Source organism: Eumetopias jubatus, unplaced genomic scaffold, assembly GCF_037043125.1.
Source record: "Eumetopias jubatus isolate StellerSeaLion01/CBP00866 unplaced genomic scaffold, mEumJub1_p1.0 scaffold_13, whole genome shotgun sequence".
NCBI classification, from domain to species: domain Eukaryota; kingdom Metazoa; phylum Chordata; class Mammalia; order Carnivora; family Otariidae; genus Eumetopias; species Eumetopias jubatus.
The window spans coordinates 50,056,733-50,345,090 of NW_028274819.1; the positions used below are offsets into that span (position 1 = coordinate 50,056,733).

Here is a 288,358-nt window from a genome sequence, read left to right on the forward strand (position 1 = left end):
TCACCCTTCACACACACTGATCCTCTCCAGGCTAGTGGCTGCACCCTCTTGCAGGCCTGGGTGAGCATGCATTGGGGTGGGGGTGGGGAGGGCTTCCCCCCTTTCCTTGGCTCTTTGTGTTCCACTTCTGCTTTCCTCCTCCCTAGTGGACTCTGCAGTCCAATCACAGGCCTGACCCAACACAAACCACCCCCAACCTCTCCGACTTGGAATCTCAGTTTAGTTTTTGGCAAAAATTCCCAAGATCCTTTTCCCAGAAGTCCTGTTGGGAGACCCCACCCCTCCTCCAGACTCTTTGCATTCCGGCAGCTCTTAAAGGCACAGCAAGGAAAAAAATGAAAGTTTGGCTACACCCCTGTCTCTGAACAGCCAGTGCACAGGGCTGACTGCCCCTTGGGGAGAGGGTTACAAGGAGCCACAGGCCTGGTTGTCCCGGGGCTCACAGCTGAAAAATCGGAGGATGGAGCTCAGAGGAATTGTATTAAGGGGCACAACAATGGCTATGTATACAGCCATGCTTCCAGAGCCAAGCCATCAGGACATGGAACTCCTTTTGTAAGGAAGTCCTTGAGCTTTCACAGTCTCTAGAAGCAGAATCCTCTTCCTGTAGCTACAGGCCAGCAATTCATAGGACGTAATTCCTGCAGGCCCTGGTCCAGCTGAAGATGTATCACGTCCCTAGGGCAAAGTGGTAAAAATCTTCCTTTTTTTTTTTTTTTGCCTTTGCTGTCCAGGCCTTTAATGACCTCAATATCTCCTTCCATGGGTGGGTCCAGAATACCCATGGTTCTTTCTCAATCATCTACCAAAGTGGGGAAGGTTGAGGCACCTATGAGACATGGGAAGAACTCTGGCCAGGAGTCAGAAGATCTGGGTTGCATTTGGTCCCTGCAAGAGACACTAAAAGACAGGATTGTCCAGGGTGCATTTGCAAGTCCCTGTCTCCATTAGATAGATGATCCCCTCTACCCGTCTTCCACATGACCTTGGCCCCTAACTCTTCCTCCCCTAACACTTGGTAAGGTCGAAAACAATGACTCCTCATCCCAAAGGTTAATTCCTCCTATATCAAATAACCATCTTTGAACCATTCCCCAAAGGAGGTGAACTTCGGCTGACCCCTCCTCTCAAATCCTCAGAAACAATACTGCCCGACTCAGCCTCCTTCCCTGAGTGAGCATGCTCTTTCAGAAACTTCTTGCGCCCGGCACCTTGGAACCAACTCTTAAGCTAAAGGAGCTCTGGTTGATTTTATTCATGAATGCCTCAAGTCCTAATGTTGAGACTGTGAACTCAGATGGATAAGGTCCAGCGGAGGTAAAACTCTGATTGTAGCACAACTAACTTTTGTGGGGGGGGGCATTGTGGGAAATCGTTTTCTCCGTTTTCTGTAGCATGCTTACATTATTTTCACAATGAAGTACACATTCAAGACTAAGGAAGTCTAAGGAATTACGGTGAGTAGGTGAGAAGGCATTGGAGGCCATGGCTGTAGGGTGAAGTCCTCGGGCTGTGCCCAGCGTGGCTGTCGCCCTGATGTCTCTGAGGTGAGCTTGGCCTGAGCCCTTCAGTCCCGTCTGGGAGGCCCTTACTTGCCCGCCCCTGATTCAGGCCCACACCACTCTCTCTTCAGTCACCAGCTTTATAGGCACTGGCCTCTCCACGCTAATTGCCCATTGCCGGTCTTAGTTGGAGAGCTTAACTCTTAGGATTCCACAGGCAGCAAAGCCCACAGCTGGCTCCCTGAGACCATCAGGATTGATGAGCCATGGGGCAGACCCAGAGTGGAAACCCTCGTGTTCCTGTGACCAGAGGTTTCATAAAGAAAGGTTAAGCTCCCTTTGGAGATAATCCCAGATCTGACTGACATACAGTGGCCAACTGTGGCCATCCTCACTCAGAGCAGGCCTTACTCAATGGAAAGCAAAAATGGCTTGGTGCACCTTGGCCTGCAGTTGGAATAAAATCATTTGTTTGGCTCTTTCGTCTTCTTTACATTTAATCTCTGGCCTTGATCACTGCCATAAGCTCACTATGAGGACAGTGACCAAGCACAGTGACAGCCTGCTTTTCTCCTCTCCAAGTGTCTGATCCTTCTGCTTTTCTGCCCTGTATCCTAAGAGAGGAAACTTAAGCCCTCGACAGCCACCACTGTGTCCTCAGTGTGGTTGGATCTAGGTCACTAGTCTGGATCTGCCCTCGATGACCAGTCAGAACCAGACCTGTCAGTGCCCAGCCCAGCCAGCCCACGGAGGCTGATCTCAGCCAGCTTGCCAGTTCCTCTTGGAATCCTTTGCCACCTTCATCACAGGTGGTTCTTGTGCTGCTGTGCCTCTATATGGACGGACTCCCCGATTTCTAGAACCTCCTCTGGCCCCTGTATCCTCCACCTCACAGAGAAGTGCTTGCCCATCCAGGGACCCTGCCTTCTTGAGGAGAGAGAATTAACTAGACGAAATACCAGCTGGGATGCTAGAATTCAGTATTCAGATCTGACCAAGATGCTTCCTGCTTTCCCCTTCTCCTTTCCTTTCCCCCTTTGTATTCTTTCCCCACTCTGGCCCCTACCCCCACCAGCTCTTTGCCTCGACATCATCCTCCAACCTTCCAGGCTTTTACAAGTAATTGCATTGTTTCCTGCCTGAGTGATCAGAGCAGCCTCTAATTCCCTATGTCTCTTCACATAAAGCACTGGCCGATTTTATGCCAACAGGAAAGCGCTTTAAAACGTGACCTCAGCCAACCCCTCTTGCTTCAGCTCTTGCCATCCCCCGCATTCAACCTCCACAACCGCCACATCCAAGTGTCCCCAGACGTCCTCTGAAGCTTGACATCATGGTATCTTCACTTAGCCTAGAATGTTTCTCCCTTTTGTAACCAGTGAGCTCTTAACCTACAAGTCTTTCCACCACCTCCTCACCCACAACCCTGGCAGAAGAAGCCCCTCTTTCATCTGTCTCCATAACATGTTGAAGACCAAATCGTGGGTATTTGAGGGGAAGGCTCCTCTGGACATTGGTGCTCTCTGCTGGAGGGGTGAGGGCTGGCTGCCTCTAGGGCAGCACTGTGGAAGAAGGATGAGAAGAAATATAGACCTCTCCTGGGCTGAACTGGGTCCATCCGCGAAATTCTTATTTTGAAGTCCTAACCCATAGCACCTCAGCATGTGACTGTATTTGGAGATAAGGCCTTTAAAAAGGCGATTAAGTTAAAATGAAGCCATTAGAGTGGGCCTTAATTGAATCTGACTGGTGAACTTATAAGAAGGGGAAATTTGGGCACACGGAGAGACTCCAGAGGTGCAGTGTGTGCAGAGGAAGCGCCATGTAAGGGCACAGGAAGAAGGAGGCATCTGCAAGCCGAGGAAAGAATCCTCAGAAGAAACTAAACTTGGTGACACCTTGATCTTTGAACTCTGGCCCCTAGAACCATGAGAAATAAATTCCTGTTATTATGGCAGCCCCAACAAACTAATATAAGCACCCGCCGAGTTGCAGAAGAGGGCAACATGGGGACAAAATGGAAAGAGATTCCAATGGGGGTCTACAGGATGTTCTTGGCAGGAAGTAAATTGATAAGGAATATCCTGGGTGATACATCAATGATTGCCAAATCCAGGCTTACCGCTTGAGGTCCAAATCCTATTTTCACCTGCCTACTGGACATTTGCACTTGGATATCGAATAGCTATCTCAAACTTGAGCTGTTTCTATTTCTCTCTCTACGCAAACCTGAACTGCCTTCTGCATTTTCTCTCTCCCCAAATAGCACTGTCTTCTGTCTACATATAAATGCGGAAATGTAGGAGTTATTCTAGACTCTTCCTCACTCTTATTCTTATGTTTAGTCAATTAATCAGTCACTAAGATCTGTTGATTTTATCACCTAAATATATATCAAAAATGCCTCTTCTCTCTTTTTATTGCTACCTCCTTACTTAGGGCTTTTTTAAAATTTACTTCTTTTTACTCATTTAACAAAATTTGGGGGTGCCTATTATGTTCCAGTCACTGGACATGGCACTAGGGATACAATGATACAGTAGACACATTTTTGCCTACACAGAGGATGTAGTCTAGGAGGGGAGACAAACACACAGATGTATAACTATAATGCATCACTCATTACCCCACAGGTATTGTCCACTGAGCCCACCCCCAAAAATGTCTTGCACGCAAGTTGGCCTCAGTGTCTGTCCCCTAAGGGAACCTAACTATGATCATTTCCTAGCGCCATTACTCAGTCGTTGATAGCCGACACAGAATTTTCATCAATGCCTCAGGTCCACTAAGTCCTGTTTCTGTATCTTTGCAAGTGCAAATAGAGGGAGGGGTCCAGTTTGATGCTAGATTTGGCATTGCCTACAGAAGCCTCCATTCTGACCCCTTCTGGTCTATCATCCACACTGCAGCCAGGATGATGGAGCCAATTGGCAAATCTCATTATGTAATCCCCCTGCTTAGGAGCACTGACTGTCTGCCAATTTCTCCCCAATCAAGTCTAAATTTCCCAGGCTCAGGAAGGCTTTGCAAGTAAGTTACATCTAAATTAAGGTTCTAGCATGAGTAAAATGTCGGCAAAGGAATAGGTGAGGTACATTCCCAGTGGGGGGGTGGGCACACAAACAGCTCTTTAGCTCTGACTAGCAAGGCTGTCTCTCAGGACTGACCATGCCTCTTTTGGACCCAATTTATGCTACTCTGCTTGTCTTTGCCATATGTCTCCCACTCAGCTCTTAGAGCCTTGTTTGGACACACATCCTTGCCTAGACTAACTGCTGAAAGACAGACACGTTTGCTCTTGGTCTGGGCTTCTATTTCCTCCAGAAGTGGTCCCTTGTCTAAATCAAGCTTGTTCCCACCTGGCAGCCAGGTCCTCTCCCCTGACAGCCTCTCTGAAATACAGTTAGAGTTTTGCATGGATGATGGAAGAACCTCAGAAGCCCACCCAATGAATGGGTTTTAGCGTGGACCTCAAATCTTATATTATTTTGAAGGCCTCACTGCTCTCTAGGCCCTGGCAAACGGGACGGGTGTGAGATAATTTCACTGTGGCTCAACATATTCCACATACCTGTGAAGACCAAGTTCTCAGAAGTGTCGGATTTACAAGCTATGTAGTACTGTGGACGTGATGGGGAGGATTTTGCAAGGACAATCAAACCTCAAAACCGAAGAGGAGGGGCACTGAATGAAGAAGGAGGGGTGCTGAAACACCAAATTGTTTTTTTTTTAAAAAAAAACAAGTCAGTACTTTTCAGTACTAAAGGTCCAGTTGTGAGGATCACAGTTGTTTGTATGTAAATAGCAGGTGTGTAGGGGACTTGAAACAGCCTCCTTTTTTTTTTAAGATGTTATTTATTTATTTATTTATTTATTTATTTATTTATTTGAGAGAAAGAGAGCAAGAACGTGTGAGCAGGGGGAGCAAGAGGGACGAGTAGACTCTGCAAACTGAGCACAGAGCTGGATGAAGGCTCGATCCCAGGACCCTAAGATCATGACCTGAGCAGAAACCAAGAGTCAGATGCTTAACCGACTGAGCCACCCAGGTGCCTCATACCTCCTTTCTTAATTACTGCCATTTTCCCCTGGATAGATTTATTTTCTTATTAATTTGCCACCTTCATCTTTCCATATCTTTGGATTACATGGAAAGGAAGGAGGTAGGAGTGAAGCTATAAGGAGTGGTCTGTGGAATTTCATAAGGACTAATTGCAGTTTCAGGGTGGTATAAAAATATAAAGTAAAAAAAGAGACATATTAGGGGCATCTGGGTGGCTCAGTGGGTTAAGCGTCCGACTTTGATTTCGGCTCAGGTCATGATCTCAGGGTCCTGAGACTGAGCCGCACATCAGGCTCTGAGCTGGGTGTGGAGCCTACTTAAGGTTCTCCCTCTCCTTCTCCCTCTACCACTCTAAAAAGAGAGAGAGAGAGAGACATACTATAGAAGGGAATTAAATTCGTCATTAAGAAGAGTTTCTGAGAATTCTGGGATAAGAGGTTATGGAAACAAGTTGCCATGTTTCTAGTGGATAATAAGATATTTGAGGAATCATTTAAAAATATTTAGAGATTTATGTTAGAATGTAGGAAGTCAGGACAGAACCCCCTAGAAGGCCCCATAAAGATAACAAAAAATGGAAGTCACATATAAATGCTTGTGGAATCTCCAATCATTTTCAAATATACCTTCAGTTACTGCCTGTCCCCCTAGAGCCTTTGCTGTGTCACCAGCCTGGCCGTTTGTCAGTGATGACATTATCTGACATGAACGAGAAGTTCCTGAGACACCCCCTTTGCCCCCATTCACCTCTCCTTACCCTCCCCTCCCTCACTCTTGGCCTGACTCTGCTCAGAGCACAGTCTTCTTGGTTCTGGACTTCCGGCCCCAACTCCTCCATGCCTTCCTGGAAACGCCTTCTGGCCAGGATCCTCTCAAGTGGCCCGGAAGGGAGAGGCCGGCCAGCGTTCCTTTGGTGGAGTACTCACAGCCCTGCCCCTTGTCGCTGTTGCACCTGCTGCTGTTTTCCAACTCAAGTATAATCGGCACATGATGTCCTATCAGTTTCAGTGTGTATTAGAGGGATTTGATGTTTTTTAAAGATTTTAGTTATTTGACAGTGAGAGAGAGCACAAGCAGGGGGAGCGGCAGAGGGAGAGGGAGAAGCAGACTCCCCGCTGAGCAGGGAGCCCGATGTGGGGCTCGATCCCAGGACCTTGGGATCATGACCTGAGCCGAAGGCAGATGCTTAACGACTGAGCCATCCAAGTGCCCCTGGATTTTATATTTTTATACCATAGGAAGTGATCCCCATGATAACTCTGATCACCATCTTTCACCATATAGAGTTATTACAATATTATTGATTATATTCCCTATGCTTTATGTTACAACCCCGTGCTTTATTTAAACCATATGCACCCGAGTCCCGAGAACTTCCGAAACCTTTCTTGGTGATCATTCTGGTTTGGCTTTTGAAACCCACCCGGGCAGTTTGCTACGAACGGATTCTCACTGGAGGCTAAACCTCTGCTCCTCACTGGCACCAGGCAAACGCCAGGTGTAGCTGGTTGGGCTCAGGTGGCCTATTTGGAGTGTCTGTTCCTAGAGCACCTGGTAAGCACATCTCTGCCAAGAGTCCTTAGGCTTGCCGACATTCCCTTAGCTTTGGGAGGTCTTGGCAGTGGGGGATGGATGGACTGCAGGCAGCGACTGATCAGTGAGCACCAGTGATGGGGAGGGGACATGATCAGTGCCTTCTGCTGGTGTGAGAGCTGTGGGAGCAGTTGTAGAAGACTCGCCGGCCAGGAGATGACATCATGTTGCCTGCTGGTCCCCTGCAAGGGCCCCTTACTAAGCAGGCCCCAGGGCCAGGGCTGGTCAGCGTGTGTGGGTAAGCTGGGTCTTACACAGGCTCCGTGTCTTCTCCAGCTTAGGACTTAACCCTCGGTCTCTGCAGCACAGGTCCCCAAGAAAGTGAGGCCTCCAGGGACCTATGAACATTCAGCGCACTGGGGACAGAGCCCCAGGGCTTCACACCGAGAGGTTACATCTTGCCCCCACCAAGTACCTGCTTGGCTGGTCTCGGTTCAGTGTTCCAGGCCCAAACATTGAGTCCGTTTTGTGAAAAATACTTGTTTGAGGCTTTAGCCACTAGAGGGCAGACACTTTTTAGGCAGTTACCTGACTATGGCTAAGATGGTAGTCCCTTTCCTTTTTATATTTGAATGGGAATATAGTCCATCTACCAAAAGTGCCCATAAGCTTTCTCTCTTTTCTTCCTCCTCTCCACCTCCCCCCAGTAAATTTGATAGATATTCTCAATCAGATTGACTGAACTGATAGAAGGGACTGAGTGGTCTCGTGCAAAAACATTCTTGCAGTCTATAGAGACCCAGGCTCTAGAAATTCACATCTCAGGCTCATCCCACGTGGGCTCGGTGGGTGGGCAGCGTTGGTTTGTGTGAATTCTGCGGTTTGGAGAAGGGAGCTTCCTGCTCTTGGGTACCCCCCCCCCCGGCCCGCCCCCGACACCTCTGTCTTGATGTATCAGGAGCCCAGGGTTGAGCCGCAGGGGCTGTGGACAAATCCTTGAGTTTCCCGGGATAAAGATTTTTATCACAGCCTGAGGCGAGGGATTATAGGCTGTTGCTGGAGGAAGCAGGCCAGGGAAAGAGGCTACTCTGCATTCTCCCTTTTTCCTGCCCAACTGAGAACCAATTGCCCAGACTGTCTTTCCCTCTTCATCTAACACCTGCTTCTTCATCAAGAAGCCTTTCTTCTGGGGAGCTCTTGGCTGTGGCCCTCTCCCACCCTCTGGCTTACTCACAGGAGTCTGATGAGTTCTTTGGGGTATATGGAGAGAAACTGTATGGGTATTGAATCCAAAATGGAATTTCCTCTGCTTGGAGGGCCAGGATCTGCACTAGACATCACTGATCATTAAAAGGGAATTAGGTAATTCTCGAAATCAAATTCCTTTCAGATCATTTGTTACAAATGAAGACCCAGTGAGAAACAATGGGAGGGGTGGGGAGAGAGCCCACGGCCTCTGGAAAGCAGAGAAAACCCTCCCCCAGGGTTAGTGTGCACTTGGGTTTCTGGACAAAGGAGTCGAGGACTGCAGAGGCCCCACCCCGGCTACACAGCCTCCTGTCAGTTCCTCAGACTCAGAGATACACAGACCACAGGTGGAAGAGCACAGAACACACTGGTCCAAAACTTTCTCACGTGAGAAGAAGCTGAGAGCCACCGAAGTGACCTCAGCTTCAGAGGCAGGGGCAAGGCTCTGGACCGTGGGTCACTTACATCATGCTACCTCTTGGTCCTTGCTCCATGTTCCTGATCCTTGAACAACAACAGCTGACCTTGAACCCCACGGGTTTGAACTGGGCGGGTCCACTTATACGTGGGCTTTTTACGCTGCAGTACGGTAAATGTATTTTCTCTTCCTTATGATTTTCCTGATAACATTTTCTTTTCTCTGGTTTATTTCATTGTAAGAATAAAGTATATAATACATGTAACATTCAAAATATATTAATCAACTACTTATGTTATTGGTAAGGCTTGTGGTCAACAGTTGGCTAGTAGGAGTTAAAGTTGGGTTTCGGCTGTGTGGGGGTGTCAGTGTCCTTACCCTGCATCGTTCAAGGGTCCATCGTATTACACATGAATGGCGATCTTTCCCCAAAGATGGTAGTCTGACAAACCCTACACATGATGCTGTAGTCTCTGACACGATCCTTTCTTGAACCCACATATTGTGGCCCTTGAGAGGTGCTGCCATCTGCAGTGATACTTTTTCCTGGTTGAAGACTGGCTTATGGAGGTGAGTGTCATGTAGACTCTTGGATAATATGAGAGTAGAGAGCTGCTATGACCGAGGGTCATGGGTATCTAAGGAGGTAAGAGGCTTTGAAAGAACTGGGCTACTTGTGCTAGGTGGTCAAGTGCACTCATGAAGCCTTGCCTTAGCTCTGATATTTCTGTGCAGCAATTTCTCAAAGACCCAGAGAGCTCTTTGCTACAGAGATGTCAAGTTCAAGTCTCCCAGCTCTGCAGGGGGGCCATGTTCTCTTCAATCATTTTCTTTTGCCTGGGAGGGACAGGAAGCTCTGTACCAGCCTCTTCTGAATGCTCCCGCACAATAATTGTATTTGTGCTTGTGTGTGTGTGTGCACATATACAGTGGGGATCCCAAGCACCATGGGATACAGTAGGGATCCTGAGCACCACGAAGTAAAAGGCTGAGTGAAGGCAGAAAGTCCCGTGTCATGTTTCTGTTGTATGCTTGAGCTCTTTGAGGATTACCAAAGTCCTCTTAAGCCCAGAAGAGTGGGAGCCAAGTACACCCACCAGGGCACTACTCTTCCTCTCTCAGGTATGTCTAATCTGACTGCACCAGGGACTGACAAGGGTCTAGGCAGGAATCCTAGAGGACCAGGGTGTATTAGGAAGGTGAGGCCTGGGAGTTAGTGTTGGTCAGTGACGGGGTAGATCCTCAGCCCCACCACAGGGCAGGGCCGTCTCCAACCAGCACTCTGCTAGGAGGTAGCCAATTTGAGATCCTTCTGCATCTTACCAGGGCCAGCTGGTCTCTAACCACCGCTTCTGTCCACCAGAAAAAAGCAAATGTTTTACAGTTAGAACCAAAGCAGCGAGATCATGCACCAGAATAGTTTCAAGTGGTGGGCAAAAGTTTAGTTAACCTTCCCTCCTGGTCCTTAACCCCCACATAATTATAGCTTCAAGCCTGAAATCTGCCTTTCCCAAACTAGTGATTTTACATTGTCCCCTGGAGCAAAGAAGGTCATGAATTCTTCCCTCATTTATACAAACGCCTTCGTCCACGAGGACCCACCCTCCTCATGGAAACATGAGGAGACATAAAGACCATGCTAAGGCTTCCTGAGCCTGCTCAAGCAGACTCTCACTTCTTCCAAACTAGAAAGGGCCCAAGGGGGGTTGTGGATCCCACTGAGGCTTCACACACAGGAACAGTCCTTAAGAAGGTGCCCACTGCAGCTACTTCCCCACGGGCAGGGAAATGACATAGTAGAGCCATTCAGCCAAATGTCAATATCTGGCCTATCAGATCTAATAAATGCTTGAATGGTTTACCTAAGTTTTCTGGTTTTGTGGGACTCTTTAAAGTCACAGATATACCCTTCGGATTTCTTTTAAGTCCACTGTTTACATTGTTTGAAATTCCATCTTTATTCCCCTTAAAAATCTAAGATCAATAAACTTGAAAATGTAGAAAAAAATTCAGAACACTGCACTTGGGCTGGCTCTAGATGATGTGGGTCCCCACTCCCCTGCACCCCTGCACATGCAAGCACACACACACACACACACACACACACACTCACACACACTCACACACAGTGGTTGTCCTTGTTATTGTGTTTGGTGACATGGTACATTCTTCCTTGCTTCGCATTTTTGGGGACCAAAGGGCCACCTGTCAGATTGGGGAGAATCAAAACCAAGTGGCAGTTGCTGCCCAAATGGCGTTATCCCACCCCAGAAGCCCCAGAGGTTTTGTCTGAGTTGCTAAGTGGACTGCTACTGCAGGGCCTGAGACTCACCGGGCCAGGACTCGTGGCGGTGGGGCCAGCAGGTGTAAGAGCCCAATTTCGGGCCAGGGATCCACCCAGGCAGCTTCCTCCCGCCAATCCTACAAGGCCAGTGGCACCTCAATGTGCCTTTCAAGTGCGGAAAACACTGGAAGGCAAAGTTTACACATCTTCTGGTTCGTTCTACTCAAACAAATACAATTTTTTCTACCAGTGCTGTTCAACATAAGGTTTCACTTAACTTCACAGAGAGCAAGATAAAACCAATACCTACTTTGGAAAAATATTTGCTTTGGTCGAAGTACTTTCAACCCCAGAGTTCTAATTTGAAAAGTAGCATACAACAGCAACTCCTCCTTTTTAAAGAGGAGCCAAGACATACTGTTTCTCTCCATGGGGCTTGGCCCAGGGCTGCCCGTGTCTTAGTCTCAATAAGACATTTTTGTATTTGCTCTTTGCATCCAGAAAACACTGACCATAACTGAAAATAGTACCCATAATGTTGACCATAATGCAGACTTGCCGCTTGGTTAAGAAAGTTCATGAACGTCGCTGGAGCCAGCAGGCCCAGTGTGTCCTTAGCCGAGCTCCAGTGGGAGTTGGTACACATGCAGTCAGGGCTGGCCCATTTGTTTCTCTTTGGGGAACGAACAGTTCACAGCATTGCTTTTCTTCACTGGGTTCTTCTCTTGCTTGCACTTTCTAGCACACTTTTAAGGTAATGATTGTTGGAAACTTTATTTTATATTTGAAATCTCTAATTCAGTTCTATAAACTTCTGAGGGGGAAATACATTTTAAAAATCATTACTCTTTTAAAATGAAGATAAAAAACTTCTTTCTGGGGTGTCTGGGTGGCTCAGTCGGTTAAGTGGCTGCCTTCAGCTCAGGTCATGATTCCAGGGTCCTGGGATCCAATCCGGCATTGGGCTCCTCGCTCAGCAGGGACTCTGCTTCTCCCTCACCCTCTGTCCCTCCCTCACACCTCGCTCTTGCTCTCTCTCTCTCAAATAAATAAATAAATAAATAAATAAATAAATAAATAAATACCCCACTTGTTTCTGGAAGGTTTATTTACCAGTTTACATAGTCCATAAGCTCATCTGTGAAGCCCTCAACATAAGTATCTTCAGGTATTTATTATTCTCTGACAGCTTTGAGTTTGGTAAATTAGAGAAATTGCCCCTCTTTGATAAGTTCAAATCCAGATACTGCAGCCATGCAAAAAGAATTTTATCTAAATTGTGCTAAAATCAGTGTCTTGAGATGATGTTCCCTTGATAGGAAAAACTATTAGTATTACTCTGTCAGGTGCTGGTTTGGAAATAGCTTTAACGCAATTGATAATTACTGGGCTAACAGCTACAATAAATTTAGTATTGAGCCAAAAAGACAGTAATTTTTTTTTTTTACTACCTTTACTGTTTGGAATAACAGTTGAATTTTCAAAAAGTAAAGAAAAAGCAATACCATGTGTTGTAAACTATAAGATGCAGTGGTGTTTATCATCAATAACCTTCTTACTGTTAAATATACTTTTTTAACAGTCTGGCAACACTCCTCCAGCCTTCATGAAGAAATCTATCCTATGATGGAGTTTAGCAATGACATAAGGGGACAGGCTTTGTGGCCCATGTCCCTTTGGCTTAGAGATGGAGAGGAAAGCATCCAACTTAAGCTTTTGAGCTTTCTGTAGAATGACGATAATCATATTTTTCCTCCAAAGTTCCTCGTGACATTGTAAGTTCTGAATCAGTGATAACCAGTTGCTTCTCTTTAGATTTTGCTCTATGCCAGTGTCCATGGATAGCCCTTCCCGCTCTGCCCCTTATTACTGCCCCACTCACCCCACCCGTGTGCAGGTTAAGCATTGCATGTGCTTTTCAAGTGACAGCTATCCAGGAAGCCCTCTGACTCAGTGTCACCTCCCTCTCCATTCCCCCCCATGCTATTTCCAAAGTAGCCCCAGTGAGCCACACCTGCTCAGGTTCCATTCTTGTGTAATCCCTTCACCTAAATCTAGGCTGGCCCGATGAGATGACTTGCTCGTGACCAGCAGTGTGTGGCAGGGATGACTCTGTTACTTGGAAGGTTATTTAGAAGAACCGTGCAGCATCTACTGGGACCACTTGCAATGCTCGCTCTGGGGGAAGCCAGTGCTAGGCAAACAGTCTGACCGCCTTGAGACTTCCATGTTGTGAGGAAGCCCAAGCTAATCCTGTGGAGACAGATGCCCAACCAGCATCCGGCTGTTCCAGTCATCCCAGAGAAGGAGCCAGACATGTGAGTGACGAATCCATCAGGAATATTCTACCCTGTGAGGCATTCAGATGCAGACTTAGCTGCCATTTGAGAGCAGCCATGAGACTCCAAGAGAGAGCAACCACCTAAGCCCAGCCAACCCACATAACCATGAAGGATAATAACTTTCCCTCTAAATCAGCAAGCTCTGGAGTGCTTTGTTATGCGGCAACAGATAAGTGCAACATCCACAGGTGCACACCAGGATGGCCATGAAGAGAGCTTTCCGTGCCTATCTTTGGTCAGTCTCCTCGGCTTAAGTATGAGAACATGCAAGACTTTCTTCCTTTCATAGAAATTTAGTTCTATTGGTAGTCATGAGGACTAAGTCATTCCATTTAGAGTCACGATTGTTGGAGCATTTTGAAAACTCTAGAAACCACACTATAGAAACCACTCCTACCCTTCCCTCCCTTATTCCTCATCTGGTCATGCAGCAGTGTACTTCCTGGACATCATATCACCCACTAAATGTGCCCAGTGCGCTGGTGGGGAGATGCTTTGGCAGCTACACGCATCCAAGGCAGATCAGCTTGAGGACAAAGGCAGCGAGAGGAAAGCGCTGAGAATCAGTGCCAGGTGGGTGGGGGAGACACTTGGCCTCTCCCATCTCTTGACACCAGCTCTCCCCAAGGTCTTTTCCTAAGATCTGACCCTCTCACTGCCATTTCCATTTTTTCAAGGCATGTTAATTTCCTTCTCCATTCTGGGAAAGATGTTGGAGAACCCCCTTCCCCCCAAGTTCAATGAGACAAGGTTGGAATTTTTCAAAAGGAACGTTTACTAGGAAACTAAAGGGAAACCAAACAGAATGCAAGAGAACAGAGGCAGAGTTGCAGATGGGCTCAGGGAGTTCAAATTCAAAAGCAGCCTCTGGCCACAGCTGGACTGGCTGGGCAAAGCTTTCTAGACACAAAGCCACCTGCCTGCCATGCAGACAGGCTTCTTTGCCTGCTGGCCCCTATAAAGCCACCTTCCGTTTCATACAAACAAGCCAGTAACATACTCAGTAGTACCCAGGGCTGCTAACTCTCTGGGCAGGAAGATCTTTGGGGGTTTGGGCAGGGGCGGGGGAAACAGTAGGCACAGTTGCCCCAGGATCTCCCACCCAGGCTCTCAGTGCCAAGTTTACTAGGATGGCTGCCTGATATCTATGGGGGCCAGTCCGGTTTCTCTGGGACCATTCTTCTGGGCTCATCTGCCTGGCTCTAGAGACAGTCTTTCTGCTGGCTATCCTGCTGGCACATGTCCTTCACGCTTTGGTTCGAAACACTGGTATGGTGGAGGATGTCCGACTGGGGAGAACAGGCAGGGTGGAACTTTGGGCAAGGAAAGTTGAATTCTTCTCACATCATCAGACGTCGGCAGAACCTTGGCTTCTCTTTGGATCCTGGTGGTTGAAAGCCAATCAGAGATGGAAATGGACTAGGCAGGCTGGGGAACGTGGGAACTTGGAGTGCAGTAACACCGCCTCACACAACCGAAGGCCTCTTTCCTTTTCAGATGTGAGATCAGGGTCGAGTGTCTTGCACCAGGCAGCTGCGGCAATAAGAACTTTCTGAAGACATGCAATGACCCTGCTTCCACCCAGGCAGTCCCACAGTGAAATGTTAATTCAAATGAAGACAATGAGCTTCCCAGGACATTATCTTGGAGAAGTGGTGCAATGTGTGCTTGGGGCACCTTGCACCCATAATGGGAGAGAGAGGGCCACTAGGTAACGGCCACCCCTCTTTCCCTGCCCCAAGGGACGCTAAGGCCTTTGGTTTCCTTTGTATGGAGGCAGAGGCGATGAGGATGAGAAGCAAAACCAGCAGCAGGCTGGCTGATGTGGTCAGAGGAAGCTGAGTAATGAATGCGATACCTGGGGAGAGCCCTTGACCTTCACTCTTGTAGGTATCTCCATTCCCCAAGTGCTGTGAAAGTGATATATGTGTCCGGAAGTGAAAGGAAGCCTGTCTGTGGCTGCCCAGGGCTAATGCCTCCGGGCTGTTGCATATGGAAATACCCCAGAGAGCAGCAGGCTGAGAAGGCCCCAGAGTGGTGCCTTCCTCAGGGGGAGGGTTGTGTTACTTCTCCGTCAACTTATCTCACACAATGGTACACCTGCGGCTGTTCCCCCAGTGGACAGTTATGCCCGGAAAAGGGTATTCCAGAATGCTTATGCCATTGAGACACATTCCTCTCTAACACAGATGGCAAGTAAGATCGACACCAGTTGCCAGGAAGTGGCTGCTGGCCATCTAGAAAACACTGGGATTCTGCCTCCTCAGAATCTGGGTTTAGCAAAAGAGAGGGTTATGATCAACCGGTCCTCTCTGCCATGTGCATGGGAGGGGGCAGTGAATTTGCTGTGAATCAGCCCTCCTTGCACTAGATTTTCTCCAAGGGGAAAAGCCTGCGTATCCTCTTACTCTCCTGGGGCTATTCCTTGCAAAGCTGGAGCACTTTCTGGGGTAACATGATTTTCTGAAGACAGTTATCAGCTCAAAGGTAGTCCAGTGTGAATTAGATCCGCTGCCTATTTAGCACCTGGCTACACTTTTAAATATTCTGTCCTTCCAGGGCATTCAAGCAGATAACATCGTGTCAGAGTGGCGTTGCCACGGCAGGTGCTATGACCCCATCACCAAGGGCCTCATGTTAATCACTAAGAGTCCTAGCGCTCTAGGGTACTCTTAGTATTCTCACTACGTCACGTGGTTTCTTCCATAGTCCGATCTTGGTTCTTGGCCATGACAGTCGTGCTTCCCCCATAGCACACCACCTTAGGCCACTGGAAGATGGCCAGACCATTCATATTCACCAAACCTAATTCAGAAAGAGGGCCAGTTATTGCTGTGGTTACAGCTCAGCATTTGATCACTGGAGTCGTCCGGGTGTTGTTGGATGGGAAAAGTTACTTAAGATCTTTGTAAGGTGGCTGTCCCATTGTGTCCTTGGCACAAAACAATCCTCTTACCAATAGTCATCGTTTCTGTAGGAAGAAGAAACAAAAAGAATGCTTTGGTTTTCATCCATATATATATTTTTAATTTTTTTTAAATTGAAGTATAATTAACATACAGTGTACAACATATTGATTTAGGTGTACAACATATTGATTCACAGTTCTATACATTACTCAGTGCTCACCAGGATGAGTGTAGTCACCATCTGTCTCCATACAATGTTATTATAATATTATGGACCATATTCCCTATGCTGTACTTTCCATCTCCATGACTTATTTATTTTATAACTGGAAGTTTGTATGTCTTAATCCCCTTTCTCTATTTCACCCATCCCCCACTGCTTCCCCTCCTTCAACCACCAATTTGTTCTCTGTTATTTAAGAGTCTTTTTTTTACTTGTTTATTCATGTTTTTTGTTTTTTAGATTCCACATATAAGTAAAATCATATGGTATTTGTCTTTCTCTGTCTGACTTAATTTCACTTTGCATAATGCTTTCCAGGTCCTCCATGTTGTCACAAATGGCAATATCTCACTCTTTTTTATGGCTGAATAATATTCCAACATGTATGTGTGTGTGTGTGCGTGCACACACACACACACACACACACACCTATACCACACTTGAGTTGCTTCCATATCTTGGCTATTGTAAATAATGCTGCAATAAGCATAGGGATACATATATCTTTTCAAATTAAGTGTTTTCATTTTTCTTTGGAATTTTGGAATTTTGGAATTTTCTTTGGAGTTTAGTGGAATTACTGAATCATACGGCATTTCTATTTTTAATTTTTTGAGGAACCACCATACTGTTTTCCACAGTGGCTGCACCAGTTTGCATTCCTACCTACAGTGCATGAGGGTTCCTTTTTCTCCACATCCTCACCAACACTTGTTATTTCTTGTGTTTTTGATTCTAGCCCTTCTGACAGGTATAAAGTGGTATTGCACTATGGTTTTGATTTGCATTTTCCTGATGATGAGTGATATTGAGCATCCTTTCATATGTCTGTTGGCCAGCTGTATGTCTTCTTTGGAAAATGTCTATTCAGGCCCTCTGCTCGTTTTGTAATAGGATTATTTGTGGGGTTTTTTGGGTGTTGAGTTATAGAAGTTCTCTATATATTTTGCATATTAATCTTTTTTTGATATATCATTTGTAAATATCTTCTCCCATTCCATAGGAATAGTTTATTTTTTCTTTTGTTTCCCTTGCCCAAGGAGACATATCTAGAAAAATATTGCTAAGGCCAATGTCAAAGAAATTACTGCCTGTTTTCTTCTAAAATTTTATGGTTTCAGGTCTCACATTTAGGTCTTTAATTCATTTTGAGTTTATTTTTGTGTATGGTGTAAGAAAGTGGTCCAGTTTCATTTTTTTGCATGTAGCTGTCCAGTTTTCCCAGCATTCATTTATTGGAGTGACTGTCTTTTCCCCATTGTATATTCTTGCCTCCTTTGTCATAGACTAAGTGACCATATAAGCATGAGTTTATTTCTGGGCTTTCTATTCGGTTCCATTGATCTATGTGTCTATTTTTGTGTCAGTACCATACCATTTGGGGCTTAGAGAGAACATACCTCCACATAATAAAGGCCATATATGACAAACTCATAGTTAACATGATACTCAGTGGTGAAAAACAGAGAGCTTTTCCTCTAAGATTAGAAAGAAGAATGTCCACTCTCACCACTTTTATTCAACATAGTAAGAAAGTCCTGCTGTAGCAATCAGACAAAAAAAGATATAAAAGGGGGACCCTGGGAGGCTCAGTCAGTTAAGCATCTGCCTTCAGCTCAGGTCATGATCCCAGGGTCCTAGGATCGAGCCCCACGTCAGGCTCCCTGCTTAGCAGGGAGCCTGCTGCTCCCTCTCCTGCTCCCCCAGCTTGTGCTCTCTCTCTCTCTGGCAAATAAATAAATAAAATCTTAAAAAAAAAGATATAAAAGGAATCCAAATTTGTAAGAAAGAAGTAAAACTTTCACTATTTGCAGATGACAATGATATCATGTATAGAAAACCCTAGACTCTACTAAAAAACTATGAGAACTGATAAATGAATTCAGTAAAGCTGTAAGATACAAAATTAATATACAAAAACCTGTTGCATTTCTATACACTAATAAGACAGTAGCAGAAAGAGAAATTAAGAAAACAATCCCCTTACAATTACACCAAAAAGAATAAAAGATCCAGCAGTAAACGTGACCAAGGAGGTAAAGACCTGCACTCTCAAAACCAAAGCATTGACGAAAGAAATTGAAGACAACACAAACAAATGGAAAGATATTCCAATGCTCATGAACTGGAAGAATTAATATTGTTAAAATGTCCATACCACCCCAAACAATGTACAGATTCAGTGCAATCAAAATACCAATAACATTTTTTCATAGAACTAGAATGAATATATACTAAAATTTGTATGAAACCATGGAAGACCCCGAATAGCTAAAGGAATCTCGAAAAAGAAGAACGAAGCTGGAGGTATCAGAATTCCAGGTTTCAAGATATACTACAAAGCTGTAGTCATCATTCACATATTTTTAATGTGTACCAAACAAGCGTGAGGCACCGTGATAGATGCTGGGGACACAGAGTATCCACGAGATGCTGGGGATACCGCGAGTTAGACATATACCCCACTTTCCAAGGGCTTACGGGGGAGAAGTTACAAGGTGAGAAGCTGAGTAAGAGAGGTGTGCAGAGAATGCGTAGGAGCAAAGAAGGACAAGGGGATTGAGGAGGTCTACAGAGAGGATTCTGGAAGGTAAGTCAAGCTGGGGCATTTAGGCTGAAGGGGAATCATCAGGAGAGAAGGAGGGAAGGCCATTGGGGGCAGAGGAAAGAGCCCAAACAAAGGCACAAAGGCAGATGAGGTGTACAGCCCACTGGAGGAACAGGCAGGCTTTGGTGTGAGGAGTAGAGGGGGAGGAAGTAAGGCTGGGGAGGGGAGTTGGGGGTGTCTTTGTGGTGCATCATCCATTCCTGGTTTTCAAGCTGTGAAGGATGGGCTCTTTCAGTGGAGCCCAGACTTAGAGCAGCAGGATCTCTCCTGTTTCACACTCAGTGCAGCATAGATTTAATTTAAACTCAGGGCATGTTCCCAAACAGATTAAGGGTATTAATGCTGCCGGCCCAGAGAGGAAACCAGAGTCACTCCCAATGACACAGCAATAACAAAATAGATATACGTTAACTATGGGAGAGCCACAGACATTCTGAAACTGGAATATATGGACTGCATTTCACGGATCAAATGTTCACATGTGAGGCTCTAACTTAGAGCAAGTAATAAAAGCCAGAGTGTATACTGCAGACAGACAGCCATGTCTGACTGTAACCCTTGACTCTGAAGTGTGCCCCTGGCTGTCAGCATACCTGTACCCCTGGGAAAGGGATGTTTCTTTCTGAGTCTAGAAGGAAATTGTGAATGGATATTTGTCTTATACTGTGATTCAAAACAACCTTCCCACACCAGCTGATGCTCTGAAGCACTCTATGAAGGGCTCTCCTTCCCAACCCACCACCCACATCCGGCAGGATCTTCCCAGAGCCTCTTCTCTCAGTGGCGAGACCCCTGTCTACAGGCCAGCTTGCCAGTCCCCGAGGCCTTCTTGTCTGGGAAGGTAAACTGTCGACCGGCTTAGCCCCACCAGAGTTAGTTGTGCTGCTATTAGCCAACCAGGCCATGTACCATATTCCTTCAGTGTTTGAGTACGTATTATGTGCCAGGCACCAGGATAGGAACTTTACAAATCCTTAAAAGGACCCTAGGAAGAACCTATGAGGTTCTTTACTGGATGACACGAAGATACAGAAAGATTAATTTGCCCTAAGTCACATGGTTACTAAGTGTCAGAGCTGGGATTTGAACTCAAGACTTCTAATTCAAAGTCTATGCTTCAGCAATTACGTCATTCCTAAATTCACCCTGTAAGTCCCATCTACACATTTGAGCTCCCGCTTTGGTTTTCTAGGTACTCTAAATCAGATGAAGGAACTTTAAGAAACCCTAGTCTGAGTCAGTAGCATGCAGCGGGTGCCACAGTCCACTTATGGCTTCCAACTTTATCATTCCATTTCTCTGGACTCCACTGGCTAGTGACCTGTATGTGTGCTTCATTTGCCCCCTGAGCTCTAGGCACAACCTCAGGCTTCTCTGTTCTTAGTTTCTTCTTTCCATTTGAGCAGGCCCTTCACACTGCTTTGGGTAGAGCTCTCCCCAAGTTCCCAGCCTCAGGGACCACCTCTGTACCTGGTGTGTTATGGCCTTATCTGAAGCCTGCTTAGAGGGCTGGGCTGGGACTCTAGCCAATCTTTTACCAGTCTCCATACCCAGGGCTATCATTAGCAGAGACCATGCTGCCAGGAGCCAAATTATAGCACAGCTCCGACTTGCCCTCCACAGCTGGGTTTTGTTCACCTGGGGAGTTTCCTTGTGCATGCAATAAGCTGGGATCAAACTCAGTCCCTGGGAATACTGTGGAGGGGCCTATTCTCTTCTTCTTTAGCTAGGTCTCCCTCTTCTTTAGCTGGGTTTATTTTCTGGGCTCTGATCCTGGGCTGGTCCCAGTATCCTTTGTGTTCCTACTCTGGACAGTGCCACAAAGGCCCCAGAATGTTTTTGGTCCGCCAGCCCACAAGAGGGCAGGATAAAGGAGTTTCAGGGTCTGGTGGAATGGTAGGGTCATCTCTACCAAGGGCCTTTCAAGAGAAGCTTCTTGGAAATGAACTTCTCCCAGGGCAAGTCAGATATACAGTTCAGTTGTGAAAAAAGTAGTTGTTACAGGAGAAGGGCAATTCTGAGTGTGGCATGGGTGAAGTGTGCTGTGGCCCAACCCCTTCTGTCTGTCTTTTGTTGGGGGGAAAGCCTGGAAAAACTCAACCACAGAAAATAAAATAAGCAAATTACAACACCTTTCCAAACTCTTACAACCGAATGGGCTGTTTCCCAAGATTTCTGTAAACTGAGGTGTAAGGAAAGATTTTTCTAGAGTTCAGAAGAGCACTGGCCCAGTAGGGTTTTGGTGGGGAGACGGGGTGGTAGAGACCGTGGCACCAGCACCAGAGACAGCAATGGTGGTGCCAACATTGGTGGCCAGGAGGCTGGCCTAACTGGTTCCAGGGCTGGCACCAGGCCCACCTCAGGGGGCAGAAGCAGCAGCATCCTTGTTATCTGACCAGTGCCTCCCAGGCAGCACCAGGGGTTTGGAAGGCATCAGGAACTTCAGTGGCATCAATAGGAAGTAGCAGTTACAATCTTATCAGAACAGAGGGGAATTGAAGTGAATTCAATTGTCCTGAGACATACAGATCCCATTTGAATTAAATTGAATTGAAACCAAAGATGAGAACAATCTCAATGAAAACTGTAATGTGAAGTGACATTTTGATCACAAAAATGACAACTGATGTAAGACAGGCCATTGAAACTGACCCCAAATTAAGAACAGGAAAAGATTGGGTGGATCATTAGATAATATCTTCCCGTGAATTTGAAAATGGGTTTTGATTACAGGAAGTATTTAAGGGCTTTGAACTAAGAAGCTTGTCAGAAATTGAAGTGACTCATTACATGATTCAGTCTTACATGGGCTCATTATGTCATACTCGTGTTTCAAATTTTTATTTAAAAACCATACAAATCTCGTGATTTTGTTGACTATTACTTAACCCTGCTTTGCAAAATATATGAGGAAACCTCATGCCCTCCCCCCCGCTTAGAATCTGATTAGTTTCTTTCTTCTTTCCCCAAAGAGGGCATTCTTTGTTCTTCATTGCCTCGCACCCGTTTAAGAATCGCGTTAAAGAAGTGTGAATGTGACTGTACTCTCAGCCAGGGACTGGAGCGACAGCTGGAAAAGGAGAGTCCACTTGAGTAATAGCTACTCTTTGTGGAGCACTCAAGCACTCTGCTCTATCCGAAGAGATTTGCATAGCTGATCTTCAATGCTCGCCTGGACCCTCTGCTATGGATACTACAATCATATTTTTACAGAGGTAACTGAGTCCAAGAAAGGCCAAATAACAAAGGTAGTGAATGGCAGAGCCAGCATCTGCCATCGTGTGTTTATGGTTCCAAATGTATGCTCTTGAGTACCATGCCCAGCCTGGCAAGTTATTGTCCGTGCCCCTCCGCCAAGATGCCAACTCCCTCACAGCACCTTTCTAAAAAGGATTTTCAATTCAGGGAATAACTTTGAACATTCCAGACTTTGTAGGAAAGTGCACTAAGACCCACTGACAAGTCAAGCTTCTGGGGAAAGGCGGTGAGTGTTGGCATGTGTGACACGTACACTGTCCTGACAAGGTTCATCGGGAACAAGTGAGAAGCAAGGGCTGGAAGTGACGTGTCATTAAAAAGGTACGCCGCACGGGTGCTGTCAGAGTTTTCAGATGAGGAGACAAGTCAGGGAATTGTTGCAAGGCAGAACTTACTCTACCTGACGGAGTTGCATAGAGGATGTTTGGAGTTTGTTACTCCAAGTTTACAATGTGTTAACATTTATTCATTAATTCATTCCGCAAACATTTGTTGAGCGCCAGGCAAATGTGCGGACCATTAGAAACACAAAGATGACAGATGCACATCCTACTCTTGAAGAGCTTCCAGTTGTCAGTAAAGGACCAGAGCAACAGGACACTGAGCAAGAAAAGAGAGTAAATGAAGTCTCATTAAGAAGCTTGACCATAGGGGCGCCTGGGTGACTCAGTTGGTTAAGCGTCTGCCTTCAGCTCAGGTCATGATCCCGGGGTCCTGGGATCAGGCTCCCTGCTCAGCAGAGAGTCTGCTTCTCCCTCTCTCTTCCCCTGCTGGTGCTCACTCTCGCTCTCTCTCTCTCTCAAATAAATAAATAAAGTCTTAAAAAAAAAAAGCAGCTTGACTGTAGCTGCTATGGGGTGGTGGTGGGGAGAAACGGTGTATATATGTGTGCGTGCATGCTCCCACAGAATTCCATCTACCCAAATCACGGAAGAAAAAGGAAAAAAAGTTATAAAAACAATTGGATCATGGTGAAAGTTGAAATGCTCCAATGAGATGCATTGGATTGTGAAATGAAATCCCCCTAAAAAAGACTGGTGTTGTCTCCCACTGACAGCAAAACTAGAAGAAGGGCCTTGCCTTGTGAATGCACAGCTCTGATGACATTTTCTGGGGGGCAATCCAGCCCTTTCCCACGTCTGTACGCAGGTGTCTGACCTTTGCAATTTGGGACTCAGGCCTCTGAATGGCCATCTGTAGTTTCAGTTGCCACTGAAGAACTGACAATTCTCTTCCCTGCTCTTCGGAAAATTAACTTTGTAATACCAGAAAGGTCTAACAAACAAGAACTCTAAATGATGAAGTAATAATGCTTTTGTGTAGGTTATATTTATTTCAGTGTAATAACCCATTTTGTGAACACAATTCCACTTTACGGTTTTGAGGTATGTGCTTAATAATATGATATAGTAAAAATTACTAGATTTATGATTTTAATAGATATATTGAGGATAACTTGACTAGTTATGTTTGAGTATTTAAATGCTCAGGAAAATCCAATATGCTAAGTTTATAAATTTATTTTCTAAGATGCTGAAATGCTTAAGGTAATTTAATCTAAAAGTCTAAGTTTTTTTTATTTATTCACATTATAAGAGTTAACAGTGCTTGACTGAGAATCTTAAGGAGAGTGAAAATACTCTGTATGATACATGCCATTATATGATGGATACATGTCACTGTATATTTGTGTAAACTCAGAGAATGTACAACATCAAGAATGGATCACGATGTAAAACTACAGACTTTGGGTGATACTGACACGTCAATGCAGGTTCGCGGATCGTAACAACTGTACCACTGGTGGGGGATGTTGACAGCGGTGGAGGATGGGTGTATGAGGAAACACTGGTTATATGGGAACTCTCTATACTTGCTACTCAGTTTCTCTGTGTGAACCTAAAACCGTTTAAAAAATAAAATTTATTTTAAAAAAGAGTTAACAGTGCTTGAGAACGATTTTGTTTAACCCCTACTGTGTTAGATGTTTGAAGTGTTTGACATAATCACACTTTAAATTTGTGGCTTCAGTTTGAAATATTTAGGGAATTTAGCCAATCGATTGTTTAAAACAGTGCTTAAATATTCGGAGAATTTTATTTGCTAGATTATAAGGTTTTTTTTCTTTAATTTGGAATGTTTAAGAGAATTTGATTAAGTGTGAAATTAGTGTTTAGCAGTTTAGGGAAATATAATCTATCAAGTTAATGAGCTAATTGAGAATTAAACAAAGAACAAATGAAAATGAGTGTTTTAATTTCAAAACAAAATGATTGGATTTATAAATCATTATAATAGTTAATATTACATAGCATTTATTTTTTATTTTTTTTTAAAGATTTTATTTATTTATTTCAGAGAGAGAATGAGAGATAGAAAGCACAAGAGGGAAGAGGGTCAGAGGGAGAAGCAGACTCCCTGCTGAGCAGGGAGCCCGATGTGGGACTCGATCCCGGGACTCCAGGATCATGACCTGAGCCGAAGGCAGTCGCTTAACCAACTGAGCCACCCAGGCACCCATTACACAGCATTTAGTATGAACTATTCTAAGACTATTACATCTATTAATTCACTTGCTCCTCACCACAGTTCTCTGAGGTGGGTATACTATTATTATCCCCATTTTACAGATGAGGAAATCAAGGTACAGAGATGTAAAATGACTGCTTTACCAAGTACTATGGAATGAATTGTGTACCCCACAAAATTCATATATTGAAGCCCTAACCTCCAATATGATGGTATTTGCAGATGGGATCTTTGTAGGGCAACTCGGGTGAGAAGTCCTGAGGGTAGGACCCTCATGATGTGCTTAAGGGCCCTAACAGGAGACATCAGAGAGCTAGGGCTCTTTCTGTCTTTCCACCCACCATGTGAGCACACAGGGAGAAAACAGCCATCTGCAAGTCACGAAGAGAGTCCTCCCTAGAACGCAGCCATGCCAGTACTCTGACCTCTGACTTCCAGCTTCTAGAACTGTGAGCAATAAACGTCTGTTGTGTAAACCCCGGTCTACGGTATTTTGTTACGGCAGCCCAAGCTAAGGTACCAAATGCATCAGTGTCCTAGGGTTTTCATAACAAAATATAATAAGCTGGGTGGCTTCACACAATACGAATTTATTCTCTGCCAGTTTTGGAGGCCAGAAGTCTGAATTCAAGGTGTCAGAGGGGCCATGCTCTTTCTAAAGACTCTCCAGAAGAATCCTTCCTGGCTCCTGGTGGTTGCTGGCAATCCTTGGCTGGTAGCCTCATCACGCCAATCTCTGCTCCACCGTCACCATGCATTCTCCTCGTAGGCTCTCTCTGTGTCTTTACCACATGGTCTTCTTATTATAAGGACACTAGTTTTTGGATTTCAGGCCTATTCTAATCCAGTATGATGTCATTTTAACGTAACTAAATATATCTGCAAAGATTCTATTCCCAAAAGAGGTTCTGGGTAGATAAGAATTTTGGGAGGATACAATCAACCCATTATCCCATGTCGCCAATATCCAGCACATTGATAAAACTCAATGTCAGTTCTGAGTCCTCATCTTATTTGACCTCTTGGCAACATCTGAGATCTGATCACTTCCTTCTCCCGGAAACAGTAGTTTCTCTCTTGTCTTTGGATGCTCCTGGTTTTCTTACTACTTCAGTGATTTTCTCCTTCTTAGTCTCTGTTGATTTCTCTTCTTTTTCCTACCTTTAAGTATTGGAATGTCCCAGTTTTTAGTCCCCGGACCTCTTCTCTTCTCCATTTATATGTCAATCATCTTTACAACATCAGCTTGACCTTTCTCTGGAACTCTCCATTTCTGCGTCTAACTTCCCCTTGGAGTCTCCCTGTAGCTATCCAATAGATGCTTCAAACTCGGTAGGTCCACCTTCTGATTGCCTTGCACAGATGCTCTACCAGCTGTCTTCCGCAGTTCACTTCTAGCTGCTCAGGCCTAAAACATTGAAATCATCCTCCACTTCTCTCTGTCATACCCTACATCAGGAAATCCTATTAGGTCTCCTTCCAAAAATACATACAGAATATAACCACTTCTCATCACTACCCCGCTTCTACACCAGTCCAAGCCTCTACAGTTTCCATCTGGATAACAGCAGTAGACTCCTAATGGATCTCCCCGCTTCCACCCCTGCCCCCTATAGTCTATTCTCAACATAGAATCAAAGGGATCAGTTATAACCTCAGATCATGTCACATCTCTCTACAAAATTGGGCAATGGCTTCCTGTTCATCTCGGAGTATGAACCAGAGTCCTTATAAAGACCTATTAGGTTCTAGGTAATCTGAGCCCTGCACACCTGTTACTTTTCTGATCTCATCTCCTATTTATCTCCCTCACCCTGCATCCCCCACATTGTTCTCAGGGCTCCTTGTACAAACTTCCCTAAGGCCTTTGTATTGGCCACCCCTCAGCATGCTTACGTGGCTTCCTCCTTCATCCCCTTCAACTGTTTACTCAAATGTTTCAGTTCTCTGTGAGACCTACATTACTTCTAGATTATCACTCCCCCCTTAAAAAAAAAAACAAAAACAGCCAACCAACCAACCAACAAAAAAATCCACTACAATACTTCTGGTCCCCCTTAGTTGCCCTATTGTATTTTTATTTTTATTAATCAGTGATTATTACCTTCAACAATACATTAACATACTCATTTACAATGTTTATTTCCTGGTTTTCCCCACTAGAATATAAACTCCACTTGGGCAAGAATTTTTGTCTATTTTTTCTCACAGATGTATACCCATCATAGGTACTCAATCAATATTTGTTGATAAATAAATGACTGAATCCCCCACATCCCTCTGCAAGGTGATTGTTTTAAAGGAAACTTGATTGAGCACTTCTTGAACAGAATGCCACAATACAGACAATAAAGGATGCAAATAGTGTGAAGAGGCATCTTGAAAGATTGTGGAGATAAGCAGCTAGCATGCAGAGTCCAAACATGAAATTCTGGAGGAAATGGTCATGGTTCTTCCAACCTGTTGTTAAACTAAGATGATTCTCTGCCCAGACCCTTTTGAGAACCATCTGGGCTTTTTTGTTGCCACAAATCCCATCTGAACAAACACTGAGAACTTGGCACTGTTGTCATTCTCACGGGCGCTGCCTTGTACTTGGAGAACTGAGTGCTGGAAGGAAGGTAGAGCTCATTTGCTCTTCAAGAAAATGGAGCTTCTTTGGCTTCCAGAGTGAGCTAGCCCTGGGTTACTTTTACACATTAACAGAACCACTGTAGCTGTAGTTTTGAAAATGTCATGCAGAGTCTAACAAATCAACAATGATTTTTTAAGTTGTAAGATAGAAGAAATTGGAATTCTATCCAACAAGAGCTTATTCAATGCTGACTTTGTGCCAGGCATTTTGCCAGGTACTGGTTATACAACAATGAATAACAATTGCTATCCTCAAGGAGCAGCTGGATGGGCTGTGGATGACAGGTACACAGATAATATCAAGTGGCACCAAACGCTATGGTAGGGGTAGGCCCAGGGTACCAGTGGGAGAGAACACACACAGGAGACATTGAACTCATAGTAGGAGGTTCTCCAGAATGCCTCCTGAAGAAGATGCCAGTTGATGAGATGCTTAAAAGATGAGCTGGATCTAGACAAGCAAAGAGAGGTAGAGAGGCTAGCACAAGAAGAAGTCAAAGCAAGAGCAAGGGCATGGGAGTGAATGAAAAGCATGGAGCAGACCACCAGAAACTGGGCATGGCCTCAACATAAAGTACAAGGAAGAGATGGAGGCAGGGTCACAGAGGTCCCGGAATGGCAGAATAGGGAACCTGATCTTGGTCTGGAGAGCAGGAACCCGGGGTGGAGTGACCACACAGGAGCAGCTGAAGCACCCCTCTTGCCTTCACAGTCCTCATTCATGCTGGCCCTACACAAGCGTCGGTCAGTGAAGGTGGGGAGGACGTGGCTGGCGTTGGTTCCTGAGAGTTCTATTTGGCTGGTCCTCAAACAAGACCAGAGTATTTAAATTCAGCATTTCCTACAAAGGGACAAATGGAGCTCTGAAAAATAATGAAGAGCTATAAGCATAAATACCAAAGAGATAATGAATGAGGAGTCATCTAGCTACCTCCCAACCCACCAATGTTTAGTATACAATAAAATGGATGCTTGATCTGTTCACCAGTGACCTTGACTCCAGGATATCACCACTTATGGATGGTAGGCATTTTCTGGCTAAAGAGCAAGATCCCAGTATCCTCTAGCTCTCATTTGCCTGACTATGGTAGGTAGAGGCACTCAGCCTGCTGCATGTGTGGGTAACTTGCCCCTCTCCTCTGGATGCTTCCGCCCACTTGGAAGAGCCGTGTGCAGATTGCCTGGGTCTCAATCCTCCCTTGGGACTCTCACACTGACCAGTCCCCTCCTGCCTACTGATGATCACATGCTGGAAACTTCTCTATGGACCACAGAGGAAAGGCTCAGTCACCATCTGTAGTAAAGGTCCAGCAATGAGCTCTTATCAGCTAAATATATCAATTGAGTGAGTAATGAAAACCCCTACTTTTCAGCATGGGGAGGAAACATAATCTCAGACTTCAAGGGGTTCACAGTCAAGACAGAAAACATGAAACTTGCTATAAAGCAAAAGCAAAATAAGTGGCCGGTATGAATCACAGTCAAAGTATCCTGGGAGTACTTCATGCTAAGTGGGGTGTTGTTCACTGGAGACTTCACAGAGGAGGTGGCACTTCAATTGAACTCCGAGGATGACGTGGGATTTATATGGTAAGAATGAAGAGGAAAGGTGCTCTAGGTTAAGGACGCATCAGGAGAAAAGGCGAAAAACAGAAAATTAATTTAGGGAACATAAATAGCCATGGCCAGCCAGTGGAAGCTTTTGAAGGAGGGAGACCTGGTAAAATCTGAATTCTCCTTCCTAAGGAGAGTGGCTTAAAATGAGAAGGAAAAAGCCAAGGGGCTGTTGACGCTGCTTCCACAGACTACCTGAGGGAGAGATGGCAGGCACTGGGGGCCTCCTTCCCGGGCACCTGCTGGGACCAGCCTCACCCCAGCTGGCTGGTGATACTCACTTTAGCAGATTTGCCCCAGGAGATGGTCATCCATGCCCAGAGTTTACACAGTCCAGAGAGAACAGCTGTAGAATCTGTAGCCTGTTGTGATACCATGAGAGAGAAAACACCCGATACATGGCGGCCTCAAGCAGGGGTCCCCCGCCCCCTCCACTTACCCAGGCCCATCATGCTCCCCTCCCCTTACCCAGGCGTGAGTATGCCTGTGTTCTTCCTGGGAGAAACTTGGGAGAAGTTCTCAGAATGAGCATAAACTCTGGGATGTAGTTGTAGGGAATAAATATAGCTAATAGGTTGAACACAAACTCATTTTGAAAAGTCAATTGGGGGGGCTCCTGAGTGACTCAGTCGTTAAGCGTCTGCCTTCGGCTCAGGTCATGATCCCAGGGTCCTGGGATCGAGCCTCGCAATGGGCTCCCTCCTCAGCGGGGAGTCAGCGTCTCCCTCTCCCTCTGCCCCTCCCTCTGCTCATGCTCTCTCTCTTTCAAATAAATAAAATAAGTATTTTTTAAAAAAGAAAAGAAAAGAGGATATGATAGAAGACACTTTCTTTCCCCCAAGGATTTAGAGGCTTATATGAAGTTAAAAATAATATCAACATTTTGGGGTATTATTCCTACCATTAAGTTTTCATCTCAGCTTCCCACAATGTCAAAAAACTCCTATCAGCACAATTTTTCTTTTGTCTGAGTATCTGCTCTCTTCTGAAAAATCTGACTGACAGTTGGCCATGGAATGTATCTCTCTGCAGTGCTGTTAACACTGGGCCTTTGCGTGAATTAGAAGCAGGAACCCCTCTGGGCACACTCACCACTTGGTGAGTGGAAAGACTGCTGACCTCAGCTTCATGTCTCCCTCAGCCCAGGTTCCTGCTGCAGGAACCACCTAGAGAGTGTTTGTGAGGCCCCCCGGGGAGAAGCTCCTGGGGGTGGGGGTCCCTTGGGGGACTCAGATTATCAGGTAAAGCCCAGAACCCATCTTGGCCTGAGAGGCCGACATCACAGGAGGGCTGTACTATTCTGAGTAATGACGTCGTGTCTTCCTTGCAGGCAGTCTCCCACTGGCAGGGACAGCTACGACTTGAGGTGGATGTTTCCTTCCCTGGCTAGAGAATTTTCAGTTTCAGATGACCTGTTTGTCTTGTAATCACCCATGTCACCGCCAGCCCTTAGGAAACTTTCATCAAACGCTGCAGCCGGGTCCTAGCTGTGCTTTGGGGAACTACGGAGGAGCTGGGTCCAGCCTGGGGGTAAGCAGTGCAGGAGAGGCTTCAGCTTGGAGAGGCAGGGCTGAGACCTCTGAGGATGACCAGCAGAGAGACCCGGAGGCAGAGAGGGTGAGCAAGAAGCAGGACTTGTGAGACAGGGAACCGCCGAGCCGTGTGGGGAAAGAAGTCAATGAGGGTACACACAAAGGGCAGGGGCTCAGACAGGTGGAACCTGTGGACCCTGGACTTGCAACAGGGGGCTGGAAACGAGGACGGAGCCAGCACGGGGAGAGGCCTGTCTTCCTGGATGAATTAGGGCTTGGTGTTACCCGCGGAGAAGCTGAGCTCTCGCAGCTCTGCTGGGAGCACCTGGCCTGTGTGACACGATGAGCTCCAGAGGCGACAGGCTGAGGAGACTGAGTTCAGCGCCTGTCCCCTGGGGCTCCCGATGAGGGGCGGGGGAGCAGAACTGCAGGGGCAGCCACCCTCCTCTCGGTGACCCAGACTCCCTGGGACTCGGTGCCCCACACTGCCTCCTCTCGGCTCCTCCCAAGTCTTTGTTCTGCTGTCTGCTTCTTGTCCCAGGTTTCCCAAAACCAAGGTGGCCCCATTTGCCCCATCACATCTCACTTTGTATTCTCATCCTTGAACTTAATCATGACCTATTTCTGTTTACGTGTTTGTGGCTGGTCTGTCTCACCTTCTGCCAGAATGCAAGTTCCACCCTCAACACTGCATTCCCAGAGTGGGAACGGCGCGCGGCAGCGCTCAGTGAACGCGGGCTGGATGACTGTGGGAGGGCAGACGTCGGAACGGCGCCGGACTGCTGTGGGAACTGGCAATACATGTGCCGACGGCCAGCCCCCGGGCGTGAGTCTGGAGCGTGGTCCCAGCTCACGCTGACAACACACCCTCCTCTCTGTCACCTGCCGTACCCCCCACCACAGCAGTGAGTCCTGGAAGCCATGCTTGTGAGACAGGGCTCTCCCTTTATCCCCCCCACCTGCACCCCACTGTCTCAGCTGTCCCGGCCGCAGCAGGCACCCCACCCGAGGTGGGAGAATGAAAGATCTCCTGTGAGAAAGTGGGGAAGGGAAAGAAAGAGGAAAAGAGAGAAATGAGAATACGGAGGGAGACAGAGATGCGTTATGTGAATGCATGGGCGCAGGCACGTGCGTGGGTGGTGTCGGGGGCAGGGAGAAGCAGCAGAGGACAGGGAGGGGGAGAGAGAGGGGGAGGAGGGGGAGAGAGAGGGGGGAGGAGGGGGAGAGAGAGGGGGAGGAGGGGGAGAGAGAGGGGGGAGGAGGGGGAGAGAGAGGGGGGAGGAGGGGGAGAGAGAGGGGGAGGAGGGGGAGAGAGAGGGGGAGGAGGGGGAGGGAGAGGGGGAGGAGGGGGAGGGAGAGGGGGAGGAGGGGGAGGGAGAGGGGGAGGAGGGGGAGGGAGGAAGGGGAGGAGGGGGAGGGAGGAAGGGGAGGAGGGGGAGAGAGGGGGGAGGAGGGGGAGGGAGGAGGAGGGGGAGGAGGGGGAGAGAGAGGGGGGGAGAGAGAGAGGGAGGAGGGAGGGGGGGAGAGAAAGAGGGAGGAGGGGGAGAGGGAGAGGGGGAGAGAGAGAGGGGGTGAGAGAGACGGGGAGAGAGAGAGGGAGGAGGGGGAGAGAGAGATGTAGTAGAGGTAAAAAGAAGAGAGCAGAGTGAGAGAGAAAATAAATGTCGTCTGGTTTCCCCAGAGTTTTCAGGTACCAGCCCCAGACCTTTCTGGAACTTAGATACACTTCTGTTCTTGAATTCCAAGAATTTCCCTCTCCTTACAAAAAATCCCGAGCTAGCTCCATTTGGTTTCTATGACCTGTAACTAGAATCATCTAAAAGAGGAGGGCACTGGGTGCTGGCGCCAGCGCTGTTCCACACCCCGAGTGCCCCGGCTCCCAGTCTGCACTTCCGAGTCAGAGGCGGCGGGGGCGGGGGGGCGACTTACCCCGCAGCCCCAGGAGCTGGCATAGCTCGCAGGGCCACCCCGCTCACCTGCAGGTCCCAGGGCCACCTCCTTGCCTCAGGGCGACCCTGTCCTCACTGGTCAGTGTCTGGTCCCAGCCTCAGGCTACCACTTCTGCCTGGGGACTCTGCCTGCCTCTGTCAGTCTTGAAACTTGTCCCTGTGGCCTGGGTCCTGTCAGCTACCTTTCCTGCCCCGCCATCTGAGGCTTTCCAGCCCCAGTCACCTGCTGTCACTTTTCTCTTCACCTTGTTGTGCTGGTCAGGTGCTGGTCGGGTCCACCCTGAGCTGCTGAGTGTTGAGATGCTGAGTGACATTATCAACAAGACTTTACAGTGTCTCAGTCTGCCTCTCCTCTCCCCGCCCCCAGACCTTCAGACAATGTCACCTGGACTCATCACTTATCACTTTCTCCATATCTCAACTCGGCTCTCCTTTGATTTGCTCCGTTCTGGGGCAGGTGCTGTGTGACGGTGACATAGCAGTAGGGATGCCACACTTGTATCCTCATGGCTCCTGGCCCAGTGGAAAGACGTGACTCTTCTTGACAGTTCCAGCAAAACCCCTGGGCCTAAATCAGGTCACATCGCCACCCTGAACCAGCGCCCGAATGTGCCGACCAGACACAGCCTGGGGTGCCACAGACGCACTCCTGGAGCAGAGGGTGTGGCTACGTCCCCCTAGACCACAGGGGCACAGAGGGAGCGGGGTCGGTCCTCAAGGAAAATGGGGTTCTTTTATCAGAAGAAGGAATGCTGCAGAAGCAGAACATAAGTCTACACTTCAGAGCCTTTCACATTTAGAGAAAATCATGTTCTTATTTGAAGGAATAAAGTCTCTGCTGCTACAAAGTTTAGTCTTATCAGGGTACAACATTTAAAAAAACACTTGCAGAAAAAATCCATAGAACAGAACATGACTGCTAAAATAAAAAAGAGTATCCCATTAGCTTTTAGGATTCTTTTTTTTTAAAAAAGAGTTTCAGTTAATCAATTTTACTGCGTATTGTTCACTGCATGTCCTACTGGTTTTGAGAATTATGGTTAGGTTGAAGCAGCAGATATTAGGTGGGGAAGAAACAGCAGAAGCAAAACAACTGAAAGTAAATTAGCAAAAAACTTTCATGACAAATCATTTGGGAATGTGAGGTCATGCGGGAGAGGGGCTTAGTGCCAGCAGGATGAAAACAAAAGAATTTTCTAAAAATTCTTAGGCATTGTTTTAGTTCTACATTCTTAATTGAGCTGAGTAATAACAGCACAGAGGGACACATCTCTCAGAAGCAGCATAGCCGTGTGATCCATACACCGACGGACCATGTGAGGGAGCGGCTGTATCTGCTGCATCTGTGTCTTCCCGGCTGTCTGACAGGCACAGAAGTGGGTTTGAGAGATTTGCTATGTGTAGGTATGTGCAGGCTTTTTTCTAGGAAGAGGGCAGGGGAAGCAAAAGAAGAGAGCAACTGCAACAGCTGTAGGCTGCCTGATTCAACCTGATGAAGAGAGGAAGACAGAGCCTTTCCTAGGACGGTGTGCAGACCCAGTCAGAACAGCCGTGGTATGTATGCCCCAGAAGCACCGGGGTGGGGGGGTGGGGGGCAGAAGAACACTGTGATTTTTAGAAGCACTGAATAGAATCAGAAAAATCTGTATTAGTCAGCTTTTGCTGCAGTAACAAGCAACTCCCCAGTCTTAGCTGCTTATAACAACGAACGTGTATTTCTTGCTCTGTGGGCTGGCGATAGCTCTGCTGGGCTCAGCCACATCTGGCCCCAGACAGCTGGAGGTCTGCTCCTGTGTCTTCTCATTCCAGGACCTAGGATATTCCCTGACAGATGCCAAAAGCTCAAGGGGATGAGTAGAAACATGGGATGCCTCTTAAAGCCCTCACTTGGAGCTGTCACCCCTTCTATTGATCAAAGCAAGTCAGAGGGCCTCATCCAGAGTAAGTGGAGGATAAGACCCTCACAGAGTGCAGGGAGGGCATATAACGATGGACAAGTAACACAACCAACCTCAGTATTTCAGCTCTCCACTTCTTTGCCTCAAGATGTTGGAAAACTTGGTCAAGCTTCAGTTTTTTCATCTGGGGAGATAATACTGTTTACCTCACAGGGTGAGGGTGAAATTGGATGATGGGTGTACAGTGCTTAGCACAGTGCCCTGGACAGAGTCGGTGTTCCATGTAGGAAAGCTCACATGATATTATTATTAATCTGAGCTACAGTCTTATAGGCAAGGCATGCCTGCTTGTTAGGAGGGTGATGACCGGCTCTGGGGAGAAGGCAGGACCGTGGCTGACAGCTCAGATGGGCACAGTCCAGGGCAGAGCAGGGGAGGTGGTGGTCAGGCAGGCAGGTAAAGGTTTAAGGGGGTGGGAAGGCCATGGGCACACTAGACCCAAGTCTCATGAACACTGGGTGATGAATGAATGGACGGATGCATGGATGAGAGATGGCTCAGGTCAAGTTCCCTCCAAACAGCTTTGGGAGGGCAGCTGGTCTGAGGGGGGTTGTGGCTTTATCTTCCCACCCCAGGACAGAGGACAGCCTGGTCACCTTACTTCTGCCAGCAGAGGCATACTTTGCTCCCCGAGGCTGAACCTGCCAGGCCTCACTCCTTCGCCTTCTGCCCCCACTGTCGGGTCATCTCCTCTCTCCATAGTGTCCCCCATACCCTGCCCTGTATTTCCCCTTCCCCGAGGGAACGCCCTCTTTGAACCAGTCCCAGCCCTCCACATGCCATCGTCTGCATCCCCAACTCTTCATTCAAACCTCCCACCCACCTCCCTGCCTTACGTTCTCCCTCAGAGCCACAACCCTGCAGCCCTCTGCACAGAAGGCGGTTCAGGCCCGTGCAGCCCCCGGGTCTCAGGGTAGAGTAGCAGAGCTCCATCTCTTGCTCCTTGATGCCTCTGCTCCTCCACCTTTTTGTCAAACCTCCTGCCTCCCCTCGACCTCTCTTCCCTGCAACCGCCAGGAACATCCTCGGCCATCCCCCTTCGTTCTGTGAAGCCGGCCCCCGGCTCATCGCCCCGCACTGATGGCCAGTCCAGGTGGGTGTCTCACGTGGGCGCCAACCCAGCCCACTGTGGAACCACAGGCAGCTGTTAGGGCAAGGGTGGTGACCGTGGCTGGGGGGCGGGGGACGGAGACTCAGATCTCTGGGGAAGCTGCAGAGAAGTAGCCTCTGACTCACTGTGCCCCCTGCAAAATTATGCTGGAGGACCTATAAAAGGTGAGTTACCTTGAGAGAATTCTCTGTGCTCTGAAGCAGAGGAGATTTTGCCACTTTCTCAAACAATTTCAGTAGGTCTGGAAAACAAAACCATGCACGACACAATGCTGGAGACACTGTGGGTACAGTTGCCATTTCCAGCATAGACTGAAGTGGGATCATCGCAGCATGAAATTGCAATAAATAGGCCCCGTCATGTTGCCGAAGCCAGCGCAAGCACACACACGGGCTGCTTTCTTCTTCAGAGCAGGTCTCTGCCTTGTAGGGGGCACACAGAAGCTGAGATCCGAGGGCGTGCCCTTTTCCCAGGGGCCATTGAAGCCAGTGACATCCCCCGCTCCCCCGCGCCTCAAGCTAGGTCCCCAAACCTGAGGATGGCACGTCAGGTGGCTAAGGCTGTTTGCAGAACAGACTCCGAAGCCTTCCTGGAGGGCATAGCCTCTACCCCGGCCACCTCTCCATCTCCTGCCTTCACTGCTTCCCGAGCAAAGTCACCAGATCACCTCGAAATGTGAACTGTCCCGGAGTCAGGGAGCCCTGACGCCCCGCTGTACTGCTTTCCCTGTGGGCCTTACAGACTTCCCCTGATAGTCCCTCCAGAGCGGGAGATCCCATGCTGCGGAGCAAGGCCTGGGCTGTTGCCAGTGGGGGCTTTTCTATTCAGCTCTGCAGTGGGCACACGTTGAAACCTGCTGAGATCAGGCAGTGGCTGTCCGTGAAGGACGTCCGACCTGGGAGCCAGGGAAGGGCCTGCGTACCTCACCGGGAGCATGCGGGCAGCTGGGCCTCTGTCTCTGTCCCGCCCAGCCAATGCCAAGCACCCACTCATTGCCAGGGCCTACACAAGGGCCTGGGGATTCAGAGATGAATGAGATCCACTCCCTGTTCTCAGGGAGCTCATGGTCTATTCAGGAAAACAAATACAAAATGGCAAAATCGCATGATGGGAGCGATCACAAAGGTATATATATGAAGTGAGGACGTCATGCTTGGGTTGAATCCGGAGGAAGTACACGTTTGCAGGGAAGTCGTGGGGAGAAGTCCCAGGCAGGTGGGACGGCACATGCAAAAGCAAAGGGGTATCAGAGAGCACAGTGTCTCGACACCCTAGAAGCAGCTTGTGTGGTGTGGCTGGGCATAAAACGTCAAGGGGCAGAGAGGGGCTAGGACTCCAGACAGATGGAGAAGGGCCAGGTGGTGAAGGCCTCTGTGTGCACACTCAGGAATTTGGGTTCTCCTTGCAACAGGAGGCCTGGGAGAGCTGGAGGCAAAGACAGAATTGGGGCGAGGTGCCAGGGCAAGACCTGCAGCGGGCAGGCAATTTCCAGATGTGTTCACTGGAGCCCAGGGAAGCTGGCTGCATCTGCCTCTTGTTGCGCGAAGGGGGCTCTGGTTTCAAGGTCGAGACCGGTCAGACCCCAAACCACAACGTCTCACAGCATTGGGAGGCTGAGTTCCGTCAGCCAGTGTTACCTGTCCCGCAGCCTCACAGAAACTTCCATGTGGCCAGATCCCATAGGCCAAAGAGAGAGACACCAGGGTATGTGTGCCCTTTGGCCCCAAGAGTGACAGCTGTGTTGCAGTCACGGTCGGGTTCTGCTGGGACTGAGGGCGGGTATCCCAGGTGGTGCTAGTGTCAAGTGTAGCCCTATGCTTCCTTCCCTCGCTCTTCTCGAGGCTTGGGTCCTTCCTGTCCACTGGATGGGCATTTTATTAATCAGGAGTCATTGCAAGAGGCCTGGGGGCATGACCGAGGCCAAGTGGGCTCACAGACAGAGAGGCAGGGTGGGCACCACCTCCTCACATGACCCAGGAAGAAGGGAGGAGAGGCTGGGAGGTACCAGTGTACCAGCCTTGGGCCCCTGGACGGGGAGCTCACAGAGCATCCCACTCCTGCTTCTGCCTGAGGGACTCAATGCAGAGGCCTTGTGAGTGGTGGGGGTTGGGGGAAGATGGGCAGGGAGGGCCTTTCCTTCTCTCCCTCTGGGCAGCGCCAGGATCCAGGTTCCTCAGGGACGGCCCTGTGGTGCCTATGGTACCAAATGCTGAGTTCAGGGAGAGGGGAGCTGTCATGAGGTCACTGTGCTTGGACACTCCTGGGCAAGAGGAGCAGCCCCTCCGAGGGGTCCCAAAGCACAAGGGTTAGGGTCGGCCCAGTATTTCTGGCCAGGACTCTATAAGCCCCGTGGAGCCTGGCTTCTCCTTTAATAGTGACAACAGGGGCACCTGGGTGGCTCAGTCGTTAAGCATCTGCCTTCAGCTCAGGTCATGATCCCAGGATCCTGGGATCGAGCCCCACATCGGGCTCCCTGCTCGGCGGGAAGCCTGCTTCTCCCTCTCCCACTCCCCCTGCTTGTGTTCCCTCTCTCGCTGTGTCTCTCTCTGTCAAATAAATAAAATCTTTAAAAAAATAATGACAATAATTAATATCTATTGAGAATACACTAGGCACCAGGCACTCTTCTAAGTGCTTTACATTTATTAACTAATTTAATTCTTACAACTCTAGAAGGTCGTTAAAAAATGATCTTCACTTTAAGTCTTCCTATCAATAGCCACGATCATCTATGAATGTAAGGACTGGACACCTTGCTCCGAGCCGTCACTGGCCGGGAGCTTCTCCCTTCCCTGCAGCCCTGGCTGCACAGCTGTAGGATCGGGTGGGTGCTCCAGGCTGGTCTGGCACCTGGATGGTGCTGCGCCTGGGGCTGCTTCCCAGCTTGGGGCTGCCACGTAACTGCTGCTTATGCCGGGAGCAAAGCCAGCCCTGTGGTCAGTGCCATGCTGGCCACGTGAGTCGGACTTTTTAGCAACATCAGCAGAAAGGGCATATACTGTGCCCAGGAGGGTGGGGCAGGCTGAGCCCAGAGGCTGGCCAGGAGTGGGGCGGCAGTCCGAAAATGTTGACCTCTAAACAGGGGACGTCCCCAGGGCCCAGTGGTGCACACAGCGCCTCTGCGATCCCCACTCTAGGTACAGAGTCTTAACAGCTGGCTCGGCCTGAAAGCCCTGCCTGTTAAAAGAACTATCTCTCTGGCATCAAGTATCCCCCAAAAGCTGCTTTGTGTGGCATAGAAGAAACAGAAAGTGGCTTAAAACGTAAACTTGGGGCATGACTGTGTCCAACGGTGAGCCCACCAACTCAATACAGGAGACAGAAAAGGGCAGTTGGAGATGTAGGAGGAAAACAGGCTTGTTCTGGGAGCCAGTGGGAGCCAAGAGAGGGCATGATCAGGGCAGAAGGGGCACAGAGTGAGGCTGCGGTCCGGAGCTCCTGGGTGGGTCACCACAGAGGGAGACTGAGGCCTGAGGGCATGGCTGTGAAGTCCAAGCTGGGCAGTGAAGCCTGAGGCCCGGGGCCACCTGCTCTCAGAGGCCACTGGGCCTTGAGGGAACACATTTTGGACAGTCTGGTTTTCCCTTCTGCTTCTCTCCTTCCCCTGGACATCCTTGTATGTTAAGTAACAACAATTATCAAAATTCACCTAGCATCCGCTAAGGGCAGACACTGTGTTAAACAAACACGCTACGTGACTTTCTCATTAAGTCTCAAGCTGCTCCATTTGGGAAAGTCTATTACTGTTACAGAGATGAATAGTCTGAGGCTCAGAGAGGTTCAGAAACGTGCTCAAGGACACACAGCTCAGAAGTGGTAGAGCCGAAACGGGAGCCTAGTGGTCTGACTCTCGAGCTTGTGTCTTTCATACCATGCTCTCCTGGGTTCCCACAGTGAAGAGACCTCATCCCTGGCTTTCAGGTAGTGGGTGGAGGCCTAGGGCTCTTACAAATCCCTCCTGGGAGCCTGTTGGAAAATGAGCCACCCTCCCATCTGTCCCCAAGAGCTGACCTCTAAGTCCCTGTAGTAATCCTGCTCGGGGAAAATCATGAACTCCACGGGAGGTCAAAGGCAGAGCTTGGCACCGCCCTGCCAGTCCAGTCGGGCCTGGCCCTCCTGTGGCTGACTTCCAGGGAGGCAAGACCAGAATATCCCGGCTCTGCCTCCACGGGGGCAGCACACACACATGGGCCTCCATTCGCTCTGGAAATCGGGCAATTTTTCACTTAGAACCATCTGAAAACAAACTTTATGCCTTCAAAATTATACATTCACAGAACATTTCTAGACTCTGGAATAGGATTAGGCGGTAATGATTTAATTGATGGTTAAGTGTGTAGATAAAATGAATGTGCTGAATCCTTTCCGTAATTACCTCTCCAAGGAGCCCTGGCCGTTGTAATTACTGTCTGAGGCCGAAATCACAAACCAGCTGTAGTTTTAAGCAAAATGTGTTGAAGCCCCTGCCAGACGGACTGAAAGTCAGTCACGAGCAGCACGGGGGCCCCCAGGGACTCGTCAAAGGGGGCACAGCCCCTGCAGAGAGAGGCTCGTCCCCCAAACCTGGGGAATGTGTTCTCACAACTGCTTTGCACTCCCGGCCTTGACCGTCACTCCAGCGCTGTCCACACCCTGTTGGGGGCCAATACACCAAACTGGGTTTTAAATCCAGGTCTGGATTAACCAAAATGGCTGTCTCCACTGATCAAATGAGTCCAACCATGACTAAAGGCTTTGCTTTGCGGAAGCTAAGCTCTTGCCGGGATAATTATGCTCAATTCATGTATTCATTCAACACCCAGCGCAGAATTGTGGAGTGCCTCCTACAGGCCAGGTGCTGCATGAAGGACTGGGTATTCGCAGGCAAACAGAGCAGATAGGGCTCCTGCAGGGTTGGACCATGCTGCTTGGGTTATCCTTGACCTGGGCAGGAACCTGCTAAAGATCTCACACATCTGGACCAGCATGTGGAGATGAGGCTGGGGACAAGACAGTGTCAGGAAGGGCTGGATGCGCTGGAGCTGACGGAAGGCCCAGAAGCTGCTGCTTGCCTCAGAGCCTGTTGGAGGCAATGGGCTTGGTTCTCAGGCCTCTGGTATCTGTAGCCTCTGGCATGCATTCAGCACTTCCCGGGATGCCCGTCATGTGCCCAGGCTCTGCTTCTCTCTGGTTCATTCCTTCTGCCCCCAAACTAGGGATCCCATACCTGATCATTGCCGTGCAGGACTCTTACTAGATGTGAACAGGGCAGAACCCAGCAAAAGGGAATGCTTACCCTAAGTGTTATCAAACAATCTGATTGCTTACTTGTGTCTATGTCCTCAGACTCTAAAGCCCAGGCGGAATGGGGCTAGAATTTCCCCCACCCTATCTCTAGTGCAGAATGCTTGGCACCTGCTCAGAAATATCTGGTTTATCAATGAAAACAAACCATCACATGCTAGGGAGGAAGGAGGCAGACAGGACTGGTACACCCTACTACCGGAGGGAAAGTCAAAGGTTCCCATTCTCTCTCTTTCTCTCTCCACTTTTCCTCACTCGTCTGTGCTCCTGGAAAGAAAGTGCCATGTGTTTTTATCGCCGAATCCTCAGTGTCTAGACATTGCGTAGTACAGAGTGGCCCTAAATAAGTGTTTATTGAGTAAGAGCCTCAGTAAAGCCATCAGAGCGCTGAAAGGTTACCTGCACTGACGCCGATGGCCAGCGGAGGGCAGCAGAGCTGATGGCAGATGCCCAGGAGAGGGAGGTTTGCTCTTTGGGGATCGCTGGGCATTGAGGCCAAAGTCCTATTATTCATGTGAATATTTGGGGACACTTGGAGGCACACAGGAGAACATTGCCGACAGGAGTCCAACGAAGCCCAGCGCCCTAAAGGAGGGAGACCAATTTGAGCGGGTGGCTAGAGAGGCTGGGGATCAGTGCCAGAGTGTGTGCACCGAGGGGCTGATGTGCAGGATCCCAAGGGAAGAAGTCTAGAGTCACGGGGCTGGCCGCACAAGCCCCGTGCAGAACAGCTCCCAGAGCTCAGACTTACTCTTGGGGCTCTGGTTCTTAAAGTGACAAGTGTCCTCAAAGTCAGGCCTGATACCACCGCCCATCCTGCTTTGGGCTCAGGAGCAGTAGGAGAAGGCCAAGACCAGATCGGGCTGTGTGGAGGGATGCTCCCAAGGTCCCCCACAGGTGTGGGAACCAGCAGACTGCCAGATTTTTGGAAGCGCTCCTCATCTCAGTCCATTTTCCCTGGTGCACTGCGTGCTGACGGCACGTGCAGAGATGTGACAGGAAGCAGGTGGGGCACTGGCCACAGCTGCCTGCCAGGACTGCCTCTCACCTGGACAGGTTCTCAGTGGGGGCTGCTGGTCCGGCAAACGCGGGCGGCAGACTTGATTCGCTGTCCTGTGGTGCCCATGTTGGCTAGAAAATGCTTTGTTTCCAGGAGGACAATGGAGCCCAGAGCTGTTGTGGGTGGACCTCAGGGGAATGGAGGGATTCGCAGTTGGAAGGTTAGGGGACAAGGAGATGGTGTTTCCTGTCAGTATGAAGGGAATCTGCCTGAGGGTGGAAGACAGTGTCCTTCAAATCAAGGGAAGGCCTCTGCACCTCAGTGGGTGTGACATGGCCAGCTAACCCAAGTGGGAGGTAGGATACGTGTCCCTTCAGAAGGGTGCTCTGAGTGTCAGGAGCTTTGGGAGGTCCTTAGCCCGGGAGAATATGAAGAGGCACATAACCTCAGGTTTTTTGACCAAAGCCTTCGTGGAGGCAAATTTGCTCCATGATGCTTCCAAGTGTCCCAGTTGTGAAAAACATGCGGCCCTGGGTCAAGTCCATGCTTCCTTGAAGAAGCCCAGCTTCCCAGTGGAGACAGAAGACCCGATTTCTAAGTACTGGTCTGGTGCGGGCTTCTCGGGAAGTGGTGAGACAAGCAGGGTCTATATGTCTAGAGAGTGGAAGTGCAGTGGGGAGGCAGAAGGATGCGGATTGTGCGAGGTGGTGAGAGCGAGACCAGGTAGTAAGACAAAGGCAAGAGCGCACCTTCCCTACGGTGGTCTTTTCAGCCTTTGTCCATGTCCATTTAAAACGTCAGTAGGCATGTCTTCTTCTGAGTCCTTCCCTTCCTATCATTTGTGACTGCACAGTCAGAAAGCATTGTAAAGAGCTTTCCGAATATATGGAGTCTATCTAGGCTCCCAGCAATTGAAAATGCCTCCCTATTTTTTTCTTCTGAGTTTTTGAAAATCTTCATTTGAAAGCTGATGACAGAATCTGACCATATCCCAACATGATCTCTTTCACTACCATGATCTCAATGATGATACGGTAATTTTCCCCAAGGGCCTAATTACTTCTACTTTGCCAAAGAGTTCTTGTTTTTCTACATGTTTTCTTTCTTTCTTCTCTTTCTTACTTTCATATACACTTTTTCTGACCTGAACTCACTGTCTACATTTATGAGAAGATGAGATGAAGCACCCTGTTAATTACCTGCCCAGCACCCACTCCTCCCTAATTTCCTCCCTCCTAAGTGAACCTTGAATTTGCCAGGTTTCCATTTCTCCCCACGCACCTGTGCATCTCCCAGGAAGAGGATCCATCTCTGGAGTTGGATCTGTTTGGCCCACATAGTCCCATTCCTTTTGCCAGTGACGGGTTCAAAAATTGGCATCTTCTGGCCAATGGCATGTAAGGCGAAAGTCTGATGAGGGCTTGAGGAATTCTTTCCTTGCTCCCAACAAAAATCGAGAAGTGCATTCTCCTCTGGTTATTTTTATGTCTGGACACAAGGCCTAGAGCTGCATCCATCTTGCCACCAACCTGAAGATGGACCAAAGAGGGAAGATGGCACAGCAGCCTGGAAAGATCCAGAGTTCCTGACCTTGTCATTAACCACCGTAGGGAATCTACAATCCCTGAGCCCTGTCCAAGTCTAACTCCTCAGGCAGATGATACATTTCTCATTGTTTAATTCAGTTGGTGGCAGGATCTTGTTCTTCACCTCCAAAGTCTTCTGATACATCCTGCCAGCAAAGCAACTCAAGGGCTTGTCAGATCCTCTTGTTTTTAACCAAAGAAGACTTCCAGGACCTGTCTCCTTGGTGGGGTTCTCCTTCATGATGAGATTCTGCCTCTGCACTAGTGTTACGATTTGTTTCAGGAGAGCGCTGCCCCTTGATCACCCCTTGGTGGGGTCACTCTGCTGAGCACCACGTGTATCCTTCTCAATGAGTTTTCCGCCTCAGGTACATGGCTTTCCTTTCCACACCAACCTGCCCGTTTCTATCTAAGTGGTCTGCTGACGTGCCTGCGAGTCCACAGACCTTGCACTGGGTTATTGTGCTTGTTCTCTGTGTGGGATACATTAGAACGCTGGTCACTTACGGCCGGGCTTCTGATCTTACCTTCCATGTATCGCTGACACCCCTGGTCCGAAAAACTCTTTTTCCCACATCCTACTTAATATCATCCATAGGGACTAGTCTGGTGTATTACCTGTTTTGTCATCTTATTTCTCTTTTCCTCCTGGTATTCACTTTTAAATCCTCTTGATGGCATTAGCTAATCAACCGCTAGTTCCCCCATGTCTTTATAAGATCTGCATTCTTGGCTGAAAATGATTTCTTCTAGTATGTTCAGTCATGGTTCAGAACCACACCTAAACATCAGCCTGATTTTGTGAGGCAACCATTGATCATCTTTGAGGCATTCCTTCTAGAGTTCCAAAGGACAAGGGGGGAGAAGTAAGGAAAATACCACTTACATTCTCAAGTCTTTCATTTTCCCACCCCAAAACCATTATCTCTGAAGATGTATCCATGTTTGTTCCTCGTGGGTTGTCTATGGTTCACGAGAAACAGTAAATTTGACCAGTCTCAGCTGACTCTTTATTACATCTTATTGACCATCAGGAGGTCATCTTGCCATCAGATCTTCCGGGTTCATCCGCAGCTGCCTCACGACAGGGAGTCACCAACCAGGGTGTTTTTAAGCTTCCCTCCACACAGTTTTCTTCACACTCAAGTTCTTGGGGTTTCTCCTTCATCTGTGCTTCTCTTCCAGAAACTGTGGCTTCCTTTCAATGGGATAGACCTCATTTCTCTTGGGCATTGTTCTACTCATTCTAGCTTCTTTTCTATTGAGGGAGATTTCCACCATCTTCAGGTTTCATCTTGAGCACTGGTAGGCTATGGCAAACTATGTGACAACAAGTGGAGTGGCCCAAATCCAACATCCACCAAATGTACTTCTGGGCAGCCCCAAGTCCATAGATGTTCTGCTAAGTATTTGGGTTGCAAGGAATAAAGACTCAGTCAAGGTAGCTCAATAAAAAGGTTTAGCTAGGGTGGCTCAGTTGGTTAAGCGACTGCCTTCGGCTCAGGTCATGATCCTGGAGTCCCGGGATCGAGTCCCAAATCGGGCTCCCTGCTCAGTGAGGAGTCTGCTTCTCCCTCTGACCCTCTTCCCTCTCGTGCTCTCTATCTCTCATTCTCTCTCTCTCAAATAAATAAATAAAAATCTTAAAAAAAAAGGTTTAGCTAGGGACGGTGGTGGTGATTTATCATGAAAACACTCACAGGACAATAATGGAAATGGATTCTCACAGAAGATCAAGAGCAGGAACCCTGGTAGGCGTAGATCCTATGACCAATTGAGCAGGAGTTTTGGGTCCAAGGTAACTCCTAGAACCTCTGCATCACAACTTCCGTATCTTGACTCTGCTCCACTATTAACTGAATTCAGCTGTGTTCTGTTCTCTTTTTACCAACTGGCTTCTTCATCTTCTACTGAGCATATACTTCTACTCACTACAATTTCAGCATACTTAGAATGTGGTTTTTCTGTGGCCAACAAAGACCTCTAAAGCCTCTCTCTATTTCATAGTCCTGCTGATGCCTCATTTTATTGACATATGCAGGGTCACTGGCAGTATCTAATGGACCCAATCCACTTTGGGGTATCATGAGACCATGTCATATGTTACTGGGCAGCCCATAGACTGGCTGCTGGGAGCACGTGCCCTTCTTGACCCAATCACCCCATACATTTTATAAACCATGGTGATTAGGACTGCTTCTTCAACAAATGGTAGGGGTGGAGCTGTGTATGCATGCAGGGGTGGCTGAGATGGGGCAGGCACTGTGAGTTACATACTCAGTGCAATTCCCTTGCAGGGCTCTGCCTCCCAGCTGCTCTGTGTCCCACCCTTGCTTCATTTTCCTGACCTCCGACCTTGAAGTCTGTCTGATCAGCCTCTCCAATCTCAGCTTATAGCTCTACCTCTCGCCTCCTAGCCTGTCTTCTGACTTAGTGTCGCTTGATTGAAGCTCCTGTGGCTTGGTCAAGGGGGTACACTCCCATCAAACGTTTCCATGGCAGCCTTGCTAGGAACGACCCAGCATTCCTGAGCCCTGGCCGCCCCAATGGCATCAGCACAGGCTACATGAGATCAAACATGCTCCTCTCTATCAGCCCACACTCAGCTCCAACACTGGCTCCCCCTAGCCTCCTTCTTGTTTTCTGGAACAGAGGAATCTCCCCAGAAGGTTAAATTCACATTCTAGGTGAAGGTTTCGCACCACTAGGAAACCCCAGTGATAGAGTGACCTCTCCTCTTCTATGGTGTACGTGCCTCAGTGCCTCCACTTGCTGGTGGGATTTCTTCCATTCTCTCCTGCAACACTGTCTTCTCTGTTAAGCTGGGTTTTTAGGAACATTTTTCAGGCTGTTTCATCTCTTCCAATGTCTTAGCGTTTGTCTGATTAAGGCCCAAAGGGCACAGTGAGTGTTTGTATTCTGAGTTGGGAGGGGCAGCCTCTGGCATCAACTTTGAGCCCTTTGGGACTTTAGAATAAATGCTCAAAGACTGTCCACAGCAGGACCTGCTGGAAGTGAATGGAGGTGGGGGCTGTGAATTAGAGCCAGGAGGAGAGGACTTAGCAGGAAGAAACTTCTGCATCAGGGCTGATGCTGAAATGAGAGATGAAGACTAGGCAGAGCTGTGGCATGCCTATTCAAGTGTCAGGGGCGGGATGTGGGAGGTGCATGGGAGGACAGGGTGCAGTTGATCGGAAGGGTCAGTTTCAAAGTGCAGAGCAGAGCATGGGGAAGAGGCTGGCAAAAGGCTCAGCAGGATCCAGGTGGAGAAAGAGGCCCTTTCCAGGTGGAGCCAGGTTGGAAAAGGGCAGAGCTGCTTTCAGGACATGGGAGTGCACAGGGGGTATAGAGAAGAAACCCGGGGATCTGGAGACCCTAGGGGATCATCTGGGCCTCAGTTCTGGTCATTAGGGAAGGTGGAAAGAGGCACTGCTTAAATCCTGGGTGCTCTGCACAAAGCTACTCCTAACCCTGCCTATGGAGTGACATCTGCTTCCATAGGCCACCAAGGCAAGATGGAGCCACGCTGTGCCTGAGTCAGGAGGGAGGAGCACCTGTGTGCTCTGTGAGGGGAGCTGGGCAGAGGCCCAGGACCATGTGTCTCCAGGTGAATGGCCACACACCCGTCATCCCTTCTCTCCCCTGTATCTTTGACCTTTCCTTCCCCATTGGCCTTTTCCTCTGCCTATACAAATGCTCAAATTCTTGCTTCCGAGAAAGAAAATCTCACTCTTGAAAGCCTTCATCGTTGCCTAGTGACTGGCCTGTCCCTTGCCTTCCCATTTCAGCCAAGAAACATGAGAGAGTTGTCTGTGTTTATTAACTCCTCCTCTTTCTCCAGGCTGGATGCCACCAGATGCCACCACTCCGCTGAAACTGCTCTCCTTGAGAGGAGGAGACATATAGACATAAAAACTCGGGGTAGTCAGCCCAACCAACCCATGTATATGGAACCACAATAGTGCTCTCTTCCTCTCAAGATATTTGAGAAATTTGAAGGAAAGCAGAGAGATGGGCATAGTATTGAGGAATGATTTTAAAGTATCATTAAGTTTAACTTGACAATGACTTGAACAGATTTTACTAACTTGCTAACTTCCCAAATTTTGTCTTGGCCTGCTCCATGACACCAACTTGACACTGACCACAACAGTAACACACTGTTACTCTGTCCCCTTGTGCCTCTCTCCAGTCCTTGCTCCCTCACCCACTCCTTGTTTGGAGGACACCCATCTGTCTGAGCCCCTTGATGACTGCTGTTCCAGAATTATCTCTTCAGTCCCCACTCTAGGCCTCAGTGGGAGAGGGCTGCACTCGAAGACTCAGCCTGTGTGAATGGACAGTCTCTCTTTCCCCAGTAGGGTCACAGCTGAGGCTGGATTCCCCAGTATTGATACACCAGCTATGTGGGAAAACCTGCAACCTCCCTTATTTCAGGGAGAGCTTTTGCTGGTAAAGCTCAGAGCTTTCTGACATGCTCTTCCTAGTGGGACCTGGGGCTTAACAATCAGGCTAAATAGCCTTTGTCAGCAGATTATGAGCATAGGCATTTTCACTTCAAAACTAGGCGAACAAACCTGCCCTCTTCCCACGGCCTTGGGCCCAGATTCGAATCTGACTGGCTGCCAGCTAAGAGAAGGGCAGGAGGTAGGAGTTCAGTGTGCACATGCGTGCGTGAGTGTGTGTGCGCGTCTGTGTGTGTGTGTGTGGGGGGGAGCAGATGGTTAAAATTGAAGTCACTTAATTGTGAGCACGATATATCTTCCAGAGGAGCAGCTTTTAGAATGCACGGGGTCGAACGTCACTGCGCTCGGCACACATACTGAAACTCCTTCACCCCCCTCTCCTTGTCAGCTCCCCATCCTCTCGTTCCTGCCCGCCAGCACCCTACCCCTCCTCTACCACTCCACATCCATCCGGTCAGTAGAGCGGCCTGGATATCACCCCTCTCTCCCCTCCCTCCCGGGCCTCCCATAAACCTCGGTAAGACTTCCCTCCCGCCCAGCTCTCTACTTGCGGCCTCTCTACTCAGGCCTGAGCACGAGCAGAGCTCACCCAGACCCTACAGCGGCGTCTGCCCCCAGCCTCATCCCTCTCGTCCATGCTCCTCCAGATGGGCGATGTGATCCTTCTGAAGCACAGATTTGGGCATGCTGCAGCTCTTCTTAAAATCATTCCAAAGGCCCCTACTATCCCCAGCAGAAAGTTCAAATTCCTTAATGGATGAACAAGCCTGTCCCTCTGTTTCGGGCCTCATTTCCACCCCCAGGGACCCTGTGTTTGAGTCATCCTGAACTCCCCTGCCCCAGGCACCAGCCCTCCGTCCACATCTCCATGCCTTTGAATGTGTCCGTCCTCCCTCTCTTTGCTCGGCAGGAAGATCCCTGCTCATCGTGGGGAGCCCACCCCAGTGGGCCAGCATGTCTCTCTTTCGCCAGCCTTCTCCAGGCTCTTAACGCCGTCCCTAGTGTCTGTTGCTGAGGAAGTCCTTATGCAGTGGGGCAGTCTCCTGGGCTCCCGTGAACTCAAACACCATCTGCAGACAGTGAAGGAAGCTGCTGCATCTGTGCTGGGGGCTTTAGAGAATTAGTGGCTTAAAGTAGTAAGAAGAACATCTTCTGGGCTGAGTAGCCCTTGAAGACTCCCATGTGATTCAAAGGTCCTCTTCTTGCCCGTTATTCCCTTTCTGGCTTTCAAGCATCTCATCTGCAGCAACAGCTGGAGCTAAGAGTTATTTCCCTGTAACAAAGCACATCCTCCCCAAGGCCTTTGCTGGTAACACTCTGCTGTCCGCTGACGTGTGAGAGCAGCAACAGAACGGGGGTGGTGCAGCGGGCGCACTGGGTGGGACGGCTTAGGTTCTGCTGGACTCCGTGAGTGATTGCACGATCCCAGATTTCCGCTTGTTTTCCTGAGGGTGTCGGGCTCCCCTGAGTTACTATTTCTTTTGCTACCAGGATCTCTGGAGCCTTATTCCTGATAAAAGGTTTAGTTCTAGGTATGCCCACATTCACACCATACTTTGGTTCCACACTTGAGAAGCAACGGAACTGTCACATTATTTTTGAGTAGGATATGAGCCAGGACGCCTGGGTGGCTCAGTTGCTAAGCGTCTGCCTTCGGCTCAGGTCATGATCCCAGGGTCCTGGGTTCAAGCTCCGCACTGTGCTCCCTGCTCGGCGGGAAGCCTGCTTCTCCCTCTCCCACTCCCCCTGCTTGTGTTCCCTCTCCCGCTGTGTCTCTCTCTGTCAAATAAATAAATAAAATCTAAAAAAAAAAAAAAAAAGGTAGGATATGAGCCATTAGTGCCAATCCTGGGAGTGGCCATTTTGCAACTTTAAGGAATATAAAATTTAAAATGCAAGTGCAAGGTCAGATTCTGTCACTCCCAGCTACTCACCTATGAATGGACTGTTGGCTTCACCCTGCGGCTCCACGTGGAGAGGCGGAACTGCAGCTCTGTGGCCGCCCTATATGCCTCAAAGTCCTGTGACGCCATCTTCCAGGGGCCTCAGCTCTCAACCCATTCCTGGACCTTGCATGCTGAGGTGAGCCAAACTCCCACACCCTTCGCCTCCACCACCAGATGGGCCCAGCCTGCCAAGCTAAGATCCTGCTTGGATCCTACCTCGATCCTAAAAGTCTGCCATGAAGAGCTCTGCCATCATTCTAACAGAAGCCTGTCCTGATCCCTGCCTTGGCTCTGGGCTTCTTGGTTAGAGGCTGAATCTGCAGCAATAGTCACTGCCAATGGAGGGCTCCACTCACCACCCCTGTATGGAAGCTTCTAAGAAGGGAGCACTCGACGCTCCACCTCAATATCTTAGTTACAGACACTTCGGGCTCCATGCCCATCTTCCCCTTGTGAGTAGGTGTTGCCTGTTCCGATTTAGCTCTGCTCCTCAATGTGACCATGACTCCAGGCAACAGAGAGAATGTAGATAAGGCCCAACTAAAAACACTCTGAATCTTCTCCACACCCCCTTCAGAGACTTCATTAAGCATTAATATCAGGAAGGAAAATTCAGAATGTTTACATTGCTTAATTTTAGTCAATTTGAATCTCTTTGGATGGCATTTTCTTGATTGGCTTTATGACCTTTTTCTAGTAAACTTTCTAAATCTGGACATTTACCATCAATATGTATAATATTTAAGCACACTCCGATCCTCAGTTACCCAGGGGGAAAAAGTGCATCTTTGTTTTCCTGCCCCTCATTCATAACTGCTTCTCCTTCTAATAGTCTGAGCACAACTCACGGTACTACACCCTAAACCTTAGAGTTAAAGTTGCACTTTGTAATTGCTCAGTGAGTCCCCCCCCACCCCATTTCCTTATTTCTAAGCATTTGAATGATCAGTGTCATCACATTTCATGTTCTGGACTTGATTTGAAATGGGGGAAAATATGTAATTCTACCACTACTGATCACAGGCTTTGAACATACAACTGAGCTTTAGCTCATAAATAAAAATAAAATAAATAAGAATGGGATTAAAAGATAATGTTACTGCTGCTAAAATACTGTTATCAAAAGAGTAGAGATTTTTATTTTCATTCTTCACAGAAGAATTGTAGTCCATGGTAGGGGCTATCAATGGGAAATGACAGGCATGTGACTGATCTTCATTCCTGAAGAACTTTGCCTTTATCAACCCAAGGAGCCGCCAGCAGATACAGAGCAGCCCACAGGTCCTTCAGGTCCATATAGGGTTTGAGTTTCCCTTTGCAAAATATGATACAAACACAAAAGGAAAGCAGTTTTCCCCTAATTTTTTTTTCAAAGATCTCATCCATTTATTTGAGAGAGACAGAGAGAGAAAGAAAGAGAGAGAGAGAGAACATGAGTGGGGGGGGCAGGACAGAGAGAGAGGACAGAGGGAGAGCAGACTCCCTGCTGAGCAAGAAGCCCAATGTGGGGTTGATCCAAGGACCTGGGATCATGACCTGAGCCAAAGTCAGGTGCTCCTCCCCCTAACTTTATACAGTATTTTTGTGTCATTAAGAGCGGAGAGTCTCTCTTTTAGCCATGACTATTTCAACATGTGAGCTAAGCAACCAAACATCGATGATGTTTCCTTAGGAAAACTTCACTCAATGTCTACCATGTGCCACACACTTTGTTAGGTATTAGACATACCATAGTGAGCAAGATAGAAGAGCTGATCTCATGGCAGCTTTGGGAATGGTTCTCTTCACTCCAGGGGAACACCAAATGGGTCAGGAGTGGGATGGGTGTTTACCAACATCCCAGGAACGATGTTCCTGCTTCAAACAACAGAAATCCTACCTCATATTGCTTACATAATAAAAGGAATTTATATGCTTACATATTCACAAGGGTCAGAGGTAACACTATGTTCAGGAAAGGCTTGATCCAGCAGCTCAACCATAGGATCAAGGGTCTGGATTCTTTTTCTTTCTCTGTTCTGCCATCCATGGGATTGGCCTCATCCTGAGCCTGGATCCTTGAGAGATGTAAAAGGGCCATAGCTTCTTTGTTTACATCCAAGAGGAAAGAGAGCATCTTTGTCCAAGCATTCACACCAAATGTTCTCCAATCTTCTCTGACTGAATCAGTTTATGCAGTGCTAATCCCCATGGTTGGCTTGACTAGTTTAGCCTGGGACCAGGTCATAGTTTCATCACTGGAACCAAGGATGGAGTCAGGCTCCCCAGAATCCCCAGTGAGAAATCAGAGCCTTCAGAAAGGAGGGCTGATGCTGGGGAGGCAACTAATAAATGTTCACACTGTCTGTCGGCACCTGCAGAACTGGGCAAAATCCTTGTCAGCTCTCCTGCTTCTTATTCTTGGGGTGTGAGAAAAAAAGCCATCTACCCCAAGACAGTTAACTGTCTATAGAATATGCTCTATGTTAACTTGACTTTACTATTCTACTATCTTCATTAACACAACTTTACTATTCCTAGAAACCTTTGCCAAGAGAGAGAAAAGTTGCAAATAACATCATTGCTCATTACAGGGAGTTCTCAAAAGACCATTGGTTGGTTTTTCCTTAGCATCAAAAGACAAGTTTATACCCCCCAATTTTTTTTTTTTTTGAGAGAGAGAGAGAGTGCACAAACGAGTGTGTACACTGGTGGGGGGCGGGAGGGGGAGGAAGGGGCAGAGGGAGAGAATCTTGAGCAGCCTCCACACTCAGCATGGAGCCTGATGTGGAGCTTGATTTCACAACCCTGAGATCATGACCTGAGCCAAAATCAAGAGTCGGATGCTAAACCAACTGAGCTACCCAGGCACCCCATCCCCAAACTCTTTTATTCTTGGCCTCATGATCCTCACCTTGCTGTGTCTACCTAAGCTATCACATCAGTTCTAACCAAGCTCCCCCATTCCATACCAGGCAGGCAATAAACTCAACTTTGCCCTATCAACAGTTGATCTGGTGGTATTTGGGAAGCAGCATTCAACAGGCACAGCTGAAAGACTTCCAGGTTCAGTGGCCCTCCAGACATCCTCCATCCTCTCCCAAGATGCACTACCCTTGGTCCAGGCCCCTTCACCCAGGAAGTTCCCTTTTACCCCCAGATATCACGTGGGGGTGTGGCTCTTTCAGAGGCTGGCAGGAACCATTCCAGTGAGTTTTGTCTATGGGGAAGAACTGGCCCATTGGCCCACCGTATAAACCATCACCTCTGAATGCCATTCCTGGAGATGGAAGATTGCTGAAGGCCCAAGCCCATTGTTAACCACTTTCTGATTTAATTACTATTCCAGTGTGCAGCAGATGCGCTCCAGGGCAGTGACTGCTGGGGCGAGGTCATTTTTGAATGAGAGGAGAGTCAAGATGCAGTTGACTTTTTGTTCAGGCAGAAAATGTTATTTTCTAACACATTATTATTATCTCTTATACCTCTAGTGTTACTCCCAAATGTTTCCATGTTTTGTATGATCACTATCTCTACAGATACTCGGAAGAATGCTGATTTTGCATCCCAGCTAAAGATGAGAAAATATTTAGTGTCTTTTTTTTGGTACAGCTAATTCAGTACAAGAAAGAAGACTTGCTTGGGAACTACTGAGTACTCTTGGCTTTGTTTGCTGACCATTTCCTCCACCAGCTGGAAATCCGATGTCCCATTAACACTAGCCATGCCTCCTTGTCCAAACGACATTCTGGCTGCTTGTAACAATTGGCACAGATTCTAAAAGGTTTGTTAATGTTTTTTAGATCCCAAACATGTAGGATATCTTTATATTCTTTGCAACTGGTTTTGCTTCAGTGGCCCTGTAGGTGTTTTATGGATCCTGGCATGCTAAATCTCACCAATAAAAATAGTTTATTTTCTGGGAAAAAAAATCTCAATTATAAGTCCTTTATTTTGTCTAAAAAATACTTTTCTGGTACTTTTCTCTTTTTTATCATCACAGATAGATGGAGCAAATCATTACACTATATAAAACCTCTGCTAAAGTGTTTCCCTGGTGAGAAAAGCCAACTTATGGACTCATGTACTTGTCCCTCCTGAGCAGTTCTCACTCAGGATGCATCTGTCTACCACTCGTCATAGACATCTTTGTGGTGTTTCTCCTTCCTCTGTCTGTTTCTTATAAAAGAAGACACTGAAGTACTCTAGGATCTGGCCACCTCCATCAGCTTGAGGGGGTCCTTCATGATTTACTATGGTGCCTCATTACTGTTCTGAGTATTTCTCAACTGCACTCAAAATGTAAAGCTATCACCAGATGGCAGTTACAAAAAAAAAGAAGAAAAGAAAAAGAAACAATAGGCTCAAAATGGAGTCACTTGTGCTAAAGCCCCATGTCAGCAAACCAAGACTTAATACCTCACCCAACTGCAGTTTCAACCTCTCCCAGGAATGTGACCTTTAACCAGTCAATCTGGACTTACCTGGTCAACACTCTTGAGGTAACCTGCCTAACCCCTCTCTTCCCCCAAAGGAAGGTGGTCTTGCCTGAAACAATCCACTCTCCTAGAACAAATTCTTTGCTTCACCTGTCTGCCTACCGAAGTCTTTCATTTTGTATAGCTCCTCAGAACTCCTTTCTATCTGCCAGATGGGATGCTGCCCAATTCATGAATCACTGGATAAAGCCAACGAGATCTTTACATTTACTCAGTTGAATTTCGATTTTTTAAACAGTGGGAACAAAGGGAGGAAATGACCTCTTCTCATATCCTTCTAAATGGAGAAAAGTTAATCAAAACTTGGAGCTTAATAAGGGCCATTTTCATTTGAACAGCCCACTGCAAATTCAGTGTCCATACTGTTTACTTCTTGCCCTGAACTACTCCTACTTTGGACTCTGTTGAATGGAAAACTGTGGAACTCTAAAACTAAAGGAACTCAAATGCTTTCACTATATGTCTCATTCATTCATTCTTTCATTCATTCATCAGTACTAATTCAATGCTTATGTAACAGAGGTAGTATTTCCATTCTCTGCAAATCATGTTGTTCCATGCAATGAATCAATGCCATAGATTCCTATAAGCCAAGGGCAAATAACACAAGGTCAGTCATCAGCGAGTCCCTCATGAAACAAGAGAAACAAGAATCTGGAAAGCTGGGCCTTGTTGAGAGAAAAGAGATATACTTAAAATTCCAAATGTTGGCTGTACATGTTGAGAGGAAACCCTGGACATCTGAACATAAGGCATAAGTAGAGAGGAATCGTGCTAGATATAAAGGAAATGTAAGCACAAGGAGTTAGGGCCCCCCCCCCAAAAGAAAGATGAGATATAGCTTCAGTGACCTAAGAGAAGTCATTTTAGGTCTCCAGCTGTTTTCCTTGATCTACTAGCACCAGCACACTTCTTGCAGAATTTCCTAGGAGGTGGAAGAATTACAAGGAAATGCAAAAACCACTAGGGTCTACCAGGCCAGGAAACAACAACCTGACCATATCAGAGACAATCAGTCACTGGTAAAACCGCCAGTGCTGTTTCAAAAGTAAGCAAGGCCCTGCCTTGGGCTCCAAAATAAGGAGCGCAAGACTTCAGTCAGTTTATATTGCTCTCGCGCCCCAGAAGCATGCCCACAGCCCCTTCTCCTTGTCTGACAATTACCTCTGCTTCACTATAATGTCAAAGTGTCGGCCCCTAAAAGGAGCACAAGCTGTACTAACAAACAGGATGAACGTACAGGCATGTTTTCTAAGGATGTCTGCACACCCTGTGTCCGCCTTTACAAGCGAGGACAAAGCTCCCCTTTCCGAACAGTCATCCTGAACTTTATTGTATTTTATTTTTATCCTAAACTTTAAATAAAAGGAACCTGCTCATCCTTGCTTGGTGGGTGGGACGGGTCATAGCTTTGGAAGTTATTCCCTGTGATCTCCGTATTTGCTGCAAATGAAGTTTCCTTCGTGTGACAACTCCCTGGGGTGTAGTCTCCACCTGCAACTCACCAAAGAGCAGACTCACATTTGTTCAGTTACAGAATTTTCCACCAGCTGGGAGGAGGAAGTAGAGAGCCTTTGGCAGAAGAGATAGGGAGAGGGGAAGAGTGGCTCTCAGGTGAGGTCCTGACCGCAGGCCCGAAATCCCAAGTTTCAGGTGGATTGAGGAGGAGGCTGAAGGCAGATGTGGCCCCGATGTTTGGAGGGTGTGGAAAGGAGGTGACTGTTGGCTGACAGGGTTCAAGGGAGGTCCAGCAAGTGGGGAAGTGACCCCATACCAAGGGCTGCAAAGACTTCCCAGGCTTCCTAGGCTGGGCATCAAGTGAGATGTGCGGCCAGACCTCAGAGATCTGTAGGGCTGGCAAGAGGCCAATTCGGGTCTGGTTAGCCTTGAAGGGGCCAAACTCCCAAGAAGCAATCATGCCTGGCTTGTACTGTGAGGACAGGTCACAAGTTCCACGAGCAGAGATCCTCAGCACGGGCAGTAACAGTGGCATCTGATGGCCAAAGACAAGAAGGACAATGTCCCCAGTGAGATGAAAGTGCGCAGTCCATCCCTGCCACTGGGCTTCCCTACACGTGGACACCAGCTTGGGAAGGAGGAAGGAGAAGAGGCCCCCAGGAAGAAGAGAAATCACTCTGGCAGGGAATTTGAACATGATATTTGACTGAATATTTAACCCAGAGAGACTGAAATAATCTAGAAAAGACCAGAAACATCAATGGGCAAGATCAAGTTTATGTTTTTTCCCTTACCAGGATGGTATTCATTTTAGAGAATAAAGAAATTAACACTTCCTTACACTATTTTAATGTACTTTAAATGCTTGTTCTCTCAATTCCCATCCAGAACAAGCATCTTGTTCTCTGAGACACTGAGGCCTTCTGTTGGATTATGTATGTGGGGAGGGGGGATGTCACAACATGGCGAAGAGAATGTGCTAGCACATGGTCCTTCAGGTACTGACTCCTCATCTCCATTTCTTACCTCCTGACACACCCATTAGGCTGATGCTCAGCTCATGGACCCAGTTCCTGAGCCACCCCTTCAGAGGCAAAGCATGTGATCGCCAGCCTCAGTTCATGCCCTACTTACCAGAACTGGATTCATGGTATTTCCAGAGACCTGCAAGGGGGGTGCTAGAGGCAGCTCAGGTCCCTCCTGCTTCTGAATGGCAGCACTTTCCAGGGCTCTCCCTGTCCTGTTCCTCGGTCCACGATCCACCCCCAACCAGTCTCAGTTTCCTTCTCCGCTAGTCTAGTCCTCACCGGGACCCAAGCCCTGCAACAGACCCAAACTCCTTTGATAGGAAACTGATCTCCTGCTTGGTTCTTTCCAGCCAACCCCTCCCCTTTCTGGAGAATCACTCCTGTTTCCTCAATCTTTTATAAATAACAATTTGCCCAAAGTGCTAAAGCCTCTGACTCGTTCACTTCACAATCTGGGTAGCAGTGGGGTTTGCCTGCATCAATTTCTCCATCCTGCCTGGGCCTTTCTCAGGATGCTGGAGTGAGCACTGGCTCACATTTTCTAAGACCTCTGACCTACAGCAAATTGGGCCAGGGGAGACCCAACCAGGGCAATCAAATGGCTTCTCCCGGGAATGTGTGTACCTCGAAGACTCCAGGCAGGCTCTGCTGGGCACCTGATGGATACTATCCAGAACTGGTTTCAAGGGCCTGCTCGTGTAACCCCCAGGGGAGTCTGGGTAATCGATGTTTGCTTTAGTTCTACAGCTGTAAGTTTACACCTTTAAGGAGGCTCCAGAGGGTGGTAGATGAGTACTCTGCTCATGCCAGACAGGTGTACTATGTCACACCTGTCCCTCAGTGATTGGGGTCCCTCAGTTGCATGGGGATTGCATAACTCTGAGTTGCAGGGGGCACTGGGCTCTGTGAGGTGGCCCTGTAGAGCAGCAGACCAGCTGGGTGCAGAACCCCGTTAGCCTCATATACATATATGCATGAAAGCCTGAGCTTGGAGAGAGGAGACTTATCCATACCTAAGCACAACTTGAGTAGGACTTTGGGGTTTAGAATCTTGTACCTCTGCCAGTCAGGATAATGTTGCTGATCTTCACTATATATTCTGATTGGATATTCTGTCTTCTCACTCTTTTAGAAAAGTAAAATTTTTTTTAGCCAAATAGTGTCTATGTCTGGTCTTCCCATGAGACCAGGTCACTACTTGTTAATGCAGAGGTTATGCGGCACTACAGTGGGAAGCCATGAAGACCTGGAGCTATTTTTATTACTCTTGCTGGGGTTCATGATGGAGGCCAGCTCCACATGCAGGAGGGTGGAAAAGGTGCTGGGATGTGGCCAGGCCAACACCATCTTCTCTGGGATATACCAAACAGGGGGCTGTGGTGGGAGCTCCAGGAGCTCCGTCACCTCCTGAGGCCCCATGGAGGGGCTGCTTATGTCCCCAAGTCCCAGGCACCCAGCTCTGGGGGAGTCTGCACAGCTTCCCAAGCCTTTGACATCATGGAGAGTAAAGGGAGCTGTATTGGCTGACCTTTGAGTGTGTAGTGAAGCCATCCAGAAACCCTGCGAGAGAAATGGATTTTTAAACTCATTGGCTTTGAAGACTCCATCTGTCACCTGCCCTGGCAAGGTCAGGGTGTGTTGGATGCAGCCTGGAGTTGGCTGCCAGATCTCTGCAGGGCTCAGGGTTCAATCCTAACCTGGTCCCTCAGCCCCCAGCAGTGAGGAGCTTCTGCCAGGTCAGCTTCCCTTTATACTAAATCCTAACTACCCCATATTCTTCCTCTTCTCTTTCTCTCATTCATTCATACACACATGCTTATGTACACACGCACACATGCAGAACTGGGACTTAATTGCTGTTTTTGTCTTCACGCGGAACGTTTAAAAGTTCGTAGAGAGTATAAGAAGAGAGGAGAAGAAACAGAACTTAAGTACGTGCATCTATGTCCAGTCATGCCTCAAATGACCCGTTTACCCATTCTGAGCTGATGGCTCCCTGGAATACAGGGCTGGGGGACTTCCAACCTCCCTTGCATCCTCTGTGACAAACACTGTGGATGAGAGTCACATGAGGACACACGGCAGTCCCTCCCAATGTGGGACATAAACAATCATGACCATGAGGCAGAACCTTTCTTATGCGCCCACCACCGTGCTCCCCATCTATCCATCAGACCGATTACTCCTCACAGCCACCCTTGGGAGACAGACGCTGTTATGGCCACTCCGCAGATGAGAAAACTGAGATTCAGACAGGTAAAAGCACACAACTTGCAAGTGGCAACACAGGGATACCAACGTAGGCCCATCCAAGTGAGTGCCCCCACCCACAGGCTCTGCTCCGCTGCCTCCAGCCTCACAACTGTCCGCAAAGCGCGGTGACCTTTCCCATCCTGCTTTTCATCTCATCTGGTGCCAGAGCCCCAATTCTGCTAGCTGCATGTTTATTTTTAAGAGGGAAAGTGGGGCTTCCGCTCTCAGGATAGATGTGGAGTCCTGGGCACGTACCTCGAAGAGACAGGACACCGCGGGGCACAGAGACCCTCACCGGCCCCTCCCACAGGTGTGCAGGCAGGGGGTTCCGCTGCAGCAGTTGAGAAACCCCCATCGTGCTGGCCGGTCATTCCAGGTGCTGTGAAAGATGACTCCCAAGTTTCGGTGGTTTAACCCCAAGAGCACGGATTTCTCACTCACACCGCTGTCATACACACATTTGCAAAAAGCCAAGTGCTCAGGGTTTAGGGACTATCTCCTAGGTTTGCAAAGTCAGACAGCGCTTTTTCCTCGGCTGCGAAGGCAGCTTCCAAGGCGTGCTTTTTACACTTCCTGTTGGGTACCGTGCGTGCCCTGCCACTCGGGGCCCAGTGTCCTTCCTGGGACAATGCACCACCTGTCCTTCCTCCCCAGCAAGGGTGTTGAGAAGGCGCTGCCTGTGCACCGAATTGGGTCCTGTCTCAGCCCCACACCATACCCCTAAACCTCACCCCTTCCCCCATCCTGTGTCCTGAGAAGCGGAGAGTTCTGGGACACTCCAGATTACAAGCAAGAATTAAAGTCAGCAGTGACTCGTAAGTGTGCAAAAAGCCTATTGTCACTGCTCTGATAGTCACTGCTACTGGCTGGCGCAGGCGGTATCATGAGCCCCCACACAGACTCCTCTGAGAGCTCTACCAGGAGCTGAAGAAGCGAGGGCAGCTGGGTCAGCATCCGTCTCCCAGCTACTTCTCAGGTGGTTCACGGGGATTGTGGGTCTCCCTTAGGGATCAATTTTGAGTCCAGGAAAGAAAGAGTCCTAGCTTCAATGGCAGGGGCAGAGGTGTCTGCAGGGATCTGTAAATGAGGGGGCCCTAGGTGCTGCTGAATACACCCAATGGTCCTGAAGCTTAGAATCAGTCCATAAGGCCTGCACTGCTCTTCTCCTCCTGGCACCACCTCCAACAAAGGGAGACTGTCCCTTCCTCCCCGGGCCCGCTGCCTCTGCACAGCTGCCCAGCATGTCTGCTTCAACTTGACTCTCCAGACTCTCAGTGGTGGCAGATCCCACACTGACAAGGCTCTTGTCTTGGCCTCTCAGGATGGCTTTGCACAGGGCAGAGCTGCCTGCGCTGGGAGAATGAGAGCAAAGTTCTCTGCCTGGAACCCATGCTCCTTGGGGAGTTCCGTTCCCAGGGGTTCCCTTCCCTTCCCTTACCAAGAGCAGGAGGGAGAATGCTTCATGGACAATCTCACCTCCCTCCTTTGTGCTCCAGCAGCACCTGATGTGGCTGTTAAAGCTCATGACCGTGCATTTTAATGATTAGTTAGCATGCCTTCTTCTGTTTCTCTTGTGGTCTATAAGCTCTGCAGGGGAAGGTTTCCTATTCCCATCTATTTTCTTTATCTAATATGGCATTTGACTCTCACAAATGTTACCTGGTGAATGCAATTTGTTTTGAGAGAATGAGTTAGTAAATAAATAAGAGAGTGAGTCAATGGGCAAAGATGGATGGGGGAAGCATAAATGAGAAGTGATGGGGTAGGGGGGTGGTGAGTGAATGTACGAAGGTGTGAGGCAGAATGATGGCTCACCGTATGCAAGTATTCACTCCTCTCTTCTTCCTTGCACACAGAACCCTGGTTTTTAGTTGGGCATATTTCCACCCAACAAAAGAATACATTTCCCACACGTGTCCACGTGGCTGTTCTGTGACTAAGTTAAGCAGAGGGAAATGTATTGCATGATACATCAAGGAAAATCCTTTAAAAGAGAATATGTGTGCTTTTAGCTTTTGTCTCTTTCCACCCTTCTGTGACGTGGAAGGTATGTGATGGTTGGAGCTTAGCAGCCATGTTATTCAATGAGGCCTCAAAACAAAACAAACCTATACTGGGACAGTGAGGCAGAAAGACAGAAGTCTAGGTCTCTATTGATCACAGAGCCACTATAACACCCTGGACTGCCTCCTTCCAGACCGTTTTTTATGTAAAAGAGTTATAAATTTCTATTGCATTTGTTGTTGTTTTTTTCTTTTTATCACATGTAATTGAATCTGATACTAATCAGCTTGTCCAGGATCACAGGTTAATGCTAGAGCCAGTCCTGGAATCCAGGCCTCCTCTCTCCTAGTCTCAAACTCTTTCTGATGCTATGCATAAGTCACCATATGGCAACCTGAAACTCCACATTCATCCAGATCGTGCAGATACCTTCCAAATGTCAACCCAAAGCCATAACATGGAATCAGAGGATTTCAATCATTTTTGAAGAGAAACAAAGTGAGGGATGAATGATCAATGTTCAAAACCTACTAGACAGGTGGGGTGCATAGACTCAACCGTAGATTGAACGCAATTTCCAACAGCTCCAGGAAGGGCAACCAGAGAAACCCATTGGTGACCACAGACCCTGGTATACTCACACTTTCGGTGGCTCCTGCATTTCAACAGCAAAGCATTTATTCTTCCATGAAGTGCAACATGTGGGAATAGGGTCTTACCTCCACCAGGGAATGCCAGTGTGCGATGGGCTTCCGAGGATACGACAGCATTTCACTCCAGTGGTCTCTGCCCAGCCTCTCAGCTTCGTTGCCTACTTGACACACGCCGATGATCTCATTATGACCTACACTGTGAAAATGGCCCACAATAATTTTTTCTTAAAATTAAGTAAGAGCAACAACTACTCAATTAAACTAGTAGGAATGAGGGCAAGAGTGGTTCTCTCCTTCCCTCATTTAAACTACAGGACAAGCTTAACAGCCAACAGAACTTGGGATCCAATATTGTACTTGGGGGCACAGAGAGGAAGAGCGGAGTGCGGCCGTCACACACCTTGGCTTTTGTAACACTGGCATGGCTGAGCTTCCGATGCATGCTAAGGATGACAACTCTGGTTCTAGAACTAGGTTGACCTCCAGGTCTTCAAGTCTATATAATGAAAAGGACGCCATCTGAAAGGAGTTCCTTGCATTATGGCTGCTCAAATTCCCAGAAGAGGCAACCAAGTATGGATAAGAGAGATGCGCCATGTAGGGCAGCCGTGGTCTGGAGCTTACAAAGGGGGCAGGGTGGAGACAGCAAGGGTCTCCTTCCAAGCCCATCTTTGCTTCTTTGACCTGACTTGATTTCCCTCCTATAGAGAGATACTTAGCTCCTGTAACTTTAGGGCTAATATTTCTGAAACTTTCCCTGGGGACATCCCTACCTTGGGACAATTCTTCCCCCTCAGTAGTTTTTGGTTAGATGTCATCTGCATAACTAGAATGATATGACCCATCCTTTAACTCTTTGGGATCTAAACTCATGGGCTTTCTTTTTCCTTCCTGCAAAGATGAGTGGTTTTTCTCCTATTTGTATGTAGGGAATAAGGGCGAGAAATGGGTGGGGGAGTGTGAAGGATATTCGAGGCTATGCTCATTAAAATCAGCTGCATGCAGAAGCCCCATGAATTCTGCCATGGATTTTTCCAGGCAGATTCATGAGTTTACTGAGAATTGAATTGAAGCAGAGCTCATATAATCAGATTTGTTGATGCGGGAAACTTGGCAATTGCTTGAAAAAAGCTGGCCTAGCTTTCCACGGTTGGTGGGCAATGGCCCCTCCTGTGGGCTGACACCATTGGTGTTGCATTTCCTGCGGAGAAGACAGGATAAGGTCTATTGCAGACATGGGCTATCACACCCATGGGCCGCTGAGCTAAACCATGTGTTCCTGGGGCTGGAAGACGGTTCTGCTTGACCTAGGCATCTGCTAGAAAGAGGGTTCAGGGTGCTGAAGCTGCCCTACTGACATTTCAGGGGTATGTGGGAAAATTCTTATCTACAAATAATATTTGTAAGATTATACTCGAAATCAGAATGATTTCTTTTTTTTTTTTTATAATTGTGCCCAGACCACATGGGAGGTTTCCAATTAAAAAGAGACTTTGCATTTCAGTCTAATGACTGGTTTAACATGTCTAATTCCCTGTTGGTACTTCCTTTGCATATTAAAATGACTGTTTTTCAAATCTGTCCTTTAAATACACAATTGGCTACAATGCAAGCTATAAATATCTCTTCTGTGCTGTATTAATTAGAAAGTCGAGCATCTTATACATTTTAATGTACCCTGTCATCCATACTGATTCTAGCATTTTCAAGAGAACATTTCTGTTTGCTTTCAGACTTAAGTGGATGGAAATGATCTTTATTAAACACATTGGGAGAAGGGAAAAAAATAACAGAGTTATGTATTTAGAAATGTTGGTGGTGTGGCTAAAGGAATCACTCTGCTATTTTGAGTGGGATCTTCCCACAAAGGCCAGGCAGGATTGCGCAGGAGAAGATTAAGACCTGCAGGGTCCTGGTTTCCCAGGCTGAGATTCTGGGGAGTGTGCAGGGATGGAGAGGGGAGGAGGTGGGGAGGATGGGGAGGATGGAAGACAGAAAGAAATGAAAAGGGGGAGAGCGAAGAAGCACTTGGGTAATAGGACTCTACATCATGGTGTGGAAAATGCCGATTCCTGTCAGTCAGCTTTCCCTGGGGGGCTCTCCTGACTCGTTTCCCACAGCCTGGGCTGTCAGCTGAGCATCTGTGGCCGCACACCCCCTCTGCCCTCCCTGCCCCAGGCATGGCCGACCTGCCGAGAGAAAGAGAGAGAGAGAGAGAGAGAGAGAGAGAGAGAGAGAGAGAGAGAGAGAGCGCGCTCCAGGCTTCTCACCGATCGTAGTCCATGACGGCTATGTACAAGTGGATTTGGTCAATGTTCTCGGGAGGGACGTCAAAGACTATGGCTTCGTTGTAAACAGGGTTCAGAGTGTTCCTCTTGGTGGATGTTTTCCTCTTCTTCAGTCGTCTGCCATCACACATCAGCGACACTTTTACGTAGGGATCTGTACGAGCAGGAGAAGCAGGGGGACTGTGAGGAAAATGTGGGTTCAGGGGGCAGCTTCATCACGATGGGGTTCCACAGACAATGGGACGCAGAACTCCCTTACCTGCCTGTGGCCTGGAGTTTGAGGATTTTAATTAATACGATGCCTGGGCAGTGATGAGAGTTAGGATAATTAAGACATTCATTCAAGACGAAGCACAGGACTCTGTCTCCTCAAAGTGTGTGGAATTTAAAAAGGGTGTGAAAACATCTGTTATTGAATTAGAAAATATTCCAGCTAGATTCAAGACCTGCCTGGCTTCAACAGGGAGAGGCGTAAAGGTACTTCCAAGGCAGGGGAAACAGGCACAGGCCCTGAACTCTGAGCCACCTCAGAGAATCTTCCTAAACCTCAGGTCTTTAGGAAAGGGACAGGCAGAACACCTGGATGACAGGGAGAACTTTGGGGAGAGCTGCCTGCAGCAGCATGGCAGGGAAAGAAAGCCCAAGGGTTTGCTTGTGGTATAACACTAGCAGAGGGGGACAGGTGACAAGGCTGGTCCCTGCTTCCGGTGGGACTTTTCTGGCTCCCCCTCACTGTCCTTCCGCTCAGTGGGGAGTTCCTTCTCTCCTCACCTGCACAACCACTGACTCCCCGTACACTGTCCAGGAGGGACTCAGAGGGCCAGAAGGGGCCACATCTTTTGTTCCTAGAAAAATACTGGAGGACAGTAAGCAGGCTATATTGCATCCGGCATCCTTTGATTTCTGTGATCAATAGCCAGTGCACTGGGTGTTTTATGACCACATTTTGGGAGCCCCTGCAGAGGCTGTATAGAAGGAACTGCATATCGGGGCATTTTTTGTTATGGTTTAGAATTTAAGTGTGCATGCTTGATTCACTGGCAATACCAAACTGCATAGTTCATTGATGGGCTTTTTATGAGGATATTGTTTTTCAATCTTCCATAGGCCTGAGATGGTGATTGCTTATAGCTGAGGAAAGACTCAGATGAACTATATCAGCATGTGTATAAACTGTAGGACAAATTCACAATTATGAAGAAGACCTAAGAGAGAACAATAATGATTATTCAATGAAGAAGACCTAAGAGAGAATAATAATGATTATTCACATTAGGTAGCATTTAGTATGTGCCAGGTACTATTCTTATTTTATATGCATTAACTCAGTTAAACTTACAACAACCCAATGAGCCAGATACGATTATTACCGCCATTTTACAGATGGAGAATCCGAAGTGCAGAGAGGTTAAGGGACTTGCCCAGGGTCACACAGCCATGAGGTCTAGCACTGGGATTAAACCTAGGTAGTTTGGTTCCATGCACCTCATTACTCTACTGAAGACTTCATGAAAGTACTATATTAGAACCCTATGAAGAAGTCTGAATTTGAGAATGTCCCACCTGATGCTCCTGTTATGTCCATTGCCTTTAAATTCCTTGCTTTTATAATGGTAATGGTCAGCCTGCCAGCAGTTGGAAGATAGCAGAGGGAAAACATCAACTCTCCAAGATCCACATTGTCCTGTGGAGAAAGCACAAAGGGACGCATTAGCAAGTGTCCTGAGGCTGGTGTGCATAAGGATCAGCTGCAGGGCAGCTCTGGAAGGAAAGCACTTCTTTTGCTCCTCTTGTGAGTCCCTGCTGTCTCTCCCTTCATGTCAGTCACAAGGAGAAGAACAGATGCCTGGACTTTGGGGGCCCCTGCCCCTAAGGAAGTACAGCCCACACTCAGATGGCAAGGCTGTGGAGGCCGCGCAGGACCTCTACCATCCTCTATCCAGGCCTCCGCAGCCTCACACAGGTCCCCACAGCCCTGAATGCACCCCCCACAGCCTTAACTATTTCCCAGAGTCCCCCATGTGGCTCCATTCATGGTGCCACCACAATCCCCCAGGGCCCCCAGGACAAAGCTGCTTGAAGAGGGGCTCTGTAGGACCGCACAGCCCCACCAACAGCCCAGACACGCTCTGCGCACAGCCCTTAGCAGCCTCCTGCGGCCTCTCAAGCAGGTCCCCACTTCCTATGGAGTTTCCCCCCACAGTTTTTCCCATAGGCTCTACATCAGCCCACAAAGTCCTCCAAATAGTCACTAACCCTATGCCTCCTTGCCTTACAGCGCTACACACTCCCCAACACAGCACCCCCAGGATGGCCATAATACTTCTGTACACTCCAGCAAACACCTCGTCCCAAAACACACACATGTGTATGCACACACACAGACACAACCCTTCACCCGCCAGAGCACCGCACACAGCCTGGTCACACACTACGTGTGTAGACCAACACACAGTGCCACTGGATCCTGAAATACCTAGTCCCTACCATCTCACTCTAGACAAGGGCCCTGCAGACCCACACACGCCATCCACAGTCGTGGACACACGCAGACACTCACCCGGCCCTGCCCAGCCTCACACAGAGCCCTGCACGGGCTCCACCCAGGGAGATGGGTGGTGACCCCCTGCTGCTGGCCTCATGGGCTCCTACTTAACTGCAGCTCTGGCCTTCTCTTGGTGTGTCCCTAAGGAGCCCGTTTCCCTCTGCTGGGAAGACATCTCCTCAGGCAGTGTGCAGCCATTCAAATAGGTCAGAAGACATGGTTTTCTTTCTCCTTTTTAGCCCAAGGAGAGTGTTACCAGAAAGGAGGGGGGGGGGGAGCCAGGTCATTTAGTTTCAATGTCAGTGATACTTAACGTTATTGAGCCGGGAGGCTTCATCTAATTAATACAGTTTCATACTGACAATGCTCTGGGAAGTCCAGGTTTTGCCCTCAACATCCACAGCCTCCCGTCCTCCTTGATTCTCCAAGGATGCTTCTATTTTTAGAAGCAAAGATTCAGTTCTGGAAGGTCACCTCGCCCAACCTCCCTACCTTGACCGCTTCTGCAAGAGGATGAGGCGAAGGGAATCTGTTTGGTGGCTAAGGCAGATGGATTGCTCTGCATCTCCGTGCATTGCTTGCCTCGTGTAAATAAATGACCTCACTTTGCAGGCCAGGCTCTCTTGAATCCTGGAGCCCAGATCTCAAGAGACCCAGGAGGCTGGGCCTTTCTGTCTGGGGTGGAGAGACAAGAATTCTACAGGAGCTGGGGTGTCACCCGGGGCAGGCACTGGACCGTTTCATGCTGCTGGGCTCCCCATTGCAGGATGGGGGTCTGCTCTCCCTGAAGAGGGAGGATCTGACCCATCTTTCTGCTGGTGGCACAGGAGAAAGAGAAACAACAGCTGTCCCCACAAATTATCTTTTTCCTTCCACACTCCCTGCGCTATTCCTTTGCCCTTTGACTTCTCCTGCCTGCCTTAAGCAAAAAGGCCAAAAGCCCTGTTCCTCCCTCAGGGGGCTGCTCACTGCACCTAGCTCACCACCCCCTTCTCTTCTTCTGCCCAGAAAATCTGAGTTTGACAAAGGAAAACAGGAGTGACCAGAATCATGCCTAGGAAGCTTCATCATCACCACATTCCCCAGCATACAATTCTGGAAGGCCTGCGCTTACCCAAGCTCTATAGGGTTCTAGATGTGCACCCCAGACCCTGCCCTTGAGCCCAGTGCACATAACTGAATATGACAAGTCAGTTACTTTTGTCTTAAGTACATTTTCTTCCCAACATAAATCCCATTCACAAATACTCATAGTATGGCTCTTTGCTCATGAGTTAAAATAAAAAAAAATTAAGCTTCAGAATTGGTGATAGAGTATTCGAAAGGTCAACTAGGGCTAAAGTCCACATTTGTACTTCCAAAAAACCAAAAAGCAAAAACCAGAAAATTAAAGATAGTTACCAAAGAGAAAATGCTTGATTTGATTTCCAAGTGCTTTAAAAATAAAATAAAAAAGTTAAAATTTTCTAAGTCATGCAGGTAAAAATAATAAAACTCAAATAGAAACTTTTAGTGAAACAGTAAAAATCCTCTTTTCTTATGTATATATACCATCTATGCCACTCCTTTCCCCAGAGTAACACTGTGAATAATCTCTATTTTTCTTTTCATCCATCCATCCATCCACTCACTCACTTATTCTTTTAACATTGGCTATGGTTGTGGTGGTTGAGCACTGCTCTTTTCCAGGTGCTGGGAGCTGTTTTTGTAGTGGGGGAACATCAGACGCAGTCCCTTAAAGACAGATAGGCTTGCAGGGATATGGAACAGGAGTTGATGGCACCTAATGTTAATTCTGCTTTTCCTCCACCAGCTGATGTTGATTTGGGGTCAAGAACCTATAGATCTTGATGTTTGCAAACATTCCCTTAAACCAGTGGTTCTCAATTAGGAGCAATGTTGCTCTCCTGGGGGACATTTGGCACTATCTGGAGAAATTTTTATTGTCACAACTGGGGAGGCAGGTGTTACTGATGTCTAGCAGGTAGAGTCCAGGGATGCTGCTAAAAATCCTACAATGCACAGGGTAGCCCCTCCCTGCAAAGAATTATCTGGTTCAAAATGTCAATAGTTTCAAGGCTGAGAAACTGCCCTACACAGAAGTACTTATATTGTTTGTAAAAATTTTTCCAGAGTGCTGATAAAAGTCAAATATAAAAGGGTAGTGGAGTGTTTGGCTTCTTTTTCAGCTTGACAGGAATCAGATATGCAAAGCGTCACTGGTGGCTATGTACCCTGGGGGAGACAAGGGGCAGGGAAATGTCATATAAAGAAATGCTTCATTTGCTCCCGCTTTGTATGGGCAAGTTCAGTATTGTCGGCAAAATATATTGGGAATTTATAGCAAGTGTGAGTGAATTCTCCACCTGCCAAACTGTAATGTGATATGTTTGCCTGTAGTGGTCTATGATAGTTCTAGTTTTTGTCTAACTAGTGCATTTTTGCATTCCTCTTCTTAGGTTCTTCTGGTGAGCTCCTTTCCAATTCCACGAAGTTCTAGAAGGGCTGCTGCAGGAATTCAGGCTTAGCAAAATATTCATGCCCATGTCCATTGTTGTTTATTCAGGGATGAGTACGGAATCCAAGCAAGGACACTTAGAGTCTTCTCTGGGATTGAAAAATTGATACTGAAATGGAGAAATTATCATTTTATTGGGATTATTTGTTGAAAAGATATGAAACTAGAATTGTAAGGTTCTTGTACTGTATATAGCATACATAGTATAACATTACTTTAAGATAGGCTGTGTAGGTTAAAGATGTACACTATAAACCCAAAAGAAATGACTAAAATATTAAAAGATGTAAGCTAATATGCCAAAAAAGAAGATAAAATGGATGCTTTAAAAATATTAAACGTACTGCATGAAGCACTGGGTATTATACAAAAACAATGAATCATGGATCACTACATCAAAAACTAATGATGTATTTTATGGTGACTAACATAACATAATAAAATTAAATTTAAAAAAGAATACAGTATATATTAGAAAAAAATAAAAATATTAAATTAATCCAAAAGAAGACAGAAAAGGGAAAGAGAATAAGATTAGGAGAGACAAATCTGACAGAAATAGAAAACAAACAATAGGATGGTAAATTTAAACCAACTATTCCACAAATACATTAAATGTAAATGATCTTACCATCCAGATAAAAAGCAAAGATTGATTAAGTAAAATAGCAAGACTCAATTGGTCTCTATAAGAAATGTACTTTGAATATAAAGATATAAGTAGATTAAAAGTAAAAGAATAAAAAAAAAGATGTGCCATACTAACACTAATAAAAAAATAGGGGTGGCTATATTAATATCAGACAAAATATATGTCAGAGAAATGAATACAACCAGGACAAAGAGGATCATTTCATTATGATAAAGGGGTCAATTCATCAAAAGCACATAACAATTCTAAATACTTATGCACCAGATATCACACTCTCAAAATACATGAAGCAAAAGATGATAGAACTGTGAGGATAGACAAGTTATAGTCAGAAGTTTGAATACTTGAACAACACTATCAACTGACTCGGCGTAACCAGTGGCATTACAAAAGCACTCTTCCAAACAGCAACAGAATACACATTCTTTCCAAGGGCACCCAGAACACCAAACAAGAAAGACTATATTCTGGGCCATAAAACAAGTTTCAATTAAATTTGAGAAGATTCAAAGTGTATTTTCTGGTTGCAGTGGAAATGATTTAGAAATCAATAACAAAAAGATATCTAGAAAATCTCCAAATATTTTGAACTATCACACTTCTAAATAACCCATGGATCAAGGAAGAAATCAAAAGAGGAATTAGAAAGTATTTTGAACTAAACTGAAATGAAAACATGATATATTAAAATTTGTGAAAGGCAGCTAAAGCAGCACTTAAATTTATAACACCAAAATGCCTATATTACACAAAAGAAAAATCTCAAGTCAATGACCTCAACTTCCATTCTAAGAAATCAGAAGAAAAAAATAAGTGAAAACAAAAAATAAATAAAAACAAAGTAAGCAGAAGAAAGGAAATAATAATATTAAATAAAATACTGTAAAGAGGGGCGCCTGGGTGGCTCAGTCATTAAGCGTGTGCCTTCGGCTCAGATCATGATCCCGGGGTCCTGGGATCGAGCCCTGCATTGGGCTCCCTGCTCGGCCAGGAGCCTGCTTCTCCCTCTCCCACTCCCCCTGCTTGTGTTCCCTCTCTAGCTGTCTCTCTCTCTCTGTCAAATAAATAAACAAAATAAAACAAAAATACTGTAAAGATGTATATTTCTTTTTTTTTTTAAGATGTATATTTCGAACAATAGAGTAATCACTAAAAAAAATAATAGGTATAACAGAGGAAGACCCAAGTATATATGCTGTCTACAGGAAACCCACTTAAAATATCATGCCAGAGATAAGTTAAAAAGATTAAAAACAATTAGGCCATGTAAACACTAATCAAAAGAAAGTTTTAGTGACTCTTTTAATATCAAAGAAGATTTCAAATCAAGGAATAGTACCAGGAAGGAAGGGTCAAGTCATCAAGAGGACATAATCTTAAATGTATATGCATCTACCAACAAAAATTCAAAATACATTAAACAATCTGATAGAATTAAAAAGGGAAATAGGCAGGGGTGCCTGGGTGGCTCAGTGGTTAAGCATCTGCCTTCAGCTCAGGTCATGATCCCAGGGTCCTGGGATCGAGCCCCACGTCGGGCTCCCTGCTCTGCGGGGAGTCTGCTTCTCCTTCTCCCGCTCCCCCTGCTTGTGTTCCCTGTCTCGCTCTCTCTCTCTCTGTCAAATAAATAAATAAAATCTTTAAAAAAAAAAGAAAAAGAAGGAAGATAGGCAAACCCACAAGTAGAGTTGGAGATTTCCATACTGCCCTATCAGTAACTGACTTAACAAGCAAGCAGAAAAGAAGTAAGGATATTAAAGACCTGAGCAATAATATCAACCAACCTGACCCAATTGTCACTTACTTTACCCATTATTACTCCATCTAATAACAGTAAAATACAAATTCTTTTCAATCATACACCAAACATTCACCAAGAGAAACCATGTTCTGGGTCATAAAAAAAAATTCTCATTACATTCAAGATGATTGAAATCATACAAAGTATGTTCTAAATAAGACTAAAATGAAACTACGATGCAATCATAGTTATCTGGAAAATCTGCAAATATTTGGGAATTAAACAATACTTTTCTAAATTACTCACAGGTGAAATAAGAAAAAACACAAGGGATATTAAAAATTAATTTGAATCGAATAAAAACAAAAATACAACGTACCAAAATTTGTAGGACACAGACTAAGCAGTGCATATAGGGAAATGTACAGCAGTAAATGTTTACATTCTGGAGCGCCTGGGTGCCTCCGTTGGCTGGGACTCTGACTCTTGGTTTCAGCACAGGTCATAATCTCATGGGTCATGAAATTGAGCCCCTCATCAAGCTCTGTGCTCAGCAGGGAGTCTGCTTGAAGATGCTCTCCCTCTGCCCCTCCCCTGCTCTCTTTCTCTCTCTCTCTCAAATAAATAAATAAGTCTTTAAAAAATGCTTACATTCAAACAGAGGTATCATTTCAAAACAATGACCGAATCTTCAACTTAGGAACACAAAAAACAGGAGAAAATCAAACACAACATAGGTAAAAGGAAGGAAATAATCAATATGAGTAGAAAACAATGAAATATAAAAAATGGAAACACCTAGAGAAAATCAATGAAACTAACATCCTAATAAGACTGATCAAGGGGGCGCCTGGGTGGCTCAGTTGGTTATGCAGCTGCCTTCGGCTCAGGTCATGATCCCAGGGTTCTGGGATGGAGCCCCACCTCAGGCTCCTTGCTCAGCAGGGAGTCTACTTGTCCCTCTCCCTCTGGCTTATGATCTCATTTTCTCTCTCTCTCTCAAATAAATAAATAAAATCTTAAAAGAAAAAGACTGATCAGGAACAAAAATTAGGAAATATTAATTACCAAATTAAAAAATGGAATTGGGTACAACCATACAGATATTATAGACACTAAAATAATAATAAAGAAATATTATGAACATTTTTATCCCAATAAATTTGACAACTTAGATAAAATGAGCAAATTACTTGAAAGCCAAAAACCACCATATTAAAGAAAAAAATAGATAACCGGAATTGTTTTATATCCACTAAATAAATTGAAGTCATAGTTAAAAACCGTCTCACAAAGAAAAGTCAAGCCCATTTAAGAAGGAAATAATGCCAATTCTTTATAAGCTCTTCCAGAAAACAGAAGAGGTGGGAACATTTCCCAACTTATTATACGAGGATGGCAATATCCAGATACTAAAACTGGACAAAAATATTTTAAGAAAACTAGCACCCTCCTGGACGCAGACACAATTATCCTTAATAACATTTTGGCAAATCAAACCCAGCAATATATTAAATAGGAGATATATCCTGAACAAGTGGGATTTATCTCGGGAATGCAAGTTTGGCTTAACATTTGAAAATATTCATCAAAGTAAGTCATCATATCAACATACTATAAAGGAAAAACCGTATTGACAAACACAATCATTTGAAAAAAGTCAATACTCATTCAGGATAGATGCTCTCAGCAAACTAGGAATAGAAGTGGGCTTCCTTCTATTAAAAAGACACCTACAAAAAACTACAGTTAACATTAAAGTTAATGATGACAGACGTTCTCCCCTAAGATTAGGGAACGAGGCTAGGACATCTGCTCTCACCACTTCTATTCGACATGGCGCTAGAGGGTCCAGCCAGTGAAATAAGGCAGAAATGAAAGATATATATCTTAAAAGGGAAGAAGTGAAACTGTTTTATTTGCAGATGCAATGATTGCTTATGGAGAAAATCCTTAGGAATCTATAAAAAACTATGTAAACAAGTTCAGCAAGGTCAACAAGGTTAATACAAAACATTATTTCTATATACTAGAAATGAAACAATTAAGAATTGAAATTTAAAAATACATACACATTTATTTATCTTTATTATTGTTTTTTAATTTTTTTTTTTTTTTTTTTTTTAGAGCGAGAGAGTACATGAGTGGGGAGGGGCGGAGGGAGAAGAAGAGAGAGAATCTTAAGCAGACTCCACACTCAGCACAGAGCCTGATGCGGGGCTCGATTCTACAACCCTGAGATCATGACCTGAGCCAAAATCAAGAGTCGGATGCTTAACTGACTAAGACACCCAGGTGCCCCAAAAATACGTTTACATTTATACTCACAGATAAATTTAGCTTATTATGTGCAAAACCTGTAGTTTTCATTAAAACTACAAAACACTGCTGAGAAAAATCAGATAGGACCTAAACAAACGGAGAGATATTCCACATTCACAAATTGAGACTCAACGTTGTTAGGATACCAATTCTTCCGTAATCTGTAAATTCAATGCAATTCCAATTAAAAGCCAAAATACCTTTGTAGATGTTGACCAACTGATTCTAAAATGTAAATGGAAATATAAAAAACCCAGAATAATCAAAATAATTTTGGAAAAAATTTCCAAAAAAGTTTTGGAAAATTGAAGGACTTAACACTACCTATGAGGCACAGAATAAAACCACAGTAATCAATAATCAAGGAGGTGTTGGCAAAAGGACAGACATACTAATGAACGGAACAGGATAAAGGGGCCAGAATTAGACCCTTGTTTATATGGTCAAGTGATTTCCTACAAAGAGACCACATAACTTAATGAAGAAATTTACTCTTTTTAACAAATAGTACTGGAATAGTTAGACATCTATTTAGAACAACAACAAAAGAAGCATGACCTTTCTTCACATGATAGGAAAGAATGTGATGAAAATGGATCATGTAAGCACTGAAACTATGAAAGTGCTAGAAGAAAGCACAGAAAATGTCTGACTTTGGGTTAGATTCCTTAGATGGACATAAAAAGCACAAAGCATAATAGAAAAAAACTGATATATTTTGTTTCATTAATGTTAAAAATCTTTTGCTCTTCAAACTCATTCTGAAGAAAGGCAAAGATTAAGTAAGCCACAGGCTGAAGGATCATATTTGCATAATGTACAACCAATGAAGGACTTACATCCAGAAAACATAAAGAATTCCTACAACTCAGAGAAGGAACCTAACAAAAATATAGGCAAAAGATGTGAACAGACACTTCGTCAAAATTACATTAAACCATAGTGACATACCGCTACACACCCACTAGACTAGCTAAAATGAAAGACTGACAATATGAATGATTGCCCAGGATGCAGAACAGTTGACTCTCACGAGCTCTGCTGGAAATGCAAAATGTTAAAACCATTCTGGAAAAACTGTTTGGCAGTTTCCCCTAAGCTACACATACTCTTGCCGAATGACCCAGAAATCCCACATCTGGTTATTTCCCCAAGTGAAATAAAATCACACATCCATCCAAAGACTTGTGTGCACTTGTGAGCCCAAACCAAAAAGAAAACCAAATGTAGCATCAAATGGTGAATGGACAAAGTGTGGTATGTTCATACAATGGAATACTACTCAGCAACCAAATGGAAAACTACTAATGAAAGAAACAACACGAGTACATTGCAAAAGCGTTATGCTGAGTGAAAGGATCCACACACAAAAGGCAACACTGTATGATTCCCTTTATGTGAAATTCTGGGAAAAGCCAAATTACAGTGAGACAAAGTGATCCGTGGGAATGAGGGACTGGGGGCTGGGAGGAGGGGACTGACTGGAGGAGCACTGGGAAACCTCTGGGGGTGACAGAAATAGTCTAACATCACTATTTTGGTGGTAGTTACATGACTGTATACATGTGACAAAATTTGTACACTTGAAATTGGTTAGTTTCATTATGTATAAATTAATAATGGGCATTAAAAATTCTGAAAAGACACATTTTGCAGAGCACTCTACTTTTGTCTTCTAATTTTACTACCTTGAGTTCAGAGAATATGCCTTAATGATTTCAACCATTTAAAGTATTATGCTATACTGTCTTATTCCTGTCCCATTCGCTTGTGCTCAAGTGTGCTCAGGGTGGAGTCTTCATTTGCCAGGGCCAAATTTCTACGTGTCTATTAAATCAAGCTTGTTCATTTTGTATCTAAATTTTCTTCTTCCCAGAATTTAATTATTTATGCTTTTGTCTTTTAAAATAAAAATTTTTTTTGGTTTTGTTTTGCTATTCTGTTTCACAGCCAAATTCACATTTAAACTAGGGTTAAAATATTTCTATTTCTTTGCTCATGGCAGTTTCTTAAAACCCACATCACCCCCCCCCCTTTTGAGATACATTTTTCATTTTGCTTGAGTATGTCCTGAAGAATTTTTTTCCGGGGAGGGTTCACATATAGTTAAAATAATCTTTATTGTGCTCTAACTCTTAAAAGAAGTTGGTTGGGCACAGAATTCAGGTTAAAATTATTTTCTCTTAGAATCATTTTACATTGTCACAATGTCTCCCAAGTACTTCATGTTCCAGCTGGGGTGTTTGATCCCATTCTTTTGTAGGTTTTTTTTTTTTTCCTTTCAAGGAGGTTTTAAGATTGTCTCTTTGTACTTTTACTTTGTACTTTATACCTTCTGAAATTTCCCCCAAAGATATTTAGATATTTTGTTTTCACTCATCTTGCCTGGTCCTCAGTGATCCATGTTAATTAGAACTCTTTCTTTTCTTTTAATGTCTTTTTCTCCAATGATCAGTTGATCTTTTTGCTTACTTTGGACCATGATGGTGGTTTTCCTAGGATATCCTTAATTGTCTATATTTATAATTAGAGGGTCAAAGCAAAAGTCTTCTACTGCTTATGCCCTTCATATTTCCTTTACTATTATTTTATGAGGGGCCTCAAGAGGGAGTGGAGGTTATCTCATGTTTTTGATGTGATATATTTAAGTAGAAATTCTGATGAACTGTTCTTTAATACTACCTGTATGATATTAACATCACCAAAATCAGAAGGTTACACAGTTAGGTAAAGAAAATCATTATCAACAGACTTTTGATACCCTACTTTTCCTCAACACTTGTGAGTACCACTCTCCTGGAGGTTCCCAAGACCACCTTCAGGTTTGATGATTCGCTAGAAGGACTCTTAGGACCCAGAAAGGCTGTTATTCTCATTGTTATGGTTTATTATAGCATAAGGACCCAGATTAAAATCAACAAAGGAAAAAGATACATAGGGTGGAGTCCAGGAGAGAGTCACACAGATAGCACCTAATTCTCTCAGGAATGATGTGTGACAACACATAGCAAGTATTGACAGCTGGGAAACTTACCTAAACCTTGATGTCCAAGGTTCTTATTGTGGGTGGCAAAGAGTGTCCACATAACTGACCTTAACTAGTCAGTCTTCATTCCCTTCATCAGAGGTCAAAAAGCATGGCTCAGGGCCCTAGGTGAACAAAAACAGGTGTTCACCCATTATTGTATTGTTAAGATAAAATATCTGGTGTGGCCCAAGATCTGTTATATAAATAACTCTTTTATCAGGCAGGATATTCTAAGGGCTTAGAGGCTCTCTCTCAAGAACCAGTCAAGACCAGTCCTTTCTTTAAAATGTGTAGGGTTTGAGCACCCCAAGCTCACTGAGTGAACCCTTTATGGAATGCACACAGTGCCTTCATTTCAACTTGCCTTTTCACACACATAACCCAGAGATCAACACTTATGATTGGCATCCAAAGTGGCCGGCAATCTCATGAGCCTGAGATTAAGGGCCTGAGCCCTTAACCTGTGGGATCTGAAGCTATCTCCAGGGAGATAGTATCAGAATTGAGCTAAAGTTTAGGGCACACTGGGGTGCCTGGGTGGCTCAGTCGTTAAGCGTCTGTCTTCGGCTCAGATCATGATTCCAGGGTCCTGGGATCGAGCCCCGCGTTGGGCTCCCTGCTCCGTGGGGAGTCTGCTTCTCCCTCTCCCTCTCCCACTCCCCCTGCTTGTGTTCCCTCTCTCAGTGTCTGTCTCTGTCAAATAAATAAATAAAATCTTTTAAAAAGATAAATAAAGTTTAGGGAACCAAGTTGGTGTTGCAGAAATGTTTGGTGTGGGAAAACCCCCCATGTTCGGTGTCAGAAGTATTGTGAGCAGGGTAGCGGTATGAGTTAAGGAGAAACACATAGGAGGAGAACAGTAGGTTTTTTTCTACATAAATGCTTAAAAATCAGATTAAGGGAACATTTCTAGCTTTAAATGCACAACATGGAACAAAATAAGGCTGATTATCCGGTAATCAAAGCATCTACCTGAAGAACTTGGAAAAAGAACAACAAATTAAACCCAAAGTAGAAGGAAGGAAATAATAACTATAAGAGTGAAATTAGTGAACTAGAAAACAAATATATTTAGAGAGAGTCAAAAAGGCAAACACAAAGTTAGCTTTTAAAAAGCTAATGAAGGGCGCCTGGGTGGCTCAGTTGGTTAAGCGACTGCCTTCAGCTCAGGTCATGATCCTGGAGTCCCGGGATCGGGTCCCGCGTCGGGTCCCGCGTCGGGCTCCCTGCTCGGCGGGGAGTCTGCTTCTCCCTCTGACCCTCTCCCCTCTCATGCTCTCTCTCTATCTCATTCTCTCTCTCAAATAAATAAATAAAATCTTTAAAAAAATAAAAAATAAAAAAAATAAAAAGCTAATGAAAATTGCTAACCTTTTTTCAAGACAGACAAAAGAGAGGGAGACAGGGGAATAAAAAAAACACAACCATGTCAGGCTTGAAAATGCAACACCACTACTGATCTTTACTAAAAACATTAAAAAGACAAATAACAATTTATAAACAACTTTACACCTATAGATTTTTAAAATTAGACAAAAAATTGGAAAAAATTGATGAATTTTTCAAAACACAAAATTTATAAAATCAATGTAAGAAGAATTAAAGACTGAATTTTTATTGCTCATTAAAGAAATTGAATCTGTAATGAAACACCTTTCAGGCCCAGTTGGGTTCACTGGGGAATTTTATTAAATATTTAGAGACCAAATAAAGCCAGTATTTGCAAACACTTTCTGAGAACAGAAAAAGAGAGAATACTCCCCAATTCATTTTTGAAGCCATCAAATTTTAGGTACGAAAATCTGAGAGGTCCATTAAAAGAAAGGCAAAATTACAGACCAATTTCACTCATGAACTGAGATTTAAAAAAAAAAAATTTAAACAAAATATTAGGAAATGGACTGTAGAAAAACATGAAATGATAATACATTACTAGCAGATGTGTTTTATCTCAAATTTACAAGGTTAATTTAACATATGAAATTAAAAGCCATAATTGTCCATAACAGAATAAAGAGGGAAAAAAATCACATAATTAATTAAATGAATATAGAAAAATATGATAAAATCAAGTATCTGTTTGTGACAAAAGGTTTTCACAAGCCATATATGAAAGGGGAATTTACTTATCTGATGGAAGGAATCTAAAAACAAGGCAATAGCAGTGGTGTACTTAATGGTGAAATGTGGAAAGCTTCCCAATTAAGTTAGGAATAAGATACATAACTATTTCTATTCTACATTGTATTGAAGGTCCTAACTAGTGAAATAAGGCATGAAAAAGATATAAAAGGCATAGGTTTTGACATAAAGAATTAATTCTGTCATTATTGTTCGCTGATATGATGTGTAGAAGTATTCAACAAACCCTACAGAAAAATTATTAGAATCAATAAGCATATTTAGCGATGATTTAGTGGCCATGAGATCAGTAAACAAAGATAAATTTTCTTTTTATATACCAGAAAAAAAAAAAGTTAAAAAAATAGAAAAAAAACCTTCACTTAAGATAGCATCAAAAAAAACCCCTATCAAATACCTTGGAATATGTTTACCAAAGAATGTCCAATATTTTTTTTTACAGAAAAAAGATGAAGTGTTATTGAGTAAAGTTAAGGAAGATCTAAATAAATGAAGATATATACCATGTTCATAGATTGGAAGACTCAATATTATAAAGATATTCTCCAAACCGTTCTACACGTTAAATGTAATTCCAATCAGATTACAACTTAACAAAGTAATCCTAAATTTTATGTGGATGTGCAAATTGCTGAAACAGTCCATATTCCCTTGAAGAACAAATTGGGAGATGTTACTGGATAGGAAAAAAAATTAGATTTCTACTGGACTAGTGTCCAGAATGGACTGGACTAGTGTAGCATTTGTGCAAGGTAAACAAACCAACAGAATTGTAGAGAGAGCTCAGAAACTGACTCATGTGTGTGGACATTTGTCTTGTGTATTGGTTATCTTCATTTCCCTCTCCACACCACTCCCTGCTCTATGCCCTAAAAGGCTGTCCTCTACAGTAAGAAATAAAACCTGATCTGTGTATTAAGAGACTTAAATGTCTGACAGAGTTTGGGATGAATTAGTGATAGGCACATGGAAACACACACCCTCATACAGCAAATAAAACCCAGGTGATTCATTTGTTTATTCTTCATTCAACAAGCATTTATGGAATATAGTTATTTGCCAGGTACTCTCTGGGTACTGGGAATCCATCAGTGAACCAAACAGGCAAAACTCATTTGCCTTCATGAGGCTTATGTTTCTTGTGAAGCTAGACAGCAAAATAAATTACACACACACACACACACACACACACTCATAAAAACACATATAACACACACAGAGAATGAAATGTAGAAAATAAAAAAGTAGATAAGGGGGCTAAGTAGCGTCGAGGGGTTAGATGAAAGGAAGGCTTCATAATAGCATGTCTTTTGAGTAAGGACTTGAGGAAATGAGGCAAGAAAGCTAGCAGTGCAGCTAACTGGGAAGACTCCACACAGACCACGGAGCAAGTGCAGAAGCCCTGAGGTGGGAGTGTATCTGCTATTCCCAAGGAAGGAAAAAGAGACACGGAAAATGGAAGAGAGTAAAAAAGACTGAGATCAGAGAAGCTGTGAGGGACCAGGTCGTGCAGCTTATCAAAAGGATTCTGGCTTATGCTCTGAGTGGGAATGGAAGTCCTTAAAAGGATTAAAGTAGAAAAGTAGCACAATGTGACTTGATTTTAACAGGATCAGCCAGGCTGCTGCATTGAGAACAGTCTGAGGGGACAAGGGTAGAAGCGGGGTTATCAGTTAGGAGGTTATCATCAGTGAGAGGTAATATGGCTTGGTCCAGAGAAAGCAGTGGAGGTGATGAGAAGTCATCAGATTTTGAAGCTAAAACAAGAGGATTTTCTAGTAAATTAAATGATAGAAAGAGATGAGTCAAAGATGATTCCAACATTTTTGGCCCGAGTTAATGGAAAAGTGGAATTTCTATTAACCCTCATTTCTACATGTAGAGGGGGAAGGCATTGGGTTCTGGGAGAGATCAAGAACTCAGTTTTTTGGGGTGCCTGGGTGGCTCAGTCGTTGAGCGTGTACCTTCAGCTCAGGTCACGATCCCAGGGTCCTGAGATCAAGCCCCACATCAGGCTTCTTGCTCAGCGGGAGGCCGGCTTCTCCCTCTCCCACTCCCCCTGCTTGTGTTCCCTCTCTCTCTGTGACTCTCTCTGTCAAATAAATAAAATCTTTAGGGCGCCTGGGTGGCTCAGTCGTTAAGCATCTGCCTTTGGCTCAGGTCATGATCCCAGGGTTCTGGGATGGAGTCCCACATCGGGCTCCCTGCTCAGCAGGGAGCCTGCTTCTTCCTCTCCCACTCCTCCTGCTTGTGTTCCCTCTCTCACTATGTCTCTCTCTGTCAAATAAATAAATAAAATCCTAAAAAAAAAAAAAAGAACTCAGTTTTTTGTACACTAAATGCGAGATCCAAATGGGGATGTCACATAGCCAATTAGGTATGAGTATGGAGATCAGGGGAAAGAGCCAGGCTAGAGATACAAATGACCAACTCCTGTGGGAAAAAGAGAATATAATCCACAGCATGCTACATGGTTCAGCTATCAGCCAAGTTTACATAATAATGGCATAGACATAATTACCTCCACAAATTTATAACTATTTTGAGAAGATGGGGAAGAGTCTGCATGTGTAGTGAACTTAGGAGCTACGTCCTCATCTTCTTAATAAAACTCAATAGAAGCTAAAACTAAAACCAAAAGCATTTAAAAATATATGGAGGTATATTTTAAAAGAAAAGTTTAAAGTAGCTGTAAGTATTTGCTTCTGCAGAGTGGGAATTGGGATTGAAGGTATAAACATAAAGATGATGACATAATTGGTATTGTAAAGGCCCTTAGGCCACAGCGTAGCTGATGGGAGCTGAGTTCAAGTCTCAGCGCCTCACTTACCATTATGCAACGTTAGGCAAGCTACCTAATTTCTCAGTGGCTCAGTTTTCTGTTCTCAGTCTCTTCATTTGGAGACTGGAATTAATATCTAAAGCACAGGGATGTTAAAAAGTTTAAATGTGAAAACACGTATATGCAGTCAGTACTGAATATGAGGTAACTATTACCACCATTGTCCTTGATCACATGTTTCTCACTCTCACTGGTCTGTTTACTCTTCAAGAGAAGTCCCACTCACCCACCCCTCCCAGTGGCCAGCATTTAGGCGGAGCTTGGTCAGTATTCCTTGAATTAATGGACTGACTCACAAATGAAGAGTTGGCACAAGTGTCCTGGGACAACTACTAAGCCTCTGTAGCCTAGCTCCCTGGGGCCTTTGGGTCAAATTTCCAGTGAGCCATCATGCTAGGGGACGTGTGATCACTACAAGCCCCCATATTCTCCATCACCACTAACTCCCTGAGAAAGCCTCTTACAGAGTCCCCGTGAGATACAGCAGCAAGAAATCGTCATTTAGCAAGTGGAGAGGAAATCCTAGTTGCAACATTTCTCTCAGGGGTTATTAATCCTCAACTGTAATAATCACATTGATGGTCTGAAACTGCCCCACCTGTAACATGGAAGCTGCTAATGATTTGATCATCCTGTTTTCTCAGAAACTCCAACTGTATTCCTGATACTTGCCACAGACATGACAAAATTGGCAAAAACACCCTTTTCCAGTGACAGATCCTACCAATAATTAGCAATGCACTGTTAAAGTAACTGTTGATTGCACCTTATTTATAGATATTAACATGATTAATTGCACTGGCAGTGCGCCTGGAGGATGACACTCTCTGAGTGGTGCTGGGGTGCAAGTGAGCCCGCCAGCCCTCCCAGGGTGCTGGGAGGGGTTGTGGTCAGCCCCCTCCTTTTCCTTTTCTGAATCGCTCCCTCATAGGACTCCAGGTCACATTCCATAGGACTGGCCTGACGTTGGACAGCGTTTACTTGGACTAGTGGTAGGTTCAGCTAGGAATGGACAGGAGAATAATATCACATGTGTGTAAAGCACTTCACAGTTGACTGCAACATTCAGTGTCACTATTTTATCTGATCTTATCCAGTTCCCTGGTTTAAAATGCAACTTCTGCGTGGCTGACTCCAACAATTATGTCTCCATCCCCGGCTCTTCCCGTCATTATCGACTCATACATTCAAGTGCTTTCTTTTTTTTTTTTTTTAAGATTTTGTTTATTTATTTGACCGAGAGAGACACAGCAAGAGAGGGAACACAAGCAGGGGGAGTGGGAGAGGGAGAAGCAGGCTTCCTGCTGAGCAGGGAGCCCAATGGCTCCATCCCAAAACCCTGGGATCATGACCTGAGCCGAATGCAAATGCTTAACAACTGAGCCACCCAGAAGGCAGATGCTTGACAACTAAGCCACCCAGGCGCCCCCAACTAGATGCTTTCTTTAGATGTCTAGTTCATTGTCTAATAGGCATCCCGATCTTGACAGTTCACAAATGCAGCTGACTTCCCTCCCCCCACCAAGTTGTCTTCATCTCAGTTTGGTAAAAACAGCCTCCAGAAGCCGAAGCTCTCAATCTGGTAGTCAGCATATCTATATTCCTCCTCTTCTCTCACCCTCCCACATCTGCAAGTCATGTTATCTCTCCCTCCCCAAATATCTAGAGTCTGTCCAATTTTCTCCTTCTCCATACACTTCCCTAATCCAGGATACCGTCACCTCTCTCACAGGAACTAGTGAAGAACAGTGAAGGCAAAAGGAGAGGTGAGTCCTTGAGGCTGAATGGCTGCCCTATGCCCAGAGCACATGCTTCCCCATGGTGCACAGGGGTTCAAGGTGGAAAGAAGCCTCAGCTTCTGGATTGCATATCTTCCTGCCCCCACCGAGACATGACTCTCAGTCTGGGATTCCCAGTCTGGTCTGGTGTTGCTGGTGAGTACTCGGACACAGCTTCAGGAAAGGACTGGTCCCCCCAGGAGAGAGGATGCTGCAGTTCCCTACGTGCCGCCCCCGTGATTGGTGCTTTCCCTCAAAGGCTTCCAGAGTATGACCTGGTGGCTGGGGAGCTGCCATCAGCCTCCACCACATGGGAAGTGGCTGTACCCTAGAGCTGTAATGGCAGATAGGACTGATAACAGTAACAGCGCAAGGGAAAACTCAATGATGAGAAGAATGTTCATAGTTCAACCTCAGCAACCTCTCTTCCCTCCTGTAAAAAAGAGGGAGCTCTGGCTTTTCCTGAGTGACATGATGGCTGAGATTTGAGTCTTTCATATTTCAGAACACTCTCCGATACAGCCAGGGAAGATGTGGTGATTTGGCAAACACTCTCCTCAGTATCTCACTGATGGCTTACTGGGGGCTCAGCTTTTCTCAGCACTAGAGGACAAAAGAAAAGCTTGGTGACTGGCTTGTGCTCCGTAGGAACTGACTGCCTGGGATGGTGGGTGAAGCTTCGCCACAGACAGTGGTCGGGTCCTAATTGGCAGAGAAGGAAACCATAGATCCAGACTAAAGAGTTGAGCCCTTTTCTGAGGAAAGTAAACTTGGTGCTCATCTCATCTTCTTGGGACTGATTATTTTAAAAGTATGGTTTTGGAGGTCCTAAAATTTCCTTGAGTCTACATGGGTTCATTAAACATGGGGGACAGCAGACTAACATCACTTCCTTTTTTGATTTGGGTTACTTGGCTCCCAGATCGGTGTACTTTTGTAAGCCCAGTAAATGTGGACCTCAGCGCAGCATCTGGTGAGGTTTCTCCCGATCCCCTTTACATGATGTGGACACATTTAGGCTGGACGATAGCAAAACAAGGTGAATTCTCTCCCACTTGGACAACCATACCAAAGGATGCTGCTTAATGATTCAACAATTGGGTATTATGTGTCAATAATTTAGAAGAAGACCTAGAATCTGGGCATGACATGATATGCACAATAAGAACATTGGAGTCCAGAATCAAGATTCATAAAAATCCTGATAGGTAAATGAGATGGATAAAGCCTAACAATATAAATTTATTAAGATAAATTATTGAGGGCCTACAAAGTCAATGATGCAACCTCTGAAGTAGGTGCAATTATGTGAAAATAAAAGTCTTGATGGTTTAATCCTACCTTGAATCAAAATGTAAAATAACTACCAGAAACCGATTTTGTCTGGGGCTGCATCAATAGAGGTATAGTCTAGAAAGGGAGGGTGTACACCAGCCACCACACACCCAAAACACTAATTCTGTTCTGGGCATCTCAATTTTAGAGATATGTAATCACCTGGAACATGGTGAGAAGAGCAACCACATGGGAGAGGGTCAGGATTATAGAAGGTGCAATGAGGAGCTCTTAAGCTTTAAGGAAGGACTCAAAGCTCCAACAAAGATGAGATTCTTGTCAGCACATAGAAGAAGGACTATACTTGTTCTTAATGGCTCCAAGTATTAGAACTAGGACCCAAAGGTGGAAGCCAAAGGAAGATGTAGAACATTTTCTTCTATCACAATGCAAAACCAGTCTGCTTATCTCTGAAAGTGGTAAATTCCCTTCCTGTTGCTTTAAAGAAGAATGGAATATGGAGAGGGGGTTAAACAAATGGAAAGCCTCTCCCAGCCTTGATATCCTGCAATTCCCTGATCTCAGACATTAACTGATAGGCAAGAGAGACAATAGTTTTGGAGCAAGGCAATTGTGTTATCAGGAATGAGATTAAGGAGACGGGATTTGGTGGAGTGTGCAATTGTATTTGAGGGAAAGATCTGGAGACTGGGAGGTCAGAAGAGTGATGGCTGTTGACTAATAAAGCTTAATTGTGCAACTTAGGAACATGTATACTTTAAAGGGGGATGTGGGAAAGAGGAGGTGCATCCCAAGCCTTGGCGCACCTAGCACAGGAATATTGAGTATTGGAGTTCCCTAATAGATTCTTTGAGATTTGCACATGACTTTTTTAATGCTCCTATTTTCCCAAAGAGCATGTCTAATCAAAGACTGTCCTCTGTAAAAACAAAGCAGATTTCAGAAGTTAAAGGGCCAAGGAAAAGGCTTTAGCATTGAATTTGAATGTAAAATGATTTATTCTGAAGACTTTTTATAGATCTATCAATTCTCCCTAGGAATAAAAAACCCAGAAGTAATTGGAGATGAAAATTTGTTCTTATTAAAGCACAAATATCATTTTGGAATGTCAGAGCATCCTTAGAAGCCTGGGCATTGTGTGATGGCTCTGACTTCCATGATAAGTATCACTGGCTTCTGGAGAAAAGAAAACATTAAGACAAGTTGGAGATAATTATGAATTTACCTCGCATGCCAAACATCCTTGTCATCCTGAAAATGTCCATCAAAACTAAGAATTCGCATTTACTGGAAATGGGAGAATGAGATTCTCTAGTAAAGATTCCTCTAAAGAGAAGCACAGCAGTGAGTGAATGAAATCAACGTGCTCAGTGGTATGAATAATCATAAACACATTACTTTTATTCTACCACGGATGGAGACATGCTCCGGAGAAAATCATCACAGGACCTGGGTGTTTTTTAACCTTTTACTGGAGACAAGCACTGGGCATCCCACCTCTCCTCTGTCCCTGTCAACTATTCCTCTGAGTTTGGTACATGGGTCACCAAGTCACTTTATTTGACCTCCAAAATGTGTATTGACTGCAACACTTCCCCTCTATTCCCTTGCATCAGTCTCCGGAAGGTGACTCGGGAGTAAATTCTACCTCTTCCGATCTATCCTCCGTGAAAACACAGATCCGATCACTCCACTCCTTGCCTAAAACCTTCACTGAATTCCAGATGCTCTGAGCCTATCCTGTAAATGATGACTTCTCCAGCTACTTTCCTGTTATTTCCTCTAAGATGTCCAATTCCCCAATCAGTCTGAACTATTCTTAACTCCCTGCACATACCTTACCCTTTCATGCCTTTGTGTGCTGCGGCTGCTTCCTGGACAACGGCTCCCTTCTCTGCTGGTGAAATGTTCTTTTGTATCTTTGAAGACCCAGCTTGCAAGTAATCCTACCCTGCAAACGTCAGGTCCCTCCAAGACTGTGCTCTCTGCTCGGGAAGCCCTTTGTCCGTATTTCTATTACCGCAGGAAATTAAAGGTATTTGTGTTAGACTGTGAGATCCTGAAACTGGGAGCTATTCTTCTTCCTGTTGGCACTTTTATCAGGGGCCTCAGATATTTGACAGAAGAGCACCCTAGGCCAGAGAGGTTAAGTAACTGGCCCAAGGACACACAGCTAGTAAGGAGCTGTCGCCCCAACCAGGCAGCCTGACTGCAGAGCCTACAGTGCTCCCACCTGGAGAGCCCTTGCCTAGCCTAAGAGGATTTTAGAGGATGGTAAAGCAGAAGGTGGACAAATTCTCCTTTCTTGTGTGGTGGAGAGAGACTTGAGGAAGTGTGCGGGAGCTGAACTGGGAAATACAATTCTCCAGAACCTTCCCTTTACCACAAAAGGTTTCTACCCTCAGGGCTGACCTTCACCTTTTATCAGCAGGGACTCACTTCTGCCTTTGCAGCTAGTTGGGAAGAGAAAAAAGTAAAGAGAGAGATGCAACCTTGACTGAATCCTATTTAAGAACTAGGGCAAATGGGGCTTTAGTAAAAGAGGATCTGCCCTTCCTTCATGCACAAGCATCAGTCCATTTCCCTCCATATCCACTATATGTTCCTAATACTCTTTAGGGAAATAAGAGATTTGGTTACAATAAAGGGAAGTGTAGGTGTAATTACAAAGCATTTCAGATGTACTTCCAATACAGACAAAAACAATTGTCTCTTTCTTAAAAATTAAATGAACTAATATATGTAAAACATTTAACACAATGTCTGAAGTATGTGTTAACTCATTATCTGTGTCGCCCCCACACCTCTTAGAGTGGTGCATGGCACAGAGTAGGTCCACAACTATCAAGCACAATGTATCAGTGAATGAACATCAGTCATCTCTACAGGAAGGGGAAGAGAAAAAAGGAAAGAGAGAGAAGTGACCTTGACTGAAGGTTTTTTTCTATCAGGGAAAGCACAGAGCAAAAACTCCTCTCCAACAGCTTGACCGACATTTGAAAACACTCTTACATCCTGATCTACTAGCTGGATAAAGGAGACACACAGAAGCTACAAGAATTTCCTGGGCTATGAAAAGAAATATACAGGATAGAAAACACATAAAATATCCCTCTAAAATGGTACGGCTCTGGGAACGAACCACAGAAGGTAATCAGATACCATCAGAGAGGTTGAAGAACCTGCCCATGATCACAAAGTTCACCAGTGTCAGGGATGGGTCTTAAGATACTTTCTATATCCCCGGGCTCTCTGTGACCCTAAGTCTTCATTCAAAAGCAGTGACTTTCAGAAGGTGTCAAAATATCCTATTATCAGAATTTTAGAACAATCCTCCCACTCCAACTCCCAGGACTTAGCAGAGAGTCCTCAGTTTTTTCCACCCAATGCTCCAGTTGAGACTCACAGAAATGCCTTCAGGCATTTCTAGGAAGAATTAAGTCAACTGCTACAGAGAGTCTACTTCTTGGTAATGGCCCAAGGCCATTCCATGTGTTGGGGTGTTCTGGGTGACAAACCTGGGCAGGGAGGTTGCCCTGATCTCCTGAGGAATTCCCTGACTCCCTAGAATCATGACAGTCTACGTTATGCAGGAATTCTATCTTCTCTCTGCAGAGGCATAGTTCATTCATGCAGGACAACAAAGGCAGCTTTGGGGGAGGCAGGGGAGACCTGGGCATGTTTAAAAAAAAAGAGAGAAAGAGTCTTCACTTTAAATTTACTCATGCATCTATTCAGCAAGCATTTGTTGAATACCTACCATGTACCAGGCAATATACAAATTGCTGGGAATACAAAGGGGGGAAAAAGGGTAAGAATCCTTGCTGTGATGGAGTGGCCATTGCAGCCGATATTCTAGAACTCAGACAACAAAGAAACTAAAAAAGCAAACTATATTGTATGTCAAATGGTAAAAAGTGTTACCAAAAATTATAGGCAGATAGGAGGTGGTGGAAGGAACTCAATTTTAAATAAGAAGGTCAAGGAAGACCTCAGAGACAATGACACTGAAAAGAAGACCTGAAGGAACTGAGGAAGCAAGGTATCTGCATATGTAGGAGAAGTGGTTGAGGCAGAGAAAAATGTCCCAGAGGCAGCAGTGTCTGAACAGCAGAAGGAGCCTCCGGTGTAACTTGAGTGGAGAAAATATCTGGGAAAGGACTGGAGATGAAGTCAGAGATCACGGGGGATGGGGTCCAAATCCTGGAGGACTTTGTCTATTATTCTGATGAAACTAGTAGTCATCAGAGGATTTGGGGCAAAGAAGTGACAGGAATCAGCCAAAAATTTAAAGGGATTATTCTAGCTTTTGTGTAGAGAACATCATGAAGTGAGGAGGCAAAATAGGATCACGATAACCAATTAGGAGGCCATGGCAATAAGCCTGCAACTTATGCTATTCAAGTTTCCATTGTTTTTAGCTAATTTCCTAAGATTATCTTAGATTTTGTATGGTAGGCTTAGTCATTAAGAAGTGGCTCACTTGGTTACGGAACTCACCACTGGTTTCGCTGTGCACACGCTTCTGCTACTCATCTAGTCAGATGCCATAAGGTATGACAGGACACTCCTTTTGGTTAGGAAGATTCACAATAGGGGCCTAAGTGATTCTTTTTCCCAGGAACTCTGGGATATCAAAACAACTCTAGGACAATCTGGCAAACTGTAAAAAGAACCTTGAACATATTCATCAGGAAACCTTTCCCAACACCAGGGCCCCCAATCACACCTAATACAGGCATCTCCCTCTAGGCTCTCCAACAGAAAAGGTGTGAAGGCTTCCCCAGACTCCAGGTGCTCCTAGATATCTGGCAGGAGAGAGCCCAAGTATGAGGTGGAATTACGTGAAAGTTCCACTTTTGTAGTTAAAAAATGATGGAATATTAGTAATTTCATGCAGTTCAGTCTATTTCATGGTTCAGAGTCAGTGTGAGCTGAGCTTGCTGCTGCCCTAAATGCTCTCATAAATGCCCTCTGACTTAGTACAGGAGAACTCATTCCAAAATAAAATGCATGACTTCGCAACTCGGGGCGGTCTGTACAAAGGACACTGACAGAGCCTGTACGTGAAGCAGTCAGACCAAGAGCAAGTCAACAGGGGGCTTGGGAATGTCTGGAGCTCAGCACTGGCCAGTAACATTTGGGAAGACGAGGTGTGAGCTTAAGGAAATCACTCCATAAAACAGGGGATAGGAATGAAAATGTGACATATGTAACTGATTTTTTAAAAAATACATTCCAAGGGAGAAAATAACAACTCTTATATTGAGTCTAGTGTAACCCTGAAACTAATATCTGACAAAGATGCACAAAAGACACAACCACCTCTACAGAAACAGTAATACACAAGCAAACAAACAAACCTATAGGCTAATTCTTATATGGATATAGTTGAAAAATCCTATATATTAACAAATAAAATCTACGGGTATTAATAATACACCTTGACCACATAGGGTTTATTCCAAGATGCATGGATGTCTCAAAATTAGTAAATACATTAACGGATTAAAGAGGAAGCATCTCAACAGAAAAGGTATTAGATAAAATTCAACATCCATTCCTCATAAAATAGTGATGTAACATGAAGAGTATTATCATTGAATTTAAGAATCAGAACAAGAATTCCAGTTATCACTCTTGTTATTCAACAGTTTGGGAAGTTCTAGCCAATGCCATAAAGTAAGAAAAATATGTAAAAGGTAAAATTATTACAAAAAAGGAGCAAATATGATTCTTCAGAGAAGATATGATTGCTTCACTGGAAATCAACAACAACCACGTGAGTAACTACTGAAACTAATGAAACGGGTAGCTAATGACATGTATGTAAAAATCATAAATCAAAAGACAACCCAATAGAAAATGGGCAAAAAGCTAAAACATAAGTTTTATAGAAGATACACAGAAAGCTAGGAAAGGTGCTTGATATCCTTAGTGCTAGAGGAAAACCACAAGGAAACACCATCACTAGAATGGCTGAAATAAAAAAGACGACAACACCAAATATTGGCAGGGACATAAAGCAATAAGAATTCACATGCACTGCTGGTGTGAATGCAAAATAGTGCAATGTAGTAAGAAACTATACGCATTTCTTAAAAACATATATCTACCTTATGACCAAAGAATTTTACTGCTAGGTATTCACCCAAGAGAAAGGAAACATATGTCTACCCACAGACTTACACAAGAATATTCATAACAGCTGTGTTCATATTAGCCAAAACAAAAGCAAACAAAGAAAAAAACACCCAAACTAGAAACAACCCAAATGTCCAAGAGCAGAAGAATGAATAAACAGATTCTGGTGTGTTCATACACTGTAATATTACTCAGCTTAAAAAAAAAAAAAAAAAGAGGAACGAACTACTGATATACTACACAACTTGGTTAAATATCAAAAATTACGTTGAGTAAAAGAATTCCCTCTTACACAAATTATTAAGTATAAGAACAGGAAATTGTGGTGATAGAAGTCAGAAATTGGTTGCTGTTCGGGTAGGGTGGAGGGACTGACTGCAACAGGACATGATGGAACTTTCTGGGACAATGGAAATGTTCTATACCTTGTTGAGGATGGTGGTTACGCGGGTGAACACAAATGCTAAAACTCATCAAACTGAGCACCTCGGATCTATGCACTTTATCAAATGTAAATTATATCTCAATTTCAAAATCTTTTCTATATATACCAGTGAAACAGATTTTGGAAAATGAAAAATTGCCCATTCTCAATGGCAGCAAAAATTGAAAGTACACAGGAAAAAAATCTTAAAAAGAAATGTAAGGAATCCAGATAAAGAATACAAAATGTTATTAAATGACTTTTTAAAAATTCCAAAGTCAATGGAGATATTTTATGTTCCCAGATGGGAATATTTAAATTTGTAATGATGCTCATTCATACCAAAATCGTACATAAACATAAGTAAATCCCACAGCAGTGTCGCAATTCATTTTTTAAACATCTTTTCGAAATCGTATAAAGGATTACTTGAAAGATTACATCCATGAAATAACCAGTCTTTTCACCATTTATAAGAATGAGACATTTGTCTTACTAGATAGTAAAACGTATTATTAAGAGACTGTAATTCTAATCCCACTATACTGCTACCAAAACAGAGAAGATGAGTGGGAAGAAAAGACCCATAAAGTACAAAAATAGGCCAACTACATAGGCAGTTCCCTACTTGGGTGCATAATTATCTCATTAAAACATAGGGGATACACGGCGCCTGGGTGGCTCAGTTGTTAAGCATCTGCCTTCGGCTTAGGTCCTGACCCAGGGTCCTGGGATTGAGCCCCATATTGGGCTCCTGGCTCCGCGGGAAGCCTGCTTCTCCCTCTCCCGCTCCTCCTGCTTGTGTTCCTTCTCTAGCTCTGTCTCTCTCTGTCAAATAAATAAGTAAAATCTTTTTTAAAAAAATAGGGGATACAAATGCACAACACCTGAGAAACATACTTGGATATTTTTTATAAAGGGATTTCTGTTCTCTAAGAACTAAAAGTTTTATTAAAACCCTAATCACCCATTACTTCAGTAGCACAATTTTTAAAAAACATGTTCCCAATATTCTCTTCCATCAATAGGATAAGTGTTAGAAAGCATGTGTTTGAGGGTAACAGTGAACTGCTTTCAAATTCTAATTATTTCCATATTTATCCCAATTTTATTCATTTTGGCAGTTATACTTTATGATTAATAACAGCATTTTTCAATTTCCCATCTTCTGTGTGCGCGTGTGCGTGTGTTTAGGTTTTGCTTTTCTTTTTTAATTGCTCTGCTAAAAATAATTTACATCCCATAAAATTCACCTGTTTTTAGTGTAAAGCCCAGTGAATTTTAGTACATTTACAGAATTCTATAAATATCACCACAATCTAATTTTGGGGCATTTCCATCATTTTAAAAAAGAAACCTCATGCCTATTTTATCATTCCCCATCACCTCCCTAGTCCTAGACAACCACTCATCTACTTTGAATTCTATAGATTTGCCTTTTCTGGACATTCCATACCAATGGAATTCCATATTAATGGAATCATACAATATATGTTCTACTGTGTTTGGCTTCAAAATAAAGGCAAGATGAGATACAATTTTTTAAACAATTATATAAATACCACTAATCAAATGAAGATGAAAATACTGCTGAAACTGAGCTGTTTCAGCCAGTCCACTTAAAATAGCTTCAAGAGCTTTATCAGCTGATGAATTAAATGTCAAATTTGGGTTACAAAAGGTGGTTTAGTGATGTCAATGTATAAGGCTCAAAGGTGCAGACTGTACAAAAGTTAAAAATATGAGTATTTGTTATATGACAATATTGGCAGTTTAAGAAATGTTGGCTTAATCAGATGGGGTTGAAATAACCAATTATTTGGGACAAATTATTTAAGATCGTTAGCTCATATATACACCAAATTCACTCCAAGTGGATTCAAGTTTTATTTATTTATTTTTATTTTTTTTAAAGATTTTATTTATTTATTTGAGACAGAGAGAATGAGAGAGAGAGAGCACATGAGAGGGGGGAGGGTCAGAGGGAGAAGCAGACTCCCCGCTGAGCGGGGAGCCCGATGCGGGACTCGATCCAGGGACTCCAGGATCATGACCTGAGCCGAAGGCAGTCGCTTAACCAACTGAGCCACCCAGGCGCCCTGGATTCAAGTTTTAAAGTAGAGAGTGCAGTTTAGGTTGTGGCCTCTGGAGTAAGAATATCTGGGCTTGATTTCAGGCTCCGCCACTCACTATGTAACCTTGAACAAGTCACTTCACCTCTTCGTATCTCAGTTTCTTCATTTGTAAAATAAGTTATAATAAAAGCATATGCCTTAGAGGGTCTTTGTGATGAATAAAGAAGGTAGCATATGCAAAGCTCTTGGAACAGGGGCTGACAAATTGTTAAGTTCTCAGTAAATGTTCATCCTGAATGTGTCTGGTTGTGGATATCAGTGATTTTTGTAATCTCGGGAATGAGGGCAGAAATGGGAGGGACTTTTGAAGCATATCTCCAAAGGCGGAATTTTCAGTAAAAGAACATCATATATGTGAATACATAAACATTTACTTAGGTCAAAAAGCAAACAAAGACTGACACCTTTATTTTCAAAGAGATCTCAAAAATTACTAAGAAAAAAACTAATGTAGGGGCGCCTGGGTGGCTCAGATGGTTATGCGTCTGCCTTCAGCTCAGGTCATGATCCCAGGGTCCTGGGATCAGGCCCTGCATCGGGCTCTTGGCTTGGCGGAGCCTGCTGCTCCCTCTCCCCCTGCTCATGCTCTCTATCTCTGTGTCTCAAATGAATAAATAAAATCTTTGAAAAGAAAACTAATGTAAACCCCAATACAAAAAGAAATAAAAGAAACAGACAAGTCACAAAAGGAGAAAAAAAACCCAAATGGTCAATTGATGTATAAAATGATGTTCATCTTCATGTTCATTAAAACACAAATTATATCAAAATCATGCTGTACTTTGCCTGTTAGATTAGAAAATAATACAATTATGATAACAAAAAACCTGTGAGATCTCTACAAATTAAAATAATAACTATAACAACCAGAAAAAGCAAAAATTAAAAACAGGTGAGAAATCCCCTGAAAATGTCAGTAAAGAGAAAGCAAAGAAAATCAGAAGCCAATTAAAACTGGTGAGAATACTCAGCAAGAAAAGTATAATTAGCTCATTCATTCATTTAGTAAAAAAAAAAAAAAGTTATCACTCACGAGATGTCAAGCATGGCCCGAGGCGCTAGAATTTGGGGTTTACAAAGGTGAAGTAGAGTCCCCAGACTCTGAGGAGTTCCCATCCCATCCCATTAGCTCGGAAGTGCAAATAAAATACAACCAGCATTAAACATAATGCAAACATTACCAGAACATGGTATACTATAAAGTCTTAAAATATTTTTAGGCTTGCAAAGACATAAAATGAGAAATGTGAATTTTTTTTTCATTTTTGGTTGAGGAAAAAAAAAAGAGAACGTGCTTTTCCCCATAACATGGGAGGAGAATAAAAGCTGTACTTTTTAGACTAGGGTGTCTGTTTTCCCGACAAATCATCTGTTCCCATTCTCCTACCCCCATCTGGATGGTTTCTAAGTTGTTTCAGTTTTTCTTCTCTCCACAACCCTGATGACAAAAACTGCGTACACTCCATTATCACAGCCCTCCGTGTCATTGGAAATGGAAAGTTTACTGCAGGGTTTCGCTGCCCAAACGGGAGAGGGGATGAGGGTAGGCCTGGGAGGAGGGAGCCCGGGGGCCTCAAGAGCATACTCACTCAGGTACCCCAGGATACAAAGCAAGGGCCCCTAGCAATCCAGAAAACCCGTTCTAGGAGGCAAGTCTTCACTGTCCGGTTAGAAGGTTCAGTTTAGGACAGATCTTTTTTCTTCCCTTTCTCCCGCTAGCATGTACTCCCTCATCCATCTGTCACAGCTGCAGAGTTCCCCAGCCATGAAGGAATCTGACCCCAAATTCTATTTTAGTCCTTGTGATGCCTTACATTTAACAGAAATAAATGTAACCACGGAAGACAACAAATCCTGCTCACGCAGGTTAGAGTTTTCAACTGGGTCACGAAGGATCTTAAATATCCATGTGACTTGTAAACAGGCCAGTGAAGGACGGCGGAGAATTCCAACAAGCCAGGGGAGACTGGAAGGGGGTTGGTTTGTCTTTGCCACACTCTCTGGTGTTTCAAATTACAGTGTCAGCTGAAAGGCAAACAGATCAGGGGTTCAACCCCACCTCTCCCATCCACTTTGGGCAAATTATCAAACACTTGTTTCCACATCTCTAGAGTGAAGGTAATAGCACTGACTGTTTTTTATTTGTTTGTTTTTTAAGTGGGCTCCACGACCAGCATGGAGCTGAATGTGGGACTTGAACTCACGACCCTGAGATCAAGACCTGAGCTGAGATCAAGAGTCAGATGCTTAACCAACTGAGCAGCCCAGGCACCCCAGTAACTGGGTTTTTGTGATTACTAGAAACACTACATGACCCTGGCACTGGAAATTTAAAGGAATGTATGCTATTATTTACCAGTCAGGCTTCCTGCCCTTCCTCAAACCTCTGAACTCTTCCTGTACCTCAATATCAGCAAATGACTTTGTTTCTCACTTCATGGAGAAAACAGAAGTCATTGGCCAGGAAGTCCTCCCAGGTTGCTCCCTCAACATCCTAACAAAGACCTCTGTATCTTTATCCTCCTTCCTGCGCTGGAAGACGGGTTCCTTATCTGATCAGGTGGCACTGACATTCCACCCCACTCAGCCCTGTCAGAAACTTAATGAATTACCTCTGCTCTTGTCATTTTTCACCATTTTCTTCTCTAATGCAACCTATGTAACAGCAGTAAACATACTCTATATAAGTTTTTAAATAAATCCCTTTTTAAAAAAATTTTATCTATTTGAGAGAGAGAGAGAACGAGAGAGCACAAATGGGGGGAGGGGCAGGGGGAGAGGGAGAAGCAGGCTCCCCGCTGAGCAGGGAGCCCGACATGGGGCTCCATCCCAGGACCTGAGCTAAAGGCAGACACTCAGCTGGCTGAGCTGCCCAGGTGTCCTAAATAAATCTCTTCCTTGAAAACATGGCCCTCCTCCCAGCTACTGCCTGCCACTTTCATGTTTGGCCCAACTTCTCCAAAGGGCTGTTTAGACAAAATAGCTCCGATTGCTTACCAGCCACTTGCTCCGCAGCCCACCCCCACCTGGCTTATGCAGCCAGGGCTTTCTCCACATTGCTCTCGCAAATCTACTAACACAGCTGCCACGTCTGTCTTCACCTGGACCTCTCAAAGGCACTTGCCACAAATGATCCACATGCCCTTTATGAAAGCATTCACTTCCCCTGGATTTGACAATATTAGCTTCTCCTGCTTTTCTTCGTTCTTTCTGACTCTACCTTTGCAGTTTCCTTTGGGAATGCTTCTACTCCACTGGACCTTTAAATGTAGAAAGCCCCCATGGTTTGGCACGAGGTGTTGCATTCTCTTCCTTCTAGATCATCTGAGAGGATCCCTTCCCATTGCCTTCACTATGCTCAGGCAAGCCCCACCTTTCAGTTTTAAACCCACACATCTAAAGGCCTATCCAACATCTCCACTTGGATGGCCCAAAGACACCTCACATTCACCATGTACAAAACTCAATTCATGACCTACCCCTCTAAACCTGTTTCTAGTACTCTCCATTCCAATAAATGGCATCACCATTCACCTAGATGCTAATGCGAGAAAACTTAGGATCATCATTTTCCTTTTATGACTTCCTGGTGTTAAAGGTACTCAATGTGTGCCATGTGGAGTGAGTTGGGAAAATTTAGGTTAGTTTTCTTACTAATTTCTCTATCTAGTTCAGTGAAATCACTCAGAAATAGTAGCAAGAGTGGATTCCAGGAGGCCAATTAGGAGACTAGGCAGAGAAAGGATAACAGCTTGGGCCAAGGTAGTAGCAATGGAGATTCGAGCCAAATGTAGAAACTGAGATTTACAGAAACTGGTGAGTGATGGAATGTTTGAGGAAAACAAGAGAAGGGTATGAGGGAGATGTTCCAAGTTCCTAATATAAGTAACTGGTGCAAAAAAGGTATAGTGGACAACAAATTAATGGTCAATTCAATAAACAAGAAAAAAGATAAAGGAGGCAAAAAAAAATATCAACCATGTTAACCAGAAAGTGAAAAACAGTAAGACAGTGAAATAAATCCATACACGTATAAGTAACAGCAATATATGTATGTGGATTAAATTTTCAGGTAAAACTTAGTTATATGCTATTTAGGAGACATCCCTAAAATGTAACAACATATTAATGTTGAAAGCGAATAAGTGAAAAATATATGCAAGGTAAATATTAACCAGAAGTTCCTATGATATTGGACAAAGGATCTTTAAGGTAAAAAACACTATTAGGTATAAAGCAAGTATGGCATACTCAGATGATTTTCTACCAAATATTCAATCTCTCCATTTCCTGACTAATGGAACCCTAATTTTGTTTGAGGCAGCAATGGGCCCAGTTAAAAATACTCAATTTTCTGGACTCTTTTGCAGCAAGGGATGATTGTGACCATTTCTGGCTGACAATATATAGGTGGAAATCTACTGGATGGTACTTTTGAGAAGGCTATTATTTTCCTGATATAAAAGGGCTGACACTTGTGTTTCAACTTTCTATCATCTTCTTATATGTAATGCAGAGCTGATACTGTAGGTAGAGCAGGCATTCAGTGACTGTGAATTTGAAAGTATAGTTTTAAGAATGGTGGAGTAGAAAGTTAGAAGGATCTGGGTCCTTGAAAACTCCTTAAAGAGTGTGACCAGCCCTGAGCTATCTATTATCAGATTTCTTAAGAAAAATGATATTCTGTCACTAAGCCACTCTAGCTGGTTTTCCATAAAGTGCAGCTGATCTTGTTTCCAGCAGACATAATGATATAATTCATATAATTCATCAGGAAGATATAATGATCCTGAACCAGCATATATGTACCAGAAAGAGACACCAAATTCACAATCGTAGTAGGACATTATGACATACACCTTTTTCAGTAAATGATAACCCAAGCAAATAAATTATGTGTGACTACAAATTATTTGAAAAACACAATTAATAAGCTTGATCTAAGGGATATATACGGAAGCCTGAATTCAGTAATAGGAGAAAACATTCTTCTTTATACATAAGCATACATAATCAATTACACTGTTCTTATTTTGAACAAACTGTTATCTGTGAATTGATCTGTTAGATCAATTAAAAATAAGAAAGATGAAAGTTTATTTTACTTTCACTTAATTCTTCCTTGATGTTCTTCCTTTCTTTATACAGATCCAAGTTTCTGACCTATGTTATTTTCCTTCTCTGTAAAGAATTTGTTTTAACCTTTTTTTGCAAGGTAGGTCTACTGGCAACAAATCTCCCTCAGTTTTTGTCTGTCTGAGAAAGTCTTCATTTCTCCCTCACATTTGAAGGACAATTTTGCAGGGTACAGAACTGTTGGTTGGTGGTTCTTGTTTCTCAACACCTCAAATATTTTACTCCACTCTCTTCTTGCTTACACAATTTCTGAGAATAAGTCAGAGGTAATTCTTAGCTTTGTTTCTCTATAGGTTAGGTGTTTCTTCTTTCTGGCTTTCAGGACTTTTTTCTTCGTCTTTAGCTTTCTGGTTTGAAAGTGACATGCCTCGGTGTAGTTTTTCAGCGTTTATTCTGCGTGGTGTTCTCTGAGCTTCCTGGATCTGTGGTTTGGTGTCTCACATTAATTTGGGGGAAATTTTCAGTTATTATTGTTTCAAATATTTCTTCAGTTTTTCTTTCTTCTGGTAATCTTGTTACATGTATGTTACACCTTTTGTAGTTGTCCCAAAGTCTTTGAATATTCTGTTTTTTTTTTCTCTCAGTATTTGTTCTCTTTGCTTTCCAGTTTTGGAGGTTTCTATTCAGATAGCCTCAAGCACAGAGATTCTTTCCTCAGCTGTGTCCAGTCTACTCATAAATCCACCACGAAGCGTACTTTATTCCTGTTATGGTGTTTCTTATATCTAGTATTTATTTTTGGTTATTTCTTAGCATTTCCCTATTTCTGCTTCCTGACCATCTGTTCTTGCATGCTCTGTATTTTATTCATTAGAGCCCTTAGCATATTAATAATTGTTGTTTTAGATTCCTAGTCTGACAATTCCAACATCCCTGCCATGTCTGGCTCTGATGCTGGATCTGTCTTCTCAGATTGTGGGGTTTTTTTGTTTTTTTGTTTTTTGCCTTTTGGTGTATGCCTTGTAATTTTGTATGGATAGCTGGACGCGATGTACTGGATAAAAAGAACTACTGCAAATAGGCCTTTAGTCACATGGTACTGAGTGGTGGGGTGAGAGGAAGCATTCTATAGTCCTATGAATAGGGCTCAGCCTTTTAATGAGCCTGTGCCTCTGGACTGCAAATCTCACAAGTGTTTTTAATTTTTTTTTCTCCCATCTTTAGGTGAGAAAGGATGGCTAGAGCTGACTGGAGTTGGATAATATCCTTCCCCCCAGTCAGTTGAGCTCTGATAATACACCAGCAGGTTAGGCTCTGGTTAAACACTCTCTCCCAAGGGCAGGTCTTGTTAAGTAGAACAGAGTACTCTGGTACAGTTCAAAATGGTTCTTTTTCCCTTCCGCCTTCCAGAAGCAGGAAGGGATTTTTCTCTGATATTTACTATGGAAACTTGGTTGAGCTGAAGGTAAATTTCACAAAATTGTGAATGCCATTATGATTGGGTCTCCCTGGAGTTTTTAATTCTCAGAGTTGTCTACACTGGGCCTCTAGCAAGTCACCAGGTTTCCCTACCCTGGTGCTAGTTCCAGCAGTGGTTTCCATTAATGAGTCCTTACTCCTGAAGTTGTTACGCTCTGTACTTACCTGTTGGTCTCTCCAGTCTTGGGGGTTTGCCCTGTGTCCTCACCTCTCTTTTAGATTCCAAAAAAACTGGTGATGTTTTTCAGTTGGTTCAGCTTTTTACTTGTTGTTAGGACAGAGAGGCAATTTCCATGTTCCTCACATGGAGAACCAGAAACCAGAAGTTGAAAATACATTCTTTTTAAGGAACCATGGAACAGTTATAAGAGCTGACCACATATAAAGCTGCAAAGCAAGTCTCAGTAAACCCAAAACACTGATATTCTTCAAATCATGTTCTCTGAGCAAAATGCAATAAGATTATAAATCAACAATAAAAAGCCAAACAAACCCACAAATTTGGAAATTTAAAAATCATACTTCTAAATAATTCACCAGTCAAAACAGGTATTATAATGGGAATTAGAAGGTACTTAGAACCAAATGACTCATAGAATGCAACAAAAAAAACCACATAAAAAAGTTAAAGAAAGTATAACAGACTAAGCACACCAAAAACAAACACAAAACAAAGACAAGGGGGGGAAATATCAAAAACAAAGACAAAAGGATTAAGAATACAAAAGTGGTTCCTTGAAAGCTCTAACAAATCAGTTAAATCCTTGACAAGTTGGCCAAGAAAACAGAGATAAAGAATAAATAAACAATGTTAGAAATGAAAAAGAAGCCATAAGTATGCCTATGTTAGAAATTTTTAGAAATCTTAGAGATTATGACCAACTTTATGCCAAGAAATTTGAAAACTCAATGAAACAGAAAATTATCTAGAAAAATATAATTACCAATATTTGAATCAAGAATGGATAACTTGAAAAAATTATAACCATTAAGTCAATCAAATCAGTTATTTAAAATCCACCTCAAAAAGCCCTCTATGACAGATAATTTGACAGGTAAGTTCTACCAAATCTTCAAGGAATCAATATTCTTTATCTCACACAAATTCTTCTAGAGAACAGATTTAAAGAACAAACCTGGTCCAATTTATTTTGTGAAGCTAGTATAACCTTGATATAACTAGACATGGACAGTGCAAGAGAGGAAAATAACAGGTCAATTGCCTCTATGAAGATAGCTGCAAAAAAACTAAAGAAATTATAAGACAGTAAATAAGGCAATATATGAAAGGAAAACCCTTAAAACAAAGTTGGGTTTATCACCAGTATTCAAGAATTTTGATAATCCTACAGACATGATAATCCTATAACCCACCACATACAATGATGGAACTGTCATCTTAACAGACTCAGAAGAAACACTAAAATGTAACAGGCATTCATGAAAAAGATACTAGTGGGGTGCCTGGGTGGCTCAGTCAGTTGGGCGTCTGCCTTTGGCTCAGGTCATGATCCCAGAGTCCTGGGATCGAGCCCCACATCAGGCTCCCTGCTCAGCAGAGAGCCTGCTTCTCCCTCTCCCTCTGCCTGCCACTCTGCCTACTTGTGCTCTCTCTCTCTGTCAAATAAATAAGAAAAAATCTTAAAAAAAAAGAAAAAGAAAAAGATACTAGTAAGCAAACTGTGAAGCTTTAGTCTCATAAAAGGTGCCTATCAAACACTCACTGAGACCATCACTCTTACTGGTGAAATGCTAGAAGCCTCCCTTTAAGAAGAAAGGAATCCCTGCTCTCACTGTTTCTGTACAACACTATACAGGAGGACCTAACAGTGCCCCAAACACAAGAAACAACTAGCGGGAAGAATGAAGAGAAATGAAGTTGTATTGTGTCAAAATTTATAACCTAAAGAGAATCTGTAAACTAATAACCAAATACAACAGTTTGCTGGATATAAGATCAATATTCAAAAAATCAATAGCATTTTTATTCACCAGCTAAAACAATGGTAATTTAAAAGACAACTTTCACAGTGGCATAAAAAACTATACTATACTGAGAAATAAATCTATGAATATCATAAAAACTTAAGGAGAACATTATTACTGAATGACAAAAAAAAATGCCCTATATCAAACAGTACTAACCTTACTGTCATTCTTTATCCCCTTGCATACCATTTTTTCTTCTTCATGGTGCTTCTCACCTCCTAACATATGTATTTTTTGTTTATTGTCTATTTCCTCTACTAGAATATAAAGTCCTCAAAGTCAGTATTCTTTTTGCTTTTATTCTCTGCTGCATAAGTCTCTGGAATAGTGCCTGGCACATAGTATGGCTCAATAAATGCGTTTTCAATGAATCAATGAACATCAAACCCAGTGGAGAAATAAAGTATCTAAGGGTAGAAAAAAAAATCAATAATATAAGTATGTCAATTCTAGTCAAGTTAATGTATCAAATCAATACAATTTAAATAAAAATGTCTATATTGTTTTTCATGAAGCTGAATAAGCTAACCCTAAAATTCTTAAGGAATAATGAAAGGCTAAAAATGCCTATCCATGTAAGAGGGAGGAGAGGAAAATTGAGAACAGAGTTGAGCAGGAGGAGACTCACATTGCCGGATTCAACAGTTACTAAAATGCTATGGAAATTGATGAAATATAAACTGATGGAAAAGGGAAGAGTGCCCAGAGGAAAAACAAAGTATGTCTGAGAATCTGTCATGTGTCAAAAGTAGACTTGCAAACTCACAGGGAAAGGATGGACTATTCATAAACGGTGCTGAGACAGGTGGCCTTTATGGTGGATTGACTATAAAAGTGGCTCCAGTGCTCCACCCCTCTCTTCACATACTTTTGACCAAGTCAGGTTTCAGCTCCTCCCATAAAGAGGTGGTCTATTTCACCACCCCTTGAATCTGGGCCAGCTCTGCAACTTGCTTTGGCCAATAAAATGATAGCGAAGTGCCGTGTGTCAGTTCCAAGCGTAGGTCTCCAAAGGCCCTTCTCTCTCCTATTCCTCAGCCTCTGCCAGGAGAACAAGCTTGGAGAACCAGGTGGAGCAGAGCAAAGTACTGCTGTCCCAACAGAAGCCCCAAATGAGTGAAAGTGCCCAGCAGAGCTGCCTAGCCAGCCTCCAGCAGACAATACAGCCATGAGCGAGGTCTGTTAGGCCCAGCTCTGATCAGCACAAGCCAAGCTTGGGAGCAAAATAATTATGTCACTGAGGGTTTGCAGTTATTTGTTATGCAACACTACTGTGGCATTAGATAATGGATATAGATATCTTTATGGAAAAAAACTTCTTTTAGAGAACACTACACACTACACACATAAAAGAAAATCCACATAGACTAAAGAATAAACTGTAAGATACAAAACTTAAAAAGTTTTAGAAGACAGTCTAAAAGGTTCTTTTTATAAAGTTGGGGTAAGGAAAGATCTCTTAAAGCAGTCCAAAACTGCAGACCATAAGGAATTAAAGAGGTAATTCTGACCATATTAAAAGTAAAGGCTTCTGTATGGTAAAAGATAAACACACAGAAGTTAAGCTTTAGAATGAGAGAAGGTATTTACAACATGCATAATTGAAAAATGATTTATAACTAGAAAGTAAAAAAAAAAAATCCTAACAATTAATGAACAAAAATAATCCTAAAAGAAAAATGGCCAAATTATATGATTAGGCAATCTACAAAAAATTCTAATGGCAATACATATAAATGTAATAAATATATAGGGAAACGTAACTTAAAATAATGAGCTACAACTGTTCAAAATTAACCAATCAACCATATTTGGGGGAACACATACAGATACTGAAAACTATACATTTCTGTTGGGAGTATAAATTGGCATAACTACCTGGGGAAGCGATTTTTAAATACCTAATAAAAATTGAATTATGTGTCTACTCCAACCCTTACCAATTTCATTTCTAGTAATGCCCCAAAGGGACATGTAGAAGGATGTTCATTAGAGGTTTTTTTTTTTTTTAGCAGAAAGTGGAAGCGATGCAACTATCCATCAGGCATGAGATGGATAAGCAAACTAATTTATTCACAAAATGGAATTCTAAATAACAATTAAAGTAAATCATCTCTATGTCCAAGTATCAGTATGAAATAAACCTTGAGAAAATAATATTAGAAGAAAAAAAGCAATACAAATTGTAATGCTACTTATGAAAAATTTCAACACGTGGCAATATCATATTTTGTTTACAGATATAATCACGTAGTAAAATACTAACAGTATGCGTGGAAAAGATATACACCAATTCAGTGGTTAGGTCAGGTGGTTGGGAGGGCTTTGTCTGTGTCTGTACTATTTTATAACTATAAAAATATTAGAATCAAATATGGCAAGATATTAACATATGAACATCTATTCTGTTTTTTGCATTTTTCTATGTTAAAATATCAAGAATAAAATCAAACAAAAAAGACAATGGAGGGATGCCTGGGTGGCTCAGTTGGTTAAGCATCTGCCTCCAGCTCAGGTTATGATCTCAGGATCTTGGGATCAAGCCCCACATCGGGCTCCCTGCTCAGCAGGGAGTCTGTTTCTCCCTCTCCCTCTCTGCATGCTCTCTCTCTCTCTCTCTCTCTCTCTCTCACACACACATACACACTCACACATAAATAAGTAAAATCTTAAAAAAAAGAGAGAGAGACAATGGAAGGAATTAACATACTGGCCATCCATTCTCTCCCCACCCTAGGCTTCCTGACCACTCCCTGAACTCCTGCTCCCAGGGCAGAATATCTTTAAAATTGTGGATATTTTCCCAAAATGGATGGGGCTGATGACAGACGAGCAATGGCTTTTCTTGGGTTATGTCTTGATTTTGTTAGCTCCTGCCAAGGTGCCCTTAAAAAATGTAGGAGTAAGTTCGGGGTCTCTGGTTATCCATTTATCTGAAAACTATTATATCATGGGTTTACTTCTCATTGCCTCTTTATCTTTAGGACACTCTCACCCAATTATGGTTGGTTCGTTTGCATTACCTCACTTGGGAGACAAAGTTTAGTAATACCAATAGTTAAAAACAATTTTATTATCAGGTCTTAAAGACCAGTGTAAGCATATTACTTTTTTCTTATGATGCTGGTATTCGTATCCTGTATTTCCAAACAAGCAGACATTGGCTCCCTTTTGTAATCTCGCAACATTAAGATGATACCAATATAGTCCTTGAAAATTTCCCTAGACACCTTACAGTCTCTTCTTCACATAACAGCCTGAGGGCTTTTTTTTAAAAGATTTATTTATTTGACAGAGAGAGACACAGTGAGAGAGGGAACACAAGCAGGGGGAGTGGCAGAGGGAGAAGCAGGCTTCCTGCCGAGCAGGGAGCCCGATGTGGGGCTCGATCCCAGGACCCTGGGACCATGACCCGAGCTGAAGGCAGATGCTTAACAACTGATAGGGCTATTTTTAAAATGTAAATAATTTCATGTCACTCTCCTCTTAAAAATACGTCAGTAGGTTTCTACTTATTGTTTGGTGGGGGGGGGGGGGGCGGGGAATCCCAAACACCTCACATGGCTTATTTTTTCATCATGAAATGCTCTTGCCAGAACTTCTCCTCCCTCTTCTTCGGGTTAGCTTGGATTCACACTGTGCCCTCAGCATAAACACTACTCCTTTGGGGAAACCTTCCCTCAGGCCTCAGACTAAGTTCTGCCCTCTTGTTACTGGTTCTTGGAGTATCTGATAGTTTTTCTTGTGCCACTTCTCACACTTTCAATTAAATAACAATCTGTGTAATTACTTATTGAATATCTATCTCCCTTCCCTGCCAGTAGAAACACCACGAAGGCAGAGAGCCTCAGATAGGGCAACTCAGTGCCTGGCACACAGTAACCATTCGACAGATTATTGTGGGATGCATGATTAGCATGTTTTAATATTACAACTTGAAAAAAGTGAATTAGAAGATAATGATTCTCCAAATAACGGAACCCGCAAGTGGAGTTTTAAGTATTGATGATCATAATTTACTTTTCATTGCATCTACTGTACAATGTTAATAGTTGTCTATAAAGGACTCATTTTAGATGGTTCAAGAAGTGCTTTCTAGTCACTGGTTTAAGTAATTAGATCACAAGGGGAAAGTAGTATTGGTGGAGTCCAGGGAGGGTAATGTGCAACAGGGCATCCTCTTCTTCCCTCCCTGGGGGGCTGCATTACACAGAGTCAAAGCCATGCTGGGAGGGAGAGATAGCAGGAGCAGAAGAGAGCAAGCCCCCAAACCAGGTCAGGCTAGGCTATGACCTGGATGCACACCGCTCCTATTTTAGATCACTGAAATACAAAAGTGGCCATTTTTCCCAAGAGAGGCTGAATGTCAGAGTTGCAAAGGTACTAAAATTAAATTTCAAGAACTAGAAAGATGACTAAAGTTTGAAGATGCCCACAGTAGACTCGACAAACAGTTCAGTCTTTCTTTCTGTGCTAGAACTATATTGGGATTCAGACAACTGGCCTCACAGAACTGCTTCTTCCATCCTTCCACCAAGCTCATTACCATTTGTGACTTGAACTTCAGTGAACAATCTCAGCTCCTGGATAAGCTCAAACACACTGTCAGTTCTCTCAGCCTAGACCTGAGACTTGATGAGCTTAAGAGAAATCACCATTCCACTGGAATGATTTCAGTTGGATTCCCAAATGAAATCCAAGGAAAAGGCTTGGGTGCAACCAATCAAGTTCAATAAGATATATTTCATGAGCTCCTACTCTGTACAGGGTCCTGGGCCAGGCAGACACAAGGCAATAAGGAAAGGAAGGGGCCCCCAGAAGACACAGCACAAGGAATGCAAACAGCACAACTGCGGACGAGTATGAGAACCCTGGCACTCCAGTTCCAGCTCCAAGGGACTGAACAAGTTCCACCGGATCTTGATAAGGCTCCTCTCCTCTGTCTTGGTATCATTCAGCCAGAGGATGTCTCAAGTCAGTCATATCCATCTCACTGTGCCCTCTCCACTCTCTAACCCAGTACGTGCCCAGAAGAGAGAGTAACTGCATATAGAAGATGCTCCAGTATGTCCCAGTCTCTCTCCAGCTGTCTGTGCCTTCCGATTCTCTAACCCCGCACGTGCATGCAAGAGACGTCCCAAGGCAGTAAAAGCGGGCTATCTCTTCAATTGTCTAACAGACCAATCAGGCAATAATGGAGGTAGAAGTCTATGAAAGAAAGTGGGGTAATAGGCCCCAGATGGATCTCTATTCCTTCTGGCTGAGGAAGGAGGGAGAGAGTTTAAGGGGAAGGTGGGACTTGAGTTGGGGCTGAAAGGAATAACGGAAGAGATAGGAGAAGAGTAGAAGGTAACTCCAACACGGTGCTTCCCTCATCTCCTATGTTGTGGCAAACAAAGAAAGCTCTATCTGTAGTGCACCCCAGAGGAAACCAGTCAGGTGGGGCGGTGACAGTGGAGGTGGGGGGGTCCCCCCTGGCCTCCCAGAAGCTGAGGAGAAATCAGTATGTCAGCACACCTGGAGGCCATCTGGCACCCCTGTATCTCCCCGCGCGCCAGTTGGGCAGGAGTCTGGTGGTAGGAAGGAGCCAGGTGCCCCTTTCAGGTTTCAAGTAGGGTCAGGTGTGGAAGTGTGTTAAGTGGAGGAGCAGGGAGAAAACCTATGGGAAATGTATTGTTGTCTTGGTGCGGACCTTGAAAAAAAGTGTTTATTGAAATGTCTCCTCTATTACAGGTACCAGTCCTAACACTAACTCGTTTGTTCTCCACAACAGCTCCACAGGTAGATACAAGTATTAGTATCTTTTCCATCTGAGAAAACAAAAGACATGGGGAAAAACGGTGACCACAGGATTTACACAGGAGCAGCCTGAGAGAATGTTCCCAAGCGGCAGTGTTAGCGCCAAGTAAGACAACAGACGTTATTTCCACAGCCCCTACATGCCTAAGGCCACCACCACCGCCTCTGAGAACAAACCATAAAGCATTACTGTGGGCTCAGCACATGGGCAGCTTCTTGCCGAGAAGAAGCACAGCGTCAGACTGGAAAGAGGGAGAACAGGTGAGAACACCATTCAGCCAAGAGCACGAGGAAGCAGGACTGAATGACTCACTCAAAAGCTTTTCAGAACTGAGGAAGGGGTCATGTGTCTGATCAGCGGAAGGGAGTCCACACCTGAGGACGGGGGATCCCTCAGTGTATGCTTCCCCACTCAGGTTTGCGGGGTGAGTGGGGACAGGTGACAAAGAAGAAACACGTTGGTCTTGTCAGGGTTTGGACCATCAGATTCACTACGGCCTGGGGCCATACATGTTTGCAAACTGGTGGCCTTCTCAAAATGGTCTACAGAGAGGTTTTGTAGTTTGTCATAAGAGCAATGGGGAACCAGTGAAGTGTCTGAAGCAAGACAGTGACATGCTTTTTATGTGGATTATGATGGCTGCGGAATAGGTAATGAGCTAGAAAGGAGAGAAGGAGGTGACTTAGACTTAATATGAAGATGGACGTAGGCAGCCTCTCTCGATCCCAAACAGAAACATTATTTGACATGTAGATAATTATTTACAATTATTAATGATTAACCATGCTTGATCTATACTGAGATATATAATAATGATGGTATAAAGCCATTATGATTAAGAGAGTTGAAAAACAAAATTTCAAATATACAGTATTTCATCTGTCTTATTAAAATTTTTGTGTTTTAACATATTTATGAAATTAATAAAATAGTTCATGACTATAATTGATAAATAAGAAAATATACATATATTGGCAGTGAAGTCTCCATTCTTTTTTTTTTTTTTTTAAACGAATAGAAGTGCACTGTTACCAGTCTGGGTCCAGACAGGAGAGAGAAAACCATCCAGTAATCTGGACAGGGAAGTTTAATATGAAGAACTATTTACTGTACCAAAGGACTGGAGTAATGAGGGAGTGGCTAGCAAGGAGGAAAGAGAACCCTACAGAACCCGGGAATAGTGGATAGAAGGAACAGCCATTTCCCCAGCGCTGAGCTAGAGCGCCCAAGCACCCAAGGATGAGATCCTTCCTACCCTCAAGGAAGAGATCCAGACATTGTTGGAAAGGGCACAGCTGTCACTCACTGAATGACAGAGAAGTCGCCGTGGTGCTGCACCAGCAGAACTTACTGGAAATCCACCCTCTGGGACTTGTCGGGAATCTGCCATCCAGGCGCCAGGAAGAACCGTTCACGGGAAGGTGTCTCAGCAGAGGCACTGCTACAAAACCAACCGAGGGGGTGCCAGCGGAAGCCGCTGGAGAGGCCCCCTGTGTAGGGGAGCCTGGTGATGAAGCGATGCTCACTGCAGGAACAGGGCACGAGGGAAGCTGCTCATGCTGCTGCAGGCGCTTGGTGCTGGAGAAGCCTGGCCTCCTGGCGGGAGCCTGACACTACCAGAACTAGGAAGGCAAATCACTTCCTCCTGCGGTGTCTGTCCAGCGCCCTCTCCTGACAGAATTTAGCATTGCGTCACGTGGTAAAGGTAAAATATTTAAAGGTTCCAATTCACTTTTCCAGAGCAGGCAATGAAGGATGAATGTGGAGTTGAGAGGAAATAAATTTATAACTGGCACATGCAGTATTAAAGAGTTTTGGGCATTATCCTCAACGTATGTCTATTTGCTTACTTATAACTTACATGCAGAAAATTCTAACAAATTACATATAATAAACACACACACACACACACACACACACACACAAAATCCCACAAATAGAAATAGAAATTCTGATATTTCATTCTTGCACCTCAATGTACTCCAGCCAGTCAAACCTGTCAGGGGCCACAGCCAAACTACTTACTCTGCGGTACCTCTCTCAGCTTTGTAGCTCACAGTGATCTCTGCATACGTGCCATCCCTGTATGAATCCTGCTCTGTACTGCACCTTCAGTGTCACACAGGTGCACCTCACCCCCTCCCCCCGAACAACTGCAGGGGCATATGTCACGCTATTCTATACTATTCCTCACAGGGCTGGATGAAAATTACACTTGTCACAGACTTGCTAACAGCTGAGTCACGATTCTTTTTTCTTTGCAAAACTTTATTGAGGTACACTTGACATAGAAAAACCTAAACAATTGAATGTATACAACTTGGTAAGTTTGAAGGTAAGTATACATCCACGAAACTATCACCCCAATCTACACCACAAACATATTCGTCACCACCAACGGTTCTTAAATACCATCAATATCTACCGTACACCATTCTTCTTTATTATTCAGATAATAATGAGCCAGAGGCGGTACGTGGTTCCAAAATTTAAACTATGATGTCTGGGTCTTGTTTTTTAACTCACTTCCTCCAAGGATACAAGGCAAGAGCACATTTAATAAAATGCATTTGTTGTTGCCAGCTTGAATGTTTGTCGTACAACTTTCCAATGAGTTTAAGGAAATACTCTCTCAGTCCCAGTGCAGACATTCAGGGCAGCTATGCAGACCCAGTTGTCTTGTTGGAGCGACCCTTATCTCTTCTCCATCTCTGAGTGCTTACACAACACTTGTATAGAAACTCCTGAGACCCTAAGATTGTATGTGTTTCCTTTGAGATCATTTATGTCAGAAGTCTAGAGATGGCTCCACCGGGTAAAAATCTCACAGCATGTCTCACACACATACATTTCTCAAACACTCAGAGATGGCATGTCGAGTCAGCTGGGCTTTGGCCAAAGAGCCACACAACTGCTCACCATCTAGGCCCTCCTCAGACTGATGGCGGACCTAGACCTGCAAAGAAAAGCAAGGGCTGGTGGTCCCTCTGCTCCCCTCACTTCATCCTGTCTGTCCCTACCACTCCTATGGGATTTATTTCCCGGAAAACACATTCACAAGCCAGTCACCCCCGCTCACCCATATAGCAGGCTCTGGCATAGAGTGCTGGGTGCTCATTATTTTTTTTCTTCCTTTCTGCTCACTCTCAGACCTGTCATACTCCTGGCAATGTTTGTAACTTAGATAGAATCTTTCCGACCCTGAGTATTCAAATACCAGCCTATCTTTCAACTAAGCCCACTGTTTGTCTGAGGATACTCTGCTTAACCGAGTGGCCAATTGTTGACAAAACAGAGCTTAGCCTCATCTCAAATTTCCACTTCCATCTTCAGAATCGATGAGCATTCTGGAAAGTGCATCATTAATCCCATTACATCATCTTATTGAAGACGTTGGTGTGGTGTTTACAAAAGGAAATGCTTTCTTTCCCCATAAAATCAATGATGACAGGCTAAGGGTCTGGGCAGGGAACGAGCAGTCTGGAGCTCCCGTCCAACACACAGCTCCTACACGGGGAGCCTGGAACTCAGGAGCCACTCTCAAAAGTAGGCCAGCATCACCACTGCATCGTGCATTAGGGGACTGCCATCAGACAGGCTGCCCAAAGCCGCAGGGCCCTCTTGCACTGGCTGCGGGAGCTTGACCCTGGCTAGACACATCCCTGGCCAATTAGCATAGATGGCAGAGTTCTGAAAATGTAACCACTGCCCCAGATGACACACAGATAATACTTTCCTTGTATTAAAGGTCTTAGGAACTGTTGAACTATTAGTTTCTTCCCCCAACAAAGTGCATGATATTCAACCATTAAAAAAATAGGAAATACATACCACTTTATTTGTTTCGAGGTGCAAAAAAAGAAAAAAAGATCACTAAAAATTATTTTTAAAACCCCGGCAATTCATACAGGAGCAGGACTTTTTAAGGTGGCCATTTTGATCTGGATATTTTTAAGACAAGAGCATCGTATCCTAAAGATCACTGGTTTTATTACCAAGTGGGTGCTTACCTCATCCCTCACTCCACTTCCATGTGATCATCACTCACAAATAGGATGAGGGTTAGGGACACGGTCAGAGCTAGAAATCCTCTAAAAACAGTTGCTTTATACATTTTTAGGCAAGTTTATAAAAGCTGGAAGTTTGTGTTTCTTTTTAGGCAGTGTCAAAATGCACATAGTATTTATTTCGCTTTTTAAAAAAAAATTTTTTTAAAGTAGGCTCCATGCCCCATGTGGGGCTTGAACTCATGACCCTGAGATCTGCATGCTGTACGTACTGAGTCAGCCAGGTGCTCTACCTCTTGCCCCGCCCTCATTTCTTTTGGAAAAATCACTCTTTCAGGTTGAAAGCTGGTGGTGGCAGCAACGCCAGTCGTAGAAGGAGCTGGAGGCTGGGCACTGAGGGAGGAGGGATGGAATGCGAGAAGACACAGGGCGGCCTTAGCAATGGGGCTTGAGACAAGGACGATGACGGAAAGTCAGCACAGGCCACGAGACTGCACTGTGGCGGCCCACGTCCCTGAGGCAGACGTTTGAACCTACAGAACCGACCAGAGCATGTTGGCAGCTCAGGCAGGAGCGATGGGCTGTCCTTCAGGGTGGTATTTATATACCTCTTCAGTGTTTATTAGAAGAGAAGCTGCCTGTACCGGTGGGTAGAGAAAGAAGATTGTCCATCCCCTGAAGAGTCAAGTCTGAAGCCTGCAGTTAACTGGACCCACCTCATCAGAAGGCAGGATAGTGAGCATGCACTGCAATCGGGGCTATTCAGGAATGTCAGGGCTCTCCCTCTGTGGCTTAGGGTAGTGTTCGTTCCAACTACGTGTAATATTCTCCTGGAGAGAAATTTTGATTAATAGTTTCCTCCACCGCAGTGTTTTAGCATCCTTTATTGATTACTGCTCTGGAAATCTGTCTGGCCGGCCTGCCCTTATTCAAGCTCTGACGTATCATCTATTCATCAAAAACGACACTGGGGGACAAGGCGCTGTGGGTGGGTCCCATCGGCACGAGTGACTCACGGGGTGGAGGGGATCTATGACGAAAACACCAAGAACACTAGCAGTTCTCCTAACTGTGCCAGACACAAATCAGGATACAGATGCATTTTTTTTTTAATGTCAAATTTGCTCTTTTTTTTTTTTAAAGATTTTATTTATTTATTTGGCAGAGAGATAGAGAGAACAAGTAGGCAGAGAGGCAGGCAGAGGGAGAGGGAGAAGCAGGCTCCCCGCCGAGCAGGGAGCCTGATGCAGGGCTCGATCCCAGGACCCTGGGATTATGACCTGAGCCAAAGGCAGCTGCTTAACCGACTGAGCCACCCAGGCGTCCCTACAGATGCATTTTTATTCCAGAGTTGAGAAGGCATTGTTCAAAGCCTATTTTTATACTGGGACAGATATCTGGAAGTGTGATATAATGGAAATAATATAGGTTTTGGAACACAGGCTTTAAATATGCTTACATTCAAATTTTGTTTGGCCCCTTATTACCTGTGTGACCCTAGGCAAGGAATGAACTTGTTTATGCCCAATCTTCTCTTCTGTAAAATGGGCATAACACCTATTTCACTGTATTGAAAAATCACTGGGAAACATCGAAGCCCTGAAGCTGGGGTCCGGCAGCTAGGGTGTGCGTTACTCCAGTCCCCCTCTCCTGCCCCGCCCCCCATCCCGTGGAGAGTGCTGGGGAACCCACCCCAAGCAGGTACTGAGTGTGAAGGGTTCAACAGCTGGGCAGCTGTCCCTTGACCACTGCAATGGTTTCTAGGAAAGAAAAGCCTTTTCTAATGAAGACTTTTTCTTTTTCTTTCTTTTTTTTTTTTCCAAGTGGGTATACTCAGCACCCAGGAGAGAGACTTCATGGACGGGGTGATGAGACAAGCGAGAATTCGAAGAGAAAGAAATAAAAGGAGTGAATTTTGTGAGGACAGGTGTCCACGGGTGGTGAGCCAGGTCCCAGGAGCTGAGGAAAGGCCAGCTCACACCTCCTGGAGCCCCTTCCACACTGGAGGAGCCCCCGCTTCGAGACTGTCCTGGTGCCCAGCTGAGGCAGGGCAGTGCGGCACGCTCTGCTCTGGGCTCTCCTCTGCGAGCTACAGGTCTCTTTCGCTTGCTGGTGGAGGCTTGTTGTTGTTGTTGTTGTTGTTTTTAATAGTGGAAAAAATACACATTACAAAAAACCTACAATTTTAACCATTTGTAAGTGTACAATTTGGTAGTGTTAAGTACACGCACGATGTGCCACCATCACCACTACCCATTTCCAGAACGTCTGCATCATCCCAGACACTCCGTATCCTTCAACCAATAACTCCCACTCTCCCCGCTCCCATCCCCTGACAACCCCCAAGAGGAGAGTAAATGGTGGTGAGATTGGGCAGGAACCCACCGGAAATTTCCTATTCCGAACCCACTTGTGAATTTTCTGACCCTTCTGCAAGCCACTCCCCAAAAGCTGTGGTGAGTTCAAAATGACATCAGGGCGTGGGGCCCCTCTGCCCCAAAGGCCTGCCATACTTCTGCCCCACCACCAGCCACGGCTTTTAGCCTCCTCAGTTTGTGGAGCTCGGCTCCCTTCCCTTCTCCAGGATCAAACTGACGTCAGCGACTTTTTGATAACTGCTAGAATTGAGAAATACACAGACCACAGCCAGGACTAGACCCGATCTGATGCCCATGGCTGGGTGTGAAATCTAAAGAGACAGTAAAAGAAAAATCCATTTTGAAAAAGGACTAGCTCAATTCCTAAAAACCACTCATCCACAATCTGAAAATACAGGAGGATTCTCTTCTAAAAAAAAAAAAAAAAAAAAAAAAAGGTCTGGTGGCTCTGATACCTGGAAGGGATTAAATGCTAAAAATAGCTCAAGGTATTAAGAATGCTGAGGGAGTACACAGTTCATGAAGCAGAGGGCAGTAAAACCTGGCATTAAACGCTAACAAGAGAGGAGTTCTTCCAAAATGATCAGGATCTGTGAGTCACTGGAACCCTCCTCCATTAAATGCAGAAGCAATTTTCTTTAATAGCAGCACAATTATGGACCTTACTGTCCAACCCAGTGTGTTAACAAAATACTAAAGGCCTAGGAAAGGATCCAAAACTGACCTGAAATGAAGAAAATGAACTATGGATTAGATTCTCTAATGCCTCCCTGCTTTGGGTGAAGCCATGCTGATGGCCAGGTGACATTTGCAGGGCCATCTGGTGACATTTCTTTTTGGGAACAGATTAACAGAGACTGGGGAGGGTGGTGCAGAGGCCAACACAAGATTCTCAGGTGGCTTGCTGGAGCTTGTGTAGGTCTTTGGGGGAGGGGGGAAATCTCTATTTTTTTCTAGAAGAACGTGGTCAAGCTATAGATATTAAGCATTGCATGATCTTATGGAGGACTCCTTCTATGCAGAAAGTATTCCTTTTAATTCTGAAAGCATCTATTAATATGACCCCAGGTATTAAGAAAAGTCCCTCATTAGGAAATCTGCTTGCTTCCTTTTTCTCACTCTTCCAAGATGAGAGAAGAATAAATGCAGCTAGAGATGAGTTTCTTCTTCTTGGAATGGCTTCCCGCTCTGATGCCACAGACTCAGCCTCTGCCAGACCGTGAGCTTCTCCTTCAGTTTCTACGGGCATCCCAGTGCCTGGCATCCAGCCTAACTAGCAGTATTTGCTGAAAGAATAAAGCTTCACTGGACCTGAGACCCTTCTTTCCCTCATGCTCTGCTCTCACTGAGTTGTGGATCTCTGGCTCAATATGGCAAGACTCCAAAGTTTCCTGTTGGGCCTCCATCCCTTCAACAGCTGCTGTCCATGTCTGCTGTGAAAGAACAGTGAGACCTTTCCCTCCAGGCTTACGTGGAAGCACCGCATGGCTGCAAACTTCTTTACTCCCCGGGACCAGCAGCATCCTTTAGTACATGGATGATAGCCCTGAGATCCCGGCAATTGCATCTGAGACTTCCCTAGTGCCTGGCCCTACACTACCCCACTTTGATTGGAATATTTGCGTAAGAACTGTTTGGAAGTAGTATTGGCTAACTGATTGGCGCCAGCTCCCCTTTCAGACACACTAAGATCCCTCGGCCTCCAAAGAGAGAGGGAAGGAGCCAGACAAGCTTCCTCTGGAGGCTGCACACTGGATTTGGGTTTGCCCAGGGCTGCCGCGCTACCAGGGAAACTGTGACCTCAGGACATGTGGGCAAAGGGAGCCAAAGCCTGTTCAGCTGTGCAGGGACGGAGGCCCCACCCACCCACAGAGGGTGCCCTCTGAGACACACAACTGTGCATTCTGCTTCTTTCCTGAAACACAAGGAAGCAAAGAAGCAGGCCAAATCATGTCACAGCCATACCAAAATGGCCAACGAGGAGCCAAGGACAGAGATCACATGGGAAAGACACATCCAAACTTCAAACAGTGGTTGTCTCTGGACAGAGGGATCATGAGTGGCTCTGTAGTCAGGATTATCTATCCTTCTGCTTTTACTCAAGTTTTCTGAATTGAGCATATTACCTAATAAAGGGAAAAGACAACACATTAATTTTGAAAAGTAAAATAGGTAAAATTTAAAACAGACCAAACTTAAAGTGAGACCGAGTTTAAGACATTGTATTTTGTAGGTACCATAAAAGAACTCATCAGACCAGGGCACACCAAAAGGCCACAAGCTCCCTGAGGGGAAGGGCTGTTTCATCTACACGCTCAGCACACAGCTCTGTCTCGCCCTTCTCCGAGAAGACAAGACAGAGTCACCGGATGAGGCTGCACGTAGCCTCCTGCTTGGGTGGGGCCTCCCCTCCCACTCTGACAAGGGAGGAGTGTCTACCCCAGCCAGCTCAGCAGCCCTGGTCCTCTGTCCACTCTCAGCTCTCACAGGGCTCCTGGCCACGGGCACCCTCTGTGGCTCACCCTCCCTCTCCTGCATCTTGAAGCTCTTGCTCTTTACCTGCTCTTACCTGTCAGCATTTCAAGGGTCCCTTCCATCTTGACGAAACCACCTTAACTCCAAGTTCTCTTCTTTGCAGACAAAGGAGTCACAGAGCTATTTAAACATAATGCCTCCCTGTTCCTTCTCATTTGCTTTTTCATCGGCTCCATGCCAGCTTCATTCCTTATGGCTAACTTCCCTTACTAGAATCACCGATATTTTTTGCTGCAGACTCCAACAGGTTCTTTTCAGTCCTTTCTTAACTGACATCAGGGCAGCTTTTGACCCTCCTGACCACTCCCGGTTCCTTGAAACATTCGTGTAGTGACTTCTGTGACACAATCAACCAGTTTTCCTTTTCCCTCTTTGGACGTCCCACTGCAGGTTACCTGCAGGGTACCAGAAGTCTCAGGAATTGGTCCCATGCTCTTCCTGCTTCACTCTAGAGTCTCCTATTAAGTAACTCGCTCAACCTTTATGATTCAAATAGCATACACAGTATATGTTGACAAATCACAAATTCTTACTTCCAACTCGGACCCTGCTTCTGAACCACAGCCTAGGGTATCCAAATACTTATGTTTTGCACTTAATGTGTCACCGGAAGTACAAACTGCATATGCTGAGAATGTCATGCACGAGCTTATCAACAGGGAAAATATAAATACCTATTCTTTGTCTAATGCTTCCTATCTCAATAAGTACCAACACCTTTCCAGAGTTTATTACTCTGGAAACCAGGAAATCATTTTGACTATGGCCATTCTTTAAGCGTCAGAGAAAGTGATGGAGAGACAGGAAATGAATTTACCCTCACATCTTAAATAACTAAAAATCTGGACTACATCGAAAGCTAAGGATGTAATGTATGGTGATTAACATAATAAAATAAAATTTTAAAAAATCTGGACAAAGTATATGAAACAGTGATTTCCAAAACACTGAACACCAGGCAGTGAGGATAAGTGATACTTGAGTGACAGGAAACAAAGGAGATGAGCCCTACAATGAGCCCAGCTCACTACCTGGATGCAGCACAGAGGTGAAAACCCTGGGCAGAGCCCACAGGGCTCCCAGCATTGAGGAAAGGCACTTGGAAACCTGGAAAGGCCAACCCAGCTAGAGTGCTGGGAGGAGAAAGATGAACAGAGAGAGCTCCACAGATGTATACTAAAAACATTGCTGAAATAAATTAAAGATGTATTAAATGGAGAGACATATACTATCTGTGGTTGGCAAAACTCAGTATTTTTAAGATGTCTATTCTTTCCAAATTGGTTTTATAATCAATGAAACTCCAAAATTCCAACAGCGTTTTGTAGGTACGCATGTGTGTGGGTTAAGAGTTAAGCTAACTATAAAATTCATATGGAAATGCAAAGAACCTAGAATAATCAAAACCACTTTGAAAAAGGATGAAATTGAGCACTTACATTACCTGATTTCAGGACTTATAAATCTACAATAATCAAGACACTGTGGTATTAGAGAAGATAAACAATGGAAAAGAATTGAGTTCAGAAGTAGACCCATATATTTGATCAACTGATTTTCTTCAAAAGTGAAAAAGGCAGTTATATAGATGAATTACAGTCTTGTCAACAATGGTGTTGGAACAACTGAATACCATATAGAAAAAAAATTCCAATCCATATGTCACACTATATATAAAAAATAACTCAAAATGTATCATAGTCACAAATTTAAGAGCTAAAGGTATAAAACTTCTCAAAGAAAACAGGAGAAAAATTTGAATTAGGCAAAGATTTCTTTGACATATCAGTAAGTGCACACTCCATGAAAGATTAAATGGATAAAATGGACTTGAGCAAAGTTAAGAACTCTTCCCTTTTAAAAGACAATTATTAAAAGAATGAAGGGGCGCCTGGGTGGCTCAGTCATTAAGCATCTGCCTTCGGCTCAGGTCATGATCCCAGGGTCCTGGGGTTCAAGCCCCACATTGTGCTTCCTGCTCCGCAGGAGGCCTGCTTCTCCCTCTCCCACTCCCCCTGCTTGTGTTCCCTCTCTCGCTGTGTCTCTCTCTGTCAAAAAACAAATAAAATCTTAAAAAAAATAAAAAATAAATAAAAAAAGAGAATGAAAACACAAGCTATAGCTTGAAAAAAAATGTTTGCATATCACATATTTGATAAAAGACTGGCATCCATCATACATAAGAACTCTCACAATTCAATAATAAGAAAGCAAATAACCCAATTTAAAAATGGACAAAAGACTTAAACAGACATTTCATCAAATAAGATAAGCTGATGGTAGATAAATATATGAAAAGATGTCCAACATCATAAGTCATTAGGGAAATACAAATTAAACCCCAGTGAGATTCCATTTTACACCTGTTAGAATGCATAAAATTAAAGACCAGCCCTACCAAGTGCTGGTGTAACGCGGAGCAAAAAGATCTTTCATACGCTGCTGGTGTGGATGTAAATGGTACAACCATTTTGGTAAACATTTTGGCAGTTTCTTAAAAGGTAAATATATAACTCCATATATATGATCCAGCCATTCTACTCTTAGGTAATTATGCAAGAAAAATGAAAGTATATGCCCATACAAAACCCATGAATGCTGAGAGCAGCTTTATTTGTAATAGGTTCAAACTGAAAATAACCCAAATACTCCAATGATAATAATCCAAATAAGCAGTGGAGAAATAGGGGTATATCCATGTCATGGAAGAGTACTCAGCAATAGGAGGATCAAACTGTTAATATATACAACAACATGGATGAATCTCAAAATAATTACTTTGATTTTTGAAAGAAGCCAAACAAAACAGAGAATATACTGTGTTGTTCTTATGTCTACAAAATTTTAGAAAAATCCCAACTATCCTATAGTGACGGAATCCAGCTCAACAGTTGCCTGGAGATTGGAGGATGGGTAGCAAGGAGGGGACATAGGAAGGGATTACCAAGCAGTATAAGACAAGTTTGGGGGGTGACAAATATGTTATTCTGATTGTGGCAGTGATTTCACAAAATGTATGCATGTCAAATACTGTCAAGTTGTACACCTTGAATTTATGCAGTTCGTCGTATATCAATTATTCTTCAACAAAACTATTTTTTTAAAAAATTTTAGAATCTGCTACTTTTCTCGTCTATTACCACCAGCCTGGTGGGAGAAATCGTTGTCTCCCTCCTGGCCTTCTACAGCAGCCTGACCCTTTCCTCGCTGTGTTCTCTTGTCCACTCTCTGTGCTGCAGCCAGAGTGATTTTTTTTAAGAACATAAACCTATTTGTGTCACTTCACTGCTCAAAAGCCTCCAAAGTTACTTGTAAAGACCGTAAGACTTGCTCTTGTTCCTGCCTGAATTCTAGCCTCTCTTCCATTGTTTCCCTCTTTTTAACCACCCTGCACTTTCTGCTCCTGCAACTTGCCAAAATTGCTTCTGTCTCAGGGCCTTTGCACGAGCCAGCCCTTTTGCCTGGGACTTTGTCCTTTTCCAGATGAACTCCTAACCTTCCTTTAGTCACAGATTCTCTTCTAAAGCATCCTTCTTTGATGCACCTGATGGGTTAGGTCTTGAAAGCAACACTGGCCTATGTCCCCTTTGTGGCACCAAGCACACATGTAAGTAATCAACTGTCTCTGTAATTTTTGGTTTACTCTTCCTTCTTCCCATATTCCATTTCCCAAGACCATAAGCTCCAAGAGAGTACGTGATGCTTAGTACATTGTCTTGCACATAGTAGGTAGTCAAAAACATTTGTTGAATAAATGACACAGACCAAAAACTCACTCTCTGAGTTCCAAACTAGATTTTTCTCAACCCACAAGTGCAAAATCCATCCTTCTGTATCTGACAGCCAAGTATACTTTTTCTATAATTACTTAAGTCTCAAATTGCTAAGAATTAGGAAATGTAAGGAAGGAGTAGCTTAAGTATTAAATACTTTAAAACCAAAATATTAGACTTAGAAAGGTTCCTAATGTTTGACACAGCTGAACTGATAGATCAGTTGAGGTTTTTAAAAAATCAGTCATGCTCATTTTAATGATACATTTACTCTGAAAGTTACACCCCAAGATAGTTACCAAGTTAGTTAAGGGGACAGTTAACAAAGCATGAAGAGAATAGGAGGGAGTTGAGCTAGGAGGAAGGACCTTGCAGGAAATGAAGTCACAGCCTCCTGCTGAAAGTTGACCACTGACCCAGCACCACCATGTTTTTTAGCAAGGCCTAGATTCTCCCTGTAGCTGAGCGTGTGGGGCTGGAAAGATAAAGATTGCAAACATGGCCATTTTCCAAAACAGCTTCCTAAGAAACAGCCTACCTTCCCCTCCCGTTCACTCCACCACTATGTTTATAGACCCCCCCTTAATTAGAGTATTTCAGCATGGAAGCATAATCCAACCTGAAAGAAAATTTCCCTTGAGAGCCATCTGTCAGAATTAGACTACACTTAGCTACTGGACAGTAAGGCTGTATTGTAAATACCACAGACTGCTTTGAACCTCTAAAGGCTCAAAACTCATTTCTTAGCAAGCAAATGCCAATCCATGGGATAAGGCTTTCTGTCAGGAACTGGCTTGCTATTTTGGACACTAATGCTTCCACAGGTAGATCATTAAAAGCAGTCCCAGGGGAACATTCTACCTGACTAGTCTCACCTTTCTTCAGGGATGAAACTGCCGCCCCTTGACAACTCCATTAACTTTCCCTTTAGTTGTTTCAGGTTTGCAGAAAATTTCCATTGAGCTAGGTAGTCCCCGCGTGTTCAGCTGTGGAGCCATCGGACTGTGTAAAGGGGGGACCAAATAGAGCCCACTTCAGCTCCCTGCAAAGCCGGCCTCTCTCTCAGGAGCGCCCAGCTCACCATGAAGACCCCTGCCTTTGGTACCCTCGTCCAGGCGGCAAGCAGACTCTTGGCTGCAAAAAGAGCATGCAGGGTGGGGTGGTGGGGGGAAGGGGGCCCCTTCTCTCCTTCACCATCTCCCTCCATCTCAGAGGTCATGGGAGTCAGGGTCTCTCCTGTGTCTCCACAACCCCTCTCCCCCTGCGCTGTTCTATCACACTGCAGTAGACCCTGCTGCGTCTTGCCCAGACCCCCTTTACCAGGCTGGTGCACCCATTCCTGAGCTGCTGTGACTGCTGGCTGCTAACAGCTCATGGCTGCATCCTTTTTGGGAGAATTTCCCTCAGCTGAAGGCACCCTCTCCCCAGAAATGGCCTGCAGCCAATAACAAACTAGTTCAGGGTTTAAAGGCAGCCCATTCCTCATGACTCAGGATGGGCTACCTCTGTGGTGCCTTTCACCTCCCCAGCATGTCCAGAAAGGCTTTAGCGAGACCTTCACCTTTGCCCATCCCGCTCCCCTTCCCTCCTTACAGACTTCACGTGGGAGCAGTGCCTCAACAAATCACCTGCCCAAGAACCCCTCCCAGCCTCTGCTTCTAGGGAATCCCTACTTAAGATACACACACTACATGGGAGCTATCCTCATTTTGTTCATTTATTCATTTTTTTCACTCAAAAGCATGTATCATCTATTTCTTGGGTTAAATAACAAAGATATAGCCACAGACTTTGTCGTCAAGGTGCAACAAGTTTTGTGGGGTGGGCCAGGATAAACAGACACAATCGAATGGGATCAAGGCTGTGAAGAGGTGCATATAGGATACTTTACGAACACATAAGGGACACCTGATCTGTGCTGGGTGGACACAAGGAGGGCTTACTTAATGAGGTGATGGTGGGGTGTAGGGCTTCTAAGACGAGTAACATTTAGTTGAGCAGAGAAGAGGAGCAGAAAAAAAGGTCACTGCAGACAGAGAACAGTGTGTATACAGAACAAATACATGAGTGAGCCATCAGAATAAGCTGCAAGAGCAGAAGGGAATGGGTTGTCCCAAACTTACGGCAGTCATTGCTATTGTGGATCCTGGGCTTCTCGTTTGCTGGGCTGCGATAAGGCTGCTTAAACCTTCCCATGGCCCACTAGTCAGCTACCACCAGTTGATTAATGTTGGTCCTCCATGTGAAAACTCCTTGCCATTCCTTTTGCACATACATCTTTATGTTTTATCTTCCATTACACATCTCCAAATCTACAAACCTCCCCGCTTCTGCTCCTACACTCACTAACCCCTGAGACAAAGAAAAGGATGTCCCTGTGTTTATCCAAAGTCAACTCCTGTACCTGTATTTTGGATTCTGTCTCCTACATTCTCAGGGAACTTGTTCTAATGATTATCCTACTCTCTCTTTATCTTCAAACTCTACCTTTTCTGACTTTTCATTAGATTTTTTCCCCCCTCTCATTTAATTATTTATTTTCCCTCTCAAAGGTGATTTTTAAATTTTCATTAATTTGTGTTTAACTTAAATACAGTAAAATTCACTGTTAGACAGTTGGATGATTTTTGACAAATGCACAGAGGCTTGTACCCACCATCACAATTATTACAGACAGCTCCATCAGTTCTCCAGAATTCCCTCTTGTTGCCCTTTTGTAGTCACCCCATCTCCTTGCTCCAACTCCTGGCAACCATTGATTTGTTCTCGGTCCCTGGAGTTTGGCCTTTTTCATAATATCACATAAATGGAATCATACAGTATGGAGCTTTTTGAGTCTGTATGCTCTCACTTAGCATAATGCATCTGAGATTCATCCACATTATTGTGTGTGCATTATGCACACATTGTTCCCTTCATTACTGTATGGATGTAACATTTTATCCACTTACCCACAGAAGGACATTTAAGTTGTTTCCAACTTTTGGTAATTATGAACAAAGCTGCTTATATAAACAGTCACATGCAAATCCACAGAGATTTTTTTGTGTTTTTATTTCTCCAATAAATGTTTTATTTTCCAAATTCCATCTAAAATAATGAAAATATGGGTAGATTTTATAGAGAAAAATATCAGTACCCTGCTATCTCTTTTGAGCTGTGGTACTGCCTCCATGTGCATACACAGGAATCCCAACAGAGCCAGCCTGCTTTTGCAGCTTTCTGCCCTGTCCTCCTCGTTGTGGCCCCCCGTGTGTCTAGATGGGCTACTGCAGTTCAGACTCGGGTTCAGGGAAAGGTTTCTGAGCATCTCCTTCTGTGTCTCTGGGGCAGACACTAGAGACCCACAAACTTAACATTAATTTCTAACCCCTTCACATCTGGTCACATTCTAGCATAGAGGCTGAAAAATTGAAAAATATGTTTTCCATACCATTCTTAAATGTGAATATGGTTTTTTGACACAGCTTTGGCTAATAAGAAATAAGTCACTTTGGTGTGACTTTTAAGAAAGCTTTCCTTTCCTGATGGAAAGTTTGAGAGGTAGCAAGTACTGCCCTTTCTTCTTGACACATTCCTTTTGTCACAAATGCAGAAATGATGTCTAGAATCATATTATTTTAAATCTGTCTGATTGAAAGTATTATATAAGTAGATTGATAAGCTTAAAAAAATTTTAGCAGATATCGAATGTGTGAAAGAGGGTTATACAAATGACCAAAGCTTTGGAAATCAAAGCTGCTAGGAATGAAAATTGTATTAATAACTGGGAGAGTCAATGGAATCACTCCATAGCTAACAAGAAATTGCTAAAGAGAGATTTACTGAACTGAAAGACAGATCTTTAAAAATTACCCAGGATGGTATTTACCCCAAAGATACAAATGTAGGGATCCGAAGGAGTATGTGCACCCCAATGTTTATAGCAGCAATGTCCACAATAGCCAAACTGTGGAAAGAGCCAAGATGTCCATCGACAGATGAATGGATAAAGAAGATGTGGTCTATATATACAATGGAATATTATGCAGCCTCAAAAGGAATGAAATCAAATGAATACTGTGCAGCCATCAAAAGGAATCCAACAACGTGGGTGGAACTGGAGGGTGTTATGCTGAGCGAAATAAGTCAATCAGAGAAAGACATGTATCAGATGACCTCACTGGTATGAGGAATTCTTAATCTCAGGAAACAAACCGAGGGTTGCTGGAGTGGTGGGGGGTGGGAGGGATGGGGTGGCTGGGTGATAGACACTGGGGAGGGTATGTGCTATGGTGAGCGCTGTGAATTGTGTAAGACTATTGAAACACAGACCTGTACCTCTGAAACAAATAATACATTATATGTTTTAGAAAAAGAAGATAGTAGGAAGGGAAAAATGAAGGGGGGGGGAATTGGAGGGGGAGACGAACCATGAGAGACTATGGACTCTGACAAAAAAACTGAGGTTCTAGAGGGGAGAGGGTTGGGGGGATGGGTTAGCCTGGTGATGGGTATTAAAGAGGGCACGTTCTGCATGGAGCACTGGGTGTTATACGCAAACAATGAATCATGGAACACTACATCAAAAACTAATGATGTCATGTATGGTGATTAACATAACATAATGAAAGAAAAAAAATTAAAAAAATAAAAATTACCCAGGATGCATCAGCAATATAAAAGAAGAGTAAACAAAGAAACAAACATAAAAGACAGAGTAAATAGATCTAAAAATATCTATTTCCAGGAGGAAAAGACAGAGGTGTCAGGGAGAGACGATATTTGAAGAGATTGTGGCTGGGAATTTTCAGAATTGATGAGGCACTCATCCCCAGACTCAGGATACCCTGTGAATCTTAAACAAGACAATTTAATTTTTTTAAAAATCCACAACATTCATGTTATCACCAAGTTCCAGACAAAGAGAAGTCTTATAACAGAGAAGAGAAAAGTATATTATAATTAGATTGCAGCTGATTTCTCAGAACAAAGAATTTGGAGGCAAGGAGATAATAGATTCATTGCTGAGAAAAAAAAAAATTATCCACAAAAGACATGTTTACTCATGTCTTTTTCAATTATAAATGTAAAAGACTGATACTTTCAAACAAACGAAAACTGAGAGAGTTAACACTGGCAGACCTCTACTGAAACAATACCTCAAGGATGTATTAAATATGAGAAGTATGGGGCACCTGGGTGGCTCAGTCATTAAGCGTCTGCCTTCGGCTCAGGTCATGATCCCAGGGTCCTGGGATCGAGCCCCGCATCAGGCTCCCTGCTCCGCGGGAAGCCTGCTTCTCTCTCTCCCACTCCCCCTGCTTGTGTTCCCTCTCTCGCTGTGTCTCTCTCTGTCAAATAAATATATGTGCTGCCGAAGCGAGCACTCTCTGTCAAATAAATGAATAAAATCTTTAATAAATAAATAAATAAATAAGAAAAGTAATCTTTAGGGAAAGCCTGAAGAAATGGCAAACAAAAGTGGTGAATTTATGTGATAAATGTAAACAATGATCGACTATATGAGACATTAATTATAATGTCTAACTGAGGGTGTAAAAAAGCAAGGCAAGACAGAAGTACAACATTGGAAAATAATAACACATTACCCGGAATGGGGGTGACTGGAGCTGAGGGTTCCAAGATAAAAGTATAGTTTTGATTAACTTCTAGTTTATTAAATCAACCATGCATGTTACAATTTTCAGGAAATACTAAACAAATAGAAATGAGAGTATAGCTTATAAGTTAGTGGAAGGGAGAAAATGAAATAGGGAGAAAACTTAATTCAAAACAAAACAAAATAGGAAGAAAATATCAGGACTAAAATAAGCATAATATAAAAGGGTAGAAATAATCCCAAAATACTAATGTTCACAATGACATAGACTAGTCTTACTTTTTACAAGTCAATGATTTTCAGAATATATCTTTTTAAAAAATCCAGCTTTACCTTGCTTACAGTATTTATATTTACAATATAAAGATATAGGACATTTGCAAGTAAAAGAACAGGAAAAAATATGTAAGACAAAACTAACTGAAAGGAAGATTTTACAGTTCTATAAATACCAGAAAAGATACACTTGAAGGCAAAAAAACATTTCTTTAGATAACAAGAGACACCAAATAATGATAAAAGACTTAAATGGCCAGAAAAATATAACAAGTGCCAATATTATAAATACAAATACAAGATATATCTTGCATATATATATATATATGTAAGAACCAAAGACTGATAGAACTACAAAAAGAAACTGAAAATATACTATCATAGTAGATTTCTAAGCATGTTTTATCAATAACTGATATGTTAGAAAAAATATCAATCAAGATATGGATGTGAGTAATGCATAGTCTTTTCAAGTACATATAGTATATTTATAAAAACTGAGGTAAAAGAGAACATAAAGCAAATCTCAACACTATCAAATAATATGGAAAATATAGTCTGTATTATCTGATCACATTCTAATTGAGTTAGAGCAATAACACTTAAAAAAACTATTAAATGTGAAATTTTAAAAACATGCTTTGAAGTAAAATATATAAATCAAAAAGAAAAAAAAACCCATACTTGATATTAGAAGACACTTAGATCTGGATGATAATGACAATACTAAATATCAAAATTTGTGGACATCCAGTTAAAGCAGTACTTTGAAGGAAATTTATAGCCTTTAATGCGTAAAGTTTCAGTTCTGCAAGATACATCAGTTCTAGAGCTCTAGTATATGGCACTGCACCTGAAGCTAACAATATTGTACTGCATATTTAACATCTGCCAAGAGGGTAGATCTTATGCTGATATTCTTGCTACACCAAAATACTATTACCACTACTCAGAATAATAACAGAGAAGGTGGGAGGAAACTGTAGGAGGTGATAGATACGTCAATGGCCTTGGTGGTGGTAATGATTTCATGAATGTATGCTTATCCCCAAACCCATCGAGTTGCATACATTAAATATGCTCAGTTTTTTACGTGTCAATCATGCCTCAATAAAATGGGCTTAAAAAGACTGAAAGTTACTGACCTAAACATATAAGTAGAGAAATAAGAAATAACTGAATAAGCCTAAAGAATAAAAAAAATCATCACAGTCAAAAGAAGAAACAGAAGACAAAAATTAAATATAATCAATAAAACTAAACGTTGGTTCTTTGAAAAGACTAATAAAAATTAACAAACATCCAATGATACTGATGAAAGAAAAAGGGAATAGTTAATATTAGAAATGAGAAAAAGGACTTAGCAGAAAATAAAAAGATAAGATTATGAAGAGCTTCAAGTCAATGCATTTAAAACACAGAAAAATCTAAATCCCCAAATCTGACTTATGAAGAAATATACAATTTGTATAGTATGGTAACAAAGGAATGGAATCAAATTTCCCCAAAGTAAACACCAGACCCAGAAGGTTGTATGGGCCAATTCTACTAAACACTGAAGGAAAAGATTATTTCAATTGTACACAAAATCCTCAAGGGAATAGGAAGAGAGAGTGCTCCATCAACTCCATTTGATCATGAAACCAGTTAAAGAGAAAACAAGAAAATAAAATCAGAGGCTGATCTCACTTATGAATTTAGTTGCAAAAATCTTTAACAAAATATTAACCAATAACTGAATACACACACATATTTAGGTATATCTATATAGATGAAAAACAATACATCATGCGCAAATTGAACTTATAACAGAAATGTAAGTTTTTACCAAAACTAGGAAAAAAAAGCAATATACTTTATTACATTAAGAGATGAAAGGAGCAAAACATATGATCATCTAAATAAATTCATAAAAATCATCTGATAAAATTCAATATCCATTCAGGTTTTCAAAGTCTACAGCCAATGTCCTACTTAGTGTGAAAATTCAAAGCATTCCTTTAAAAAAAAAAAGATTTATTTTATGTATTTATTTTGGGGGGTAGGGCAGAGAGAGAGGGAGAGAGAGATAGAGGATCTTGAGCAGGTTCCACACTGAGCACGGAGCCCAAGCAGGGCTTGATCCCATGACCCTGAGATCATGACCTGAGCTGAAATCAAGAGTCAGATGCTTAACTCACTGAGCCACCCATGTACCCCTTAAACCATTCCCTTTAAGATAAGGAACAAGGCAAAGATTACTCTATGGGCCTTTGTACTGGGAGTCTAGCAAATGCAATAAAGCAAGCAAAAGGGATGGTATGGGGAGAAAAGTCAAAAGGAAAAGAAAAAACAAAACTGTCCTTGTTCATGCATGGAATAATTGTCAGTGTACAAAACTCAAAAGAATCTGTGGTGAATTTATTAGAGAGTGGAGCAATACCACGTGTTGGAGAGAGCACAGACTAAGATGGGCTCACACACTGCTGCTGGTCAAACCTCTTTGAGATATAATGTTCTTTGATCTAGCAACTACATTCCTAGGTATAGACCCTAACAGAAATTCTTGCACATATTTACCAGAAGACACGTACAAAAAGCACACATACAGCAGCACTTCCTAAAATAGAAAAAACTTAAATTAATTCAAATATCCATTGACAAGAGACTAGATAAGTAAGGATGGTACACCATACAATGGTATGCTAAAACACCCCTGCCCAAAATAAAAAAACAAAAAAGGACTACAGTATCTACATAAACATAAATGATTCAAAACAAAATACTGAAAACAGCAGTTTGCAGAAGAATACATACAATTTCTCCACATAAATTTCAAAAATAGGCAAAACTGAACAACATGTTCTTATGTGGTAAAGTTATTTTAAAAACAAGGAATGTATAGATATAAAATTCAGTTTATTGGGGCATCCAGGTGGCTCAGTCAGTTGAGTGTCTGACTCTTGATTTTGGCTCAGGTCGCGATCTTAGGGTCGTGGGATCGAGCCCCATGTTGGGCTCTGCACTCAGCAAGGAGTCTGCCTAAGATCCTCTCTCTTCCTCTGCCCCTCCCCTCCGCCTGCTCACTCTCTCTCTAAAAAAAAATAAATTAACAAAAAAAATTCAGTTTATCACTTATCTCTGGGGAAATTTGGGGGATGGAAGAAGGGCTGAGAGAGAGCTTCAAAGAAATAGACAATGTTCTCTTTCTTGAGCTAAATTCTGGATGGACTGATGTAGATTTTGTTATTAATATTAAATCATACATATACATTATATATACCCTTGTATGTGTCATATATTTCATGTAAAAAAGCAAATGCTTTGTCCTCTGCAAGGATAAAAGCCAAGTCTCTGTCAGAGACCTGCAGCTTTAGTAAGTGCTTCCTTCAGATGTTCTGCTCTACAGTTCTGCCACTTCTCACTACTTCTGAATAATCTCAACATCAAGGGGATGACATGTCTGAAGGCTCATGAATGGGAAAAATGACAGGGTGGGATTCAGTGGATTTTCATGAAGATTCAGCTCATGAGACCCCAGGGATGGCTGAGTCCACCCACATCCACATTATGAAAGGAACTTGGCTTCCGTGTCATCAGCTGGAAACCAGGGCTTTCTATGGGGTTTTTCAAATTGCTGTCCCCTTAGGATCAGTTGTCCAACCAGTCTTAGTATTTTCAGCACCAAATGCAGTGGTATACCGGAGCCAGCTTTTATCAACTGGCACCTGCTTGCAAGAGTCAATGTGAGCATCTTTTGCCAATTTCACCTTCAGTGATGTCAAACTGGTAGCTTGAAATCAGCCCTGCTAGGAGTATTTACACCATAGAAATAGACAAATGCTACAAATCAGGTCCCCTTCTTCTCTCTCCACCCCCACCAGCCAGATGTTACACATCTACCCCTGAATCTGACATAGCCATACAATCATATGACAGTAACTCAGGACTGATGGTGCAATGGAATGAAACAGGATTAAATTAATAAACTTCACGAGCAGAGACTGCCTGCCCCATTTGCATTCAACTGACTTCCCAGAATACTTATATTTCCTCCTGAATGGTTCCAGGTATCCACCTCTATCAGGTCTAAAAATGGCCTCAGGGACTTGGAAGACAGTACAGGAAAATTCCTAAATCAGCCACTGAAAAATATGGGACCCTGCAATGACTCACAAAGTCAAATTTTGATGAAAATGTAAAGTTTTAAAATTCTTAACATTAAAAGAAAGCCTATGCTATGGTAAACTGTACCCTTCCTTTTTCTGAACTGGGGTCCATACTGGCATGGAGGGAACCTCATGACTTCTGCTGTTACCATGTGAAAATTCCAGCATCTCCCCCAAATTAGAGTCTAGCTGAGATGATCATAGGTTTCCAGAAAAGGTTTCTGAATCGGTTTCTAAGAGTGCTATTGAAAGAGAGATTCCTGAATGCTCAATGCCTATTTGCCAGTGATGAGTGGGGTATACAAAAATGTCAAGCTTCAGGCATGACAACTAACATTCACCCAGACCACTAAATTCATGCTCTCTCAACTCTGACCTTCCCCCAGATGCTGTTTTCTCTTTTGTTGACTGATACATATCCCACAGAGATGGATCATACTATTATTGATTGATAAGGTTTTGGCTGAGAGGTTTAATTAAACTACTGTTTTTACACTCAATAATTGCCACTTTGTTCCTTCACAGGAAGGTGTGAGGATTAGTTTTTATTTGACTGCTAATGTTTATAAAACCCATAATCTCCTTGGAGAATTAAAGAACAAAATTTTTTAAAAATGAAAAGATTAATTTATGGGTATCGGCACTGCATAACACTCCCCAACCAAGTCAGTCCCTAGAGCCTCACCAAATTAGCTCCTCCTAAGGAGCTGCCTTTTATTCAGTAAGTTCATATTAATTATTTCACTTCCAGGCACCATTCTAGAGGCTGGGCACATGGTATGAACATGCCAGATATGGTCTGTGTGCTTACAAAACAGTCTAATGGGGAAGAAATGAAATTGAACAAATACGTACAAGAAGGTACAATGAGGAATGACAAAAGTACAGAAGGTCATGGAAACAAATACCGAAAAAAACCTACCCTCCTAGTCCAGGTCTCAGATACATGGTCTCTGAGAAAGTGGCATTTAAGCTGGGATCTAAGACCTTAGCAGGAGTTAGCTAGGTAAAGAGAAGTAAACCAGCATATATGTTAATTTTGAGACATCTTTTCATGAACTGACTGAATTGGCAGTTGAAAACCTTAGTCCCAATTCCTGTTTGGCCATTATTCAACTATGTGACTTTGGGTGAATCTCCTAAGGGCCCTCCACCTCAGTATTAGGCGCCAAATGAGAATTTCAGATTATAAAAACTCTAAGGCTCTTTCTGGCTATTCAATCACAAGGCAAACATAAGATACACATATTACTACTCAGTTAGTACAAGGAAAAACTGCTTTTTTGAACAAACTTGGAGCAATATATATAGCCCATGGTATTTCCACCAATAGGGGAGATGCTCACAGAAACTCCTCCAGGTAAAAATACTGGATTACAAAATCGTTTTTAATGCATCACAGAGCAAAAAAGCAAAAAAGAGCTTCTCCCTTGCATAAGCAGATGTTGGACTTCCTCTAGGTAAAGCAAGGAAAGAAAAGTCTCCCCTGCCAGTTTCTAACCATTAATACAAGCCTGCACTTACACATTTGGAGCCTATATTCATTCACCCTACCTCTCTGCTGCCCCCAAGCCCTCAAGCTCAAAATTTAGTTAAGAATGGTTCCATGTTGATTAACTCACAAATTATCTCTGAAGGAATGCACTTTAAACCCAGAGCTTGAAATTTTCCACTGACAAAATTCCAAGCCAGATTAGCTCACAATCACAAAACACTAAATACAAGGGGCAATAAGGCATGATGAGTTAGAGTCAATGGAAATACCAAGCAAAAAAAATCAGAGTTGCAAAATTGGAGTTAGGAGCAACAGAATATAAAAATGACTATTACAGAATGATAAAAGAAATAAAAAAGGGAATTGAAAGTATGTTGAAACAACAACAAAAAAAGAGACTATGAAAGATACTAGGCAAAGTAAATGGGTGAGAATTTTCCAGAACTGATAAAAAGAAACAATCTCATATTCAGGAATCCCAATAAAACTCAGCCAGGATAAATAAAAAGAAATCACCGCTTAGCAATGTTATACTTAAATTACAGAACACTAAAGAGGAAAGCAAGATATTGAAAGCAAGAAAAAAGAAAAGAAAAATTACGCACAAGGGAATAAATATTCTACGAAATGTCAACTTCTCAAAAGCAACTGGAGGTCAGAGGGCTATGGAATGATGGCTTTGTAATGCCAAAACCAAAACAACTGAGAGTTTTAAGCCCCCCACTTTTTATACCCAGAAAAACATTCTAAGAACAATAGCAAAGTAATGACATATTCAGAACTGTGGCTTTCGGTTGAAGGTTATTGCCAGCCCACAGATAACCTAAGGAGGGTACCTAGGGGAATAAATATGCCAACCTCACTCTCCTCCCTTGCTCACTTCCTAAACCTAAACAGAAGCCGGAGACTAAAAGAGCTCTGATCAGTTCAAAAAATAAATAAATAAACAAAACCCACCAAAGCCTCCAGGAGCACCAAGGAGGAGCAAAATGAAAATATCCAGAATAATCTCCCAACTAATTTTATAAATCAAGAATTACCTTGATTCCAACCCAGATAAGGACCATATGAGAAAGTAAATGACATGTACCACTCATCAGCACAGATAAAAAAAAAAAAAATCTAAACAACATATTAGCAATGTATAAAAAAGGTAATATGTCAAAGCCAGTTTGAATCATACTAGGAATATAAGATTGTTTCAAAATTAGAAAACTGACCAACGTGTTGAGTAAAATAGCAAATTAAAGCAGAGAAAAACTTCATAGGACCATAGCAAATTAAAGCAGAGAAAAACCTGGGGCACCTGGGTGGCTCAGTCAGTTGAGCATCCGACTCTTGATTTCGGCTCAGATCATGATCTCAGGGTCGTGGGATCGAGCCCCACGTTGGGCTCTACACTCACCACAAAGTCTGTCTGTCCCTTTCTCTCTGCTCCTCACCGACCCCCCACCTCCCCGCTCAAGCTCTCTATCTCTAAAGTAAATAAATAAAATTTTTTAAAAAAATAAACCAGAGAAAACCTCCCAGGATCATAGCATTTGACAAAACAAATGTTTATAATAAAAAGTCTTAGTCAACTAGGAATGGAGGAATACATTTTTTTTTCTTTGAAGGGGATGTATACTTAATATGATAAAGAAATCCACAACATATCTACAGCAAAATCATACTCCATGAAAATGTTAAAGGAGCCAAGAATGACTACTACCATAATTATTATTTGGTATTAAACTGAAAATCCTAGGCTGTGAACTAAATTAAAAAATAAATAAAGGCATACAGATTAGAAAAAAAACCAAACAGAACTATCACAATTCACATGTCTGATTATCTACAAAGAAAATTCAGAAGATTCTGCAATCAAATTATGAGAATTAATAAGAATTTTGCAAGATTGCCAAATTGAGGATAAATATGCAAAATTTAAACTGCATTACTATACAGCAGCAAAAGTTAGGAAATATAAGTTAGAAAAAATGCTACAGTCGACCCTTGAACAATGTGAAATTTAGGGGTGCTGGCTCCCCAAAACTTAACTATTAATAGCCTACTGTTGACTAGAAGCCTTATTGATAACATAGTCGATTAACACCTGTTTTATATATGTATTATGTACTGTATTCTTACAATAAAGTAAGCTAGAGAAAAGAAGATGTTATTAAGAAAATCATAAGGAAGAGAAAATACATTTACAGCCTTGTACTGTATTTATGGAAAAAGATGCATGTGTAAGCAGATCTGCATAGTTCAAACCTGTGTTATTCAAGGGTTAGCTGTAGCTGAAATAATGAAAAATATAGCACCTACCAATAATTCTAATAAGAGACATGCAAGATCCTCATGAAGAACATCACAACCCTTGAATGAAAGAATTTTAGTTTTTTGTGAATAGACTCAATATCACAAAACATGCAAAATTTCCCTAAATTAATCTACAGACTTCATACAAGTCCAAATAAATACCAGAATTATTAATTTGATAATTTGATTCTAAAATTTATGTGAAAGGTCAAGTATCAGCCAAGACTGAATGAAGAAAAAGCAAGTTTGATGACTGTTCTTTCAGATATTAAATCTTATCACAGAATGACCGTAATTTGCAAATTGTGCTATAGGTAGATACAGTCAAAAAGAACAAAAAAAAAAGGAAAAAGATTCCAGAAACAGACACTTCATATACTATATAGGACAGAGCATGCACTGCAGATTACTTGAAAAAATATGACAGAAAATTGGTTATCCATATGGAAAAACATGGATGTATCAGGTACTGAATGTCTGTGTCCCCTCCCCTCCCCTCCCAAACTCATATATTGAAGCCCTATTCCCCAACATGATGGTATTTGGAGGTGGGTCCTTTGGGAGGCAATTAAGTTTAGATGGAATCATGATGGTGGGGACTCCATGATGGGATTAGTGTCATTATAACAGAAAGGGGCTCCTGGATGCCTCAGTTGGTGGAGCATGCAACTCTTGATCTCAGAGTTGTAAGTTCGAGCACCACGTTGGGGGTAGAGATTGTTTAAAAATAAAATCTTAAAAAAAAGAAAAAAGACAAAGAGGCCAGAGCTCTCTCTCTCTCTCCATGTGAGGACACACTGAGAAGGTAGCTGTCTGCAAGGCAGGAAGGAGGCTCTCACAAGGAACTGAATCTGCCAACACCTTGATGTGGACTTTTCAGCCTCTGGAACTATGAGAAATAAATTCCTCTTGTTTCAGCCACCCAGGGTATGATATGGTGCTACGGCAGCCTGAGCTAATACAGGGTGCCTGTACTACATTGTACAAACAGTTTCATCCTGGGTGGATTAAAATCATAATTAGGAAAGTCAAAACTGGGGCGGAGCATGATGGCGGAGGAGTAGGAGACCTAAATTTCGTCTGGTCCCAGGAATTCAGCGGGACAGGGATCAAACCATTCTGAACACCTACGAACTCAACAGGACATCGAAGAAAAGAATAGCAACAACTCTCTGAACAGAAAAGCGACCACTTTCTGGAAGGTAGGACGTACAGAGAAGTGAATCCGAGGCGATATTCGGATGGATAGACGGCGGGGGAGGGGGCCTCCGTCCGCCGCTTCTGGCAAGTGATAGAGCTGCAGAGCACAAAATTGGAACTTTTAGAAGTCGGCTCCGCTGAGGGACATCGCTCCAGTGGCTAAGTGGGGGGTGGAACCCTCGCGGGACAGTGTGGTTTCAGGACCCTGGGGGTCACAAAAAGACCAGGGGTGCCTGAGTGCGGCAGAGCTCCCAGGTATCGGAGTGGGGAAGCCGGCTGCAGAGACAGAGCCGAGGAGCAAGCTCTCAGCTCGGGGTTGCCATAAACTGTGATCGGTGACAGTCGGGCCACTGCTCCTCCAGCAGGGACCCAAAAAACGGCAGATCCGGGGAGGAGCGGAGCGGGAGCGCACCGCAGGGATCTGCTGGGTTTGGAGACTCCACACCAAGTCAGGTGCCAGAGATAGAAATGCTTGGTCACGGGCCAGGGGAGCACCGAGTGTGGCCAGAGACCAGGGAGAGGGGAATGACTGACTGCTTTTCTCTGGGGGCGCACTGAGGAGTGGAGCCCCAAGTTCTTGGCTCCTCCAGGGCAGAGATTGGGAGGCCACCATTTTCACTCTCGTCCTCCAAACAGAACAGAAAGCTTGCAGGGAACAAAAGCTCCTGAGACCAAACCCGAGCAGAGTACTTAGCCCGGACCAGGCAAGGGAAGGGCAATTCTGCCTCCAGCAAAGACATTTGGGAACCAGGGCAACAGGCCCCTCCCCCAGAAGATTAGCACGAACAGCCAGCCAAGACCAAGTTTACGGATCAATGAGAACAGCAGAGCTCCAGCACTAGGGGAATACTGCACATAGAATTCATGGCCTTTTTCCCATGATTCTTTAGTCTTAAAAGTTAATTTTTTTTTAATTTTTCTTTTTCCCTTTTTCAAACAACATCTTATCAATCCCTTTTTTAAAAATATCTTTTTTATTTTTCATTTTTAGAGTCATATTCTATCCCTTCATAGTAGTTAACCTTATTTTTGGTATATATATATATATATATATATATATAGTTCTCTCTTTATAATTTTGGGATACAGTTTCTTTTAACAGAACAAAATATACCCTAAATCTCTAGTGAATGGCTTTGTTCTAGTCTCCTGTCTGATCACATTCTCTCCCTTTTATTTATTTATTTATTTTTAAAATCCTCTTCTTTCTTTTTTCAACCAACTTATCAATTCCTTTTATAAAAATCTTTTATAATTTTCATCTTTACAGTCATATTTCCTTCCTTCATCGTATTTACCCTTATTTTTGTACATATATAAGTTTTTCCTTCCTTAAAATTTTGGGAGGCACTCTCTTCTAACAGACCAAAAATGCCTAAAATCTAGTGTGTGGCACTGATCGATGCACCAGCCTGATCATATTTGATCATATTCTGTTTTTTTTACTTTGTTTATTATCATTTTCTTTCTTTTTTTTCTTTTTTGTTTCATTCCCTTTCTTTTACCCCGGTTTCAGGTCTCTTCTGATTTGTTTAGTGTATATTTTTCTGGGGTCGCTGTTACCCTGTTAGCATTTTATTCTCTCATTCATCTATTCTCCTCTGGACAAAATGACAAGACGAAAAAAATCACCTCAAAAAAAAGAACAAGAGGCAGTACCGACTGCCAGGGACCTATAAATACGGACATTAGTAAGATGTCGGACCTAGAGTTCAGAATCATGATTTTAAAGATACTAGCTAGGCTTGAAAAAAGCATGGACGATATTAGAGAAACCCTTTGTGGAGAAATAAAAGAACTAAAATCTAACCAAGTCGAAATCAAAAAGGATATTAATGAGGTGCAATAAAAAATGGAGGCTCTAACTGCTAGGATAAATGAGGCAGAAGAGAGAATTAGTGATATAGAAGACCAAATGATGGAAAATAAAGAAGCTGAGAAAAAGAGAGATAAACAACTACTGGATCACGAGGGCAGAATTCAAGAGATAAGTGATACCATAAGACAAACCATTAGAATAATTGGGATCCCAGAAGAAGAAGAAAGGGAGAGAGGGGTGGAAGGTATATTGGAGCAAATTATACCAGAGAACTTCCCTAATTTGGGGAAGAAAACAGGCATTAAAATCCAGGAGGCACAGAAAACCCCCCTCAAAATCAATAAAAATAGGTCAACACCCCGACATCTAATAGTAACAATTACAAGTCTCAGAGACAAAGAGAAAATCCTGAAAGCAGCTCGGGACAAGAGATATGTAACCTACAATGGTAGAAACATTAGACTGACAACAGACCTATCCACAGAGACCTGGCAGGCCAGAAAGGACTGGCATGATATATTTAGAGCACTAAATGAGAAAAATATGCAGCCAAGAATACTATATCCAGCTAGGGTGTCATTGAAAATTGAAGGAGAGATAAAAAACTTCCAAGACAAATAAAACTAAAGGAATTTGCAAACATGAAACCAGCCCTCCAAGAAATATTGAAAGGGGTCCTCTAAGCAAAGAGACAGCCTAAGGTAACATAGACCAGAAAGGAACACAGACAATACACAGTAACAGTCACCTTACAGGCAATACAATGGCACTAAATTCATATCTTTCAATAGTTACCCTGAATGTAAATGGGCTAAATGCCCCAATCAAAAGATGCAAGGTATCAGATTGGATAAAAAAACAAGACCTATCGATATGCTGTCTGCAAGAGACTCATTCTAGACCAAAGACACCCCCAGATTGAAAGTGAGGGGGCGGAAAACCATTTACCATGCTAATGGACACCAAAAGAAAGCTGGGGTGGCATTCCTTATATCAGACAAATTAGATTTTAAAACAAAGACTGTAATAAGAGATGAGGAAGGACACTATATCCTACTTAAAGGGTTTATCCAACAAGAAGATCTAAGAATTGTAAATATCTATGCCCCTACCATGGGAGCAGCCAATTATATAAGGCAATTAATAACAAAAGCGAAGAAACACATTGACAACAATACAATAATAGTGGGGGACTTTAACACCCCCCTCACTGAAATGGACAGATCATCTAAGCAAAAGATCAACAAGGAAATAAAGACTTTGAGCAACACACTGGACCAAATCGACTTCACAGATATGTTCAAAATATTCCATCACAAAGCAACAGAATACACATTCTTCTCTAGTGCCCATGGAACATTCTCCAGAATACATCACATCCTAGGTCACAAATCAGGTCTCAACCGGTACCAAAAGATTGGGATCATTCCCTGCATATTTTCAGACCACAATGCTTTGAAACTAGAACTCAATCACAAGAGGAAAGTCAGAAAGAACTCAAATACATGGAGGCTAAAAAGAATCCTACTAAAGAAGGAATGGGTCAACCAGGAAATTAAAGAAGAATTAAAAAATTTCATGGAAACCAATGAAATTGAAAACACAACTGTTCAAAATCTTTGGGATACAGCAAAGGCAGTCCTAAGAGGAAAGTATATAGCAATACAAGCCTTTCTCAAGAAACAAGAAAGGTCTCAAATACACAACCTAACCCTACACCTAAAGGAGCTGGAGAAAGAACAGCAAATAAAGCCTAAACCCAGCAGGAGAAGAGAAATAATCAAGATCAGAGCAGAAATCAATGAAATAGAAACCAAAAGAACACTAGAACAGATCAACGAAACTAGGAGCTGGTTCTTTGAAAGAATTAACAAGATTGGTAAACCCCTGGCCAGACTTATCAAAAAGAAAAGAGAAATGACCCAAATCAACAAAATCATGAAAGAAAGAGGAGAGATCACAACCAACACCAAAGAAATACAAACAATTATAAGAACATATTATGAGTAACTCTATGCCAGCAAATTAGATAATCTGGAAGAAATGGATGCATTCCTAGAGATGTATAAACTACCAAAACTAAACCAGGAAGAAATAGAAAACCTGAACAGGCCTATAACCACTAAGGAAATTGAAGCAGTCATCAAAAATCTCCCAATAAACAAAAGCCCAGGGCCAGGTGGCTTCCCAGGGGAATTCTACCAAACATTTAAAGAAGAATTAATACCTATCCTTCTGAAACTGTTCCAAAAAATAGAAATGGAAGGAAAACTTCCAAACACACTTGAGGCCACCATTACCTTGATCTCAAAACCAGACAAAGACCCCATCAAAAAGGAGAATTACAATATCCTTGATGAACGTGGATGCAAAAATTATCACAAAATACTAGCCAGTAGGATCCAACAGTACATTAAAAGGATTATTCACCACGACCAAGTGGGATTTATCCCTGGGCTGCAAGGTTGGTTCAACATCTGCAAATCAATCAATGTGATACAATCCATTAATAAAAGAAAGAACAAGAACCATATGATCCTCTCAATAGATGCAGAAAAAGCATTTGACAAAGTACAGCATCCTTTCTTGACCAAAACTCTTCAGGTATAGGGATAGAGGGTACATTCCTCAATATCATAAAAGCCATCTATGAAAACTCCACAGCAAATATCATTCTCAATGGGGAAAAACTGAGAGCTTTCCCCCTGAGGTCAGGAACACGGCAGGGATGTCCACTATCACCACTGCTGTTCAACATAGTATTAGAAGTCCTAGCCACAGCAATCAGACAACAAAAAGAAATCAAAGGCATCCAAATAGGCAAAGAAGAAGTCAAACTCTCACTCTTTGCAGATGATATGATACTGTATGTGGAAAACCCAAAAGACTCCACCCCAAAACTGCTAGAACTCATCCAGGAATTCAGTAAAGTGGCAGGATATAAAATCAATGCACAGAAATCAGTGGCATTCCTATACACCAACAACAAGACAGAAGAAAGAGAAATTAAGGAGTCGATCCCATTTACAATTGCACCCAAAACCATAAGATACCTAGGAATAAACTGAACCGAAGAGGCAAAGGATCTGTACTCAGAAAACTATAAAATACTCATGAAAGAAATTGAGGAAGACACAAAGAAATGGAAAAACGTTCCATGCTCATGGGTTGGAAGAACAAATACTGTGAAGATGTCAATGCTACCTAGAGCAATCTACACATTCAATGCAATCCCTCTCAAAATACCATCAACTTTTTTCAAAGAATAAATAATCCTAAAATTTGTATGCAACCAGAAAAGACCCCGAATAGCCAGAGGAATGTTGATAAAGAAAAGCAAAGCTGGTAGCATCACAATTCCGGACTTCAAGCTCTAATACAAAGCTGTAATCATCAAGACAGTATGGTACTGGCACAAAAACAGACACATAGATCAATGGAACAGAACAGAGAGCCCAGAAATGGACCCACAACTCTATGGTCAACTCATCTTCGACAAAGCAGGAAAGAATGTCCAAGGGAAAAAAGTCTCTTCAACAAACGGTGTTGGGAAAATTGGATGTCACATGCAGAAGAATGAAACTGGACCATTTCCTTACAGCACACACAAAAAGAGACTCAAAATGGTTGAAAGACCTCAATGTGAGACAGGAGTCCATCAAAATCCTAAAGGAGAACACAGGCAGCAACCTCTTCGACCTCAGCCACAGCAACTTCTTCCTAGAAACATCGCCAAGGGCAAGGGAAGCAAGGGCAAAAATGAACTATTGGGATTTCATCAAAATAAAAAGCTTTTGCACAGCAAAAGAAACAGTCGACAAAAGCAAAAGACAACTGACAGAATGGGAGAAGATATTTGCAAATGACATATCAGATAAAGGGCTAGTATCCAAAATCTGTAAGAACTTATTAAACTCAACACCCAAAGAACAAATAATCCAATCAAGAAATGGGCAGAAGACATGAACAGACATTTTTGCAAAGAAGACATCCAAATGGCCAACAGACACATGAAAAAGTGCTCAACATTGCTCGGCATCAGGAAATCCAAATCAAAACCTCAATGAGATACCACCTCATACCAGTCAGAATCGTTAAAATTAACAAGTCAGGAAACAACAGATGTTGGCGGGGATGCGGAGAAAGGGGAACCCTCCTACACTGTTGGTGGGAATGCAAGCTGGTGCAGCCACTCTGGAAAATAGTATGGAGGTTCCTCAAAAAGTTGAAAATAGAGCTACCCTGTGACCCAGCAATTGCACTCCTGGGTATTTACCCCAAAGATACAAATGTAGGGATCCATAGGGGTACATGCACCCTGATGTTTATAGCAGCAATGTCCACAATAGCCAAAGTGTGGAAAGAGCCAAGATGTCCATCGACAGGTGAATGGATAAAGAAGATGTGGTTTATATATATAGAATGGAATATTATGCAGCCATCAAAAGGAATGAGATCTTGCCATTTGCAATGATGTGGATGGAACTGGAGGGTATTATGCTGAGCGAAATAAGTCAATCAGAGAAAGACATGTATCATACGCTCTTGATATGAGGAATTCTTAATCCCAGGACACAAACTGAGGGTTGCTGGAGTGGTGGGGGGTGGGAGGCATGGGGTGGCTCAGTGATAGACACTGGGGAGGGTATGTGCTATGGTGAGCGCTATGAATTGTGTAAGACTGTTGAATCACAGACCAGTACCTCTGAAACAAATGACATATTATATGTTAAAAAAAAAAAAAAGAAGATAGCAGGAAGGGGAAAACGAAGGGGAAAACGAAGGGGGGAGAATCAGAGGGGGAGACAAACCATGAGAGACGATGGACTCTGAGAAACAAACTGAGGGTTCTAGAGGGGAGGGGGTGGGAGGATGGGTTAGCCTGGTGATGGGTATTAAAGAGGGCACATGCTGCAGGGAGCACTGGGTGTTACACGCAAACAATGAATCATGGAACACTACATCAAAAACTAATGATGTAATGTATGGTGATTATCATAACATAAAAAAAAGAGTAAGTCAAAAACTCAAATTAAAAATGTGCAAAGATGAGAAAAAAAAAGGAAAGTCAAAACTTTAAAACTTCTAAAGGAAAATATAGGAGAAATATCTTTATGACATAGGGTAAGGAAGGATTTCTTAAAGACACAAAAGCGCTAAGTTGTGAAGTAAAACACTGTTATGTTTTACTACATTAAACACAAGAACCTCTATTAATCAAAAATGTATCATCAAGTGAGGACAAAGACAGTCATAAATTGAGAGATGATGTTTGTTAATACACATCGCCAACAAAGGATTTGCATCCAGCCTATACAAAGAACATATGTGAATCAATAAGGAATAGAAAACAAGAGGAAAAAGTGCTGAACCAGCATTGTGCAAGTAAGGAAATATGGATGACCAATAAGCATACCCGAAGATGGTCAACCTTCACAACCAAGGAAATACAAATTACTTACCATGTCACAGGCATGTACATGCACACATATTAAACAGTGTGGCAATTTTAAGAGTTGGTGAGAATGTGGAGCATGAGGAACTGTCCTACCTCACCAGTGGGAGGATCAATCTGGACAATCACTGTGGAAAGGAAGTCTGTGAGGCCTAGAAAAGTTGAACATGTGTGCATCGTACCCGTATCAGGGATATACCCTAGAGGAATTATTGCATATGTGAACTAGGAGATGTGCACAAACATGTTCTCTAGAGTATTATTCAGAATTGTTAAAAACAAATAACCACCTAAATATCATCAATATAAGAAAGGCAATTCATCATCTATAACGCAACGGAATATTATACAGCAATGAAAATAGATGAAGAGATCCATTGATTTCTTTTGTTAAATGTTATAATCAAAGTAGGCTGAAAAAAAGAAGTCAAAGAAGAGCTGTGAAAAGCAGAAGCAGACAAAACTAAACAATATATTGTCTTACAAATATGTCACAATATAAATAAAATTCAGGATAGTGTTTTTCCACTTGGCAGGAAGGGACTGAGAGGGAATGGGAGGAGGGAAGACAACCCAAGGGTCAGCAAAAGTACTGGTTCTGTTCTATTCTTCAGATGAACAGTGGGTTCATGCCTGTTCATTTAATTATTCCCTCATTAATCTATATGTGTACTCTATATACACACTATATTATAAAGATTTATTTATTTACTTTAGAGAGAGAGAGAGTATGAGTGAGAGGGGCAAAGAAAAAGGGAGAGAGAATCCAAAGCAGACTCTGCATTGAGCACGAAGCCTGAAGCAGGACTCGATCTCACATTCCTGAGACCACGACCTGAGCTGAAACCAAGAGTCAGATGCTTAACGCACTATGCTACCCAGGAGCCCCATACATGCTATATTACAAAACCAGAAACTTGGCAAGCCTCAGACCTTCATGCTCAGTCTCTACACAAAGTCACAATCAAAACAGCCTCAAATAATAATTTTGAAAATGGAATTTTAAAAACTACATGGCAGTACACCTGAAACTAATGTAATACTGTATGTCAACTATACTTTAATAAAAAACAACTATATGGCAGATTATGAAATAATCTGTAATTCCATTCTCAAAACCTCTCCTGCTGGTCATCCAAAGGCCTAGATCAATGCTCGGGATATTTGTTATTGGCCTGAGGAAAGAGCTGAGAGTTTTGAAGCCTCTAGCCATATCAGTTTTCCTCCTTCATAAACAATTTTACAGTCTCCTCAACTCGGTGGAAATCCAGGATTCTCCAACAATAGACACAGGCACTCTTACTCCCTGGGGAGTGCTAAAATGGCAGTGATCTGAGGGCCAGGAGGTCTCTGCAGGCTGCCATTCTATACTCTCATCCCATGAGAAACTGTTCTAGATGTTTCCACCAGGGACCAGCCTTATCCAGATTTTTATCAGCTCCTGCGTACTCAGTGTTGCTCTGCCCATGAAGTCTCTAGAAGTCCACTCACAGCAGGATCTCTGTGGAGCTTTCTGATAATCATTCCAGCTACTTTGTGGAATCCGTTTGTTAAAAAATATAAACGGGTATCACCCCAGATTGTGTGACCAACCCCTGCCAAGGAGCATCCCTGTGGGCCAGCAGTATCTCCACTCACTCCCCGGGGGACTCGGTAAATGCTCCAATAAAAGAGTTCCTTCTTGACCCCTTCGTATCTTAGTGTAAGCAGCCTGTCCATTTTGCTACCTCCTGATTTTGGCAATTGGGATTTGGGATATAGTCTTTACTTCCCCCAGCATCCATTTTTGGATTTACAGATATCAACCTTTTCAAGATTGAAGAGATCTGTTCCTTCTCCAATCTCCCAAATCAGCTTAGTTTCATCAACTGCTGTTCCCGCACCTTCTCCAGTTCTTTCTTTCCTTTCCTCATCGTTATGATACAGGCCAGCCAAACTCCATGCTACACTTTGCTTATGGGAATAGCAGGACACACCTGGCACCGGTATCTCGTGGCACATGAAGAGAAGGTGCCTCTTGGAACACCCAAAGTGCTGGTGAGTCCCCAGTTCACAAAGGTGGCCAAGAGTGAGAAAGTACTAGTGTGGGGATTTGGTCATGGGGCAGAGATTTTGTGTGTTCTCTTCCTGAACAGAATGAGAGCCTTTCCCTTGAGGGACTCCAAACTCAAGCTGGGTCATCATTTGAGCTGAGGAAGGATTATGGTGCTTGGTGCCTTTGGATGCCAAGGCAGAGAATGAAAATTATGCTGGCCTCAGAAGGGCTTGTATTCTAGGAGACGTGTGAGCAGAGCTGCCTGCAGGAATCTGGACGGAGGAAAGAAACAAGTGGCTTTAAAGTATCAGCATTACCTAAGAGAGTCCATTTTCCTTCTCTTTCAGGAGTACCAGTACACATCTGCAGGACGGGGCAAAGGACGGAAATGGAGAAATAATATCACCACTGCAATCTCATTTAAAATGTAAACATGTGCACTGGTGTCACTACATAGCACTTCCGCCCTCTCTCCTGAGCTCTAAATTGGATGTGACCTTCCATAGATTAGCGCTGCCAATATCTGCAGATCTTTTCAAACTGGACTCCTTGTCACTTTGATTCTTTGCTTAAAAATGTGGTGCCAACTCTTCGCAACCATTCTCACTTCTGGGATTAAAGAGGAAGAGCTGATCATGGGAAATGCAGCTGAGCTGACCTGGGGACATGGTCAAGGACTTAATGCTCTCAGAGAGTCCGGCAATGGTCTCGTAGCTGCAGATTACAGTTAATAGGATGCCAGGATCCATTTAGCACAAATAACCTAAGAAAGCTCTACAGAAAATGTGGTAAGGAGGGCAGATAATATCTCCTGCCAATTAGGGAAGAGCTAAGAATTAGAAAGCAGAAAAGAGAGAATGTTATGCTTTCATATTGTTTTCATAAATAATTCTGGGAACTTTTAAAGTGAATATTGTTAAAGACCTGTTTCTGGGAAGATACAAGAAGGTTCTGAAACAAAAGCTATCCGGACACTGACGTGAATTTTATACTTCGTCCCTGCAATAAAATAAGGTGTAAGTAATCTGTTTACATGTGGACTGAGAAGCCGCCCCCAGAATGGAGAAATGCTGGACTTACGTTGGTGACATACTCGATATCCTTCCAAAGGATGCACTCCCTGGGGAAATCAGCCAAGTCTAAGAAGTGATCCACCACCACTTGGCCAATTAGGTCATGGCGAGAGAACCTGTCAAAGTCATACACAGAGAAGTGAAGCTTCCGGGCCGCAAGGTCATTGTAGGGTACTGGAAACAAAAACACTTCATCAAACACAGGGTTCAGGGTCTTTCTGTGAACTTTAGTCTGGTGTTTGGTTTTCCGATCAGGAAGCAAATAGATCTTGACATAAGGATCTGAAGTCCCAGAAAAGTCCTTGGCAGGCAAATTGACAGCTTTGTGAATCTTCACTATGAGCTGCTCTAAGTCACAGTCATATTTTAAAATGAAATTCAGTTTCCCACAGGCTTTGCTATTACCCCTTGTCCCATCATCAGTATCCAGTGACCGCTGCTTATATAACTCTGGTTTAATTCGACCAATTCCAGTCAACTGTTCCTGTTTTTGAAGCTGCTGGATATTGAAGTCCGGGTTTGACAGGTTGAGTTGTCTTCGGATTGAATTATGCCTTGAGTGAAGAGCAAGAGAGAACAAAGTTACAACCTCATTGGCCATGGGTCTTTCAGAAACTTGTGCCCAGGATGTAGGTACTGTTAAAAGCTTAGATCTGTGGGCTATTGTTTTTTTTTTTTTGGCCTAAATTCAAAATGCTCATCAATGTGAGTAAGCTGCTCTCCAAGGCTTGAAGCTCAAAACTGAGACCATCAGGAAATGAACCTACAACACGTGACCTTGGAGCTTTAAAGGTTTAATGCACTTTCAAAACTAATACGCCATTAAAGAAGCTTTTTCAGCTGGCAGAAGGTAAAGGTTTGTACAAACTGCTTTAAAAATAAAATTGTTCACCTTTACATATAATGTCATCCTGAAATTGAAACAGTTAGCTACGTGTTGTCTTAGGGAGAATGCATCTGTCTCTAAATCACATAGAATTTCCTGTCACCGGCTTATAACTTTATTAATAAGTAAGAACTTGCTGGTTCAAATCAAAGCATTTCATCATAAGAACACAGCTTTTGCTCTCATGAGAATGTGTGTGACAGGATGCGTCTGCTTCCAGTGGACTGCTGGCTCTGACGTGCAAATGGCGGCTCCATGACAGTGTTTCCGTCATACCATGTGATCAGGGGGAAGGGCTTTATTTCTGTGATAAACACTAAGAGTATAAAAATTAAAGGTAAGCTGCTATAAATGTGTACAGGGATTCAGAGAAGGTTGAATACTGATATTTGCAAATTAAATATTTGCTGGCAGAATCTACTCTTCACCCTATAAGCTTATTGGTTTGGGTTAGTGGTTTCCCTGGAATTCTCTTTGAAACCTGCCTTATCTGTGTGAGTCCTCATGAACTGAGAGAAGTAGTCATTACATGCAAGGTTGTTTTTAATGTTATTTGTGTTTGTTTTCAGCCCAGAGTTCAGAGTCATTGTATTGTATTTTCTGTTATCTCTCAAGAACCCTAATTAAAGTAGCTGCTCTCCACCAGTAGGTGAAAGGGAACAACCAGGCTGTCTCTGAGGGGGTTGATAAATAGCTGGAGAGGCAGAGTAAACATTTGACTTTGTCTTCTTTTCCTTTCTTGAGACTACTTTATGAAACAAAGGTGTCAAATAGGATTAACAGACCCCCCCCAAACATGTCTGCAATTATTCTCCCTTGTGATATAGATGCTGTGATATTGAACAATCCTCTTCATCCTCAAATACGTTCCTGGCCACTCATCACCCACCCGGTACAACAGGAACACCACCACAGAGCTGTCAGGTGCACCTGTCACAGCCAACACAGCCCACCGCAAGCGGATACACCCAGGGCACACGCATTCCCATTTGTGCAAAAACCGTGCAGTCTCAAAGTCTCTGTTGTCAGATTTTAATTTCTTACAAAGAAATCCACCATCGTTAAGTCGTCTCTGCATTTTATGACTTTTCGGGAAGGGGCGGAGAGAGCAGGGGATGCTGTTAAACACCTCAAACCCGCTCCCTGTGTTAGTACAGCTCTGCCATTCGCTTGTCCAGACACTGACCCTTTGCCGTGCTGGAACAGAGCTCCAGTCTCACTCTCCTGGGGTCCCTGGGCAGAAGGGATTGGCAGGGAGCAGCCAGCATCCAGGCCTATGCAGAGGCCATAAGGGGCTGCGATCTGTTCTGGCCTCTGCTATTGATTTTTCCCTCCAGGCTAGATTCAAACAAGGGCCATGCCTGGGTCTAGTGTCAATTCCTGCCTACAATAGGCCATTCCGGAACTGTTTAGTGATGCTGTTTAAATAGTAAAAGTGCTTCCTCAAGGCCACAAGACGCACTTTCTTTGGACCAATGTCTGATGGAACACCTGTCCTATGTCTGCACTAGACCCAGAGCCTGCCACTCGGCTACCACTTCTCTCCCAAGGTGGTTGCCGAGTGGACTCTGTGTGTAACAACTTACCTTTGGGTTTTCTGAATACTGGCTTTAGACTCCTCACAGCAATATTTTGTCTTAACCCTATCTGTAGGACTAGGCCTGCCATGTAAATTTAAATTTAAATTTAAAACACATGAATCTGCCTGCTTGCAATGGAACATATTCCATTTCACTTGTACATCTTCTTAGAGAGGAAATCTGAACAGAAATAAGTCCCATGTATTCTGCTCCTCCTAACCACAACGGCTTGCCAGGGGACCAAGGGAGCCGACTGGGCAGGGCATCACGAAGAGATCTTACTTCAAAGACCAAAACAAGACCCTAACTGCATAGGAGGCCTCCATTCAAAATTCCAGTAGAGCTGAAGATTCTTTTTAAAAATCAAGCACGGATAGGAACACTATTATCCACCGAAATGTTTTCCATCACTAGTTTCCTTCCCAACACTTCTGCCTCCATTCAGAATCCCACTTACTATTTGGAAAAAAGTTGAATCCCACTCTAAGGCGGTGGCTTAAAGCAGACAGCCGACTGTAACAGGCCCTAACAGTTCTCGCTCCCTGGGGTCTCTTTCAATCACTTTCAATTTCCTTTCAGGAGCAAATCATGGATTACTGGAGTTGGGGGGTGGGTGAGCAGACTAGAGGAGCTCAGAGCAGTCAGGGAGCCAAGGTAATTCGCGACCTCCCTACCTAACCTCTGCAGCTCTCCGGGCTGAGACATGAGCAAGAAGGGCTGCCCCCAGGCTGAGAAGAAGACAAAGGAGAGGAAATGGAAAATCAATACCCCATCGCTCTCATAGGCTGCTCACATGGAGGTGGGAAGGAAAAGCAAGTCCGAAGCAAGAGAGAAGATAGGTATGGAACAGAATGTTTTGATCTGGCTCCTGCCAGCCCAGGCGAGATAGTTCTAAAATGGTCCATGGAGGTGGCCCTTGACTCCAGTAAACTAGAGGCCCCCAGGGCAAAGGTCTGGAATTTTAAGGTCACAGAGTGAGCGTGACAAGGAGGGATCTGTGTCTGAAGCAGGCAGTCCTCTGAGCAGGTCTGGGGAGTCCTGAATTTGGTGTTCTCGGGACTTAATGTGGGCAATGAAAGGAAGGAGAAGGAATAGTTTCCGAAGACTGGGGGCGGAAAGAAAGCCGAGAGATGGGGTCCTCTGACGCTGTCTTAGAGAAGCCAGACACTGGGGTTGAGATCCTCAGCTTTACCCACCTCCCATCCTCCCTCAGTGCAGGCGGAGGACATTTTCCTCTTGTGGAGCTGAGCTGAAAGACTGGATGTGGCTGGCCCAGATCTGAGTTGGAAGATTGGTGGTTGCCTAATTTCAAAGATGATTAACAAAAATCTGTAAAGCAGATTTCCCACAACAAATTCAAAAACACTTTAATGCCTGAAAGGAATCTGAGCCTTGCCGAGTCGCAGCCTCAGGTCAGCAGAGGCAGGAGCCCAGGTGCAAAAAGCTTTTCCTCCTCTCCTTTCCTCAAATTTGAATTAACCAGTTCCAGGGTCCCACTTCGAGTCCCCAAAGTCTTGGTCCCTGAACCATGACCCAAAAAGCCAACTACTTCCACTGGATTTTAAGAAAGAGGACAATACCACAATTCACCAAATACAAATGTGCAAAAGCAAGGGGTCAGGTAGGGTGGAAGGCACAAAGAGGCAAAGCCTAGTCACTGCCTGCAAGGAGTTGGCTGGCCAGGGCGGTGATAAAATAGTCAAATGCTAACTACACAGCAGGTCAGAAGAGGAGAAGAACTGACCAGACGTTAAGGAGCCACACAGGCAGAGACAGAGGCCGCTGGCTTGGGGAATGGTCATGGAGGAAACGGTACTCTCCCCAAGCCTGGCTACTTAACTTGGCCTCATATTATCAGCCTCCAAATTGATGCTATAGACCTCAATAGGGAAATTAAGGAAGTTTCCATCTTGGCTCCCAGTCCTCCAGCAGGATAGGATCTTCAACTTTTCTGCCTCCACAGCCTTCTCACATGCGCCTGCATCTTCCATCCAGGTTCTGTGGGAGAGCCAACGCCCATCATTGCCACCATCCCTTCCACCTCTGGGTCTCCCATGCAATTCCAGGCAACCCGCCATCACTTCAGTGACCCCATCTCAGAGGTGACACTTGGCCTATCCTTTCCCTGGTTCTGGGGCACCGGTGTCGACAGAGCTTCGGGGTTCAAGGAGAGGAAAGAGAGAAGCAAACTGTGATTTCAGAACCACACGGGTTTCTTTACGAGGTTCAAGTCAAGACAAGGAAGTTTGGAAACAATGGGGATAGGATTGTTTCCCTTCTTGGAAACTCTCTGGGTGATAGAGAGGAGAGAGTTGGGTTGTCCTGAGCCACAGACAGACACAGAAGAGGAAAGTCTCAGACAGGGGCAGATGCAGTGAACTGACTACAGGGCAGAAGGAAATGGGGATCTTTCTCAGCACAGGATTCAGAGGCTTCCAGAATGAATGATATAAGAAAGATGTAAGCATCACACCTTTGCCAGTGGAGGTGTGTGGTCAAGTGGAGTCGGAAACTCTGATGCATGACCTGCTTCTTCCCACACCTTCCACCCAAGTTAAACAAGTTTGAAATCTTGGTGTCACTTCCAATATTTTATTCCCTATTTCTAAGATGAGCTTATGTCCACCAACACCTTCTCAAAAGTAGCTCACAACTCATGCCTCTTTCCACTTCCATTGCTTCCAACTGAGTTCAGGCCTATCATCACAGGCCTGAATCAGCCCCTATAGCCAGCCTTCACACTGTTCCAAGCATCTTAGACATTCCTGCCAGATTCATCTAGAGAGCAATTTGAGCACTTCAATGTGTGTAACTGGTGCTCTTCTCGTCTATTTCCCCAACTAGGCTGTGGACCTTTTGAGGTTAGGGCTGTATTTTTTTTTTATCTCTTTATTACCAGCACATGATATAGAACTTTGCACATAGCAGATGTTTAATACAACTGTCTAGAGTAAATATATAAATGCAAAGGACATAACAGTTTCCAATAATTAAATCCCAGTAGAGAAAATGCACATTTACATCTAGTGTCAGAATCTCACAGGAATTGAGAGAGGTCTAAGCAGCTTCCATTTTTGAAGCCATCAGTTTATTAAAACCTGAAGAGATATCTAAGAGTAATTAAAAAAACTGTTGTGTTTAAATGTTTACATCTAACCAATGTTTTCAACACACACACACACACACACACACACACACACACAGCTTAATAGAATCATGCTACTCTTAGAGTAATTACAATATTTAATACCAGCATACCACTTACTAAAGTTGTGGCCAGCAATGGGACCGGAATCTAAAAATGCAATGATTGTCATCTTCTTTCAACTCTGTCAGAATATTTCTGTGACTCTAGGGATTGCTTAGTTCAGATGTAAGGCCAAAAGTCTACGTATAAGGCTCTGAATGAAGGTAAGTGCTTGGACAAAAGGCCTTCCACCAGTTTCATCCCATATAGGCCCTTCCTCAGTTTACACTTCTGGCCTTTTGCCATTCTCATCAGCAGAGCACAAGTGGCTGGATACTGATGAAGGTATTCTGTCAATCATTCAGGCAAAAAGTCTGCTCTACGCCAGGGGCTGCACTAGGTGTTAGATACATAGGGAGAAAACAAAGCAGACGTGGTCTCCGAGCTCGGAGAACTCGTAGATTAGAGAGGGGGTACAGGTGATAAGCAAACAAATAATCATTGAGTTAGAGTTCAATCCTGTGAAGAAATGCAAGCAAGGCAGCATGTGAGAGAATGAAGAGTGGGAAGGGGTCGAGGAAAGGGCACATACTTCAGACAGGGTGGTCGGGGAGGTCTTTCTGAGGAGGTGGTGCTTTAGGTGGGACATTAAAGCTGCAAAGGAGCTGGAGAGGAAAAGGAAAAGCATTCCAGGCAGAGGGAACTGCATGTGTGAAGGCCTCCAGGCAGGAAAAGGCAGGGGTACCGAAGGCACTGAGAGAGAGGCTAGCGTAGCTGGAACATGACAAGCTTTCCCAGGAAAAGCTTCCTATTGAGTTCATGTCCTCCGGGGTAGTGCTGCTTGGAGTTGAGGCAGAGAGCTGACGGAAGGAGACTGTGGCAATAACATGCAGGCCCTAACAGACCTAATAAAAAGATGGTAGTGTGGCAATTGAAATTTTTATAAAACTAAAGTGTTACCTAGGTCCCATCTTGAGATGTGAATCAGGAAATGCATTAGGTGGCCTGTCAAGGTTCCTTCTATTTTGAGGATCCAGGGATTTTTTAAAATTTGGAATAGAGATCTCTAAAGTGTTCTGGTATTGAAGCATTCTGAAAAAAAAAATCCATATTCCCAGAATATTACACAAAAGGGATTTCATCTAAATTGAAAAGAATGAACAGGAACTTTGGAGGGTTCTAATAGTAACTGAGCCAACTAGAAACAGAATGTTAACATGCTTGATCTTGGGAAAACAACAGAAAGTCATCCTGACCAGAAACCCTCCGAGGAGATAAAACAACGCCATCTTTAGGGCCTTCCATAGACATTGGTAGGAGCCGCACATATTCCAGCTCAAGAGGCCAGGAGAAGGTGAGCTTCCCAACATCAATGCTGTGACAGAAGCTATGCCGATGAGTCACAGGGACAGCAGGGATGCCCTTAACAGGGAGTCTAAGCCTTATGTTCTGTGGGTCAAGAAGGTGTCCTGGGACCCTCGGGACAAGTCACAACAGCTGCAGGAGGGAAGCAGTAAGAAAGAAAGAGACAGCAGTGAGGAAGTAAGGAAAATCATGAGAAAAAAAAGGAAGAAATAAGAACTAGCAGAGCAGACTGTTGAGAGCCGTCTCAGCACAGAGTACCCGCGCTCCCCAAATTCTGTATCACAGATGTTACTTAAAAAATAATGTTAAAAATGTTTTGGAACATGAAGGAAATTTCATTCATTTCTCCCATTTTGTCAGTAAAAAAGGGTTTGTGTTTGTTTATAACATAACATAATCCCTCAGGAATTAAAAGACCATACACGACTCATTAGGGTGAGACCATGAATCATAGGTATGTATTTTCAGACATAACCCATAACACTAGGTCAGTAGTAATTTAGATAAGAATGTTTTAAGTGCATAATGATGCAAACTATCAGTATTAGGTCAAATGCAGCTGGAAAGAGTTTAGTTTTCTTATGGTCAGATATCATTAAACTTGATTTGGCCATAAGAGAAGATAATTACATGACTCCAAAACTAAAATAAATCTAAATGTAAAGTTCATTTTATAGGGATAATTCCTTTGCTTTCCCCTTTTTGTCTTTTTTTCCTTCTACCCCATTTCCATAAATCAGTGGTGAAGATACCAGTTTTTATTTTTTTACCACAGCTTTTATTTTTAAATGAAATATATTTCTTGAGGTGTAGAGTACTTAAACATTTTTCTAAAATAAATATTGTGATAATTAGAGTGATATGACTGCTGTCAAGTCATTAGAATTATGGCAGAGTCCTCAGATCCATAATCTAATAGAAAGCACAGTACTATCTATCACCTTGTGGTGATGGGACGCGGATCAGAAAAATTAACGTGCAGAGTAAAACCGAATAGGAGACAATTTTAATGGATCCTCCATCTGAAAGATTCTGGTTATTGAAGTACTGAAGGAATTTTATCCTGAGTCTGCACAACTGCATGAACGCCATGACAGCATCAAACAGAGCTCCAGTTATATTTAAGTCTATATTTAAAGAGAAATCCTAGTGAGAAAATCTGAGGAGTTCTTCTAAATCAAATGGCAAACAACCATCCATTTCCTCACAGAGGAGTATTTTAGGTTTAGCTCTTTGATTCAGAATTGGAAATGATGCTAAAATAGGTTTGTGGAAAAATTAAGTTATAAACTGTCATATTCCATCCCACTTAATGGGAATGTGCAGTCTCTAGGATAAACTCGATTAACATTAAAAAGGGTAAAATCTTATTTCTGTTTCTAGAGAACAAATAAGAAAGATTTTTTAAAAATGCCCCCAAACTTTCCAAATGGCAGCACAGGTTATTCCTCTGGCTATCGCTCTAGCAAATATTTTCATTTAAAAAAAGCTGCTTCCTTTATCTCTCTTTCTGAAATCTCCTATTAAAAGTGGATCTTTATATCCAGTGATTCAGAATTGGCTGTTTAACCTCAAAGACACATCTGCAACACATCTGAATCTTGGGAGAAGCCAGTCGCAGTGAAAATGATCATGACAAGAGCAATACTGAAAATGAAAACGGCAGCTCGGGCTTTGGAGCGCTTACCAGGTGCAGCCTGTGCAAAGCGCATGAAGTGCATGTTCCTGCTTCATTCTTAAAACCACCCATACGTTCCTGTTCTCACTATTCCTCTCTCACAGAAGAGGAAATGGAGACATGGAGGCTAAGTAATAGATCCAGGGTCACACATATAAGTAAAGCCAGTTCACCTGACCCCAGAGCCCTTGCTTTTTATCACTGCACGATAAGATTTCTCGACTGCTTCAAGCACAGAGCATCCGGCCCACTGAAAGAGTGAGCCTGGGCCTGGTACTCTAGGCCTTGCAAAGGCTGAAGATGGACAAAGACCTCCAGCCACTTCGTGGACTACAAAGACAGCCTGTGTGTGAGAGCTCGGCTAGGTCGGAAGCACAGAGCGTAAGGCCGGTAGCACTAGGAAGGCTGCGGGAAGAGCCGTTAAGAGCTCAGGCGCCAGTACTAGATGAACCAGGGTTCAAACCCTGAGTGCACACCAACATATGACTTTTTTACTTAAACTCTTTGACTTAAGTTTCTTCTTGTGTGAAATGAAAATGATAACTTTTGCATCTCACGCAAAGTTGTGGACTATAGTAAAATAATGCACAGGAAGGTCTTAGAACTTGACATGTCACTATTCTTATTATGGACTAAGTGGAGACTATGTAGAGAGCTCAGGAGAGGTAAGGAACCTCACTGGAGCATAGGAAGCACCCCGTTTTCCCATATTCACATCTCTGACACTGAATGGACCTGTGAAAGGTTACAGGCCCCAGGGCTCATCAGTGCTACTGCTGGCAAGGGAGGGAAGTGAGGTGGTCCCTGCCTTTGCATTCGGAAAGGAAAGGGGCGTTACTGACCGAGCCGACGAGCTTGGCGCTGTGACTTGGCGCTGCACATGGATGCCATGGGCACAGTTCTCCTGGCCCCTGGCCTGGGTCGAGAGGGGAATGTCAGGGGAGGTGTGGCTGATCTTCATGGAGGAGTCAGGGCAGGGGGTGGGAGGGTCTAGGAAGCCCTCACTGTTCTCCTGCTCATTGGTCTCTGTGTCCGTGTAGTTAAGAGGTTCCCGATTGTTGTCTTTGCTACCAGACAGCAGGCCTCGTTCTCGCCACGGAACCCAGCAGAGTTTCCAAGACACGAAGAGAGACACCCCAAAGAGCGCGAGGCCGCAGGCAGTGACCACAAGGGTCAGCAGGCTCACCGAGATATCTGCAAAGAAGCAAAGGTCAAAGGTCAGTGTGATGGCTCTTCCTGTGCCCATCCATTGCACAGTGTGGGCAGAATGACCCTTTCATCCCTTCATCCCTCAGGAGCTGGCCACAGGGCCACCTGATGCCAGCACGGGGACAGTGAGACTCAGACACAGCACAGAGAAGGGAACATGCAGGCAATATTTCAAAACAATGAACAGTCTGCTCTAGCAAGAGACAGAGCATATTCAGGGAGACCAGGAACGCCCTCCAAGTCAACAGAGACCCTACGCCACGGCAATTACAAAGCACTGAGGTTTTGTGAGCAGGGTGGTTTCAGCGGTCCTTAAAAATTACTCGGTCATTTCAGAGAGCTGTATAATAGAACTTGGGAACTGTTTAAGCCACAACTTTCTTAAACAAGAGAAACTAGAGTGCTTTCTTTCTCTTTCTGATATGACTTTTAAGGGTCTAAGCAAAATGAAGCTCAAGTCCTCTGAAGCCTCAGGAATACCCCCCCCAGCCAGTGGCCAGGTGCCCAGGACCCAGCGCCAACCATCACAGTTTGGATTCCTCAGTAGCAGACCCTGAGACAAGTATTCAAGAGCAGGTGGTTTATTTAGAAGGCGAAGAAAGCACAGGCAGGGGAGTAGGGAGGTGGTCCAGGGAAGGCAGCCAGCAAAGGGGGCTTTACCAAGCCAGTTACCACAGATGGAGGGGACACCTCCTAGGCAAGCATCACACCTCAGTCACCCCACACAAGGGGCATTTCCCACCTGCAGCACGAGGGGCAAAGTAAGCTTCAAGGGCCAAAAAATCCCCCATTCAAATAAATGCAGCAGCTGGCCTGTGGAGGTCAGCAGGCATGCGCCGAAGTGGTGAGGGTGCATGGATATGGCGACGCAACCACAGCGTCTGCTACCTGGACCGTGTGGCCTCCGCTAGGGTCCATGCCAGCGCAGGGGCTATGCCCCTAACTCCCAGAACAAAGTCCAACCTCTTCCACGCTTCTGCCCCATGCTACAGTGGAGCCAGGGAGGCTGAGGCATCAACTGGAGCCCATTCCTGGCACTGTGGTGGTTGTAAACCCCTTTCTTTCAAGGACACTCCCACCTGCCCCTACTGTGCCCCATTACACTCAGGAGCTCCAAGGATTCTCCCAGGTTTTGCCTTTACAGGCCATCATCAATATTTGCATTGCTTCAGCCAAAGTTTTCTGAATGTCCATTACGTGCCAGGCACTGTGCTAGGTTTTGGAGATAGTACAAGGGGGGGGGGGGGACATGACAGACACATTCCATACCTTCTTCATAGACTCATATTCTTGTGAAGGACATAATTAGGAATAAGTTAATTTTCACAATATCAATTATCCATAGCATGCCAACGATCCATGACATGAGATAACTGGTATTTCTGCTGAGGCATGCATGTGAGCCCCTACTGGGAGTCACTCACCTGCTGAGCCAAGCTGACCCCCCACTATCCGTGTGCTTTTCAACATGACTCTGAAGGTACTTGATCATTCTTATGAAATGATAAATCAGTTTCTTCATGAAAAATTGCTCTTGAGACAATGCCAGCTGCCAGGACTGGTGATGGATCTAATGTATCTCCTCTATGCCTCCCCATCAATCTTTGTCCTTTTGGTGAAATAGTATTCTATCTCTGCTCAACAACACTGGAGTTTCACATGGGCAAGTGAGCTCAAATCTGCCACCTTTCTCTCCTCAGCTCCCGCTGCAAGGGGTTCAGCAAACTATCCAACAGTTGAAAACAAGGATGGGTTCCATCAGGCCATCCATGAACCAGTAACATTGAGGAATTTCTGGAACTGTTTTAAAGGAAAGCCAATTAGTACTGAACACTGAACACAAGCAAATGAAGGGACACTAAGGAAACAATAAAAATTAAAACTCCCAGGTGCAAAGCAGCAAGGGTAGGGATGGGGGCAGGAAAGAGAGTCAGTGGGGGCAAAGTAAAGGGCACCAGAAATCACAACTCTTTGGAGCCCCAACGTGAGGTAGGAAGAGGGCATGGTCTGGCCACAGGCTCCACTGGGTTCTGACGGCTCACACAGAGAGTGGAAAACTTGTCAGCACAAACTTCTAGGATAGGTGGCAGATCTGGGGATGCAGAAAGGAGGAGACTCTGTCCCAGTTAATCAACCTGCCACAGCAAACATCAACTCCCACCTTGTCCAATAAAATCTAAAACAGGCCCCACACCACAGTGAAATCCCTTAATCATTCTGTAATTCAAACGGAGGCAAAACTCCTCGCCTGTGTCCTGTCAATCACTTGGGCACTGTCCCAAAACAGACACGGCTACAAGACACCAGCAAAGGCTGGAGCTGGGGCACGCTGGGAAGCAGTAGGGTTTAGTAGGGCAATGTGCTAATTATATCGTTATTCACCAAATATTCACTCTTCCCCACCACAGCACCCCCTACGCTGAGGAAGGAGATTCAAGCCCAAGCCCTAGATGGTTGGTTTTGTCTACGTGACTTGCTCTAGTCAATAAAATAAGAGTAGATATGGCCCATGCCACCTCTGACCAGGGCACTCTTGGCTTCCACCTTCTGCCATGAGAAGAAATCTTAAATAAAGCTCAGTCTTCCAACTTAGGTGCTATAATGGGAAGACTTGTGGCACAGGTCCAAAGTCCAGAGTGAGGAACAAACTTAAACCTGACTCCCAGACTGGGGCAGAGCTGCAGCTGATCCTCAGATCCATGAGCAAAACCTAAATAGTTGATGTTCTAAGTCACTAACATTTTGAAGGTGTTTGTTACCATGGCAAAAAAGCTGACTAATACACATGATCATATAATTTATTGTCCAAAGCTGGGACACCTTTAAGAGAGAGAAAGGTGGGGGCACGTGGGTGACTCAGTCAGTTAAGCATCTGACTCTTGATTTTGGCTAGGTCATGATCTCAGGGTCATGGGATCGAGTCCTGCATTGGGCTCATTCTCCCTCTTCCTCTGCCCATCCCCCACATGCATGCACTCTCTCTCTAAATAAATCTTTTAAAAAAAGAGAGAGAGAAGGGGTGATATTAATAATCACTTGGGACAAGAGAGTTCACCCAGTACTTAGGGTAAACCAAAGCATATGGTCACTCTGGACTCATCACCCTGGTACAACATAACCTCTCAGGGTTAATGTGGCATAGACAACATGCTAAGTAAAAGAAATTAAAGCCTAGGCCCACTTTTGCTAGTAACTACAGGGCCCTGATCCAACTCAGGAATGACCCCAGCTTGTTAGCTGACTCCCAACTCATGCACCCAAAAACATAGCTTGCTCATAAGTCCAGTCATGGGGGATCCATGAGAGCAAGAATCTTGTCTATCTCAGCTTTGAATGTCAAACAACTAAAAGAATGCCTGGCACAGAGTAGGCATTCATTAAATGTCTGACGACACCCACCTGAGGAGCCCTATAGCCACCTGCTACATTTACCACGAATTATGGTCGTGACTTGCAAACTCTAGGAGGTACTACTCACATTCATAATCATTATAGATGTTTGTGCATATAGGTATTACAGAGAATTGCTGGCAAATGGCAAAAATGATTTTTTCTTATTCACACAAAGGTGCCGTGTGGGTTAGCAATGGACCAGGGAATACCTTCCAGGAGAAACCAGTGGTGACCTACACAGACACACCAACCACTAAGCACAATCATCTGGGCTTCTATTTTGCAAACAACTCAGGGTTTTTCTGTACACTTTTTTCTCTTTTTTCAGAACAAGGTGTTAGAAAACTGTTGTGGAGTGACCATGGCCATAGATACTACCCACTTCAGACTCACGACCTTAGGAAAGGAAGAAGGAGAATCAGCTCAGAGTCACATAATAGTTTTGCTTAGAAGAGAAGTTATTTCTTAAGTTAGGTGGTAGGTACATGGCCATTTGTTTTATGATTGATCCCGGAACCATATGTATTCACTATATATATTCTTTGGCATTTATGGCATATTTCATAACAAAAACTAAAAAAAAATAGTAACATCAAAAAATAATTATTCTAAAGATAAATTTCCTAAAAAATGGGGAAGTATAATTAGTTCTTTTGACCAAGAGCCAAGAGAATAACCAGATGGTGATTCAGGGATGAAAGGAGGCAAATGGCAACCTAGTTCTGATCAGATCCCTGGAGGTGCTGCTGCTTGGGGGTGACTGTGCATGAAAACTGTACCCAGACCTGACATAGGGTACATTCTTCCAGGGAAGATGTGGCATAGAAGACCCTGCCATTAGGACTGACCATCAGAACTCTCTTCTCCCTGCTATTAGATGTAGCCATTGGACATGACATACTGTAGCAAGACCCCTCAACACCAGATCCAAGACACCATGACATCCCTACACTCAACAGATATCCCAGCTATATACCTACAATCCTAAGGGATCCATGCAAGCCTCAAGACTTGTTTTGGAATGGCAAACATTATTGTCCAATGAATGAAAGGCTTGAGCGTCCATACACTACATATGGACAGATGAATAGTCATCGTTCCCCTAAACTGCAATGTGCCATGAAGAACACATACACTGACAACCAAAGAAAAGTGATGGGCCAACTGAGCAGCCCAAAAGAAGTTAACCAACATTAAATAACTTAATGCAAGAGGCAAATTAATTCCCATACTCAGTGAGATATATAAAATTGTGACTAAAACTAAGAAGTATGGCTGCGGTAGTGATAGAATCAGACAGGCCCAAGATCCCACCTGATCTAAGAAAAGAAGACTGTAGCCCTAGAATTCTACAGCTAGCCACATTATCACAAGAGAGAGAAAAAAGGCATTTTCAAGCAGTCGATGACTCAGAAAATATACCATTATCCTTCTTAAGGATAAACTTTCTCCTGCATAAAACCTAAGGAAATTCTCCAAACAAATAAAAATTTATGTCAGAATAGAGAACCCAAGAAAGGAAGGACATACTATATAAGATACACACATACTGTGTTTCACAAGAATTAGTCATAAGCAAAGGAAATAGCACAAAGTGCATTAAATCTAAATAATTGCTGGTTATGAGGTTATGAAGTTTAATGTAACTGTTCAGGAAAAAAAAACTTAAAGGAGCAAAAACTTAAAAAAAAACTTAAAAGAGCAAAGAAGTTGGCGGGGATGCGGAGAAAGGGGAACCCTCTTACACTGTTGGTGGGAATGCAAGCTGGTGCAGCCACTCTGGAAAACAGTATGGAGGTTCCTCAAAAAGTTGAAAATAGAGCTACCATACGACCCAGCAATTGCACTACTGGGTATTTACCCCAAAGATACAAATGTAGGGATCCATAGGGGTACATGCACCCTGATGTTTATAGCAGCAATGTCCACAATAGCCAAACTGTGGAAAGAGCCAAGATGTCCATCGACAGGTGAATGGATAAAGAAGATGTGGTCCATATATACAATGGAATATTATACAGCCATCAAAAGGAATGAAATCTTGCCATTTGCAACGATGTGGATGGAATTGGAGGGTATTTTGCTGAGCAAAATAAGTCAATCAGAGAAAGACATGTATCAGATGATCTCACTGATATGAGGAATTCTTAACCTCAGGAAACAAACGGAGGGTTGCTGGAGTGGTGGGGGGTGGGAGGGATGGGGTGGCTGCATGATAGACACTGAGGTGGGTATGTGCTATGGTGAGCGCTGTGAATTGGGTAAGACTGTTGAATCACAGACATGTACCTCTGAAACAAATAATACATTATATGTTAAAAAAAAAAAAGAAGAGGAAAATAGCAGGAGGGGAAGAATGAAGTGGGGGTAATCGGAGGGGGAGACGAACCACGAGAGACTATGGACTCTGAGAAACAAACTGAGGGTTCTAGAGGGGAGGGGGGTGGGGGGATGGGTTAGCCTGGTGATGGGTATTAAAAAGGGCACATACTGCATGGAGCACTGGGTGTTATATGCAAACAATGAATCATGGAACACTACATCAAAAACTAATGATGTAATGTATGGTGATTAACATAACATAATAAAAAAAGTCAATACTTAAAAAATAAAAAGAATAAAAATAAATAAAAGAGCAAAGAAATGATGCTATACACACACTTAGTTCCAACAATTCCAACAAATTCTTCTCCTTCTGGGAGGCAGAAGAAGGAAGGAAGTAAAAACAAATTCAATGTCCTATATTGTTAGCATGCAGAAATTATCAATACTTCAACTTGATATTGATAAGGAAGTATAGGTGCAAATATGTATATAAAATATTTAAGGGGGAACTTTGATTCATAATGGTACATCTGATATATATATTAATATCCTCTCCTTCTTGAGACTCCCATTAAATGATAGGACGTAAATAAAAAAATATAAATGACAATCACAAGGAGTACAGCACAAGACAATCGACCAACTAAAAAACTTTTCTGGAAGACTGTATGTAGATAGAGAAGCAGCAGAGGATGCAGAGGGCAATACACCAAAGGGGTAGGCAACCTGACCTAGTGAACTCAGCCTCAGGACACAGACATTTCCAATATGGCGGCAGCTAAGACTGAGATATGGAGCTAAAAATATGGGCATGGATTGAAAATTTTCAACAAAATATTGTTCAACCTGTCTAGGGAGAAACCAAGGCAACTAGTGTGAGAATTAGTGCCCAAGAGCAAAATCCTCCACATTCTCACAAAAAATGTAACCCTTTAAATACCCTTAAAGTAAATTTTGCCTGTTGAAATATCATCCACAGATACATAGCCTCATAGTTAGCTTTTCTACCGCTTCATTATTAAATATGACTAAGCTGCAAAGAATCACCAGCCATGTAAGGAAATCTTACAGCATCCAGATCAATGTATAAAAGCCAAAAAGAGGTTCCCAGAGAATACAGATAAATAAGGGAGGAAACAAGAATTTTTCATTCACAGGGTATTTCCAGAAGGTTTTTGATCCATTAAATCAGAGTAGACTACTAGTAAATGAATGAATAAGACAGTGTTCTTAGAAGTAAAATAAAATGATTGCTGAAATATATTAAAAATTTCATAGAGGGAGGGGGTGGGGGGATGGGGTAACTGGGTGATGGATATGAAGGAGGGCACGTGTTGTGGTAAGCACTGGGTGTTATACACAACTAATGAATTGTTGAACACTACATCAAAAACTAATGATGTACTATATGCTGGCTAATGGAACATAATAAAAAAAAAAACTTCCCCCCTAGGGAAGAGAGATTTCATAAAGGGCAGAGAGTTTCTGATTCAGTAGGTATGCCTAACAAGTTCCTAGGTGCTGCCGCTGCTACTGGTCTGGGATATACTCTTGAGAACTGCTTGGCCTGTTGTTGAACATCAATGAATGAGCCAACTAATATGTATAAAGTGCAGAAAGGCAAGAAGAGAAGTCACACCTCCTCCTGACCTCAAGAAGCTTAGCTTCTGGCTAGAGAACCACAAACTGCATATTCAGGAACCATAAGCAACAAGGTGCAGAATCTGATACCTATGGAAATTCTAAGAGGTGATGCTAAGTAGACTACGGACCACTCAGTCGGCCACTCTGCGGAAAACTTAGAGATGTATTTTAGGGAGCTGTTGCCCATGGGACTACCCTGGCCTAACTAGTGATGGGAGCTGATCAAGAAATATTTTTCATTTTTGTCTCCTGGATGGACAATTCTTACATTTCAGGCTCCTGAAAAGATTGCAGAAGAACAAGAAACAGTTGCTTGCCTGTGTGCCAACTCAAAAGCTAATCCTTTCATTTGTTTTCCATTAATTCCTGTTTCATCTCTCTGTCCCTCATACCCTCTCTCTAGGATCACATTCCCAATAAGCTATCTGCACACAATCCTTTTTCTCAGTGTAATATTGTGATTTATAATAACAAATATCTATTGGAAAAATATGTAAGAGAGGGTAAAGTCAAGGAACATCTACCTGAAGTGGACCAAACAAAGACAACAGGAAACTTAAGTGAAAGATATGAGATACAGACTATGCATTCAGAAGATCTAATATCTACATTTTCCAGAAAGTGAAGACAGAGAAAATGAAGGTAAAAACCATCAGTGAAAAAAATTTTTCATTCCCTAGAACTGAAGGACAAATTACAGGAGTCCACCGAGCACCTACAATAAAATAACCCTACCTTAGACACATTATTGTGAAATTTTGGAACAAAAAAAAAAATTAGGGAAAAATCATAAAAGCTTGAGAGACAAAAATAACATGAACACAAAGAAATTAGAACCACACTGGTACTGGCCTTTTCATAAAAAAACACAAGATAATGGAATAATGCCTACAAACTTCTGAGGAAAACTTATGCTCAAGTTAGAATTCTATACCCAATCATACTGCCAATACAGTATAAGGGCCAAAAACATCAGCAAGATTACTTTCTATGCACCTATCATAGGAAGTTACTTGAGGATAAATGTATGAGATGAAAACAGGAAAGAAGAAGACAGCGTGTACAGAAGTGGCAACTCCGCTCAGAAGACCAGCGATGGCTCTGTGTGAGAGGTCAGTGGCGCACCTAGAGAGGAGTCAGTCCAGCCTGAAGCAGGAAGACTGGGCTCAAGGGAGGAGGCCTCCTCACATGAAGAGGACTTGAAAATAAATAAACGACATTACGGAGAGTTTAGCTTCTAATGACATTATTACTTGTCTTCGAATAGAGGAGGGGGGAGAAATTAGGAATTCCAGGAGGAAAACTCTTTGGGAAAAGGAAAAATAATCACAGTATACCTTTTGGTTCTGTACTAGATAAAATTTTATATTCATGATAACATGAACACCATTTATTGATTTCCCACCCTTAGAATCAAGCAATAGACAAAGCATGGAAGATATAAGTATGATGGTGGAACAGAATGCAAATTCAACTCTGACAATTTAAATTCATAGAAAAGATGTCAGAAATTAAAAGGTAGAAAGAGGCAAGAAGCTAATGGCAAGATTGAAGGTTGCCTTCCAAAATGAGGGAAACAAGACATACTGTCTACAATTGATAGACACTGGTACATATTGATATTTTCACGCTAACAGTATTTATTTTTTTTAAAGATTTTATTGATTTATTTGAGAGAGAGAGAGAAACACCATGAGAGGGAAGAGGGTCAGAGGGAGAAGCAGGCTCCCCACTGAGCCGGGAGCCCAATGTGGGACTCGATCCCAGGACTCCGGGATCATGACCTGAGCCGAAGGCAGTTGCCCAACCAACTGAGCCACCCAGGTGCCCCTAACAGTATTTATTTTTACATTAAAAACCATGCAGAGATACAGCAAGCCATTTCTGTGGGGATGAAATTAGAAGGGACTTTCACTTCCATAATAACTTCTTACAAAGAACAAGTGTTACTGAGAAGAAAAAAAAGAGATTTTTTTCAAGCTACTGTAGAATGTAAAGCATATATGGTTTAGTACATTCTGGTGAACTTGGGTCTGTAATCCCAAAGCATTTCTGAAAACAGTCCTTATTTAATTCTGCTCCTTGGTATATAAGGAACAAATGAATGAAAATCTTGATAATCGTTATAGTAATGATCTTCTGAGTCCTTAGCACAGTTTTCCTTCCAAGTCAAACCTATAAAAGATATCCATCCTTGTCTACTCATCTTTGTTCAGACTTCTTGATTCATAAAAAAAATATCAAGGTGCTGACATAGGTTATCAACCTTTCACTTTGCTAATACGAATGTTAAAATGTAACTCATTTACTATCACAGTCACATCATACAAGAAAGAGCATTTTAACACCAAAAACAAATGGCCTTCCCTTAAAATACTGTATTGAACTTTATGAATAAAACCATTCCACTGTCCTTATTTTGCCAGTTTGCTTCAGACCTGTGAGAGCCTCGTAGAGGATACCCAAGGCACCAGAGACTGAGAACCACTGTCCTAGTCTCTCACATGTCAGTCTGGCTTCATCTCTACTTCTTACGGCAACAAACACAGCTCAGGGCAAAACAGGGAAAGGGATGATGTTTTTGATATCCACCCCAGCCTTCCTATCCCAAGCTCTCCTCTTTCAACTGCCCTCCCAACCTCATGTCATCCCAGAGGACTGGAATTTTTGAAGAGATTACTTTGTAACCTAAAGATTTTGTGTCTGTGTCTAGTCCTCTCCTGCCCAGAGGAAACGGACAATGATGACACGGAGGAGCCAGCTGATGCTCAGGATGAACGAAATGTGGTATTTCCAGGGTAGGGGAAGGAAGCTAGGGAGCCCAACTGAGAAGGGAAGCAAAAAAGATCAGAACCAGAAAAATGGTGCTGAGCACTGGGCCTGAGATGGAGTGTGACATAAAAAAGAAGAGGAGAGGGGGGCACGTTCTGCATGGAGCACTGGGTGTTATGAACAAACAATGAATCATGGAACACTGCACCAAAAACTAATGATGTAATATATGGTGATTAACATAACAATAAAAAAATTAAAAAAAAAAAAAAAAAAAAGAAGAGGAAAGTCATGGTCAGAAGCTCAGATGATAGGACCTGGCTTAAAAGACTGGTGCAAAATGAAGTAAGGCAAATGGCTTGAGGTCACTGATATGCTCATCTACATAAGACTTACCTTTTAATAAAAGGATTAGAGGTAGCCTAAAAATATATATACCGCCCTGGGTGCCTGGGTGGCTCGGTCAGTGGAGGCTCAGGTCATGATCAGGGTTGTGAGATCCAGCCCCGCGTGGGCTCTGCGCTTGGCAGGGTGTCTGCCAGAGATTCTCCCTCTCCCTCTGCCTCTGCCCCCCGCCCCACTCATGTGTGCATGCGCATGCTCTCTTTTCCTCTAAAGTAAATAAATCTTTAAGAAATATATATGTGTGTGTATGTATGTATATAAACACACACGCACAGCACAATAAGATAAAATAAACTTGGTGAGGAAATCAGGAGTGAAGAAAAATAATAAAATGAAGCTCAAGTCAGGGGCAAGGTACATAGCCAAAAAACACGCGTGAAACTTTGTAAAGTCGCCAGAAGTGGCTACAGAATTGGCTCCCAACATCCCACTTGTCAGAGAGAAGAATGAAACATAACTAATTATGTGATTCAGCATCCAAAACACTCTACAATTAAGAAACATTTGAGACAAGGAAAATTTTAACTAGCAATGTAATGATATTAGAGATTACTGTTAACTACTTTCTAGATAGAATAATTATATTGTGGTTATGTTGTGTGGATACATATGAAAACATTCAAATGATATCTGGAATTTGTTTCAAATTACAGATGAAACGAGACTGACCACGGGTTAGTAGTTGAAACTGAGTAATGAGTCTGTGGAGTTTATTATATTAGTCTCTCTACTTCTGACAATTTCTTAATGAAAAATAAAAAACAAAACGTCTTTTGGTCAGGAAAAACGTGGACCCCTGACTCCAGTCTTAGATTTTCTTTTTTAATAGGTCTTGGGTGAAGACCTTTAATCTCCATTTCTAATAAACATCTCAGATTTCAGATTAAACTAATGCAGATGGTATATAGATAACACCAAGTAGACCTGATCAAGTATATATATACTCTGTATACATATGGAGTATATATACACACATGCACGCATGTGCACACACACACACTGGTTCAGAACACAAGACGCCTTCCTAATCCTAATACAATTGTGTCTTGAGGGCCTAATAAAGATAACACTGGGAAATTTAGTTAGACAGTCAGGCCATAGAGAACTTGAGGCTATTGCCTGGTGCCTTGTAGGGAAAGCAGTAATGTGATTAGATGGAGGAAACAGGAGAGCCCAGACAGCACTGGGGACAAGCTGTCAGCGGTTTCAGGGAACGGAACCAACACGGAAATCCTGTACTACAAGAAACCTCAGCGATCCCCCACAACAGCCCACGTGAGAATCCCCTCATCAACAATCCCTTCCATGTGACCATGAGGCCTTCATTTGAATACTTTATTTACTGTCTTTTTAACCTTAATACAATAAACATGTATTACTCTATAATGTAAAAAGATAATAATAATAGTAAAATGGTTGTGTTAAAAAAATCACAGCATTCTGGAGTTATCCAGTGAAGGGGAACTTAGCCTGGTACACACCTCAATAGCCCAGGGGGCATCTTCCGGATGGTGACCCTCAGGCATCTTGGATAAGAAGCATATAATAGATTCTAGGCTACAATTAGATGTGTTGGTGTTTAAATGACTGCACTTAAGTTGTCTGGGAAATGCAATCTTGCAGACTTTTCTCTTTAATTATACTGCAAGCACCGTAGCACAGTATTAGGAGCACGTGTTCTAGAATCACAAGGTCAAGGTCTGCAGCCCAACATCCATAGTATAATGTTACTTAGATCTCTCCTTATCTTGTTTCTCTTTGTAACACTGGGATGATTATAGTATTTACCTCTTGGGGTTGTAGTGAGTGCTTAGAAAGGTCCTGGCATTCAATAAATTAAGTTACTGTTCTTTGTTTTTTCAGGATTCAGCCACTCCATATCCAGACTGATTTTTATGCCAAAAGGTGGTCAGCTTGGTTAATAAATAGGGAGACCTCCTGTAGCTTGATGAAATGGGCTAGCAACAAGCAAACATCAGGTGCCTAATAGGTGCATATCGAGCTGAATTACCGAGGACAGGAAAAGGAGCTTCTACTGAGCACCTGGTGTTTGCTAAGGACTAAACAAGGGTACAGAATAAATAAAACGAGCCCTTGCCCTCAGGGAATCACTAGTTAAGAGAATCTCGACAATGCTATTCACGATTCACAGAGTGCTACCGGAGCCCAAAAGTGGGGACTACATAGCCCGATCTGGGTTTTAGAAAAGGCTTACCATAAAAGAGCAGTGAGCCAAGTCCTACTTATAACCACTTCTCTTATACAAAGACCAAACTCAGGACACTTGGCCATGTGGCCAAAAGACTTCACCAGAAGAAAGGCCCAGGCTTCTGTGTATGGTCACCCGTGTTGTATAGGGCACAAGTGCTCAGCTGTACATGGAGGCCTCAGGAAAGACCTGGCATGTTCCAACAGCTCCAGGACGAGCTTTGCCACCATTTATAATTTGTGACCTTGGGTCAGTCACTGCCTCTCTCTGGTCTTTCTCATTTGTCCTAAAGGTCCTGGGCATGGCTCTCACATTCTGTGGTTCTTGAGAAAATGCCAAACGACCTTGAGTTCACAGTAATGTCTGTATCTAGAGCTAAAGCCATTATAGTAATTCCCATTAGTGACCACAAGCCAACGAGTGCAATCCAACAGGAGGCTACAGTTTAGGGCCGTTCCTACTTTTCATTCTTGCAGCGGACAGGAGGTTCTCTTAGCACTAGCTCCTGGTGCAAATTGAAAGGATTAAGGAGCATTAACTTGGGCCTGCGGGGTCCATACCATTATTAAGGTACTGAGCCAGATAAACAGAGCACTTTGATGCCTTAACCCTAAGAAGCCCATGGACTAGTAAAATGAATTGGAACATGGAAATTGGTACTAATTGAATTTTCCTGTGATTGACATAAAAGGTTGGGCATATTTAGTAGGACTGTGTCTCTGGCCCTCAGATCCTTTCCTCAGAAGGCTGCCCAAATGATTCTGTCTGTGTTAACTAAACAGCTGGCCTAAAATTAGCGTTGAGAGAACACTTTCTGTTGCACCTTCTATTTGCAAAGTGCAGGCTCATCAGTGTGATCATCTCCTCTTCACACTGCCATCACCCCCTCTGCCTCAGCCACATGGGGCAGGGGCTGCTCAGAGGACACTGTGGCTGCAGCCGCAAACACCTACAGCTGGGTTTTGCCTCTGGTACCCCTGCCCTTCCCATTCTGTGGCACCCGAGACCCTGCTGTCTGCACAACAGGAAGGCTCAGGAATTATCATCAGGTTTGCCGCTGGGCTCCCAGTCTCTTTTTACTCTCTACAGAAATTTATTTAATTGGAAACAAAATCTACTTAAGAAAGTATTTTACCACCCACTGTAGCTTCATTGGAAGTGCCTGCAAATCTACAATGTTCTCTGCAGCATGGGATTCTGGCCTGTGCAGAGTAATTGGAAACACTCAGATGTACTTAGATTCCTGCAAAATAATAGAAAAATCTGACGAGTAGAGTTTTAGACAATGGGGACTTTTTGCCTGCAAAGGACACCATGAAACGGAACCGAAGAACACGTGGGGGAACTGGGAACAAACCAAAGAGGTCGGTAACCTTCCTTGGTCTGTGTCTGTGGAAAATGGGAGCCCCAGCCCGCCCAGAGCAGAAGGATAGGGGTCAGCAACTGGAGACCTGATGTCCACTTCTTTTATCTCCTATGAGACTCTGAGCTGCCTGCAACCTCTCCCGGGCCATTTTTTTACTTCTAAAAAGGGTGAGGGGAGAAATTCCTCCTTGCCTGGCTCTTTTGAAAGTTAGGTGTCCTTGCATATGTATAAAAGCCTCCCATATGCTTTCACAGTGTTGTCTGAGATTCTTCTTCAGCCTGGCATTGCTGCATTGACCGAATAATTCATACCTCCCACAGGACCCCTTTCCAAACTTCCTCAGTCCCAGTCATTTCTTAGACCGGATCTGGTCTTGTTTTGGTCCAATTAGCATTTAAATCTCTCCTCTACGCTGTGGAACAAGATCAAAAGGTTGCCGACGACCTCCACCTTTGTGAACCAGCATTTAGAAAAATCTCATAAAGCAACATGGAATGTTAGGGTGAGAATGCTTCTTCTCAGTCCTGGCTCCCATGAGGAGTGACTTTTCCCTAAATGCTCCCGATCACTATCCTACCTCTTCCTTCTCCACTCAGAGGTGAAGTGGGTTGCTCGATCAGAAAGCATCTTCCGTTTACCACCCCAAATCCATCTCCTTCCCTCTCTTGCTCACTTTTGGGACGTGGAGTGTGACCCATGTGGACTATATCCAGGAGGTGCCTTGCCTTGGCTTCTGTTGAGTTCCACCCATAGGAGGCCCTGACAGGAAATCAGAGGGTGAGGAGAGAATGAAGTGATTGTATGTATTACTCCGGCTTTCTTCCGGTTAGGTTACCGTGCTGCGAGCGTCCCTCTAACTGAAAGCCACAGCCCCTTTTCTGGATTCTTTCAGGCCCATGGGTAGCGATGACTCCCTACCATTTCAAACACTAGAGTACTGTACTCTCCCTTGCTGGTTTCCCTGCATCCTGACGATGTCTTTGTAAAAAAGTCCCTTATTAAACTCTCCTCAAATTACTAGGTTTGACCACGGTGCCCGTTTCCACTGGGACCCAGGCTGATATGCGGTAGAATGAGCTGTTTGCTATTCTAGGCCCTACCTCTTGTTACCTGAGTTACCTCGGGGAACCTGAACTCATATTTGAGCCTGGGTTTCCTAATATATAAAATGAGATGCAATGAGATGGAAGGGCCCTTCCAGATCTCACATTCTTGAAGTGAGAGGATTTTATATCTAAAGCCTGTCCTACAACTTAGCATGATGTCTGGCACACAGGAGGCACTCGATGTTTGATGAATGATAAAATTCTAAGCTGTGTATCACTTCCATTTTTGTATCTACTAAAAAATGTGCTTCAGGAAAAGAAACTGCCAAAGAAGTCGTGTGTTTCAGTATATATAGAGTGAGCGTTAAGATAACCTTTTCATCGTGATTGAAAATGGTACAATATTTCATGCTTCTCCGAACATTTAAGACTCCACAGAGACCGTGTGGTGCAATGGAAAGAGCATGGGCTCTGCAGACAGGCATCATTTCTTAACTTCACCATGCCTGGTATTGAGCTGCCTCGATGAAGATATTATGTAACCAGGGGTAGAGTGACCTGTACAGAGTATGTCAGAGAAACTACATTTACAGCCAGATGATGTCTCCAGATAGGCTTGCTTTTAGGGCAACACTAACCCTAGAAGCACCTCTCCTAAGAAACAGTTCCAAGCCACGGGCTGCTTAAAGACAGAACAGAGAGCCAACTCCTGGCTCCAATTCTTCCCTATTTTTTTTTTTTCCTTCTGTCTGGCTTGAACCCTGGTCCAGGGCTAAAAACACAGGCTCTCTTCCAACATGTAACCTCTTACTAGTTTGGACTCCTATACCTGAAACCCTAATGTATCCCCCAGGTCATGGATCTGCCTGTGCAAGCACAGTCAGGCTTAAATGATTGGCAACTGGTTAAAAGCATGGGCTCTCATGTCTCCGTATGCAACTGGTAATTTTCTACAAATTATATGTTTTTAAGTCAATTTCCTTTCCGTAAATATTTCATGTTGCTGAAATGAAGATGGTTTCTCTTAAATCATTCATTTTCATTAGTACTTGTGCATAGAAACTGGCATCTATTCAACATCAGAATGATTAATAATACTGGTATATAACCCAAAAATGTAGTAATTGTTCTAAAAAGCATTGGCTATAAAGAAAAAAACATACTTTAGATTTCAAGAGAAATTACTGTTAACTCTAACTGGAAGATACAAAGAATACCAATGCTTCTCAAAAAGGATCTCCTTAACTCACAGAAATTCTGCCTAACACGCAGTGGACAGAACTACAGCTATAAGCAGGCACGAACGTTTTCTCCTAACACATTTCTGCAGTCCTCACTTCTCTTTATATTGGGTATTCTCTTTTTTGTATTGTGGTAAAATTCTGCATAAATGGAAAATTTACCATTTTAACCATTTTTATGCACAATCTTCAGTGGCACGAAGCACATTCACACTGCAGTGCAGCCATCACCGCCGTCCATCTCCAGAACCTTCTGTGATCCCATACGGAAATTTAGTACCCATTACACAGTAACGTCCCACTCACTTCTCCACCCCTCCCCCCAGCCCCCTGGCAGCCATAGCTCTATTTTCTCTCTATGACAAACCAATCCGTTTGCTTCACTTTAATGAAAGTTGGCCACTGCACAGGCTCTGCACCTCCCTCTGCAGAGGGAGCGAAAGACAATGCCAGGCAGAGAGCCCAGGCAGGTGGCTACCCAAATGCTGAGTAAACGGGAGAGCCTGGGGGGACATCCCACATGATGCTTCAGAGACTTAGGTGGTAAAACGGGCCACAAATAAGTGTTTCACTAACATTCTCCAGGTCCTTGGACCTGGATGGAATGGGCTGTCCTGCAGCTGCATGGAATTTCCCCCACTCTTCCGGCATTCATCAGTATCACTAGCGGTCCAAGCAGCATCGCCACAAGACACTCTATACAAATGGGGGCCTGAGATAGAAGTGTTTTCCTACACACCAAAAATGTGAGTGCTGGAGACAGGGGTAATGAACACTCCAAACAGCAAGTAGAGAGGGCAGGGTTCTCACACATGAAGGGGCGGAAGAAATTGAGGCTAGATCACTAGTGGGAGATCAGGCAGGAGCCCTAACGACACAGCAGAGATCAGCAGGCAGCCAAGGCCAGGAAAACACGGAGGGCAGCACCGGAAGAGAGAAACAGCAAGAGCATCAAGTGTGCATTAGAGGGATGACACGAGCACTAGGTTCAGCTGAAAGATGGCAGAGCCAAAGGAAGTGGCTCATTTTAAGTGGGATATTGTTATCCACCATATTTCCCACAGGAGACTCACAGGAAAATGCAAGAAGTAGGAGAACAGGAGTCCTTCCTATCCCTTAGTAGGGAAAGGATGATGGTCCAGCAGGCCTAGGTATAAAATGCTAACGTTGCCTCACATAGGCCCATAAGATATTTAAGTGAATAATCAATTAAATGGAAATAAGAATTATTGAAATGATCAGAAAGGATGAGACATTATCATAAAAATACAAGAATTACTAGGCAAGGAGTGGGTTGATGAAGTTAAATTTCTAACAAATACATCTAACTCCACAGCTTTACTAAATACCAATAATAGCCAGGCACACAGTCTCCCTCAAATCCTTCTGCCAAAATACTCTTAATGGAGCATCACCCACCCCACAGTTTGGGGTTCCTCCCAGGGTTTCCCAGGGCCCTAGTACTCACTTACTTATTCCCACTGTTAGGACTCTGGAGTCTGTGTCAGAAGAGCCTTCGACAATCGTGCAAAATCAAGTCTAGGCAGCATCTTTGCCATTTGCTATGAAGTCATGATGTGAACATATGGACTGCTATATACCACTTGGAAAATGTGGTGCATCAGAGCCTAAACAATTCCACTTCCATAAATAACTTATAAAAATACATAAGGAAATGGAATGAAAGCATAAAGTGTTTGGTTGTCTTTATAACTTGCATACTATTTTGGAAAATTCCAGATGTTTGCTGCTTTATAATTTGTTAGAAACTAGAAGGGGGCTCCTATCTCATTGTCCCAAAATGAGAAAGAAAAAGTTGCAATAAGAAATCATTACTATTAATCAAGTTAGGTTTAAAATAAGGACGCAGACTATCTCAAGGTGAAGGAAGTTATAGTAAGGAGCTTGACCCTCTTCTAAGATAGGGAGCGACTCAGTTTCTGCTCAGATCTTTGAACAGGTAAGCAAAGAAACCATAACCACCACCAAACTGAGAAGCCAATGTGGGCAGCTGTATCCAATCATTACCTAATGTTATCTTGGGAAGAAGTAAGGGGACTTTGCTGAAAACCCCTTCTGACTAATGTTGGTCAGAGTTCTGAACCTTACACTCCTGACTTTATAAAAAGAACCATTAACTTAATATGGGCATTGAAAGGAGGAAGAAGCCTGGCTGATCTTCAGCCTCAAAATTCCCATAAGATAGGGTCTAGGGGTAATTTGTACTATAGACTATACACCTCCCAATTCATAATATTAAATCCCAACACCCAGTGAGTTAGGAGGTGGGCCTTTGGGAGGTGTTTAGGTCATGAGGGTGCTGCCCTCATGAATGGGATTAGTCCCCTTATAGAAGAGACCCCAGAGAGCTCTCTTGCCCTTTCTACCAGGTGAGGACACAGTGAAAAGACAGTCATCTATCAGCTAGGAAGCAGGCCCTCAGCAGACACCGATCTGCCTATACCTTAATCTTCAACTTCCCCAACATCAGGATTGTGAGGAATAAATTTCCGTTATTTATAAATCACCCAGTCTCTCGTAGTTTGTTACAGGAATCCAAATGGACTAAGACAGCTTGGTCCCCTAAGGATGTGGAAATATAAGGTTTCATGCTCAAACTCCATGATTAGGTGAGGGGAAGCATGTGGAAAATTATGGTGAAAGGGTCATGTAGAGGGAGAAAAGCATGGAGAACGGAGAGAAGGAAACACAAGATTCCCCACACCAGACTATTCTGATGTGAACTTTTGCCTTCCAAGACACTAAGAGTATAGAGCAGAAAGAAAACTGCTTCAGAGAAGCTGGGAAACAAAGAGGATTAATCCAGGAGCCAAACCCAAACCCCCTCCAAAAAAGAAAAAAATGGAGAAGAAGAAATTCTCTTTAAAATAACATTTCCCAGAGTGAAAGAAAGACACGGTTTTGGATTAAATATCCCAGAAAATGCTGAGCAAGATGAATGAAAAAAGACATATATTCAGGCACATTGTTATGAAATTTCAAAACCCCAAGGCTAGAGAGAACATCATAAAGAGACCTAGAAGCAGGCACCTTTAGACTTGTAAGCAATTCTGTAATGCAAGAAGACCATGAAACAGTACCTTTAAATATCTAAGAGAAAATTATTCTCATTATAGAATGTATGCTTAGCCAAATCATCCATAAAAATGAGGGCAAAATAAAAGTTTTTTTAGGATGCGAGCATTCAATAGCTATGCCCTATGACCATCTACTGAAAAATTTACTTGAGGATGTACTCTAAATGAAAAAAAAAAAAGGAATTCAAAAAGAGAAAGTAGGGAAACTAATAAACAGTGTGCTTAACCTTCAAGTGCCAGTGATATGGGGTCCCAGGATATCACCTCTGTCTAGATTAGAGAGAATACTTCTAGATGAGAGCAGGAACTCCTGGGAAGAATACCGTCAAGAAGAAAGTAGTTTCCCAATACGAGGTATATGATCAAGAAACTGGCTGTTTTTAATTAAAAAGTGAAGAAATACTGCTTCCTTTCATTTACATAATATCCTAAGCATTTGGTGATAGCAAATACTATAAAATAGTCTAAGAAACACAAAATGCCATAAATGGCAGTAACAGTCAAATATCAAGCCAATTAAAATATGACAAAATTATGAACAAGTGATGGCACATCACCAAACACTTTGGATACAAGGAATCGAATCCTTCAAATGGCACAGGATTAACAACATAAAACTCTGTTTCCCTTTCCAAGGTCCAATCCCACTTCATGGCATGGCAGCTACGAAGTTTCACAAAATCACAAAATTACAACAGCAGTTCATGATAGCTCCACCTCTAACAAGGGCCAATGCTGTGATTAGCATCACCGATGTGTTAATTCACTGATCACTACGGAAAAACCCTGTGATTAACACAGTTTAACGGATGAGGAAAGCTACGTACAGAAAGGTAGCTTGCTGAAGGCTACCCAGTCACTGTCCCCAGTCACTGTCCTCACTCTAACATTACAAGCTAACAACATTTTGAGCTCCAGTGGTTGGTGCTAGTTAACTGAAAAAGTCAGTTAAAGGAAAACACCACCCCCCCTTATGCCTCAAATATTTTATCTTAATGTAAACATTTTACTTTAAACTATTAATTTACCAACTCTTTGATCTAGGGTCAAGTTCTTTTCTTTGAATATGGGTCCTTGGATTATAGCTTCATGTTGTCTTTCTTACATCACAAATACCCACAATACAGTCTGTGTTCAACTCGAGTTTGTTTAAAGTAGAATAAGAAGTTAAAAGATATTTGTGAGGCAGTCGGAGAGGGGAGTCCTCGATTTTTACCATTGTTTTCAGTCTTTCACAGTCGCTCCTCCACTCTTACTTCGGCAGCATTTAAAAGTACGACTCACCTGTAGTGAGCCTTAGAAAGCATTCGAATCAGTTTTCCCAGAAACAACAGTTCTTTTTTAATATTCATATTTCACCAGCATATGTAATATTTAATTAAATTACATAATTGAAATAATAAATACAACCAGAATAAACAAGTTCCGGAACAGAAATAACTGCTTCCTAGGAAGCATTCAGCTTAACTTCTGGCAGCAGAAATAAACAGGAATAGTAGTGAAAAGTCTGCTGTCCCTGAGCACTCAGCCTCTCATGGTATTTACTGAAATGTTTTCTAGAAGAAATGGAAAGCCTTGATAATTCCAGCCAACTAGACAACTGGAAGTTGGTTAAGAAAGCCTCAAATGTACCATAAAATACAGTTTGTTGGTATGTAATATTTAGGAGTAACATATGGTGAAAACATGGATGACTTCATGATAATACAGAATATAAGAATTTTATCATCACAAGGGTGGGGGGATGGGTTAGCCTGGTGATGGGTATTGAGGAGGGCACATTCTGCATGGAGCACTGGGTGTTATGAGCAAACAATGAATCATGGAACACTACACCAAAACAAATTATGTAATATATGGTGATTAACATAACAATAAAAATATAAAAAAAAAGAATTTTACCATCACAGCACAATAACAGCATGATAGCCGACCAATTTATCTTTATCTTCCAAAGCAGAGGACCCAGAAATAATGTCTAAGGTTGATAAAACAGGAAATGGAAATTTAAATATTTTTTAGAGTTTAACATGTAACAATAAAAGGATCCAAAACATAATAATAAATAAAAATTGGGAATGGGAAAATTCTTCACCCTGTTTACACACAAAGTTTACACAAAAAGCACAAGTATATTATTTACATTGTGAAGGAAATTGCCAGAAACCTAAAACTTGTAGAGCCAATGAAAATGGTCGCCTCTGAGAGTGGACCCACGAGTAAGAAATAAAGCTTTTCTCTTTTTTCAGTACTGTATGATTTCTTGAAACATTTTCAAATATATATATATTACTTAGATAATTATAATTAAAAACTGCAAATAAAATGTGGACAATGTAGTACAAATAAAAATGTAGTACAAATAAATGTAGTACAAATAAAAAACACATGATTTAAATTAGGAAGCTGAAACATTCCCAATTCTGGTCAAAGAGGATCATTAAGAACCCAGAAGGGGCTCTGTCTCAACTGAAACAGATGCCAAAAGACACACAGAAACACCTGGGAAGATTTCTGCTCTCCGAAACTTCCCACGGAGCTGCCTCCAGGTAACCCTGGGGTGGGGGACCCGGATGGAGTCCCTGGGCCAGCGCCTGTGCACAGTGCCCTGGGAGGTGCGCGCTGGAGGAGCTGGAGGAGCAGTAATTAGGCACCGCCTGTCATCACGCACGTGAAGCCCAGAGTTCACGTCTTCACCTGGCTGCCTCTGGGAACTCACACCTCGATACATACCCGGCCAAAGGGTATTTTATAGAAGCCCTCGGTCGTGGTTCCACTTTTTGCCCTGAACCAGAACCACGGAATCAGCTGCGCACCCACAAAGAGAGCATCTATGAACATGGATTTGGCTTGAAGAGAAAACTAGAAAGATCGTGTCGATACTATAAAATGGGTTCAGGGTCTCCCTCCAGCCAAAAGATTATTGGGTTTCATTTTATGTTTTTTTATATCATAAAATTTTTTTCATTTTATAAATGTAAAATTTTATTCCAGCATTAGGAGAGAAGCTTCCTTACCCCAATTAAGAATCGGAGGGGGGTGCCCTAAGAATTTTAACTTGAAGTATTTGGGAGCCTGTAGAAGATTTCTTATGACTGAAATAGCAGCCAAGTTGCTGGATTATATAGTCAATATCCACAGCAGGAAAGAACAATTAGCAACTTAAAGCAATTTTGCATTTACATTTGCTAGGTGAAAGTCTGTTTAAGTAGGTCCCAGTGCCATGATTACAAGGGTCAGTACAGAAAATATTGATAGAGCTTAGGTCCCTACAGTGGGAAATTCAAACGCACTTCAGGAAATGCTCTCGGGGAGGATGAAATTACTCAACAATGTGCTTGTAAGCATAACAGTGAGAAAACAGGAAGAAAGGATATGGTTGTGCACCGGAGGCATATTACTTACTCCCTGACTACCCAAAAATTCTATCAAAGAAAACAGCACTGCACAGCACTGTCAGTTTTAATAAGAATTTAGGTAAAAGTGCAGCTCAAATCCTAATTATCTTTGGATATTGAGGCAGATAGTCTCAAACTTCCAGCTCCAAAAACTTACAAGTTGCAAACAAATTCTAGATCCGGCTTTGGGCAAATGACTCCAAAAATCTACTCTTAACACCCACAGTCAGGCTGCCCATTAGATTTTAATAACGAACGGACTGCCCGCTTACAGAACAGGTGTAGAAGCAAATGGAAAAGAAAGAAATAATAATATCATGACATACTTGTATTCAGAAGGTCTTCCTGACTGGAGAGTGTCAAAATATCCAAAACAGTTTTACTGGAATGAGTAGGATGCAACACAAGAGAGGAACCCTTACGTGTCAGAATATCCACGAAGCTGGCAAAGAACGTGAGTCATCGATAGTTTCCCAGACACGACAGGGGAAACCTGTTCTATTGGATCTGAACTCATCTGTTTAGGAACTCCTCTTCACTCTGATGCCCAGGGGCGGGACACACTTGTCAGGCATGTTATTGCTATGCTCTGGCTTAGAAGAGCTGCATTTTATGCAAATATGAAAAAGTACCTGACTATCTTATTTGTACTCCTGCGTAAAAGCAGGAACATAACCAAGTAACCAATCTGCAGGGTCAGAAAATTTGCCCCTGTTCAGCAGTAGGCTAGAGCCAGCTCAAAGAGCTCTTAAGGGCCAATTGTTAAATTTTCAGGGATTTTTGAGAGCTGGTTATTACACGCGGCCATTATTTTAAAATTAAGTGACATAAACTTACAACTGTATAAATTATATTGAAAACAAAAGTAATAAATATTCAGAAGTTGTCATCTCCTACTCGTTTTACTCCATTTACTATTATCTGTGTTCCCAAGATTATTTAAATATACTTCATCTGTATGGTGGAAATACTATATAATGATGTGCTACTGCTCATACCTTCCCAACTCCGAGTTCAGTGATGTCATGCTGGTAGGTTGAGATGGGCCATGGTAGAAGCATTTACGCCATGGAGATTTCAAACACGACAAATCAGTGCTTGATTTATTATTTTGTTGATGGACTAGTCTTAAGAAAGTGACGGAGAAAATGTCAATAATAAAGATTAAAAGTGTGTCATGTCTATAGCCATTATGTTGTGAACAGCACATCAGATTAAAGATACATTCTTCCAGTATTCAACCTATTACCTGATTCAACAAAGAGGCTGCTCCTGTTATTGAAGAATGAGTGATGTTAGGACATTTGTCACTAACTGTTGTTCACTTTCATCTTACTCGCTAACATAAATGAAACTATCGACCACCAATGCATGTTGGACCCACACTTATTTGTCAATTGCAATCAAAGGTTGCTATGGATACAGATGTTTGACAAAAATCATGGAAAGCATTCTGGAAGGGTCAACTGTAATGTAATCAATAAAGTATAATGTGTATTATGAACTGTGTGCTGCACATCCTTTATATCAGTAAAATTTATAATAAACGTATGTGTGTATTCTTATGCACATATTTTTAAATCTGTGCGTTAATGGTTGTTACACACAGAGCAGCACCCCAATTCAGGCATCATGGAGACTGACTTTCTTAAGGAATTGTACAGAGCTAAATTTCTTTTTTTTTATTTTATTTTTTTTAAAGATTTTATTTATTTATTTGAGAGAAAGAATGAGAGAGAGAGAGAGAGCATGAGAGGGGGTTGGGTCAGAGGGAGAAGCAGACGCCCCGCCGAGCAGGGAGCCCAATGCGGGACTCGATCCCGGGACTCCAGGATCATGACCTGAGCCGAAGGCAGTCGCTTAACCAACTGAGCCACCCAGGCACCCCAGAGCTAAATTTCTTCAAGTATGCCCTCAGTGCTCTTCACATAAGGTCTTTACCTGATACAGAATTCTTATTTTAGTGCTCAAAAGATTTGCCTCACCAGCCCTATTTTTGCAGCACAAATGGGCTATCACCAGATGGCAACAGAGTTGGGTCTGACCCTGGGCAATTAGATATAGAGGAAGATTGGAAATTTCTGGGTCATAACCATATACAAAAAAGGAATCTGCTTAAAAAACTAAAAAAATGCCTATACTTCTCTAACTGGGTAACTTTCTTGACAGAAAGCTTATCTTTAAAGCAATAGTTCTGAAATGAGCTTAACTTTAAAGCAACAGTTCTGAAATTTATGTGCGCTTGGTAATTGCCTGGGAAGCTTGTTAAAAGTAGAGATTCCTGGGCTGCGCCTCCAGAGGTCCTGATTATGGGCGAGGCCCAGGAATCTGCATTTAAATGAGCATCCCCAAGTATCTCTGGAGGCAGGTGGCTCCCGGCTCCCTGTTTGAGAAATGCAGTGTTAGGGGGCACTCTGAACACAGTGGCTTACCGAAGCTCCCCACTCTTTCTCAAGCAGACTCTACCTGGCTCCATCATGCTGGCCCCAAGAGGCAGTACTGTCCTGCCTCTCTTGCTTTTCTCCTCAGCTGGCAGGAGCCTCACCTTGCATACCCTTTCCCCAACTCCATTTCTTTGTTCCAAAAAGAACAAAAGAACTTGTGTTGGGTATCATGAGCAGCCTCAGGAAAAATCTTGCTGAAGTCAAGGGTGATTCTATCAAGAAAGGATGCACGGGAAGATTACTATGACTTGGTTTTAATAAGCCAATTCTGGGGCACCTTTTCTTTCCTAGGTGCTCACAAACCATCTGCTACATTGGCTTAGGACTCTGCCAGAGACGGACACCATGCTCACAAGCCTTCAATTTCTAGATTCCACATATCCTCCACTGTGAGGCCTGGGCCATCTGCCCGGCTCTCTCTGCTGGTATGGTTTCTGCTTCCATTGGATGTCTCCCTCTCCCCAGGCAGGGAGATGTCTTCCTTCTTGGTTTGATCATAAATTAAAATAATACACTTCAGATTATTCCTTGGATGTTTCCAAAATACCGATTCATTCTTGCCACCAGCATTCCTGGAAACATCTTTGTGGCATATGCCTCCTTAAAATTCCTGGATTATATTTGCCCGGCCCCTTCCTTTGGGTGCCATCGTCCTTTAAATTTGTGCTCACTGGCCCTAGTTTCTAAGATGGTGGCATCTTCCCCTTCTCTTCCACTTTTAAAAGTTGTAATGTGAGAATCTAGAAGATCCTCTATGTTTTTCATTCCTCTTAAGCTACTTGGAATCTGACTACATGAAATCATACCTAGTTCTGTTCACTTAAAATTTGTTCTAAGTTATAGGACACAAGTTCGGCTACATTCAGCCAAATCAAGCCAAATACAGTATCAAGAGAAATCTGATCCAGAACCACCCTCTATAAACCAGATACCAGTGTTGTTGTGCTGGTGCAGTGGGAGTGACCGGCAGCCAGCTTCCCTTTCACCCGTAGGTCCAAGTGTAGCCAAGATAATGTTGCAGAATCTCAGGGCTCACTAAAAGAGAGTTTCAAAACCACCCTGCAGATTTAAGCACTTACCTCAATTTAGGACTGACTTTCCTTTGCCATTTAAGTCATGTGCAGTTTTCATAGCTTTGAACGACTTAACAGTATCATTGGCACAGTGCCTTTCTTGGTGAATCTCTACATGCCACCGAGACAGAACTGTTCAACTCAAAAAAATCTGGGCATGAATTCCAACAAGTTGATGATAAAATTCTGCAATAGAAACATTTATTTTCACATTGAAAACTCCAATCCAGTATGTACTCTGGGGGAAGGAATAGTAACTTTCAGCTAAGCATACTCTAAATCCTTAAAAAAATTGTCCACTAAGCCATAATGTCCACGTGGCTGACACAATATATGTTATAATAACACAATTACTTCACCACTGCAAAAAAAAAAGTCCTTTTATTCTTGTTTCAGAAAACCCTTCAGATTCACACAACACAGAAACCAATGGACGTAATCTTCCAGTGGCCCTTTTTTCTTTTTGGTTGTTGTTGACTTGGAGTATTAACGGGACAACAGGGAAGGTAAGATACGGCATCTTCTGACAAGTGTAAGGAGGATGGTCTATAGCACAAAGCACACAAGGAACGCCCACCCTGCAGATTTCACTAATATCATTCAGGTTTTGAAAATACAATTCTGTGTCCTAACTTGATGACAATGACAGGACTTCAGCCAGAAAACACCCATCTTGACAGGTTATTCATTCTTTCTTTCATCTATTCAAGGATTCATCAAGTACTTATTATGCTTCAGCCACTGGATTAGACGAGGGGAATAGAAAGATGAGTAACACACAGTCCTTTCCATCAGAGCGTTCTCAATCAAATGAAAGAGGCAGATACATGGACAGATAACGTTAAGCATAGGTACAGTGATAGGGAGAAGAGCACGGAGAATGCACATGAAAGAGACCCAACGCTGAGTGCTAACAGAAGCATACGAAAGACTCCACTAGAAGGAGGGGGCAGGAGGGCAGGGAGGGTCATTCCAGGCTAAGAGGGCAGTTGAAGTAAGGGGGCAGAAAACTGCATGGCACACTCAACTGTTCCTGTAGAGCAAGGTACGGCACATTGGGTGGGTGGAGGAGTCTCTCATATGTCCTGCTAAGGAGCTTGGATTTGATCCTACGGCTGATTGGAACCAATGAAGAGTTTTTCAAAGGAAAGCAGCAGGGTCACGTCTACTTTTCAGAAAGAGCACTCTGGCTTCGGTGGAGGTTCAATTTGGGTGGTTAACAACAGAGGCAGGAAGTCCATTAGGCGCTCCAGTAACGCAAGAGGGCGGTCTGAGGTCTAAAACAAAGTGGTAGTCAGAGAAAGGGAGTTGGAGGACAGATTTGAGAAACTAGCTGGAATTGGTGACTGTGGATAAAGGAAGGCAGGGACATCCAGGTTTCTGATTGAGGAGGGGTGGGTGTGGTGTCACCCATCAAGATAAAAAAAATACGGAAATCAGTCTGGGAGCGGGGGTGGGGGGAGGGATTATTTATTCATTCACTCAGTATGTGGGTACCTACTATGTTCCAGAAATTGGTCCAGGTCCTACAAATATAATAGTGAACTAGATAGATAAAGAGAGAGCTTACATTCTAATAGGGGGAGGCCAAAACTAAACAAGTAAAAGTAATTCTATCGTATCAATTCAGATATATGTGCTCTGAAGGGAAAAAAAAAAAAAAAGTCCGGGAAAAAATAGGTAGATATGGGGCCTTTCTGAGAAGATGTTCACTGAGCAGAGAGATTCAATGAAGAGAGTAGTAAGCCCCAAGGGACCAGTGGGAAGCATATTCCAGGCAGAAGAGCATCAGTGTAAAGGCCAAAATGATGACTCCAGTTTTGGACATGTTCAATTTGAGGTGACTTTCATCTATCCAGATGGAGACATCCAAGGTGGTAAAATATACAGGGATGACGCCAGCAGAGTCTGTGCTAGAAGTGGATTTGGAACTATCAGCATATTAGAGAGCCTGCTGAATCTTGAGAGTGGAGGGGATGACTTGGGAAAAATGCAGAAAGTGAGAAAAGCAGTGGCCAAGCTAGGTAATTAAGAAACATGAATAGTTAAAGGGCAAATAGAAGAAAAAAAAATCATGGAGGTGGAAGAGAAGAATGGGTTCAGTGTTGCAAAATGCAAGAAAGGAGGAAGCAGTGAACACCATGTCCAAAGGAGCAGCATTCCAATAACTGCAGTGTGGCCGCTGGGATTAGCAATTAGCAGGTCCTTGATGACTATAGTGAGAGCAGCCTCAGAGAAGCGCGGCAGGGTGGGGGGGCAGTGTGGAAACTGCATGACAGGGGTTTGAAGAAAACCCAGCAAGAATAAGGCATCTTATGAGAGTGTGGCTGTGAAGAGAGAGACATCATATGGAGAGGGGACAGGCAGCAGAGAGAATATCTACTCTGGGAGGGTCCAGAATCTGTCAAGTCTGGAGAAATCATCTGGGCAGTGCCAGCAGGCCAGGGGTATGCCCTAGGCTGGAGTGGAGGCCATGCATGCTTTGCCAACTGGCTTTGTGCAGCCCTGCCTCCCAATAACTCATTCCAGCTCATGCCCTGGACTTCACAGGGCCAGGACAGAGCTGTTAGCTCACCTAGCTTTCCTCACTCCAGTGGACTGCAAGAACCCTTAGGAAGTCCTCCCAAATCTGTATGAGGCATTGGGTGTAATGCGAGACACTATAAGCAAAACATAACAAATGATGTTTGTCAGTGGGGGGGGGGGCTGGCCCTGAGGAAGGGACTGGGAAGCCTGGGTTTCCTAAGAAGGTGGCCTTATGTGTGGTGCTGCCTCCTGTAAGAGAAAACTCCTCATTCTTGCATTTATACCATCAGGCATCAGCCCCAGAGTCCAAGATCGGGTCCAGTTCCATGTATCAGGTGGGATGTGGGAGGTGTAGAAGGGAAAACTTGAGTAGTGACGGAAATGAGAACCCACCTATATGGGGGGAAAAAAAACAACCACACAAAGTAACATCATAAAAATACGAACTTACAGAGGTATGACCAAAGATTATACAATCAGGACTGGTGTAGATTACAGAAACATGCATGTGGTCAACAAATTCTGAGATATCAGAAGCAAAAGAGAAGCACTAGAAAGCAAAGGAGAAGGCAGGCTCTGACTAATCAAAGGCAGCTCTACACAGCTCAGCAGGAAATAAACTTCCCATAGGACTTCATCTCAAAGGACACAGAAGTGAGAAATAAAAATAGACTCCCAACATTTTTAGATAAATTTAGCAATCACATAACCACAGTTGTTTCTTAAATGAAATTAGCTGATTTAGAAACACATCTCGGGCGTCTGGGTGGCTCAGTTGGTTAAGCGACTGCCTTCGGCTCAGGTCATGATCCTGGAGTCCCGGGATTGAGTCCCACATCGGGCTCCCTACTCAGCGGGGAGTCTGCTTCTCCCTCTGACCCTCTTCCCTCTCGTGCTCTCTATCTCTCATTCTCTCTCTCTCAAATAAATAAATAAAATCTTTAAAAAAAAAAAAAAAGAAACACATCTCATCTTGGAGGCTGAGTCTAGGCAGGCTAAGACCTTACTTATCCCCCACCCCCCAAACTCTCATTCATACACTTCCCTTGGGGCCGTCCTTGGTCCATGTTTCTGGCCATGGGACTCACTTAGAATGGTACTTCCACTTCTTGGAAACAAGCCAACCTCCAAGTTCCTGTAAGCAATCCCTCTGATACCAGGAGCTGCACACTCTCTATTTTATTCTAATTGCCTTCACTGGAGGTGCATACTGGATTCTCTCTTCCACCACAGCTATGTTCTCACACTTTGATCCTGCTTGGATACATATAATAGAGCCATCATTACCCAGCTATGCATACCAAAATATAAAGACAGACAGAAGGACCACAATCATGCAAAAAGACACAAGAAAACTGTTGGCAATAACAAAAGTGATCACTACCATAATTTCAAAATAAGATTTGAAATCGCTTTTTCATTTCAGACTCATCATACCACAAACACATATTTCTAAAATTCAACTCAGTCTCTCTCATTCCCTCAACCAGCCCCTTCTTGTGCATTCTGTATGACCTAGCTGCCTAATTCAGAAACCTCAGACTTCCTTTACACCTACCTCCCACTGTACTCCATGCCCTATGGATTCTCTGGTAAGACAGATCACCATTACTACTAGGATAAAATCCCAATTTTTAACATGGCCCACAAGACCCTTACTTACGTTTCTGACTTTATCTCTCGTCACATAAACATCCCCCACTCTAGCTCCCAAATTCAACTCTGCCAACCTTAAACTCACTCAGGCTCCCTAAGGTCACTCCCTCCTTCAAGTATTCAAGCCTTTGCACATGTTGTTTTCTTTCCTAGAAACTCTTGGTCTGAATGCTTTTGCTTGGCCTCACACGTCCATAACACGTCAGAGCTTATTTACTTCTTTTCTGGAGATGCTGTTTTTGACACCACTCCTGGCAAGTTTGAGATAGGTGCTCCTTGTATGTGCTTCCATAATACACTGCACTTTCCCTTATTGCACTACGCTGTAATTGCCTGTTTACTTGTCTATATCCTCCACTAGAAGGTCATCTCCTTGAGGCCAAGGACGATGCCTTTCTCAAGCACAATAACTCCAGCACCAAGGACAGCATCCAGCACACTGTAGTTTCACATAGGGTGAATGATTAGCCAGACTACATTACATCCTCATTTATGAAAAGCAGCAGAAAAGAGCCAAAAACAAGTTTGGAGGATAAAATGAAGCAAGGGGGAATAAGATGAAGAAAAAGGAGAGAAAACATTCATGGATAGGGCACCAGAAGATGAGTGGAAAACAAAAAGAGAGACTAATGGAACAAGTAAGAGAAGGCAAAAATAAAGGATGGTGTCAAAGTCACTTGTGCAGATTTTCATGAAGCTCAGACAAGTCTTTCCCGAGGGGAGTAATAAGGGAACTAACACTGATTGAGCTCTGAATGCCAGGTCCTGTCCAAATCCATGATCTCATTTATATCTTACAGTTCCCCTATCAACATTACTATCTTCCTTTTGCAGATAAGAAAACTGATACACCAAGAATTTAGGTAACTATCCTCAAGTTACACAAATATAAAGTAGGGAAGCAGTCTTTGAACACACTTTACATGCACTGCCCAGGAAGTATTTAACTGTAGAACAAAGGCAGATTCGATGGTAAAAAAAAAAAAAAAAAAAAAAATTCCGAGCAGAAAATCTTATAAATGAAACCGTGATTTACCTTGTGATAGCTCAGCTCCCACTTTTCTTCCTTCCTTTCTTATAGCTCCTCTGAGAGCAAGCAGACTGGCCTGAAGTCAGCATTTGCCAAAATCTGATATGGAACTGATCTCAGGACCATCCATTCTTCCCCAGTCTCCTCTAGGGAAATGTGTGGTCTGCAGGGACCTAGGTCCCATCTCTACAATGAGGTGGCACTAGGCCCCCCCCCCTTTGCTACAGGCTCCAAATTTGGGCCGGTGGCAGTGCTCCTATCACAACAACCAGTGATCCTGGCCCATGCTACGTGGTCCAGCACTGCGTTTCCGTGTTCTAGCAATACCCCTTAAATGTACACTTCTGGAAATGCGTGGTTTGCAGCAGATATAGGCCTCAGCTAAGGCACCCATCGGGACCAAAGGAAAATGCTTTCTAAATTGACATTAAAAATGAGCTTGGAGCTAAAATATATATTGTATGATTTTATATTGGAAAAAAAAAAACATTCTCGACCTTTTTCCAAACTTCTGTAACAATAAAATAGCTTTGTCATGACAGCATTCACAGATACAAGGGAAAGAAGGCTACTTACTCCTGTAGCTGAACAACAGCTCACACAGTGGCTATTATGCCTCAGGTTCCTTCATTTTAAATCGTCCCTCTCCGGGTAGAAGCAGAATCCTTACAGGCAGAGCCCTTGCAGGCTTCCCTCATCTTCCCCACTCTTTAAATTTACTAGACTTTGCAGATTTTTATCAAATATTCTCCACACCTGATGAGATACACACACACACACACACAGAGATGGGACATACACACATACATACATTTATACACATACATATTTCTTGTGCATCTAAATATCAAAGCCAATACTTTCTCATGGAAGATTTTCACAAGAAATTAATTTTAACTGATTCAATTCATCATCTAACCGTGGTTACCAAGGATACCAAATAGCCAAAATCAGTTGGCTCCAACTTGCTTGTTAATCAGAAGATATTAACACAAAGCTGTGAAGAATTATCGTTGTCTAAGTAATCTGGCCAGAAACAGTCCCCCCTCCCAATGTCCCTCAGTCCTGAACTCAGTTAAAAACATTCCAGTCTATAATAATCATTAAAAACATGCAAGGTTTTTTTCCAGGATTTGAAATTCAGTGATTAGTATTTAGAAAAATGACCGCTAATGGTTTCACTTTAATTCCCTTCCTGATGAAGCACCAAACTGAGAATGGCTACTGATTTGATCTTATCCATCTGAAAGCAGATGATTCTCACCATAGCAGGTAATTGAGCATTCAGGTGACCTAGCTGAATCTGTCCTAAATTAAACAGCCCAGTAATGTATATGTATTAATAGAGGGTAGCATCAAACAGATGAGTCTAGTATGTGCCCTTGAGGGACAGAGGATTAAAATAAAAACACCCCAAACAAAAAAAATATTTCTCCTTGCTAAAAGGTCAACATGGTTTTTTAAAAAAAGTACTCATAAGATTAAGTTTTGTCTAGTCTATAATGTATACCTAAAGAAGAACCAAAAAATTGATACTTTCTCTCCAAAAAGCACAGGCAATCAAGTTTCTTACTAATTAGTAGATCTGTTTACATTTTAAGAATATTAATTACATGTAATTCATTGCAATTATTCTGTCTCATTTTGTAGTTTGTCATTTTGTTTATAATGCCTTTTGCAAAAGGAAACACTGTTGCTATTGTGTTTGTCAAAATCTGTCGAGCTTGTCTTTTATGGTTGTTGGCTTTGGGGTCATGCTAAGGAAGGCTTCACCTACCTAAAATAATGCCCGAAACCAGCAGTTGCCACCCAACACCTATTTTTCCCTTTTCCCAAAAAACAACGAAACTTAAATTGCATTTGGAATTTGGCTCGACACCAAAAGACTACATTTCCCAGCTTTGGTATGGCCATGTGACTAAATTCTGAACAAGAGATGAGCACAAGTGTTGACAGGGACTTCCAAAAAGGTCTCATAAGAAGAGCAGACTTGGGCTGGAGGTGGACTCTTTTGTCTCTCCCAGGAATGTAAATGTGAGTACTGGAATTTCAGCAGCCATCTTAGCCCATGAGGTGACTTTGAGTTAGAAGCTGTGCATGGGGCAAGTGGGTGGTACAATCAGTTAGGTGTCCAATTCTTGATTTAGGCTCAGGTTGTGATCTCAGGGTCATGGGATAAAGCCCCATGACAGGCTCCGTGCTCAGTGGGGAGTCTTCTTGGGATTCTCTCTCTCTCTCCCTCTCCCTCTGCCTCCCCCTCTGCTCATGCTGTCTCTAAAATAAATAAATCTTTTAAAAAAACGAACCTTCTGTATTTAAGCCACTGTTATTAATATTTTCCTGTCACATGTAGAGAATCCTGATTTTAAATTATCTTATAATTTCCTTTAGAATTTTAATGATTTTACTTTTTGTAAAATTTAAAACACATGACACATGTGTGTAATAGAGCAGAAATACAGTGCTTTTCCCAACACCATTTACTGAATAATCCAGTTCCTCCCCCCACTGATTTGAAATGCCATGTTTACCAAATACTATGATGCCATGTTACTCTGTTTCTGTTCTATTAGGTTTGTTTGTTTTTGCATAGTCTTTATTTTCTCTGAGAAGTGGAAGTTGAGAGTAGAGGTAGAGCTTCAGAGGAGGGAGAGAAGGCAAGGAAGAGGGCTGATGACAAGTAAGAACTACCAAGCAGCACTGAGGGCCCAGATGAAATGAGATTCTCCACATTACAGTGTAAGGATTAACAAGGGTAGACTCTGCATCAGAATGGCTGCGTTCAAATCCCAGCTCCATGGCTTACAGGCTGTGTGGAGGCAGATTCTTTGCCTTCATCCTCTGTGAAATGGAGATAGCACTAGAACCTACCTCAAGGTGGCTGTGTTAAAGGAGTTATATAAAAAGCTTAGAATGATATCTGAAATCAGGTTCTATTATGTCTCATTGGTATTATTATTATAAATAGTTGTAATTGTTAACACTGTCACTGTCACCATCATCTTCTTAATATTAAGATGGCAGCTTTTTCGTTTCCTAAGGTACAATCAAGAATAATGTTGAATTTGATCACATGCTTTTTTGGCGTCACCTGACATGATTGTGTTTGTTTGTTTCTCCAAAAACTTATGTATTGTGAATAAGACACCATTTCACACCCACTGGAATGCTATAATAAAAAGATAATGACGAATGTTGCCAAGGATGTGGAGAAATGGGAACCCGCACGTGCTACTGATGCAAATGTAAAATAGTGCGGCCATTTTGGAAAATGGTTTGGCAGTTCCTCAAAATGTTCAACACAGAATTATCAAATGACCCAGCAATTTCACTTCTGGGTATGGACCCAAGAGAAATGAAAACATACCATAGTTATTCATAAAAGCCCCAAACTGTAAACAACCCAAACGCCCAGGAACAGGTGAATAGATAAATAAAATGTGGAATATCCATATAATGAAATATTAATCAGTAATAAAAAAGAAAGAACTAATGACACATTATACAACGTGGCTGGACCTCAAAACCAGCATGCAAAGTGAAAGAATCCAGTCACAAAAGAGATCACCTATTCTTGGATTCCATTTATACGAAATGTCCAGAAAAGGCAAATCTATAGAGACAGAAAGTAAATTAGAGGGCTTCTGGAACCAGGTAACAGTGAATGGACATGAGGGATCTTACTGGGGTAATGAAGATGCTCTAACCTTAGAGTGATGCTTGCACAACTTCATAAATTTACTAAATAATCACCAAATTGTATACTTAAAAGTGGCTGAATTATATACTATGTAAAATGTGCCTCAATAAAGTTATTTCTTTTAATGAGGGAATGGATGGAGAATAATTGAAAAAAAATGGGAGAAGTTTATGTTACTTATTTTGTGTAAACATGATCAAAACTTAAAACAAACAATTATGTATGTATAATATGTATACAACAAAACCTACTCATGCAGTGATAGGTTTCCTAGTGCTTTACCATTCTTATGTTCTCAGAGTAAACACCCAGTAGAAAATTCCACTGGGTTACACTATACACACTACATATAAGGCATTTTCTTTTAATCTCTTCTGTATCTTTTTTTTGGGGGGGGGTCGCTTTTCGCATTTTATTGGCTCAGGGGAGGCACCTTCTCCATGTCACCAGGGGTGCTCACAAGTTCTTCAGCCACTCCAAGCTTCGGCCCTGGGGGTCCTGGGGGTGGCTGGGCACGTTGGACATGTTCCCATCATCTCGGAGGGGCAGTGGATAGTTGTAGGGCGTAGCCTGGTTGATCATGGTGGCGTATTTGGTGAAGGGGCTGAGGGTGGGCAGAACTAGAGCGAGGCCCCCAATGGTGAAGGACGCGACCAGCACCGGCTCCTTGGCCCAGGCATCCTTGAGGAAGATGGCGAGTCTCCCAGATATCTTGGTTGCAGCAGTGGCCTCTTCTGTATCTGTTACTAAATCCTTCTTCTCATTCCCTTTGTTTTATATTTGCGTTTTCACATTCTTTTCTTGGTCAGAATAGCAAAATATTTACTTATGTATATTTCAAAAAAAAAACACATCTTGGTGTAATGTATCATGATTAACAATAAAAAATTATTTAAAAAAACACATCTTGGTTTTGTTTATTAATACTGTTTTTGTTTGTGTTTTTATTTTTCACTTTCTAATTCATTAATATGTTCTTTTGTTTTTTTTATTTTTTATTGTTATGTTAATCACCATATATTACATCATTAGTTTTTGATGCAGTGTTCCATGATTCATTGTTTGTTCATAACACCCAGTGCTCCATGCAGCATGTGCCCTCTTTAATACCCATCACCAGGCTAACCCATCCCCCTGCCCCCCTCCCCTCTAGAACCCTCAGTTTGTTTTTCAGAGTCCATCATCTCTCATGGTTCGTCTCCCCCTCTGACATACTCCCCTTTTCTTCCTCTCCTGTTATCTTCTTTTTCTTTTTTCTTAAAATATGTTGCGTTATTTGTTTCAGAAGTACAGATCTGTGATTCAACAGTCTTGCACAATTCACAGTGCTCACCGTAGCACATACTCTCCCCAATGTCTATCACCCAGCCACCCCATCCCTCCCACCCCCAACCACTCCAGTAACACTCAGTTTGTTTCCTGAGATTAAGAATTCCTCATATCAGTGAGGTCATGTGATACATGTCTTTCTCTGATTGACTTATTTCACTCAGCATAACACCCTCCAGTTCCATCCACGTCGTTGCAAATGGCAAGATCTCATTCCTTTTGATGGCTGCATAATATTCCTTTGTGTATATATACCACATCTTCTTTATCCATTCTTCTGTCGATGGGCATCTTGGCTCTTTCCACAGTTTGGCTATTGTGGACATTGCTGCTATAAACATTGGGGTACACGTACCCCTTCGGGTCCCTACATTTGTATCTTTTTGGTAAATACCCAGTAGTGCAATTGCTGGATTGAACGGTAGCTCTAATTTCAACTGTTTGAGGAACCTCCATACTGTTTTCCAGAGTGGTTGCACCAGCTTGCATTCCCACCAACAGTGTAGGAGGGTTCCCCTTTCTCCACATCCCCACCAACATCTGTCGTTTCCTGACTTGTTAATTTTAGCCATTCTGACGGGTGTGAGGTGGTATCTCATTGTGGTTTTGATTTGGATTTCCCTGATGCCAAGCGATGTTGAGCACTTTTTCATGTGCCTGTTGGCCATTTGGATGTCTTCTTTGGAGAAATGTCTGTTCATGTCTTCTGCCCATTTCTTGATTGGATTATTTGTTCTTTGGGTGTTGAGTTTGATAAGTTCTTTATAGATTTTGGATACTAGCCCTTTATCTGATATGTCATTTGCAAATATTTTCTCCCATTCTGTCGGTTGTCTTTTGGTTTTGTGGACTGTTTCTTTTGCTGTGCAAAAGCTTTTTATCTTGATGAAATCCCAATAGTTCATTTTTGCCCTGGCTTCCCGTGCCTTTGGAGATGTTTCTAGGAAGAAGTTGCTGCGGCTAAGGTCGAAAAGGTTGCTACCTGTGTTCTCCTTTAGGATTTGGATGGACTCCTGTCTCACGTTTAGGTCTTTCAACCATTTGGAGTCTATTTTTGTGTGTGGTGTAAGGAAATGGTCCAGTTTCATTCTTCTGCATGTGGCTGTCCAATTTTCCCAACACCATTTGTTGAAGAGACTGTCTTTTTGCCATTGGACATTCTTTCCTGCTTTGTCAAAGATAAGTTGACCATAGAGTTGAGGGTCCATTTCTGGGCTCTCTATTCTGTTCCATTGATCTATGTGTCTGTTTTTGTGCCAGTACCATACTGTCTTGATGATGACAGCTTTGTAATAGAGCTGGAAGTCCGGAATTGTGATGCCGCCAGCTTTGCTTTTCTTTTTCAGTATTCCTCTGGCTATTCGGGGTCTCTTCTGGTTCCATACAAATTTTAGGATTATTTGTTCCATTTCTTTGAAAAAAGTGGATGGTATTTTGATGGGGATTGCATTGAATGTGTAGATTGCTCTAGGTAGCATTGACATCTTCACAATGTTGATTCTCCCAATCCATGAGCATGGAACGTTTTTCCATTTCTTTGTGTCTTCTTCAATTTCTTTCATGAGTATTTTATAGTTTTCTGAGTACAGATCCTTTGCCTCTTTGGTTAGATTTATTCCTAGGTATCTAATGGTTTTGGGTGCAATTGTGAATGGGATAGACTCCTTGATTTGTCTCTCTTCGGTCTTCTTGTTGGTGTATAGGAATGCCACTGATTTCTGTGCATTGATTTTATATCCTGCTACTTTACTGAATTCCTGGATGAGTTCTAGCAGTTTTGGGGTGGAGTCTTTTGGGTTTTCCACATACAGTATCATATCATCTGCAAAGAGTGAGAGTTTGACTTCCTCTTTGCCGATTTGGATGCCTTTGATTTCTTTTTGTTGTCTGATTGCTGTGGCTAGGACTTCTAATACTATGTTGAATAGCAGTGGTGAGAGTGGACATCCCTGCCGCGTTCCTGACCTTAGGGGAAAAGCTCTCAACCTTTCCCCATTGAGAATGATATTCGCTGTAGGTTTTTCATAGATGGCTTTTATGATATTGAGGTATGTACCCTCTATCCCTATACTCTGAAGAGTTTTGATCAAGAAAGGATGTTGTACTTTGTCAAATGCTTTTTCTGCATCTATTGAGAGGATCATATGATTCTTGTTCTTTCTTTTGTTAATGTATTGTATCACGTTGATTGATTTGCGGATGTTGAACCAGGCTTGCAGCCCAGGAATAAATCCCACTTGGTCATGGTGAATAATCCTTTTAATGTACTGTTGGATCCTATTGGCTAGTATTTTGGTGAGAATTTTTGCATCCATGTTCATCAAGGATATTGGTCTGTAATTCTCTTTTTTGATGGGGTCTTTGTCCGGTTTTGGGATCAAGGTAATGCTGGCCTCATAAAATGAGTTTGGAGGTTTCCCTTCCATTTCTATTTTTTGGAACAGTTTCAGGAGAATAGGTATTAATTCTTCTTGAAATGTCTGATAGAATTCCCCTGGGAAGCCATCTGGCCCTGGGCTTTTGTTTCTTGGGAGATTTTTGATGACTGTTTCAATTTCCTTAGTGGTTATAGGTCTGTTCAGGTTTTCTATTTCTTCCTGGTTCAATTTTGGTAGTTGATACCTCTCTAGGAATGCACCCATTTCTTCCAGGTTATCTAATTTGCTGGCATAGAGTTGCTCATATAATGTTCTTAGAATTGTTTGTATTTCTTTGGTGTTGGTTGTGATCTCTCCTCTTTCATTCATGATTTTGTTGATTTGGGTCATTTCTCTTTTCTTTTTGATCAGTCTGGCCAGGGGTTTATCAATCTTGTTAATTCTTTCAAAGAACCAGCTCCTAGTTTCGTGGATCTGTTCTACTGTTCTTTTGGTTTCTATTTCATTGATTTCTGCTCTGATCTTTATTATTTCTCTTCTCCTGCTGGGTTTAGGCTTTATTTGCTGTTCTTTCTCCAGCTCCTTTAGGTGTAGGGTTAGATTGCGTATTTGAGACCTTTCTTGTTTCTTGAGAAAGGCTTGTATTGCTATATACTTTCCTCTCAGGACTGCCTTTGCTGTATCCCAAAGATTTTGAACAGTTGTGTTTTCATTTTCATTGGTTTCCATGAATTTTTTTAATTCTTCTTTAATTTCTTTGTTGACCCATTCATTCTTTAGTAGGATGCTCTTTAGCCTCCATGTATTTGAGTTCTTTCCGACTTTCCTCTTGTGATTGAGTTCTAGTTTCAAAGCATTGTGGTCTGAAAATATGCAGGGAATGATCCCAATCTTTTGGTACCGGTTGAGACCTGATTTGTGACCTAGGATGTGATCAATTCTGGAGAATGTTCCATGGGCACTAGAGAAGAATGTGTATTCCGTTGCTTTGGGATGGAATGTTCTGAATATGTCTGTGAAGTCCATTTGGTCCAGTGTGTCATTTAAAGTCTTTATTTCTTTGTTGATCTTTTGCTTAGATGATCTGTCCATTTCAGTGAGGGGGGTGTTAAAGTCCCCCACTATTATTGTATTGTTGTCAATGTGTTTCTTTGCTTTTGTTATTAATTACCTTATATAATTGGCTGCTCCCATGTTCGGGGCATAGATATTTACAATTGTTAGATCTTCTTGTTGGATAGACCCTTTAAGTAGGATACAGTGTCCTTCCTCATCTCTTATTACAGTCTTTGTTTTAAAATCTAGTTTGTCTGATATAAGGATTGCCACCCCAGCTTTCTTTTGGTGTCCATTAGCATGGTAAATGGTTTTCCACCCCCTCACTTTCAATCTGGGGGTGTCTTTGGGTCTAAAATGAGTCTCTTGCAGACAGCATATGGATGGGTCTTGTTTTTTAATCCAATCTGATAGCCTGTGTCTTTTGATTGGGGCATTGAGCCCATTTACATTCAGGGTAACTATTGAAAGGTATGAATTTAGTGCCATTGTATTACCTGTAAGGTGACTGTTAACTGTCTGTTGTCTGTGTTCGTTTCTGCTCTTTGCTGCTTTTAGGTTCTCTCTTTGCTTAGAGGACCCCTCTCAATATTTCTTGGAGGGCTGGTTTCGTGTTTGCAAATTCCTTTAGTTTTTGTTTGTTCTGGAAGCTTTTTATCTCTCCTTCTATTTTCAATGATAGCCTAGCTGGATATAGTATTCTTGGCTGCATATTTTTCTCGTTTAGTGCTCTGAAGATATCTTGCCAGTCCTTTCTGGCCTGCCAGGTCTCTGTGGATAGGTCTGTTGCCAATCTAATGTTTCTACCATTGTAGGTTACATATCTCTTCTCCCGAGCTGCTTTCAGGATTTTCTCTTTGTCTCTGAGACTCGTAAGTTTTACTAGTAGATGTCAGGGTGTTGACCTATTATTATTGATTTTGAGAGGGGTTCTCTGTGCCTCCTGGATTTTAATGCCTCTTTCCTTCCTCACATGAGGGAAGTTCTCTGCTATAATTTGCTCCAATATACCTTCTGCCCCTCTCTCTCTCTTCTTCTTCTGGGATCCCAATTATTCTAATGTTGTTTCGTCTTATCGTATCACTTATCTCTCGAATTCTGCCCTCGTGATCCTGTAGTTGTTTCTCTCTCTTTTTCTCAGCCTCTTTATTTTCCATCATTTGGTCTTCTATATCGCTGATTCTCTCTTCTGCCTCATTTATCCTAGCATTTAGTGCCCCCATTTTTTAATGGCACCTCATCAATAGCCTTTTTGATTTCGATTTGGTTAGATTTTAGTTCTTTTATTTCTCCAGAAAGGGTTTCTCTAATAATTTCCACGCTTTTTTCAAGCCCAGCTAGTATCTTTAAAGTCATGATTCTGAACTCTAGGTCCGACATCGTACTAATGTCCGTATTGAGTAGGTCCCTGGCTGACGGTACTACCTCTTGTTCTTTTTGCTGAGGTGATTTCTTTCGTCTTGTCATTTTGTCCAGAGGAGAATAGATGAATGAGAGAACAAAATGCTAACAGGTTTACAACGTCCCCAGCAAATATACTGTATACAAATCAGAAAAGACCTGAGACCAGGGGAAAAGAAAGGGAAAGAAAGAAAAAAGAAAGAGAAAAAAGAAAAAAAGAAAAAAAAAGATAAAAACAAAAACAAAACAATACAAAAAAAGCAGAATATGATCAAATATGATCAGGCTAGTGCATAGATCAGTGCCACACACTAGATTTTGGGCGTATTTTGGTCTGTTAGAAAAAAGTGCCTCCTAAAATTTCAAGGGAAGAAAGACATATATGTACAAAATAAGGGTTGATACAATGAAGGGATGGAAGATGACTGTAAAGATGAAAATTATAAAAGATTTTATAAAAGGACTTGATAAGATAAGTTGTTTGAAAAAAGAAAGAAGATTTAAGAAAAAAAAAAAGGAAAAAGGGAGAGAATGTGATCAGGCAGGAGACTAGAACAAAGCCATACACTAGTGATTTAGGGTGTATTTTGATCTGTTAGAAGAAACTGTATCTCAAAATTTTAAAGAGAGAACAACTTATATATATATGCCAAAAATAAGGGTAACTACTATGAAGGGATAAAATATGACTCTAAAAATGAAAAATAAAAATTGTTTTATTTTTTTTTTTAAAGGGATTGATAAGATGTTGGTTGAAAAAGGGAAAAAGAAAAATAAAAAAAAACAGTCATCAAAAATTAACTTTGATGAAATAATGAATCATGGTAAAAAAAAAAAAAAAGCCATGAATGTATGTGCAGTATTCCCCTAGCGCTGGAGTTCTCCCATTCTCCTTGATCGGTCAACTTGGTCTTGGCTTGCTGGCTGTTTGTGCTGATCTTCTGGGGGAGGGGCCTGTTGCTGTGGTTTCCAAATGTCTTTGCCGGAGGCTGAATTGCCCCGCCCTGGTCGGTCCGGGCTAAGGAAGCTGCTCCGGTTTGCTCTCAGTAGCTTTTGTTCCCTACAAGCTCTCGGTACAGCTTTGGAGGACCAGGGCAGAAATGGTGGCCTCCCAATCTCCACCCGGAGGAGCTGAGAACTCGGGGCCCCGCTCCTCAGTGTGCCCCCAGAGAAAAGCAGTCACTTCCGTGTCCCCAGTCTCCGGCCGCACTCCGTGCTCACCCGGCCTGTGACCGAGCGTTGCTATCTCTGGCACCCGACCCCGCACGGAGTCTCCAAACCCAGCAGATCCCTGCAGTGCGTTCCCGCACCGCTCCTCCCCGGGAAGGAAGGGGAGTCTCCCCGGATCTGCTGCTTGTTGGGTCCCTGCTAGAGGAGCCGTGCCCCAACTGGGCCGCGGATCACAGTTTATGGCCACCCCGAGCTGAGAGCCCGCGACTCTGCTCCGTCTCTGCAGCCGGCTTCCCCGCTCTGATACCTGGGAGCTCTGGCGCACTCAGGCACCCCTGGTCTCTCTGTGACCCCCAAGGGTCCTGAGACCACACTATCCCGGGAGGATTCCACCCCTCGCTTAACCACTGCAGCGACGTCCCTCCGCCGAGCCAACTTCTAAAAGGTCCGATTTTGTGCTCCGCGGCTCTAGCACTTGCCAGAAGCGGCCGGGGGAGGCCCCTCCCCCGCCGTCTATCCTCCCGAATATCGCCTCGGATTCACTTCTCCGCACGTCCTACCTTCCAGTAAGTGGTCGCTTCTCTGTTCAGAGAGTTGTTGCTACTCTCCTGTTCGATCTCCTGTTGAGTTCGTAGGTGTTCAGAATGGTTTGATCCCTATTCAGCTGAATTCCTGAGACCAGACGAAATCTAGGTCTCCTACTCCTCCGCCATCTTGCTCCGCCCCCCTGCTCTTTTGTTTTTTACTAATGCTTTGCTCCTACATGTTTTTGGTTTATTTTTCCATTTCTAAGTTCATAAATGTAATGCTTGGTATATTCATTTTCTGTCACTCTATTTACTACAACCAATGAAAGTTATGAATTGTCACTTAAATATAGCTTTGGCTGCACTCCACAGTTTTAACATATGTGCTTTCATTTCTATAGTGTTTTCAATGTCTATAATTTTCGTTTCCATATCTGATTTTTTAATTAAAGAGATCTCTGAAAGAGTTCAATTTTTAGGTGCTTAGGGTTCTGGTGATGTTGTGACTTGTTATTCACTTATTGATAATTTTATTGCATTACAGTCTGTAAATGTGGCCCATAAAATTTAATCTTTTGGAATTAATGTTCCTTTTTTATGGTACTGAAACATTTTTTAAAAAATGTTCCATGAACATTTCTTCTCTCTTGGTGACTAGGAAATTCCATTGGTATTTCACATGAATCAAACTTTTAGCAAAATTATTTCTATCCACTTCTTTTATCTATTGATGTGTCATTATCTATTGATGTGTCATTATCCCACTATAATTCTGATGTTTCTAACTCCTGAAGTTTAAACAAACTTAGTTCAATACATTTGAATATCACTTCATTTATTAAAAGTTAGTGACTGATAGGTCTCCATTGTTTATGGCACGATTTACCAAGCTAAAATAAGTCTTATTTGATGACTTTTATGTCACATGCAGTGTGTTTATTATAGGAATGTTAGTTTGATTAGCATGAGGCCTTAAAAAAGAGCAGAGAAGACGATATGAAATCCACAGAGGGGCACCTGAGTGGCTTAACTGGTTAAGCGTCCAACTCTTGATTTTGGCTCAGGTCATGATCTGAGGGTTGTGAGATGGAGCCCCACATCTGGCTCCATGCCCAGCATGGAGACTGCTTGAGATTCTCTCCCTCTCCCTCTGCCCCTCCCCCACTTCTGCTCCCACTCTCTTTCCCAAAATAAATAAAACCTTTTTAAAAAAAAATCTACAGATATTTTGCACTTGTTATTTTAATATTTTCAATGAAGCTATTTCCTGAATATTTAAAAATCAGGTAGTGCACATCCAACTCTGATCCTCCTCTGACATTTCCCCATGTTCTAAGCTGCATTATTAAAGCCACTATTTAACACCCACTTCTGCCTGTTCCCTGAATTAAATCTGATGACTTTCCTTAGTGCTGTGACTGCAAGCCCTAAAACATCAGCTTTTACTATAAAGACATATTCTATAGGGCCCTCGTTTTGTGAATCTGTCCAATTCAACTTTCCATTTCCCACATACTGAGGCACCTGGAAGACAACTGTGATTGAGTCACTGACGTGTGAGACAATATAAAAATTAAAAGATCAAAAAAACCAATGTAATGGAAAAGAGCTGTGATTTTAATCTATATTGGCCTACCGAGTGGATCCTCTCAAACTGAACCTATGGGGATTAGATTCCCCCCAGAGAAGCCTGCAGTAATCCACACATAAATGGCCTCTGAAGCAGTGTGGGGTTAGAAGCAATAGATGCTCCTCCCAACAGCATGTGGAAGGAAAAAAGAAACACTTTGGGGGATTTTCTAGCTCTCTTTGCAGACTCTCTCTGAAATAGATTACATGACATGATGAGTTTTAGCTACCTAAAAATTAAAGTAATACACACAAAGTACTTTAAAAGCCCCAGAGAAGGATGACCTATAAATTCAGTATATTACAGTGACATTAAATCTAAAGTAGCAATTGTGGTGGAACAGACTGAAGAACAGCAAACAACAGTTCTCTCCTTCCCTCTGAAATAACTGGGGAAGACTTCAGAGCTAGTTCAGCTATGCTACCTATCACTTGACATTCATAGTATTTGAAAAAAAAAATCACCATTGAAAATACGTTTGACCTGAGATTTTCAGCGTAAAGTGTTAAAAGTGGTTCGAATGTGGCCCCTTGTTTATGTCTCTTTCTTTGTTTCCCGGGTTTTTCTGATAGGAAATGAACATACCGGCAAGAACAAGTGATAGACTACAGGAATCAAGCAACCATGTTCTTCTCTAAGCTCACAGCCTAGTTAGAGTTTTTACAGAGCTGATTTACAGTATGGTTATCCTAAATTAAAAGTTAAGTGATAATCATATTACATGTCTAGCAATAGAGAAGACCATGATTTTCGTTACTGCCAGGATGCTACAGTTACATCCTACAGCTAAATTTTCTACAGAATGTATTATTAGTTGTGCCAAGAGCAGCTGTACTAATAATTTGGGATAACTCCCACTGTGGTTAAAAAAAAAAAAAAAGGATCAATGATAGATAGTAAAAATATTTTCATGCAAGGATTTCCTTGCCTAATATAACAATTTTATACAGATGGTTGAAGCATTTATTTTGACAATGGGGTTGTAAAAAATAATTTCAATCCATAAAGGCCATAAACCCATGTCATTTGCAACCCCGGATGCATGCCAGACTCATGTGTAGGGGTACTTTAGGAATCACCCCTAAAGATTCTGATTTAGTCAGTCAGGGTACAGCGCAGTTATGTCTTCAAAAGTTCCCACAAATGATTCTGATGCATAGTCAGAACTAAGAATCATTTCCCCAAAATCTTCAAGTTGGAAGGAGCCTTAGCATTCAACCATTTCTCACCCTTCCTGATTTCTAGTAACTTCTTCCCTATAGTCCTCCAGTCAACTGTCCTGGATGTCTGCATCAGATCTCCTATACAACCTCAAACTTAATGTATTTAAAATTAATCTTATTTTTCTCCCCATAAAACATGTTCAAGGGGCACCTGGTTGGCTTATTTGGGGTTAAGCCTCTGCCTTCGATTCAGGTCATGATCTCAGGGTCCTGGGATCAAGCCCTGCATCTGTCTCTCTGCTCAGTGGGGAGTCTGCTTCTCCCTCTCTCTCTCTCTGTACTCTCCCCCTCTCCCTCTCAAATAAATAAAATCTTTAAAAAAATATTTTTAAAAAACCATGCTCAACTTCTTGTCACAAACCTAATAAATCACATGACCATCCTCCCAGGCACTTATGCCATAAATCAGAGAATTAGGATCCTTCTACTTTGTCTCAGCATACCGATTATTTTTACCCCTTAAATATGTTTTATATCAATCCCCTCTTCTCCAATTCCATTACCTTAAAACATTAATTCAACACTTCTGCCTAGACAAATACTAATAGTCTACTACTTCTGGTGTTTTCTCTAAAATCTCCAGGCTTTGAATCTCGTACTGCCTAACTGCACCACTCCACTCCAGCTGCCCCTCCTTGTCACAGATGTCTACATTCCTCAGGCCACTTCCCCACTTCCCTCCATTCCCGGCTTGTTGTCACTCTCTCCAACACTACTTTTGTCTTAACTTGTGGTTAATTCAATACTTCCAAAACCACAGTCTTTCTGTTCTTGTCCCTGTCTCCTTCAGTAACTTGTCCTTCACCCAACCTTAGGGCCTCACTCCACAATCACACCCCAGACCTGGTTATAACCAACAACTGCAGCCCCTCCTTTTCACTGCATTCCCAATAGTCACCCCACACCAGAGGACCTACAACCCTCTAATCCTACCAACTCTTCACGACCTCGACATGTCCACTTTCCCCTCTTTAGTCAGACGAGATTTCAGAGTCGATCATCCCAATCCCTCCATCCTATACGCCCTCAAATCTTTTGTCCCTCTCTCGTTGTCATACATCAGCGTGACCCTTCTTAAACACAACCCCTGTCTCTTCATGCCTGCACAAACACAGGTGCATGTAGTGGGAAAAACATTCACGCCTGTGGTGGTGGGTAGCACTTTAAATACACAATCACTACCTTCAAGTGGGCCCTTAAAGTTGCCCAGCAATTACCCTGCACTTCTCTGATCCACTCACTCTCCCATCTCCTGGCCTATCATTTACACCTCTCCTGTTTTCACCCCCCACCTCCTCACTTGCAGCTGGTAACCTGCCTGTTTCCTTTTGCACTAATAATGGAATAGCGATCATAAGACAAACTTCTATATAATCTCCAAACCATATCTGCCCACCCGGGCTCATATACTCTGCCCTGACTCCTTGTCAATGAATGAAATGTTGAAAAACCCACCTACTCAAGTACTCAGGCAATTCAATCCCCTATGTCATTTTTTTTAATTGAAGTATAATTAACATACACTATTATTAGTTCCAGGTGTACAATATAATGAGTCAGCAATTCTACACATTCCTCAGTGCTCATCATAATAACTGTACTCTTAGTCCCCTTGACTTGTTTTACCCATCCCCCTACCCACCTCCCCTCTGATAACCATCAGTTTGTTCCCTATATTTAAGACTTTGTTTTTGTTTCTTTTTGTTTGTTCATTTGTTTTGTTTCTTAAATTCCACATATGAGTGAAATCACATGGCATTTGTCTTTTGACTTATTTCACTTAGCATTATAGGCTCTAGATCCATTCACATTGTTGCAAATGTCAAGGTCTCATTCTTTTTTATGGTTGAGTAATATTTCAGTGTTTGTGTGCCATGTCTTCTTTATCCATTCATCTATGGATGGATACTTGGGTTGCTTCCCTATCTTGGCTGTTGTAAATAATGCTGCAATAATATAGGCATAGGCATGCATGTATCTTTTTGAAATAAGTGGGTTTTTTTCTTCCTTTGGGTAAATACTCAGTATTGGAATTACTGGATCACATGTAATTCTGTCTTAAATTTTTTGAGGAACCTCCATACTGTTTTCCGCAGTGTCTGCACCAGCTTGCATTCCCACCAACAGTGCACGAGCGTTCCTTTTCTCCACATCCTCACCGACACTTGTTGTTTCTTCTTGATTTTAGCCATTCTGATAGGTGTAAGGTGATATCTCATTCTGGTTTTGATTTGCATTGCCCTGATGATTAGTAATGCTAAAAACCTTTTTATGTGTCTGCTGGCCATCTATATGTCTTTTTTGGAAAAATGTCTATTCAGGTCCTCTGCCCATTTTAATCAGATTTTGGTGAATTTTTTCAGTTTTGTTTTTGTTTTTTTGGTGTTGAGTTGCACAAGTTCTCCATCTACCTTGGATATATCAAAATATCAATCAATACCAATATCAAATGTACCAATTGCAAATATCTACTCCTATTTAGTAGGTTGCCTTTTTGTTTTGCTGATGGTTTCCTTCACTGTGCAAAAGCTTTTTATTTTGTTAGAATCCCAATAGTTTATTTTTACTTTTGTTTCCCTTGCCTGAGGAGACATCCGCTGCATGATTTTTAACTTCTCTCTAGCATCCAATTATGAATTATGTAATTACGAATATGTAATTATTTTCTCCTCTCTTTAAAAACCATCTTTTGACTTATTTTCTCCTCCCTTTTCTTTCACAATAGAATTCAAAAATGTAGTATATGTTCCCTTCAACTTTTCTCAAAGAGACTGTAGTCAGACTATCACTGACTCCACTTGCCCACAACTCCTTCAGAATCCCTCAGTTCAACGTCACCAATGAAGCTCCATGTTGCTAAATGCAATGATCAGTCCTGGGTTCTCATCTTACTTGACCTTTCAAGTACATTTCACAAGGAGGATCACTCTCTCCTTCCAGGAATACTGTCTGCACTTCCAGGCCACCATATTCCTGATTTTTCTCCCACTGTACTTGCTGATCCTTGTCAGTCTCTTTTGTTGTTTCCTTCTCATCTTCCTAACCTCTAACTAGTTGTTTGACTTCTTCTTTTTTTAATCTTCATTCCTTGGTAAGTGCATCTAGTTTCTGAGCTTTACCTATCCTCTCTATGCTGATAGCTCCTAAATGGGTATCTACAGGCTATACTTCTTTCTTGAGCACCTAGGAAGGATATCCCAATACCCATTCAAGAATACTGCTCCAATAATTGTCCCCCTTTGTCCTACATCATGTATTTTTGTTCCTCACTAGATCATTCCCATCACATTAGTGATGTTCTCTCTCACATTTTACAACAAAAACAAAAAACCCTTGCTCTCATTTCCCTCACCAACTAATTACTTATTTCTCTGGTATGTGCAGAAAAATTTGTAATAGTCTATACTCACTGCCCCACTTTTGCCAGTCAATTCCTCTTACAGCCACTCCAATCAGGCTCTTGTCCCCACCTCTTCACCAAAACTGCTTGTCAACATCACTTCCGATGACCTCTACGTACTAAAGGCAGTGGTCAGTACTCAGTGTTCATTCTACTTGACCTAATGGTAGCACTGACACAACTTTTACGTCCTCCTCTTTGATATGCCATTTTCTTGGCTTCTCATTTTGGCTTTCAGGTCAATACTCTTAGATTTTCTGGTCCATCTTTATTAGTTTTCTTTTCCTGGTTCCTCAATTTCTCTCCATCCTCCTAGTGTTGGAGAGCTCCAGAATTCAGTGCTGGCCCTCCTCTCTCCTTTGTCTTCCTGGATCATTTCAGCCAGACTCATTTTAAATATCATCTCTATGCCTACAATACTCCCATTTATATCTTCAGTCCAGCCATCTTTCCTCAACTCCAGGCTCATATATCCAATTTCCTAATCTGTAGCCCCACTTGACTCACTCACTAATAAGCATTTCCAACTTAACACATCCAACACTGAGCTCTTAATCATTCCCCTCTAACTTACTTCCCCTACACCTCTATTCCCTTGCTCAGGCCAAGTTTTGGGAGTCATTCTGATTCCTCTCTCTTTCATACCCCACATCCACCCATTGGTAAATCCTGTCAGCTCTACTTCAAGCTACCTGGAGTCTGACCACTTCTATCACCACTGCCATCACTCAGGTCCAAGCCACCATTATCTCTCACATAAATGATTACAACAGTCACGTAATTCTTCTCCCTGACTCCACCCTTACTCTTCTACAGTCTGGTCAAAGTGATCCTTTCTATTCTTAAGGCAGACATTATCACTGCTCTGCTTAAAACTTTCTGATGACTTCCCATCTTACTCTGAGTAAAAGTCATATTCATTACAATGGCTTATAGGGCCCTATGATCACTCTGCCATCACCTTTCTAACCTCACCTATGTCTCTCTCTTCCTTGCCCGACTAATACCTGGCATGTGCCTGTCTCAGGACCTTTAAACGTGTTGTTCCCCTGCCTGGAATGCTCTTCCCCTGGCATGTGCATGCCTTGCTCCCATCATTTCCTTCTGACCTTTACTCATCGACTTTCCATGGTGCCATTTTGGTCCCCACCCCTATTCTCTTTCCATGTTTTATTTTTCTTCTTAGCACTTATTACCATCTAACACACTATGTAATTAGTTAATTTATTTATGTATTATCATTTTCCTCTCAGCAACATAAAAGTTCCACAAAGGCAAGCTTTTCATTTTGTTTGGCTCCCTACTACATGTACAATGCTGTATCTAGGTATCTAGATATGTACCCTACATAGAACAGAGCCTTACACATAGGAGATGATCAATAATCATTTGATGAGTAAGTAAATGTCGTTTTCAATCATGATCTCTCCAATCAACCCTCATCCTCTCTCCAGAGTGATATAATTAGAAGAAAAATCTGTTCACCTTAATTTTTAGCTTAAAACCCTTTAATGGGTCTGTAGTGTTACAGCTGATGCAAACTGAAATGTCTTCAGTAGCCAGGGATATCCTCTTAATGTGATAAGGAGAGTTCATTCAGGTGGGCAGGGGAAGGGAGGATAAGAAAAGTAGAGAGTGTATGACCCGCCTAAGGGCATTCAGTCCAATTATTTTAACAAATTGTGCCCAATACTTGGCAGCCCCTGTATGTAGAATAAAGAACCATCTCCACAGCCTGGCTTGGTAGGCACTATGGATGGATACTGGGCCCTATAATATCAGAGAAAACAGACTGTGCATATCCACAAACTGACTGGTTGCAATGCAACTGAACACGTTGCTTTTTCATTATTAAACAGGCAAGGAAGCAAGATGTCACTGTTGGCATAGTCTGAAATTATATCTGGAGCCCAGATGTTTGAACCAGATGACTAAACTTGCTAAAGGCAATTATGTGAGGTAATTATACCTGAGTTTCAGGGTAACATGATTGGGGACCTAAAATAGGTGATCTCCCATTCAGTGATTCTAATCTGTCAGGAACTTACCTTGAACAGGAAGAGCATCATTACCACCCACTTGAGCTTATTTCCCATTCTTCGAGGAACCAGAAAGACTTGAGATGTGCACTCACAGAACATCCCTCATCCTGAAATCTCCAAGAGTACTTTGCTGAGAATGGATCCTTTGGACTCATTACAGTAAATTGTACTTCTTTCAAGATTTCTACATCAGAGTGCTCCAGCCCAAGTCCTCTGTGGGACTTTTAACAATGGCATACAAGACTTCCACGATCTGACCAGTATTCACCAGAACAGACTCATCCTTCAATAGTCCCATCACATACTTCACTTCCTATTACTACCAAAGATCCACCCTCTCCTGTCATAGGACGTTTATAAATTCCTAGAAGGTCCTTCCTACCCACACATTCCAGGCAAAACGCTCCACCCAAGAATTAACTTCTCTAGGAATCCTCTGCGGATACACTCAAGCTTGTTAATTACTTCTCTCCTCTTTTCCTGCACTGTGTCCCATATATATCTCCCTTCCTGTCTTCATTTTATTAATTGCAATTACTGTTTTATCTCAACTCCATAGGGGCAGTAACTATGTTTAATGGATCTTTGAATTACTAATGCCTAACCTAGTACCTGGCAATTATGAGGCACTCCAATGTCTTCTTAATTTGACTTAATTATAATTAGAAAAGAGTGATCTGGTCAGTATGGCTAAAGTAAGGCTTCATAAGTGCTGGGAGAGAAGGAGGAGGTGGAAAGAGGGAAAGAGAACATAGAGAAAAAGAGATCAAAGTTATATTACAAATTTTTTTCATATTTCAAATAAATAAAGGCAGTACTTTGCATTGGAAAGAATGTTACAATGTGTCAATTTTTTCTTTGCCATTATGGGCAGAATGTGAAAAACTCTATAAATTCTCAACATTGTTCAATTAAAGCTTAACTCCTCCCCCCCCAAAAAAGAGAATTACAATGAATCCCTATTTGTTGCTGCAACCTTAAAATTTTAAAAGGCAGTCTAGTATACTGATTGATTGTAGTCAGACAATGAATGCAATCATTCACTGCACAGTGACCTAATCCTTCTGTGAGCTAATCTGACAATATTTATATTTTAACTAATGCAAATTAGCAATAAAAACATTAAGATTCTCAAAAATAAACTGCTACATGATAGTAAACACAGAAAATTCACATAAGAAATATAGGTAGGTTTAAAGTATTAAAAATATTCAATCCCACCACCACCAGCAAAAAAATACAAATTGAACCAGGTAGTCACTTAAAACCTGTTAAATTAGCAAGTTTTGTGTTTATTTTTTTAAGCCTTTTTTTTAAGATTTTTTATTTATTTTTTGACAGAGAGAGACAGCGAGAGAGGGAACACAAGCAGGAGGAGTGGGAGAGGGAGAAGCAGGTTTCCTGTGGAGTGGGGAGCCCGATGTGGGACTCGATCCCAGGACCCTGGAATCATGACCTGAGCCGAAGGCAGATGCTTAATGACTGAGCTACCCAGGCACCCCAAATTAGCAAGTTTTTGTTGACATTATTACCACCTAATGCTAGTGGATATACTGTTCATTTGTAGCAGGGATAGTTAGCATAAATCTTGTGAAAATTAATAATGGGAAACCTCACTAACATGGAGTCAGGAAGTTTGGGAACGGGTGCTCCCACACCCTACCACCCTACCACTCTTAATCGACTGCAGACCTAATAGGAAGAGATGGATCTGCCCCTGCACATGGATGCTACTTTACTATCCCAGCTGAGGAAGACATGCTTTCCTATCCCCTCATCCACTCAGCCAATGAGAAGTCACCACACTTGGAACCCAATTTACTCCAATGGACTTTTAGTTTATAACAGCCTTCCCAACTAACACCTTTCCTCCTTAGAAAAGTGTACCTTTGTTCTCCAGACTTCCTACGGTTTTGCCACAGCTTGTTTGTCCCAGATAGCAATTCTCTTTTATTCCTGAATACACCCATCTTTTGCTGGTAAAATATCTGGAAGCTTCTATTTTTAAGTTTGACAATCTACAGGAAAGCAATTTGAACCCGATGTTGATAATTTATCATTAAGAAATTTTCCACCTCTTCCTCTTCAAGGAGGTGGCTGAGCTGGTTGGTGGTCATGGTCTTGTGGCAGATGTAGAGATGCAGATCTTTGTAAGACCCTGAGGGCAAGACCATCATCCTTGAAGTTGAGCCCAATGACACCACCGAGGATGTCAAAGCCAAAATCCAAGACAAGGAGGGCATCCCACCTGACCAGCATCATCTGATTCTTGCAAGCAAACAGCTGGAGGATGGCTGTGCTCTCAGACTACAAAATCCAGAAAGAATCCATCCTGCACTTGGTGCTTGGCCTGCGGGTTGGCATCATGGAGCCTTCCCTCTGCCAGCTAGCCCAGAAATACAACTGCCCTCCACTGGCTCTCTTTTGCTGGCAGGGCAGCCTCCTGCCAAAGCCCCAAGGCCCTGGGGCTACAATATAGTTTCATTTTCATAGACTGGAGAAGGAAGGAAGGAAGGAAAGAAGGAAGGAAGGAAGGAAGGAAGGAAGGAAGGAAAGGAGAGAGGGAGGGAGGAAAGAAAGAAGGAAGGAAGGAAGGAAGGAAGGAAGGAAGGAAGGGAAAGGGAAGGGAAGAAATTGTCCCAAAAGGGAGAATACTATAGATACATCACAGTATTTTTAGGTAATAAAAAATTAGAAGCTAGAAATGCCCAAAAAGCATAGTTAAGTGAAAAAGATTTACCTACTCTCCGGAATATAGATATATAGTCATCCTAAAAATTGCACAATGACTGTTCATCATGGAAAAAATACAATAATAATAATGGTTACTATTTATTGAGCATTTACTATGTGCTGGGTACTATGGTAAGTATTATTTTCCTTTTTTTTTTTAAGTAGGCTCCACACCCAGCATGGATCCCAGTGAGGGGCTTGAACTCATGACCCTAAGATCACAAACTGAGCTGAGATCAAGAGTCAGACGCTTAACTGACTGGGCCACTCAGGCGCCCCTATGGTAAGTATTTCACATGCATTGTGAGATAGGTACTAAAATAGGGTTTCTAGATTTAGCATATAAAAATATAAAGTGCACAGTTCAATCTGAATTTCAGATAAATAATAGGTATTTAATATATGTCCATTCCATTCAATATTGCTCATCTGAAATTCAAATTGAACAGGGCATCCTATATTTTACCTGAATACTGGCAATCCATTTTACTGATGATGAAACGTAAGACACAGAAATCGCTTAGGGACATACAGCTAATGAGCAGTGATAACATACTAAGCACACGAAAAAAGTAGAATAGAAACGTTTGTGTCTGAGGGATTATAAATGGGTAAAACGTATGCATGCCCACAGATCACAGCTGAGAGGAAGCAGTGAGAGGTGATACCTCTGCCCCCAAAATCTCTGGAGCACTGGGTCTGGGCACTGTGCTACGGCAGCCTTCCATTCCCATTGTACAGATGAATAAACTGAAGAATTAAATATTGTGCTCCAAGTCATAAAGCTAGTAAGAGCAGGATCAGATTCTGACTCTAAAGCTCTTGCTTTATTCCACTTTGTCATCTTGATTTCCCAGGTGAGTTTTTTTTTTCCCCCTTCAGGTGCAGTTCCATCAGTGTTGATATAAAAGTTTTTGTGTGAGGCAGAGCAAGATGGCGGAGGAGTAGGAGACCTACATTTCGTCTGGTCTCAGGAATTCAGCTGAATAGGGATCAAACCATTCTGAACACCTACGAACTCAACAAGAGATCGAAGAGGAGAGTAGCAACAACTCTCTGATCAGAGAAGCGACCACTTACTGGAAGACAAAATGACAAGACGAAAAAAATCACCTCAGCAAAAAGAACAAGAGGTAGTACCGTCAGCCAGGGACCTACTCAATACGGACCTAGAGTTCAGAATCATGACTTTAAACATACTAGCTGGGCTTGAAAAAAGCGTGGAAGTTATTAGAGAAACCCTTTCTGGAGAAATAAAAGAACTAAAATCTAACCAAGTCGAAATCAAAAAGGCTATTGATGAGGTGCAATCAAAAATGGGGGCACTGGGGCGGAGCAAGACGGCAGAGGAGTAGGAGACCTAGATTTCATCTGGTCTAAGGAATTCAGCTTAATAGGGATCAAACCATTCTGAACACATACGAACTCAAGAGGAGATCGAAGAGGAGAGTAGCAACAACTATCTGACCAGAGAAGCGACCACTTACTGGAAGGTAGGACGTGCGGAGAAGTGAATCCGAGGCGATATTCGGGAGGATAGACGGCGGGGAGGGGGCCTCCGCCGGCCGCTTCTGGCAAGTGCTAGAGCCGCGGAGCACAAAATCGGACCTTTAGAAGTCGGCTCCGCTGAGGGACGTCACTCCAGTGGCTAAGCAGGGGTGGAACCCTCGTGGGACAGTGGGGTCTCAGGACCCTTGGGGTCACAGAAAGACCAGGGGTGCCTGAGTGCGGCAGAGCTCCCAGGTATCGGAGCGGGGAAGCCGGCTGCAGAGATGGAGCTGAGGCGCGGGCTCTCAGCTTGGGGTTGCCATAAACTGTGATCCGCGGCCCAGTCGGGCCACTGCCCCTGCAGCAGGGACCCAACAGGTGGCAGATCCCGGGAGACTCCCCTTCCTTCCCGGGGAGGAGCGGCGCGGGAACGCACCACAGGGATCTGCTGGGTTTGGAGACTCCACACGGGGTCGGGTGCCAGAGATACAAACACTTGGTCACAGGCCGGGTGAGCACGGAGAGTGGCTGGAGACCAGGGACAAGGCAGTGACTGCTTTTCTCTGGGGGCGCACTGAGGAGCGGGGCCCCGAGTTCTCAGCTCCTCCGGGTGGAGATTGGGAGGCCACCATTTTTGCCCTGGTCCTCCAAGGCTGTACCGAGAGCTTGCAGGGAACAAAAGCTCCTGAGATCAAACCCGAGCAGCTTGCTTAGCCCGGACAGACAAGGTCGGGGCAATTCAGCCTCCGGCAAAGACATTTGGAAACCACAGCAACAGCCCCTCCCCCCAGAAGATCAGCACGAACAGTCAGCAAGCCAAGACCAAGTTGACCGATCAAGGAGAATGGGAGAACTCCAGCGCTAGGGGAATACTGCACATAGAATTCATGGCTTTTTTTTACCATGATTCATTAGTTCATCAAAGTTAATTTTTGTTAACTGTTTTTTGTTTTTTTTTCTTTTTCTTTTTCCCTTTTTCAACCAACATCTTATCAATCTCTTTTTAAAAAAATTTTTTTTTTTATTTTTCATTTTTAGAGTCATATTTTATCCCTTCGTAGTAGTTACCCTTATTTTTGGCATATATATATATATAAGTTGTTCTCTCTTTAAAATTTTGAGATACAGTTTCTTCTAACAGATAAAAATATACCCTAAATCACTAGTGTATGGTTCTGTTCTAGTCTCCTGCCTGATCACATTCTCTCCCATTTTTTTTTTAAATCTTCTTTCTTTTTTCAAACAACTTCTTATCTTATCAAGTCCTTTTATAAAATCTTTTATAATTTTCATCTTTACAGTCATCTTCTATCCCTTCATTGTATCAACCCTTATTTTGTACATATATGTCTTCCTTCCTTTAAAATTTTAGGAGGCACTTTTTTCTAACAGACCAAAATACGCCCAAAATCTAGTGTGTGGCACTGATCTATGCACTAGCCTGATCATATTTGATCACATTCTGCTTTTTTTGTATTGTTCTGTTTTTGTTTTTATCTTTTTTTTTTCTCTTTCTTTTTCTTTCTTTCCCTTTCTTTTCCCCTGGTTTCAGGTCTTTTCTGATTTGTATACAGTATATTTGCTGGGGACGTTGTAAACCTGTTAGCATTTTGTTCTCTCATTCATCTATTCTCCTCTGGACAAAATGACAAGACGAAAGAAATCACCTCAGCAAAAAGAACAAGAGGTAGTACCGTCAGCCAGGGACCTACTCAATACGGACATTAGTACGATGTCGGACCTAGAGTTCAGAATCATGACTTTAAAGATACTAGCTGGGCTTGAAAAAAGCGTGGAAGTTATTAGAGAAACCCTTTCTGGAGAAATAAAAGAACTAAAATCTAACCAAGTCGAAATCAAAAAGGCTATTGATGAGGTGCAATCAAAAATGGGGGCACTAACTGCTAGGATAAATGAGGCAGAACAGAGAATCAGTGATATAGAAGACCAAATGATGGAAAGTAAAGAGGCTGAGAAAAAGAGAGATAAACAACTGCTGGATCACGAGGGCAGAATTCGAGAGATAAGTGATTCGATAAGACGAAACAACATTAGAATAATTGGGATCCCAGAAGAAGAAGAAAGAGAGAGAGGGGCAGAAGGTATATTGGAGCAAATAATAGCAGAGAACTTCCCTAATGTGAGGAAGGAAACAGGAATCAAAATCCAGGAGGCATAGAGAACCCCTCTCAAAATCAATAAAAATAGGTCAACACCCTGACATCTAATAGTAAAACTTACGAGTCTCAGAGACAAAGAGAAATTCCTGAAAGCAGCTCGGGAGAAGAGATATGTAACCTACAATGGTAAAAATACTAGATTGGCAACAGACCTATCCACAGAGACCTGGCAGGCCAGAAAGGACTGGCATGATATCTTCAGAGCACTAAACGAGAAAAATATGCAGCCAAGAATACTATATCCAGCTAGGCTGTCATTGAAAATAGAAGGAGAGATAAAAAGCTTCCAGAACAAACAAAAACTAAAGGAATTTGCAAACACGAAACCAGCCCTCCAAGAAATATTGAAAGGGGTCCTCTAAGCAAAGAGAGAGCCTAAATGCAGCAAAGATCAGAAAGGAACACAGACAACATACAGTAACAGTCACCTTACAGGCAATACAATGGCACTAAATTCATACCTTTCAATAGTTACCCTGAATGTAAATGGGCTCAATGCCCCAATCAAAAGACACAGGCTATCAGATTGGATTAAAAAACAAGACCCATCCATATGCTGTCTGCAAGAGACTCATTTTAGACCCAAAGACACCCCCAGATTGAAAGTGAGGGGGTGGAAAACCATTTACCATGCTAATGGACACCAAAAGAAAGCTGGGGTGGCAATCCTTATATCAGACAAACTAGATTTTAAACCAAAGACTGTAATAAGAGATGAGGAAGGACACTATATCCTACTTAAAGGGTCTATCCAACAAGAAGATCTAACAATTGTAAATATCTATGCCCCTACCATGGGAGCAGCCAATTATATAAGGCAATTAATAACAAAAGCGAAGAAACACATTGACAACAATACAATAATAGTGGGGGACTTTAACACCCCCCTCACTGAAATGGACAGATCCTCTAAGCAAAAGATCAACAAGGAAATAAAGACTTTAAATGACACACTGGACCAAATGGACTTCACAGGCATATTCAGAACATTCCATCCCAAAGCAACGGAATACACATTCTTCTCTAGTGCCCATGGAACATTCTCCAGAATACATCACATCCTAGGTCACAAATCAGGTCTCAACTGGTACCAAAAGATTGGGATCATTCCCTGCATATTTTCAGACCACATTGCTTTGAAACTAGAACTCAATCACAAGAGGAAAGTCGGAAAGAACTCAAATACATGGAGGCTAAAGAGCATCCTACTAAAGAATGAATGGGTCAACCAGGAAATTAAAGAAGAATTAAAAAAATTCATGGAAACCAATGAAAATGAAAACACAACTGTCCAAAATCTTTGGGATACAGCAAAGGCAGCCCCGAGAGGAAAGTATATAGCAATACAAGCCTTTCTCAAGAAACAAGAAAGGTCTCAAATACACAATCTAACCCTACACCTAAAGGAGCTGGAGAAAGAACAGCAAATAAAGCCTAAACCCAGCAGAGGAGAGAAATAATAAAGATCAGAGCAGAAATCAATGAAATAGAAACCAAAAGAACAGTAGAACAGATCAACGAAACTAGGAGCTGGTTCTTTGAAAGAATTAACAAGATTGATAAACCCCTGGCCAGACTGATCAAAAAGAAAAGAGAAATGACCCAAATCAACAAAATCATGAATGAAAGAGGAGAGATAACAACCAACACCAAAGAAATACAAACAATTCTAAGAACATATTATGAGCAACTCTAGGCCAGCAAATTAGATAACCTGGATGAAATGGGTGCAAGGAAATTGAAGCAGTCATCAAAAATCTCCCAAGAAACAAAAGCCCAGGGCCAGATGCCTTCCCAGGGGAATTCTATCAGACATTTAAAGAAGAATTAATACCTATTCTCCTGAAACTGTTCCAAAAAATAGAAATGGAAGGAAAACTTCCAAATTCATTTTATGAGGCCACCATTACCTTGATACCAAAACCAGACAAAGATCCCATCAAAAAGGAGAATTACAGGCCAATATCCTTGATGAACATGGATGCAAAAATTCTCACCAAAATACTAGCCAATAGGATCCAACAGTACATTAAAAGGATTATTCACCACGACCAAGTGGGATTTATCCCTGGGCTGCAAGGCTGGTTCAACATCCGCAAATCAATCAACGTGATACAATACATTAACAAAAGAAAGAACAAGAATCATATGATCCTCTCAATAGGGGCAGAAAAAGCATTTGACAAAGTACAGAATCCTTTCTTGATCAAAACTCTTCAGAGTATAGGGATAGAGGGTACATACCTCAATATCATAAAAGCCATCTATGAAAAACCTACAGCGAATATCATTCTCAATGGGGAAAAGCTGAGAGCTTTTCCCCTAAGGTCAGGAACGCGGCAGGGATGTCCACTCTCACCACTGCTATTCAACATAGTATTAGAAGTCCTAGCCACAGCAATCAGACAACAAAAAGAAATCAAAGGCATCCAAATCAGCAAAGAGGAAGTCAAACTCTCACTCTTTGCAGATGATATGATACTTTATGTGGAAAACCCAAAAGACTCCACCCCAAAACTGCTAGAACTCATACAGGAATTCAGTAAAGTAGCAGGATATAAAATCAATGCACAGAAATCAGTGGCATTCCTATACACCAACAACAAGACAGAAGAGAGACAAATCAAGAAGTCGATCCCATTCACAATTGCACCCAAAACCATAAGATACCTAGGAATAAATGTAACCAAAGAGGCAAAGGATCTGTACTCAGAAAACTATAAAATACTCAGGAAAGAAATTGAAGAAGACACAAAGAAATGGAAAAACGTTCCATGCTCATGGATTGGAAGAACCAACACTGTGAAGGTGTCAATGCTACCTAGAGCAATCTACACATTCAATGCAATCCCCATCAAAATACCATCCACTTTTTTCAAAGAAATGGAACAAATAATCCTAAAATTTGTATGGAACCAGAAGAGACCCCGAATAGCCAGAGGAATATTGGAAAAGAAAAGCAAAGCTGGCGGCATCACAATTCCGGACTTCCAGCTCTATTACAAAGCTGTCATCATCAAGACAGTATGGTACTGGCACAAAAACAGACACATAGATCAATGGAACAGAATAGAGAGCCCAGAAATGGACCCTCAACTCTATGGTCAACTTATCTTTGACAAAGCAGGAAAGAATGTCCAATGGCAAAAAGACAGTCTCTTCAACAAATGGTGTTGGGAAAATTGGACAGCCACATGCAGAAGAATGAAACTGGACCATTTCCTTACACCACACACAAAAATAGACTCCAAATGGTTGAAAGACCTAAACGTGAGACAGGAGTCCATCCAAATCCTAAAGGAGAACACAGGTAGCAACCTCTTCGACCTCAGCCGCAGCAACTTCTTCAAACATCACCAAAGGCACGGGAAGCCAGGGCAAAAATGAACTATTGGGATTTCATCAAGATAAAAAGCTTTTGCACAGCAAAAGAAACAGTCCACAAAACCAAAAGACAACCGACAGAATGGGAGAAAATATTTGCAAATGACACACCAGATAAAGGGCTAGTATCCAAAATCTATAAAGAACTTATCAAACTCAACACCCAAAGAACAATAATCCAATCAAGAAATGGGCAGAAGACATGAACAGATATTTTTCCAAAGAAGACATCCAAATGGCCAACAGGCACATGAAAAAGTGCTCAACATCGCTTGGCATCAGGGAAATCCAAATCAAAACCTCAATGAGATACCACCTCACACCAGTGAGAATGGCTAAAATTAACAAGTCGGGAAACGACAGATGTTGGCGGGGATGCGGAGAAAGGGGAACCCTCCTACACTGTTGGTGGGAATGCAAGCTGGTGCAGCCACTCTGGAAAACAGTATGGAGGTTCCTCAAACAGTTGAAAATAGAGCTACCATACGATCCAGCAATTGCACTACTGGGTATTTACCACAAAGATACAAATGTAGGGATCTGAAGGGGTACGTCCACTCCAATGTTTATAGCAGCAATGTCCACAATAGCCAAACTGTGGAAAGAGCCAAGATGTCCATCGACAGAAGAATGGATAAAGAAGATGTGGTATATATACACAATGGAATATTATGCAGCCATCAAAAGGAATGAGATCTTGCCATTTGCAACGACGTGGATGGAACTGGAGGGTGTTATGCTGAGTGAAATAAGTCAATCAGAGAAAGACATGTATCATATGACCTCACTGATATGAGGAATTCTTAATCTCAGGAAACAAACCAAGGGTTGCTGGAGTGGTGGCGGGTGGGAGGGATGGGGTGGCTGGGTGATAGACACTGGGGAGGGTATGTGCTATGGTGAGTGCTGTGAATTGTGCAAGACTGTTGAATCACAGATCTGTACTTCTGAAACAAATAATGCAACATATGTTAAGAAAAAAGAAAAAGAAGAAGATAGCAGGAGGGGAAGAATGAAGGGGAGTAAGTCTGACGGGGAGACGAACCATGAGAGATAATGGACTCTGAAAAACAAACTGAGGGTTCTAGAGGGGAGGAGGGTAGGGGAATGGGTTAGCCTGGTGATGGGTATTAAGGAGGGCACATTCTGCATGGAGCACTGGGTATTATGCACAAACAATGAATCATGGAACACTACATCAAAAACTAATGATGTAATATATGGTGATTAACATAACAATAAAAAATTTAAAAAAAGTTTTTGTGTGATAAAATACATGCACAAAGACATATGAATATTTCAAGGAGATCTGTAAAACCTAGTCATTAAGGGTTTGCTTCGGTTGAAAGCCATTCCTAGAACTAACCCAATAAAACATTTAGGAGAAAAAGTCATGATGCACATTATGGCTTAAATTGGGATTTCATTTAGAAAGTAGAAAAGCATACTCCATACTTATTCTTTTAAAAGTGAGATTGCTCTCCCCACTTAGGCCTCTCGCTAAGTTCCTCCCCTTTCTCTGTACATTTCAGCATGTGTACTTGTCAGTTCCTTCAAGTAACTCAGTCAAGACCCTTCTTGAGCATTCTGAATTTTTGCAGGCCAATCATATAGGAAAGCACACGTACACGCACAAATACACAAGTGCCAATATGTTTTCACAGTGAAAGCAATGCTCATGCTCTATACATAAGAGGAAATTTTAGGTGATTTCCCTTAGGTATTGGCTTAATATTTCCTTGAGAGGTTAGCCCACATCAAAAAGTTTGTGCTTTTGATTGTTTATTCTGAAAGAGGCAGCAGACCACAGGGCTGCCTGTGAGGCCTTTACCACAGTTTACTTTTGTTTTTCCCTCTTGATAATTACCTCATGACTAAATCACTCAGTGGTCCATGTAGAAGAATCCCACAGAGATGAAAACACACTTGTTTAAATAAAATATTTATGAAGAAGCCCTAAAATGTCACTGAAGTAAATGCAAATTATCTTCACATATTGTGCGTCCAATATGCTACTTGTTCCTTAGAAGACTATTTCCTGATTGCAATTAACATTAATTTTTAAAAATGAATCCCATTGTGCCTTATCATTCCAATGCCTATTCATAAAAACCTAGTGTTTTAAGGTTAACTCTCTTTCGAGTATCTTTGAAAGTTTTAATAAGACTAATATTTAGTCTTGAGGATTATTTTGAAGATTTTTCCTTAAAAACTATTTAATTATTTTATATGTATATCTTTTAATAAATGATTTCATTCTAATTCAATATAAGGTGACATTAGTGAAGATTCCACATTCTGACCTTCTAATGAAATACGATTTGGACATGATTTTCTCAATTTGTTCTTCTTTTTTTCCCCCCAAGTCGGGTAAACATAATGGATTCTCATTATATTTTTATAGAATCCTCAATATAAAAATTTGGAGTAATATTATCAAAAGGAAGCTAAGAATCAGTTGATGTGTGTAATAACTATTACAAAGCCCCTGACTTTCGATACCATCTTTCCTAATTTTTCAGGAAAGAGATATGAACTGAGCTGAGAAGACTCGGTGGTTTCATCCTCTGCTTGATGGTCTTGACAGTTGTCCTCCACTTGGCCACTTCAGAATCAACAGAGGAACTTAAAAAACATAATGATACCAGGCCCCACCCCCAGAGATTCAGATTTAATTTGTCTAGAATAAAACTCAGTCATTGGTAGCTTTGTGTTTGTTTTATCTTTGTTTGTCAGAGCTCCCTAAATGTTTGAACGTGCAGCCCAGGTTGAAAACCATTTATTTAGAAAAAGCTTTTCCTAAGAGGGTTAATGTCCACTTGAAAAGAGGAGTCATTAATGATGAGCCATAAGGTTCTGCTTCACACCCGGACCAGAAAATGAAGAAAAATCTCTAGAAATACAAAGCTGCAATGTCAATGTAAACCCAGTATCCTGAACAAAAAGAATGCATAACCTAAAAACTCAGCTGAGTCTTCATAACTGCACAGAATTTAACCTACAGTTAGACATTAAATCCTTTATAGAAGAACAGAATAGTCAAAGTAGGTCTAAAGGCAGCTCTTATGAAAAATACCTATGTGAATGAAAAAATTTTCATTGACAGTAATTCTCAGATTCTTAGTACTTGTGATGTGTTTACCTAAGAAGCTACTTTGACTTAAACTCAACCCTTTCTCAATGGATCCCATGGCCTTGCTGCTAGTTTAGCTCTGAGATTCAGTTTTTATTTGCACATACAAATCTCTCAAACTTGAACGTGCCTACAAATCACCTGAAGATCCTGTGAATACACAGATTCATATGCAGTAGGTCTGGGTGGGGCCTGAGAGTCTGCATTCTAATAAGCTCCCAGATGGGGCTGATGCTGCTGGTCCACAGACAAACACTTGCAGCAGCAAGGTCTTGGAAGACATCATGAGGATTAAATGAAATGACCTACATAAAATGCTTGGCACCGACGTGCTTGGCATCCTACAGAAGACTTAACAAATAAAAATAATAAAACGTGGTGAAAACCTAGACATCACATGATCCAATCCTCCCTCCTTTTCCAGATGTGGAAACGGCAAGTTAAGAAAAGTTAAAAGCTCTTCCTCTTTACAGCCAAAGAAAAAAAACCGTTGTTTTTAACTGCAAAAAAATTGCAACCAAGGTCCATGGGTGGAAGTTAAACAGAGCTCTTCATTCCGTACCAGGAAAAATCTTTTAACAATAAATGCTGTCCTACAATCATTTGGCCCTCTTGAGGAGAGAGTGTGAAGTCTCCAGTTACAAATGTGAGCAAAGATCAGTTGGTAATGTGAAAGAACACATTCATGCTTCAGGTGACTGTCGAATTAACTAAGAGACATCACACACTTAATATGTACAAAAGTATATTTTTTAATGAAAACAGAAACCTCATTTCTTTCCTCACTCCAACTCTGCTCTTCCTGAAGTCTTCCCCCTGCAGTAAATGGAGTTACTTGGGTCAAAAAGCCTTGGAGTCTTCTTTATCGTTACTTTTCTCACCCCTCACATCCATTCCATCACCAAATCCTAGCGCTGTGACTTCTCACCACCTCCATTACAACACTGCGGGCCAAGCCACTCTCCACTTTGTCCGGATCACTACAACAGCCTCCTGATAAGTTTCTCTGTCTTTGTCCTTGATCTTCAACAGCATTTTCTCAGCAAGCAGCCAGAGTGCTGCCACTTCTCGACCCCTTCCTTCTCGTTGGGAGTACAATCCAAAGTCCTTCTACTGGTTGACAAGGCCCTACATGCTCTCTCCCCTCTAGCCCTCAACGATGTTTCTAATCATTCTCAATCTTTTTCTCTCTCCAGCCACCCTTAAACTCATTGTTCCTTGAATCACATCAAGGACGCCCCCATCTCAGGACCCCTGTCCTTGCTCTGCACCCCGTCATGAAGGCTATGCTCTGGGATTTGCAAGGGTATGCCCCACATTGCCAATATATGAAACAACAATAAAGACACTTCACAGAAGGATTCTAATCTCTATGGAAAAAAGTGCCCACACTCAGCTTAAAGATCAGCGCTTTACTTTCCATAGTTGGTACAGATGAAAGGCTGGGTGAGGCATTCCAGCTCCAATTGTGACTCAGCTTCACTTTTAAAAATTGCTCTTTCATCAAATCCTCTCTTAGCACCAAGTCAGGGAAGACTAGGTCCTATACTCCCACCTCAGGGCACTGCTACAACCTGGGCAGAGAATAACCCTTCAGGACAGCCTCCTGGTCTGTGACCTCTGAAAAAATGAACAAACATCCCAGATGCAGTGTCCTTCTGCTGCCCACAGGGAATTATGTCCGTTTTCTTCTTTTAAAACCAAAGTTCTGCAGTTGAACTTGAGAAAACTTAACTGCCGCTGAGTAGCCATAGACAGACAATGGACAGAGAGCGCTGGTACATGGTGTTCAGGTGAGTTCCTCTGCAGAAAAGGAAGTCATTCACTTCTGGAGAGGACTGTGTCGGGGACCCACATCCCAGGGCCACTGTGTATGCTTATTCTGGTTCCCAGGAACCAACAACAAGGGCACCCTGCACAGTATTGTGCAATGCAGCTACTCCAGCCACTCAGCCTTTAGGGCTCGAAATGAAAGCCACTCTTGGTTCAGACAATCAAATAGCATCAGAGGCATGGAGATAAATGCATCTAATGTAGGAATTACCGTGGGCAAGGAGAGGAAGGAGGGAAGTGAGGAGAGATTCTGGCCTGAGCTGAAGTGCCCTGAGAGAGAGGATGCACTTTGGCTGTGAGCTTCGGCCTCAGCCCCCCTTACCCCTGTGCTCACAGTGCCCCACTCCTGCCTCACAAGCAAGGTACTTCCAACCCAAACCAAAGATCTAGAGGGGCACGGGCTACTGAAAAACCACTGTGCCCTAGTGAGGAAAGTACGACAGTGCTTTCAGGAACTCAAAGAATAGCATAAGGCGTACTCTTAACTTGGCTATTTCTCAGCCAAGGAATCAGATTTGTTTCTCGCAAGGAGTTTTTTTTCTGTGACTCTTCCTCAAGGGCAGCCAGGTGCAAGGGTGGAGGAAAGCCCAAGAACACAGAATCCAGCCCATGTATTAAAAGAAGCAGAGGCATAAAATCAGCCAAAAAGATGTGGAGTGTTAAACAGACTCAGCAAGAGGCCTCATCCACCTTCTCTTATACAGCCAAAGGAAACTGTTTACTTATGTGGGATAACAACGGAAACTTGTGGAGCAGTTATAGGCAAGGAAATGGGACATTTCAACACTAGCATTTGCTTTGGGTGAAGCATACTACATAATTTTCTTGTTCCTGCAGCTTCAGGAGGAAACTTTGCCCACTTAGGACATCATCCAGGACTCCCAGTTCGTGAAATAAGGAGCTCTGATTCCTATCTGTGGTCTCTGCAGCACATCACAGCCAGCAATGAGCCACACAAAGGCTGGGTATTGAACCTCCAGGGAGATCATTTGGGATCAACAGTTATTTCTTGACTGAACTCTGCACTTTGAAGTAACCCATTACGGATCATCCAATAAACTTAATTAATGTAACCACAGGCAACAGGGAACAACAATCTTTCTTTTTCAATAGAGAAATAGATTTCGAATAGGGAAAATCTGATATAAACTTTTAGCAGATGATTTCTCTTCACCCCACAGACCAATTTCGAATATGCTATCAAGAAATGCTATTTAAGTCAGGCGCAGAGTATATCTCTTTATAAATCAAATAATTCCCTAACTCATCCTTTGTGTAAGTAGGCTTTTATATAACATATATATAATATATAACGGGTTGGCTTAAAATAGGCAAATTTGTACTGGATAACCTGCACAGCAATAGCTCATTTCCAATATTTATACACAGGAATATCAGGGGCAAAGGCCATTTTCTCATTCCATCTTTAACACAATACTTCTTTCTTATATTTAGGTTGAAAGAGTATTCGAGAAAATGATTTCTCCAGCTAAGAAGAGTATCAAGTAAAACATATGGAAACGATATGTCTTCCGGTAACCAGTAGTGGATGAGATGTGGGAGACCCAGGGCCCTTAGGGAAAGCAAATGGCTCCACTAAAACTCCTTCCTCCAACCTTAATTGGTCAAATGCCAAAATAAACGAACTTTCCAAAGTTAGGAGCTGTGCAACTTTCACTAAGGATAACTGCAGGTGCCCCAGCCGTAACCAGCGAGCCCACCGAGCTGGGTGTGCCCGGCGGCCGCAGCTGATAAGAGTCGGGCGCCCAGGCCCAGGCCGCCTCCACGCCAAACCACCCGCCGGGAACCGGTTCAGGCCCGGCTGCCCAGGACCGGGAGCTCCCAGTTGCCGGCCCAGAGCCAGATCCCGCCCCGCCCTTCCCACCCCAGACCAAGGAAGGGAAATGGGCGCTCCGAAGCGAAAGTGAGGAGCGCCCAGCGGGATTCAGTGGCAGCCGGGGTCGTCCCCAACTCCCAACTTCCCAGAGTTTCCTCCGGCCTCGTCCCCCTTCCCACCGCTGGTGAAGCGGCCGCGGCCTCCCCTCGCCCCGAGCGCAGAGCCCGGGAAGTGGAGCGCGGAGCCCGGAGCTCGGGAGCCGCCCCCCGGAGCCCTGGAGACCGGAGCGCAGGTGGCGGGCGTGGTCCCTCCAACCCTGCCCCAGCCTCCTCCCCCCGCCCGCCCCCACCGGACTCGGCCTCCGCGCAGCAGTCTCTGCCGGGGTCCCCGCCCGGGTCCAGCATCAGGCCACGGCGCGCCGCTTCCTGATCCCCTCCTCTAGCTCGGCGGCCACCCCCCTCCTCGCCCCAGTCCGCGTCGCTCTTCTGCCTCAGGCCCCGGTGCGGCCCCAACTCCCAGCGCAGGGCCCTCCGGTCGCGCCCGGCAGCGGCGGCGGCACTCACCTGGGTCGCGGAGCCGGGGTCTGGCGCGGTCCCGCAGGTGGTAGATGAAATCCTGGCAGCTGTCGTGCTCCAGGGCCCCACGGGCACAGAGCTCGGCCAGCAGCTGCAGCGCCTGGTGACAGAGCGCGTCCCTGGCCCCGGGCATCGCCCCCCCGCATCCTCGGACCGCGCCGGGCAGGCGGGCGCGGGAGACAACCCTCCGCCTGCCAGCTCAGAGCCGCCGCCTCCGGGCCGTCCGCGCTCGCCGTCAGGGAGCCGCCGAAGAACGGCCCGAGCCCCAGCCCCGGCTGGCCCGGCCTCCCACCGGTTGCATGCAGCTCTTCGGCAGCCGGTCGGTCGGGCTTTCTCTCTCTCCCGCCCGGCCGCTCTGTCCCTCCCCCGGCACCGAGGGGAGGTGGCGCCGCACAGCCCCGCGCGCCTCTCTCCCGGCGCCCCGCCCGCCACTCGCGGCCGCCGGGGGGCGGGGCCGGGTCAGGGGCGCGCGCCGCGGGCTAGGATCCCGGTGGGCCCGGCTCCCGCGCCAGCGGCGGACGTGGGGGGCGCTCGCCGGCTCCTGGAGGAGCGCGAAACTCGGCTCCGGACCAGGCGCTCAGAGCGGCTGCGCCCAGGGTTGGAGAGTGGGAGCGAGGCGCGCTCCGGGCATTCTCGCCAGCCCACCCCTCCGTCCTCAGGCAAACCAACACCCTCTCCCACCGTCCCTCGCCGCGAGCGTTCAAAGCGCGCGTTGGGTGCGTGGCGCGAAATGTGCAATTTGGACCACACCCGCCCGATCTGGAGAACCGAGTCCTGGCTTCGAACTTGAAAAAGCGCCGTCTGGGCAAAAACCATGGGCCTCAGGATGCTAGATCCCCAAATGCGGGTTCGGGGCCAAGATCTGCCAACAAAGGAAGGATTTCCCAAATGCAGGACGTTTTCGACCACCGTGGTGTTTTGGAGACGGTGGAGGCTTGGCACGTTAGAACTAAGGTCAAATAAATGGCTTCTAAGAAAGATGTCGGGACATAGATCCTGGCTGGTTTTCTAAGCAACTGAATCGAAATCCGGGGATTGTCAACGTGTCTCCCATATCCACCAAGTTAGAGTTTCACAGAATCTGAGCTTTTTGAAAGGGAACTCTGGGCGCCTCTCATGCACCCACCTCTTCAACATTCCAGGCAACAAGCCCAGAAATAACCTCGAAGTACTGAACTCGTGGGGGGTGCGGGTGGGGGGAGCAGGGGAGGGGTTCCTGGCACTATGCCACAGCCTTTTAGATATACAATCTCATTTAATTCCCTTGATAGCCCAGCAAGGTCTGTATAACCGTTGTCTTCATTTTACCAGTGAAAAACCTGAGACTCAGAAAGGCATCACCTGCCCAAGTTCATACTTGGGGAGGCAGGGTAAGGTATTATTATAATAGTAATAATAGTAATTATCATTATTAGCTTTAAGTAAAACTAGTGTCCAGGCCCTACTACAGACAATTACAGTTGACTCCACAGCTGGCACTCAGCCATAGGTTGTGCTGTTGCTAGGGCCACCTCCTAGCAAATCACACTGTGCAGGAAGGTATTTCAGGATGCTGCACAGCGTTCACCCAACAGACAAGCTTTGAAATGCTGCTGCGAACGGTGCCGGGGCCTCAAGGATCTTATATTAGAACAGTAGAGAAAATGCAGAGTTATAAAGATAACTCCAGACAGGGAAAAGAGAAGTAGACTCTCTGTCCTAGGAAAACTAGGAAGGAGATGAAGCCAGCTGAAAGGAAGCCTGTGGAGGAGGTAGAACAGAAGCTGGTCCTTGAAAGGAGGGAAAAGCCGATGTGACGGTGGAGGGAGAAGCAGAGAGAGTGGGATGCTAGAGCTAGTATAGTAATGGTGGGGAGGGGGGTGTGTGTTCAAGCATGTAGAAATATACCACTGATGTGACTACCTCAGAGAGGAACTGAAAGCGGAAAGTCCAGTTAAGAAAGTACTTTGATAAGCCAGGCAAGATATGATGAGGGCCTACATCAGGCCGAAGGCACTTAGCTGATTGCTAAGAATATCTAAATTTGAAAAACATTTCAAGTATTAATTGACAAGATTGCACCCAATGGAATGAGATAGAATGAAAGACGTAGAAGTTTCACAAACTGACCTGAGTCATATGTGGTGAGTAATGAAAAATGCTTAGAATTGGAAGCCTAGAGTTTAGGAGAGAGGGGAGACTGGAAATCATCCACAGAAAGATAGAAATTGAGTTGCCATATTGAATGGTTTCCTCCAGGCAAGGAGAGCTGGACAAACGGGAGAGAGCTTGTCATTTAAAATGTGGTTCAGTGGGGCGCCTGGGTGGCTCAGTCGTTCAGCGTCTGCCTTCGGCTCAGGTCATGGTCCTGGGGTCCTGGGATCGAGCCCCGCATTGGGCTCCCTGCTCAGCTGGAAGCCTGCTTCTCCCTCTCCCAGTCACCCTGCTTGTGTTCCCTCTCTTGCTGTCTCTCTCTGTCACATAAATAAATAAAATCTTAAAAAAAAATTATGGTTCAGTAAGGAGGAGATTGAAAAGCAGCAGTGATGGAGAAAACACTGGACAGAGGGGAGTCATGGGGGCCAAAGGAGGAAGAACATTTAATGGCGTGATCTACAGCATCAATTGTCAACAGAACCTACAGAAACAAAAACTAAGAAATACCCTTTGGATGTAGCAGGCAATAAGACATTCGTGATTTAGATCTAGAATCAACCTTGTGGAAGTTGTTTAAAATTTTTGTGCCTACGGTTTCTCTTCAGATAACACTAATATGTGCGTTAATGAACTGTCATGAAGATTACATCAAGTACTTAGAACAGTTCTGCCACATAATACGGGCTCAGTTAGTATACTGTTGTTGCTGTTGTGTGTCTACTACAATGTACTAGATGCTAACTAAACACACTTTCTTAATTTATTAGTGACAACATTCCCAAGTAGTAGGTGTTGTTATTTCCTATTTTACAGGTGAAGAATGTGAAATCAGGTGGTTAAATAATTTTCCCAAGGAAAAACTGACAGATTATTTCCGGAGACAGCCACAACTATCCCTCCCATTCCACATGTCCGTTTTCAATGTGACTTTACCAGTCCTTCAATCAAGAAACTGAGTCTATTTCCCATCCCCCTTGAATTGGGCTAGCCCTGTGACTTGCTTTAACCAAAAGAATATGTGAAAGTGATATTCTGGTGCCAGAATGGTGGCTCGCAAGGATGTGGAAAAAAGGGAATCCTTGTGCACCAATGGTAGGAATATAAATTGGTGCAGCCACTATAGAAAACAAAATGGAGATTCCTCAAAAAATTAAAATTGAAGGGGCATCTAGGTTGCTCAGTCGGTTAAGCATTCGAATCTTGGTTTCGGCTCAGGTTGTGATCTCATGGGTCAGGAGATCTACGCTCAGTGGGGAGTCTGCTTGAAGACTCTCTCCCTCTGCCCCTCCCCCACTCTCTCTCTCCCTCTCTCTTTCTTTCTAAAATTAATAAATAATCTTGGGGCACCTGGGCGGTACAGTTAGTTAAGCATATGACTATTTCAGCTCAGGTCTGATCTCAGGATTGTGAGATTGAGCCCTGCCTCTGGCTCTGCACTCAGCGTGCAGTCTGCTTGAGATTCTCTGTCCCTCTTTCTCTGCCCCTCCTGCTCATGCTCTCTCTCTCTCTCTCTAAAATTAAAAAATATATATATTTAAAAATAAATAAATAAATAATAAAATATTTTTAAAAATTAAAGTTGAACAACCATATGATCCAGCATCCAGCAATTCCACTTCTGGGTATTATATGCAAAGGAAATGAAATCACTATCTTGAAAAGATATTTGCACCCCATGTTCATTGCAGCATTATTCACAACAGCCAAGACACGGAAACAACCTAAGTGTCCATAGATGGACAAATAAATAAAGAAAATGCGATACACACACACACACACACACACACACACACACGCACAGGAATATTATTCAGCTTTAAAAAAGAAAGAAATCCGGCTATTTCTAGCAATATGGATAAACCTGGAAGGAATTATGCTAAGTGAAATAAGCCAGACTGAGAAAGACAAATACTACATGGTGTCATTTGCTTATGGAATCTGAAAAACAAAACCAACCAAACAAACAAAAAATACCTGATCTCATAGAAACAGAGTAGAAAGATGCGTTGGGGTTGGTGAAATGGTGAAATGTATGTCAAAGGTACAAACTTTCAGTTATAAGGCTCTGACATACAGGATGGTGATTATAGTTAATAATATGGGATTGTGTACTTGAAATTTGATGAAAGTGGATCTTAAATGTTCTGAGCATACAAAAAAAAGTTTTTAAAATAGTTAAAAATTTACAAGGTGATGAATGTGTTAATTAACTTGATCTCGGTAATCATTCCACAGTGTATATGTATACCAAATTATCATGTTGTACATTTTAAACATATACAATTTTATTTGTCAATTATTCTTCAGTAAAGCTGGGGGGAAATAATTTTTTAAAAAATCCTCAAGTCTTTCACCCTGCTCTTAGACCATATCCTTACTCCTGCGTCCAAGACTTAGATTCTGTTCTTGGGACATAGTTCGGCCTTCCTAATGGCAGAATTTCCTATTCATTGGCCTTTTGTTTTATTCCGTTCCTTGCCAGATAGTTGCTCCTAACAAAAGAAAGTAAGATTCAACTGGCATTTGTTTTTAGTGAGCCCATGCTATTTCCCAGTGATTACTGCTCCTGTGAAACCCTCCCAGACCTCCTGCTTAATTAATCCTGATAGGAATTCATCCTCACACTTGCTTGAGAGCCTGAACTATAATTCACCTGGACCACGAGACGAGAGGTGAGTTCATGTTCTGTGATGAGCATTATCTCATCTTGGGCATCAATCTCCTTTTAAATCTGTGAGCCCTGTTAGGAGTGAATTCTTCCTGAGAGATGAAATTAAAGCAGATTTTGGATTGGGCGGCCAGACTTTGCCCATGCGTCCGTTATCATTATACCAAATAGCAGGTTGGACTGGGATGTTCAAAATATTTATTCTTCCTTCCTGAGCTGTGCAGTTCCTTCCCAGTTTTATGATTGCCGGTTACAAAGTTATAAATCCCAATTTCTTTGACTTTAAAGAAAGTAGAGGCTTATTGGCTTTAGTATTTAAAAGATACACCATAAAAGGAGTATATTAAAAGGAACAGAAGGCAATGTTCCAGGTCAGAGGGCCTGGCACTCCTCTGCTGTCTCTTTTTAGTAGACACTCGTGGTTCTACATTTGTTCATCTTTTCTGAATGAGGACAGGGGAGAGAGCAGAGGTCAGACTTCTGCTGACCGACAAAAATCTATACCTAAGTACCTTCTGCCACCAAGTAATTTTTTTGTAATTCTTTTTGCGTCCCTGGAGCTGCCTTTCAAAGTGGCTGATGTCCCTCACCCTGGACAGGTCTGGGAAACTGCTGGAGTCACTCTGGATGCTGGAAAGAGAGACGAGGATGATGAAGTCCAAAACTGGCTAGACTGTGTCACGGTGGTCGTGAAATATCCAACTAGCTAAAGAGATGTCAGAAGAAAAGACTCCAAATAGCCAATACCTTTCCTTGTCTTCCACATTAAACTTCCTTTCATCCTCAGTGTTAAAAATAGGTTGACCACACTCGAGTGACTGCTTATTAAGAAAAGGGGTCAACGTGCCTATTTATGGGCAAGAATGTAAGCATTAAGCACATAAGGAAGAGTTTCAACAATCCCTTTCTTGATCTTTTGCTTAGCAATAAATGGCTTGGACAAAAATCTCTAGTTATACAAAGAGAGACAGAGATGGTAGGAGGAAGGAGAGAGGGAGAAAATCCATTTCATTGTCTCTCTAGCCTTATCCAGAAGACCAGAAGACTGTACACTTTTCTCAGCCCTCACTCTATCCAAAGAACCAAGCTTCAGGTTGTCTGCTGAAAAGTTCAGTATTTAATCACACTTCATCAACCAATCAATTAATCGTATGTCTCCTGAGTGCTCACTAAATGCAAGGGGTTTTGGAGAGAACTTCTGGGTTGAATATTAAATTTCCAAACTTAAGTTTTCTCCTTCTATCTTTTTTTTTTTTATTTTGTTATTTAAAACTTCATCCTCTGAGTACTGCTTATATTTTGAGTTATCCCTATGGAAAATGTTCCTGTCTTCCTTTCCCTCCTCCAACCTACCTGCTCCTCATTCTCTTCTCTCTCATCTTGTTTCCATAAATCCATCCTGCAAAGCTTTTGTCAGGAAGCAAAGTAGAATTTGGAATCCCAGAGGTCTATTTCAAAACTTTATTATAATTATTATATTATTTTTACTATAGTTTTGTGAGCTCATGCTATGTGCCAGACACTCTAAAAAATATTCTAAGTATATTGCTCATATAATGTCCATAACAACCAGAGGAGCAGGGTATTGTTATTAACTATCCCTGCTTTTCAACTGAGGAGACATAAGCACAGAATTTAAGTAGCTGGCCCAAGGTCACAAAGCCAGTCAATAGTCATGACGGGCTGTGTGACTCCTGAGCCCTGCCCTGAACACTGTCCTCTTCTGCAGGTGGGTATGCTGGGTCCAGGTGAGAGCACAGAGCCCACATCCTGAAGCTGAATGAACCCAAAGGCCAAAAGAGCAGAACTGGCATTGTGCCTTCACTAGCTCTGGTAGATGTGATCAGATCTACACCTTGATTTTGTTTTCTGCAAGTGAGGATGGGAAGGATCTGACCAATGTACATTTATGTCCTGCCGAGTCTTTCCAGGCTGGCTTAAGTGTTCATTTATAGCTGACATTTATTGAATAGTTGTTCCATGCCATATACTATATGCTGTGTTTTACATGCTTGGCTTAGTTGAATCACAACCATTTGAAAAATAAAGTCTAAGTCACCTGCATAAGGTCACACAATTAGCAAAGGATGAAATGAAGATTCAAACCCGTGTTGGGGAGACTCCAAAGACCAAAAGCTAACTATCACACAATATACCTCCCTATGAATTTCTTATCAGAACTGCCTGGCAGTAGTTTTCAAGTTTTATGTATATTCTTGGAGACTCTTCTAATCCCCTTGGACAACTGCAGGAAAACCAAATCCACTCTGTAAAATGAATTACATGTAGCTTCCTAAAGAACTGATTAAAGCCCACGTGACTATATGATAAACTACAAGCAAAACACTCTGATTTCCTATTATTCTGCCACCCCACTCCCACCTGACTAAGAAATCGATCCCACCGTAGTCTGCATGTGCTCCACCAGGTTTCTCCTGGTGTGCATTCTCTCGCTACTTTTCTTCTGCACTTCTGCCTTTCACGTTGGCATTAGAATCACCTTTTTCAGCCCCAGAGACCTCAACTTTTCTATCTGTAACTTATCAAAGTTCAGACTTTGCATAAAGAGTTTCCACTAAACACTCAGCTCAGGTCATGATCTCAGGGTCAGTGAGATCAAGCCCCACATCGGGCTCATGCTCAGCCTGGAGTCAGCTTGAGATTCTCTCTCTCCCTCTGCCCCTCCCCAGCTCTCTCCCACTCTTAAATCAATCAATCAATCAATCAATCAATCAATCATCTTTAAGAGTTTCCACTAACCAGACGTAAGGTTTCCTCCCATTCAATAACTGCAAAATAATTACTGTCCTCTACCACACAAATACTTTTTCTCTGCTCATACAAGGGCAGTACTTGATTGTTTCTCTATTATCTCATTTCTCTCATTTTCACAGGGGTCTCTAAAATACGTGCTGTGTGTGTGGGTGTGTGTGTGTGTTAAATGATCTCTGCTTTCTTGTTTGAAAAAGAGGAACTCTTTTCAGGGTTTGGCCAGTGAAGGAAGTAATAGACTCTGTTGCAGTACAAAGCAGCTTCCCTAAATACATATGGATGTAGCAAATAAGCTATTTTTTCCCCTTTTGAGCCATGTTATTCCCTATGGAAGAGTATGTGTTTCTGAAAAAGGTTAGAATTCTTCAGGTTCATCAGGGCACAACAGCAAGCCAGGGTGAGGGCTATTTCACATTTCTCGAAGGGTCTTTTGAGATCAGACATCTTCTGTGTGAATGCAATGTATTGAAAGAAAAGGAAACTCATCAAGTTCAGATAATGAAGGTTTTGTGCAAAATCTGAACTTTAATGAACTATAGATGGCTGCCTGACTTTGATGGTTTAATTAGAAGAAGAGGTGTACCTTTTCAACTATAACTTTAACTCTCATTGATTAAAATAAAAGCACATGCCTTAATTTTCTTTGAGATCTAAAAAAAGGGGTCATTATATATTGGTTGTCCTATTTGAAATCATTCTATTTTAAGCAAAATAATGTTATTTGTGAACTACTTTAAGGATACTGACTCAATAAAATGGCAAGGGGTAGTTTTGTTCATTTTTTGTTTTAAAATGGTGTAGGATATTAAAAGATATATTCAAAGCTTGTTTTGTGAGTTGTTTTTTTGTTAGCTTTTTACTATGCCATTTTGGAGAAAAATGTCTTGCATATATTATTTAAGAAAGAAACAGTAGACAATTTTTAAGTGTTTTTACCTCCTTCAATTACGTTCCTATTTTCCTTTGATTTCCAGTAATTTTTAGGCTCAATTGGGGGTGAAACTCACTTAAAGCGAAGTGAATCTATTCTATGGATGCAAGTTAAAATGCAAAAGATGGCTGTTGCCTTTGAATACAGATCTCCAGAGATAGAGCTGTGGGGGGAGGGGAATTGGGGCTGGATAGGCCTAGTACCTGGGTGTTCTCAAGACATGACAGTTGGGTACCCCAAAGCGAGTTATCTAAGAGAGAGACAGGGCCCAAGATATAAGCCACAGCCTTTCATAACCTCATTTTTGAGGTGATGTACAATCACTTCTGTCATATTCTCTTAGTTACACAAGCTAAACCCTAGTACTGAGTGTGAGGGACCACACAAAGGTGTGAATCACAGGATGTGGGAATCACTGGAGGCCATCTTGGAAGCTGGTTACCGCAGCAGGAAATTCTCCAAATGCAGTAAGAGTGTGTAAAAGGAGCTTGATGATCAGAAAACCGAAAAATGTTCATCAGTGCTGTGCTTTCCAATCTTTTTCACATTGTGGAGGACATGGAAAATGATGCTATTTATTCAGCAAGCTCAGGTGAATGGATGAGTCTGTCTGTAGACAGACCAACCCTGTGGCTTTGGCCAGCTCTGTCCTCTCCTGGTTACACTACGGACTGAAGGAATCAATACCTTTTCCACCTATAACCCGTTTATGTGCTAAAACATTCTTCTCCCTTCTTCCAGTCTTGCCTCCCACAATCCTTCCTCCTCAGAGCCACTATAGTGACCTTTTAATGCATGAGTTAAATCACATCAATTCATTACTTAAACCTCAAACGGCTTCCAATTGCAGCGGAAATTAAAAATCCAGACTCCTTTGTTTGATCTACAGTGTCTAGCAGAACTGAGCAGAATTGCCTCTACCTTTCTGACACCATCTTGTATTAGTCTCCCCCGTTGCTCGGTCTGTGTCAGTCACATTGTTCTCTTTCTGTCCCCAAATACAATCAGTTTGTCCTTAGTTCAGTGATGTTTCACTTACTCTTCCCTCTCTCTTAGACATGTGTCCTCAGCTGGTTCCTTCCTTTTCTTAACATTGTAGTTAAACATCACCTTCTTCGAGAGGCCTTCTGTGTTGATCCTATTTAAATGCCCTATTTCACACTAATCTATTTCCTTCTTATCACCTATCACTATCAGAAACTATCTTGCTAGTTCTACCAGATCACAAATACTTATTGAACAACTACTATGCACTAGAAACTGTTCTGGGTTCCAAGTATCTGTTCGCTTGTTTTTTCCCCTATTTCCAACCCTCATTACTCACGAGGTAGGGACCTCGTCTGTCATCCCCGAGAATCCAGCATCCAAGACAGGGCTTGACTTTTATGAAGTATCCAGTGCATATCTGTTAAATTAAAAAGGCAGGTGATGACAGGCAGCACTCAAATCCAGATGGGCCAGGGTACTCATGATGGCATGGGCCAACAGCTTAGAACACATAAGAACCAGTGTCATGTGTCAAAGAGTCACGTGGATCATGAAATCCAAATTCCAGGTGAGCAGTCTGGGTCTGGGTCTCTGCAGGACAGGGAGTCAGACTATGGAGAACCAGAAGCAAGATGAGAGGAACTAGTTCATGGAAACAAAGTGAAGCTTCCCTCCATGGCCGTCTCTTTCACTGTCAGTCTTGTCACTGCAGACCCAAGCGAGCAAAGTACAACGATAGCTATTGAATAGTGTCCCCCCAAATTCATGCCCAGATGGAACCTCAAGAGTGTGACCTTATTTGGATATAAGATCTTTGCAGATGTAATCAATTAAGGATCGAGAGATGAAATCACTGCACTTAGGGGGGACTCCTTCTAAGAAGAGGAGAGGACCAGAGAAGGCGACAGAGACAGAGATGGGAGTGAGGCAGCTACAGGCCAGGGAATGTCAAGGAATTGCCAGGAGCCTCCAGAAGCTAGGTATGGGCAAGGGAAGATTCTCCCTAGAGCCTCCAGGTGGAGTGTGGCCCTGCCAACACTTTGACTTTGGACTTCCTGCTTCCAAAATTGTGAAAGAATAAATTTCTGTTGTTTTAAGTTACCAAGGTTATGGCAATTAGTTACAGAAGCCCTGGGAAAATAACACAACGCTGTGCTGTATTGTTTTTTGTTTTTTTTTCTGGGCATAAAGTACGTGTTCAATAATTCAGCCAGGCAAATTTGTAGCCAACAACTTGCCCAGTGTTTGGCGTGATGATTTTTAAAATTCTTGTTGAAATAAATGTTTGATGATTGGGTGACCTGGTATTATTTCAAAAAACCCCTAGGTGAAATATATCAAAACCTTTCAACAATTCTGTCTGTGAATATGAAGAGTTAAGAGCACCCTGAGGATCCTGACCTTTTCCTGCTGGCTGAAATAAAAATGCATTACCTTTGTCCATATAATTATACAAGACCTGAGGTCAAAACAGATAAGAAAACAGAAGGGTTTGGAAACATGTCTGTAATTTTTTAAAATTTTTTTATTGTTATGTTAATCACCATATATTACATCATTAGTTTTTGATGTAGTGTTCCATGATTCATTGTTTGTGCGTAACACCCAGTGCTCCACGCAGAATGTGCCCTCTTTAATACCCATCACCAGGCTAACCCATCCCCCTACCCTCCTCCCCTCTAGAACCCTCAGTTTGTTTTTCAGAGTCTATAGTCTCTCATGGTTTGTCTCCCCGTCCGACTTACTCCCCTTCATTCTTCCTCTCCTGCTATCTTCTTCTTTTTCTTTTTTCTTAACATATGTTGCATTATTTGTTTCAGAAGTACAGATCTGTGATTCAACAGTCTTGCACAATTCACAGCGCTCACCATAGCACATACCCTCCCCAATGTCTATCACCCAGCCACCCCATCCCTCCCACCCCCCACCAGTCCAGCAACACTCAGTTTGTTTCCTGAGATTAAGAATTCCTCATATCAGTGAGGTCATATGATACATGTCTTTCTCTGATTGACTTATTTCACTCAGCATAACACCCTCCAGTTCCATCCACGTCATTGCAAATGGCAAGATCTCATTCCTTTTGATGGCTGCATGATATTCCATTGTGTATATATACCACCTCTTCTTTATCCATTCATCTGTCGATGGACATCTTGGCTCTTTCCACAGTTTGGCTATTGTGGACATTGCTGCTATAAACATTGGAGTGGACGTACCCCTTCAGATCCCTATATTTGTATCTTTGTGGTAAATACCCAGTAGTGCAATTGCTGGATCGTATGGTAGCTCTATTTTCAACTGTTTGAGGAACCTCCATACTGTTTTCCAGAGTGGCTGCACCAGCTTGCATTCCCACCAACAGTGTAGGAGGGTTCCCCTTTCTCCGCATCCCCGCCAACATCTGTCGTTTCCTGACTTGTTAATTTTAACATGTCTGTAATTTTTATGTCAAGTTTGAAGTATTCTACCTTGAATTTGCATCCAAGATTTAGTTCTTTACTACCTGTGCTGCTTTCTTGGGTAACAAGTGGAGCCTTGCCCCAACAGCAGAACTACCTGGACTATGTCAGATCACTTTAGGCTGATGAACTGAGCACCATCTGAATAATTATGACCGTGTCAGTCACTGTGAGCTTTGAAAATGTATAAGATCAGCTCTTACCTTGTGAGACCTCCCAATTCTGGAGAAGGAACAGACAGTGGTACTGAGTTGAAACACAGAACCGTGCTAAAGTTGTTTTATATATGCGTATATATATAATATATATATAAATTATATATATATTATATATATATAATTACAAAACAATGCAGAGAGATGGAGAGAATAATTCTATCAAGAAGCATTTGTCTAATATCTGGTTGTGTGGCCATAACTAAATGACGTTCTGGATATCAGTATCCCATTGCCAAAATGAACATGTTTGATGAGACCAGGTCCTTTTAGGCACTGACAGTATAACCTTGACTTTCAAGGTCAAGAGGCTCATGCCTCTTGTTAGTCTTTGGGTCTCCATTCCCTATTCTTTGGGGGTAGGAGTCACTTCACTGTGAAGCTTTAGATAAAGATGACCATGGAAAAGCGCACTCTCAGGGGTGTGATTTTTGGGTTTTTTTAGAGTATTAAAAAATAGTAAGCGAGCAAGCTTGGCTTTCTCTACTGAATAGATAATGTTTTGTCTGTTAGAAGAACTGTTGTCTGGAAACTTTTTTTTTTCTGCAGACATTTGTTTTCAGTTTATGACCTGCTCTGCTCCCAGAGGGGCAAGAGCATAAATCATCTGGTTTTCAAAAGAAAGAACGATAAAATAAAAACAAAGCCCCAAAAAACTGACTCCCCCCCGCCAGTTTAAACCAATCTTGTCTGAGTGAATATGTATGAGTTAAGGCCCAACAGGCCTAATGTGTAAGCAGGTCCAAGTCCGCGCCTCCAGAGACTATCCCATGAGTGTTAATATTAATCTGGGATTTTCAGGGAACACAAACAGCCTTCTGTCACACCACTTATGCTGTTTCTGGGTCAGGATGCTCCTGAGGCAAAAGGAGCTCTGTACTGGGCAAGCTTAAAGTTTCTCTTCGTGTCCACCAACACCCTTCCCCTCCCCCATCATTTCCTGTTCTATTACAAAGCTAATGGCCAAGAGAGAGCAGACCCATTTGTGGAGCTGTTGCTGTTCTAAGCACTTTCCAAGCATTGACTCATTGAATCCTCAAAATAATGCTATCAGATGGGTGCTATTATTATCGCCATCTTATAAGTAAGGAACCTAAAGCCTGGATAGATTCAGTCACTTGCCCAAGGTGACACAGCCAGTAAGTAGGAAAACTGGAGTTCAAATCCAACCAGTCTGTCTGGAGACTGCTTTTTTAACTGCAACCCCACACTATCTGACTAACCAGGCCCTGTTACAGCCAGCTTCTAGATATGGACTTATAACGTTAACATTAAATAAAATCACAATTTAAAATAGAAAGAACTTTGGCAACTATGTATTTAGATACTGATTGATTTCTAGGATGAAAACAAGGCAAATATAAGGATGGGAAACACTGGGAATGTGTTGTAGCAACCCATGGCTAAGATAAAATAATATACTAAGGAGAGTAAGGAAGCCGTAGTGCTTTCTCTGCCTCTACTCTTGTATACTTCAACCTGATAGCTCCGGATACAGTGCTCCCCCATCTGTCTACATTATGCCCTTAGCTATGTTGAATCCTGGGAACTGAATTCCCTAAAAGCACCCAGAAAGAGATCTACTAAAGAGGACACTGTTGTGTGTGGCTGGAGTAGGGAGAGGTCCAAGCAGAATGGTTCTTCTGCAACATTTGGTAGGTGAATTCCCTGGACCTCTTGGATTCTCCTCACTCAAGGCCCTCTCTACACTCTGGCGATTGGCTTTACTTGGGATCTACTAGATTTTTGAACAGTATTCCTACATAACTTTCTGTATTTTCAGCGTATGTCACTGGGAAGGAAGGGAAGACAAGTCAGGGTCATCTTGCTAGACTTCTCCTGAGCCTTTGAGTTGTCTGTTCTAAGCCAGATTTACATACATATCTTAGCAATCAAGTGGAATCATGAAAACAGAAGCTTTGGTATAATATCCTGTGGCATGCTGCTTTATACAATGATGCATCCTTGAACATATCATTGTATTTCCTATACTCTGACTCTATTAAACATTTAATTCTATTCAGAATTCCAAATCAGAGTCCTCTCCCAAATTTATCAACTATCTGACATACACTTGATTATTTCTCCCATGGAATTAATTATCTGTTATTGCATAACAAATTACCCTAAAACTTAGGAACTTAAAGCAACAAACATTCATTTTCTAACAGTCTCTGTAGGTCAGGAATCCAGGTGCAACTTAGCTAGCTCAAGGTTTCTTATGAGGTCGTAGTCAAGCTGCAGGTCATGGCTATGGTCTCATCTGAAGACCTGGTGTGGGAGAATCCCTTTCCAAGCTCACACAGGTGGTTGTTTGCATTCTTCAGTTCCTTGCAGGCTGTTGAACTGAGGGCCCAAGTTTCTTGCTAACTAGTGGCTAGAAACCTCCTTCAATTCTTTGACATGCGGGCCTCTCCATTGGTCAGCTTACAGCACAGCAGCTGGCTTTCCTCAGAGTGAGTGAGTAAGAGAGAATGTCTAAGATGAAATCTACAGGGGCGCCTGGGTGGCTCAGTCAGTTAAGCGTCTGCCTTCGACTCAGGTCATGATCCTGGGATCCTGGGATCGAGGCCCACGTAGGGCTCCCTGCTCAGTGGGGAGTTTGCTTCTCCCTCTCCCTCTCGTGCTCTCTCTCTCTCAAATAAATAAAATCTTTAAAAAAAAAAAGATGAAATCTGCAATCTTTTTGTAACCTAATCTTAGAAGTGACATCCCATCACCTCTGCTGTATTTTATTTGATAGAAATGAATCACTAAATCTAACCCATAATCAAAGGGAGGGATTTCCACAAAGGTATGAATACCGAGAGGTGGGGATCACTCGGGTCCGTCTTAGAGGCTACCCACCACACCCCTTAGAGCAGCTTCCTTCCAACTGGGAGCGATTTATATCCAATCATTTGCAATCTAGTACTTCCCAAATTCTCCATCTTTCAGGTCTTATCCTATTGTCCAAAAAAGATAGTTCATGCAGCCATCCTGATACTGTACAAAGTGCACCTACCTCTGCCACTGGCATCATCCCTTGGATTTCCAGGGAGGGCTTTTGTTCTGATGTTATGTTCCATCCTGAATCCCACTGCCTCGTCACAGCCTGCTCCTGAAAAGTTTTCTCTGTTTCTGGGTCTGTGTAAACTCTTTTCCCCTTCCTTCATACCCACAAAGTACCACAAACATTAGGTTATTTTAGATAACAGATTTCTACTGAAGATTTGGAGATATTAGAAGGTAATTCTAGTCAGTAAAGGAAATACCCTCAAATTTGATAGCAGACATCATTGTTCCTAGAAATATACTAGCCGTTCTCCATTCTTAAACATTTCTCACTGACTGGAACGCTCTGAACTGGCTTAACCTGTTGACATGTTGCTGGGGCTACACCCCCTCCAGCTCTGTCATACATCTCATACTTCTTCGTAATCTTCTAGAGACTCAAAATTTCTTCTTCGTTTGTTTGCTTTGGGACCTTTGTGCTAGTTTGGGACCATTCTCATCCATATCTGAGATTTAAGTAATGTTGACTTTTGAACAGGAAGGGGTTGAAGCATTTATCTGTCTTTTGGGACAGCTTTATGACTCCTATGTGAAAATCTCCACTTTCTACTCAAAGACCAGATATGTCTACATACTAAAATATTTTTAAAGATCTGCTCTTCCAGGCACCTTGTTACAAGAATATGATCTCATTTTAGAAAAAAAGAAACTCTATATTCATATAAATATATAGAAGCAAACTTGGAAGAAAAACACAACCAACTGTTAGAGTAGTTACAGCTGAGGAGTGAGGTTATTTTGGAGGAGTTCTATGAGAGGGGACTAGAAGGACAAAGTAGTGAGAGGGATTTTTTTTTTTTATGTAGTATCTATGTCTGTATATTTTTAAAGACTCAAATGTGTTCTTTTTGTTATTGTATTTAAAATTCAAGAATAAAGTATCCTGGGCGCCTGGGTGGCTCAGATGGTTAAGCGTCTGCCTTCGGCTCAGGTCATGATCCGTGAGTCCTGGGATCAAGCCCCACATCGGGCTCCTGGCTCAGAGGGGAGCCTGCTTCTCCCTCGCTCTCTGCCTCTCTCCCTGCTCATGCTCTCTCTCTCTCTCTCTGTGTCTCAAAGGAATACATAAAATCTTAAAAAACAAAAAAAGAATAAAGTATCCTTGCATTAAACAAAAAGAAAAGTTTGTAGATGAAGAACCTAAGGCCAGCTTCCTAACACCCTTCAGCAATGCTAAGTACCAGGAAATAATGGAACAATATATTAAAATTTTGATGGGAAAAAAGTGCATGAGAAGGATTTTTTGTCTCCAGCTATTTTCCCATTCCTGATGGCAACAGGAAGAAACCCTCATATAGTCAAAAGTTCAGCAAGTATACCATGCTCATGTTCCTATGGAAAACAATTTGTGCATAATATATGTACTTCTATGTCTTATTCTGGCTAAACAAATAAAGACTCAAAATAAAAAATCAAAGAATGCGTAATTTATAGTATAAAACGATTGAAGAAGAATGTAAAGATCAATAAAAGAGAGAATTCATTAATCTATTCAGGAAATATTAATTAAATACCATTAAATACCAATTGTGTGTCAGGAACACTTCTAAGATCTTAAATGCATCATCAACAAATAAAACAAAGACTTCTGCTCCTCTGGAGCTTTCATTCTTATTACATAATATACTAGATGGCCCCATTATTTTTTTTTAAAAAAAGGAGAGATGCCTGGCAAAAGGTATCTAGAGTATGAGGAAGGGGGTAGCCAGGTTATAATTTCCACAATGACATTTTAGAGGTAGATGTAAAAATCTGGAATAAAGCAATGAAAATAATATAGTACTATATTAGAAGAATAATATGCCCTGAATAGCATGGAGAGTTTATTCCTAGAATACAAGTTTATTTAGGGGTGCATGGGTGGCTCAGTTCGTTAAGCCTCTGCCTTCAGCTCAGATGTGATCTCGGGGTCCTGGGATCCAGCCCTGCATTCAGCCCCACATAGAGCAATTCACTAGGCTCCCTGCTCCGGGGGGAGAGGATTCTGCTTCCCCCTCTGCCCTCCGCACTGCTTGTGTGCATTTGCTTGCTCTCTGTCTCTCAAAAAAATAAGTAAAATCTTTAAAAAAAAAGAATACAAGCTCATTTATAACTAGTAAATTTATTAATATTGCCCATTAGTAATAGGTTAAAGGAGAAAAGCAACATGATCATTCCCACAGATGCCCTAATATCATCCCATAAAATTTTGTGTCTATTCCTGAAAAAAGTCTTGGAAAATAATTAAGGGAGAAATTTTCCTTAACATTACAATGAATATAAACATCTAGAGGCAACATTCTGAATGCTAAAACAACAAAAATATTTCCTTTAAAATTCAGGAACAACAACAAAAATCCTAATGTCATTACTATTTGACAATACTTTATAAATCTGCGTTTTGCAGAAATAAAAGAGCTAAAGGGAAATACAGTATCACTATTAAAGTAAGGGAAAAATATTTTATAAATTACTGCTTTGTTGATTTAGAAGACTGGAGAAATTTTAACAAAAATTATTTGAACTAATTAGAGAAGTGAGGAAGATGTCTAGATGCAAACATACATATAAACTATTAAGGTGCTTCTTTTCACCAGCAATTATCTAGTCAAAATTATGATGGTGAAACTATTTTATTCTATGTCATCAAAAATAATTAAGCACATTTGCAAAAAACACAAATAAAAAATCTGTGAAGGGGTGCCTGGTTGGCTCAGTCAGTTAAGTGTCTCACTCTTGGGAAACCTGGGTGGCTCAGTGTGTTGAATGACTGCCTTTGGCTCAAGCCATGATCCCAGGGTCCTGGGATCCTGTTCTGTGTCAGGCTCCTTGCTCAGTGGGGAGCCTACTTCTCCCTCTGCCTGCCGCTCCCCCTGCTTGTGCTCGCTCTCTATTTCTCTCTCTCTCTGACAAATAAATAAAAATAAAATCTAAAAAAAAATAAGTGTCTAACTCTTGATCTCAGCTCAGGTCTTAATCTCAGGGTCGTGAGTTCAAGCCCCTCTTTGGATGAAGGAAAGAAAGAAAGAAAAGAAAAGAAAAGAAAGAAAAGAAAAGAAGAAAGAAAGAAAGAAAGAAAGAAAGAAAGAAAGAAAGAAAGAAAGAAAGAAAGAAAGAAAGAAAGAAGTGAAAAATAATTGAGAGAATTGTGTGTCATTTATATGAAGAAAATTAGAAAACAGAGATATAAATGGAGAGATATACCATGTTCATGAATGGGAATACTAAATATTATAAAGGTGATTATTTAATTATTCTGAAATAATTGAAGGGTTTAATGTGATTCCAATAAAAATTTTCTGAAAGGTCCAGTGGCAGCAAGATGGCGGAGGAGTAGGAGACCTGGGTTTCGTTTGGTCTCAGGAATTCAGCTGAATAGGGATCAAACCATTCTGAACACCTAAGAACTCAACCGGAGATCGAAGAGAAGAATAGTAACAACTCTCTGAACAGAAAAGCGACCACTTACTGGAAAGTAGGACGGGCGGAGAAGTGAATCTGAGGCGATATTCGGGAGGAGAGACGGCGGGGGAGGGGGCCTCCGTCGGCCACTTCTGGCAAGTGCTAGAGCCGCGGAGCACAAAATCGGAACTTTTAGAAGTTGGCTCCAGTGAGGGATGTCACTCCAGTGGCTAAGCGGGAGGTGGAACCCTCGCGGGACAGTGTGGTCTCAGGACCCTTGGGGTCACAGAAAGACCAGGGGTGCCTGAGTGCAGCAGAGCTCCCAGGTATCGGAGTGGGGAAGCTGGCTGCAGAGACGGAGCCGAGGCGCGGGCTCTCAGCTCGGGGTTGCCATAAACTGTGATCCGCGGCCCAGTCAGGCCACTGGTCCTCCAGCAGGGACCCAAAAGCAGCAGATCTGGGGAGACTCCCCTTCCTTCCCTGGGAGGAGCGGCGCGGGAGCGCACCGCAGGGATCTGCTGGGTTTGGAGACTCCACATGGGGTCGGGTGCCAGAGATAGAAATGCACGGTCACAAGCCGGGTGAGCACAGAGTACGGCCGGAGACCGGGGAGATGGGAGTGACTGACTGCTTTTCTCTGGGGGCGCACTGAGGAGCGGGGCCCTGAGTTCTCAGCTCCTCTGGGCAGAGATTGGGAGGCCACCATTTTCACTCTGGTCCTCCAAAGCTGTACCGAGAATTTGGAGGGAACAAAAGCACCTGAGAGCAAACCCGAGCAGATTGCTTAGCCCGGACCAACAAGGGCGGGCAATTCCGCCTCTGGCAAAGAGATTTGGGAACCACGGCAACAGGCCCCTCCCCCAGAAGATCAGCACGAACAGCCAGCAAGCCAAGACCAAGTTTACCAATCAAGGAGAATGGGAGAACTCCAGCGCTAGGGGAATACTGCACATAGAATTCATGGCTTTTTACCCTGATTCATTAGTTTTTCAAAGTTGATTTTTTTAACTTTTTTCTTTTTTTGAATTTTTCTTTTCCCCTTTTTCAACCAACGTCTTATCAATCCATTTTTTTTTTTTAAATTTATTTTTCATTTCTAGAGTCATATTTTATCCCTTATTTTTGGCATATATATATATATATAAGTTGTTCTCTTTAAAATTTTGAGATACAGTTTCTTCTAACAGATTAAAATATACCCTAAATCACTAATGTATGGCTTTGTTCTAGTCTCCTGCCTGATCACATTCTCTCCCTTTTTTTCGTTTCTTCTTTGTTTTTTAATCTTCTTCTTTCTTTTTTCAAACAACTTCTTATCCTATCAATTCCTTTTATAAAGTCTTATATAATTTTCATCTTTACATTCATCTTCTGACCCTTCATTGTATCAACCCTTATTTTGTAATATATAAGTCTTTCTTCCTTTAAAATATTAGGAGGCACTGTCTTCTAACAGACCAAAATACGCCCAAAATCTAGTGTGTGGCACTGATCTTTACACTATTCTGATCATATTTGATCATATTCTGTTTTTATTTGTTTTGTTCTGTTATTGTTGGTTTTTATCTTTTTCTTTTTCTTTTTTTTTTTCTCTCTTTCTTTTTTCTTTCTTTCCCTTTCTTTTCCCCTGGTTTCAGGTCTTTTCTGACTTGTTTAGAGTATATTTGCTGGGGACGTTGTTAACCTGTTAGCGTTTTCTTCTCTCATTCATCTATTCTCCTCGGGACAAAATGACAAGATGGAAAAAACCACCTCAACAAAAAGAACAAGAGGTAGTACCGCCTGCCAGGGACCTACTCAATACGGACATTAGTATGATGTCGGACCTAGAGTTCAGAATCATGACTTTAAAGATACTAGCTGGACTTGAAAAAAGCGTGGCCTTTTTGCAGAAATAAAAGAACTAAAATCTAACCAAGTCGAAATCAAAAAGGCTATTAATGAGGTACAATCAAAAATGGGGACACTAACTGCTAGGATAAATGAGGCAGAAGAGAGAATCAGCGATACAGAAGACCAAATGATGGAAAATAAAGAAGCTGAGAAAAAGAGAGATAAACAACTGCTGGATCACGAGGGCAGAATTCAAGAGATAAGCGATACGATAAGACGAAACAACATTAGAATAATTGGGATCCCAGAAGAAGAAGAAAGAGAGAGAGGGGCAGAAGGTATATTAGAGCAAACAATAGCAGAGAACTTCCCTAATGTGGGGAAGGAAACAGGCATCAAAATCCAGGAGGCACAGAGAAGCCCTCTCAAAATCAATAAAAATAGGTCAACACCCCGACGTCTACTAATAAAACTTACGAGTCTCAGAGACAAAGAGAAAATCCTGAAAGCAGCTCGGGAGAAGAGATATGTAACCTATAATGGTAGAAACATTAGATTGGCAACAGACCTATCCACAGAGACCTGGCAGGCCAGAAAGGACTGGCATGATATCTTCAGAGCACTAAAAGAGAAAAATATGCAGCCAAGAATACTATATCCAGCTAGGCTGTCATTGAAAATTGAAGGAGAGATAAAAAGCTTCCAGGACAAACAAAAACTAAAGGAATTTGCAAACACGAAACCAGCCCTCCAAGAAATATTGAAAGGGGTCCTCTAAGCAAAGAGAGAGCCTAAAAGCAGCATAGACCAGAAAAGAATAGAGACAATATACAGTAACAGTCACCTTGCAGGCAATATAATGGCACTAAATTCATGTCTTTCAATAGTTACCCTGAATGTAAATGGGCTAAATGCCTAAATCAAAAGACACAGGCTATCAGATTGGATTAAAAAACAAGACCCATTGATATGCTGTCTGCAAGAGACTCATTTTAGACCCAAAGACACCCCCAAATTGAAAGTGAGGGGGTGGAAAACCATTTACCATGCTAATGGACACCAAAAGAAAGCTGGGGTGGCAATCCTTATATCAGACAAACTAGATTTTAAAACAAAGACTGTAATAAGAGATGAGGAAGGACACTATATCCTACTTAAAGGGTCTATTCAACAAGGGATCTAACGATTGTAAATATCTATGCCCCTACCATGGGAGCAGCCAATTATATAAGGCAATTAATAACAAAAGCAAAGAAACACACTGACAACAATACAATAATAGTGGGGGGTTTTAACACCCCCCTCACTGAAATGGACAGATCATCTAAGCAAAAGATCAACAAGGAAATAAAGACTTTAAATGGAACACTGGACCAAATGGACTTCATAGACATATTCATAACATTCCATCCCAAAGGAACAGAATACACATGCTTCTCTAGTGCCCATGGAACATTCTCCAGAATTGATCACATCCTAGGTCACAAATCAGGTCTCAACCGGTACCGAAAGATTGGGATCATTCCCTGCATATTTTCAGACTGCAATGCTTTGAAATTAGAACTCAATCACAAGAGGAAAGTCGGAAAGAACTCAAATACATGGAGGCTAAAGAGCACCCTACTAAAGAAGGAATGGGTCAACCAGGAAATTAAAGAAGAATTAAAAAAATTCATGGAAACCAATGAAATTGAAAACACAACTGTTCAAAATCTTTGGGATGCAGCAAAGGCAGTCCTGAGAGGAAAGTATATAGCAATACAAGCCTTTCTCAAGAAACAAGAAAGGTCTCAAATACACAACCTGACCCTACACCTAAAGGAGCTAGAGAAAAAACAGCAAATAAAGCCTAAACCCAGCAGGAGAAGAGAAATAATCAAGATCAGAGCAGAAGTCAGTGAACTAGAAACCAAAAGAACAGTAGAACAGACCAACAAAACTAGGAGCTGGTTCTTTGAAAGAATTAACAAGATTGATAAACCCCTGGCCAGACTGATCAAAAAGAAAAGAGAAATGACCCAAATCAACAAAATCGGGAATGAAAGAGGAGAGATCACAACCAACACCAAAGACATACAATTATAAGAACATATTATGAGCAACTCTACGCCAGCAAATTAGATAACCTGGAAGAAATGGGTGCTTTCCTAGAGATGTATCAACTACCAAAATTGAACCAGGAAGAAATAGAAAACCTAAACAGACCTATAACCACTAAGGAAATTGAAGCAGTCATCAAAAATCTCCCAACAAACAAAAGCCCAGGGCCAGGTGGCTTCCCAGGGGAATTCTACCAAACACTTAAAGAAGAATTAATACCTATTCTGAAACTGTTCCAAAAAATAGAAATGGAAGGAAAACTTCCAAACTCATTTGATGAGGCCACCATTACCTTGATCCCAAAACCAGACAAAGACCCCATCAAAAAGGAGAATGACAGACCAATACCCTTGATGAACATGGATGCAAAAATTCTCACCAAAATACTAGCCAATAGGACCCAACAGTACATTAAAAGGATTATTCACCATGACCAAGTGGGATTTATCCCTGGGCTGCAAAGTTGGTTCAACATCCACAAATCAATAAACATGATACAATACATTAACAAAAGAAAGAACAAGAATCATATGATCCTCTCAATAGATGCAGAAAAAGCATTTGACAAAGTACAGCATCCTTTCTTGATCAAAACTTCAGAGTATAGGGATAGAGGGTACATACCTCAGTATCATAAAACCCATCTATGAAAAACCTAGAGCGAATATCATTCTCAATGGGGAAAAGCTGAGAGCTTTCCCCTAAGGTCAGGAACGCGGCAGGGATGTCCACTTTCACCACTGCTATTCAACATAGTATTAGAAGTCCTAGCCACAGCAATCAGACAACAAAAAGAAATCAAAGGCATCCAAATCGGCAAAGAGGAAGTCAAACACTCACTCTCTGCAGATGATATGATACTGTATGTGGAAAACCCAAAAGACTCCACCCCAAGACTGCTAGAACCCATACAGGAATTCAGTAAAGTGGCAGGATATAAAATCAATGCACAGAAATCAGTGGCATTCCTATACACCAACAACAAGACAGAAGAGAGACAAATAAGGAGTCGATCCCATTTACAATTGCACCCAAAACCATAGGATACCTAGGAATAAATGTAACCAAAGAGGAAAAGGATCTGTACTCAGAAAACTATAAAATAATCATGAAAGAAACTGAAGAACACAAACAAATGGAAAAACGTTCCATGCTCATGGAATGGAAGAACAAACATTGTGAAGACGTCAATGCTACCTAGAGCAATCTACACATTCAATGCAATCCCCATCAAAATACCATCCACTTTTTTCAAAGAAATGGAACAAATAATCCTAAAATTTGTATGGAACCAGAAGAGACCCCGAATAGTCAGGGGAATATTGAAAAAGAAAAACAAAGCTGGCGGCATCACAATTCCAGACTTCCAGCTCTATTACAAAGCTGTCATCATCAAGACAGTATGGTACTGGCACAAAAACAGACACATAGATCAATGGAACAGAATAGAGAGCCCAGAAATGGACCCTCAACTCGATGGCCAACTCATCTTTGACAAATAGGAAAGAATGTCCAATGGAAAAAAGACAGTCTCTTCAACAAACGGTGTTGGGAAAATTGGACAGCCACATGCAGAAGAATGAAACTGGACCATTTCCTTACACCACACACAAAAAGAGACTCCAAATGGTTGGAAGACCTCAATGTGAGACAGGAGTCCATCAAAATCCTAAAGGAGAACGCAGGTAGCAACCTCTTCGACCTTAGCTGCAGCAACTTTCTAGAAACATCACCAAAGGCAAGGGAAGCAAGGGCAAAAATGAACTATTGGGATTTCATCAAGATAAAAAGCTTTTGCACAGCAAAAGAAACAGTCCACAAAACCAAAAGACAACCGACAGAATGGGAGAAGATATTTGCAAATGACATATCAGATAAGGGCTAGTATCCAAAATCTATAAAGAACTTATCAAACTCAACACCCAAAGAACAAATGATTCAATCAAGAAATGGGCAGAAGACATGAACAGATATTTTTCCAAAGAAGACATCGAAATGGCCAACAGACACATGAAAAAGTGCTCAACATCGCTTGGCATCAGGGAAATCCAAATCAAAACCTCAATGAGATACCACCTCACACCAGTGAGAATGGCTAAAATTAACAAGTCGGGAAATGACAGATGTTGGCGGGGATGTGGAGAAAGGGGAACCCTCCTACACTGTTGGTGGGAATGCAAGCTGGTGCAGCCACTCTGGAAAACAGTATGGAGGTTCCTCAAACAGTTGAAAATAGAGCTACCATACGATCCAGCAATTGCACTACTGGGTATTTACCACAAAGATACAAATGTAGGGATCTGAAGGGGTATGTCCACCCCAATGTTTATAGCAGCAATGTCCACAATAGCCAAACTGTGGAAAGAGCCAAGATGTCCATCGACAGAAGAATGGATAAAGAAGAGGTGGTATATATACACAATGGAATATCATGCAGCCATCAAAAGGAATGAGATCTTGCCATTTGCAACGACGTGGATGGAACTGGAGGGTGTTATGCTGAGTGAAATAAGTCAATCAGAGAAAGACATGTATCATATGACCTCACTGATATGAGAAATTCTTAATCTCAGGAAACAAACTGAGAGTTGCTTGAGTGGTGGGGGGTGGGAGGGAGGGGGTGGCTGGGTGATAGACATTGGGGAGGGTATGTGCTATGGTGAGCGCTGTGAATTGTGCAAGACTGTTGAACCACAGATCTGTACTTCTGAAACAAATAATGCAATATATGTTAAGAAAAAAAAGAAGAAAAGAAGATAGCAGGAGAGGAAGAATGACGGGGAGTAAGTCGGAGGGGGAGATGAACCATGAGAGACGATGGACTCTGAAAAACAAACTGAGGGTTCTAGAGGGGAGGGGGGTGGGGGAATGGGTTAGCCTGGTGATGGGCATTAAAGAGGGCACATTCTGTGTGGAGCACTGTGTGTTATGCACAAACAATGAATCATGGAACACTACATCAAAAACTAATGATGTAATATATGGTGATTAACATAACAATAAAAAAATGAAAAAAAAATCTTCTGAAAGAGTTCTTCTGATTTTTACTTGACAAGGAGATAATATGGCTCATTTTTAAGTATATAGTTTTGAGTAGTAAAAAAGTTTCAAAAAGATGAAATAAAACAAGATGGAAAGAGTAATGAAGAGAGATTTGTCTTATGAGATAATAAAGCCTACAATAAACTTTCAGTAATCAAGATGCTGTGTCTCTGCAGCAAGAATTGACAGTTTGATCAATGGAGCAATATACAGATCCTAGAAACCAACACTCTTCTATGTAAGAATTTAAAATATAGTTAAATGCCCATCGTAAATCAGTATGCAAAGGGAGGAGTATTCAGTAAATGATGCTGGAACAATTGGTTAGGTATTTGGCAAAAAATAAAGCTAGATTGAAATGACTTAGTATTGTGCTTAAAAGTAATAAATAGTAAAACTAAAAAAAGTAAACCAAACTAAACTAGAATAAACAATAAGTGAGTATTTTATAGACTCCAGGAAGGGGAAATATTTTCCAAGAATGAAAGACATAGAAGAAATCACAAGGCAGAAAAACAATAGATTAAATTACTTAAAAAGCTAAAATGTGTTTCTTATAAATTACCATAAAATAAAGTTAAAAGAGGGCGCCTGGGTGGCTCGGTTGGTTGGGCATCTGCCTTTTGCTCAGGTCATGATCCCAGGGTTCTGGGATCGAGTCCCACATCAGGTTCCTTGCTCAGTGGGGAGCCTGCTCCTCTCTCTCCCTCTGCTGTTCCTCCTGCTTGTTCTCTCTCTCTTTCTCTCTCAAATAAATAAAATAAAAATGAATTTTAAAAAATTAAAAATTAAAATTAAAAGAAATTTGACAAGGGTGCCTGGGTGGCTCAGATGGTTAAGCGTCTGCCTTCGGCTCAGGTCATGATCCCAGGGTCCTGGGATCGAGTCCCACGTTGGGCTCCCTGCTCCTTGGGAGCCTGCTTCTCCCTCTGCCTCTCTCTCTCTCTCTCTCTGTCTTTCATGAATAAATAAATAAAATCTTTAAAAAAAAAGAAATTTGACAACTTGGAAAATTATTTATAGACAAAGCCTTAGTCTTAAAATACTTTTTAAAATTTCTCTCAAATCAAGTGAAAAGGAAAGACCAAAAGTGACAAAGACAAGAAAGGAAGAGAGAAAAATCTCAGAAAAGACAAAACAAGTAATAAAATGGCACTAAATACATATCTACCAATAATTACTCTGAATGTAAATGGACTAAATGCTCTAATCAAAACAGGGTCTCAGAATGGAAAACAAAACAAGACCCACCTGTATGTTGCCTATAAGAGATTCATTTTATTTATTTTTTATTTTTTTAAGATTTTATTTATTTATTTGACAGAAAGAGACATAGAGAGAGGGAACACAAGCAGCGGGAGTGGAGGAGGGAGAAGCAGACTCCCTGCTGAGCAAGGAGTCCGATGGGATGCGATGCAGGGCTCCATCCCAGGACCCTGGGATCATGACCTGAGCTGAAGGCAGACACTTAACAACTGAGCCACCCAGGTGCCCCAAGAGACTCATTTTAAATGTAAAGCTACGGGCAGACTGAAAGTGAGGGGGTGGAGAAATATTTATCATGCAAATGGACATTAAAAGAAACCTGGAATAGCAATACTTATAACAGACAAGGTAGATTTTAAACCAAAGATTGTAACAAGACATGAAGATGAGCAAAATATCGTAACAAAGGGGACAATCAAACAAGAAGATCTAACAATTGTACATATTTATGCAACCAACATGGGAGCACCAAAATACATAAAACATTTAATAACAAACATAAAGGAACTCATTGATAATAATACAATAATAGTATGGGACTCTAATACCTCTCTTACATCAATGGACAGACCATCTAAACAGAAAATCAACAAGGAAACAATGGCTTTGAATGACACACTCGGAACAGATGGACTTAACAAATATATACAGAACATTCCATCTTAAAACAGCAGAATACCCATACTTTTCAAGTGCACATGGGACATTCTTCAGAACAGATCACATACTAGGTTGCAAATCAGGTCTCAACAAGTATAAAAAGATAGCGATCATACCATGCATCTTTTCTGACCACAACACTAAAACTTGAAGTTAACCACAAGAAAAAATTTGGAAAGACCACAAATACATGTGAGGTTAAACAACATGCTTCTAAACAATGAATGGGTCAACCAGGAAATCAAAGAAGAGATTAAAAACTACATGCAAACAAATGAAAATGAAAACACAATGGTCCAAAACCTTTGGGATGCAGCAAAGGCAATCCTAAGAGGGCAAAATATAGCAATGTAGGCCTACCGTAAGAAGCAAGAAAAATCTCAAATAAACAACCTAAACTTATACCTAAAGGACCTGAGAAAACAACAACAAACAAAGCTTAAAGCCAGCAGAAAGAAGGAAATAATAAAAATTAGAGGAGAAATAAATGACGTAGAAACTAAAAAAACAATAGAATAGATCAATGAATCCAGGAGCTGGTTCTTTGAAAAAAATCAAAAAATTGATAAACCTCTAGCCAGACTTGTCAAAAAGAAAGGAGAAAGGACCCAAATAAATAAAATCACAAATAATGGAGGGGAAATAACAACCAAAAACCATAGGAATACAAACAGTTATAAGAGAATATTATGAAAAACTACATGCCAACAAATTGGACAACCTGGAAGAAATGGAAAAATTCCTAGAAACATAAACAACTAAAAATGAAAAAGGAAAAAGTAGAAAACTTGAACAGATTGATAACCAGCAAAGAAACTGAATCACTAATCAAAAATCTCCCAAAATTCTAAAGTTCAGGGCCAGATTGCTTCATAGGTGAATACTACCAAACATTTAAAGAACAGTTAATAACCTATTCTTCTCAAACTATTCCAAAAAATAGAAAAGGAAGGAAAAGTTCCAAATTTGTCCTTTGAGGCCAGCATTACCCTGATACCAAAACCAGACAAAGACTCCAATGAAAAAGAGAACTATAGGCCACTATCCCTGATGAACATGGATGCAAAAATTCTCAAAATACTAGCAAACTGAATCCAAGAGAACATTAAAATAATCATTCACCATGATCAAGTGGGTTTTATTCCTGGGCTGTAAGGATGGTTCAATATTCGCAAATCAATCATCGTGACAGACCAGATTAATAAAAGAAAGGATAAGAACCACATGATCCTTTCAATAGATGCAGAAAAAGCGTTTGACAAAGTACAAGATCCATTCATGATAAAACTCCTCAACAAAGTAGGTTTAGAAGGAGCATGCCTCAAAATAATGAAGAACATATATGAGAAACCCATAAATGAAAAACTCAGTGGGGAAAAACTGAGAAATTTTCCTCTGTGGTCAGGAACAGTACATGGATGTCCACTCTCGCCACTGTTATTTAACACAGTACTAGAAGTCCTAACCTCAGCAATCATACAACAAAAAGAAATAAAAGGCATCCAAATCAACAAGGAAGAAGTCAAACTTTCAGGATTTGCAGATGACCTGATACTCTACATAGAAAACCCAAAAGACTCCACCAAAAAATTGCTAGAACTGATAAATTAATTCAGGAAAGATGCAGGATACAAAATCAATGTACAGAAATCTGTTGCGTTTCTATATATCAATAATGAAGCAGCAGAAAGACAAATCAAGGAATTGATCCCATTCACAATTGCACCAAACACCATAAGATACCTAGGAATAAACCTAACTAAAGAGGTAAAAGATCTGTACTCTGAAAACCATAAAACACTGATGAAAGAAATTGAAAATAACACAAAGAAAAGGAAAGACATTCAATGCTCATGGATTGGAAGAATATTGTTAAAATGTCTATGTTGCCCAAATAATCTATACATTTAATGCAATCCCTACTAAAACACCAACAGCATTTTTCAAAGAGCTAGAACAAACCTACCTAAAATGTGTATGGCACCACAAAAGATCCTGAATAGCCAAAGCAATCTTGAAAAAGAAAAGCAAGGCTGGAGACATCACAATTCCAGACTTCAAGTTATAGTACAAAGCTGTACTTATCAACACAGTATGATATTGGCACAAAAACAGACAATAGATCAATGGAACAGAATAGAAAACCCAGAAATAAACCCACAACTATATGGTCAACTAATCTTTCACAAAGCAGGAAAGAATATCTAATGGAAAAAAGACAGTGTCTTCAACAAATGGTGTTGGAAAACATGACAGTGACATGCAGAAGAATGAAGCTGGACCACTTTCTTACAGCATACACGAAAATAAATTCAAAATGGAGGAAAGAACCAAATGTGAGACAGAAAACCATCAAAATCCTAGAGGAGAACACAGGCAATAACCTCTCTGACATGGACCAGAGCAACTTCTTACTAGATATGTCTCCAGAGGCAAGGGAAACAAAAGCAAAAATGAACTACTGGGACTTCATCAAAATAAAAACCTTTTGCACAACAAAGGAAACAATCAACAAAACTAAAAGGTGGGGGTGCCTGGGTGGCTCAGCCAGTTAAACGTCTGCCTTCAACTCAGGTCATGATCTCGGGGTCCTGGAATTAAGCCCCATGTCAGGCTCCCTGCTCAGGGGGCAGTCTGCTTCACCCTCTCCCTCTGTCCCTCCCCACTGCTCGTGATCTCTCTCTGGTGTGTGCCCTCTCTCTCAAATAAATAAATAAGTTTTTAAAATCTTAAAAAAAAAAACTAAAAGACAATCTATGGAATGGGAGAAGATATTTGCAAATGCTATATTTGATAAAGGGTTATTATCCAAAATATATAAAGAGCTTATAAAACTGAACACCAAAAAAACAAATAATCCAATTTAAAAATGGACATGAATAGACTTTTTTTCAAAGAAGACATCCAGATGGTCCACAGACACATGAAAATATTCTCAACATCACTTATAATCAGGGAAATACAAATCAAACTACAATGACATATCACCCAACACCTGTCAGAATGGCTAACATTAACACAAGAAACAACAGGGGAGGGCAAGGATGCAGAGAAAGGGGAACCCTCTTATATTGTTGGTGGGAATGCAAACTGGTGCAGCCACTATGGAGGTTCCTCAAAAAGTTAAAAATAGAAGTATTTGGCTTCGCCACTGGCAGGCTTCCATCCCGGATTGTGCCCGGGACTGCACAGGAGATCGAAGAAAAGAATAGCAGCAATTCTCTGAACAGAAGAGTGACCACTTTCTGGAAGTATATATTTTTCTGGGGTCATTGTTACCCTTCTACCATTTTGTTCTCTCATTCATCTATTATCCTCTGGACAAAATGACAAGACAGAAAAACTCACCTCAAAAAAAGAACAAGAGGCAGTACCAACTGCAAGGGACCTAATCAGTACAGACACTAGTAAGATGAAGGAACTATAACTCAGAATGAAGATTATAAAGATACTAGCTGGGCTTGAAAAAAGCATGGAAGATACTAGAGAATCCCTTTCTGGAAAAACAAAAGAACTAAAATCTAACCAAGTCGAAATCAAAAAGGCTATTAATGAGGTACAATAAAAAATGGAGGCTCTAACTGCCAGGATAAATGAGGCAGAAGAGAAAATTAGTGATAGAGAAGAACAAATGATGGAGAATAAAGAAGCTGAAAAAGGAGAGATAAACAACTACTGGATCACAAGGGCAGAATTCGAGAGAAAAGTGATACCATAAGACGAAACAACATTAGAATAATTGGGATCCCAGAAGAAGAAGAAGAAAGAGAAGGGCAGAAGGTATACTGGAGCATATTATAGCAGAGAACTTCCCTAATTTGGGGAAGAAAACAGGCATCAAAATCCAGGAGGCACAGAGAACCCCTCTCAAAATCAATAAAAATAGGTCAACACCCCGACATCTAATAGTAAAACTTACGAGTCTCAGAGACAAAGAGAATATCTTGAAAGCAGCTCGGGAGAAGAGATATGTAACCTATAATGGTAGAAACATTAGATTGGCAACAGACCTATCCACAGAGACCTGACAGGCCAGAAAGGACTGGCATGATATCTTCAGAGCACTAAACGAGAAAAATATGCAGCCAAGAATACTATATCCAGCTAGGCTGTCATTGAAAATTGAAGGAGAGATAAAAAGTTTCCAGGACAAACAAAAACTAAGGGAATTTGCAAACACGAAACCAGCCCTCCAAGAAATATTGAAAGGGGTCCTCTAAGCAAAGAGAGAGCCTAAAAGTAACATAGACCAGAAAGGAACACAGACAATATACAGTAACAGTCACCTTACAGGCAATACAATGGCACTAAATTCATACCTTTCAATAGTTACCCTGAATGTAAATGGGCTAAATAACCCAATCAAAAGACACAGGGTACCAGACTGGATTAAAAAACAAGACCCATCGATATGCTGCCTGCCAGAGACTCATTTTAGACCCAAAGACACCCCCAGATTGAAAGTGAGGGGGTGGAAAACAATTGAACATGCTACTGGACATCAAAAGAAAGCTGGGGTGGCAATCCTTATATCAGACAAATTAGATTTTAAACCAAAGACTGTAATAAGAGATGAGGAAGGACACTGTATCCTACTTAAAGGGTCTATCCAATAAGAAGATCTAACAATTGTAAATATCTATGCCCCTAACATGGGAGCAGCTAACTATATAAGCCAATTAATAACAAAATCAAAGAAACACATTGACAACAATACAATAATAGTAGGGGACTTTAACACCTCCCTCACTGAAATGGACAGATCATCTAAGCAAAAGATCAAGAAGGAAATAAAGACTTTGAGTGACACACTGGACCGAATGGACTTCACAGATATATTCAAAATATTCCATCACAAAGCAACAGAATACACATGCTTCTCTAGTGCCCATGGAACATTCTCCAGAATAGATCACATCCTAGGTCACAAATCAGGTCTCAACCGGTACCAAAAGATTGGGATCATACCCTGCATATTTTAGGCCACAATGCTTTGAAACTAGAACTCAATCACAAGAGGAAAGTCAGAAAGAACTCAAATACATGGAGGCTAAAGAGCATCCTACTAAAGAATGAATGGGTCAATCAGGAAATTAAAGAAGAATTAAAAAAAATTCATGGAAACCAATGACTGTTCAAAATCTTTGGGATGCAGCAAAAGTGGTCCTAAGAGGCAAGTATATAGCAATACAAGCCTTTCTCAAGAAACAAGAAAGGTCTCAAAGCAGCCGGGTACAAGAGGTCTGTAAACTCTTGTTTAGCCCATCCTGTGCTACAAGGTTGGTTCAACATCCGCAAATCAATCAATGTGATACAATACATCAGTAAAAGAAAGAACAAGAACCATATGATCCTCTCAACAGATGCAGGAAAAGCACTGGACAAAGTACAGCATCCTTTCTTGATTAAAACCCTTCAGAGTGTAGGGATAGAGATACTCCATATCATAAAAGCCATCTATGAAAAACCCACAGTGAATATCATTCTCAATGGGGAAAAACTGAGAGCTTTCCCCCTAAGGTCAGGAACACGGCAGGGATGTCCACTATCACCACTGCTATTCAACATAGTATTAGAAGTCCTAGCCACAGCAATCAGACAACAAAAAGAAATAAAAGGCATCCGAATCATCAAAGAAGTTAAACTCTCACTTTTTGCAGATGATATGATATTTTACATGGAAAACCCAAAAGACTCCACCCAAAACTGCTAGAACTCATACAGGAATTCAGTCAAGTGGCAGGATATAAAATCAGTCCACAGAAATCAGTGGCATTTCTATACACCAACAACAAGACCGAAGACAGAGAAATTAAGGAGTCAATCCCATTTATAATGGTACCCAAAACCATAAGATACCTAGGAATAAATCTAACCAAAGAGGGAAAGAATCTGTACTCAGAAAACTATAGAATACTCATGAAAGAAATTGAGGAAGACACAAAGAAATGGAAAAACATTCCATGCTCATGGATTGGAGGAACAAATATTGTGAAGATGTCAATGCTACCTAGGGCAATCTACACATTCAATGCAATCCCTCTCAAAATACCATCAACTTTTTTCAGAGAATTTGTATGGAACCAGGAAAGACCCCGATTAACCAGAGGAATATTGAAAAAGCAAAGCAAAGCTGGTGGCATCACAATTCTGGAGTTCAAGCTCTATTACAAAGATGTCATCATCAAGACGGTATGGTACTGGCACAAAAACAGACACATAGATCAGTGGAACAGAATAGAGAGCCCAGAAATGGACCCTCAACTCTATGGTCAACTCATCTTTGACAAAGCAGGAAAGAATGTCCAAGGGAAAAAAGACAGTCTCTTCAACAAACGGTGTTGGGAAAATTGGACAGCCACATGCAGAAGAATGAAACTGGACCATTTCCTTACACCACACACAAAAATAGACTCCAAATGGTTGGAAGACCTAAATGTGAGACAGGAGTCCTTCAAAATCCTAAAGGAGAACACAGGCAGCAACCTCTTCAACCTCAGCCACAGCAACTTCTTCCTAGGAACATTGCCAAAGGCAAGGGAAGCAAGGGCAAAAATGAACTATTGGAACTTCATCAAGATAAAAAGCTTTTGCACAGCAAAGGAAACAGTCAACAAAACCAAAAGACAACTGACAGAATGGGAGAAGATATTTGCAAATGACACATCAGATGAAAGGCTAGTATCCAAAATCTATAAAGAACATATCAAACTTAAACCCAAAAAACAAATGATTCAATCAAGAAATGGGCAGAAGGCATGGACAGACATTTCTGCAAAGAAGACATCCAAATGGCCAAAAGACACATGAAAAAGTGTTCAACATCACTCCCCATCAGGGAAATACAAATCAAAACCTCAATGAGATATCACCTCACACCAGTCAGAATGGCTAAAATTAACAAGTCAGGGAATGAGAGATGTTGGCGGGGATGCGGAGAAAGGGAAACCCTCCTACACTGTTGGTGGGAATGCAAGCTGGTGCAGCCACTCTGGAAAACAGTATGGAGGTTCCTCAAAAAGTTGAAAATAGAGCTACCCTACAATCCAGCAATTGCACTACTGGGTATTTACCCCAAAGATACAAATGTACTGATCCGAAGGGGCACATGCACCCCAATGTTTATAGCAGCAATGTCCACAATAGCCAAACTATGGAAAGAGCCTAGATTTCCATCAACAGATGAATGGATAAAGAAGATGTGGTATACACACAGACACACACACACACAATGGAATATTATGCAGCCATCAAAGAAACCCCTAAAATCTTGCCATTTGCTATGATGTGGATGGAACTAGAGGGTATTATGCTAAGTGAAATAAGTCAATCAGAGAAAGACAAGTATCATATGATTTCACTGATATGAGGAATTTGAGAAACAAGACAGAGGATCACAGGGGAAGGGAGGAAAAAATGAAACAAGATGAAACCAGAGAGGGAGACAAACCATAAGAGACTTTTAATCTCAAGAAACAAACTGAGGGTTGCTGGAGTGGTGGGGGTGGGAGGTATGAGGTGGCTGGGTGATAGACATTGGGGAGGGTATGTGCTATGGTGAGCACTGTGAATTGTGTAAGACTGATGAATCACAGACCTGTACCTCTGAAACAAATAATAGTTTATGTGTTACAAAAAAAATAGTAGGAAGGGAAAAATGAAGGTGGGGAAATCGGAGGGGGAGATGAACCATGAGAGACTATGGACTCTGACAAACAAACTGAGGGTTTTAGAGGGGAGGTGGTTGGGGAGATGGTTTAGTCTGGTGATGGGTTTTAAGGAGGGCACATATTGCATGGAGCACTGGGTGTTATATGCAAACAATGAATCATGGAACCCTACTTCAAAAACTAATAATGTAATGTATGGTGACTAACATAACATAATAAAATAAAATTTAAAAAAAATAGAACTATTCTATAGTCCAGCAATTGCACTACTAGGTATTTACTCAAAGAACACAAAAATACTAATTCCAAGGGATACTTGTTCCCCACTGTTTTTGTAACAGCATTATCTATAATAGTCAAACTATGGAAAGAGCCCAAATGTTCATCGAGTGATGAATGAATATAGAAGATGTGGTATATATACACAATGAAATATTACTCAGCAGTCAAAAAGAATGAAATCTTGTGATTTGAAATGACACGGATAGAACTAGAGGGTATTATGCTAAGTGAAATAAGTCAGTCAGAGAAAGACAAATGCCGTATGATTTCACTCATATGTGGGATTTAAGAAACAAAACAGATGAATAAGGGGGAAAAAAGAGAGAGAGGCAAACCAGGAAACAGACTCTTAACTGTAGAACAAACTGATGGTCAGCAGAGGGGAGGTGAGTCGGGGGATGGGTGAAACAGGTGATGGGGGTTAAGGAGTGCTCTTGTTGTAATGAGCACCGGGTATTCTATGGAAGTGTTGAATCACTATATTGTACGCCTGAAACTAATATTGCACTGTGCGCTAACTAAATGGAATTTAAATAAAAGTTTAAAAAATAAGTAAATAAAATAAAATTACTGCCAACTCAAGAAGAAACACTGCTACCTCAAGAGATACTAATGATTAAAAGACATGGACAGATAATTCACCAAAGAGGCATAAGCAGCAAAAAATGTGAAAAAAAATTTGATCTTTTAGTTATAAAAAAAATGTTGGTTAAAATAACAATGAAACAATGTTTTCCCCAATTCCAAATTTGAAAAAACTTTTAAAAAGCTATAATGCTCAGTGTTAGTGAGGGTTACACTAGCATTAAAATCCTGTCTGGAAAATAATTTGGAAAAAGTATACCACAGTAGTTATATATTAACATCCTTTGACATAAGTAACCTTATTAATTGTAGTTCATGTTATTATTTTTTTAAGATTACCAAGTTTTTTTTAAAGATTTTATTTATTTATTTGACAGAGAGAGAGAGAGAACACACAAGCAGGGGTAGTAGGAGGGAGAGGGAGAAGCAGAAGCAGACTCCCCACTGAGCAGGGAGCCCGATGCGGGACTCGATCCCAGGACTCTGGGATCATGACCTGAGCGGAAGGCAGACGCTTAACCAACTGAGCCACCCAGGCACCCCTGGAGTTTATGCTATTGAAATAGATGTTCAGAGAAAGACAATTATCATACGATCTCACTGATAATGTGGAATTTGAAAAACAAGGCAGAGGATCATAGGGGAAGGGAGAAAAAAATGAAACAAGATGAAACCAGAGAGGGAGACAAACCATAAGAGACTTTAATCTCAGGAAACAAACAGGGTTGCTGGAGTGGAGGGGGATGGGAGGTATGAGGTGGCTGGGTGATGGACACTGGGGAGGGTATGTGCTATGGGGAGCACTGTGAATTGTGTAAGACTGATGAATCACAGACCTGTACCCCTGAAACAAATAATACATTATATGTTAATTTACAAAATGAAAAAAAATAGGTGCTATTTAAAAGGTTTAATTATCTAACAATAGAAAAGAATCATTAAATGTTGAAAGATTAATAATATTTCAACAATTATAAATCATATTCTTCAAGAAAAATAACATTCGAAAACATTCATAAGGCAAATAAAAAACTAGACTACAAAACTTTATATACCATGGCCATAAGTCTGTGTACATCTGTGCACACACACATACAAATAGCAACACGTGTGGGGAACATATCAGATTCAGAGCGCAGCAGGAAGTGGGATCGGCGCTCGGCAGATGCAGTCGTGAAGTAGGTACTGGTTTTGGATTATGACTTGTTTTCTCACTTAGCTTTTTTCAAAGAAGAACGTGGCCAATAGTCTTTGGTTCTGGCATGGGATTGGAAATGGCCTAGTCCCGAGTGTCAGCATGAATCCAGGCTCCATTATCTTCTACATGGAAAATATATCAGGGAGCAGGAACAGTGACTTACACCTGAGAGCGTCCCAGGGGGAGGAAAAGAGAAATCGTGTTTATTCCTCAGGAATACTGACGTGCCCTGGAGTAAGCTGACATTCTTCTGTAACAATGTTATCAGTAATACTTGAAACTCCAGCACACTGTTTATGTATTTGAAACGAAGTCTGTTTCCTGTTTTCTATTTTGTCTCTGGAAATTGCAAGGAGGTGGTCTTAAGAGTAATAAACTAAAAGTAGGCAGCCAAAACAAAAACAAAAACAAATACCAACACCTGTGCAGATGTAAAAATGCTACAGGAAAATATTCAAAACCTAATTTTATCTTTATGGGTGGATTACGAATATATTTTCTTTCATTCTCTTTCTCTTTTTTCGGTAATTTTGAAAATACAGAGAATGTTATATTTTTATAATAATTAAAGAATTTGGAGGAGAAGGATAAGGTGATACTCCTAAAACTAGGAGACAGTCATTCATACACTGATTTAACCAATATTTACCAAGGGTCTACTGGAGCCGGTAGACTGTGTCAGGTCCTCAGTGTCCACAGAAAGGGTGAACAAAACAGGCATGATTCCTTCCCCCAGTGACCTTACAGTCCCTGTGCCTCCCAAGATTTGTATTTCTGGTTTTCAGCCTCTCCTTTCCGAGTATTATCTCACTGAGAATAAATAGGTTGTATTTTCTCATACTCAGCAAAAAAAAAAAAAAAAAAGAAAAGAAAGAGAGAGAGAGAGAGAAAGAAAGAAAGAAAAAGAATATTAGCTTGCTTTAATGCAAAGAAAAGCTAGCAACCAATTCTCTTAACTTGCTATCCTTTTGCTCTAATGGGCAGGCCTCCCCGAAGCTAAGTTTCTTCCTGAAAGATGACTGTTTCATCAGCAGCAGCCAAATTGCCAAATGACACCTTCCTTTCTCTCTGATGTGTTACCAGCCCAGGAGCTCAGTTTAGCAGAGTTCTGTGCTGAGGCCCAAAAGGAATGAATTGTTTCTTTTAAATAAACAGTAAAATGAGCTCTAGGAAGAGCTACAGTGAGCTCCATTTCCCCCCTAAGATTTTGCTGATATTTCTACAATATAGTGTGTGTGTGTGCAAGATGCACTAATGCATAGGTGCTGTGTATGTATTTATATATGTGTACTAGATTTCTCAAGTGAAACCGAACGATTAATTCAAAATACATTTAATAAATGATTCCAAAATTAACTTTTGGTAAAGCTACTGCCCTTTAACTCACTGATTGGCTGGGCCAGAATTTTAAAGCATTATTCTTCCTCCCGTTGGAAACACCTTCTGTCAGGCAGTCATTGGTCACTTAGAGAATCCTTTCCAAATGGCAATAATGATCCTATCCCCTGGGGAGAGGGAGATGAATGAGGCAGTTGTTGGTCTTAACCCCCTTACCAGGGTGAGCAGAGGTGTAGAAAATATTACAGTACTGTGAGCTAAGGGCTATGTTCCAGGTATTTTCAAGAAGCTTTGGGAGTCAAAGGAGAGAGCATCTCATAAATTCTCATGAACATGTGCTATTTGTGTTAAGTTTGCACACGTGTACAAGCTCAAATGGCAAACAAAATGAGGGCAGGAAAAGAAGAGGCATATGTAAATTGAGGAACCAACAAGAATGCTATAAAGTGGGCGCCTGGGTGGCTCAGTTGGTTAAGCGACAGACTTCAGCTCAGGTCAGGATCCTGGAGTCCCGGGATCGAGTCCCACATCAGGCTCCCTGCTCAGCAGGGCCCTCTGCCCCTCCCCCCTCTCATACTCTCCTCTCTCTCTCTCTCAAATAAATAATCTTTTTTTAAAAAAAAAGAATGCTATAAAGTGTGAACCAGGATGATGTATTGACCTACTAATGGTTGTTTTATTTCTGCTGCTGTAAAAGAATTGAAAAGGATGTGAGCTCTTTTGTTTTTCTCATGTTTTCTCTCCTCTCCATTCTGACATAAAGTTATGGAATGGGACTCTAAATCCTTTTAGCTATTAATTCAATCCTCCCGAAAGCACCATGAGATAGGAACTACCATTCTCTCCAGTTTACAGATAAGAAAACTGAAGCACAGAACAGATAAGTAACTTACTGCTTAGTGACAAACCAGAATTCAAACAGAGATTGGGTCAAAGCCTATATTCTACAAACACTACCCAAACAAAGGATTCATATGCAGGATATATATAAAGATCTCCCGCAATTCAAGAAGAAAAATTACAGAAAAATTGTCACCGTAATAAAATTCACAGAAGAAGAAATCTGATTGGCAATAAACATGGAAAAAGATGTTCAGCCTTATTTAGTTTTTGCAAAATAAAAGCAAGTAAAGCAATAACAGAGTGCCATTTTTCTGTCATCAAATAGGCATATATTAAAAATTCCTACAATGTCAATTATTTGCAAAGATTTGGGGGAAATGGAATTGTCATACATTACTGGTAAGAATATGAATTAGCATAACAATTTCAGAGAGCAATTGGTAGCAGCTATGTAAACTTTATGATCCACTCTGGATGTACAAACTAGAAAAAAATTCTCACATGTATGCACACAAAACATATAATGACAGCAAATAATCTATTGTTTTTGATCTATTAAATCTGACATACTAAATGTCTATTACAAAGGGAACAGACAAGGGGCACCTAGGTGGCTCAGTTGGTTGAGCATCTGACTCGATTTCAGTTTGGGTCATGATCTCGTAGTTGTGGGATGGAGCCCCTCATTGGGCTCTGCACTCCACAGGGAGTCTGCTTGGGATTCTCCTCCTCTTCCTCTGCCCCTCCTGCTGGTTCTCTCTCTCTCTCAAATAAATAAATAAATCTTTAAAAAACAAACAAAAAACCCCAAAGGAAACAGACAAAACTTGTTAGGTTGATAATCATGTTGTGAAATACTATACAGTGAATTAAAAAATTGAGCTATATATAAATTACCTATGTCCGTAAGCAATTAACTACCATTAATTCTGGGTTGTGGGAGACTAGATATTTGTTATACTATTCTTCCTGTTTTGCCATATCTTTAAAATTTCTTAGGAAAAAAAACACAATCTCCTAGGCAAGAGATCCTAAGGATATTTCCAAACCTTAGAAAAAAGATGATCTCTCTTCCTGTCTCAAGGAAGGAAGCATAAATCCCACAAGATACCATAAGTATCTCAGATCCCAATTGTATTTCCCACTTTTTGCCACTTCCTTGATGTTGCAGAGGCAGATAATTGAGTTTTTTGAAAGATTCATGATTATTTGACCCCCTCCCCATCTCCTCTCCTTGGGTTTGGATTGTTGGTTCCAGTGCTAAAGGGTATCCTCTTCTTTTTTAAGATTTTATTTATTTATTTGACAGAGTGAGAGAGAGAGAGAGAGAGAGAGAACAATCAGGGGGAGAGGCAGAGGGAGAGGGAGAAGCAGACTCCCGATTGAGCTGGGAGCCTGATGCAGGACTCGATCCCAGGACCCTGAGATCATGACCTGAGCCAAAGGCAGACACTTAAGTGACTGAGCCACCTAGGCACCCCTCACTTTTGGTTTTAATCAGAATGTTTCAGATTATGTTAAAAGCTTGGTGTTAATCAGAATGCTGTGGATTATGTGCTTTGATGTTATTTAGAGATAAAAGAACCTCAAATCAAAATGCCTTAAACCAAAACTGAAGCCCATTGGCTCATATATCTGGGAATTCCATGGGTTAATAGTTCCTTCAGGCATTGATAGACCCAGCAAATTAAATATTAGATTCTTCTTCTTCCTCCTTTTTGTCCTTCTCCTTTTCATATTCCTCTTCAATTTTTAATTCTGCTCTTGTTGGCCTCATTTTCTCCTACTTGAGATGGACTTTTTCTATGCATTTAGGGAAGATGGTTGCCAGCAGCTGCAAGTTTACATGCTCTGAGTTTAGTAACTCCAGTGGAAAGACAGACACTTTTTCTCAGTGTCCATCTATCAATCCCAAGAAAGGGTTTTGATATCCTCGTTTGGGCCAACTGTCTCTCCCTTGGACCACTTACTGTTCCCATGAGGTGTGGGCACCATGATGACACCCTACCAGAACAAAATGTAATGGGAATGGAGCAGTTTCCTCAATGAAAGAAGGGGTACTATTACCAGACAGAAGAGAACAAACTGATGGTTCCCAAAGGGGAGGTGGGTGGGGAAATGGATGAAATAGGTGATGGGGATTAAGGAGGGCACTTGCTGTGATGAGCACAGGGTGTTGTATGGAAGTGTTGAATCACTATATTGAACACCTGAAACTAATATTACACTGTATGTTAACTAACTGGAATTTAAATAAAAACTTTAAAAAAGAAAAATGGCCTTCTCTGAATCATCCTTCTATTGAGGCCAGCATGGTGGTGGCAGGATCAACATGATGGAGGATGGCAGGTCTAAAGTTCCTGGTGATGGCCCCAGAGCAAAGTAGGCAGACACCTAAGGCTTTTATGAAAGTAGATATGAGAAGCTAGATGATAACAGAGAAGTCTTCGGCATCAAATAGCCTAGAAGTAGATGTGAGACAAAATCCTTCTTCCCTGAAATACACAGAGAAGGAAAAGTCTGGGGTGGTCTATTAGTCAGGATTACTCAGAGAAACAGAACAAATAGGACCTACATATTCTGACATGCTTCTTTACAGTGAAATATATATGTGAGATATATATATATCTCCTATTGGTTCTATTTCTCTGGATAACCCTAATACAATATAATAATATATTTGCCATTAGGTATTAGATCATGCAATTATGGAGGCTGAGAAGTCCCAACATCTGCAGTCAGCAAGCTGGAGACCCAGGAGAGCTGATGTGTAATTCCAGTCTGAGTCTGAAGGTCTGAGAACCAAGAGAACCAATACTGTAAGTTCTACTCTGAAAGCCAGCAGACTCAAGACCGAAGAACTAATGTTTCAATCTGAGTCTGAAGGCTGGAGAAGACCAGCTCAGTAGTCAGGCAGGGTGAGTTCCTTCTTATGTGGCCCTTTTGTTCTTTTCAGGCCTTCAGCTTATCAGATGAGGACCACCTACATTAGGAGAACAATCTGCTCTACTCAGTCTAACAATTCAAATGTTAATCTAATCCTGAAACACTTTCCCAGACACACCCAAAATAATGTTCGACCAAATGTCTGGGCGCCGCATGGCCTGGTCAAGTTGACACATAAAATTAACCATCACAGAAGGGGACAGGGAGATGTCCCTGCTTTTACAGGCTTGAAATTTTCAGGTAATATACCTCTTCTCACCACTCTCTTCTCCCTCCCCTCTGCTTCTTTGTTTGGCTCTTTATTCCCTCTTTCATTCTTCTTTTGTGCCCTCTTCCCCTCCTTTCTGACACGTTTTTATACTTTCTTATGAAAATTAAAGTCTTTTTTTGGTAAAAAAAAAAAGACAATTGCAGACTTTTCAGGAAAGATTGTTATCATTTTGACTCAGTTACTAAACATGAGAAAACTAACTCTCTGCAGCTGTGACATGATGAGAATTGTCCCTCCTGTTTCAAAGGATGTGACTAAAGATGTCTATGAGGAGAACAGAAAGATATACATACAATATTAGGACATATTTAACATCATAAAGATATGTTCTTGGAGAAAGAAAAGTCCGGAAAATCCGTGGGAGGAGGCCACTTCCTTGAGAATCTTGACTTCTTATCACAAAACTGATTGACACATGATTAAAAAAAGACATCAAATGCCTTCTGAAGACCTGAATGAGGAATGGAGGGTGTCTTGAGTGGTTAGCCCACCTACTCTCAACAAGCAGGAGGTCTCTGTAAGCTTTAGTATTGGTATTTATACTGTGTCTGGCTGGCTAATTACCCATTTGTCCCCAAAGTTTAATTTTGAACTCGGTCATACTGGCAGTAATCCCTCATTTCCTGGTGCAGATTTAGTTCCAGCGTCCACAGTGGGAAAGACCAATGCACACAGCTTTCCTCCTACTTTCTATCAGGGCTGCATGCTGTAGCCAGATCCTGATTTCATGGCTGCCTAGTCAAATGGAAGTATAGTGCTTTTTTCTTCTCCCAGGGGAAACATCTGCCCTCCCTGAATGTGGCCATGCTGTGAAAAGAGAGATTGTAGAGTATTGCTCTATAGCCTCTTCCCCAGTAGCTGATCACCAGGCAAAATGTCAGAGCAGCTGGTGCTCATCAATTCACCCTCTGTGATTTCAAATACCAATTAGAATTGTGAACTCCTAATTGCCTCATTTCTATCCATTTTAAAGTAATTAATAAGTAATTGAGTAATGCGTTAATAATAGCCTCAACCACTTTCCCTGTGATCAGCTCTTGTATTAGTCATCTTTATGACCTGTGGGGAGCATTGCACTCAGGTCATGTCTTTTTAATAGCCCACAAGCTGGCCCTGTAAAGCAATCATTTCTTACCACGGAAATTTGCTTTCATTAGTTAAAAAAAAAAACACCCAAAAAACAAAAACCAACCAAACAAACAAAAACACCCCAAAAACAAAAAACAAACCAAACAAATTCAACCTTTGAACTGTGATTTGTCAGACATCTTTTAAAATTTTTTTCCTCCTCTTGCATGTCCTGTTCCTTCCTCTCATCCAATTTATTCTCCCACTTAAACTCAGAGGGAGGTGTCAACATCCAGGAGTGATTTCTAATTGCAGCGAAGACTTATCGCATGACCGCTCCTGAGCACACAGTTCCCTCAGTGGTTGGAACATTCACTTGGATTCCCAGTTTTGTTTCACCATAATTATAGCTTAGAGCAGCTGTGAGATGTGAAGGGACTTATTAACCTTTGGGTTTTGATTCAAGGTGAAGGATGGCCACTGCAAAACCACCCAGACCATCAGGAGAGCTGTAAGCAGGAATCACAGTCATTATTAGATCTCCCAAAGAGAATGAAACTTACTGGTCTCATGATGACCCCCAGCAGCTGAGAGCCAGGGTGACCAAGTCATTTAGAAATGGGTTGAGAAAGCACTGGAAGTCTCTATCAAATATCACCAATCTTCAGTCTGAGGAGCTTGGGAATTTGGAGATGGAAACTCTCATTCTAAAGATGCAGGATAAGAGTTCTTGCTTTCTGAGTGTGGACATGAAACTACTGGAGAATAATTTACAGGGCTTGGGTGGGATAGGGTCTTTTCAAGCAAAGTGCCCTTCTATTAATTATTTCTTCTTTCCCCTGGATTCACAACAGCTCTCTCTCCACTGGTCTCTTTCATCTAGAATATTAATATAGTAAAGTACCTCCCTTAAACAAACAAAAGCCAAAACTGCTCTCCTCTGCCCTTCCCTCTTTCCTCCAGGGACTACCCTGTGTCGCAGACAGGCTCTCCATTTGTAATGCTGCACCCTCCTCAACAGGTCCAACCCAAAATGCAGACTGCTCCACAGTATTAAAACAGTGTTTTCTCAAAGAGGTGGTGGGGTGAGTGTGTGGAAGAAAAATATAAAGGGTGGACACAGTTGGGCACAGCCACAGGACATACGTTCCCTATCTCTAACCTCTGCTCCCAGATGAGAACTACTGCTTTAGAATTACATCATGTTAACTTCTCATTTTGGAGTCTTTTGATCAGTCCTCTAAATAATGAAATCAAAACTCTGTTCCTGCTACTTGGATCCAAATCCAAAATGAGTAGGACAAACAGGATTTTGCTAAGAGAGGTTAAAGTGGTATGTGGTTGCACTGAGGTTTCAGCCAATCTCATAGGAGCTCTGAAACTGAGATGGCTCTTCACAGATGTCCTGGATGGAGGCGAGGAGTCTGGGTTCTGATATCCCTGCATCAACAAGTCAATGAATACAGGCTGCCCCTGGGAGGAAGTATAACCCTGGACAAGGACAATTTCTGTGGAAAGACTCAGCCATGAGCAAACAGCAGTCGACTTTCCCGACAACTGGAAGAATGAGTGTCTCACTCCTTGAAGATGGATCTAGATGCCACATGCAGCATATTTACCCTTCCTCCCTCCAAGTCACCCTCCTCAAGCCTGTTCAGGTATCCCAGCACTGCCCATCCCTTCTTAGGCAGAAGGGTGGTAGGCTTCTCAAAACATCAAGGTGACTTTGTTCATTCTCCTCAATACGTTCTATGAGAGCAGGATTTGTTTTACCCCTTCTCTCCCTCTCTAGGAAGTGAGCTTTATTCACCTCCAACAACAAGCAACCACAACCATGCTTTTCTTCCAGAGACTTCCTCCTAATCTCAAGTGCTGCCGCTAAAACCTGTTCAAAAGGTGACCAATCAAAGCCAAATGCAATTCTAAGGAAAGAGATTGGAACTCTTCCATATCCTTTGTCTATCCTTCCCTTTCATTAGAGTTTCAATGACTTCCTAATTATCAAAATCAAGGGACAATTTTTACCCCTCAATTCATTTGACATCTCTAGAATATGAACTTACTTGACACTTTGAATCTACCTTCTGTCCCTCCTCCATGTTTTTTTGACCTCACATTCTCTTCACCTTCTGTTTACCTCTGGCTCTAATCTCTGAGATTCTAGGCTCCTCTTTTTGTTTATCCTCAAAACACCAATATGGTATCTAGATCATATACTAAAAACCCAGAAATTATATTTACTATTATATTCTTTCTTTACACATCAACCATATGCTATTGATGTCCATATCTATAAATCTAGCTCATACGTCCTTAATGAGCAATTTTGCTAAATATGTGTGATGTGTGGCCAGATCACATTTACATTCAAATGTCTTAGACAAGTCATATACAGTATGTCCTCTTTTCTATAAACCCATTTCTCCTCCTACACTCCCTGCCTCAAGAAACATATCACTAGACATACCCAGCACCAAGCCATCCTAGGCTCTGGCTTCTTCTCAGTCCAAGTGAAATCAAACAGCAAGTCTGTTTATTCTACTTGCTAAGTAGCTTTTGAATCTCTCCACTATTCTTCCCATTGCTATGGCCCTAGTAGAAGCCTCATAAATTCTCACCTAAACCTCTTTGAGAGCTTCCTAATGGGTTTCCTCCCTCCATTCTCCCCTCCTCCAATTCATTTTCCACACTGCTAACAGAACGATATGCTTAAAACACACATCTAATCTTATTGCTCCCTTCCTTAAAAGCCTTCAACTTCCGATTGCCTTCTGGATAATGTTCAAATTCCTTCTCATGGCATTAAAATAAACCCCAAGATCTGGCTCTTGCCCAACTCCCTAGCCTTATCTCTTGCCACACTCCACTGCAGACACACCAGATCTTCTGTCATTTCCAAAATTTTTCATGCTCCTCACACCGCCATGTCTTGCTTCTGCTGATTCATTGGGACCCTCCTTTCCCACACATGGAGACTATTTTTCAGAAATGAGTTGTGTGCCCGTAGCACTTTTCATCTGACCACACTGTCCAAGGAGAAGAACTAGAGGGGTGAGGACTGGTTGGTAAGTTTTACCTGAGCATTCTGGACCCATACAATTGGAGGGGTAGAGATAAATGGAGATAGTTCCTAGAGATAAAGAAGTATACCTCCATCACTTCAAAATTAAAGTTAGGAAAAATAAAGCATAAAAGATATTTAGGATTCTGAGAAGATAGGTATCTAAATTCAATTTGCTACTGAGGCAATCCAACAAATGGTGAAGGGAAAACACAGAAAAATTATTATCGTTGGAAAACAGAGGGGGACCAAACCAACATACCTGCAATGTTAGGTTCATCAAAGATGTTCAAAGGAAAATGGATTTAAGGACAATCACATGCCCACTGCCTGCAATTAGTCACTACACGCAAGTGGAGGCTGGCGAGGTGGCAACTCTCTTGGCTTACTGAGGCCCCTGCTGCCTGACTGTGGCTACTCTACTTTCATGGAAATAGATAAAGCCAAATTGAGCCCCAACTACCCATAGATGCCTGCCTAGATTGAGTGTCCTGCTTGGCAGTCATATTTCTGGCACCTCCATCCTTTATAGCCTCCCAAGGAATTAACATGGCAATTGGATGGAATTCCCATAGTCACCTATATGATCTGAGGGGGTCTTATAGTCATTTACCTCTTAGAAAAGACTCACCTGAAGTGAAGATCTATGCATCTATTACCTTGCATGACAGGGCCTGCCCACTTCCCATCTATGGTCTTCTAGGAAATAAATCCAACTGCTGCTTCTCTAGGTCTATAGATGCCAGAATTACATAGGATTTGAAGGAATCTACCCCAGTGGGGGCAGGTGGGGGGGGAAACCCTGTATCTCTTCAAGGGGGAACAAAATCATGGAGAAAATAAACTAGCACTTCAAAATAGAGTATTAAACTGAGTAATCAGGGCAAATAGGCCAACATTTTTTTTAAAGAGTTAATATGAGGGGCGGAGCAAGATGGTGGAGGAATAGAAGACCTGGATTTCGTCTGGTCTCAGGAATTCAGCTGAATACGGATCAAACCATTCTAAAAACCTATGAACTCAACAGGAGATCGAAGAAAAGAATAGCAAAAACTCTCTGAACAGAAAAGCAACCACTTACTGGAAGGTAGGACATTTGGAGAAGTGAATCCCAGGTGATATTCGGAAGGATAGACGGCGGGGGAGGGGGCCGCCGTCAGCCGCTTCTGGCAAGTGATAGAGCCGCGGAGCACAAAATCGGAACTTTTAGAAGTCGGCTCCGCTGAGGGACGTCGCTCCAGTGGCTAAGCGGGGGGTGGAACCCTCGCGGGACAGTGTGGTCTCAGGACCCTCGGGGTCACAGAAAGACCGGGGGTGCCTGAGGGCAGCAGAGCTCCCAGGTATCGGAGCGGAGAAACCAGCTGCAGAGACAGAGCTGAGGCGCGGGCTCTCAGCTCGGGGTTGCCATAAACTGTGATCCACGGCCCAATCGGGCCACTGCTCCTCCAGCAGGGACCCAACAAGCTGCAGATCCGGGGAGACTCCCCTTCCTCCCCGGGGAGGAGCGGCGCGGGAGCGCACCACAGGGATCTGCTGGGTTTGGAGACTCCACATGGGGTCGGGTGCCAGAGATAGAAACGCTCCATCACAGGCCGGGTGAGCACGGAGAGCGGCCAGAGACCGGGGAGATGGGAGTGACTGACTGCTTTTCTCTGGGGGCGCACTGAGGAGCGGGCCCCAAGTTCTCAGCTCCTCTGGGCAGAGATTGGGAGGCCGCCATTTTCACTCTCATCCTCCAAAGCTGTACCGAGAGCTTGCAGGGAACAAAAGCTCCCGAGAGCAAACCCGAGCAGATTGCTTAGCCCGGCAGACAAGGGCGGGGCAATTCCACCTCCAGCAAAGAGATTTGGGAACCACGGCAACAGGCCCCTCCCCCAGAAGATCAGCACGAACAGCCAGCCAAGACCAAGTTTACTGATCAAGGAGAACGGGAGTACTCCAGCGCTAGGGGAATACTGCACATAGAATTCATGGCTTTTTTACCATGATTCATTAGTTTTTCAAAGTTAATTTTTTTAACTGTCTTTTTTTGAATTTTTCTTTTCGCTTTTTCAACCAACATTTTATCAATCCCTTTTTGGGAAAAAAACATTTTTATTTTTCAGTTTTAGAGTCATATTCTATCCCTTCATAGTAGATACCCTTATTTTTGGCATATATATATATATATAAGTTGTTCTCTCTTTAAAATTTTGAGATACAGTTTCTTCTAACAGATCAAAATATATCTTAAATCACTAGTGTATGGCTTTGTTCTAGTCTCCTGCCTGATCACATTCTCTCCCTTTTCATTTCTTTTTTTTTAAATCTTCTTTCTTTTTTCAAACAACTTCTTATCAATTCCTTTTATAAAATCGTTTATAATTTTCATCTTTACACTCCTCTTCCATCCCTTCATTGTATCAACCCTTACTATGTACATATATAAGTCTTTCTTTCTTTAAAACTTTAGGAGGCACTGTCTTCTAACAGACCAAAATACACCCAAAATCTAGTATGTGGCATGATCCATGCACTAGCCTGATCATATTTGATCATATTCTGTTTTTGTTTTGTTTTGTTCTGTTGTTGTTTGTTGTTATCTTTTTCTTTTTCTTTTTTTTCTCTTTCTTTTTTCTTTCTTTCCCTTTCTTTTCCCCTGGTTTCAGGTCTTTTCTGATTTGTTTAGAGTATATTTGCTGGGGACGTTGTTAACCTGATAGCATTTTATTTTCTCATTCATCTATTCTCCTCTGGACAAAATGACAAGATGAAAAAAATCACCTCAGCAAAAAGAACAAGAGGTAGTACCGTCTGCCAGGGACCTAATCAATATGGACATTAGTATGATGTCGGACCTAGAGTTCAGAATCATGACTTTAAAGACACTAGCTGGGCTTGAAAAAAGCATGGAGGTTATAAGAGACAGCCTTCCTGGAGAAATAAAAGAACTAAAATCTAACCAAATCGAAATCAAAAAGGCTATTAATGAGGTGCAATCAAAAACAGAGGCACTAACTGCTAGGATAAATGAGGCAGAAGAGAGAATCAGCGATAGAGAAGACCAAATGATGGAAAATAAAGAAGCTGAGAAAAACAGAGATAAACAACTGCTGGATCACGAGGGCAGAATTCGAGAGATAAGCGATACGATAAGATGAAACAACATTAGAATAATTGGGATCCCAGAAGAAGAAGAAAGAGAGAGAGGGGCAGAAGGTATACTGGAGCAAATTATAGCAGAGAACTTCCCGAATGTGGGGAAGGAAACAGGCATCAAAATCCAGGAGGCACAGAGAAGCCCTCTCAAAATCAATAAAAATAGATCAACACCCTGACATCTAATAGTAAAACTTACGAGTCTCAGAGACAAAGAGAAAATCCTGAAAGCAGCTCGGGAGAAGAGATATGTAACCTATAATGGTAGAAACATTAGATTGGCAACAGACCTATCCACAGAGACCTGGCAGGCCAGAAAGGACAGGTATGATATCTTCAGAGCCTAAACGAGAAAAATATGCAGCCAAGAATACTATATCCAGCTAGGCTGTCATTGAAAATTGAAGGAGAGATAAAAAGCTTCCAGGACAAACAAAAACTAAAGGAATTTGCAAACACGAAACCAGCCCTCCAAGAAATACTGAAAGGGGTCCTCTAAGCAAAGAGAGAGCCTAAAAGCAGCATAGACCAGAAAGGAATACAGACAATATACAGTAACAGTCACCTTACAGGCAATACAATGGCACTAAATTCGTATCTTTCCATAGTTACCCTGAATGTAAATGAGTTAAATACCCCAATCAAAAGACACAGGCTATCAGAATGGATTAAAAAACAAGGCCCATCGATATGCTGCCTGCGAGAGACTCATTTTAGACCCAAAGACACCCCCAGATTGAAAGTGAGGGGGTGGAAAACCATTTACCATGCTAATGGACACCAAAAGAAAGCTGGAGTGGCAATCCTTATATCAGACAAATTAGATTTTAGAACAAAGACTGTAATAAGAGATGAGGAAGGACACTGTATCCTACTTAAAGGGTCTATCCAACAAGAAGATCTAACAATTGTAAATATCTATGCCCCTACCATGGGAGCAGCCAATTATATAAGGCAATTAATAACAAAAGCAAAAGGCACCTGGGTGGCTCAGTTGGTTAAGCGACTGCCTTCAGCTCAGGTCATGATCCTGGAGCCCTGGGGTCGAGTCCCACATCGGGCTTCCTGCTCAGCAGGGAGTCTGTTCTCCCTCTGACCCTCTTCCCTCTCGTGCTTTCTATCTCTCATTTTCTCTCTGTCTCAAATAAATAAATAAAATCTTTAAAAAAAATAACAAAAGCAAAGAAAAACATTCACAACAATACAATAATAGTGGGGGACTTTAACACCCCCCTCACTGAAATGGACAGATCATCTAAGCAAAAGATCAACAAGGAAATAAAGATTGTAAATGACACACTGGACCAAATGGACTTCACAGATATATTCAGAACATTCCATCCCAAAGCAACAGAATACACATGCTTCTCTAGTGCCCATGGAACATTCTCCAGAATAGATCACATCCTAGGTCACAAATCAGGTCTCAACTGGTACCAAAAGATTGGGATCATTCCCTGCATATTTTCAGACCACAATGCTTTGAAACTAGAGCTCAATCACAAGAGGAAAGTCAGAAAGAACTCAAATACATGGAGGCTAAAGAGCATCCTACTAAAGAACGAATGGGTCAACCAGGAAATTAAAGAAGAATTAAAAAAATTCATGGAAACCAATGAAAATGAAAACACAACTGTTCAAAATCTTTGGGATGCAGCAAAGGCAGTCCTGAGAGGAAAGTATATAGCAATACAAGCCTTTCTCAAGAAACAAGAAAGGTCTCAAATACACAACCTGACCCTACACCTAAAGGAGCTAGAGAAAAAACAGCAAATAAAGCCTAAACCCAGCAGGAGAAGAGAAATAATCAAGATCAGAGCAGAAGTCAATGAACTAGAAACCAAAAGAACAGTAGGACAGATCAACGAAACTAGGAGCTGGTTCTTTGAAAGAATTAACAAGATTGATAAACCCCTGGCCAGACTGATCAAAAAGAAAAGAGAAATGACCCAAATCAACAAAATCATGAGTGAAAGAGGAGAGATCACAACCAACACCAAAGACATACAAACAATTATAAGAACATATTATGAGCAACTCTATGCCAGCAAATTAGATAACCTGGAGAAATGGATGCATTCCTAGAGATGTATCAACTACCAAAATTGAACCAGGAGGAAATAGAAAACCTAAATAGACCTATAACCACTAAGGAAATTGAAGCAGTCATCAAAAATCTGCCAACAAACAAAAGCCCACAGCCAGATGGCTTTCCAGGGGAATTCTACCAAACATTGAAAGAAGAATTAATACCTATTCTCCTGAAACTGTTCCAAAAAATAGAAATGGAAGGAAAACTTCCAAACTCATTTGATGAGGCCACCATTACCTTGATCCCAAACCAGACAAAGACCCCATCAAAAAGGAGAATTACAGACCAATATCCTTGATGAACATGGATGCAAAAATTCTCACCAAAATACTAGCCAATAGGATCCAACAGTACATTAAAAGGATTATTCACCACGACCAAGTGAGATTTATCCCTGGGCTGCAAGGTTGGTTCAACATCCGCAAATCAATCAACGTGATACAATACATTAACAAAAGAAAGAACAAGAATCATATGATCCTCTCAATAGATGCAGAAAAAGCATTTGACAAAGTACAGCATCCTTTCTTTGTCAAAACTCTCAGACTATAGGGATAGAGAGTACATACCTCAATATCATGAAAGCCATCTATGAAAAACCTAGAGCGAATATCATTCTCAATGGGGAAAAGCTGAGAGCTTTCCCCCTAAGGTCAGGAACACGGCAGGGATGTCCACTATCACCACTGCTATTCAACATAGTATTAGAAGTCCTAGCCACAGCAATCAGACAACAAAAAGAAATCAAAGGCATCCAACATGGCAAAGAGGAAGTCAAACTCTCACTCTTTGCGGATGATATGATACTGTATGTGAAAACCCAAAAGACTCCACCCCAAGACTGCTAGAACTCATACAGGAATTCAGTAAAGTGGCAGGATATAAAATCAATGCACAGAAATCAGTGGCATTCCTATACACCAACAAGAAGACAGAAGAGAGACAAATTAAGGAGTCGATCCCATTTACAATTGCACCCAAAACCATAAGATACCTAGGAATAAATCTAACATAAGAGGCAAAGGATCTGTATTCAGAACACTATAAAATACTCATGAAAGAAACTGAGGAAGACACAAAGAAATGGAAAAATGTTCCGTGCTCATGGATTGGAAGAACAAACATTGTGAAGACGTCAATGCTACCTAGAGCAATCTACACATTCAATGCAATCCCCATCAAAATACCATCCACTGTTTTCAAAGAAATGGAACAAATAATCCTAAAATTTGTATGGAACCAGAAGAGACCCCGAAGAGCCAGAGGAATATTGAAAAAGAAAAACAAAGCTGGCGGCATCACAATTCCAGACTTCCAGCTCTATTACAAAGTTGTCATCATCAAGACAGTATGGTACTGGCACAAAAACAGACACATAGATCAATGGAACAGAATAGAGAGCTCAGAAATGGACCCTCAACTCTATGGTCAACTAATCTTTGACAAAGCAGGAAAGAATGTCCAATGGCAAAAAGACAGTCTCTTCAACAAATGGTGTTGGGAAAACTGGACAGCCACATGCAGAAGAATGAAACTGGACCATTTTCTTACACCACACACAAAAATAGATTCCAAATGTTTGAAAGACCTAGATGTGAGACAGGAGTCCATCAAAATCCTAAAGGAGAACACAGGCAGCAACCTCTTCGACCTCAGCCGCAGCATCTTCTTCCTAGAAACATCGCCAAGGGCAAGGGAAGCAAGGGCAAAATGAACTATTGGGATTTCATCAAGATAAAAAGCTTTTGCACAGCAAAAGAAACAGTCCACAAAACCAAAAGACAACCGACAGAATGGGAGAAGATATTTGCAAATGACATATCAGATAAAGGGCTAGTATCCAAAATCTATAAAGAACTTATCAAACTCAACACCCAAAGAACAAATAATCCAATCAAGAAATGGGCAGAGGACATGAACAGACATTTTTCCAAAGAAGACAACCCAATGGCCAACAGACACATGAAAAAATGCTCAACATCACTCAGCATCAGGGAAATCCAAATGAAAACCTCAATGAGATACCACCTCGCACCAGTCAGAATGGCTAAAATTAACAAGTCAGGAAACGACAGATGTTGGCGGGGATGCGGAGAAGGGGGAACCCTCCTACAGTGCTGGTGGGAATGCAAGTTGGTGCAACCACTCTGGAAAACAGTATGGAGGTTCCTCAAACAGTTGAAAATAGAGCTACCATACCATACAATCCAGCAATTGCACTACTGGGTATTTACCCCAAAGATACAAATGGAGGGATCCGAAGGGGTACGTGCACCCTGATGTTTATAGCAGCAATGTCCACAATAGGCAACTGTGGAAAGAGCCAAGATGTCCATCGACAGATGAATGGATAAAGAAGAGGTGGTATATATACACAATGGAATATTATGCTGCCATCAAAAGGAATGAGATCTTGCCATTTGCAATGACGTGGATGGAACTGGAGGGTGTTATGCTGAGTGAAATAAGTCAATCAGAGAAAGACACGTATCATATGACCTCACTGATATGAGGAATTGTTTATCTCAGGAAACAAACTGAGGGTTGCTGGAGTGGTGAGGGGTTGGGAGGGATGGGGTGGCTGGGTGATAGACATTGGGGAGGGTATGTGCTATGGTGAGCACTGTGAATTGTGCAAGACTGTTGAATCACAGACATACCTCTCAAACAAATAATGCAATATACGGTAAGAAAAAAAAAGAAGATAACAGGAGGGGAAGAACGAAGTGGAGTAAATCGGACGGGGAGACGATGGTCTCTGAAAAACAAACTGAGGGTTCTAGAGGGGAGGGGGGTGGGGGGATGGGTTGGCCTGGTGATGAGTACTGGGGAGGGCGCGTTTCATGTGGAGCGCTGGGTGTTGTGCACAGGCGATGGGTCATGGAACACTGCATCAAAGACTGATGATGTAATGTATGGTGATTAACACAACAATAAAAAAATTTTAAAAAACCCTATGAAGAAAATAATGGAGTCAGTCTTCACAAGTTTAGGTTAGGCAACAGCTTCTTAGATATGAAAACAAACAAACAAGAAACGAGAAAAAAGAAAAATAGATAAAATGGACTTTATAAAATTAAAAACTTTTTTTCTTCTTTTTTTATTATGTTATGTTGATCACCATGCATCGTTGGTTTTTGGTGTGGTGTTCCATGATTCACATTGTTCGTATGACACCCAGTGCTCCATTCAGTGCGTGCCCTCTTTGATATCCATCACCAGGCTAACTAAAATTAAAACCTTTTGTTCTTCAAAAAAACATCATCAAGAAAGTGAAAACACAATCCCTAGGATGGGAGAAAATATTTGCAAATCATATATCCAATAAGGAACTTATATATAGAATATATAAAGAATAAAGAGTTAATATAGAAAATAGAAGACTTTAAAGAATTCTTAACCCTATACTGTTTTTTTTTTTTAAGATTTATTCTACTTACTTATTTGAGAGAGAGCAGGCAAGTGCAAGCAAGCAGGGGGAGGGGCAGAGGGAGAGAATCTCAAGCAGACTCCTGACTGAGCGCACACCCTGACAGGCTCGATCTCATGACCCTGAGATCATGACCTGAGCTGAATTCAAGAGTTGGATCTTGACTGAGCCGCCAAGGTGCCCCTAAACCCTATTCTCTGTTAATGGGGTATTGGATTGATAAAATTCAGTAGGCCGCCATACTAAAGAGCAACTTGACAATAAAAAAGTGTTTTTCAATATAAACATTATATTTGCCAAAATAAAAAATTCAACAGAGGCAATGAACAGAACGTATGCTACCAAAAACTGAATTAAAGAGTTTATTTATTGAAACAAACATTCTTCCCAGAATGTAGAGCAAGAGGATCAAAACAGATATTATGAGAAAACTCATAGAGGACAAATCTAGGTGCCGCAATCTGAATAATGAGAGAATTGAAAGGACAGGAAAGAGCTGATGGGGAAGAAAAGACAATAAAAGTTGAACTGGAAGAAAATTTCTCTGAGTTGAAAAACCGAATACTGGCCAAGATTATTGAAAAAATATCTACATATACTTAGACATATCCCAGTGACATTTTTGGAATCAAAAGATAAAGTCCTGGAAGCTCCCACATAGAAAAGAGCAGTTACCTTAAAAAAAAAAATTAATCAGGTTGGCACCAGTATCTTTATATATAATACTGGATATACAGTATCAATGAAGCAATATCTGTGGATCTTTTTTTAAAAAGAGAGGGTAACTCTGAATTACCATATTCAACCGAATTTTGTTCATTTGTGATGGCAAGGAATTTTTAGACATGCAAGCACTTAGAAAGTATCACATCCATATTTCCTTTCTGAAAAAAAAGATATTCATAAAAGTACTCTAGCCAAATGAAAATTGCATTAGCATAAAGATCTCAAGATGGTGAAAATTTAATATACAAGAAACAGTAGCAATCAATGAAACTAGTGGTAATTCAATCTAAATAACAGTTGGTACTATGGTCCTGAGATATATGGGAATTGTTAAGAAAGATTTCTTGAAATAGAAAGGACATAATATAAGAAAAAATGAATAACAATGTAAGAATAAATTCAAGAGTGCAGATCCTCAAGCTTAACTGCTACTTCTATCACTTTCCAGCTATTATAATCAAGAGCAAATTATTTAACCTCTTATGCCTTGGTTTCTTCCTCAGTATAATGAGCTTGATAATAACATCGGCTTCATAGGGGTGTTGTGAAGAATAAAGAAATTAGTATTTGTATTAGCTTTGGAAAAGTATTTCCCCATATAGTAAAATTAGTACATATAAAGGGCTTAGAAAAGTATCCAGCATATAGTAAGTGCCTAATAAACATCATATCATCATCTTCTTCTTCATTGCTATTGTTATTATATCATTGAGAGGACAGAAACATAATTTCTATCTAATTCTTAGCACCACTGGAAAAAACATAAAGTTACAAAATGTTTATTTAAGTTAAGGAAACCAGTAGAATACTTGAAAGAGGTTACAGAACTTTGAAATCAATTGAAGAAAAGAGGAACAAACATAGCTTGATCAACCCAGCTAATTAACCAGGATGACAAATCCAGGAAAAGCAGCTTTTTTGAGGGGATGATTATAAACCAAATTTTGGCCACACTGAATTTGAACTTCTTCTTTGACAGTTAATTGAATATCTGGGACTGAAGACAGAAATCAAGACTAGAGACATATATTTTTGAAGATGAAATTCACAGATGTAGTTAAGGCATGAGAAGATTTCAAGAAGAATTAGGGTAATGTGCAGCAGAGAGGTCTGATACAGTAGTTTGATTTGGCCACAAGGAGATCTCTGGTAACTTGATGAGAGCAAGCTTGATCACTGCAGACTGAAGAGGTGATTGGTGCCCTGACAGTATGGAGAATCAGATGGCTAAATTTAATAACACCACCTGGGAAATGCTGTACTCAGGGAAGAATATATTCATCTCTCTGCAGAGGTGGAAACTTTCACACATGAAATGGCATTCTAGAAATAGGCCATGGGGCAAAAAGGCAATCATAACTTCACCCATTCAACAAATATCTATTGAACACCTCCGTGCCAGGTGCTGCACCAGACTCTGGGGAAACAGTGGTATCTAGAACACACCTTCCTTCCCCCCATGTGGTATTAAGGGCCATAGCCATGAAGAAACGAAGTCTTTCCTCAACCCACCAGAGGGAGAGGTTTCTCTCTAGATGTAAAACCAGCAAGATCAATGCTGAGCTATAGGAAGGCTCCCACTTCTTTCTTTACCTTGCCAGAGAGAAATGTTCATTTTTATCAGCATTCAGTACATCCTGAATATAGGCTACACAGGAGATAGAGGAGATAAAGGGAATATATATGATATTGGATGTTAACTACATGACATCTGGTGTCCCAGAATCTTCTGCATCCCTTTAAATGGGACTCCTTTTTACTTGGATGGAGACCACCCACATATTCATTCTTAGAGAAGCAGGCAGCAAAACAAGCCTCCCTTTCAAGGCTCCCTACAAACTGTAGGTTGCTTATGCAGGAGGAAGTCTGGGCATTTCTTATGGACATTTCTTGCCCTCCCTCCACCCCAACCACCTTCAGTCCGTTTTGGGAAGGAGACTGAGGAGACTGGGTCAGGGAATAGCTTTTCTTGCAATTCTTGTGAATCCTCTGCCATGCATTCGAACTTCATCGTTGTCAGGTGTGAGAAGACCGCAGCTTCCTGTCTGGGTAAGCTCTTCTCCTCATGTACATGCGCTGGGCTCTCTTTTGCTACAGTAGCACGGTGACCATTTCCCAACAGCTGCCTTGAGTGAGTCACGGAAGACTGGGAACTCAGAATTGCATGTATAAATTCTGAAGATCTACTATATTACAGGACTAGGAACAGGAGCAAGGAAATCTTTACTCAAAAATGTATGGGGGGTGGGGAGCGCAACAAAATCAGCCATGCATAAAATCCAGATGAGAACACAAACCCTGAAGAGAGTCAGAGGGTCTGTCCTAATTTGTTCAAATCCAATGGGACTAGTATTGGATATTAAATTTGGGGTCTGGATTCAAGAGAAAAAATCAGGAAAGCACAAAAGTGTTGGTGATTGCCTTTACGAAACTGCTTACAGTTTTGGGGGGATAAGATTTGCAGAGCTTCTGAGATCTATTGAAATAGCATGTGACTTCCACGCGCATGAAGCAATTTTCTTGGGAGGATTAATTCAGAAGAAGTCTGTGTGGGTTGTAGAAAAAAATTAGGACATAAATTTGCACTAGCTCCAATAAGCATCCCTTAGATTCAGTCTGCTCTGGTTTCCTGGAAAATTATTACTATTGGAGGCTGGATATTCCATTGAATTACACATTATAGTCAACTTACCCATTCCCTTATTGTTGAAAATTTATGTCATTTCCATTTTTCACTCATATAATACTGTGATTTACATCTTCATACATGCATTTGCGTTTCTATTAACTATTATGCTATATCCTTAGGATAGATATAGTTGCAGAATTTTAAGAAGGGATTTAATCTGATAAGATGAGTATCTTAGAAAAACAGTTCTGATGAGGCACCTGGGTGGCTCATTCGGCTAAGCATTCTACTCTTGATTTCAGTTCAGGTCATGATCTCAGGGTCGTGAGATGGAGCCTGCATTATACTTTGTGCTTAGCAGGGAGTCTGCTTGAGATGCTCTCTCGCCCTCTGCCCCTCCCCTTGCTCGTGCTCTCTCTCTCTCACATAAATAAATAAATCTTTAGAAAAATAGTTCTGATGAAAAGGGAAAAGAATTGGACATAGGGAAACAAAACTGGAGACTCTTAGCAATAACTGAGGTAAAAATAGTAATTACTAAACTAAGGAATTGGCAGGGACAATGAATATTTAAAAGAAGAACTGATAGAACTGGATGTCTGATCAGCTGCAGTAGGGTGAGAGAGGAGGGACTCAGGTCATTCCTTGGTTTCGAGGAGGTGAATGTGTTGAGTTTAAGGTGTCTGTGAGACATCTTGGAGGAGATTTCAAGTGTTTGGTTGGGATGTGCAGCTCTAGAGCACAGAATATTTAGCAAGTGGAAGAGAGCTGTTATTTGTATGCCTACAGGTAATACTTGAAACTGTAATCGCATATGATTACCCAGAAACATCATGCAAAGGAAAGAGGACAAAAAAGGTCAGATTCTCAGGACACATCAAAATAATATGGGAGAGCAGAGGAAGAAAACATTTTGTTCTTTCAAAATAGAGGTCAGTGATATAGAAGAACCAAAATATTATGAAATATTATGAAAAAATACCAAGTGGGAAAGTTTCAAAAACAGAATAATAGTATTTCCTAAAAAGGAAATACGCTAAAGAAAAGTCCCATAGATAAGAATTAGAAATCAACTGGTATTAAACATTCTTCTGGCTTCTAGATTCCTTCAATCACTCCTGTTTCCAAATTGGATAGAATTAGATTCTCAGTGAATTACTGAAAAATGAAATGCACACTTATAAGTGATGCTTATCTTATGCCTAAAGTTCCCCAAATTATATATAATAAATTTAGTTCTGCTAATCATTTCGATTATTTATTTTATATATTTATGCCACACAACACATGCTTACTTGTTTTAGAACTCGTGTATAAACTTAATCTTTGTTAACTAGGATTCATTTTTGGTCCTTTACTGTAACCACTACAATACTTTGTCTATTATCATTTCTTATCAAATATTTACTGGATTTACTTAACTGAATCTAAGACATAATTTGGAGCACCTAATAGAAACTCAATAAATGTTTATTGAGTGAATAAATTAGTGACATGCTCTGGGCTGTTATGGCAAACAGGGGAGTGTCACGGTGACGGACACACAATGGTCCTGCACAGGGTAAGATGGCTCTCTGGGCGCATATGAACTGACCTACTCGGTGCTGTCACATACATACTTGGTTGTCACGGCACATGCAGACTGATACGTAGGGCCGTCACAGTGGGTAATAAACTGGCATGGCACACACACTGATGTACTTTGGGCTGATAAGGCATTTGTGGGGCCATCATGGGACAAGTAGGCAAACATATCGGGTTGCTTTAATGTCAGTGGGTTGTCACAGTGTAAGCAGACTGGCACATACTAGACCACAGAATGACAAAGTAACCAAACAAGTTTCCTATTTTATGGCTCAGTGATGTATCCTTCTAACCCCTATACTAGACTACCATAGCAGTGCTTCAAATACTGCATTTAGGTAAAGTTGTTATAAAAGTCCCTCCTGGGTGGCTCAGTCGTTAAGTGTCTGCCTTCGGCTCAGGTCATGATCCCAGGGTCCTGGGATCGAGCCCCACATCAGGCTCCCTGCTCCGCGGGAAGCCTGCTTCTCCCTCTCCCACTCCCCCTGCTTGTGTTCCCTCTCTTGCTGTGTCTCTCTCTGTCAAATAAATAAATAAAAAATCTTTTAAAAAAATAAATAAATAAAAAATAAAAGTCCCTCCATTTACATGTGATGTAATGAGCTCTGGGTATTATATAAGACTGATGAATCACAGGCTTGTACCTCTGAAACCAATAATACATTATATGTTAATTAATTGAATTTAAATGTTAAAAAAATGTCAAAAAAAGTCCCTCCATTCAAAAGGAAGTACCCAAATAAGCTAGGCAATCATATTTCTTTCCCTAACACATATAAGGGAATATCTTTGGTTTTTTATTTTTCCTTCAGTTACTTAATTCATATATATTTTTTACTTATCTAGGCAGATGGCAATAAACATATTGTGTTTTCCCTGACAGATAATTTGGTTTCCTACATTTAGAGTATACCATGCTTACACCAATACGTTGCAATATTTATCTGTCACTTCTCTAGGCTAAATATATTTGCAAACTTTAAAGAAATTATTGATAATTTTCAAAATTTTTAATTATCAAAATAAGATAAAATATATTTTTATATATAAACTTTTATAGGCTGAGTATGAGAAAATACATAATGTAATGTCATTTGGTTTGCATAATAAATAAAAGTTTTCATGAGAATGAGATATAATGCAATGAGACAAAAGATACAAGTTATAATATCATATCCACTAAGGACTCTGACAACTTGACCTCAAGTTCTGATCAACATGGATATGCTGAAATGCACCTCCAGAGTTTATATCTTTCTTCTGATGGTTAAAATCTGGGCTCTGAAAATAAGAACAGCCTAAGTCCAGAAAGAGTCCAGAGAACAGTAGTGAAGAGGAGATAGGGGTGGCCAGTGTCACCAGTGCCATGGTGAGCCATTTGAGAAAAGAAGCTGCTCGAGGCTGTGGAGGTAAGCATGCACTGCGGGAAATGGAAGTTCTGTAGTTGATTTTAAGGTGAGAGAAAAATACCACAAGCCATTTTATTCTTTCTTTGGCATGTATTTTCTATTTTGAAACAATCTCACTCTTACCGAAAGATAGTGTGTACAGTACAAAAAAACTTTTGAGAGTGGATTGTTGACTTGTATTTTGGATATTGTCTCAATGATCATAACAGGAACATCCAAATCAAGAAACTAATGTGGCACATTAATACTATCTCAGTCTGACGGCCCCATTAGGTTTTTCCAGTTGTCCCAATAATGTCCTTTATAGCAAAAGGATCCAGTTCAGAATTAAATGTTGCATTTAACTATTAGGAATTATGTGTTGCATTTGTGACTTCTGCAGATTACAGGCCAGTTATTTTGCATCATGTCTCTCTATTGTTTCCTATTTTATTCAATGGGTTGTGATCTTTTACTTCCACCATTTATTCTGATGCTCAAATGTGATGGCCTTCAAGATGCCTCTTGTGTCCTTTCAACATGTCTCATCATTCTTTGAGCACTTCCTTGCTTTCCGGTATAAAAGCACCTTCTGCTTCTGGGCTCATCCTTCTGCCCAGTCTTAGAATCAGCCATTTCTCCAGGGAGCACTAGTTTCTTTTTTAGGAAAATGACATGTAGAAGTCAAGATCTGGGCACCATGTGCTTGTTGCTCTTGACACGAGGTGTCCAGGCCCTCGTAGGCAACAGAGCATTCACACACATTTATACTTACATTTATGTCTACATCTACTTATATATTTAGAAGTCCATGAATTCACACCAATATCTCTAATTCCAATCTAATACCACAGTTCATCCTAGTTTTCTCTCTGTCCATATCTGTAACCCTCTTCTGTGATAGTGAGAAATTTCACTCCCTATTATCTTTACTATATTTTCTTACTTTATCACTCCATGCTATGTAGTCAATCCCCCATCACTCTGCCTATCCGCTTCCATATGCAAATACTCTCCTTTACGTACTCTAGTTCTAGCGTCCCATGCCAGGACACCCGTATGGATGCCCTTCCCATCCCACCTGGCGTCTGACTCCCATGAGGCTGCCCCTCCATATCAACACCCTCCACACTCTGTTCTAGAATGCACACACTCTATACCAGGCTGCCTCTCTGCACAGACACCTCCTCATCCTACTTGAACTCTGACAGCCATGCAAAGCAAGTTATTTATTCTTGAATGAGTTCCTGAGCCTATATATTTGGGATATGCTCTGACTAGACTGGTCATAAAGAAGAGAGTTTCAAATTTTCCATCTGTGCTAGGAAGTGGCCAAGTAGGAGAATTTATGTTGATTTACCAAAAAAGGCTATTTGCAAATGCCTCCTCTAATAACAACATTCAATCACAAAATTCACACTGAGCATAAGCTGTGGGTCAGGCACTATGGAAGCTCTTCACTCATAAAGGCAACTTCGAAATGGGATCCTTTGTATTAGATGCCTGGTAGATAGTAAGTTTGTAAATTATATTTATTAATAAGTTAATTAACATGGGACATTAAATCAGTGCTCATCTCATGATGCCTCCTTTTTTCTAGGCTCCATACCAGGCATGAAGAAAATACAATAGTGAGTAAAATATATTTCCTTGATAATTTGGAGGTGGATATAAACATGTAAATAACTATGATGCAATATAAAATAAATGATACAAAGAAAGTTATGAAGAAATGTGAGAAAGGAAAAATTTCTACAGTGATGATCTCATGGATAAAGTGATATTGGAGCTGAGTGTAGAGGGATTAGTTGAGCTTTTCATAGGTGGTGAGAACAGAGGAATTGTCCCAGACTAAGCCATAGCAGGAGAAAGGTGGAGCATAT

General features: G+C 42.4%; 1 protein-coding gene and 3 pseudogenes across 1 annotated transcript; 2 read left to right on the forward strand and 2 right to left on the reverse strand.

Moving 5' to 3' along the window:
* Window positions 1-40,538: 40,538 nt before the first annotated feature.
* On the reverse strand, window positions 40,539-224,852 carry SYT9 (synaptotagmin 9). The gene is made up of 11 exons (XM_088017500.1): window positions 224,708-224,852; window positions 155,708-156,059; window positions 146,177-146,723; window positions 65,722-65,842; window positions 64,141-64,312; window positions 61,937-62,066; window positions 56,249-56,467; window positions 43,280-43,527; window positions 42,047-42,267; window positions 41,398-41,529; window positions 40,539-40,774 (listed from the first exon to the last, which is right to left on the reverse strand). Exons 1-11 carry the CDS (start codon window positions 224,850-224,852, stop codon window positions 40,539-40,541), a joined length of 2,523 nt encoding a protein of 840 aa, XP_087873626.1.
* Window positions 191,857-207,610, reverse strand: LOC114219269 (NADH dehydrogenase [ubiquinone] 1 alpha subcomplex subunit 3 pseudogene; annotated as a pseudogene).
* Window positions 209,686-210,049, forward strand: LOC148162644 (ubiquitin-like; annotated as a pseudogene).
* Window positions 224,853-261,819: 36,967 nt separating the features above from the next.
* Window positions 261,820-262,119, forward strand: LOC114219286 (MICOS complex subunit MIC10 pseudogene; annotated as a pseudogene).
* The last annotated feature ends 26,239 nt before the right edge of the window (window positions 262,120-288,358 follow it).

What these genes read in the sequence shown, in the direction of transcription:
- SYT9 (XM_088017500.1), bottom strand. Translation starts at nt 224,852, where the DNA reads ATGCCCGGGGCCAGGGACGCGCTCTGTCACCAGGCGCTGCAGCTGCTG. An exon ending in GCGCCAAGCTCGTCGGCTCG is followed by an intron (nt 146,724 to 155,707) that starts GTCAGTAACGCC and finishes TCTTCACTCAAG; the next exon opens with GCATAATTCAATCCGAAGAC. An exon ending in GGAAGTCTTTGCAGCCCTTG is followed by an intron (nt 43,528 to 56,248) that starts GTATGGGGTCAC and finishes GTCCATCTTCAG; the next exon opens with GTTGGTGGCAAGATGGATGC.